The following is a 249396-nucleotide window of genomic DNA, read 5'->3' on the forward strand; positions in this document are numbered from 1 at the left end:
GATAATATGCGAAGAAGGCATCATTTATGCCTGCTTGGGTATTAACGATTGTGTCAGGATTTAGGCGTATTGCGCCAATGGGTGTTGGTTGTGACGGTTGCCGAGTCAGCCACGCTAATAATCTACCAGATCTGTCACCTTCGGCACGTTGTCTAGTCATATAATGTCTGTAATCGTGCTTACCCAATTTGTTGTCTGTCTCCTTATGAGAAGCCCTAAGCAGATGTAGTGTTGCTAATGCGGGTTCGCTGTTATCGTTTGCGTTTCCGCGTTGCGGAGCTTTATTTCTAAGTCTTGTAGTTCCTTAATGAGTACCTTTCTGACCCCTACCGTGGCCGATAGGCAGTGACCCCTTATCACCACTTTATGAGCGTCCCATTCTATGGCACGGGATGAGGTTGTATTTTTATTTGATAAAAAGTAATCGGTTAAACTTTTGGAGATATCTTTTTGAAAAGGAGGATCTAGGAGGGCTTCTGGTTGCAAACGCCATGTTGGTATCCAAATTTGTATATGTCCCCAGGCCAACGTTAGGCATAATGGGTTGTGATCTGATATTTTGCGTGCTAAATCTTCGGATAAGCATATTTTGTGATTAACGGTGGCGGATACAAAGAATAAATCTATCCTAGTGTGCAGTGTATGGACTGGGGAGAAGTAAGAGTACTCGCGGTGAGTGGGGTGATGCACCCTCCATATATCTCTTAGTCCGTTATTTGACGCCCACTGCGCCAGGGATTCTGAAGCACGATTGGCAGGGGCTGCAATGAGTGGGGGAAATGAGCGATCCATGTGAGTGTCTAGGACGCTATTAAAGTCGCCCCCCCATATGCTTTCCAATGTCGGGTCGCTAAAGTTGCCAGTAGTGAGCGTGGATAAAAAGTCGCGCTGGTTCGAGTTTGGGGAGTATAGTGCAACCAGGGCTAATGGGGACCCGTCTAGGGTGCCTTCGAGTATTACATATCTACCGTTTGGATCGCATTGCGTGCAGGAGGAAGCAAACGGGACACTTGGTGCTATCCAGATTGCTACTCCACGAGCAAAGGATGAAGTAGTGGTGGCATATAATTGCCCCTTCCATTTTGAACGTGTGGTGTCTAGGATGGATTTGGTGAAATGTGTCTCCTGTAGGAATGCTATGTGTATTTGATGTCTTGTGAGAAAGGCGTGAACTCTTTGACGTTTCCGAGGATTTGCCATACCCTTAACGTTCCAAGTGAGTGTTTTATATTTTAGTGTTCCCAGGTGTCTATGAGTGGCCATAGTAATTTTGTATGTGTTATATGAACGGGGTTGTGCTTATCTGACGACCCGGTATTGACATTATTATGGGACTCAGTCGCTGTGACTGGCCGACAATCAAAGAACAAGCTGTGAGCTGCATTTTTGTTGCTGCGGTTAGCAACCCTTGTATGTTTGCTGCTGTTTTTATATTTGGCCCGCCTGCTATAACTCCGTGCTCCTAATATAGAGGTGCACGCTAAAACAACATACAACAAATAAGCTATTAACATATAAAAAACAATACCGGAAAGATCCAGTGTGAGGTAATTGTCCATACGGTGCAGGGGGGGTGCCAGTTGGCGTTGATACAAAGGTATTGTCTTACCCTGCCCGGGTTACGCATATTTTAAGAGGTGAAGCGCACCGGACGGGGGACACCCGTTGACTGCTGGGCCACGTGTAGGAGCCTCAGAGAAGCTGCGATGAAACTCTAGGGCTACAAGTGGGCTAGACTGATCGTACTTCAGATGTCATCCGCTGTGCGTGGTGTGAGAAGAGGGCCACATGTGGACTCAGCTGAGTCGGAGTTTAGGACTTGTTCCTGCCGTTTGCGAGGGTGAGGCGGCGGAGGAAGCATTGACAAAGCTGGATGTTGTTCGGAGGAGCCGAGATCGCTCGGATTTTGCCTGCTCAGGTGAGGGTCTGGTTCCCTGTCTCTTGCGTTGCTTTCGGTGCCTCGTGGAGAGAGATCTATTGTCAATTTGAGTGCCTGCGTCCGACGGGTCAGCTAGGCCTTTGGCGTGTAGCCAGGTCCAGGCATCTTCCGGAGTGGTGAAGAAGAAGGAGCGAGATTCATCCTGTACCCGAAGTCTGGCTGGGAACATCAGTGCATATTTGATATCGTGTCTGCGAAGGCATGCCTTAACACTGTAGAAGGAGTTACTTTTTTTTTGCACTTCTGCCGTAAAGTCTGGATAAGCTGTTATCGTGGCATTTTCGAAGCACACTGGGCCTGATTTGCGGAATAGTTGGAGAATGAGGTCTCTGTCCCGATAGTTAAGGAGTCTTATTATAAGAGGGCGTGGTTGCGAACCCGGTGCTGGAGGTCTGCCTGGAATTCTGTGTGCCCTTTCAATTGAGAAGAACTTCGGGATATTGTTTTTAAGGATTGTGTCTATAAGCCATTGCTCAATGAACAGTTCTGCACTTAAGCCCTCAGCACGCTCAGGAAAACCGACCAGGCGTATGTTATTGCGTCGAGACCTGCCTTCTGCATCTTCTGTTCTGCGCTTTAAGAAATCAACTTCTGTTGACAGTTGCGATAGCTGTAGTTGCAGGTCTTCCATGGAGCTAGACAGGGGCGCCCTGTCTTTTTCAAGTTCGGATACTCTATCGGCTAGAGCGTGTTGATCGGTGCGGAGGATATTGAGGTCCTATGTTACAGAGCCTATTTTGGCTTCCAAGGTGGTCTTAGTGTCTAGAATGGCTTGCAGGATTTTTTCGAATTGTGAAGTATGTGATTGTAAAGTTAGTTCCAGCTTCTGTAATGTTGATTGCGCAATGGCGTGCGCTTCCGGATGAGATGTTGTAGTGTGGTTCATTTTGGTGAGGGGTGCGCGAGTGGTTTTTGGCTTCACCATTTGAGAATTGCAGCAGTGACTGTGAATTTAGTGTTGCGCTTGGGGCCGCTGCGGCATAAGCTTACCAGATCAAGTATTATGGCAAGCCGGACGGACGGGGCTCGCGTCTGGCGATTAAACGGAAAAGGAGAAGCTGGAAGCGTTAACTATCTGCTTGAAGAGGCTGCAGTTGGCGGAGTCGGCCGGATAATGCGTTGTGGAGAGGCGTAGAAATGGCGTTTCCAGAACGGGTGGGGGGCAATATTTGTGCTGAATGTCTAGGATTACTTGAAAGAAATGCTTAACTTACTGCTGGACTGCAAGTTGGCGAGTTTCGCCAGGGAGCACTTCTTATATTTTAATTTGCGCTGCTTGTGCTCCAGGGATGTGTACGCAGTTTGTTCTGATCCTGCTGCTTCCTTCTTGCGCCTGCTACATTGACTTTGCCAGTTCTAGCACATTTGGTGCCCTAGGGGGGGCCACAGTGGGGCTTGAGGTGATGTTCTTGCACGAATGTCGCCAGTCAGTGCCCCCGATATGCAGCACGTTTAAGGGGAGTGCTTGTGCAGTTTAGTTTACTTTGCTGGCTGGTACAATATTACTATGGAGCAGGAACTTCGTCCCCACGAGGTCCGAGGCACCTAAGATGGCGGCTGTCAATCCAACGAGTGTACAATTATGCCTTTTGTCCCCCCCAGGCCGCCTCCCACTCCGTCAGTAACGTGCAAGTTAATTTCAAGGTGTTCCAGGTATTAGGCATAACTTCAAAACGAAGCCGCTGGGCGCCCGCAGTAGGAGTTTGATCTGTTCTAATATATGCGCTCCGGCGCAGTGTTTCCCGGAGCAGAGACGCTTGCGGGAGGACTCGGCCGGCCCTGTGCGCGCCGAGCGGCTCCCCGCAGGCCAGCAGGCTGCACCGGCGCACACGACGGGGTTGCGGCAGCGAGTCCTTACCTCTTTTCAGTGGCAGCTGAGTCCAAGCGCTGGTTCCGGCGAACGCGGCTCCCGGTCGGCTGAGCTAGGCAGCCCGCGAGGCAGGCGCCGGCCACGGCGATGTACTTTCTTTTTCCCCTCACTCCGGAATTGGAGCGTGATAAACGGCGCGGACTTGAGCGATGGTGCAGCACTTCGGGGTCCCACGAACGGCCTCCTCGCCCTGCTCCAGGGAGAGCTAGGTGCTTAGCGTCAGGATGTTTGTGCGGGCTGGGCGACGGAGCTGCGATTTATGCTGCCGCTCCGGTCGCCATCTTGGCCACGCCCCCCTAGCAGGTCTATCATGAGTACATTTGAGTACCTTAGAGATGCGAGAAATGAAATCTGATCACTAATTAAGCCTGTTACTTGAGTTCCCTGTCTAAAGGAATTAACAGCGAAAATGGGGTTGACGTTTGGAGTCTCACCAACTACAGTAGATAAACCACTAAAGGCCATATTTATGAAAAGTGGTGCTGCACCTAGTGTAGCGCCACTTTTCTTTCGCCCCTATCACCCCCCTAACGCCACCATGTGTGCGCCGTATTTAACATACGGCGCACCATGGTGGTAGTTAGGAACGAGCATCAGAATTTTTTACACTCGTTTGGCGCTTTGCAGTATTAGCGGCAAAAATTTTGACGCTAAGCCCACAAAGCACCCAGACGCCTATTGTAACCAATGGGAGCCTCCTTTTAATGCCTGCTCTGAGCAGGCGTTAAAAGTGCCGAAAACAATGTCCAAAGAAATCTCTTAGATTTCTTTGCACTATTTTTTCAGCCCCCCTCCCTTTGCATACATTATGCCTGGCGCAGGCATAATGTAGTGCAAAGGGTTACAAAGTGGCGCAATGCATGCATTGTACCACTTGTAAATATGGCACAGCGTTTTTGGCCATCTAACGCCACATTAGTGTAAAAATTTTTTTGCTAGAATGGCGCTAGGCTTTCTTAAATCTGGGCGTAAGTGCTACAAGCTAGGCACACACACTGCCTCCAAAGGGTTGTCACCCAAATTTAGTAAGATATTTATCTTGTTCTTATTCTTGGCATAACTATATCTAAACCAACCTCACATTCACCAGTCCAACCGAAGTATAGCTCTCCCTGAAATCTTCCCACCAGAATACCCACAAGTATTCCATCCATCACTTTTTCATATACATCAGTGTGATTTCACTAGTGGCATTATCAGTGTGTGTGGAGCCCCCAGTATTTCTAAGTTCAGGTTTTCAAACTATTACTTTTAAGAACTGCATTTATCCAATCTGAATACTGAGGTGAAAAGCTTCCACCTGTTACAAAAATACACTTGTAAAAAATCTTTGAAGCAACTTTGTCATATATTTTACATAGCTTTATTTACATGGAAAATATTTTCATGGCTTTGCTCGTGCAGGGGCTCCTAGAGCCAAGCCAGATCCTTTGCTCAGCTATCCTAGTTAATATAGTGACTCTACACCAGTACTCAGTCTGCAGTGATTTGAGGTCACTGTTGTAGCACACAATTGATCCCACTTTTACTATCAAGCCAAGACCTGGCTAAAAAATGATTGAAGGGGGAACCCACCTCATCCCCCACCCCCCGAAACTACGTCGCAGGGATGAAACGGCTTAGCAGCTTTGCTACTGCTGTGTGTGTAATTCTTATAGCAGAGCTGGAATTTGAAAATCTTTACTTTGAGAACCCATAATTTTGGTATCAAGATGTGGCAATGGAAAGGGGGTAGATTCACAAGGGGCGGAGTCATGGTAAACACTCTGACAGTCAAATTATACTTTAAAAAAAAAATTGACACAAAAGATTGTCAACAAGGACAAACATGACAGTAAATCAGTTCTGTCTTAATTTGTTGCAAAGCCTACATTTTAAAATATCTTATTAGGTTTAAGGCACCTGCCACGGAGATCTCTGCATGTCCGGGAAATCTCATGGAATAATAGTAATGGTAAGATAACTCTGGTGGTTAATGCACTTGCTGGAGAGATCAAAGTTTTGTCTAGTCACAGTTTTGACTCAAAGTGGCATATAGGGTTAATGTGTTTTCTGCAAAGCACAACTTAAATGCAGATGACGGATTTTTAGTTTATGTAAAAAGGTAAGTTGGTTACTGATTTTAACACAGATCCTTGGTTTACCTGCACTTCATAAACTGCAACCCTTCTAATATAACACAATTCTTCTAATATAGCACAGTGATCTAATAATGACATACAACTCATACAAATTGTAATCATCACTGTCTGTAACACATCGTCATGTTTCCCTATACTAATCCACCACTAATCCATATGGGGTTCCGTAGGAGTGTGCTACTCACTGAAAAGCACATTGATGCCTTGTCAGGGGTCATAGGCACCATATAAATATAATTACAGTTACATCCAGCACAATAATTTACACACCTGTATGATTTATTGATCATTTAAAATGTGTGTGTGATGTAAAGCACCCAGACACCCTAATTGGAATGAGTAGCACTATAAGGGAATTAATTTAAAAAAATGGTGGCATTTACATTTTTGTGTAACTACTCGTCCAGACCAAAGCATCTGACATTCTTAAAGTGCATTCATATGCACAACAATTGAACAAAGTCAAAAGCTTGCCTCCACATCTGTAGCTTCTTTTAAGTACTTATAAAAAGATCACCTGTGCCTTGGTTTCCTCTAAACTGCATTAGCACCTATGTGTGAGGCTCTGGTAGCTCCCAGCCAGGATCACTCTGAAACAACAGAAGAGCTGATGGCCCATTAAACTGTCTTTTGGGCCCAGCTGGAATTTTAAACATGAACGCTCCCCACCCCCCCTCGCCTGCACGTTGGTGCTGTGAAGGGAAAACAGACAACTGCAGACACTGTGTCCTAGTGTCTGCAAATTACACTGGGACTATTAGTTTACCAGGTCCCAACTTCTTGGCAGGTAGGGGGGGTGGGGTGGGCGGTGTCCTCGTTGTGAAATTAGTGGGTGGAAGCCATCCATCCGCGTGTACTCCTTACTTGTGCCCTGAATGTACACTGTCTCTCACTTAAACACACTCTCACCCTCAAGCACACACACAACATACATTTAAAAGCATTTTTACTTACCTCAGCTGCCATGGAAGGACATATTCCAGCTAATTGTACTTCATTTTTATTACACTAATCGTGAATAATATGTTATTATTCACGATTAGTGTAATAAATTGACAAAAAACAGAGTGGAGCCCCAACTGAGGTCCACAAGGACAAGTTGCCACTGTGTTGCTGGCACCGGATTTGCCACCTCTGAGATTAGGGATTGGAAAGGGCAAGCCAGGGGTCACAGCTGTGACCCCTAAATGACGTCCATGGTATACCCTTACTCATCCCTTATAGCATTTTCAAACAATTGTTGGAAATGGTGACATTAAGCAGAACAACCCCATATTGCAGATTTTGACCACAGGTCATTACAAGTTTCCAGGCTCTAGGCATGGACAGCAGAGCTATTCTTGAAAAGACCCATCATTTACAACTTGAATTATCATACAGCAGAACAACCACTAAGATTACATAGACTTTACTAGCATTCGTTTTAGACTGCAGATCTACCCCTCAGGTTGCACAGATTCCGCAGGTATTCGCATTTAGACAACAGAGCTATATTTCAGGATGTACAAACTTTAGCTGTCAGTGCCATGCACAACAGCGATGTCCATCAAGTGACACAGAACATACGCACTTTGTCAATATTTTCAGTTGCTTCCTTATAGTTTGAGATTCAGTTCATAAAACCAGAGAAACTGATAATATCAAATCGATAATTAATATAAAGCCTCACAAATGTTCCAACAAAAATGTTAAAAACTGTTGACGACTACTTTACCGGGTAATTCGTATAAAAATTAAACTGTGAGTATTGTGATGTATTTATATTATGTTATGACCAGCAATGTATTTGTAATGAAGAGAGAAAAGCTCCCAATAATGAAACATGATATGAATTATTGGTCTCTGCTTTCAAATAGTCGACAGGTTAAATTGTCACTTCTTATCCCATCAGGGTGTGATCTCCACTGTTATAGTATGATTAGAAAGAGCATTCACTTTTCTTACAGATCGCAATTTCTAACAATAGTATTTTTTACTGTTCGACTCTCATTGAATTCAATGCTACTGGCCTGTGAAAAAAGCTAAGACACCATTAGAATCAGGTTGCATTGAGCGCTAACCCTACATATTTAATTCACATGCAAAGTGATAAAATCCAATTCTATGAGAATGCAACAGCCACAGATATTTAAAAAAAATATCAGGCAGCACTTCTGTGGCGGCCCCCAAAATAGTGTCTGTAGAGAGCCACCCGGGCTCTTCTTTTGTAGGGACCAGGTTCCGCGCGTCCTGACGTAGGGCGGAACCGAGGTCTCGTAATAAAGTTGGGGCTGTGTTGACACAGTTCCCCTTGAGACCCCAACCATTGTGCACGTGTGTTCAGTTGGAGTCCGCATCAATTGCACTGCTCGTGCAATCTTACAGTGTCCATCATAAATACAATTTAGCATAGGCAAGTTCCAGCCTGGCTGAACGTGGTTCGTCATCAAAGGACACAATTAAAGAGTAGCTCTTTTATGGAGGAGTTTAGGAGGGCCGCAGGTGGGATGGACGGATGTAGGGGTGTGAAGCCTCTTGTCAAATCCCACTTGTTATATACTTTGGGTAGGTATATCTTATGTTGCTCTTGGCCTGACTGAATCTTGCAACTACAGCTTTTGGTACTAAGGATATTTAATCTGTATGTCAAGGGTCCTGAAGTGGACTCCTCAGGATATTGCGTGAGGAAAACTAAGTACCTTGTCACTATGCAAGTGGAAGACACCTTTTACCTGTATAGCAAAAGGTAAAAAAAATAAAGAAAGAAAGCCCGGTGGAATGTCTAAAAAAACAAAAATTTTTATCCTTCTACCAGAGGGGAAGCGGCTTGTAGAACTGTAGACTTTCTGACTGGTGGGAATTATGCCACCCCGTCAGAGAGAGCACAAAACCATCTACTATACATATCCCTTCTTATCCTCCAATCCCCAAATGCCCAAGCACAACCAATTTCTCCCTTCGACCTCGTGCCACACAAGGCACTCCTCCCATTTTCTCCCTCTACCACTCCTGGGACCTATGCTACCCCTTCAAAAGAGCTTACAACCATCTGCTGTATCTAACCCCCTACCCCAGTGTTCAAGTGTACAGTGTGCACAGAGTCCAGAGGTTCTCCAGAAGTTTAACAGAGGCTAAATTAGATAATGGAAATTCTCTCTTTTGTGGTAGTGTGGTTGGAGCAGTTAGGCTTATCGGAGGATACCGCAAATCATTTGTTGTACATACACAGTCAAGAAATGAGGCACACATTCAATGACTAACTCCAGGCCAATTGTTTTTATATAGCAAAAATACATTTTGTTATTTTATTGCTAGAACCAGAAGACCTTTGTTGCTGGTAAGTACAGTTGTCAATAGGTGTCAAGCATATGTATCAAGTATACTTTGTTTGGTTTTAGCAGATAAAGCAGTTTACAAGTAAGTAGCAATTTTCTATTTCAAAAGTTGACACAGTGCAATTTTCAATAGGAGTCCATAGAGTCCTAGTGGGAAAAATGTTACCACAGAAAATAGGTAAGTAAATGACTTACAATTCAAGTCTTCAGGATTTAGGATGTCCACATGTCAAAGTTTAGGATGACCCCTAAAGTGCACCACCAGCAACATGGGGCTGGCTGGGTGCAAAGGTCAAAGTTGGCATCAGGTTTACAATGGAATCCTATTAGGATTGGGGAAAGCAGATTGCAGGTAAATACCCATGGTTCCAGGACACAGGCCTGGGGGCTTTAGGTCAGCACTGGGGGTTGGGTTGCGGTCAGGAGGAGCCTCTGGATTCAGGCTACAGGTGTTGTTGTGTTGGGCAGGAGGGTGTCAACTCACGGTCAACTCGAGGTTGGAATTGCCTGTGGACTTTCTTTGGACCTGTGGGACACCTGGCCTCGGGCTTTGTGAGTCGAGTGCAGAGTGGGCAGGACTCGCAGATCCAGGGTGGTTCTGGAGTCTTTTTGGTTATTTCTTCTGGACAGAGCCGCTGTCTTTGGGAGTTCTTGGTCCTCTGCTGTGCAGGCAGTCCTCTGGGGGTTTGTAGTGGTCACTGGTCCTGCAGCATGCATCGCCTTCTTGAAGCAGGGGTCTTTGAAGCTACAGACAGGCCGGTAGGGCTGGGATCAAGTCAGTTGTCGCCTAGAGTCTTCACTGCTGGATTCAGCTGAGCAGTCCTTTTTCTTTCTTTTTGTTTCTTCTTAAGGTTGCCAGGAATCTGGTGAGTAAGGTTCAGGGGAGCCCCTAAATACTACATTTAGGGGTGTTACAGGGGTCAGAGTGCAGTAACAAATGTCTACTGTCCCTGAGGGTGGTGGCACCCTTCCTGTGCCCAACTCCCTTTGGGGAGAGGGGCACATCTCTAACCTTATTGGTCCCTACCCTCCAAAACAAGATGGAAGTTTCTGCAGGGAGGGCGTCAATTCAGCTCTGAGCACTTTAGGGGTGGTCCTAGCTGCAGTGGTCACGCCTGTCTGTTTTACCTAATTTTCCCACCGGACCTGCCGCCATAAGTAGGGCTTGTTCCGGGGGCGAGCATCCCCACTAGCTAGGGTGCCCTGGGGCACTGTAACAGGAGGCCTGAGCCTTTCAGGCTCACCGCAAGTGTTACAGTTCCTGCAGGGGGGAGGTTGAAGCACCTCCACCCAGAGTATGCTTTGTTTCTGACCCCAGAGAGCACAAAGGCTCTCACCCCACGGGGTCAGAAGCTTGTCTGTAAGTGGCAGGCTGGCACAGACTGGTCAGCCATGTACTAAAGTGTAGGGTGAAATTCAGGGGGCATCGCTAAGATATCCTCTGTGTGCATTTTACAATAAATCCAACACTGGCATCAGTGTGGATTTATTGTGTTGAGAAGTGTGATAACAAATGTCCAGTCTTCAGTGAAGCCATCATGGAACTGTCAGTTTGCAATGACAGACTCCCAGCCCATGTATTCATTATGGCCACATTGCACTTACAATATCCAAGAATGGACTTAGACACTGTAGGGGCATATTGCTCATGCAGCTCTGCCCTCACCTGTGGTACAGTGCACCCTTCCTTAGGGCTTGTAAGCCTGCTAGAGGGATGACTTACCTATGCCACAGGCAGTGGTCGGTGGGCATGGAACCTTGAGATGGATGCCAGGTCGACTTTGCCTTTTTCTCCCCACCAACACACACAAGCTGCACTGGCAGTGTGCATGCATTTGGTGAGGAATCCCTTAAGGTGGCACAATAAATAATGCATCCCCTAGGGACCCTCCCTGGTCACAGAGCCCTTGGTACCACTGTTACCTTCTGCAAGGGACTTGGCCGTGTGTCAGGGGTGTGTCAATTGTGGAAACAATGGTACAGTATAGGGAAAGAACACTGGTGCTAGGGCCTGGTTAGCAGGATCCAAGCACACACTCATTCAAGTTAGCATCAATACAAGGCAAAAATTGTGCAGTGCTTCATTCCAAATCCCCCCAGGGAGCTAGTCTGACAAAAGTGCCAGGGCTGCTTTGGGTTCCCAGTCTGGCTGTGCCATTGAGGCAGTCCTCCTACTTTCACCTCTCTGGAACACCATTCGGAGAGCAGCAGCCAGCTGCATGAGGTACAGGAGAGGAAGATTTGGCATGAGAGGAACCATAGCCTGAAGCTTGGCAGTGAAAGGTAAGGATGGTAAAATGGTATTCTTGATGAGTGCATGTGTGTATGTGTGTGGTGCACATACTTACATGAATGTGTCCAAAAGTGTGTATATGTGCATGCGTGTGTATATGCATGATTGTTAGGCCCACTACCAACCCAGGTAAAATGCTGGCCCTGCCTCAATGGTGGTAATTCCTGACAACTTTTAAGCATCAGAGGGATGCCTATGCCCGCACATAGTAAAATGCTATCCCTCCTTGAGACGGTGACTGCTGGCCTTTCAGCTCAGACTACATTTGGACTGGCATTGCCAGCATCATAATCAGTGTTTGGAGACAGGATTATTTCACTTGTGTCTCTATGGAGGAAGGCTTCACAATGCCCGCCATGTAAAGTCCATGCAGTCCTCCATTAATGGGGTCCTTTTGCCTTCATCAAGACTTGGACATGAATGGAGATGGAGTACACTTATGAGGATGTCAGGGTATGTGGTTCACATGCGTGCCTAGATCAATGAATGGTAAAGTTCAATGAACACTACTTGCATGTGTGCTTATGATGAGGGACTCGTTTTTTTGTAAGTCTGCACCGGTTCCATCCTGCTCCTGGGATCCTACAAATGAACATTATCCGATCTCCCTCCCTAAAACCATTTGTTTCTGTGGGTGGTTGGAGGTAGCCCACCAGCCCTTTGAAGTAGCTGCAATTCCTCTGCCAGGATGAAACCAACCATTCTTCCATTCACTGAGGTTGTCATTATTGTAGAAGATGCAATTCCGCAAACGGAGCTAACACATGGTGGGCTGCGCATTGCCTGATGTCTGTGTATGCTTATTATGCCACAGCTATTTCTCCCAAGACTGAAGGGCTCCAAAGATCTGCAAGCTACACTTCATTTGATGGGTTAGGTTAAGAGCAGCCATTACGGAAAGATAAGTACTGAGCCATGCTACCAATACCCTATTCATTGTTCCAGCTCAATATCTATGGTGCTGCTGCACTCCAGTGTAGTCGAGAAGACAACGGAAGGTCTAAGAGAGGAGTAGAAACCCTGCAGGTTGCTACTGTCCACCGGGACAGGCAAGAAGCTCACTCAGTACTACACAGCCACTGGTGACCTGAGTAGAGAGAAAGATTTTGCTGTGGGCATGAGAAGCTGGGTTGCAGCTACCAGGAGTTATCAAGCCTCAACAACAACCAGAGTCCAGATGACGTGTGGAACAGTAGATCAGCCAATGAATGTCCAGGAGACACATGGTTCCCCAGATAGATGCCAAGGAAGCAAGGCACCACATCATAAGGCTCCAGGAGAGGTTTCTTTGGATGCACACCATGAGGCAGGCAGGTCTGTTTCATCTGGACTCATCCTGGGCATATGGGTGCCTAGATTAAACCTTCATAGTTTCACCTGAGGTCCTGAAAAAATCTTATCATGATTTCCTTGCTTGGAGACATATCAGGTTGACTGGAGGAGACCACCTCTGATTCCAAAACCATTAGAATTATCTATGTAGTTCAGGGGCAGTTTATCCATTAGGGCTCAGATGCTGTGCCCCACGGAAATTCCTACAATTATTTGCACAAATATAAATTAGATCAATTTATTTAGAGATCCGATCTCATCTCTAAACAAATCGATGTATTTGAGTCTGGGCTGTCTGTCCCCAGCTGCCTGCCCTGCCTCGCTCTGAAGCAGGACATGGCAACAAGGCAGTAAATCAACTTTCTGCAATGTGATGCACAGCGCCGGGCTTACTGTTCTAATGTCCTTCATTGCCATTGTATCCCTATGGTGGTATAAACTAAAGGACATGACGCTTCAGCATTACTGTTTCAGGTGTCGGAGTCTACATCCCTGCATGAGGGCAGCCGTCCGTCATTCATTGGCATAGATCTCACTGTTTCCCATTTGTCACATGTAGGAGTGGATGCAAGCACATGTAACTTTGTTGGTGCCTTGCCCTCGGTAATGGTAAGTGTTATAATCCTAATCTTATATTATGTATACTGTGTTGAGACCCCAGACCACACTCACCTCTCCCACTGTGACACCCCAGGCCCTGGCTGCATGTCATTGGCCCCATTAGAAGCAGAACTGCTGTATTTATTCCCCTGTGAAATTGAACCAAAAAATGAGCAGCGTTTTGTTCCCTTGCAAAGTTGATCCAAATATCTGAGTTAAATTCAAAGGGAGAAATATGTGCTTATAGTAAAGACAGTTATCTGCTGTGTGGCAATAAAACTGTCCCTTTCTTCATGCCCTTAACATTAATGCAAAAAACATGGATTGGTTTATGCCAATGAATGTTAAAAATGTTTAGGCAATGTATATCAGCGATTTAGTTACTCTCTTATTTCAAATATATTACTTAATTTTGCATTCCCCAACAGTGTTAGCTGCTTTATCACGTTGTGTTTCTGTATTTTTTTCTGTGCATCTTATTACTCCTGCATAATGCATACTTTGAGCTGTGCCAGGTATTTATTAGGGATTTGATTGAGAGCTCTGATGCTAAGGCTGGAGCCAAAGTAAAGTGCCTGACAGTGTGTTGGCTTCTCTGCAGAGCACACAGAACTATCATCATGTATTCCAGTTCCAATTGAAATTCTGTGGAAATGTGTGTGAAGGGGTACACAGATGTCAAAATATTTACAAGGCAAAAAAGGAAATACATTGCTTAAATGTCAGTGAGTGCAGTGTATTTTTGGAAGTGGTGAAGTGAGGGAGATGCGAGGAAGTGCATTCAGGGAACAGTGAAAAGAGTGCGCTGAGGAGGAAAAAGAAGCAGTTGAAGATGTGCAGATGACCAAGTTATGCAGAGGAAAAAGCCATACATATCTAACAAAGCACACATAGCTAAAGGCCAAAACACCTTCCACGGGCATCAATACTATTTATTTCACAGACTCACAGTTTCAGAATTGACACACTTCCAATGTTAATTATTTATAACAAATCATTGTTTGTACACATTTGGCTTAAACAGCTAACAACCATTGGCAAAGCCAATCGAACTGATAGGTTTTAGGTATAGGTCAGCTGATGTTTTATATATCTGGATGCATTTACACCTCAGAGAGAAACCAAGATGCCGGTTGGGTGGCACACAATGGAAATCACATAAATTTAATTTACATGTTCCCTTTAGAGAACCCCCTCTTATTTCATCCTACTTAAAGACCTGTCTGCAAAATTTTCCATATGACTGATTGCAGCCAGCAGTTGTGGGTGCTTCCCGAAGCCTGGTTAGAGCATTTTCTTTCAAAGTTGATGCCTCATGCAGTCCAAAACGCTGAGCAAGCACACACAGCAAAGGGCTGAAGCTGTTGTACTGTAAAATTTGCACCTTACAGTAACTGTTGAACATATAAATGTGGTAAGATGTGTGCAGTTTTTAATGTGCTTATTGTCTATACATTCCCAATACTTTATAAACCGTGCTTTATCACCACATTTATTTGCTTTAAAATGCACTATCTGCCAAACGTTTATCAATTTCTTCTTGGGAGGATGGCCCACCCAACCCCGGACCCATGTTTGTCCATTAAGCTTGCTCACGTCGCTCGCTACGAAAATGAGTTACTTACCTGTAACTATAGTTTTCCAGTATTGGAATCTTTCATAGATTCACATGCTTGAATCATTCTCCGTCGTCGAGGTGGGAGTCCCCGGTACCTTTTTTAAAGTAGTATTGACATGGGCCTAAACCTAAAGATCTAACCTATGAGAAAAGGATACATTTGAGAGTCCACCAATCAGGCAACACCACCCTTTAGAACCCTCCTGAGAGAAACTCCAGTCCCTCAGATTTTCTGAGCACTGGTGCGTAGTCATAATAACAGTAAATAAGAGAAGTAATGGTTAACTTCTCCAAGGAGGTGGTTGGGTCGCATGTGAATCTATGAAAGATTCCAATACTGGAGAACTATAATTACAGGTACGCCAGTATTGGGACTTTCATAGATGCACATTGTTGAATCAGAGTAGTAAACATTAGTTATGCACATTGTAGAATAAACTATGATTGTTTCAAATGAATGAGCAAGATGCATAAGTAAACATACATACATAAGAAAGCCTAAAATCCAGATACTTAGACGTGTTACTAGAAACCATACTGTATATCAACCGTTCATCTTTGATAGATTTTAAAATAAACAATGTGCTGATCTGACCTTAGGATGGCGAGATGGCAGAGATAGTTCACCTTTATTGGAACAGATGTCTTAGGACAGCCTGGCCCATAACTACCTCTCCTTGAGGCACTGCATCCAGGCAATAATGTGAGGTGAATGTGTGGCAGTTCTTACAGATTGCTGCCCTACAAAAGTCCTGGAGTGGCACCCCTGCAAAAATGCAATAGATGATGATACTGCCCTGGTAGAGTGAGAACGAACAGAAGCTTATAGTGGCTTGCAAGCTTCTAGATGGCAAAACTGGATTGTCGATAAAATCTATCTTGCAATGCTTTGCTTGGAAAGAGGGTGACCCTTTCTAGCCGTCCTGTAAGCCACAAACAATTGACAAGTATTGCAAAAGGATTTGGTCCTATCTAGGTAGAACTTTATGCATCTGTGTACATCAAATGAGTGAACAGCCCTTTCCGCTGCCTTTTCCGGGTTTGGGAAGAAAGTCGTTAGGTCCAGCGTTTCACTGATATGAAAGTCCAAGGGAACTTTGGGTATAAACTGTGGGTTTGTGCGTTGGAGTATTCTATCTTCTCTATTTTGTAAGACAGGTTCTTGAATAGACTGTGTTTGGATCTCACTGACTCGCCTGGCTGATGTAAGAGCTATCAGAAGAGGTACCTTTCATGAAAGAACTTTGAGAGTAGCCCTGTGAATCGGCTCAAATGGCTGTTTCATGAGCTGTGCAAGGACTATGTCGAGACTCCAGGAAGGAGGAGGAGGTCTGAAAGGTCGTAAAGCCCTGAATAGGCCCTTTGGACATTTTTTGACAATTCGAAGGTGAATTGTATGAGCGTCTAAACGACAAGATAGCCACCAGATGAACCCTAATGGATGAATGAGCTAGGCCGGAACGTGCCAGATGTACTAAATATTGCAATATTCATTCTGGTGAAGATGATATGGGATGTATCTGATGTTGTTGGCACCATAGACAGAATCTCTCCCACTTACATGGGTTTTATTAGTGCCGACTGCTCTGGCCCTGGGCAGTATATCTCTGCACTTCGGAGGGATGTCTATGCTGATAAGTGTAGTGATTGAGGATTCTGGTTCAAGACCTGCCCTTTTTTCATTGTCAGCAGATGCAGAGATAACTTCAGTGGAATGTGAGGCTTCACTGAGAACAGGAGAATCTCTGTGAACCAATGCTGTCACGGCCACGTTGGAGCTATTAAGATCAGCGTGCAGGGCTCCATCTTCGTCTTGGTGAGAACCATCGGAATCAGGGAAAATGGCGAAAAGGCACAGGCCAAAATGCCGTACCATGCCATGGAAAGTGCATTCCCCCATGATCCCAATGGCGATGCCAGCTTTCGTAGTATTGGCATTTGGTGTTTGACTGGTTGCCAAAGAGGTCGAGGTTGAGTGTCCCCACTGTGAGAATATGGGGTTGACTGTTCGCTGACCCAACTCCCATTCATGGCAGACTGATTTTAATCTGCTGAGAGAATCTGATATTTAGTTTTGCTTCCCGGGGACATGCTCTGGTCGTAGCAGTACTCCATGTTGCATGGCCCAATTCCCAAATGTCCTGGGCTTCTCTGGAGAGGAGTAGGGTTCATGTACATCCTTGCTTGTTGAGGTAATGCATTGTAGTGGTGTTGTCTGTTCTTATTAGTGCCTCAGGACTGGCAATTGTTGGAAGGAATGCCCGCAAGGCTAGATGGACTGCCTTTAGCTCCAGGAGATTGATGTGTAGTTTCTGAAGAGGCGGTGGCCATTTCCCACTGATCCGTAGGTCCTGCAAAATCACTCCTCAACCTTCTAATGAGGCATCTGTGGTGATAACCCATGGAGATGGCCGAGGTTGGAAAGAGAGACCGATCGACAGATGATCCTTTTGAGTCCACCAGTATAGAGCTTTGATTATGGGCAGAGTGATCTTGACTTGTTCGTTGACGCTGTCTGTGGCTTGAATCCATTGTAGGCTGAGCTGATCCTGAAAGGGCGCATTTTTAGTCTGCAAAATGGTACTAGCGGATGCACGAGGACATCAACCCCAATAAAGACTTGTAAAGGCGTACCGAAACGTATTTCCTTTTTTGAACTGACTTTACCAAGGCCATTAGCTTTTGCTGTCTTTCTGGAGTGGGACAGGCTATGTTGGAGTTGGTGTTCAGGTTTGCTTCTAAGAAAGTGATCTATGTGATGGTTGAGGATTGGACTTTTCCCAATTTATGGTTAGGCCCAAGCTATTGAGCAAGGCAATGCGCTTTTTTGTTGAATTGCACGCTACTGAGAAGGACTTTTCTTTTATCAGCATGTAGTCCAATATGGGAATACTTGTTGCCTTTTTCTTTTCATGAATGCAGCCACAGGTGCTAGGCACTTCAGAAATATCATGGGGGCTGATTTTAGAACGAATGGCAGAACTCAAAACTGGTAATGGCTGCCGGCTACCATGAATCTTAGGCACTGTGTGTGGGAAGGGTGGATTGGGATGTGGAAATATGTATTCTTCAAATCTAGGGTGGACAGGTAGTGTCCGTGGTTCAAACAGAGAAGGATGTCCTGCAAAGTTATCATGTGGAATGATGTTTTTTTCAGATAGGTGTTGAAATCTCTGAGATTGAGGATAGGTCTCCCGTCTTTCCATTTTTTGCGAATGAGGAAGAATCTGGAGGAAAATCCTTTCCCCCACTGAAACAGTGGAACTTTATTGCAACTTTGAGAATCATCTCTTTGACCTCCAGTTTGAGTTTGTGGGAGATACCTGGGAGTAGATTTGCAAGGAGGAGTGGGAGGTGGCATTTGGACAAACTCCAGTGTGTGCCCAATTTTAACCAGTTGCAAGACCCACTGGTCTGATGTTATGGATTGCCACTGCTGGAGGAATGACGAGATCTTGCCCCCTTAGTTTGAAAGGTGAAGAGATGGGGGTAGCGTGAGTCTTGGATGATCATTGTCTGCAAGTTGAGTCCTTTGCTTGATGACACGGTCGTCCCCTTGTTGGGAGGTGGATGAGTATGAGGGATATCTGTATTGTTGATAGCCTCCCCTATATGAAGGCATCCCACACCCTCAGGCAACATGAAAGGAAGGCTTTCAAACTGTAGCATACCTAGAGATTTGGCAGTCTCTATAGCAGTTTTTATTGCCTAAAGAGGTTCATCAGTATGTTTCCCAAAGAAGGCTTGCCCATCAAAAGAAAGGGCCAAGAATTTTATTTTGCACCTCTGGGCGAAAAGACGTGGCTTCAGCCAACCTTGTCTCCTGAGCACAGCAGCCCCTGCTAGCTGATGGAATGCAGTGGTGGCGATATCCATTGCACAGTCAATAATCTCTGCCAATTTGCGCTCTCCTTCTTGTAAGATTTTTCTAGCTTTCAGCTTAGCATCCTCAGGTAGCTGGTTGATATATGGGGCGATGTCAGCCCATAGTTGTCTGTCGTACCTAGCCAACACGGCAAGAGAATTCGCAGCTCTTACTGTTAGACTTGACATTGAGGAGAATCTCTTGTCAACATTATCTAACCGTCTTCCTTCCTTATCAGGAGGTGTCAAAATTGATGTAGGCGGGTTTTTGGATCTCCTCTGGGCCGCTTGTGCTATTACCAACTCTGGATGAGGGTGACCAGTTAAGCATGCCGGGGTAACGTCCAGAGCTATATATTTTTAATCCGGACACAGGAGTACTGATGTGACTTTTGCTTGGTTTTGCATGACCTTCAATCCCTCTTCCCATTTATAACTGACCATTGGCATGGAGCATACTGACTTTTGGAAAGGCTCTTTAAAGTCACATAAAAAACAATCCATTTGCTTGGATGGCATGGGAAGTGCAAATCTTTTGGTAGCCCTTTCCAGGAGATTGTGAAATCCACTGATGTCCTCTGGAGGTGAGTCTACCTTCATAGGTGAAGGAGATGATGGCGTTAAGAGCACCTAATCATCACATTCTGAGAGGTTGTATTGAAGGTCACCTTCCTCCTGTTCTCCTTCTGAGATGTCCGTGTCCTGTAACAAGGCTGTACTAGGTGTATAAACGTTAGCCAAGGGTAAACATGTGGGCCTCTGAAGTGGGGTGGTTACTTGAGACGTTGGTGATTTTATCGGAGAAGCCGACGGAGGCACTGCTTAATATGTGTGCGGGAATCTTCTTTTTTATAGTCCTTCAACATGATTTGTAAGACCCTGAAGTGGTATTTTTATAGGCCTTCTTTGGCTGCTCTGAGGAGGCTCTTCCCTGAGGTGATCTGTCTCTTTTCTGTGATATTCTAGAGGAGGTAGAGGAGTCCTCACTTTCAGAATGATAGCCTGCCTTCCCTGTCCTTCAGTGTTTTGGTGGGAAAGGTATGACATACCTTACAATCCTATGCAGAGTGGTCTAGATAGAGGCACTAGATACAGTTCTGGTGTGGGTCTTCAGAATGTAATTTTTTCTTACCACAGGTTTTACAGGATCTGAATAGACCCTTCTTTTCTTTGTCAGACATGATGACAGTCTTCTGGGAAGGTGTAGATGTAAGAACTTAAGGTAAAAACCTTTACAACCCAGGTGAAAAGAGGCAAAACCTTTTGAATATCCAAAAAACAGAGAAAACATAAGCAGAGCTCTGAGAATACTTCCTAGCATGACATCCAGTGGAAAATCTGAGAGACTGGAGCTTCTTTCATGAGGGTTCTAAAGGGTGCTGTTGCCTGTTTGGTGGACACTCAATTTTAGTCCTTTTCTCAAAATGACTCTGATAGTATACTCAACTGAGCGGCCAAGGACCTTTAGGCTCAGGCCAATGTCAATACTACTTTATAAAAGGTACCGGGGACTCCCATATTGATGACGGGGAATGATTCATGCATGTGAATACTGGAGCAAATAAAAGTTATAACCAACTTTTACGCCCCACCACTTTTAGATGTCACCAGCTGCCACTGATGTAGTCGAAGCAGCTCTGGAGATATTGGATTTGAATCCATGATAATGATCCTGGATGTGTGTAGGCTCCATCATGAGAAAACCTTATCCTATACATTCTGAGATCCAATTTCTTTTTGCTTCTCAGTCTACAGCTCTCAAATGATGTGGGCCAAGCTCCCTCAAAAGTATAATAAATTACTTCCTATATTTTGACAAGCTCTTAAGAAGGATTTGGACATGTTGGTCTTTCCATGTGATTCTACTCTGCTTCAATTTGTTACTGATTTGCTGATAACATCTGATTCTGTGGAACCAATGTAAACATGGCTCACAGAACCTGCACACTGAGTTAGCAAAGCATAGGCACAAGGCCTCGAAAAATATTACAGATTTTTTGGCCCATGTTTGATATTTGGGCCACGATATCTCCTCTGAAGAGTGCATCCACTCTTCCAACACATGCTTGGGGACGTGCCACACGAGAACTTAGTGATGGCACCAGTGTGTCATCAATGCATTGTCCATGACAATGCTACGCATTTTAATCATGGTAGCAGAGTTTGTTACGAAACTGAATCATAAGAAATGGGATATGGCCAAAGCAGCAACACAAATTTAGTAAATGAGATTTCATCTATAAGTAGCAACTAAAATAGAAAATAAATCAGCAGTTTATCCTGAGAACAAATGTTTTACAACAATGATTATCATGTTAAGACAGATATACCCATGCATTTTAGCATGTGCAATATTGTCAAAGAACAGTGTAATGTACAATAATGTCATGTTATGTGAGCTAGGTAAACCACAATGCACCGTGGTGACTTCAAGTAGGTTAGGAATACTCCTACATACACTGCCTTGGGAAAGCCCTTGGGAGTGAGTGCTTGTTTGTGTACATGCTGTACATATGTTTATGTTTAAATTAGAACACTCCATTGCTGCTACATAAGTGTGACTTTTCTTTCCTCTTTAATGATTGAAGAAGTGCTTCTTCAGTGAATGATTAAACAGTGGGGTCTTCTGCAACACTGTCTTGTATACATGACAGATACACATTTGTCAGTGTAGTGCCTTTTGGTGTTTTTTGTCAGTATACTCCTCTGCAGAGGAACAACACAACCCTCAAGCCCTGCCAAGTGTCATGCATTTAGGGTTAGTTAAATGCATTTTAGTGGGTATCTCTACATGACTGCACTAAAATGCATTGCCTTGCATGCTTAACTCCTCTTCATTGCTGGAGGCGCTTTGATCTCAGCATAGCACATGTACAATGTCATGTACAAATGGAGTTCTAGCCGAGGCAGTATTATCTGGACCAAGAGAAGTCATGAAAACAAGCACTGTGTCCAGCTCGGCTCTCTCTCCAGGTCAGGTGAACTTCTCGAGTGAGAAGAGCAGTGACACAGCAGAAGCCAGGCTGGCACTCTTAGTCTGCCCTGGGGACTCAGATAGCCAGTGCAGCCCATATTGAGTTCTCAGCAGTATCAGTAAACTCTTAAGGTAATCCATGTCAGCGATACCGTCTGCGTTTCTGTTTATATTTCACGTTTTGATTTTGTGTTTCTGCTACATTAATTCTTGTATAGTGCTACCTGTGAACTTAGTCACCTCTAGGTGTCTGGGTACATTCAGGTTATGGGTGGGTGAGCAAGATGGGGGACAATTGAGAACTCTGGAGTTGAGGCTGAAGGCAGTGAGAGTTTGTCACTCTGCCTGTTGATGGGAGATAGAGTTGTTCAGGTGAGGCGGGAGAATGGAAATGATTGAGACACTCCTGCAGTGAATACCTGTTCTACAGACCTTAGTAAAGTTTAATTCACAGCCTAATATTTTCAGAATTGAAACATTTTCAATTTATAATCATTCACAATAAAATTATTGGTGTTACTTTTTTTGCTGGTACTGCTAACAAGCACTGACAACGCCAATAGGCCTGGTTGGTATTTATTGTATGTTCCTTGTTTTGTGATGTTTCTGGATGCAATAACAGAAGGACTCACAGAGGTAGCCAAATGATGATCATGGCTTGATTTACTTGTAGGAAATTGTAAGTCAAAGTGTCACACATTTGGCAGTAAAATGACATTCACACACCGAAACAATAAAAATGTCACATATAAGCAGTCTGAAAACTTTGCAGCTATGGCCATCTGATGGTTATTGCAACCACAGAGACCATGTTGGAAAAGCCTGCATATTCATCTACTGAATGACTGGAGATTTCCACTCACCACGTGAAAACTCGCCAAAACTGCTAACATATATAATTATGAGGCAAATGTCATCAGTCATTTGTGCTGACGGGTTTCTTAAATACCTGGAGGAATATTTAGGGTATTTTACCATCCCAGGCAGTAATAAATGGGTTCTAGTCATCTGTGGAACCCTAAATGAATCTGCACCGTTTGAATGGAAATGTAGCATGTATTGACTTCTAAAAATGTAACAAAAGAACACAGCACAGTGGCATACCACAAAGCAAAACAACAACACAACAAAACATAACAATCAAAACACAATGCAGCAAATCAACAACACTACAACAAAATGATGACACAATTCAGTAATGCAGCACAAAAGGGCAACTGCACAAAAAGCCAACAAAACATCACTACCACAATAACATGCAAAATAAATGTGTACAAACATTCTAGCCACACATTACCACCTTCACAAATCTGCTTTGATAATACGGTGGCAAAAGGTGTTTCTGGGGCTAATTTACAAATCCCGTAGAACAGGGCAGCACAGCGCAGTGCATTTCTGTCCTCTTCCCCTGCGTTTATGCACTACGGGCTGCATAGCGCCGGTGCAGGCATCCTTGCACAATAGTACAAGGATGCCTGCGTTGCAGACAGGATTGTTTCTATGCAGGAAGGGACACCTTCCAGCACAAATGGAATCCATGGAGGCTTTTTCAGAATGCAGCACACATAGAAAGAGGAAAAAAAATAGAAATAAAGATACTTCTCCTAGTTGTGCCTTCCCTGGGGAGGCATAAGATTTTGACACATTCCCAGGTTTACAATGCCTTGTAAATCTGGGAATGTGCCAAAACTAATGGGTGTTGTGTGGGAAAACCCACTGCAATGCCCATGGAATGCCTCCCTGACAAAGTGTAAGGCAACACTAGGTGCTGCGCTGCCCTAAATCTTATCTACAAGGCCATGAAAAGCCACCCAAAGTGGCTTCTCATGGCCTTGTAGATATAGGCCTGCACCTTGCGCCGCCATAAATAAGCCCCTCTGTGCCTAATTTCAAATTCCCAGTTGGAAATTGTGCATTGGCCTGTGGGATTTCCCATTGCAAGGCCCTCCATGTAGTATCTCGATGGATTTGCTTTGGAACAACCAGTTGAAAATGAGGTAAGCGTGCAGCGAAACGGCAACCTCCCGTTATTACCAATTCTGAATGTCAAAACTTGAAAGTGGGAAGGTGAACCGCTAGGCAGAACAAACTCAGAAGGTATAAACAGTATTTCACCTGAGAGGCTGTATCTTCCAGTATCTTACACACGGGACCCACCTGTTACACATGCACAGATTTGATGGTGGTAATTCGGCACCTCAAGAATTACTGAGACCGACTGTATCGGTAACTCCAAGCGTGAGGAATTAACAGTAATTACAGGTAGCGCTTTGAAGTTCGCCTCAGGAATGAAGAATTGCCAGGAGATTCGGTAATTGCCTGTTTCAAGCAGCTGCAAGTTTTGGGTGAAACACAACAGATCCATAGTGTGACTGTGGATTTCGTAATTACAATCAGGCAATACGTTCTGTTAACAGCCCCTCTACGGGGCCCCTCGAAATGAGATCCAGAGTCCGAATGAGGGCTAAATACTTCAACATTAAAAGTATGTAAATTGGTAATCTTGCTTTAGTCGTTCACTCAAACAGCTTTAGAACATAAATTATTGTACAATGTTTATCCGAAAAACACCAGTAGCCAAGCAATCTAACATATTTCACTAGTTCTGCAGCATCTCCCCTGCACTCCTCTAGAGAAGTGCTTAGTTGTATATCCAGAAATGGCTTTTCCCTTATTGGCAAAGGCTGTTTATATCATAGGAAACAAACCAAAATCATACAGATGAGAATTTTCATGCAAGAGTTGCCTCTTATAATATCATGTTTATTGGTTTTATGATTGTGTTTTATAAGGTTTTACATTGCAATGGTTTTTTATTAATCAAGCAATAATGATTTACTTACTTACTATGTTTATGGATGGGTTTTCATTATATATTTAAAACTAGTGTGTATAAAACAGGGTGAAGCTTAAAAGATTGAGCACATTTAAAATTTTTGCAGACATGTATTATACAAAAACGCCAGACTCATCTATTGCTTAGCACTTAATATAAAGCTACTTTTTTCAAGGTTGCTCATCCTTTATAGAAGCACGTAGACTTTTTGATTTGTTTAGAGATTGCTTGATTCTTCTGCATGTATGGCCGTGGGGCAGCTGTGAGAACGGATATGACCATGTTTATTCTTTGCCTCGTCGAATTCCACCATTTTACCTTGTAAAGCCATTTTCAGGCATCCAGTAAAATAGGACTCCTCAGTAGCCAAACCTGTAACAAAGGAAATATGAACATTGAGATCTTTGAAGGAGGTCAAATATACAGATCCAGGGTCTGATTGTGAAGATTGTGAGAGAGCTCCACCCGCATGGCTGTTGTGAACATGGCTTGTATCTTAGACTGGTGCTGTTGAGTGATTTGTGCAGGGTCTGGTGTTGAGCTTTCCCTGTGATTGAGGGTTAGGTCATATGACCTTCCCCAAGAGCTGTGGAGTTTGCCTATAAAAAGTCTTAGCTTTCAGTTTTGGCATGAATGTCAGTGTTATTTCTCCATTGTTAATATGGCAGTGATGCCACTATCTGCCTACTGGTACCGGTGTGTGAGTCTTATTTCAGCCTGCATATCAGGTACTCCATGTTTTAGTGTGAGTGTTGTGTCTCTCTGGCTGTTTTAAGCGATCCTATAGCACTGCGGCCATGTGGATTTCTCCCTGTGCCAATGTCATTGTCTCCCTTGCCCAGTCTGTGTCAACACATCCCCTTCCCACGTCCCCCCATCCAATTATAAATTGAGCAGTGCTCCTGTATGGAATTTAGCTCTTACTGAGTATGAGTGGACCTTTGTTCCAGGTGCAGGAAGAATTGAATCACTGTTGACCTGCTTTCCTTCGTCCGTTCGACTCTCTGCCATGGCATGGGGGGAGCATGGAATGCCTTCCCGCCTGAATACAGTCCCCCCTGCCACCATGACCCTCCTCACAGCCTCCCTCCCCACCCCATCCCGGCGCAGCTTCATGGAAAAGCAAATACATGCAGAACGTTGCCCAGTAAAACCAGTTCCACAATGGTATTCCTCATTCAATGTATATACACTTATAATTATACGGCACTGGGGGGGGGGTTACTGCACGCTACCATTGTTACAGGTTAGATTTACCAACCCACCAGTGCCGTGCAGCTCGCAGTTGGGACCCCATGTCCATATCTCCTTGTGATAGTGTCCATTTTCCCTGTCCATGTCTCCCTGTTCCTGTTTGCCACAGTTTCCATTCCACTGTATGTCTCTCACTGAGTCAGTGACCATGTCCTGCAGTTCCAGTGTTTATGCCTCCTAGTCCACTGTTTGTGTATCCCAGTTCCTGTGTCAAAGAGCTGGTGTAGTCTTGGTCTCCTTACATTCATTGTCCCAGTGCCGGTGTACGTATCCCCTTTTCAGTGAATTCCATTCCCCAGTGCCACTTTATTCCCTGTCTCACTGCACAAGCCTATCTGCCCAGTCGTGCAAGAACCCTTGTTCATTTGTCAGATTATCCGTACTGCCATTTTGGGCATCTTTTCCCCAATGCCTGAGCATTCGATTTCCCACAGCACCTGTTGCCCTGTCCCAATGCACATGCCTCCCTGTCCCAATGCACGTGCCTTCCTATTGAAGGGTCAACGCCTCTGTGTCACAGTTAATATAATGTTTCAGTTTGTTTCACTAAAATGAGGTGTTGGTGGTGCCACAGTGCACATGACCTCCTACTGCAATATGTGCAGTCTTGCCCAGTGTCAGTCTATAGAGAGCCCCACCGTATGTGTGCTTCATCCCAGAAGGCTCAGGGTTCCTTTGTCAGTGTTTCCATGTCCCAGCATGCATCTCACTTTCCCAGTGTATATGTCTCCCTGACCCAGTCGGAGCCTCCCACACGCCATTGAGACTGTCTTCCTGTCTCACTTCCCATGTTTTCCCTGTCCAAAAGCCACGTGCATCATCCCACTTTCCAAGGTCTGTACACTAACTAACTAATAGTTAGAAAATAAGGCAAACATTGAAACAATTGTTTGTAATGAGTCAGACAATTTCAAAAGGTAAAATAAATAAAATACACAAGCAAAAATGCAAAAGTGGCTTGCCAGCATTATTCCATATAAGCCTCGTATGTGTCATTACAATGGGAAATAGGTGTGCAATTATAATAGAAACTACTGGAATTAGGCAGCAGTGCAGGCCAAATACTGAGCCTTGGTTGATTGATTTATGTAGCATGAAAATGAAAACTGTACAGTGCAAGATTACTAGTATGGAATTTTAGTACTCATAGATAAGCATAGGTACTGGATCCAAGTGCTTTAGAAAATGCATATATTTCTTAAGAAAGAAAATCACACATTTAACAATTGCTATTCAAATATTGAGTCATCAACAAATAATGATTTTGAGGCAGATTTTTAGCCTGTGTATTGATCTGAGAAGTCTGAATGATGCAATTTGAGTGGAAAACCTTCCTCTACCTCGGACTCTGGACCTTCTGATTAGGGGTGGGAAGTCATCCTGGGTTACCAAATTAGACATGAAAACAGCTTATCATCAAATAATGCTACATCCTGATTGACATCATTTTACTTCTTTTATCACCCCAACGGGGACTTTGATGTTTTGCAGTTTACCCTTTGGATTAAGCCTCAGCCGCTCCAGCTGTCTAGAGGGTGATTTCTGAGATCATGAAGGATAGTCCTAACGTTGTGGCATTTCTTACAGGTTCTGTAATTAAACCACAACTGGGATTTGTGGATGCTATTATCCTTGCTCTGATGCCAAAAGATCGTGAACAATTAAAATCCTTCTTCGTTATCTGCGACTGTTACACAAAATTCATCAAGGGGTGTGACAATTTCTCTAAGTGTTTATTCACTCTACTTAAAAAAAATGGGTGTGTCAATGGAGTGAAGAATGTAAAAGTGCATTTGAAAGGATAAAATCTATCATCCCACAGGTTTCTGCTCTTCAATCATTTTTTGAAGAATGCAATACTTGCATCACAGTTGATGCAAGTGCATATGGATTGGGGGCAGTTTTATCGCAGTATGAAGGATACCTTGAGCATACTACTGTTTTTGCGTCATACACACACTCAATGACTTAGAAAGGCGATACTCTGATTGAAAAAGAGATGCTGAGCAACGCATAGTGCATGGAGAAGTTTGAGTCTTATGTGTGGGGGAGGCCATTTATCATCAGCACCAACCATCGACCTTTAGTAGATATTCTTTAAGGAGCTAAAGTAAAAATACAGCTAGGTTGTCGAAATTGGCCACAAAATTGTTAGAATACAATTTTAAAATTTAGTATATTCCTGGTGGGAAGAATGTCCAGGGAGATTGCCTATCCAGTTTGCCAATTATTGAAGATTGTAAAGAGGAGAATGATAATTTTGAGGCATGTGTAATTGCAGGATGTGAGGTCAGTGACTCTGCCAGTGTGGAGAAATTAGATTCTTCAGGACAGTTTTATGTAGGAAGTACTCAGATTACCTACCAGTGGGCATCCAAGGGAAAACTCTTTGAAACCAGAAAGACAACCGTTCTGGAAGATAGCTAATTAGTTGTGTGAAGCTGAATGTTTGTTATCCAGAGGTGACAAGTTAGTCCCTCCACATGGCCTTCTGGAAAAAATAATCAAATCTGCCCATGGTGGGCATCTAGGGGTAACCCTTCCTAAAAAAAAGTTACAGAGGAGTATTGGTGGCCATGAATTGTCAAGGAGATAGAGATATTCATGAATGAATGTACCCAATGCTTTCTTTCTGACAAATGGTTGGTGACATGCTCACCTACCAAAGCACCTGTACCTGCTCCTTGCACAGTTTGCGAGAAATTTGGGTTAGACTTCTTAGGACCTTTTCGTATTTTGCCTGCACCATGTTGATACATGATTGTTCTGGTTGATCATTTATTTAGGTGGGATGAAGTTACATTTCTAAAGGAACCATCCACTAATGCTGTCATACATTTTCTTACAGAAACCTTTAATAATGAAGGCTCCCCCCATGCTCCCCCCATGTTGAAAAGTAGACTGTCAATTAAATTATCTTACATGTTGACTCTGAGATATCAATTTGTTTTATTCAGATTGCTTTCTCATTTCATTAAATATTTCATTTTGTTTGTTGCCTTTATGGCATATTTAGTTTTTTTGCTGTTGTTATTAATTCCTCTTTGCTATTCTTTCCTTTTCTTTCTTTGTTCTTGTTTTTCTTATTTTCTTTAATCCGTCTTAATTGTTCTACAAGTTCATCAATATGTAAAAAACACTTTCTCTTTAAAGCAGGGAGGTGTGTTGTATCTGCTTTTGTTAACTGTATGACCCAGTTATGGTAATCTCATGAGTGTAAAACACCAATGTCACAGCTGATGTCATTTGGAATGCTGGTGGGAACAAGTGGCAGATGTACGGAGCTGCTGGCGATTTCGTCTGGTGACTGTTGTTCTGCTCTTAATAAAGAACTTTTAACTGAGTTACTTCAATGTTTTTTAAGAAAGAAAAACCCACATTTAACAATTGAGATTCAAATATTGTCATCAACAATTAATGGTTTTGTTCTAGATTTTTACCGACACAGATACCCCAATGCAGAGCTTGCAACGGCAAAAATGCCTTTTCATATGTACGAGTCACATTTTAGGAGTCAGTAAACTTTTACCAGTTCCTAAAATAGGATTGCAACTGGATACTAATTTAGCATTTGGAAAGGGTGTGAGGTAGGCATTCCTTCCAAATACAGAGTTGGTATTATTATATATGTCAATATTTTGCAACCGTATTCACATCACAAAAAATTGAAGTTAACAACTCCCCGGTTTGGGTGCTAATCTATTCGCAAAGGGGAAGGAGTCTCCTTGGGGCCCCTCCACTTTGTGAATAAAAAAAAATGTTGTTGGGGAGCAGGGAGTGGTGCAGGGAACCACAACTAGCTCTCAAATAAACATGAAAAAAGTTAATATTTAGAGATCCCACACATGGTTGTCTGCAGACCACCATCCTTGTGACAGCCTGTGATTCTAGTGAGTCACAATTTGTCACTTAATTCATTAATATTGAGGAGGTGTGCAAGATTCAGTGCGTAATTTGAGCTGGTGGTTGTTGGTGGGGCCCACCGCACTCATCTTTGGGGACCAACACTTATTTTTCTCATCAGATATTGACCGCAATCAAAAGAGAGAAGAAACGCATAAACGAGAACGAAAGAGGAAGAGAAAGATGGCAAAATGACCACAAAGGGAGAAAGCATGGACCAACAAGAGTAAGATAAAGTGGGTGCTGAGTTTGGTAGTGGATTAAAGAGGCCTGATGTAAATTCAACACTATGCAGCCTTGAGATTCAGAGTTTTCATAACACAGCGGAAGCATTATTTTGGGCACCAGTTTTCACTCTTTTAGAAATTAAGCACTGGTCAGATTACAACCTACTACATTTTGGAGTTTTGAGACCCGACCTATTACTACATAGATCACTAGTAGAATTCTTTACTGGTTGCAAAAATACTAGTCACAATTTGCCACCAGTATTTTGCGACCAGTTTTTTGTACATCTGACCCTTGTCTTGCATTGAAGATAATTAAATTACTTTGTTAATATTGCCCCCTCTACTTTCCGCATTAACATAGTGCCTGTAAACTATATGCAATGTAACATTCTTAGAATACAGATCCACAAATACCCCATTCTATAAAATAAAAGGTGAGCATCTTTTACTCTGCACAACCAGGTTTCATCTTAAAACCTGTTCTCTCAATTTCTTTGTCTGTGTTACTTGTGTCCACATTGAAGAGAAGCACCCCTTTGCGCCCTGAAAAGCCTATGTAGAACAGTATTGTAGGTTACATTTCCATAATGTAAGAGTCTGAGAATAAGCACTAAAATGTCTAATGTATACATGTGCAAAAAAAACTCAGGCAAAGTTGAAAAAAACATTTTCATGACAAAAACATGTCACCTATTTCATCTGCTAGAGCTAGTTTATCAACATGTTTGTAAAATTCTTACTTCTTTTGTGTATGGAAACAGCACTTAACAGGTGAAGGGGGACAGTTGTCTTTTAAAATGTTTCAGGGGCTGCATTCCATGTGCAGCATTTTTCGCAGCTTTTGAGCCATTTGACCTAAAAACAAAGATTGTTTAAGAAGTCTGCAGGTTATGCAGAAGATGGTGACATGACATGCCACAAATGGTCTTTAGAAAGGAACTGTGAGGGCAGAATGTCTTAATCAGATCTAAAGAGCTAAATAAGACTTGGTGGTGGAGTTTATGTCAAAGTGACGCATCCAGAACACAGTGTGGTCTTTTCCACATGGTTGGTACGCAAGCAGTTGTGGGAAGTGCCGGATTGCCAAGTTTGTTTATCCCACAGCACTCGCTAGCTATGTTACTGTATGCAGATGATGCTGTGCTCATCTCAAGAACTGCTATGGGCCTGCAACAGCTTTTGGACTCATTTGTCGAGTTCATGGATAACTTTAATCTAAGCACTAATGTTAAAAAAATGACAGGTAATGGTCATTGGTCATAAAAACACTACATCTAGGACTTTTAACATCAAGGGCCACCACTTACTCAAAGTAATATCCTTTTCTTATCTTGGCCTCTTGTTTGATGCCTCCTTGAGTTGGTCTTTTCTCTCTTGAATCACAAATGCTTATTATTCATTAGGGCTGTACATGGTGCATTTGATTTAGTGAAGCGTTTAGACTATAAATCTATAGATGCTATGATTAAAATATATAACACTAAGTATATATCGATTGCTACTTATGGATGTGACATTTTAGGATATTTTTCTGTACAACCAATCCAGAGAGAAGAAAGCATATTTGCGAGAAGGTTGTTATTCCTAACAAGTACCATTGTCTCAGAGGTGGCGCATGAAGAGCAGGGTGTGAGTTATATATCTGATTGGATACAGTTGCACCTTCCTCTGTTGTGGCTCAAGGCTTGAATCAAACCGCATACAACGCTGAATGGTCACATTTTATGGGAGTGTTTTGAGCTCACCAATGCATTTCAATACCCTAGCTAAAATTAATGGAGTTGAACTTTTGGGCTCCTGGTTGGGCTGAGTTATTTAACCAACAAAGTAAGATCATCAAGTCTGACCTGACCTGGGCCAAGTAAGCCTTTGTTGAGAGGAAACAGAAGGAGAGAGAAGCAGGGTCATTGCTGAAACAGACAGACATTCCATCTTCCATCATGATTCAGTCTACACTGTAAATTTAACTGTATCTATGTTTGGTTTCATTTAATTTCCTTAGAGACCTCTTGACCAGGTTCAGAATTAACCTTTTTCATTAGCTACTTATAATATTGTTGGGATGGACTGACGACTCAGACGTTTGCCCCGGCCGCTGTGATAATGCTTTTCCACAGAACATGTTGCACTTTATTATGTTTTGTCCAATATATAGTACCTTAAGGAACTTTTTATTTGTCCTATTTTGAAGACGCTAAATCGTATACAGGTCAGACCAGTCCTTTTGTATTTACAGTTCCTACCGGATGAGAAGGTTTGGCACTCATTTGCCTCCGTTTCTTCCGGGAGCAGTTAGAGTGAGAAGAGCTCTAAGAGACGTGTGAATAGTGTCTGTGCTTTTTCCTTGATGTTTTTGGCTTTTACTAATTTGATAAGATTTCATGGCTATAATTTTGAGTTGATAAATGTATTGTATTTTGATGTTGTGCTTTTATGGTTTCGATGTGAAAATCAAATAAAGTTGATTTGATTTGACTGTGAATACTTAATGGAGACATTGCAGAATAAAATCCCACTCAGGCCCAACTGGGAATTCTCAGGGAGGTCTGTGATACCTACATGGTAGCATCTGAGTCCATTTTTAAAGTAATTGAGCTTACTGAGATGTGGCATATGGACTTTGGAAAGCGTGCCTCTCGCTTTTCAGTTTGACTCTGGTTCATCCTCAAGTTGTCTTTCCACCTCCACCAGCCTATCCAGCAGCTTCTCTGCCTTGGCTCAGAGACCTGTCAGCTAGACAGTGACATCATTTGTCTTACATGAGATATGTCTGTTGCCTTCAGCAATGAACCCCCTGACATCCTTTAAGCTCTATTCCAGTAGTGTGTCACCCTTTTGCAGGACATTATAGTGATGGGTTGGTGAGAAATAAGAACTGCTGGCAGTAAAGACTGGTTCCATGTGGCCTACACCCACAGCCATAACCTGAATGAGGAATTCAGCTTATCAAATTGTGCCCGTTCAGTTCAGACAGACAGCCACAAGTAATCCAGGGCAACAGGCATCCCCAGAGCCTTAAGGAGGATGAAAGGTAGTTAAAAGGTGCTAGCTCCAATAGGGAGGAAACGCAAGAGGGCATGGAGCTAAAGCTCATGCATTGATCCTGATACGCCGCCACTCTATTTTTTGCCTGTTTGTTTTGTCAGACTAACACCGCAGTGTATTTCCCCCCTCCTCTCCATCTCCCTTTGCTACAAATATTCCAGCGCCAATAGTGCTAAATAGCAAAGCTGTTCTGAAAGTAGCAAAGATGGAAACATCATGTAAACACCCTAATTATGAAGTACAGTATCCTTCTGCAATGATATGCCCATTTTAGAAGACAGTGGTAGGAACTAACATCTGTGAGGAATCCTCATACTAGCCAGTGTCCCTTGAAAATTTAAAATCAACTATGCCAAAATTCAAGCATAAGAAAACTTGGGGTATGGTACATGATGAGAGGATCCCCATACTCACCAAGCTACCACAAATTCTAAAAGTGGAAGCCTTCGATGCCCTGTGGAACAAAAGAGTGTCATGGCTTAAGAACAAGGTTGGGCATGATTCTGTTTGGTCACAGGACCTAAAGTTTTACTTCAAGCTATGAATGCTTGACTGGAACCCACGTCTTGCAATATGTTGTGGTCATTTTAACCTACTAAATTTCCTCAGTAGATAACTTTAGCTTACAAACGTTACATCAGTCCTGAAGCTACTCAGATGAAGCTGCTCACATAATGGAGAACATTATCCTCAAGCACAGGAGTCTCAAGGAGCCATTAACTACACGCGGAGCAGCTGCTCATCCTGGTGGGCTGTTACTAGTGGACACCATTCACCACAGAACGTTGTACTATAATTGTAGTATAAGACCTGGATTGTTAAGTAAACGTCCAGACCAACACCCAGTGATGGCCCTGATAACACAAGACTTGTGAACCAACATAACGTACTTTCTTCTTCACTGACCAGAAAGTACAAGATTGATGCCTCCAAAAGGGCATTTTGAAAGTGATACCTATCTTTAAATTCCAAGTGTACTAATATTATTTATTACCTAGAAGAACTACAAATATTTTCAACCCAGTCCTTATCTTCCCTCTCTTAGAGAAACCCAATTGATCCAAATTGTCATGTGAGTACTAAAAGGAGTGGTTTGGCAAGGCATGTAGGTCACCAAATAATTATTGCCATTAAAATTGTTGGGAGAGTTATTCTGGTGAGACTTTGGACTTGGACAGAGGACAAAACCATACTGGGGACAATTAAATTATGTTCAAATCTAAATTGGACCATTTCTTAGAATAGCCAAACCTGGGTCAATTACCTTGTCATTCATGAATCTAACAAATGCCTTTGATAGCCTCAATACATCTAAGCGATGGGCACTACTATATATATTATGGGTATAGATGAAGGCCTGGTGGACTTCTTGTGAGCATTATGTTTTGATTTAACAGCTGCAGTGAGGTTCAGTAAAAATGGAAAATGAACTGACAATTTTGGGTGGCACGAGAGGTGCATGAAGTATCCATCATGGCCCCAATATTGTTTTTATTATATATCAGTGACTGAGGGCCTCATTATGAGTTTGGCGGTCCCACTGCGGGACTGCCAAACTTGCGGGGAGGATGCCACTGCCAGAGGGTGACATCCCCCCCAAGCGTATTACAATGTTCCCGCCGTGCTGACCAGTGGGAACATTGTAAAACGCGGCTCCTGCCGGGCTGCCAGGCTGGAACAGTGCTTCGATATTGGTCTCAGCTCCCTTAAACTGTGCTCACTGAAAGGAGATTATCCTTAGGGTCCATCACCACTGGGCTCGAGCCCTGCCTTGTGTGTCTACTTAGGAAGCAAATGAACAGGCCTCAGGGGTAGTGGACAACAAGCTTGGACCCATGCCACCACAAGGGGTGGTGATGGGCCCTAAGGATCATCTAATGCCATCCATCTGGCCTTCGGCAAGTTCCCCACCTTTACAGACTATGAAACCACTTGCTGCACCCCAAAGGAAATCGAGCCATGCTGCCCACCACAAACAGTCTACTCCCAAGGCCGCTGTTAAGGCAACTAACAATGACAATGACACACTCATTAGTAGCCAGGAGGTTCCCCGATGGGCCATTCTACAGACCACCGCCTCAGAGGTTGGAAATCTCCCTCATTGCGCATCATTCTGAAATGAGGGAGGGCCCATACAATCGACCAAAAACAACACCTTGATTCAACTAATGGAGGTCTATTTTGATCTGCTCAATGTCCGGGTCAAATCTGAGCTTTTACCACTGGTCACCTGCTTAGAAGTTCTAGAAGCCAAGATTGCGTCAATCCTGTTGCTTCATTGCTTCTCTGATCCTGCATGCAATAGTGCCGCCTGTCTTTCCAACTTTCCTGCACACTTAAGTTTGAACTAACCTCATAAAGAGCAGCCAGTGGCAACATCCAGTTCAAAGGCGTCTACGGCCCAAGATCCCAATAGTGAAATTGTGAAGGCGGAGCAGAGATGCACGAACCAGACGGCGTGCTGGTCTCTTGGGGAACGGACCCGAGAAAGTTGTGGAGGTGCGCTGCCAGTCACATGAGCGAGATCTCCTTGTGCACACACTTTACCCCTAAAAACACTGAATGGTTCTGCAGCACTTGATGTGGATCCTAATAGAGACACAGTTAATCTTCTACCTACTGCAACTCCTGATTTCACTGTTCTCATTGGAGTGCACACCTGTCCAAGGGGGCTACGAGGAGCTTTTCAATAAAACATTGGACTGGTTAGTGCGGCACAAAAGTTATTCAATGTTCCACGCCATAGATATCTAAATGGTAAGCAGGTGCGCTTGGATCAGATTTGATCCTGGAGACCGTACAAGTGGTTGTGTCATCTTAAACCGTAAGATTTCAGTTTTTAGGTTGTAATTTATTACTTGCTCCACACTCATCCTCTGTTCCGAGAAGCAGTATTATCTTGGTCCCCATGCGTTACTTTTATAAACCTCTGGATCATTATTTGGGGAACAATGTCCGTCCTCTGAAAGCCGCTACCAGTCTATCTAAAGTTATTAATGGCCATAAACGTCTAGTACAGGCCCATCTCTTTGACTCTCACCATAATGAGGCCACTCTTAGGGTCCACCTTCAAGGTCCCCCAGCCATTCCTCAGGGACTGGCTGCTCTCTTTACTATCCCCACTGGCAATAGATTTGAAGCCCTTGCGAATTTAGACTGACTTTCACCAGCGGAAGGACCCTCCTGTGTCACCACTACTCAGCAAACCCATGTTCCATGAGAGAGCAATATAGCTGGTAATAATGCAGCTCGTAGATTCCCCTGCTGAGTTGGAATGTAGCAGATTTGAAAAGGGAAATAGATAAGCCTAACTGGCAGGCATTTATCCATAAGTATAATATCATCGCCCTTCAAGAGACTTGGGCCACTTCTCCCAACCTATTGAGGAGTATACATTTTATCACACCAACCCCTTCTCCCTGTGGAAGTCCATGGGAGGTCTTGCCAATTGGGTCATGATAATCTAGGTGTGGAAGCTTTGCCTACTCTCTGTGGGTCCGTTGCCTTCCAAGTGCTACAGATTAAGGGTAGTCTCTCTCGTTTTACTTTTTATTTGGTCAACTTTTATAACAATGATTTTGTAAATTATTCTTGTATTTTCTGTGTGCAGTTGTTAAATTTGTTGCCAATTTGCAGGGGAGCACCAAGACGCAAGCTGCTCATGTGCTATGTAGTGACTTTAATGCAAAATTGCTAGGTCCTGCGTGGTTGGGTAGGGGACTCAGGAGGGGACACTATGGAGGACCTTAGTGATGCAAGGGGACTAGAGCTGGCAAGTTACCAGGCTAAGCACGATCTGATTGATTTAATTGCAACCCTAAGTGAGGTAAAGCATCCTCAGCCAATTTACATGGGACACGGACACCCATCCACCATTGATTTTATTGTTGTTGCCAGGAACCTGATACAGCAATACATTAGCGGGGAAGTTGTTCAGACAGGGTGGGGCACCACAATGCCTTGTCTGATATAAGGCATGTAACTATTAGCAGGATTAGGCCCACTTTCAACATTATACCCACTCAGCATTCTACAGACAGGCTATGGCTATTCTGGCACCTTGAAGATCCTTTAGCAGCCTTGGGTCTGCTTCTGAATAAACATCAGGGTTTATTCTTCAACTGCTTGTCAGCTGCCAGTGGCAGCGTTTTATTAGCTCATTTTAATACTTTAGCTCAGGCCTCAAGCCTGCACAGGCAAACAAAGCAGACCCATGGCCGTTTGAAGAGGATTGTTCAATAAGCAATTGAAGCCTACGGCATCCATTGGTTGCCTCACCAATAATACCAGCTCAGGTAAGAGCTGCCCGCCAGGCATATAAATTCACCCTTAAAACGAGGAACGAGGCCCTGCATAAGATGGATTGGGAAATGCTGGAATCAGTAGCAGTGGGTGGTAACTGTAAATCATTTTGGGGTGTAGTCAACAGAATTCGAGCTCGGAACATCCCTAAAAGCCCCCAGTTTCAATGAAACATCTTAGGCTCTGATTGGGTGGGAATTGAAAAAAAAAAAAAAGTGATTGAAGAGAATACTAAGCTGGTAAATTCCCAGTTTGTGGAAACTATCGACAATCATGCCATTTTAAAAATAGGCAATTGTATGTCCCCTAACTGTTACAGGCCAATTTACCTACCTGATAGCACAGTTAAAATCATTGGCAGGGTGATTTACAATCATCTGGTTGAGTGCGCTCAAGAGCGAAACATTCTTTGACCATTTTAATTCGGGTATCGCCCAAGGCTGGCACAGTAGCGCAGTGCCTTAACCTGAGTCATATAGTCAAGAAGTATGTCCAAGTTAAGTGCTGCCCTCTATACCTGGACTTTATGGATCTTTCAACAGCTTTTGATTCAGGCAATAGGTCCAAGCGCAGCACTGATGCACCCATGGTCAATTTGTTGTTTAACCTGCATACTGATTTGGTAGCCTGAGTGCGTTTCAGCCCAAATGGGAACATGTCTCTAGAAATTTGCGTTGAGTGCACCAAGGCTGTATCTTGGCTGCCTTATTTTTTCATTTTCTACTATAATGATCTTTGTTTCCATCTAACCTATCTAACAGCTAGCTTGGTTGATACCCCCAGAGTCGCTGACAGACAGGTACCGGTGTTATTATAAGCGGTTTGTTAGCTTGAACCCCCAATGCTTTGGGAACACTGGTGGCTTGTTTTGTTCAGTTCTTGAGTAGTTTAGACTTGGCAACAAACTACAGTAAATCACAGATCGTGGCCTGTTGTCCAGGCAGTATTCCTTGCCGAAATCTTAATATCCAAGGTCAGTCTTTGAGTACTGTAAAAAATGTTAGCTACTTCGGCGTAACTTCTACCCCCTCGGGCTCCAGGCAGTCCCTGCTAACCAGCTCGTGCCTTAACCTAAGCAGGTAAGTTGGAACTATCCTTAACCTTCATAGGGCAAGGAGGAGAGCCTTAACACCTTTGCTTAAAGTATATAACACGTAATGTATCACGGTCGCTACGTACGGGACAGGGATTTGGGGATTCCATAATAGTATTACCTTTGTGGAAAACCGCATATGCCGGAGGCTGCTTCAGTTACCTCCATCAGCCTCTAGTTACATTATCCATACTGAGGGTACCCAGCAATACATCGATGATAAGGTACAACTGGCCCCGCTTTTGCTTTGGATTAGCATCTGGGCTAATCCCCAAGCACAGTTATGTAGAGATGTCATTATGGACTAAGTCTGGAGAGAGGCCCTGCTATCCCCTGGTTAAGCAATGTTTCTAGAACATTCCAGTCATTAGGGATACTTGCCCTATTTATGCATCCTCAGAAAATCAAGAAAGATGACAAACTCAGGGTAAAGCATGTCTTTTGGGTTTTTTGTGAGGAAAGAAGGTTAAAATCTGAGCTGGCTAAAAGTACAGTGTTGGCCTTTTATAGGTCTTTTGCCAACACAGAGCCCGCTCTGTACTTCTCGTTGGAATTAAAAGAGTGGGAAAGGTCCCTTCTTTTTTGTTTTTGAGATGGCACAATTTGGCGGCTCCTGGGCCATGGGTACCAACTAGGTTTTCTGAGAGCTTCAGCCCCCAACTTAAACCTGTGATGGGGACCTCCATGCAGTCACTTTTGCATTATAAGTTTTTCTGCAACTACTATAGCCTTCTATGCTGAATTTCTCTTAAACCCCCTTTAAATTCACAGTTTAATTTCCAATTATTGAAAACACCGGATATTTGTTTCAGAGTGTGCTCTTTTCTCAAAGCTGCAGTACACGCAAGGAGACCAATGGAGGGATGATCTGCCTGTAATTGTGTAATCCGAATCCATTGTGCCTCCCTCTGTTTGGGTATCTTAGTCCATTTTGATTGATTTGTTTTCACATTGCACTTTATATCTCTTTTGCACTGTGCACTTTACATGAGGGCCATCAACTGTCTATACTTATTCTGGTTTTATATTGCTGGATGAAATCAGTAGCATTAAGGTACTCCATGTTAACTTGGAATAGCTATGGTGCGGATGATCCTGTGCTTTTTAATAGGCGTGTTATTTATTATTTTTATATTTGATGTTTTGTATTGATCTGTGTCTTTTATGGCCACATCAGGCTAAATAAAGATTTAATTGACTGATTGAATTTACAGGGCTGGTATTTGGAGCTACATTGATGTAAAAATATTGGAGAGGAAAAAAATTGAACATGTCACCACCTCCTGGGTCTTCGGCTTTGCAGCCCACGCTTTATTTTGCATGAAGAGCTAGGAATAGATGGCCATGAAACAAAATTAAACTGTCTCTTCTATTGCTGTGGCCATCCCTATGGCAAAATTAACAGGGTCTCACTCAATAAGGAGATAATTGAGGATTGCTTATTTTGTGACCCTAGGGATCACCAATCCATTTGTGGAAGCATATGCTGCTCACCAGATTAAGACTGGGGTTCATTAGATGGCAACTGACCTTCCCACTGGGGCAATATAAGAATGACACAGTGGGACAGATTTCGCAATATTTCATGCAACGCAGCAAGACACCTTGCTAGATTGCGTGAAAGGGCGCAAATGCACAATATTTAACATTCTAAGTTGTATTCCTGTCCTCTCATTGTGCTGGCGCACTTTTGGCTTACTAGCGTCAATGCTGGCCCCCTTGCATCATGGTGCAAGAGTGCTTGCATTGCAGGAAGCATTGCTTTGGAAGGAACACCTTCCTGCACAAAAACAGTCTTTTAAGGCTTTTTCCTCTGTGTGTGCTGCAGAATGCAGCAGATGTAGAAAGAGGGAAAAACAAGGAGAAATAAAGATATTTCTCTTCGGTACACCTCCCCTGGAACGTTGCAGCATTTTGACACATTTTCAGGTTACCACTCCTAATAAAATCTGCAAATGCGCCAAAATCCATGGGTGGATGTGTGGGAACACCCACGGTCCACCCATGAAACGCCTCTGTGGGGCAGAGTAATGTGAGGCAGTGACTTGCCTGCCTTGCGTTACTCCAGATTTTCCAAGAATGGCAGGGGCCATGGAAGGTGGCCTTGAGTGAATTGGTAAATCTAACTTTGGTGCTGCTCTGCCCTTGCATTACTTTGTGGGATGCAAGGGCAAAGCAACACGTTGATAAATGTGGTCCAATATGTTTGTGCCTCTGGGATGAACGCTCACCACAAACTTCACTGCATTACGTTTTCTCCTATGGATTCAATAAGCCCCTTAGCCGCAAAAGTTTAGTACTCATGTCAAATAGACAGGGCTTTAATAGATGTAGGATATCCTTGAAATTCCTGCGCCCTTGGCCTCAAACAAAGTGTGTCTTAACGTGCGGTATTTTATGAAAGCTGCAATCCTTCTTCGCAAGAGTTTGCTCTTTTAATCTACTTCTTGCCTATAACTACTATTACATAAATGAAATGCAATAGGTGGATTATTTAATCGTGGCATATGTATGTATTGTGTTTTAGGATATGTAAATAAGTGTTTTTAAATATTGTTTTTATGAGAAGTGTGTAAGTGTTGCCTATTTACATTTGGATAAATGCAAACTAAATGGCTCTCTTTTAAAAATGACCAAATGGAAGTTTTTTAATGATCATTATTCATAATCGAACAAAGTTAATGAACTAAACTGAAACAGTAGCAATACAAATACCTTTCTTCAATAGGTACACTCCTTAAAATCTTCAGGTTATTTTTGGCAATCATACCTTGGCAGCTGCCGCAAATGTCAAGGGGGGTGGTGGGGGCTGTTAGGGGACGACGGGGACTGGGGAAACAATAAAAAATAAAATAAATAAAAAAACGTATCTTTCCCACCATGTCCTACCATCTCTCTCTGCTCCTCTCCTCCTGATGGAGCACAGGCTTCCCAGCAATCCTGCCTCTGTTTTCATGCTAAACATCGCTTGAAAGCAGCGCCAGGACTGGTCTGAGTGGCTCTGACTGCCATTCAGACACATTCCTGGGGTCTGTGCAGTTTCTCCAGCCCGGCTGTTCAACACAGCCAGGCTGGAGAAACCTCAGTGCGCATGTGTGTTCGGCTGGCCTGAGACGGCCGGCCAAACACATATGCACACTTAGATGCACTCTCTCTCCCCTCTGTCGCCCCCTCCCCACCTGTAACCCAGCCCCGCCCATCCCTGCATTGCTGGCTGAACCAGCAGATAAAAAATGCCAACTATTGTTTTATTTTTCAGCTCTTGGCCACGGGTCTACGCTCCTCCACCATTGCGGAGGAGCTGCCCTTATACTTTGGCCCATCATCTGTTAAAGCCAATATAAATTCATCTTATGGAGGGCTTCCAACAGCTCGAGCAGCCGATTTTTTAAACTACTGCACTTGTCTTAGATAACGTCCTTGATCTTGCTGTCATTCACTGGTGGCATTTCCATTTTGCATCTCATGATTTCCCCACAAGTTTTAGATCCAATATGCATGTTAAATAGTTGGGCCACAGAATTCAGTGAGTGAACCATTACTATTGCTTTGTTTTGTGTTTGGGTTGTTATTTTTTTTTATAGGGTTAGATTAAGAAAGTGGTAGTTTTGATGGAATTTATAAAGGATATGTGTATAGTCTGAGCAATTCATGGATCTTTAGTGCAAAATCTTCTGTGTCATCGTTAATTTCAAAGTATTTTCTTAGTGGATACCCTTGGTTTCTTTGGTAAGTGTATGGCCAATGGTGTCTGGGTCAGATGGTTACTTTGGGGATGCCTTGGAGCTGATAAGTTAGTGTATAGATGTATCTCCATGTTAACATTTTGCAGCTCTCGATGAAGCCTTTTTTCACATCCTCTCTTTGATAGCTCACTGTATCTAATAAATGATCATATATTGATATGGGAAGATCTTTCACTGAACTCTCCTCTATAAGTGCTGCATTAGTTATTTACGAAGATGATTTTTTTGGGCTTCATGAGACTTAAAAGAGATGTCTAACTTATTAACAGATCTACTACTGCCCGGTGGGGAATTTACATGAATGCATGATGTTTTTCAAGTACTAGTGATGCCCAATATTATGTGATGGGTTGTACACTTTCTATAGATGGCCTTTTCTTGACAAGAACATTTTACTTTCTTTCTGCTATTCAGCCTTACAAAACGTCTGCTGTAATAGTAAAAATGTTTATGCTTTTCAGAACAAAATATGACTAATTTAATGCTTATTGACCATAAAGACACCTACCTGGGCACTATAGCTTAATGCACCAGCATATAACAATGTTAATAGTCAGATATGTGGACATGCTTGGATTTGTCAACAATATGGATTAATCTAAACATAAAGGGCCAGATGTAGCAAAAGTTTTTTCCCATTCTGTGTCAATGGGAAAATGTGTTCGTACATATGGCCCAAAAGCTCTACTACAGAGCAGTCAAACCAACCTCTGTGTAGGAAATGTTATATTGTAGATAAAAATGTACCATTTGAAGTTTCCTTTCATATAGAAGGAAGAACCATCTTTTCCTTTGTGAGTAATTCTAAAAGCCTTTGAACTGATCCTTGGCCAGGCCAGAAGACACTGGGCCGGATTCACAAAGACTGTGCTGTGAATTACTCCTGCTGTATTCCTGGCTTTACTGCTGAATTTCAGGAGTAAGCTTTTAGTAAGCCAGGAGTACTTTCTACTTCCACATGGAACTCAGGAGTAAGACAGAGTACTACAAGAGTCAATCACACATACTCATAATAAAATCTTTTAGTGGTTAGGTTGTTAAATGTAAAGCCCAGAAACCTGAATTTTAACTCTTTATTGCTTCTTGGCCAATACGAGTGATCATTCTACCATTATAAGCCATGGGAGGCTGCAATCCCTCAACATAAGTCCATCTCTATTTTCCTTATTACAGCCCACATGTGACGCACCTAGTAGCCTATATTAAGGAAATAGGGCATCTGCTTCACTATAATAAGTTATTACAGTTGAGTTATGACATCATAATGCCTGTTGTCAGAGTTAGCAGCTGAGGGGAAAGACAGGTCACGAGTATAATTGAAGCAGCACTTCAAAAAAGAAAAAGGAAACATGACTTTTCCCTCTTCACTTCTGTTTTTCTAGATGAACACTGATCTACAGAAAATAGATATTTATTGCAACATGTTTATTATCCTATGCTTTAGGTAACTATATATGTACTGCTGTACACTATAATGAAATTGCAAGTCACCAAGGAGTTCCATGACCATATAGAAGAACAAGGCTGAAGGCAGAGTTCCTTTAAAAGGTTATAGAACTCCTAAGTGACTTGCAATGTCCTTAATATTATGACAGGGAGCACTATATTCCTTATAATACATGAATACACCATCACCTTCCCCACAAATCACGGAAATCCTTGTTGCATAGTTCTTTCACATGAAAGAGAGAGCATGTTTGCAAACATGAAGAATAAAAACATAAATTCCAGATTAAAATCAAAAAGCTCAAAGCAGCTGTTAGATAGTTGTTGCAATTATTGTTGTTCTTATTGTTTACTGTAGTTTATTGTTTCACTACATTCCTCAATGGTTGATGCCAACAGACTAGCATATAGTGCCCATCCTGACTTGTGGATAGTTGAAGACTCTGCATTGATTTCTGTATTCTATGACAGTTGTATATGTTAAGCTCACTGTCTCCCTTCGTCTTCACAAGTTGACATCACAAGGATACTGTGATCATAGCATAGCATGCCTGTCATGATATATGTTACAAATAAAGCACTAAATATATTTGTTCCAAAAATATATCAGAACAAAAAAACACAGTAGCTCGGAATGAGTAAAAACATGAAGAAAGATTCTACATTTTCTGTAATTCCCTATGGAATGCAAAAACATATTGCCATAATTAGCTAATTTCTGCTTGTTATTGTGCTGCTAGAAAACAGAGCAGAAGAAAGAAAAGCAGTGTTTTGTTTCCATTCCTTAAACAGCTGCTTAATTTTGCTCAGTGACCTGACCTGTCTTTCCCCTTGGCTTCTGGCAGCAGGCAATGTGATGTCGGAACTCAGCTCTAATAGGTTATTATAGTTGAGTGCCTATGTCATTTGTTTATTATACATGGGATTCTGTAATCCCTATATAAATGCCAGTCTCTAACGTCTTTATTGTCTGCGACTTGTGACGCACTCAGCCACTGATTACCAAGAAAAGACACCAGAACTAGAATATTATAAGTTATTACAGTCAAGTTCTGACCTCACAATGCCAGCTGCCAGGCCAGCAGTCGAGGTGAAAGACAGATCAGGCCATGGAGTATAATTGAAGCAGCTGTTTAACACAAACAAAACTGAACATTGCCTTTCTGTTTTATTTTTTAGCTAACAATAACAATGACAAGCAGAGAGATCATGCTTAATTTTTTACACTTATTATATAGTTCGAGAAAAGGTAGAATCTTTCTGCATGTTTCTAACATTCTAAGCTACTGCAGTTTTTATTTAAAAAAAACTCACTTCTATTAAACTTATTCTAATATCTGTTTGCAACTAATAACTTACAGGTTTTTTTTATGTGTTTAATTTTGCACTAGAAGTTTTATTTTTATTCTTCATGTTTGCAAACAGGCTTGCTCTTTTAAATGAAAGAGCTACGCTCCAAAGTTTTAAGTGGTTTGTGGGACAGGTGATGGTGTGACCATGTATTATATGGCAAAAAATATGTTTTGGCCCCAAGGAGGGGGTAGAGTAGCCCTTGACTTCCAAAGCAATAATTCTAGTAAATCTAGAAAGCTTTTGAGCTAATAAGGTTACTCTATTAAATACACCTTTTATTCAATTAACATTTCAGATTAATAAAATCAAGAATCAAGATACTTAGGTGCTCCTAAAGTGATGGTGCAGTGGAAAGTGCCAAAGTGCTAAATACAATATATACAAAGATGTGTAAAAAAAAAGTCAGTGATCTTCAAAAAGACCGCTTCAATCCTGGTGTCCAGAAGTCACTATTCATCTCAAACAATAATCCACAGTAAGTTATGTCAACATTTCGACCCCACATACAAGAATGAATCATTAAAGGGTCATCATCAGTACAGATAGTCTTTTTCTAGGTAGCACCCTCAGAACACAAGGTGTTTAGAATTTTAATGTGACTTTCTTTCGACTGCTTCTTGTTCGCAGTCAACAATAAGCATATCTCCAAAAGCCAATCATCGTGTCTGCTGAGGCGAGCGGGGGTAGGTACAGAGCACAGTTTTGGAATGAGTCCGAGGCAGAACTAGAGGAGAGGCTTTGGCTGGGATCCGAGCCTCACCAGATTGTCAATTTAGGAGAGGGGCTGAGCAGGAAATAAGAGACCAAGGTAGCCTGGTGCAAACTCATCTTAGACGAAGGAGAACTAAGATGGCACCTTAGCATGCGCTCTAGGAGAGCAGTGACAAAGACGTCTGCTGCTCCTTCTGAACGCGCAGGACAGAGAAACTAATCCCAAGAGAGATAGTGGCCAGAGAGGAAGGCAAGAGCTTTGTAAGGCCATTTTGTCACCTGCTAGCCCTCTGGACCAAGGGAAGAGACCAGTATGATCGACCCTGGTCCAGAGGAGGGGTCTTTCGAACCAGAGGACATGGCCATTGCGGAAGGCTGCATCCGGCATGGAGGGGGAGATCCCATGTGGAACGTCCCCTACATGCAGGAATGTCTAAGAAGATGGGAATGGTAAGATGATGGTGACTGAGCTGCTTACAGACAAAATGTGCCAACTCCTGCAGAAGAGCACGTCAGGGACCATCTATGTGCCATGGGCTCAGATGGATAAAGAAGGACTAAGGACCAAATTGCCACTATTGTTGGATGGATACGGATCTCATGTTTTGAGAAGAACACCGCAGGAATAAACCTAGTGATAGGCGATGTCAGAAGTCTGCTAAGTAGTCTTATTGGAGAGTAAACTAACATGATGTTCATCCAAGCTCACATCCCAGCAATCATGCTGACAAACACCGGGCATGATGAGGTTCACATTCAATTGGTAAAGGCACCTAATAAGGACGGCGATGAGGGATATGTTTGTTCCCTGACATCCCAGATGTAGAAGGGTTAATGTCAGAAACTATGAAACCTGGTGAGACCATAACTGTTTTTCTTGATAGGATGAGGGAATGATGGGGACAAGAAACAGGACAGCCATGGACCAGGCTCCCAGGTTGCATTCTTTTACAATGTTCTCAAAAAGGGCTACCACCAAAATACAAAGCGGATTGGACAGCGTAGTGGGGCTGGACACCAAAACCTGGCGAAAGAAACAAGGTCGCATATTACACTATCACAAAAAGAGACAAGAAAAGGACAGGGAAAGATAGGAGCAAGCCCAGAGAGACACAGCTAAGTTGGTCCAACGGGCACACTTGAGGGGGCTGTGCTGGCTGCAAGCGTGTAAATGGCACCAGTTCTGAAGGGAGCACCACCGCAAAACCCCAGAGGGGTTCAACCTAACTACAACGGCAGAAACCAGGGAGGCTGGCAGCAGCCAGACCTTAGAGAATGTTAATATTGTCACAGAATGGGTCACATGACAGACAGATGCCGGCTAAAAGCATATCACAAACAGAGGTTAATGAGCCGGGGCCAGTCTCCGCAAACTCTCCATTCACAAACCCAAGCCCAGAGAAACCTGAATGCACCCTTATACTCAGCCACAGGGAAGTCAGTCCACTTCCGCACCACCAAAATAGGGGTCAGGTAGTTGGACAAAGACGTGGCAACAGCAACCACAGACAGTGAACCCAACCATGGAAGGGAGATGTAACAGTTTGGGGAAGTAGTGCCTTCACACAAATGGAGAACCAAAATGTGCAGTGAGTTAAAACCCCCAATCCAAAGCATCCATTTCGTGCACACCTCAAAATTTGCTGTACTAAAATTCAAAAGAAGGACCAGCGAGACAACATTAAGGATTCAAGTCTTTACTTGCGTTAAGGAAGTTCAGGACTGCTGTAAGTATTTTGTCGATTGGGTATCCTCACTAGAGTCTGCCATTCAGGGTACCTGTGGGATCCTAGGCCCCACCCTGCTGCTGATCCGCCAGGGTGGGCTTGGCTGGCCACACCCCAGGGGCTGGGCAGTCTGACGAGGGAGTCAGGGCGGATCCCTGACCAGTGCTTAAACGCAGGGACCCATGGTCACTGCAACCACACGTCAATTGGGACAGGTTCCAATGACCAAGTAAGAAGTCCCCATTCTCGGGCACCCAGCCCGGGACCACAATTCTTTCATGATGTGTTATCCCAGCAGTGCCCCCAGAAAACTAGAGGCCTCCAGCCAAATGGAGGCCCCCTTTTAGTTCCAAAACAAAGCTGTCCTCCAGTGTCGGGAGCTAGGTTTCCCGTACGCTTGGGATAGTGAAGACCCTATAACCAACACAGTACACATGCGAGGTCCGACAGTTTGCGAAGCACTGCATGGCACCTAGCCAGTAGATGGGGGGAACGGTTCACCAGAACAACCAGCAGTCCCAGTCCATTACAATCATTTGGGAAGGCTTCGACAAGTTCTTGGCCTTGCACCGGACTACCCATGCAGCAACATTTTGCATCCTCCTTTCCCTCAAAGTTTTCCAGATAACCTAAGCCTGCTCGCCAGGTCATGCTCATCCAAATTAATTAAAGAAGCATTTTGCTGGTTAGAAGTCCCTGGCCACAGCCAGAAACTGCAGGTCCGAATATCCTGTGAAAGATATGGTCCGAGGGAGAGGGGGTGCAGAGAAAAAGGGAGTCGAAAAGATCCATCACAGCTCCGAGCAAGGATAGAATGCAGAAAATATGCTCACCCTCGCTAGCGATCAGCCAACACACAAGACCTTGCATACACCATCTGGAGAAAGCAATAATCACAATCTTGGACACCACAATATCAGAGGCACATGGCGCCGGTGAAGAACTCTCAGACCCCTTCTAGTTCATGACAATTGAAATAACAGATCAAGTGAAAATGTAGGGAAGCAGCTAAAGACCAATAAAAGAAACCCAAAGCTAGCCCAAAATAAGTCTCTAGAAAAAGAACGTAGTCAAGACACTCGGCTCCACTGAGGAGGGTCAAGTTGCACGCCATATGCTGGGACTAGAGGGGTGACCTCAGGGTATGTTGCGATCACCAACCAATGTTCAGTTGTGACACGCCTCCTCTTTATACATCACCTCCCGCACGTGTACGTTGAAAAACACTGCCTGCACCGATGGCACCCCCATGTACACTAGGATACTGGAGGGCTGACGACACCCACGGAGCACTAGTTAATACCGAAAAACCACCCACATGCTCACAAGATCACCCTGTAAAAACTGAGTTTACCGCTGCAGACCAAGTCAGTCACAGACAGGTGTGTGGCACAACAACCTATAAAGATACCGTGAGTGGGGCCACCTTCTGGTGTCTCACTAAAATTGCAAAAAGCGCAGGAACTCCTATGAAATAATTGGTGTCAACACATGCAGGGATGCAATGTTTTCTAAAATAACAAACTAAACCCAGCTCTCATCCAACAGGTCCGCAGTCGAGCCTCTAAGTGTACCACCTTTACAGTGGACCATCACCTCTTTAGGGGCCACATCAGTACTCCCAACAGGATCAAGAAATGCAAACTGCACCGTAGAGTTTTTTTTGGAACTGCCAAAACTACAAAACCGCGACACCAGAGGATTACAGACATCTCCCTAGATTCATCTCAAGACCTGCAATGCTCTATAAGTTATGCATTGCTGCCCATTTGTAAACTCTCTGTTTTGGGTGCTGCTGATTCCATTCATTACCAAAGAACTGCCTAGTCAAATGGAGTCCATACAGAAATTGTCAGTTCTCAGTGTTTGCGTAGGGACCTGTTCCATGTCACCTATAATTACACTAGACCCACCACTAGCATTCTACATGTGCTACACAGCGCCCTCATACACAACACATGGTATCAGCACATAACGGCCGTATGTTCCAAGACATCAGTGAGGTCATGTTACATCTGTTTGCTGATACCACATGCAGTAGGCGCAGACAGGCTTTATGGCCCTCATGGCGGTCTATGACCGCCAGGGTGGAGGTGGGCGGAAGCACCGCCAACAGGCTGGCGGTGCTTCATCTGGCATTCCGACCGCGGCTGTAAAGCCGCGGTCGCCTAGCCGGGTCCGGCGGTTTCCCGCCGGATTACCCCCGGCTGGGAGAATCCTCCATGGCGGCGCTGCAAGCAGCGCCGCCATGGGGATTCCGACCCCCTTCCCGCCAGAAACAGGATGGCGGGAACGGGTGTCGTGGGGCCCCTGGGGGCCCCTGCACTGCCCATGCCACTGGCATGGGCAGTGCAGGGGCCCCCTAACAGGGCCCCAGCATGATTTTCACTGTCTGCGTAGCAGACAGTGAAAATCGCGACGGGTGCAGTGCACCCGTCGCACCCCTGCAACACCGCCGGCTCCATTCGGAGCCGGCTTCAATGTTGCAGGGCCTTTCCTGCTGGGCCGGCGGGCGCTCCCGCCGGCCCAGCGGGAAAGTCTGAATGGCCTCCGCGGTCTTTTGACCGCGGAGCGGCCAAGTGGCGGTTCGCCGCCCGCCAATGTAGGAATGACCCCCTATGTGTCTTAAGAGGTAGCCTCTGAAAAAATAAAATGTGTTCTCCACCTATGCCTATGTAGGATTAGGGCCAAGATACAACCCAACATGTACAACCTCATACAGCAGTTGTGAATCTGACCCTATACAAGACCAATCCCACAGCACTTTACTTTTTCACTGAGCCTAGTGATATTCAAACTGAGCTAGGAGGGTGTACAGGAAAGGCACCATAGGAGAGGATACTGTTTGGCGACAAAACTGTCCAGAAAAGAGATTCTTAGAGGTAGCAAAACCACCAAGCCAATGCACAAACATGTTTGCTTCCGTTTCCATCTGTGGTCTCAGGGTGGCCCTCAGCATATCTACTGTAGGGCTGTCTTCTTTAATAACAAATGGACCCCAGACATGAAGCTCCAGTGTAGGGCCATCAACCTTGATGATACGAAGGGAAATGAGTCCAGTAGGGTAGGGTTGAATAACAGCAGAAACCCCATGTCAGGAATTCTGGGATACTGGGAGATATACGTGGTTAGAAAGGAAGGGGCAACCCTTAATTGTTTGGAAACTTACACTTGTGTTTCAGAGGCAAAGGAACAATTCCACTGGGAACAAATTAACTGTGGCACAATCCTGCACATTCCGGACATGCAATGGGGCACCTCCATGCTGATGGATACTTACTGGCAATGCAGCGAGTTTGCCTACACTCAGCTCTTCGAGGGATGGTGTGACCTTTTTTCCCTCATCACTATACACACTGTGACCCTGGTCATTCCTGGAGAAGATCTGTCAGAGTTGTACCAACAGCCCCTAAAGAAGATGACTCTGTTGCATCAGGCTTGAAAAAAAGAACTGCTGTTTATTATTTTGGCTGGGCAGAAGAATTAAGACTGTTCTCTGATGCAGAAATATAAGTGGGAGGGTCCATACTCTTCTTCACCGTGCAGACGAAATTGAACACCCGCTGAAAATGCTCAAGATGATGAACAGCACTGAGCTCAGCCTTAAATCGATCATGGAAGAACTGAGAGCCATTTACCTCATGGTGATGCAACATCGATATGTGTTGGACTTTATGACTGCATGGAGAGAGGGGTGCGTACCAAGATCAGTGCATCATGTTGTATTGTTATACCAGGCAATGACATGGACCAAGGGACTCTGACTCTTGCTATCCAAGCATTGCACCATTTACAAAGAGACATGCGTGAGCATGGAGGTGTCCCTTAGCAGGAGTGGTTCACAAACTGGTTCGCCTGGCTCTCCTAGTGGCTGACTAGTCTGTGCATGTCATTGTTGCCCGTTTTCACAGTGTTATTGTTTTTGTGTGGTTTCCTGCTGTAAAAACGCAGTCCTCAAATTGGGCAGAATGCAAGTAACTACAGAAGTAGGAATAGTCACGACTGAAGAACAACAAATCCCCAATAATGTGACAGTCATGAAGTAAGGGTGAGATTGTGTAGTTGAAAATTCAACAAGAGGGACATGTTAATATTGGAAAAGTTGATGTTGATGCACACAATGATACGTTCATATATAAGAACAAAATCGCATCACTATTATCAAATTCACCCAGCATGAACTCTCCATCAACCCCGACACAGAATTACGTGGCCAGACAGACTCTGAGACCTAGGCCTAAGGTTACTGATTGACAGGTCACAGGTGGTGCAGCACCTAGCCAACAGACAAATGCATGAACAGGAATTTCAGATCAATCCCACAGATAGGTGCAGCAATACCACCATGGTCCAAGGAAACTGGCCCCAATAAAAGACACATGGCCGAAGGGGCGCATGCATTCCCAAAACACCATAAAGTCAGATGCCACATGAAGTTAGGAAGACTCAGCCAATCAGAACACAGTACACACAGTAACACGCACGGATCATGTACCCCTCAGGCCGGACATCTAGACTCGTTACTCAAAGGCCTTCATTGTGTCTATTCAAGGCAGAGGCCTGCCTGCATTTGTTAACAGGGACCTTATATAAGACTTCAGGACAATAGCCCACATTCTTTACCTAAAAAGGAATTCTGTAACTGTTTTATGGTGCCAGAGAAATGTATAGAACACCGCTCAGATTGATTGCACTTTGAGGCAGTCCTCAGACCCTGTTTCTGTAACTGTTCTCTCGGCCGTAGTGTTTAATTAAACCAACTGTTCCTGTTTTGCCAAACGCCTCTTGTCTTTTGTTTTTTCAAGGTAAATTCACATTCGAGCAACATAAACAACGAGGTGCCATTATAATGAAATTAGACACATGTTTTTAATACAGGGCTTGCAGAATCCATGTGTTATAGGAAAGTCATATTTCAGCTTCTTTCTACACATTCTGAGCTAAAGAGTTCTTTTAAAAAAAATGTAAATCTGACTCTACTGTTATTCCTCATATTTACAAACATCGTATCTTTGCCATACGAAAGAGCAACAAATCAAGGATTTAAGCATTTTGAGGAAAGAGTAATGGTGTGACCAGATATTATAGGGGCTAAAGAACCCCTTGTCATGCATTATAAGGATGTTACAAGTCACTTCAGAGTTCCACAACCTTATGAATAAAATCAGCCATTCTACTTCTTTCCTCTATATGGTCAATGAACCCCTTAGTGACTTTCAATAGCCTTATATTGTACAGCAGGGGGTACTTTAGGCCATATATATATATATATATATATATATATATATATATATATATATATATATATATACATATATATATATATATATATATATATATATATATATATATATATATATATATATATATATATATATATATATATATATATATATATATATATATATTTGTGGGTACTCCAGAGTTCCGAAGCTAGCTAACACCAGATTTAAATGTTTAACATTTTTCCTAAATTATGGTTTTGAATTGTTTGTGTTCCAAAGAAGTTCCAAAACAAGCGCACTCAATTTCTTCAGATGCTCATCTGAGTTCACAAGGAAGACTGAACCCAATCAATGAAAATAATCTCCTGTTTTATCAAAACCGGAATTAAATGTTTGCTGTCCACATTAGTTGCCAACCATTTACTAAACACAGAAATTCATTACCTGGAGTTCCACCAATGTAAATGGTTGTTGTTGGTTGTTGCCATATATTTTCTAGGCTGCGCACATGCTTATCTGACAGAGGATACTCTGATTGAGCCATGGAGGTCTTCAGCTGCAGCTGATTATTCTGTATTGTCAGGCGTGCCTGTGTCCATGTGCTCTGGCAGTGGTCCAAAGGGATCTGATCGCTGCTAAATACTTTATCCAACAGACTGACTGTAAAAACCTAGAATGGAAAATATATTCAGAAATTGAGAAAAATATTTATCATACACTGAGGTAAAGATAGAAGGCAACTATACGGCTTAGCATAATTTATACTTTGCAGTTGTAATTTTGGGTGTGCCCTGATTATTTGGATGTGCATATCACATGCAATCAACATGCTTAAGCATGGGCCTAGGAGACACTTAGGCCCTCATTTTGAACTCGGCGGGAAAACCCGCCGAGTTCGGCGCTGGCGGTCAACAAAAGACCGCCAGCGTGTTGAAAACCCTGCCGGCCACATTATAATCATTCAGCTGGGCCGGGGGGCGGAAACAGTGTTTCCGCCAGCCGGCCCAGCTGAATGCAGAGCCTGTACATTGACGCCAGCGCCACATGGAGCCGCCAGCAATGTAGCAGTGCGGCGGGTGCCCCATCCTCCATCACACATGTCACTGCCCGTAAATTGGGCAATGACATGCGCAACAGGGCTGTGCAAGGGGGCCCCTGCATGGCCATGCAAAGTGCATAGGCAGTGCAGGGGCCCGAGGCACCCATTCCGCCATTCTTTCCCTGGCAGGGGAAACTGCCTGGGAAAGGCTGGTGTAATCAGGTACATTATCCGGCGGGCAGCGCTGCTTGCAGCACTGCCCTGTCGGATATGTAACTCCGCCATCGCCAGGCTGCCTGCCGGTAGAAGCCCAGACCGCCGTGTTCATAATGAGGGCCTAAAAGTCTGAAGTGAGGTAGGGACTGCCTTGGGGGTTCCATTGAAACCATACAAATTTCCCTTTGTCTGCGAACCGTAGGCTCCGATAAAGGTATACAATTGTATAGTTTTGAAGTGAAATAGTGAAAAATGCTCACACTTAGTCACAGTTTGCAAGTATGCTTTATTGTTATTGACATTCACAAAGTAATCAGACCAAATGTGAAAAAACACGTTGATCAACCTTACAATTACCGGATGTGCAGTTTGAACACTGACTGGTTTCAGATGGGTGTGCTCTTTGCGATGTGACCTACGTAGTAATATGTCATATCTCAAATTATCAACTCACAGAGGATTGAAAAATAAACTGCCTAATAGATATTAATGAGGCAGGGCACAATTTGTGACCCTCTGTGAACGTGAAAAGGGATGGAGCCTGCAAAGGACAACAAACCTCTCTCTCTGCATTTGTATTTCCAAATGGGAAATAGATGGAGGAGGGGTTATAAAAGCTGTGTTGGGGGTTGCATGGAGTAGTAAGATCAATGCATTACGAGTCATATCTATTTACTAATGCTGCAAATTTGAGGTATAACATCCATATTACAAGTACTAAGTTAACAGCAACTTTCTGATGGGGCTGTCTCTTGAGTGATGGGTGGGTTAGAAAACGGTTGTCCTCCATCGGTTTTATCTCACTAACACTGAACTTGCACACTCAGACCTTTTCAGGGGCTATATCATATGGGAGCGAACGGCTGTGTTTAAATCAGTCTTTGAAAGTTTTCCTTGCTTTGACATTTACGTTCAAGACTCTCACCTATTCAAGTTCCTCAGCAGGATAGCTTTACCAGCTGTACTCAGGCCCATTGAAAGAGTTGGTACAAGGCCATTTGCTTTTGGTCAAACTGTCTCTTTGAGTGAGTGACACAGCTTTTAAAGAAACTGTGCCAAATCAGAGAGGATTAAAAAAACTATTAATTTACAGGCGTTTGATAAAAAACTATTAATTTATAGATCTTCAGGTAAAAGTTCCTTCTATGTACCAGATCATGTTAATTGCATCTCTCCCAGTTTCCTCTGTGCAAAAGCAAGCTCAATTATTTCAGAAGAGTGCATGTACGGCCAAAAAATATATAACATCTTTTGAATTGCATACAGATGCTGGACACAGATGAACCCCATCTAGCCTGCATGCTGCAGCACTGGTTATACTTTGCTTATCAGGTGAGAACTCTGTGGTGAGAGCCCCTGATGTTACCGACCCGGTGCCAAGCAGGGTGAGTGACCTTTGCTTTGCAGAGGAGCCAGGCGTACATGCCTCTCATTGTTTGTGGGGTTTGAGCCAATGTACACACTTCTGGGAAGCACAATTCGGACTCATTCTGGACCACTGTGTGTGTGTTTGGATGAGGGGAAGTTTTGCTTTCTTTTCCTGCGAGCGCTGGGAAGAGGTTGAAGTTGGCTTAGCTCACGCTGATGCGTGAACTTGTCAGATGTAAAAAATAACCAGTTCCTGGAAATGCAAGTGAAGCTCGCAGAATAACTTTTTAGCCAAATGGCAAAACTGCAGAGCAAAGCTTTCAGCACTTTGCAGCCAGGGAGCCAAACTCTGGCCTCTCCATGTAAGAGATGGGGGCGTTTGACTTGTGTTCCCCCATACACAAAAGGCTGAATTAGAAATTCTCCTTTTAAAGGTCAGAAAGGTGTGTATGAACGCATTTCAATAGTGGCCACTTTAAACAAGAGGGGAGCCTGACAGAGGTGAATTTATTGCAGAGATTATGAAATGCTATAGCAGATGCCTTCTATAGGTTGACTGCAGAACTACAATAAATAAACAAATGTACTGCACCTACATGTTTTTTCCTTATTTTGAGCCTTGTGAGAAGATGCAGACTTTAAGTGAAAATTTGTTTTTGTTTTTTAAAATAGCAAATATGTCTTCTGCCAGGACTGTGTGACCCAAAATAGTAAGGATTTCATTGAATTAATGAAGGTGTGGAGGCCTAACTCAAGACTAGTGTGATGGCTTATTTGTGAGTGACAATTAGAGTTTCATATCAATGGCAGAGTAATCTTTGGAGCATAGTGGCTGCTACCAAGAATACGAGTGATCTGGTTTCGTAGCTCTATACTACATCCCTTTCTCAAAGCGTGGGTATGGTTGGTGTGTGTGGATCTATGATAAGAAGCTCAGAGCAAAACACTCTCTTCCTGTGATAACATAGACGATTATTGGTGCCCTGGCTGCGTGCCTCTTTGAGGACAATATTGCACAAAGGTTACAGAATTTAGAGATGCGTCTTTTTATTGATTGTAGAAGCTTCACTGATGATGCACTTTATGTGATAGCAAGAAAAACGTTGACACGTGCAGGGGTTACCAATTGACTATGTCTTTGTCAAAGCTATTTTCCATGTTTTATGGCATAGTTCATAATAGATATAACTGAAAGCATTTTTGTCAGAGGCCATAGTATCTTACGACCTCAGGTATTTAATCAACTCTTTATAGAACTGTGCGTGCTTCACTTAGTCTGGTGGTTTGTGCCTTGTGCGACAAATAATTTACATCCAGTTGACTATGTGCAGAGCCTCTGGAATTATGTAGCAGGGTTGCCTAAATTATGCGTCAAGAAAGACAGATGACACAACCTAAAGTGACGCATTTTGTGATAGTATTTCTTCATAGTTTTGTCCTTTTTCACCTGTTAGCATTGTGTGGACAAAGGTCTGGCCTCATTAATACCAGTTTGACATCCAAATACAGTAATAAGCAACTGTACAATGACCAATCAACCTTTGGTAGGGGACTTCTGATGTGTGGCGACACAGGTTCCTGCAATTTTAGTAACTTTTGATCCATTTGTGTTAGTGTAAGAAATTAGATAAATGGTCGACTGGGGTGTGAGGGTGTGAGCCCTGGACAAGAAGCAACCACAATCCTTCTCTGGGTAAGGCACAAGCAAACCCCAGATTGACCTGCACTCACTCCCCGATAGCTTTGCACAAAGCAGTTAGGCTTAACTTAGAAGCAATGTGTAAAGTAGTTGCGCAACACTTCAAACAGTAAAAACACCACAAACAACATATCCCACACCAAGTTAGAAAAATAGCACTTTCTTTAAGGAATAAAACAAGTCCAAAACTTCAGTAGATCCTGAGATATGCACAAAGCACCAACTGTGTTTATCTGGTCGCGCAGGACCAGGACAAACTCACAAGTTCAGGCCAACCGTGATGGTGCGAGGGCCAGCTACAGAGACCCACCTAAGTACACTGAACACAGTACCTTAATACCTGGTGCGTGGTCTGCTTTGTGTTGCTTTATGAGACCTTGCATTGTCAGGCGTCAGTTCTGCAGAGGGGGTGCGGCCAGGCTTTGCAAAACTTGGCGTCACTTTGCTTCGGTTCTGAGGAGCTGTGAGGCAAGACTCTGTGGAACTTGGTGTCGATTGCTGCAAAGCTTGGTGGGACCAGGTGATGCTTTGCATCCATTCTGATCAGCTAGGAGCAGTGCAGCAAGGCTTTGCCGGGCTTGGCGTCGCTCAACAGCAATTCCAATAAGGCTGGCAGCTGTGTGTCAATGCCTTGCAGGACTTTGCGTTGGTTCCAATGAGGACCACAGCTGGGCTTGGCAAAAGCACCTTCAGGCCCACTACAAGGGTCCAGAACAGGGGGGGCACCTCTTGGGAGGGCAGGACTCACAGATGGCAGAGTCCAGGTTGTTGGAAGCCTGATATGTCCCTGAGGCTTCCGATCAGGCGGCCAGCCAACTAGCCCTAGGAGTCACTCTGGATTCCAGAGATGAAGCTCCAGTCCTTCTCATCCAGCAAAAGGGCACCAGGCCAGCACAGCCGGACAGTAGTCTTCAGAGCAGCCGTCTTACAGAGCAGCAGTTCTGCAGAGAGGGAGTCCTTGTAGCAGCACATCAGTCCTTCTTCCTGGTAGAGTATCCACAGGTCCAGAAGTGTACTGAAGTGGTGGTGTCTGAGGTCCTTCTTTTGTTCACAGTGAAATGCACAGATGCCCTATCTCCCCTGCCCTGGCTCCAAGTTGGCTGAAGTCACAATGTTAGGCCCATTGTTTGGAGACAGGGCAGAATCTATTCAGATGTAAGTGAGGCTGGGCCCAGCTCTTCCTTTGCATACTGCCAGTGATGACCATTCAGTCACACCTAAGCTCCCATTGTGTGTGACTGTCTAGGAGGAATACACAAAGCCCAAATGCCAACTACACACGGTCATGTGACCCAGGCAAGCTGCAGGCACCAAATGGTTAAGGCAAGAAAATGCCACCTTCCTAAAAGTGGCATTTTCAGAACTGTAACTGGAAATCCAACTTCACCATACAATGAGGATTTTAAATTAGGATTCTAGAGACATCATACTTGAAGGGGTTATCTTTTCCCATTTGTAAATTACAATTATAAAATGTAATAAGGCAACTTCAGTGTTATCCTATGGGAAGAATAGGTGTTGAAATAGTGAAAAAACGAATTTAAGAGTCTTTCACTACCAGGACACGTCCAACTTAAGAGTACATGTCCAGCATTTTAAATACACTGTGCCCTGCCCTGGAGGCTGTTTATGGCCTACCCTAGGAGTGACTTGTATGTACTAAAAAGGAGATTTAAGGCCTGGCAAAGCTTTATTTTGCCAGGTGGACATTTCTGTTTAAATCTGCACAAATAGGCTCTGCAATGGGATGCCTGAGACATGTTTAAAGGGCTACTAAAGTAGGTAGCACAATCAGTGCTGCAAGCCCACTAGTAGCATTTAATTTACAGGCCATGGGCACATATAGTGCCAATTTATTAGGGATGTTTAAGTAAATTAAATATGTCAGTTGGCTATAAGCCATTCCTACATGTTTTAAGGTGAGAGCCCAAGCATTTTAGCACTAGTTAGCATTAGTAGAGTGCACAGAGTCCTAGAGCCAACAAAAACAAATTTAGTAAAAATAGGAGAAGGAAGGCAAAAAGTCTGGGGATGATCCTGAAGACAGGGCTAGGTCCAACAGCTAGAAACAGTTATTTTGTTAGAAAGAATGCTTAAAACATTAAAGGCCTAAAAAGCAGATATAGGCATACACGGCAAGGATCTTTATCAGCTCTTGCAATGTATACATATATCTGCTGTTGAAACTGGTTCTATTTTCATACGACTACATAGATTACACAGGAGCCGCTTTCTATTCAGTATACTCTGCCACATTTCCAATCTTCCAACATTTAGATGACATACTTCCCAGTCCAGGTTGATCTGTGCCTGAAGCACTCAGCGGACCGCATCAAGTGCCTTATGAGGCACTCAACTACCTCACTCATTATTCAATAATCCTTGGCAACTGCTTTCAGCAATCCCATCGGCGGGTGTTGAACCTGTCTCCCTTTATCAGACTCTTCTTAAATGTACCCGTACTTAGGACATACTTTTCATACTCACTCAGTGTCATGGCTCAGAGAAAGTATGACTCTCGTCCTGCACCCTTGTATCATCTAGATTGTCTATTACTTACCTTAACCTCAAAACCTCTAGAGACACACCATATCTCCTTTTGATCATCCTCCAACTCCCATCTAGCTTCTTATCTCATGACAACCAACAGGCATTCATTGAGCCAGTAGCAAGACTCACAATCTGTTCCCTGTACCAGACTACATATAGACCACAGAAATCGGATCTTGGGCTCAAATGTTCTAATGTTTCTGAAGTTATAAACTTGGCTGAGGTGGAATGTTTGCTCTAGCTGTGCTGACTCAGGGCACGCTATGCTTCAAGATACTGTTGGGTGGGGAGGCAGATGCTTGTATCACCTCAAGGGTGGGATTTTGGGTTCTTTTTTTTTTGCCTTTTCTTTTTGCCCTCCTACCTCCTTCCTACTGTGGTCTCCTACCTACTGTTTGCAAAACAACATTCTGTGAAGAAGATACGGACCTATCCTAGCACAATAACTAACAGTAGCCTCTAATACCGGGAAAATATCGAATGACATAGCCCTGAATGACTACCTTATCATAGAACTCAACAATATATTAGATCCCTTGATCACTCCACAACAAATGGCTTACAGTCAGCCCGAGACACCTACAATTTCACCATCTAAAAACCATGACAACCACAAACCAAACGCTTAAAATACTATTAATAAATACTAACGGTCTCAATCACCCCATCAAAAGGAAGAAGGTACTAGACTATTTCCACCACCTTAAGGGGGACATTGTATTATTACAAGAAACCAGGTAAGACTCGAAAATAGGCTCAAAAATTAGTGTGAACTGGATTGCAGATACCTTCTATTCCTCTGCCTATCAGAAAAAAACAGAACACCTACTATCATATCCAACAACTCAGCGTTTTCGGTATCATTACATATGCATGATAGCGAGGGACGTTGGTTAATTTTCAATGCAAAGAAAAACAACAAAGAATTTCATGTTGTAAACCTCTATGCCTTGACTGACAACTCAATCTCCTTCTGGAAAAATCTGGAAAACACCATACACAATCTCCCTGAGGACTGACGAAACAATGTATATCTAACCACAACTTAATTGACATTTGAAGATTACATATTCCTAGAGGTAGCGACCTCACCTTTTACTCTAATCTACACCATACGATGCCAAGGATCGACTATGTCCTAACCAATAAAACCTTAGTCCCATTATGGAAATCACCCAAGATAGAGCAATACTAGACTCCGATCATGCCTGTATTACACTTGAGTTGGAAATTGGAGATAACAATCCTCCACCTAAACAATGGAAGCTTAATGACACCTTACATGAGGACCCATGGTAAAAAAACATAAGATCTCACAGGACATCAAAAACTTCCCAGCAGATTAAGCTGATGACACGTCCCCAGTAACAAGGTGGGACATGCTGAAGGCTGTCCTACAACTGATCCATCATGAGCTTAATGTCAGCCAAAATCAAATCCAACAATGAAAATCTTCACAAATTAGAGTTTGGCATAAAAAAGATGGAATACACACTCCAACACACTAAAGCATCAGAGTCATTACCTACACTATGTAAGCTCTAATATGAATTTAATAGTATATTGTAAATGAAAAAGCCCCAAAATTGGTTGAGATCAATAGAGTGGAAAAACCATGCTTAAAAACAAAGTAGGGAACGCTCTAGCAAATTATCTAAAATACTCCAAAGCCAAATCCACTATTCATGTCATAAGGAATAACAAGCATTTTCAATGCAACGGGTCTAGCATTTACTCGAGTTAGAGCTACTAGCTTTGTAAAGAAAAACAAAACGCAGCGCGATTGCGCTATGTAAAATGCAGCGCGATCGCACTGTGGAAAATAAACAGATAAAGTAGTCCGGACCCCAAGCTGAAAACATCGAGTCTCGGATGTTTTTAGTAGTTTACCAGTGCTGTGTAGGTGGGCTAAACAGCGGAAAAGGCATGACATATGCATGCCTTTCACAAATGAAAGCAAGCGGATTTTAAAAGGCAAGCCCACGAACCAATGTAAGTGACTGACATGACATGGGCGTGGTTTGAAGCCCAAAGAGAGATTACAGAATGGACGGAACACTTTGCGCTCGCCCATAAAAAGGGCCATACATGCACGTCCACTTGTGAGACACTGGACATAGTTCATGAATCCTACTCCTCATTAATAACTCAAATAAAAAACTTCTTCGGAGGAATGTCTCAAATATCTTAATTTCTGCAATTCCACCTATGAAAATTATAAAGATAGAACTTTTCTACAAAAACCTACAGAGATAAATTACATGTTGGAAGCCATTCACAGCCTAAAATCTGGCATATCCCCAGGACCAGATGGGTTCACTATCTGGGTTTATAAAACATTTGCTGACACTATTTCCTACCAACTGAAATCTCTTTTTGAACAACTTGATTCGAATGGTGCACTGTCGTGCACGGTGATCGATGTGATCATAGTCGTTATTGCAACAGAAAGGAAGGACCATCTAGATGTCAAAAACTACCAGCCAATTTCACTCATCAATATCAATTGCAAACTATACACAAACATCCTTGCTTCCAGACTTGAAAAGGTAATCAGGAAGATTATTCACCTCTCACAAAACGTGTTTCTTAAAGGAAGGCTTGCTGCCAATAATATAAGGCCTTTCTGCCATGTTATAGCAAGAGAAGAACACTCTGATTCCCCCACAACCGCCCTGGCGATAGTTGCAGAAAAGGCCTTTGCCAAACTCTCATGGCTATTTTTACACGCAGCCCTTCAAAAATATAAACTAGGCCATGACTTCATTCACATGACCAGGCGCTCTATAGTTATCGTGTTGCTAAGACTAGAGTTAATGGCCATCTCTCACACTCCTTCCAGCTTACCCAGGGAAGCAGACAAGGCTTCCCCCACGCCACTCATTGTTTTCCCATGTGATAGAACCTTTATATAGGCCTTAAGAGACAATCCCAATCTCAGAGGTCTTCCCCTTCCATCGGGCAGAAAGGGTGCGGCAGCCTACACAGACGATGTATTAATTTTCACTGAAGGTGCGGAACACACAATCCCAAATGTCTTATTAGAGAGCTCCAAATACTTAGAGGTTTCTGGTTATTCTTTAAACAAAGAAAAAAACTGAAGTATTGCCCCTAAATGTATACTGCATCCCCTCTGTTCTAGGGAAATCTGGCCTCAAATGACAGAAAATACAAAACAAAATGCCTTGGCATCTGGTTTGCAAACAACACAATTGAATCCCTTTCTATAAATGAAGAGAAGTCACTTACTAAAATCAAGGCACTTCCCAGTGCTGGTCCCCCAAACATATATCACAGTGGGGAAGAAGCGAGACCAACAAAATTATTATTTCTCTCCCTGCTAGTGATATTTCTACTGAGTATGCTCTCCCTAACTGTCACAAAAACCTTCCTTAACTTGATTGATAACAAATTAATTCATTTGGAATGACAAAAAGGCACATGTATCCTTAGAAAAGCTTGAGCTAAACAAAAAAGGGGGCCTAACTCTACCTGACTTTGCAAAATACCAAGCTGCCTACCCGGCCCCACAAGGGTCATGGTGGTTCTGCATGGATGGCCTTCGGTCTCCATGATGGGTGCATGTAGAAGCACAACTATGACATCCGCTACCTCTCCATTTTTGTGCCTCCAGAGAATTACTCGTTCTCTCCCCATAATTCATAGTATGATAAAAGCCCTGAAACTTTTGGATAAGACATTAGAGAATAAAATGCACAAGTCAACACACTAATCTCTCTGGTAAAATCAACATATTATAATACTTAAAACTACACTGTTTTGGGAACTATGGGATCAAAAAGGTATCAACACAATCCAATATTTAGGCTGACAACCCATTACCTTTCTCAGTGATGAAAGACAAATTTACACTACAAAACATAGACTTCTATACCTTTCTGAAACTGAAACATGCCACCAGGAAAATGGGTCGTCCACATGAGCCTGATATCCCTCATTGCTATCCAATCTTAGGAAAACAGGTTACTTAGCTTTTAAAATATACAAACTCATTCAACCACTAAGGGAAGCTCTGTGTAAGCAAATCCTGAAAACATAATCCTCCTAGATCCCTCCGCTCCCCAATTCCTCGACCGAAACCTTCTTGCAAAACATTTTACAATTACATGCCCAGAGAAAATTTCACTGGCACTCACACAAACCTGCTTCTGGACTATTAACCAACTAATCTGGACACCCTCCAAACGCCACAAAATAGGCCTAATCGACTCACATACATGCTGATGAAACCCCAGGCTATCTTGAACACATGTTGTTCAAGTGCAAATATGTGGTACCTCTAGGAGGAAATATCACAAATCTGATCCATAAGATTATCAATGTCCATCTTACCTTAGATCTTCAGAAGATCGATTTAGGTACCACGTTCTATTCTCACCTGATATTATGTGCTAGTCACGATTTACAACTCATTGATCTTCTACTTAACCTGGGTGTTAACACCATACTTTCGGAATGGAAATAAAAAAAACACTATTTCCTATAAAAAATGGTGAACACTCCTATACTACACTAGGAGTGCTGGCAACACTATATATGCCAAAACGCATTCTCATCAAAGTTCCAAGAAAGCTTGGACCAATCTAGATATATATCTGCAAAAGTGTAAACCTCCATAACTCCACTGACTAATTTTAATGTCTTCCCTCACACAACATGAGCTATACTTTTCTACTTGATCGTTCATACTCAAGTATATACTGCAGACCATATGGTTGGGATAGACTCTTCCTTTCCCCTCTGCCCTTCTCCTGCCAGCCCTTCTCCTCACATCGCTGGTATTTTCTGTTTCTTTATTCTCTTTATTTCATTTTTGTTAGATGTTGCTATATCTCATTAGGCTCATTCAACACCCTTATTTTCAGAAGCAAGAAATCTGAATCTACAAAGGATATTTAAGTTTTGCAAAGTACTTCATAACTGGTTTCTCTTAATAGATAACACACATTTATTTACGGTTATTACATGATCGCAGTCATATGCCAAGATATGTTAATTGCACTTGCAATTTTGATATTACAATTTAATTATCAAGTGACAGATATTGGAATCTCATCACATTCTTTACAGTCTGTACATTACTTTATTTCCTTGTTAAAATACAATTCTTTGAGTATAAAAAAACATAAAAGGCCTAGCTGGCATGGACAGGGTTGGGCAAACATTGTTGATGCCAAAATTCAAGGACACCATTCAAACTGGAGCAGAATTTTGTGTCAGAGGTGAAGTGGATATGATGAAAGTACGGTTTCTACACATTTCAGTTGCAGTTTTATTGAGAGAGGTTGAGAAATGGGCCAGATGGGCCAAATTGAGATCTCTAGAAAATAAAGATGTTTATGTATGGGCTGTACAATTTAGCAGCGACTCAGGCAGTTTAAGTTTACAACCCACAGGAAAAAGCAATGCACGGGCTGCATCGGCATCCATACAAGTCTAAATCACTAATATACCCTAGAAAGAGTGGGCCACATCCGTGTCACTCTGGGTTTTGTACAATACAGGTGCAACATCAATATAAACCTCCATTAAAGGCAGATCAAGTGCATCATGATTAGCATTGGTGCAAGCTTCCACATTTGTCCTCACGTTTGTGCATCAAACTGATTTTGGGACATTAGGGAGGTCATACTTACTTTGGCAGTCTTTACCAAAGACCACCGTGTAAGTGGCCGCCAAAATACCGCCAGTGAGTCACTGCACAAAAATCTGCCAAAAAGTTTATCCAAAAAACAACACCGGTGGCTAAAACGACGGCGTGAAGGAGGCGTCTGCACCACCAGCACCGCCACGCCGAGAACATCCCGCCCGCCAAGTAACAAATCACAAATCTGCACCGCGGTCTCAACACGGAGCTATTCCATTGGCGGTCCAAACTGCCGCAGGAAAAAAGGCACCTCCACCAGAACACTGCACCTCATTGGACAATACCATTGCCCACACCTGAGACACATATAAACACCTGACCACAGCACTACAAAACACCACCCCACACATACCCAGAATCCTTTGTGACCAGAACCTTTGTGAGAGCAAGGCAAGAGCATACTGAAAGAAGGCACTGCACCTAGATATCACAGGCACCATAACACTGAACACGCATCACACAGCACACCACTGCACACAAACACCACAAATCACACGCACATACCAATACCCAAACTCACACCAACAAACAGCACAACTAGCATCCCTGCACAACACACACACCCACCCACAACACAACCACCATGGCACCACAAAAAAAAACAGATTCACAGACGAGGAGCTGAGGGTAATGGTTGACGAAATCGTCAGAGTGGAGCCGCAACTGTTTGGAGCACAGGTCCAGCAGACATCCATTGCCCGGAAAAACGACTTATGGCAGAGGATAGTTGTCAGGGTGAACGCTGTGGGGAACCATCCACACACAAGGGAGGACAATAGGAAGAGGTGGAACGACCTACAGGGGAAGGTACGGGCCATGGCTTCCAGGCACCACATCGCCATAATAAGGACTGGTGGTGGGCCCCCCACCGCCTCCCCCAGAATTGTCATTGTAGGAGGAGAAGGTCTTGGCAATTCTACACCCAGAAGGGCTGACTTGAATACCTAGTGGACTGGACACTAGTAAGTCAACAAGTTAACTACACACCCCGGCCAACATGTCCCTGTGCACAACATGTACCCTCACCCCCCTCACACAACCCTAACGTGCACAAACCCACTATGGACCCAATACCCACCCTTTCATGCCACAGCTCCCTACTGACACCATTCCCTCACAGGCCCACCTCGTGCATGGATACCCCACACTGCAGCAAGTAAACTACCACAATGCAACACTCCCTACCCTTGCATGACTGCTACATCCACTTCACATCTCTGCACTTGCAAGTTACACCATGTCACTCCCCTTCACCAAAAAGTATTTGTAATGCACATCAGTACATGACAATGACAGTAGCAAGACACATATCAACTATTCCCCAAAATAGGCCCATTGCAACATTCCACTGATGGAAACACAAGCAGTGGTCTAGTAACTGTCAATGCCATTACTGCCCTGCAAATCCAGGCAATGATGGAATACAACCATGTGTATCACTCCTACAATACCATCATGTGACACAATACCTCTCATTCCACAGGTCTCCCAACTACTGCCACACAGCAGAGGAGGCCAGTGACAGAAAGTCCAGGCCTGGAAGCAGGTCCAATAATGGAGGACTCCCCTGGATGTCTGGCTATGGAGGACGGACATGTCCCATCGGGCATGAGTGGTCAGTCCACCACTACCAGCCTCACCCTGTCCACAACTTAAACAACCTCCCCTGTGGCATCCATTGCACAGCAAAGCCCACCTTCCCAAACCTGTGTCCCAAGGTCACATCAATCACCAATGTGCCACACAGGACAGGGGCGGGAGTCAACGGTGCAAACCGAAGATAATGACAGTCCTAGTGTCAGTGGGAGGGAGCACACTGCACCAGGGGCACAGGCACAGGGGGCAAGGGCCAGTGGGAGGGCGATCGTGGGTCAAGGGGCGAGGCAGGTACAGGACACGATTGGTCAGAAGGCCGTCTCCAGAGTCCTGGGAGCCTACCAGCAATCCCAGGAAAAGATGGGCCAGATACGGACCACCTTGAAGGACACTCAAAGGCTGCAGGGGGAATACAACCAGAAGGCCATGCAGCAGTGGCAAGGACTCAATGCCACCATGCTCTCCATATTAGGGGAGTTCAAGGAACTGAACAATATCCTGTAGACATCCTGCACCCAACAGCAGGCCCCATCCAGTAGTCAGTCAATACCACTGCCCTCAACATCATCACCTGCTACTGGAATGGAGGCCCAGCTGGAGGACCCATAGGCCACCAGCACCCCTACCCCTGCAGCTGAGGGACCCCCGTAAATGAGCAGTTGAACACAAACACAGGATGACTGCCCCAGCAGCTATGATACCACATATGTAAGGGCCGGCATTGTCACTCACACACATGTTTAGGACAGGAAAGATGTCACATAGGTAACATCCTCTACTGTTCACCTCCCTGAGTAGGTAGGAACAGGTAGTTGCCACACAGCAGCTGACAATGTAGCATGACATGCCTACACAGCAGGAAAAGACTAATAAGCCCCCCTTACATTTACCCAAACAGGCAGACTGAGGACTCACAACCTTTGGTACAACCATAAGGATGTACGGTAATGGCACCAACATTCCACACGTCATTAGCAGCAATGCATTTCCACTACCCCTCATGTAAGTCAGCTACCTTTCAGGATCGGGAGCCAAGATGGAAGGCTGTAGTCCCCAAACACACCTAGATGCATGCACAGTCTGGGTACAGACTGGCTTTAACAATACGTATTCCAAGCGCAGATGACATACAAATCACACATACCTGTTTATCATTGAAAGTAGTGACGAATCAGGTCAGTCCTGTTGTCATGTGCCTCATCCTCGTCTGCCTCCTCCTCAGTATCAGAGTCACAGGCCCAAAACACTGTTGCAGCATCAATTTCCCCCTCCTCCAAAAGTGGGATGTGCCTTCTGAGAGCCAGATTATGGAGCCTGCAGCATGCAACAAAGATCTTGCAGACTTTCCTTGGTTGGTATTGTAGGGCACCACCAGAAACAAGAGACCAAAAGTCCTCGCAATCACTCGCCTCGTCCGGCCATGTGTCTCATTGTACCTGTTCTGCCCTCCTGTATTTGGACGTCTAACAGGTGTGAGAAGCCAGGCAGTTTGGGGTATCTGGAGTCACCTGTGTGGAAAGGGGGACATGACTATAGGTAACAATGCTAGGCACAGTGCAGACTGTGTAGGGAGGGGTACAAACATCTGACATGGAGAGTCGTACATATATCTATGAACCAGGCCCTTTCTCCCTGTAGCTGTGACATTAATGCAGGAACACTGCTGTCCCTCAGGATGTAGGAATCATGTACTGATCCAGGGAATTGTGTTATGTACTCGTCTGCAAGGCACACTACTTGTACATTGAGCGAATATGTACTCTTCCGGTTTCTGTAGACCTGTTCATTGGCCCTCGGAGGTACCAAGGCGATGTGAGTCCCATCAATGGCCCTTATTACATGTGGGACATTCGATATATTGTAAAAGGCTGCTTTAACAATGGCCAATTCTGCTTGTTGTGGGAACCTAATGTACCTGTTCACATACTTGAGTAGGGCATCCAGCACACCCTGCAGCACCTTACTGAACTGGAGTTGTGACATCCCTGCAGCCAGTCCCAGAGTAACCTGAAAAGAGCCACTCACCAGAAAATACAGGACTGACAACAACTGGGCTGATGGAGGGATGGCATGGGGATTTCTCAAAGCCGGCAGGAGGTCTGGCTTCAACTGGGCGACCAGTTCCCTGATGCACAAACGGTTCAGTCGATAGGTCAGGATGATGTGGCACTCTTCCATGGTTTCAAGATCTACAAGTGGCCGGTATACTGGTGCATTCCTCATTACTCCATTTTGGCAATATCTAGGCAGGGAGACAAACAACAATCTGGGAACCTCTCACAATGTTGTGCACCAAGTATGACATAAGACTATCATGAAGAATTGTTCATGTAATTTGGCTGTCATGTTGTGGGAAGACACATTACTCAACACTCCATTCCTAACCAGACAATGCCACATAATCCCTGTGACAATGGACGTATACAGGACATGCAAACATACACCTTCCATGTGTTCCATCATACGCATTGTAAATACTGAAAAATTTAGTGACAAGTGTGGTGATGTCACCAGACACTCACTACATATGTGATTGTCCACCAAGCGTAACCTAAGTGAATCAATTTGTAACGATATGCAGGTAATGACGCAGTGTGAACCCAGGACAGTGATGTTACAAACTAAATTGGCATCTACCTGTCTTGCATGCATTGGACAGTTGGAAGTTACCTCATTCTGCCGGCGGCAGTCATCGTGGCAGAAGGCAGTCGGAACCGCTGTGCAACTCCTCATTGGATAACATTGACATCTATGGGAGACTGGGACCAATGAGGATCACCTCCAGCGGTGACGGTCATGCCCACTGTAGTCGTAACCACCATTTTGTATGGGCCAGCTCACTTGACTCCGGTCATTCGGGCAGGGAGGACCTTCACTTCGTGTGCTGCTGTGTCCTGAATCTTGGAGCAATGATAGCACGCACTGCAGGGGATAGGGCCCCAGCCTTCACAAGTGAGGAGCTGGAGAAACTGGTGGAAGGACCCTACCCCTGTAAGGGCCTTTGTACGGTGCTCCAGGGCAACAGGTCAGTACAACGTCCTTTGTCCCACATGTCGGCTGGTGTTTGACGATGTATGTGTGTGCACATTGACATGTTATGACTGATTTGGGGTTTTGCATGCAAATGATTTGTGTGGTATATTGGCAGTGTGCATGGTCCGTGTATGTTGTGTGTCACCAAAGGTTGCAGCTGTATTGGTATTATTTACATCATGTCCCCCATTTTCGGATTTTTTTCCCATGCAGGTCAGTGCCCACCAGAAAAAAGGGTTATGGAGAGCCATCGCCAAGGGAGTGCAGACCCTGGGGGTCCATAACCGGCGGAGCACCCACTGCAGGAAGCAAAGGGAGGACCTGAGACGCTGTGTCTGGAAGACCACAGAGCCCCAGCTGGGGTCAGCCTCCCAGTGTGGTAGGGCTGCCTGTCAGAACCTGCCCCCCCAATAGCCCACATACTGGCAGTGGCCTACCCAGAGTTGGATGGGTGCTTGAGGGCAGCACAGCAGCCACAAGAGGGTAAGTGTAGACTGTTAGGTGACTTCTGCATGGTTGTCTACTGTGACCCTCACTGGACTTGGGATTTACATGGTCAGATGAGATTTGGGGAGTGTACAGTCCTGGTTGTCACACCAATCATGTAGGAGTGTGACACGTTAGCTATTTAGAGCCATGCAGGAACAGAAGTGGTGGTACTGTGACACACATTCAACTGTACATATGGGTCGCTCAAATGTTCTATCATTTCACTGGCTGCATCCTCCATCTCTGTACTGTAGTAGTACAAGGTGATCTTATTGGCACTGTATTTGGGTAATGACAGGTATGTCTAGTTCACATTGCAATTGCTTCAATTGCAACATCAATGGACCGCTGAACCAAATGTACTCCACACATTCCTGTCATTTAGTTTGTGTGCACAGTTCCTCTTATGTTATATTTGTTTCATCCTGTCATGACTGACATATGGTTGGGTATGTTCTTGGGATGAATTGTTGGATCAGTCATCTAGCTAGTTGACAGGCATGTAGTAGTTTTCAATCAGGTGTACAGGCTGCATGGTTGCGGTGATCGCTGATAAGTTTGGTTATCACATGGATGCCTCTATTGTTATTGATTGCAAAATGGTCTCTAGTTTACCCAGCAGGGGCTAATTTATGAATTGTTTGTATGTGAAGTGGATGTGTGGTTATCACACTTTCCTCCCTTTCTTTTCCTCCCACCCTCCTTCTCTCTCCACCTCTGTCTATGTGTGCATTAGCATCATCTGGTGAAGGAGGAAGGACACCAGTGAGTGGGGATGCAGCAGTCCACAGGACCCAGGAGGCTGGCACCAGTGAAGCCGAGGGACCAGTGGGATGGAGGATGAGGGGAGCACTATGGGAGAGACTGGAGCAACCAACACATCAGATCCAGATTCCTCCTCCAATGGCGGCAGTCTGGCAGTGGCGGACCCATCTGGGACCACCGCAGCACCATCCTTGTCCGCCACCCTCCTTACCAGCACCGATCCCTGGTAGCTCCCCCCAGTTGCCTCAGCCCGCTCACCCAGGAGGGTGGGTGTCTCCTTTGCCGCAGGCACCTCTGCCCCTGCCCCAGTCAGCCTTGCTGCCCTCAATGAGGAGGCTATTGACCTCCTGAGGTCCATCTTTGTGGGGCAGACAACCATCGTGAATGCCATCCAGGGACTGGCATCCCAGATGCAGCAGTCCAATGCATTCCTGGAAGACATTCAAGGTGCCTTGTCTGGCCTACAGAGATCGTTTCAGGCTCTGGCCTCCTCGGCTGCCAGTGTCCCTTCATCTTCCATTCCCCCACCAGCTACCTGTTCCCAATTCACAACGCCTCTCCCTACACCCATCCAGGGCACACATACAGACCGGCATACACCCTCTACAACTGACAAGGTGCGCAAAGCATCACAAACGAACCCACAGGCATGCACACACACAACACATATCTGCATATACAACAAACAATTCCCCCACCACCTTCTCCCTTACAGTCACATATCCACTCACACCTGCCAGCACTGCATCATCACACATTGGTCCTGCTAGCATTCCTGTCATACCCCCAATCACCACAACAGCAGACTCACAGACACCCACCCCACACACCACATCCGCACTCACCACAACTACCTTCTCTCCTACCTGCAGCACATCCACCTCATTTGCACACACCACCCCAACATACACTCACTCATCTCCCATTCCCTCGCCCTGCATCTCTACCCCCCTCCTCCCAATGAATGCACACGCACCCACTCACACACCTAACATTTACCCACCACAGACATGCACACATTGCACACACCAGCATCCATGTACAGCATACCAACACGTCAGACGAGCACTCCCTCTGCCTCCACTCTCAACCTTCAATCATGTAACCACCCTGTGTACTTAAAAAAGTCTTCCTTGCCACCCTTGACATCTTCCCTACTCCCCTCCCACCCCATGTTACCGCTAAACATAGTGTCCCCCTGCCCCTCTCAGACCCTTCCACCTCCCATTCCTCGGGTGCCCCCTGTGGTGTTTCACCTGCTCCTCCACACAGCAAAAAAATCACCCTTCCCAGAGCCAAAGTGCCCCCTCCCAACCCAAACCGAGACATGTCCCTTTCATATCAAAACCACCCCCACCACTCCCAAATCCCCTGAGGTGCCTACCAATTCAATAGATGCCCCTATGCTGTGGAGGCCGATTTGCTGTCAGGAGTCAAGTTAGGGCCATGATATATAGGCCCGGATTTATACTTTTTTTGCGCCGCATTTGCGTCGTTTTTTGACGCAAAAACGGCGCAAACTTGCAAAATACCATTGTATTTTGTAGGTTTGCGCCGTTTTGCGTCAAAAAGCGGCGCAAATGCGGCGCTAAAAAAAGTATAAATACGGCCCATAGACTTTATGTGTTTATGTATTGTTACAAGTTGGACTTGCCATTTGGCAGATTTTGTATATATTTAAATTATTTTTCTGGGCTCCAATTACATCTGCCCACATTGCTGTGGTTGGCAAGATGAGATGCTTGTCCTGGTTTCCTTCTACTTGGTGGTGTGACATCTGTGAGCACTGGTGTGTGAGGTCTGTGTATGGGTTGCGTCTGTGTTGTTGCATACGCTGGGTAGATGGGTTGTCCCATGTGCAGGTTGTTATGTGTCTGACTGCTTGCTTGTGGGACTGTATGGGGTGTTGTGTGTGTCCGTGGTGCTGCATCTGTGGATTTCCTTGTACATTGGTTGCACGTGATGTGTCACCTGTGTCATTGCTTGGATGTGTGTTCACTGCTATTGTGTGTCATTGCTACATACAGTTTATGGTGTGTGTGTGTGTGTGTATGTGTGGTGTTGCAAAACGTGCCTGTCTATGCCTGCATTGAGATGTTTGTGGTCTAATTGTCATTGTATGGTTATGGAATGTGTTGGTTGTGTTTGTGTGCGTTGTGCTGTATGTTTGGCACGTGTCTGCTTGGCTTTGTGTGTGTATTGGGTACTTGGCTTTGGTGTATTTTGTGTGTGCCTGTGTGTGGCCTTCGCTGTCTGTGCAGGGAATGTGTGGGAGCGTATCACTGCCATTTCCTCCACTCTGTGCTAGGTGTACTTATGGTTGTCATCTTTGTAGCTGTCGATGGCCCTGAAGGTGTATTGTGACATACAACGCTGGGAAGACTAGCAGTTTGTTTGCCATGGCAGCCGCTTCTCTGTGCCTGGAGGTGGGTGTCTCTTTTTGTACTTTCTGTTTCCGCCAGGTTTTCCGTGGCAGCCAGCCCACCCCAGATATCCTGGTGGTGGTGTGACTCAGAATGTAGTGGGCGAGACATTGGTTTCCGCCAGCCTGAAGGTGCCTACTGCTGCCAGATGCTGCTTGTACGCCGTGGTGGTACTGGCGGTAAGTTGTCTGTGTTGCGCTGGGTTCACCGCCGCTGGCATGGCTGTCAGGTTACCGCCAAACTCGGAATGACCACCTAGGTCTGTGACTGTTACCAAGCACTCTTAAGTTCGGGGGTGAGGTTCACGTTAGGTAAAACTGCCCAAAATAAAATGAGATAGTCTATCTATTCCATAATTATAAGCAAAACATTAATCATAGATGTCAGAAAGAGATGCCTTTAAAGTGTCTGAATTGCACAGTGTGAAGTGAACAAATCTGCAATCAGTCTTGGCATCCTTGTTTCACTTAACAGTGTGAACCTAGGCAAAAGCTGTATTTCACCAAGCCTCCCTTTTAGTATTTGAAGCCTGCAAAAAGGTTTCTTGTGTGTATTCTGCGAGCTTCCCTGCAAATGCATTTCACCCATTGCTTACCATTGGCTCTGTAGCTTGTAACAGAATTACAGGCTTTTTAGTTGCTGGTTTTGTTTGTTTTAGGCTATCAAGTATGTCTTCATCCCTTCTGAGGTGCAAAGCTTATTCACAGTTTCTCCTTGTATTCAGCCAATCGTTCTCGCTTTCTGTAAACAGGTATTTAACCCCTTTGTTGCCAGGCCTTTTCCCCCCTAGGTGTCAGGCCTGTTTTTTGGCTATTTGGGACAGTTCGCGCTTAGGCCTTCATAACTTTTTGTCCACATAAGCTACCCATGCCAAATATACATCTGTTTTTTCCAACATCCTAGGGATTCTAGAGGTACCCAGAGTTTGTGGGTTCCCCTGGAGCACACCAAGAAATTAGCCAAAATACAGCGGAAATTTCGTTTTTTTAAAAACAAATGGAGAAAAGGCTGCAGAAGAAGGCTTGTGGTTTCTTCCCTGAAAAATGCATCAACAAAGGGTTTGCAGTGCTAAAATCACCATTTTCCCAGATTTCAGGAACAGGGAGAATTGAATCAGAAAACCAAATTTTTCAACACAATTGTGGCATTTTACTGGGACATACCCCATTTTTACTATTTTTTTTACTTTTAGCCGCATTCCAGTTAGTGACAGAAATGGGTGTAAAGCCAATGCTGAATCCCCAACAGCTAAACATTTCTGAAATGAAGACACAATTCTGAATTTAGCAAGGGACATTTGTGTAGATCCTACAAGGGTTTCCTACAGAAAATAACAGCTGAAATAAAAAAATATTAAATTGAGGTGAAACAAAACAGACATTTTTCTCCAAGTTGTACTCTAACTTTTTCCTGCAAAGTCAGATTTTCAAAAGCAATATACCGTTACGTCTGCTGGTCTCTTCTGGTTGCAGTGATGTAGAACTTGTAGGTTCATCAAGAACCCTAGGTACCCAGATTAAATAAAGGAGCTGCACCTTGCAATGGGTTGTCATTGTATACCAGGTATACAGGAATGCATTTAGTGAACTATAAAGAGCGAAAAAAAGAAACCATTGTATTTCCAAAATGGGCACAAGATAAGGTGTTCAGAAACAGTAGTTATTTGCACCTCTCCTAATTCCGGGGTCCCCATACTGGCATGTAAATTACAGGGCATTTCTCAAATAGATGTCTTTTTTACACACTCTCTCACATTTCGAAGGAAAAATTGTAGAGAAAGACAAGGGCCAATAACACTTGTTCTGCTATTCTGTGTTCCCCCAAGTCTCCCGATAAAAATGGTACCTCACTTGTGTGGGTAGGCCTAATGCCCGAGGTGGGAAACGCAACATGGACACATCACATTTTTACATAGAAATCTAAAGTGTTTATAGGAAAGTGCCTAGCTGTGGATTTTGGCCTCTAGCTCAGCCGGCACCTACGGAAACCTACCAAACCTGCCCATTTTTCAAAACTAGACACCTAGGGGAACACAGGATGGGGTAACTTGTGGTGCTTTCACCAGGTTCTGTTACCCAGAATCTTTTTCAAACCTCAAAACTTGGGAAAAAACACTTTTTCCTCACATTTCGGTGACAGAAAGTTCTGGAATCTGAGAGGAGCCACAAATTTCCTTCCACCCAGCATTTCCCCAAGTCTCCCAATAAAAATGGTACCTCACTTGTGTGGGCAGGCCTAGTGCCCGTACCAGGAAATGCCCCAAAACACAACGTGGACACATCACATTTTCCCAAAGAAAACTGACCTGTTTTTTTGGAAAGTGCCTAGCTGTGGATTTTGGCATCTAGGTCAGCCAGCACCTAGGGAAACCTAGCAAACCTATACATTTTTTTAAACTAGACACCGAGGGGGATTCAGAATGGGGTAACCTGTGGGGCTCTCACCAAGTTCTGTTACCCAGAATTCTTCTCAAACATCAAAATGTTGGGGAAAAAAATCACTTTTTCCTCACATTTTGGTGACAGAAAGTTCTGGAATCTGAGAGGAGCCACAAATTTCCTTCAACCCAGCATTCCCCCAAGTCTCCCGATAACAATGGTACCTCACTTGTGTGGCTAGGCCTGGTGCCCGCGACAGGGAAGGGTCCAAAACACAACATGGAAACATCAAATTTTTCTTATGAAAACTGACCTGTTTTTTCATAGTGCCTAGCTGTGGATTTTGGCCTCTAGTTTAGCCGGCCCCTATACCGTTACGTATGCTGACTCTTCTGGTTTCAGGGATATATAGGGATTGTAGGTTCATCAAGAACCCTAGGTACCCAGAGCCAATAAAGGAATTGCACCTTGTAATGGGTTTTCATTGTATACCGGGTATACAGCAATTCATTTGGTGAAATATAAAGAGTGAAACATAGGTATCAAAGAAACCATCGTATTTCCAAAATGGGCACAAGATAAGGTGTTGAGAAGCAGTGGTTATTTGCACATCTCTGAATTCCGGGGTCCCCATACTAGCATGTGAATTACAGGGCATTTCTCAAATAGACATCTTTTTTACACACATTCTTATATTTTGAAGGAAAAAATGTAGAGAAAGACAAGGGGCAATAACACTTGTTCTGCTATTCTGTGTTCCCCTAAATTTCCCGATAAAAATGGTACCTCACTTGTGTGGGTAGCCCTAATGCCTATGACAGGAAATGCAACATGGACACATCACATTTTTACATTGAAATCCGGTGTGTTTTTTGGAAAGTGCCTAGTTGTGGATTTTGGCCTCTAGCTCAGCCGCCACCTAGGGAAAACTACCAAACCTGTGCATTTTTCAAAAGTAGACACCTAGGCGAATCCAGGATGGGGTGACTTGTGGGGCTCTCACCAGGTCCTGTTACCCAGAATCCTTTGCAAACCTCAAAATTTGGCAAAAAAACACTTTTTCTCATATTTCGGTATTAGAAAGTTCTAGAATCTGAGAGGAGCCACTTATTTCCTTCCATCCAGCACTCCCTCAAGTCTCCAGATAAAAATGGTACCTCACTTGTGTGGGTAGGCCTAGTTCCTGTGACAGGGAAGGGTCCAAAACACAACATGGACACATCACATTTTCCCAAAGAAAACTGACCTGTTTTTTGCAAAGTGCATAGCTGTGGATTTTGGCCTCTAGCTCAGCCGGCACCTAGGGAAACCTAGCAAACCTCCACATTTCTGAAAACTAGACACCTAGGGGAACCGAGGATGGGGAAGTCTGTAGTGCTCTTGCCAGCTTGTGTTACCCAGAATCCTTAGCAAACCTCAAAATGTGACAAAAGAAACACTTTTTCCTCACATTTCGGTGCTGCAAAGTTCTGGAATCTGAGGGGAGCCACAAACTTCCATCTACCCAGCGTTCCCCCAGGTCTCCTGATAAAAATGGCACCTCACTTGTGTTGGTAGGCCTAGTGCTTGCAACAGGAAATGCCCCAAAGCACTATGTGGACACATCAAAATTATCAAATACAAAACTACCTGTTTTGCATGAGGGGGCCCCTGCCTTTTTGGTCCTGGGTTCAGCAGTCATCTAGGAAAACCTACCAAACTCAAACATTTCTGAAAACTAGACACCCGAGGGAGTCCAGGGATCCTCAGCAAACCTCAAATTTAGTTGAAAGATCACCGCACTGGCAGAAATTTCCTACCACCCAATGTTCCCCTCAGTCTCCCGGTAAAAATGGTACCTCACTTGTGTAGGTGGGCCGAGTGCCTATGACAGGGAAGAGCAAAAACATATAAAAAATGAGGGGGAACCAAAGCGGGTCCAAAAGGGCAGTTTGAAAAAAAACGTTTTTATGCTGACAAGTGGGACAACATTTTTATCATTAGATCCGACAATGCTGGGTGGTAGGAATTTTGTGGATTCCTGCAGTCTCCGGAAGGTTCCATCACAAAAATGTGGGAAAAATTTGTGATTTCAAGCAAAGTTGGAGGTTTGCAGGGCATTGTGGGTAAGAAAATGGTGCGGGTGCATGGAAGCACACCACCCCGGACTCACCCAGATGTTTAGTTTTCAGATGGGTCTAGGTCTCGTAGATTTTTCTACATGGCAGCGTTCCAAAGCCCAAAAAGTGCAGCTCTCACCATTCCAAGTGGGACGGTTTTAGTGTGCGGGGGTAAGCTGAAAGATTGTTACCCCCCTTCAGTTGGGGTGAGGGCATAACCATGCCCATACTGGTTGCTAGCCACCACCCCACTATTTGTTTTTTAATTCCCTGGCATCTAATAGGCTTTCAACCCCCCCCCGCCCCCGGGGAGTGTATTTGGGGTAGTTGCCCCATCTGCCCACCAGTGGGCAGAACAACTTTGTCCTCATTTATTTGGGGCGGGTGGGGTGGGGGTATGGCCATACCCCCACTCTCCTTTATTTAAAATAAAGTCTTCCCTGGTGTCTGGTGGGCTTTCTGACCCCCTTGGGGGAATATGGGCCTTACAAACATAGGCGGCAGAAATGGCCAACAGTAATGTGCCCCCATGGAGAGTGACCCTTGCCCACGGGGCTGCCCCCCCCCAAACAAAACACACACACACACTTTTAAGTGTATGTTGTGTACATGCATGCGGGTGGGAGTGTGCTTATGTAAAAGCAACAGTGCATGAGTGAATGTGCATGTTGTGTAAGCATATGTGTGTGAGTGAAAGTAAAGATGAAATGGTGTGTGATGTCACTTCTGCTACCCCTGGCATTTTGGTGAATTTACGTCCCCGTTGAGATCTATTGGTTTTAACAATGCTTGTCTTACTTGGCAGTGGAAGTCAGCAGACGTCGGGACTCTGGTGACTCTTCAGATCTCCTTTGTTGCCTTCAGGATTCGTCCTCAAGGCAGCAGGTACTGAAACGCTGAGGAGGGGCAGGATGCAGAATGCAATCCACAAACACAGGTTTGTCCTCCCTCCCTTTCTTCTCACAATTGCACCTGCAGGAAGCTGCTAACAGGACACTTTGCGGAGTCGAGTTGAGAAAACTGCTGGAGGGTCGCAGCACAAACAAAACGGCAGAGGTGGCTTCTGTGACGTCACTTTCATGCTATGACCATTATATTGGTCATCGTCTGATAACTGAAGGCAGATCAGCAGGTCAAGTGCAGAGCCATTTTAGATAGCGCTTTCACACACTAATGGCCCTACGAATCACAAAGGTGAGAGAAAAAATTATTTTGTTCCTTTGTCCCCCCACTGTGGAATCTTGGGGGGGGAGGGATGACGGGGGTGATAAATCTCCCGCGTCCCCCACACTACCTTGGCCACTTTGCTTATATTCGTCTTGCAGGAGACTTGATTCAAAAAGAAAATGTCAGCCCGTAGCTATGTGATGCCACCTGACTTAAGAAACAGAGCTTATAACTTACTAGCCTTTCACGCGATTCAGTAATTTGCAGGCATTTGAACATATAATGAATATGGCACAAGCAGGAAACCTATACTGCCAAACATAGTTCATATTTTGATTGTGGAGGTCATTTTATACGGCGGCTAGGGGAAATGCACATAACAGGTAGGGTCTGCACTGTTTGTTTCTCACTGTATTTTACTTTTTCGTTTTTGTGGTATCTATTGCCAGGGCTGATTTTAGGGCTGTGCGACTGGTGCAGCCACACCTTGCGCTGAGCTAGAGCCGGTGTGTTTAGAAATGACTATGGGTTTAAAGCACCTGCTGCAGGGGAAACAAGTGAAGATAAGTCTGGTGATTTATATTTCTGCTGGGGAGAGACTGAAGATTGGTCTACTCACAATGTTGACTCACCATAAAGTAGTGCAGATGGTTAATGTGCCTGGTGCAAAAGACGTACCATGAAGATTCCAGAACTGTATTTTATATGGATAGCTGAGTGGGTTACAGCTTTTGTCACAGAGATTTTTGTTACTTGAATTTCATAATTTACAATCCTAATATAGAAGAGTGACCTACGAGCTGTCATCAAAGAGCTGCATATAAACGGATTTGGCAAGCAAGTGCTTTATTTGTAAAATAATGAGTGCCAGTGTCCAAAGGACTGCTCAGAATTCCAACAGGTGCTATTAAATGTCAGTGCGCAAAATATACTAAGGTTGCGTAGTCACAAATCGACGTGTGGCCTCTTTAACCCAGTGCCAGACACTCCCTACCTATTATCCCACTTTTCCAGGTTCCTGTTTTCTCCCTTGCTGACAGGTTTTCCATCTTTCTCTTTCTCCATCTTCTTGTTTTTGCGTTTTTCGTACTCTTACTCTGAGGAAATGTCTGTCTGATGAAGAAAATTAAGTGCCAGTCCCCCCCCAAAAAAGTGCTGGTAGCTACCACTGACTCAAATTGAGCACTAGGTATAGCTTAGAACGTGAGTTTTCCCCCCAATCTATCATTATCCTAATGTTGCTAAAAATTGTTTGTTTGGGTAGAAATATATTATTTTTAAATCCCGAGTTTGAGCTTCTCCAGTCCAAACACTCTTAAAATGTATTGCCTTCTGGCATGGATGAAGTGATTACTACAGCTTGCAATCCTCACTGTTTTATGTTAGATTTCCTATAATTTGATATACACACCTATGATTCGTTGTCTCAATAATGTGTGTGTGTGAGATGTAAAGTGCTGTGGCACCCTCCAATGCTACGAGTAGCACTATAAAACAAATACAATGCATGTGAGAGGGGCTATGGAGAGATATGGGGCACTGTTGGAAGGTTATAGTGAGGGAATCTGTGGAGAAGGAGGTCACAGGGAGTTGCCAACAAAGATGGTCGCTACGGGCGCCATCTGCACTAAAGCCGCCCCTGTCTTTTGCTGTAGCGATTGGATAAGATTCTGCTACCGGTCTCCTTTATGGATTTTTAGATTTTGCCTAAGCCAGCTGTGAGCTCAGACTTCCACATGGAAACAGGCCATGTTCCCCAACTTGTTAGGGGCTGGGCTGGTGAGTACTGACAGCCCTTACATTTGATAATGAAGAGACCTCTGACAACACACAGCTCTTTTATGGAAGCACCCATAAGACTTTACTTACCCCTTTTGCCACCTGGAGAAAGCACCAACACAAGGCATGTGTGCCTTTGAAGTGGAACTAACGTGGTGGTACCTCCACCCAGGTCTTATGGCCACACAGTCAAAGTGTACTGGGCCATTTTAATATGGTCATCAAATAATTATATCAATAGAATAAGACGTACAATCAGCCATCAGGTGTAAAATGGCCTTTGAAGATGGACTATAGCAATTGCCATGTTACATACGGATATAATTTATAAGAACATCTACAAAATAGAAATGTTTAAGGTGATCTCCATACCCATGTTCTTTTGAGTTTACATTCTTTTTAATCATTTGTGTACAGCTCATCTGCTTTCTTTTGCCTTGTATGTTTTCATTTCAATTGTTTTGACTTTCTGTTTTATGTCAAACAAGTAAGCACTTCTGTCAAGTGTATAAAAAGACCAAGATGTTGTGTTAAGGATCATACATTTGGATGGGGTCTGAATAATATGCGTATGGCATTTTTCATTTTATTTTCATGATAGTCTCATCAATCATGGTTTCATAAAAAAAAAAACTCTGCCTTGCTCAATGATCATCTTCCAGAGCGGAGGCTGTATCTATATATGTGTGCGAGTGCTTGTCTATGCACATTAAACACAATATGCACCCGGAACTGTTTTGTGCTGTACATGTTGAACGAACACTTGCATAGTGTGCAAAAATGATTGACCCATCTGTAGGCACTATTCAACTGTATCATTCAAAGCAAGACTAGACCACAGACTGGCACCGAAGAAGAGGTTAATTATTCTATGCCTGGGGGTTTTGGACCCCAAAGCACTCCCTTCCTTACCACGTAAGCTTGGCACAGTGAGTGAATCATGCTCGGATCACCAATATATCTTGCATGACGATTTCCCTAATGGCATAAACAGGACATGATTCACTACCCAAAGCCAGTGAAGTTCTCTGCTGCCTGCCGATCTATGGAGCTGATGCATAAGGCCCAATACAATCCCAATGGCAGCTTTCTGGATAAACTGTTAATGATGCAGTAGGGTCTAGTGAATCCCTGTGACCAATGACTTGCTATAGCCAACCTGAGTATTCATCAGTGATTCAATCACAATTCCTGAGTCTCTGTGACAGAAAAAGAATCACGGTCTCTAAGTGGGGCTTCCTTCCTGAATTCTTCATTCAATTTGTGATGCTTCCTTTACCCTGTGGAATGATAGTGTAACGAAAGGAAGGATAAACGACCACACGTCTTTTGATGTGGGGCTTGGAATTACATTTGGCTCCAATCAATGATAGATTTAACGATTGTCTGATAACTTTTCTTTGCAACTTCGTGGAAAGTTAAAATCTTCACTGGGTATGCATTCACCACTTAGATTCCAACATTATTTCTGCCATAACCCTAGGTAAGAATTTTTGGAGTGACCATCTTCAGTTAATTGTGGTTTTCCAATCACCAGGGGAATCAGTAAAAAAAATGGTTCCTCTGGCAATGGTGGTTTAACAACTCGGGCAAACAGTCTTATTTCCTGACGAAACAAAGCAACAAATTTAACTTGTAATAGGTTCGATGGTGGGAATATCAACATTTTGTCCATTGATTTCTTGGTGTGTCAAATTCGTAAGTTATTAACCAACTCCCCAACTTCCTCCTCTACCTCTACTAGTAAGCAATGAAAGGTCCTATCCGTTCACAAAAATAATAAAAGAGGATAGAAGGAAGTCAACATTGCAAAACGTCAGTGGTCCATTCAGAGTTCTTTAGCTGCTAGAAATGTAAGTACACTTTGGTGCATTATTGCATTTCGTTTGTGCAAAGATCACCTGAAAAGACCCATACCAATTGATGAAGAGCATTGGCGACCCCAAATAGCAGAACTGTCCGGAGTTTCTAATATGCCACTTCCTCAAATCAATGCCACCTATCTTGCATTGAATGTCATTAGCTGGGACGATCTATCCCCGACGAAATTATTAGTCACAAAAGCTGTTGGCCTAGATGAGATTAGTGTAGTTGTTTTAAAATCATGTCCTAACACCTGGACCTGTACCTTAAACACTTATTTGACTATTGTATAAAATTTGGCTCTGTACTCAATTGTGGAGTGGGAGTAACATCATCCCGCACTATAAAAAGGGGGAGCGTAATGATCCCAAATGTTACCACTCAATTACTATTTAGGATGTAACTGGAAACATTTTTGCCAAATGCCTCTTAGCTAGACTTTCATCTTTGGTTTAGCCAAAGGATCTCCTCCCTGTTAAACAGGATGTGGTTAGGAAGGGTTGCTCAATTGTGGGCTATATATTAGCCCCAATGATAATCGCAGAGAGTTATGTGAAGGCAAAAAAAAGAATTACATGTTGCATTTGTCGACTTCAGCATTGTATTTGATAAAGTCAACCGTCCACCATTATGGCAAAAATTAATTAAATGGAGTATGCCCGGTTTCGTGCAAAGGCCCTTGATTAACATATATTACAAAAGCTGGTTAAAAGTATTATTAGGCGCAAACTCCAACAACACTTCTGGAATCCTAATTCCAAATGGGTTAAAGCACGGTGCATTTTAGCTCCTTTGCTATTTGCTTTAGATTTAGCTGGCTTCCCTGACTAGATAACAAAAGTTAAGGCACAGAAAATGGGCTCTACATATTTTTCCTTGTTAATGTATGAAGATGACCTAATTTTGATGTCCTTCACGCCGACTAGCCTGCAGAGACAGCTCAAGACCTTAGAAAGTTAGTTGGTAAGTTACAATGTATCAGTTAATAAAAGTAAAATTAAATCAATGATGATGGGGACTTTAGGAGTAAAATCCCAGTCTCAGTGGTTCCATAATGGTTTAAAGCTTGAAATTACAAAAGCCTATAATTATTCAGGGATGAACATCTCCAACAAGTTATCTTGGGCAAACCATGTTAAGGGGCAAGTTTCTAGAACGATCGCTACTGGCTTTGGTCTCATATTTGCATTTTTGACTAGGGTATTCTTTGTTTACCGGATAATGTACTTTGCTACATCCTGACCATCTTGGATGGCTAGAGCCAAATTAACTCAAACTTTTGTGGGAAATTTTGCAAGATCTCTCCAACTATGTCCAACAAGGTATGGGTATACCTCCGCAGCAAACAGTTGGCATCTGGGTGGCTAGGTTATCCGAGGAAAAACATTTGCTTCCCAAAGGTCTTCAGTCAATTTGACTCTCTGTTGGGATGAGTTGTGAGGAAAGCATTGGCGCTCACCTTGAAGCACCAAACTCTGTTGTGTAGGGGGTGCTGTGTGAAAGAATTATGCCTGGTGCCAGCCTCTGGAAAAAAGCCTGTATAATGGAGGGAATGCACAGGGCTTAGACCAGGTGCCCAAAAGTATATCAATCAGGGGCTCGTTAAATGGGAGTAAGGGGCTCCAAAGAAGTTTTTCCAGGTTGCAAAACCATTGTTGGAACATTGATTTTGACCATCGTAGTAGACAGTTGCCAGCCTAAAGCCTCTGCTCAGCATCTCATCACCATGGTAAAAAAGTAACTCTCTTTAGTCACTGGTCCAGATCACAAATCAGTGTCCGGGGAAGCGGCAATACATGACTTCCAACATGTCCAGATATAAACTAGAAATCCTTATAATGTCTGGGGACAATTGTCATCCCCAAAGGCTGATTGGCTGTGGTCAGAGTCTGAACCGTAAAGTTGTTGGAGCCCTAGAATGTAGCTTCAAGATAAAGGCATGGTCCTGTCTGAATCCGAATTAACTGGGGTCAGGTGCACCGGAATGGCATCAGAATTTAAATTCTATTGAGGCTGAGATGGATTTGGCTTGGCTTTTAAGAGAATGATAGGGACGTTCTCTGCCACAAGCGACCACAGTGTCACAGGGACCAGCATGGATCTTGGTGCTGGATTGAAAGTCAGCTTCAGCATCAAAGCAGAACCCAAGGATAGTCATGGAGGCACAGATCGTGCCACTGGTATACTCCCCAATGGTAGCCCAATTAGAGGTCTCTGCACTTGCTTGGGGTCCGAAGCCTGCCAGTGGGAGCTGAAAAGTTCTGAAAATTTGTGACATGGTCTCCCTAAAGGATTCATTTGTTGTGACCACACCAACAGCCCCAGAAACCTATGGTCCTTCATAATCAGTTGCAGAATCATCTCTTCGAAAGGGGACAGAGAGAATAGGAGGCACCTTTAAATACTTGCAGCATCCTGTGGCACTTGCCCAAGTGTGTTTAAAACAGATATTGTCATGACAGCTATGGCAGTGCCCATGTGTACCCATGCAGTCTGCACTACTGATTAAGAGAATTCTGCCAAGTCCTTGGCACTATGCAAGTGTGTAGGAGCTGATTTTGTGGTGGATAGTCTGGCTGCACTTGAGCAGATTACAGCTCTGTAAGTGAAGCCGGTGTCTTGAGGCACTTGATCACTGTTTTCCCAAGTAACCGGGCGGATCCCCAAGGCACTGACTGGAACTGTGCCCAATCAGACTACTCCACTGCCACTGAACTGGGAAGTCCCTAAAAGCAGCCAAACTGTCTCCAACCAGACCTAAAACTGAACATATAGTGCATTGTCACCTATAGTCCAAATAGTCTTTCTAGCTGAGCCGCTGACTCACCAATCAGCTTAAGTGGAGGAGGACCTGCAGAGACCCTCAGGACCCAGATTCCAGCCCACTCACCATGTGCCCACAAGAGGGCTGCAAACCTGAGGACAGCTGCATTCTAGGCGGCTCTTCCGAACACTAAATCTATAGTTACCTATCCATCCTAGTTTGCTGAATGTGTTTTGTTGGCTTTAGAACTCTATGGGCCAGATGTATCAAAGGTTCTTACCCATTCTGTGTCTATGGGAAAAAGTGTTCGTACATATTGCCCTATGTACATTACCCCTGATAACCTGTGCTAAAGTGCTTGTGCCCTCTCCTTAAAACATGGTAAAATTGACCTGCATGTAATTGGCACATTTAAATTACTTGTAAGTCCCCAGTAAACAGTAAATGATAAGGGCCTGTGAAGTAAATGCTGCTACTGAGCCTGCAGCACTCACTGCACTACCCATTAAAGTAGCACTTTAAAACATGTATCAGGTCTGCAGTGCAACTGGGTTTGCGGTTTTAAACTAAGATTTCAACCTGGCAAACTAATCCTTCTGAATACTTATAGGTCACCCCAAAGGTAGGTCCTAACACTACCCATGGCAAGGTTCATGGTATTTAAAAAGTAGGACATGTGTACTTAAGTTTACATGTCCTAGCACTAAAAAACTCTGAAAGCTGTTTTTCACTGTGGTAAGGCCTATGTCTCCCAGTGTGTAAACTAGGTTACCTTATTACTTCTAATATGTGCTAACTTTGGATTTGGAGCAGATAGAGAAATGCTGTTTAAACTCAAATGAATTGTAAGTTAAACCCCTTGTTAATGGTAAAATAGAATTTTATGTCACAATTCTGTAAATGCCACTTCTAGAAATCTGGAATTATTTTGTCCTAACAATTTGTTCCTTCTGCCAGTATACTGGGTCACATGACAGTGAATGGCTTTGCTGGACAGGAGACAAGGACCTACCTGCAATCCGATCGGATGAATGTGCATTGCCGGTGGAATTGACTTTGCTGCTGTTTACGCAACGTTCTTCTCCGCTTTAGCAGGACTTCCAGCAATGATATCCAGCCTGATGAAGTCCTCTTCGGCTCCAGCCTGCAGCCTGATCCTGCTGGGTGAATTGAAGCTTCAGAAAAACTTTTAAGTCCTGAGGGAGAAATTTTAATCGGGCTCCATGATGCCCAGCACCTCCTCGACAACAACAACCTTCTTGGCTTGGAAATCCAGGTTCTCTTACTCTGACCTTTCCCCACATTCATTATTGGCTTCACCAAGACCTTATCCAGCAGCTCACTATCGCTGATGACGAGTCCTCGGATACAGCCTGGTGCCTGCCCAGCTAACACTCTACCTTCTCATGAACTATTACATTTTCTTTTTTGTCTGAAGGTAAGATGAGATCGGACCCAATTCACCCCTTGTATCTGACCTGTGCTCTATCGCCATCAGCCTTAACTTTTGGCAACCAGCTACCCGCGGTTGTCCCTTTGATATTTTAGGTACTATAGCTCACAGAAAACTCATAACTCTGGTTCTACTGATTAGATTTCATTTGTTTTGGTGTCATGTTATTTATTAGAGTGAATCTTACTGTCTAAAGATTTTGCTTGTGTTCTGTTTTCTCGTTATTACTGTTTGTGTGTCGCATAAATACTTTACACTTTGCCTCTCAGTTAAGCCGAACTGCTTTTGTGCCAAGCTACCAGAGGCTTAAGTACATGTTAATTTATTTATTTATTGCGGTGCACCCTGACAAGGAATGTGTTTATTATTTGAGCTCGGCCTCCTACCTTCTCAGCTCACTTTCTTACAGTGTGCGTTTCCACAATGAGGAAAAAATATGCATGCCATAAAACAGTCAAATTATTTTTGCAAGCGTAGACCTGGAAATCTGCAACTGTTACAGTTTTTCACATGTACTCCTGGAAAGGTTTGTGAATTGCAAGTAAGTGGTATGCAGAAGCTTAAATCTCTGCACATACTTGTAAACTTTTTTTGGTGATCAGACCTTCACTGATTTGTTTTAATAAATTAATTACGATTAAATTATTGTTTTATGGCACGTGACATTCTTTTCACGTTGAGTGTTTTAAACTGACATTAAAAAACCTTACCTGTTTCATTTTGTCCATTGCTAGCGAAAGTGCGATGGTCTGGTTTTCTCCGTGTATGGAAAACAGAATTCCACTGAATACCACAGGGCGAAAGAGTAATTTGGCTGTCAATGACCATACTGTAGAATTTTCTCCATCCCCTTTGTCTGGTCCGAATGCTGTAAGAGGCATAAAACAAGAACTTGTGATATGAAACAGAAGCAATATCCCTCGAGGCCACTGCGATGATTGTATAACAATATACCCTACTATGAAGCATGTTTTCTTTTTGTTATGCACAAACTGCTAGACCTTTCAGGGCCTCGTCATGAGGACCTGGTACAACTGCATGGTAAAGAGGGTCCAATATTACCAATACCGCACAGTATTAGTGCACCTTTTTCTGGTCCGATCTAGTTAATACACCTTGAATGGGGAACAGCATGCTGGAATTGGTGTTCCTGTCTGGATTCCAACAAGTTATTTGCAATTTTCCGTAGGCAAAATCCCTGGGTGAAACAATCCTTGAATCCTGTTTAGTTGAATAAGACTACAAATCAACAACTAAAGCCTTATTGAACCACACTACCCAAATAGTTTTACTCCTATTATACACACAATGCCCACCTCAATGGGTCAGTTATCCAAAATCCAAACCCACAACTAACTGAATATAGAAAAGAAGTGTGAACTGAAAAGATGTAACCTGGAACCAACAGAACATCGTCTAGACTCCTGCACACCTTTCACTGGTAAATGGGGAGTAATATGCTATGGGAATACTTGTAAATATACCTTTTCTGTTCAATCTGCAGACTGAAGACTGCCTGGAATTACAAATTTGAATTTACAATTGGTGGATTTACAGTGAAAATTGAGGATTATCCATTAATCTACCAATGAACCCATGTGCAATCACTGTGCTGTTTAGCTCTGAAGAAGCTCTTGGATGTGAGAACAAAATGGGTTGCTGTCATACTGCTTTTACATCTAACATCTGATATTAGGTAAATACATTTTCTCACCAAGGACTTGAGGATCTGTAATATTCTCTAAAGAATTCTGCAAACCTTCTAATGAACTACTGATCAAAGTGATAATCCTGATTAATTACAGCTGAATCCAGATTACTAGGCCACTTGGACTAATACCCTTACTGGGATGCCGGAAATGGTGACTTTCTATCAATATTTTATCTTTATAATTTTAACAGCTGCTAAACCACTTGATATACCGACAATTGTTGTCCAGAGATTTTCATTTTTGATGTGTGTTTTTGGACCATTAGAGAAGTAATTTAGCTTGGGTAGACATTGCTAATCCGGGCCAACATTTTTAAAAATGGTGGCTGTTTTGCAGTGATGATGTAATATTTCAGGAACCATGAGCCCTACGTACTTCATTTTGGTATCAAAACATAGGTTTTGGGGGGCAACTAATCTTATAAAGACAGGATATAACTCCCCAGAGCAACTCTTCTGCCATTTTCAAAAATGGTGGCTCTATAATGAAATGTTTTAGCTATCATATTGGTAATATATTTTAATATTATTTGAGTTTCATGTTTTCTGTTGATTTAAATTTGTAAACATGAGCAAAGCAGATGGTGGCAGAGGATCCTTACCTCCTGACACAGTGTTGCTAACCACAAATTCTGAAGACTCATTTAACAAATAAAAAAGTATCATATGCCATAACTAATCAGAAAGAAAAGCTAACATCAACTGTGGCTGGACATAAGAGAGTTTGAGATGCTGCAGAAATACTGCACGACGAAGGTCACAAAAGATTGAAACTGATGGGTGAAGAGGATCAAATATTTTATCATTGTGGTACAAGTCATAAACAATGGAAAAATAGCCTGGAAAAAATAATCAAAACATACCAGAAACCAGTGAATCACAACAAAAATCTGAGTCGCCTGAGAAAGTGACGACAACCAAACCCAATGCCCACCCACTTAAAAGTTTGATGGCTACCCCTCATCCACCTACAACAAGGGATCAGAAAGCAGAGGATCTTCAATGTGTTATCTGTGGTTTAGCCAGAACAAGGGCCAAAGGGACTGATGAAAGAACAAAGTACAGAGAATGTGAGTCTCGAAGGGCAAACATGTTTTTTATCTGCAGCTAGTTTCTTCCAAGATGAAGTTTTCAGGAAGTTTGCTGAACTAAACAGTCAGGTGAATATGTTTGCAGTGGATTTGTATGCCCACCCAAATTGCACGCATGCATACATTAGAAAATATGAATGTACAATGAGCTCCCAGCAGCAATGTAAGCACCAGCCTTCAGTTAAGTTTGCACTCTTTGAAAAAGCAAATTAAGTTTTAAAGCCATTCTTAAGTGCTGGCTACGGGTTCACACTCAGTGAAATCAGAGAAATAATGGTCAACATTGATGAAACTGTATTGATCCATAATAATTAAATTAAGATTTTTCTGCTGAGAATGTATAATGACATAATTCGTTTTTGTCAGCCTAACAAAAAGAATGAGCCACTTATGGTGTTCTCAACTCATTTGACTCCTGAAGTTCTTGCTGCCAAAATAAGATCACAGGATGCAGTAAAATCAGCAAGAACTACTTTAAGATACATTCTGAGAGAGTTAGATTTTGGACTTCATGACAAATTTTGTGATGCCCGGAGCTCTGCATGCATTGGAAGTCAAGAAGAACGCCTGATGTTGTCTTAACATTTTTTATATAATTGTTTAATATCAGCAAAGCAAAACCATTACAAACTAGAGTTCTTGAGTTCCGAACAGAAGCCGACAACACTGATGATGGCTTTGAAGATAGAAGCGAAGAAGTGGAAGACAATCCCATGAACCAACAGGCTTATGCTGTGCAAATGTACTGTCTTTTCCAAATCATGTTTTATGAATTACATCACAACAAAAAGCAAACTCCACTATACATGATGATTGCCCACGCACTCTATGACAGGTGCAAAAGTAGAGAGCTAATCACTTCAATAAATAGGATTGGTGTATCAACAAGTTATAATGACATGGCACGGAGCAGAAACTTGTTAGCAGCTTATGCTGTAAAATCTTGTGAATCAACAGCACACCACTTCCCAGTTACTTTACCAGGAAAGGATTTACAATTGCTGCTCTTGATAATTTTAATGTTGTCACAAACATCCAGCACACATGATACTGCCATGGTGCTTTTTTACAGATGAACTGAATTTGTCATATCGCTTATTCGCTGCGGACTGAAGGATGAAGAAAAGCCAGTCCCTCTGTGGGCTGGAATTCATGCTCTGATCTCCCCGAATACCATCCCACTGAAGAAGGTTGGGTTTTTACCATTAATACCATCTACAGTCACAAACTACGCAACAGTATATATAGCCCTACAAAAATTCCAAAATGTGCGTGCTCAGCATGAAGACCAGCCTATCCTGACAATTTTCTGTGATGAAGGTGTTTTCTGTATTGTAGCTGACATTTTTATGAATAGTCCAATAGAATTTGATGATCTTTATCTAATGATGGGCATTTCCCACATGAAAAAGGTTGTGCTGCTGTGAATAGGAAGTTATCTCAGTGGATGTGGCATTGACGACGAAATTATTAAGGCTAAATCTTTGGAAGCGAAACTGTCCAGTCAGTATTGAGCTGAACTCATGTTTGTTTGTTACAAGATATGCTCACCATATCTGAGGATATAAAAACATTGCATTGAAATGGTTTCTGGAACAAGAATGACAAATTAGATTTTGCACAACTTATCTCAGACGTGAACAAGGCACAGTGTGCATTTCATTAAAAATACATAATGCAAAGCCTGGCATTGTTCAATACAATCAGTTAAAAATCAGAAAACCTGAAAACCAAATTCACATAGTTTGATAAAGAATGTGAAGAAAAATCAGAACTTTGCAAATATTGGGGATACGTTTTACACATGATATCTCTAGTAAAAAAAAACTTGGTACATGATGATCAAGAAGGTGATTGGGAGCTGCGCGAGAAGACTGTGGAGTCACTGACTACTGTGTTTCGCGAATTCTATTGCATAAACTACCTGAGATATGGGTCCTGGAAAGAGTGAAGAAGCTAGAGGTGGAAAAACCATACCTCTACAGAAAATTCATCCAAAGACATTTTGTGGTGAAAGACAGAGGGGTAAGGTTCCATGCTGTGGCTCCATGTATGAAACTGTTGCAGATGATCCAGAGATCACAGAAAAGGGAATTATTGGTCAGATACGTAAAAGTGAATATGTTCCTCAATGGCAGCTAGTTTACCATGAAGTCCTTTCTATTTGCAATGTTTTCAGAGAGATGACAAATTCTAAGTTAATAGACCATTGTGAAACTGGTCCTCACCATGAACTTGTGGGAAAGAGAGGGGTACATTTTAATAAACATGTTGTCAGCCTTCTTCATTTCATGCAGCAGCAATGAAACTCCTCGGAAATGTCCGAGTCTGTGCGACTACACAACTTCGTGACCAAACAATATGTGAATAACAATATAAAAGCGTGTCTACTAGATGTCCTGGAACATGGATCGAAACTACATGCTGAACTGAAGCTGGAGGGATTTGTATTGAAAGAGAAAAGCTGTTGGATATAATCGCTAAAGCTAAACTTCCATGCTTTAATTGCCATAGTAAGAGTTTCATTCAACTAGCCACTACAAAACAGGTTACTAAAAAACAACTTTCGCAATCACATAGAACAGTGTTTCCCAAAGTGTGCGCAACGGCACCCCAGTGTGCCGTCAAAATTCACCGGGAGCACAGCACACTTCTTGGGGGCAGTGGAAATCCTTTCACTGTAGAATGAAAGAAAAAGACTCACGGTAGAAGCAAATCAAACATGATGGGTTTTACAATTTACATTGTAACATTGCAAAAACCTAACACGTTTGAGGTATTTGCACTGCAATTATTTCTCTTTCATACTATCGAATGGCTCCATTCTAAAGACACGGTACATTTAGAACAGAGGTGTACGGTAGTATGAAAAAGAAAGCATCACTGCAAATAAATCAAAATTGTTAGGTTTTTGCAATGTTATGTTGTAAATTGTAAAAGTCATCAAGTTTGATGTGTTTCCACTGCGAGTCTTCCTCTTTGATACTACTGTACAGCTAATGAAGCCACACAGTAGTATGAAATACAAAGACTCGCAGTGGAAACAAATCAAACTTGATGGGTTTTACAATTTACATCGTAACACTGCAAAAACCTTAAAAATCTGATTTATTTGCACTGCGATTCCTACTCTATCATACTACTGTATGGCTCCATTCTCATGACTCGTTACATTTAGAATGGAGCCATACAGTAGTTATTATGAAAAAGAATCACAGTGCAAATAAATCAAACTTCTTAGGTTTTTGCAATGTTAGGTTGTAAAATGTAAAACCCATCAAGTTTCATTTGTTTCCACTCAGTGCTTAATTTGAAAATAAAAATGTGCTGGTGCCCAAAGCTCTCTTCTAAAACATGCTTCTGGTGCAATTAAATGTGCAAGCACAGAATACTGAGGCAGCAGTAATCCTAGAGCCAGTTTGGGCCTATTCAATCCATTTACAGCCTCTCCCTGTCCCTTCAGCTCACTCTTGCATCTTTCTGCTCTCTCCCAATGTGGAGCTTTTCCATCCTTCCCATATGTGTCTTTTGCTCACAGTAAATGCCTGATGCAGAAAACGAAATGTCAGCCCTCCAAAATAAGTGCCGGTGCCCCCCCACCAGAAACCATTGGTTCAAATTAAGCACTGTTTTCCACTGTGAATCTTTCGCTTTCATTCTATTGCACATACAACTGTACGGCTTCATTCTAAAGACGTTACTTTTAGAACTGAGCTGTACGGTAGTAAGAAAAAGAAAGAACCACAGTGCAAATAAATCAAACTTATTAGGTTTTGGTAATGTGCATTTGCGGCCATGAGTAACCCATGTGGGAATGCCATGAGGGGGATTTATGGAAGCCACACCTGTCTGTCTGGAATAGTTTGGACCAGCGCGTTACGTCTTGCATAATAAATAGAGAGCGTGTCCACTAAGGTAGGGCCACAAGGCAAGTCCTTGTCGCAGAAGCCCTTTATCGGCTCCATCCCAATTATTTTCAGGGAGAAAAATGGAAGTGCTCCACAGGCCTGGCTTACATCCGCCCACCGTAAACAATAAAAAAAGTGACATGATGGGGAGCCGCAGCCAATGGCTAATAGGTCAAGAGAGGCGTGGGCCGAAAAAGTTTGGGAACCACTGACATAGAGAGATGGATGTAGCAAAAGAAATGGTTGAGGTTGTTCAGACTGTTCTACAGATAACAGTCAGTGTGCAAATTGCATGAACTGCACGTTGTTTTTTAAATGTTATCTTGAACTGTCTGTCAAAGAATGTGAGAGAATCAGACAAATGTCTACAAGTGGAACAACGGACCTTGCCTGCATCAAATATTTGACACCAATACCTGTGCAACTTGATAAATTCTGGTCATCAACATCGAACAAGATGAACTTGGAGATGTTAACTCTCCAAAACATTGCTGATGCTTCAGTGAACACTGAATTCTCAATGATTGCAAGGGGAATGATTGTCAATGAGGACTTGTTGCCTGCAGAGATATATATGGGTCATGTTGTTCAAGTACTTAACAGCAGATTGGAGGAAGCTGACCTTTGTGCTGTGCCACATGTTGAGTGGGCTGTTCGAAAAGGTTACAATCGAGTCATTATACTGTCAAATTAAACAGGTGTTATTATTGTCCTGCTTAGATTTAATGCAATGTTCATAAATCAAGGATTGTAACGCCGCGCCTCGACATTGCGTCCCTTTTTGCATCCGCGGTCAGAACGCACTGCCGATATGCGGAGTGCCGTTCGTCGCGTTTTCTGGTCACTTTGGCAACGCATTCCGGGAAGCGTGTTTTGCGCTCCCTGTCACGTTGCCCTTACCTACTGTAGGGCATTGTCGTCTCCCCTGTTGGTGGTGGCCTTCTTCTGGTCTTTTTCTTTTTGTTGTATTTTTCTTGCTTCTGTATTCTGCCCTTTTTCTTGTTCATATTTGTGTCCATCTTGTCTTCTTCCTGTTTGCATTTCCCAGCATGCTCTTTTTCTTATTTACTGCCTCTTTTTTCCTATTCTTTTCCATGGGCTTTTTCCCAATTCAAGATGGTGTTCTTCTCTTTTCCTGTGATGTCACTTCCCCTTTTTCAGTATATAAGCCACTCAGTCTTGCTCTATCTTGCGTTGCAAACACTTCCCTTTGGTTGTGCTCTTCGCTCCTGTTCGTCATTACTGTTTTCGCCTTGGAGTATTTTTGCCTTGTTTTTTCCTGTTTTCAAGTCCTGTTTTTCTTTTTCTTTTTAGGAGTTCCTGTTCGAAGTTTTTCCCCAGTTATGTTATTTTTTTCTCTGGGACTCCTTCTGGAGGGTACGGTCTGCTTTGGCGTTTCCTGTCAAGTGGCACCGTGGCAACTAGAAAGGGTCACCCCTATCTGGGATTATCCAGATCCTGCAGAAGACCGGGTGTGTTCTTCAATCCTGCATCCAGAGATGAGAAGTCGAGTGCAGTTTGTGACAAGGATTGTCAGAGTTATGGATACATTATGGAACAGGAGAGAAAGGACACTTCTCCTGCTTCAAATTCTGTACAAGAAACTTGACCCAGAGTTGCCCGGTGTTCTTATCAAGGCACATATTGTTACGAGTGATGCCACTATAAGCAAAACTGGAACAAAGCTTGTATCTTTAGCTGCTGAACCTGTGAAGTTTCTAAAAAGATTTGCTGAGATGAGACATAAGAAGAATGTGACTTTAAGGAGTTACAAAAATACCTTGTGCATGGGTGTAAAACGGTTTCTGACTGTCACCCATTTGATGATCTTCGGTACAGTAAGTTCAAGAGATGATTTCCGCTAAGTGAGCTTCCACCAATATCATATTCTGTGCGTGGACCGTTTAAAAGAGCATTCGATTTGATCAAAGATGTGTGAATGTTTTGGATCATGCATATGCAGAGAAAGATCTGTGTTAATTTGGTTGGGAAGATATTGATGGGGTGCTAAAAACGATGAAATTTCTAAAGCCTTTACCCACAAATTACACGTACATGTACTTGCAAAACCTGTGCTACAAAAAGATGTCCCTGTCGATATGCTCTTATCAAATGTTCAAGATTCTGCAAATGTACCACGAGCGATTGCCGAAACAAAGTGAGCTATGAAAATGTGTCTAAAACAGGAGTGATAAACATTATTTTTTTTCATATTCAGATTATAAACATTGTTTGGTGTGTAATAAAATGATTTAAAACCATTATTATTTGTTTCATTCCTATAAATGTCTCTTCTTTGTCTGTTATAGCCGCCATTTTGGAAAATGGCGTGAGGGTTGCTCCGAGGAGTTACTTTCCGTTTCCATAAGACTACTTGACAACAAACCAAACTGAAGTATATAGGTCTCATGATTCCTGAAATATTACATCACTGCAACACATGCACCATTTTTAAAATTGTTGTCCAGAAAAAATAGGCCCAGATCAGCAATATCTACCCAAGCTAAATTACTTCTCTAATGATCCAAAAACACAAATAAAAAATGAAAATCTCTGGACAACAATTTGCTTAAGGAGGTATATCAGGAGGCCAGGATTATAAAGCCTAGGAGTAAGACAGGTGTACCTCTGGTTTACTCAGAGCAAGTTAGGAGTACTAGTAGAGTATGTCAACCAACTTAAAGCCAGATTTATGTGACTCAAGCCCTGCAATCAAATTTGTCAGGGCTTTAGACAGAACAAAAAGGTATTGGCAAACCAAAATACAACTTAGGTCTGCAAATTCATCCATTTACAAGTGTAAGGTCATATTTTGTATTCTCAAAATATGAAGTTACACTTGTAAAGGGATTTTTCCCATATGGTATTATAGCAGTCTAGTGCTAATTTGCACAGAATGAAGGAGAGTGGATTTTTGCCTGGATAAGTAGGTGAACACTCACAAACGAAAATGTACTGTTTTCGGTGGTAAGAGTAAAATCTTATGCTGGCTGTATATCGTGAGAGAGCACCCTTCAAATTGATTGGGGGTGTAAGGGATAAGGTTTCTCTATGGGAACATTTTTCCTCATGGAGATGCGAAAAGTCAACACAAATGAAAAACATGAAAGTAATTCGGAATGTTCACAAAGATTTCCAGCACTATTTCTGAAAGTTGCGTCAGTTAGAACTTTCAAGGAGTTCTCCTCGGATTCTTTACGAGTTCCAATATACCCCAAAATGTACTCCTAAGGCATGAACCAATGCCTGGGGAAGTACATTTCCGACTTTTTTAAAGAATTGGGGGGTCATTACAACATTGGAGGTAAAAGCCGCTTACTGCCGTGCAGAAGACCGCCAACACACCGCCGCAGCATTCCGCCACAGCTATTATGACCCACATCTCGGATTCCGACAAAATTCAGACACCCACACAAGTCTGCCACACCAAAGGTCAGTGTTAAACTGGCGAAAACAAAACCTCCACCGTCATGCCAACAGAAATACGCCCACACTATCACGACCCACGAATCCACGCGGCGGTCTTTCAACCGCGGTGTTCCATTGGCTGTACACACCGCCGCGCTCAAAATACACACACACATACAAAATACCGCCACATTGGACAATTCGAAATACACACACTTGAGACACATACACACACCACTCCCACACACTCATTACAATATAAAACACACACCCACATCACCCACAAACCCCTACGACCACCATTACAGAGAGAAGGCTAGAGAGAGACACCACCATCCACAAACTAGCACCCACAGGCACTCAACACCATCACCCACACAACTTCCACGCACAAAACACCACACACCACTACATATCACCACACTTATCACCATACACACCACCCCACACATCACCTACACCACCCCATGGCACGGCAAAGACACCCCAGGTTTTCGGAGGAGGAGCTCAGGGTCATGGTGGAGGAAATCGTCCGGGTAGAGCCACAGCTATTTGGAGCACAGGTGCAGCACACCTCAATTGCAAGGAAGATGGAGCTATGGAGAAGAATAGTCGACAGGGTCAACGCAGTGGGACAACACCCAAGAAATCGGGACGACATCAGGAAGAGGTGGAACGACCTACGGGGGAAGGTGCGTTCCGTGGTCTCAAGACACCACTTGGCGGTTCAGCGGACTGGCGGCGGACCCCCACCTCCTCCCCCACAACTAACAACATGGGAGGAGCAGGTCTTGGTGATTCTGCATCCTGAGGGCCTCGCAGGAGTCGGTGGAGGAATGGACTCTGGTAAGTCAAACCTTTACTAATATATCCCCCACCCTTCCAGCATGCCTTCACAAACTCCTACCCGTACCCTCACCCTCAGCACTCCACCAACTCACATATACCCCACTATCACAAACCACCCATCCCAACACCAAGCCCTGCATGCAACCCCAACGCATGGACACCCATCACAAAAGCATGCCCACTGCACATACCCATATAACCCCCTAAACCATCATCACACAAGTCCCCACATAGGAATGCAAGCACTGGGGTACACCGGTCACCCACCCATTGCCCACCATGACACACACAGATGCAATAATTAGGCCTTTACACCCCTGCAGGACCACTACCCAACGTCACAAGACAGGAGGGTCCAGACATCTCCACCCCACCCACAGAAGAGGCCCACAGTGATGACAGCAGCTCTGTCCAACTGGATCCAGATGACCAGCCCGGACCATCGTGGGCCTCGGGACAGTCGGTTCCCCTAGCACAGGCACAGGCCACCACAGACCTTCCACCCTCTGGTAACACCGGCACAGCACCCACCCAGCGGGCCCATACCTCCGTACCCAGGACACGTCAATCAACTGTGTGTCCACCACTACAGGGAACCCAGGTTAACCCACCACCCCAACAACAACAACAGGGACCTGGGGGCAGTGGCAGTGGGCACACGGTCCAGGGGACGGAGGCCCAGGAACACAGAGGAACTGGGAGGGCTGCTGTGCGACAGGGGGCTGACACGCCACTTTGTCACCCTGTTCATATTGGAACTGCCCCAGCTCCACTTCCTATGCCCATATCGGCAATGCACCTATGAGACAAATAGACTGGACTCTGCCATGGACACTCCTCCGCCATCACCCCTCCCCATTTAACTTCCCCCTCCAATATTTTGCATTTAAATAAACACACCGAAAGCACCAAGATCTGGAGTCTGTCTGTGATTTTGAAATAGTGTATTTGCAATTACATTGACAAAATTTCCAGGAAATAGTAATGTCAACATACCTATGTCACACAGCTCTAGTCCATGAGGAATGTAAGCAGATGACTGTAGGAGGCTGGCCTGGTTTGTAGTGGTACCAAGGGGTACTTACACTCTGCACCAGGTCCAGTTATCCCTTATTAGTGTAGAAGAGGTGTCTAGCAGCTTAGGCTGATAGAAAAGGTAGCTTAGCAGAGCAGCTTAGGCTGAACTAGGAGACGTATAAAGCTCCTACTATACCACTGGTGTCATATGCACAATATCATAAGAAAACACAATACACAGATATACTAAAAATAAAGGTACTTTATTTTTATGACAATATGCCAAAAGTATCTCAGTGAGTACCCTCAGTATGAGGATAGCAAATATACACAAGATATATGTACACAATACCAAAATTATGCAGTAATAGCAATAGAAAGCAATGCAAGCAATGTATAGTCGCAATAGATTGCAATGAGAGCACATAGGTATAGGGGCAACACAAACCATATACTCCAAAAGTGGAATGCGAATAACGTATGGACCCCAAACCTATGTGACCTTGTAGAGGGTCGCTGGGACTGTAAGAAAACAGTGAGGGTTAGAAAAATAGCCCACCCCAAGACCCTGAAAAGTGGGTGCAAAGTGCACCTAAGTTCCCCAGAGAGCACAGAAGTAGTGATAGGGGAATTCTGCAAGGAAGACCAACACCAGCAATGCAACAATGATGGATTTCCAGGTGAGAGTACCTGTGGAACAAGGGGACCAAGTCCAAGAGTCACACTCAAGTCGTGAGTGGGCAGATGCCCACGAAATGCCAGCTGAGGGTGCAAAGAAGCTGCCACCGGATGGTAGAAGCTGTGGTTTCTGCAAGAACGAAGAGGCTAGGAACTTCCCCTTTGGAGGATGGATGTCCCACGTCGTGAAGAAGCTTGCAGAGGTGTTTCCGTGCAGAAAGACTGCAAACAAGCCTTGCTAGCTGCAAGGGTCGCGGTTAGGGTTTTTGGATGCTGCTGTGGCCCAGGAGGGACCAGGATGTCGCCAATTGCTTGAGGAGACAGAGGGGGCGCCCAGCAAGACAAGAAGCCCACTCAGAAGCAGGCAGCACCCGCAGAAGTGCCGGAACAGGCACTACAAAGAAGAGTGAACCGGAGCTCACCCGAAGTCACAAAAGAAGGTCCCACAACGCCAGAGGACAACTCAGGAGGTCATGCACTGCAGGTTAAAGTGTCGGGGACCCAGGCTTGGGTGTGCACAAAGGAAATCCTGGAAGAGTGCACAGGAGCCGGAGCAGCTGCAAATCACGATGTACCCAGCAATGCAGTCTGGCGTGGGGAGGCAAGGACTTACCTCCACCAAACTTGGACTGAAGAGTCACTGGACTGTGGGAGTCACTTGGACAGAGTTGCTGAGTTCCAGGGACCACGCTCGTCGTGCTGAGAGGGGACCCAGAGGACCGGTGATGCAGTCTTTTGGTGCCTGCGGTTGCAGGGGGTAGATTCCGTCGACCCACGGGAGATTTCTTCGGAGCTTCTAGTGCAGAGAGGAGGCAGACTACCCCCACAGCATGCACCACCAGGAGAGCAGTCGAGAAGGCGGCTGGATCAGCGATACAAGGTTGCAGTAGTCGTCTTTGCTACTTTGTTGCGGTTTTGCAGGCGTCCAGAGCAGTCAGCGGTCGATTCCTTGGCAGAAGGTGAAGAGAGAGATGCAGAGGAACTCTGATGAGCTCTTGCATTCGTTATCTAAAGAATTCCCCAAAGCAGAGACCCTAAATTGCCAGAAAAGGAGATTTGGCTACTTAGGAAGGAGGATAGGCTAGCAACACAGGTAAGAGCCTATCAGAAGGAGTCTCTGACATCACCTGCTGGCCCTGGCCACTCAGAGCAGTCCAGTGTGCCAGCAGCACCTCTGTTTCCAAGATGGCAGAGGTCTGGAGCACACTGGAGGAGCTCTGGGCACCTCCCAGGGGAGGTGCAGGTCAGGGGAGTGGTCACTCCCCTTTCCTTTGTCCAGTTTCGTGCCAAAGCAGGGCTGGGGGATCCCTGAACCGGTGTAGACTGGCTTATGCAGAGATGGGCATCATCTGTGCCCATCAAAGCATTTCTAAAGGCTGGGGGAGGCTACTCCTCCCCAGCCCTGACACCTTTTTCGAAAGGGAGAGGGTGTAACACCCTCTTTCTGAGGAAGTCCTTTGTTCTGCCTTCCTGGGCCAAGCCTGGCTTGACCCCAGGAGGGCAGAAACCTGTCTGAGGGGTTGGCAGCAGCAGCAGCTGCAGTGAAACCCCGGGAAAGGTAGTTTGGCAGTACCCAGGTCTGTGCTAGAGACTCGAGGGATCATGGAATTGTCTCCCCAAGAATGGCATTGGGGTGACAATTCCATGATCTTAGACATGTTACATGGCCAAGTTCGGAGTTACCATTGTGACGCTATACATATGTAGTGACATATGTATAGTGCACGCGTGTAATGGTGTCCCCGCACTCACAAAGTCCGGGGAATTTGCCCTGAACAATGTGGGGGCACCTTGGCTAGTGCCAGGGTGCCCACACACTAAGTAACTTAGCACCCAACCTTTACCAGGTAAAGGTTAGACATATAGGTGACTTATAAGTTACTTAAGTGCAGTGGTAAATGGCTGTGAAATAACATGGACGTTATTTCACTCAGGCTGCAGTGGCAGGCCTGTGTAAGAATTGCCAGAGCTCCCTATGGATGGCAAAAGAAATGCTGCAGCCCATAGGGATCTCCTGGAACCCCAATACCCTGGGTACCTCAGTACCATATACTAGGGAATTATAAGGGTGTTCCAGTATGCCAATCTGAATTGGTGAAATTGGTCACTAGCCTGTTAGTGACAATTTGTAAAGAGAGAGCATAACCACTGAGGTTCTGGTTAGCAGAGCCTCAGTGAGACAGTTAGGCATCACACAGGGAACACATACATATAGGTCACAAACTTATGAGCACTGGGGTCCTGGCTAGCAGGGTCCCAGTGACACATAACAAACATACTGAAAACATAGGGTTTGCACTATGAGCACTGGGCCCTGGCTAGCAGGATCCCAGTGAGACAGTGAAAACACCCTGACATACACTCACAAACAGGCCAAAAGTGGGGGTAACAAGGCTAGAAAGAGGCTACTTTCTCACAATGACACACGTTGGGACCCACACCTGTGAAACCGTAAGGGAAAGTGACAACTCAGTGACCATACACTGGGTGAAATCGACAGACAGGATAGAGGTAGAAGTGTAAAAGTACTTGTAGTAGGCAGGAATGTATTCTCACCTGTGTTTCACTGGAAATATTGCTGGATGACTGAGTTCCTGTTGTCAATGTCTTCTTCCTCTGCTTCCTCGTCATCACTGTCCAAAGGCTCCACAGCTGCCACAACACCGCCATCTGGACCATCCTCCTGCAGAAAAGGCACCTGTCGTCGCAAAGCCAAATTATGAAGCATACAGCAGGCCACGATGATCTGACACACCTTCTTTGGTGAGTAGAATAGGGATCCACCTGTCATATGGAGGCACCGGAACCTGGCCTTCAGGAGGCCGAAGGTGCGTTCGATCACCCTCCTAGTCCGCCCGTGGGCCTCATTGTAGCATTCCTCCGCCCTGGTCCTGGGATTCCTCACTGGGGTCAGTAGCCATGACAGGTTGGGGTAACCAGAGTCCCCTAATAGCCATACCCTGTGCCTCTGTAGTTGACCCATCACATAAGGGATGCTGCTATTCCGCAGGATGTAGGCGTCATACACTGAGCCAGGGAACATGGCATTAACATGGGAGATGTAGTGGTCTGCCAAACATACCATCTGTACATTCATCGAATGATAACTCTTCCGGTTCCTGTACACCTGTTCACTCCTGTGGGGGGGGACCAAAGCCACATGGGTCCCATCAATGGCACCTATGATGTTGGGGATATGTCCAAGGCCATAGAAGTCACCTTTCACTTTAGGCAAATCCTCCACCAGAGGGAAAACGATGTAGCTCCGCATGTGTTTCAGAAGGGCAGACAACACTCTGGACAATACGTTGGAAAACATCAGCTGGGACATCCCTGATGCTATGGCCACTGATGTTTGAAAAGACCCACTTGCAAGGAAATGGAGCACTGACAGCACCTGCACTTGAGGGGGGATTCCTGTGGGATGGCGGATTGCTGACATCAGGTCTGGCTCCAACTGGCTACACAGTTCCTGGATTGTGGCACGGTCAAACCTGTAGGTGATGATCAAATGTCGTTCCTCCATTGTCGACAGGTCCACCAGGGGTCGGTACACCGGAGGATTCCGCCATCTCCTCACATGTCCCAGCGGACGGTGCCTATGAAGGACAACAGCGAGCACAGAGTCAAACAACTCAGAGGTATGGACCCACAGTATGCACAGAACACCAATCATACACAAAATGTGGCCTGTATGTGTGTTGAGTCTAGGCCTAGGTATGTGTGACGCAGTTGGTAATTAGGCCATGTGGGCCCCTGAAATGGCGGCTGCCTGACCTCTAAAGCAGGACAATGGGATGTGAGGTACCTGCGCTGGCGTTGTACACCGTCGCGGTAGGCGGGCGAAGACCGCGGCGCAATGCTGCATTGGTTAACATTGGACCCTATGGGTCCCAGGAGCCAATGACGATGTACGTCGGCAGTGATGGTACGCACCGCCGCGGGCGTGACCGCCGTGGACGTGACCGACATTTTCTAACTGTTTAATCACTCGATACCTGATCTTCAACAGGAGAGGACCTACACTGCAAGTGCTGCTGTGACCTCGGTCTGGAAGAGACAATGGCTAGTGCGTCTGGGGAAAGGGCCCCTGCCTTCACTGCAGAGGAGTTGGAGAAGCTCGTCGACGGGGTCCTCCCCCAGTACACGCTACTCTACGGTCCTCCAGACCAACAGGTAAGTACACAGGGAGCATGTTGTATGGGCTATGCCTGTGTGGAGAGGGCTGGTTGTAAGAAGTAAGGGGGCAGAGTTCTGAGTGCATGAAAGACGGTGAATGCATGTGCCACATGGCAAGGGTAGGGATGGGGGGCACTCACTTTGAGGGTGCAGTTGGTAATGACTTCTCTTCTTCCCCTGTACATTTCATGTAGGTCAGCGCCCACCAGAAGAAGAATATTTGGCGTGCCATCGCCAAGGACGTCCGGACCCTGGGGGTCCACCACAGACGGAGCACCCACTGCCGGAAGAGATGGGAGGACATTCGCAGCTGGAGCAAGAAGATGGCGGAGGCTCAGCTGGGGATGGCATCCCAACGTGGGAGGGGTGCCCGTCGAACCATGACCCCCCTGATGTTCCGGATCCTGGCGGTGGCCTACCCTGAGTTGGATGGGCGCTTGAGGGCATCACAGCAGACACAAGGGGGTGAGTACACTATCATTCAGCTGACTTTGCGCGCAGTGAAGGTGTCTGGGTGGGGGAGGAGGGCTGTGGGTTCCCCTAGGCCAGGGAGAGTTCCGTAGGCTAGGCCCATTCATAAGGCATGGCCCTGTGTCCCCCCACCTCTGTAAAGTGCCAAGTACAGCTATTCATGCCCCAGGGTCATCTATGTGTGCATATGTCGTCCATAGCCTTGTAGGCCATTTCCCAGGAATTGCACTGTAGAGCCCAACAGCGCGACGTAGTGCAGGGGGCTGCTGTGTCTGTATTGTCCGCCAATGGTAGCGGTAAGCCATGCACTCAACCTGTCTTTATTCTGTTCCCCCCCCTTTTTTTGCGGTCTCCCTGCTCTTGTGTGCATTAGCATCATCAGGCGGAGGTACAGTGGCACCGGAGCACGAGGGAGCTGCATCCCACATGGGCATGGAGGCCCACACTACGGACTCTGAATACACCAGTGGGACGGAGGGCGAGGGGAGCACCACGGCGGTCACAGGATCTGCAACCAGCGACACGGACTCGTCCTCCGATGGGAGCTCCCTTGTGGTGGCGGCAACATCTGTGCCCCCCGCATCTACAGGTACAGCCGCCACCCCCCTACCTGCACCGCCCTCCCAGCAGCTCCTCAGCGTGTGCCCCGTGCCCTCTCACCCACGAGGGTGGGCATCACCTTCGCCCCAGGCACCTCAGCCCCTGCCCCTGTCACCTCGGCTGCCCTCAGGGAGGAGGCAATTGACCTCCTCAGGTCACTCACTGTTGGACAGTCTACCATTTTGAATGCCATCCAGCATGTAGAAAGGGAGTTGCAACACACAAATGCATTCCTGGAGGGCATTCATTCTGGTCAGGCTGCCCTTCATCGAACCCTTCAAACTCTGGCCTCAGCACTGATGGCAGCCATTGTCCCTGTGTCTAGCCTCCCCCCTCCAACTTCCTCCACCCTGACCCAATCCCCTGTACCTCTGCCTATCCCAAGCACACCATCAGACCAGCCTGCACACACCTCACCACACAAGGGAAGCTCAGGCAAACATAAGCACCACACATCCCACAGGCACTCACGCAAGCATCACACACATGCAGACACAACAACATCCACTGCCTCCACTGTGTCCCCCTCCTCCTCGTCTCTCTCCTCCCTCCCAGTCTCGTCTACACTCACACCTGCATGCACTACCTCTACAGCCACTACATCCCTCTCCAGCACACCCACCAGCACACCCCGCTCACGTGCAGTCACCACCCCCACTACCATCCTCACGTCCCCTGTGTCCTCTCCCAGTGTGTCTGTGGCGCCCCCTCCGAAGATACACAAACGCAGGCACACACCCACCCAACAGCCATCCACCTCACGACAGCCTCCAGCGCATGCACCTGCACCCAAATCCACAAAAGTTACACCTCCTACAACCACCACCTCTTCCTCCACTTCCAAACCCCCTCCAGCTACCCGTCCCAGTGTGTCCAAACAACTTTTCCTGTCCCCCCTTAACCTATTTCCCACCACCCCCCCCCCTCCAACTCATAGGTACCGTACTAGCACCTCAGCCAAAAAATCTCTGGGACCAGTGGTGCCTGTTGTTACAGGTAGGTGGAGTGCACAGCCAGTCTGTCACGGAGCCACAGCACAGCCAGTCCCCCCCCCCTGTGAAGCACCAGAAGTTGGACAGTGCCCGGCGGGAGAGGGGGAAGACTCCAGCCAGCCAAGCCGCTCACAGGGGTCCCGGGGGGAGTTTGGACTCGGCAGTGACTCCTCCCAAGGTGGGGAAGGGGCAGAAGAAACCTGCAAAGTCAGTGAGGTGCAGCACGGCGGAGAAGACCGCCATCATCCCCGCTGGCCAGGAGGCCACTGCCAGCCCCATCGTCGCTGCCCAGGAGGCCACCGCCAGCCCCATCGTCGCTGCCCAGGAGGCCACCAGCCCCATCGTCGCTGCCCAGGAGGCCACCGCCAGCCCCATCGTCGCTGGCCAGGAGGCCACCGCCAGCCCCATCGTTGCTCCCCAGGAGGGCCCCGCAAGCCACAGCCCAGCTGCCCAGGAGGGCCCCACAAGCCACAGCCCAGCTGCCCAGGAGGGCCCCACAAGCCACAGCCCAGCTGCCCATAAGGGCCCCACAAGCCACAGCCCAGCTGCCCAGGAGGGCCCCACAAGCCACAGCCCAGCTGACCCATGAAGGACCACCAGCCACAGCCCAGTTGGGCAATGACGGACCGCCAGGGCAAGGATCGCTGAACAGGGCAAAGACCGCCATGGCAAGCACCGCTGAACAGGGCAAGCACCGCTGAACAGGGCAAAGACTGCCATGGCAAGCACCGCTGAACAGGGCAAGCACCGCTGAACAGGGCAAAGACCGGCATGGCAAGCACCGCTGAACAAGGCAAGCACCGCTGAACAGGGCAGAGACTGCCAACTTAAGCACCGCTGAACAGGGCAAAGACCGCCATGTCAAGCACCGCTGAAAAGGGCAAGCACCGCTGAACAGGGCAAAGACCGCCATGGCAAGCACCGCTGAACAAGGCAAGCACCGCTGAACAGGGCAGAGACTGCCAACTCAAGCAACGCTGAATAGGGCAAAGACCGCCATGGCAAGCACCGCTAGCCCATTAGCGGCAGGGGCAGTGACGCAACTGGGACCGTCACAGGGTGAGTGCTGCACTCTGGGCACCAGTCCCCCTCCAGAACCAGTGGAGACATGCATCCACTATCTCTGTCCTGCACAGGATGAAGCACTCTGGGCACCAGTCCCCCTCCAGAACCAGTGGAGACATGCATCCACTACCTCTGCCCTGCACAGGATGAAGCACTCTGGGCACCAGTCCCGCTCCAGAACCAGTGGAGACATGCATCCACTACCTCTGTCCTGCACAGGATTAAGCACTCTGGGCACCAGTCCCCCTCCAGAACCAGTGGAGACATGCATCCACTACCTCTGTCCTGCACAGGATGAAGCACTCTGGGTACAAAGCCCCCTCCAGAACCAGTGGAGAAAGTTATCCACTTGAGAGACTGTGGCTTTGCACTCCCCAGGATAAAGCAGTGGGCAAACCACCCACTGGAGAGACTTGAGAGACTGTGGCTTTGCACTCCCCAGGATAAAGCAGTGGGCAAACCACCCACTGGAGAGACTTGAGAGACTGTGGCTTTGCACTCCCCAGGATAGTGCAGTGGGCAAACCACCCACTGGAGAGACTTGAGAGACTGTGGCTTTGCACTCCCCAGGACTGATCGATGGGCATGGAACCCCCTCGTGGATCTGGCGTCGTGCACTCATCCGGCTGAGGTGACCCCCCTTCCCTTCCCCCTGAGGTGCCTGTTGTATTTCTATCTGATGCCCCTGCAGTGTTCTCTCCGTCATGTTCGGGTATCTTGTGTGGGCCTCGCCCATACATTTTGGGCCCAGTGGTCCACGGACTATGAATGATGCAAAAACTGGACTACTAATCGTGGTATAAATTTTGTTTATAGTGTATATATATATGTATATATTTGCTTACTCAATTTTGATATATTACAATAGTTACACTCATTTCCTTTTGTCTTTGCATTCTTCTGGGGGGTTTGGGTGGGTTTGGGGGGGTGTTACTGTAATGTATTGATAAGCATTGGTGTGTGTGTTGTAGTGGGTGAGGGTCGAGGTGGGGTTTGGGGTGTTGAGTGTGTGTGTCCCTATTTTTTGCCTCCCCCCTCCCCTATGACGTAGGTGCAGTACTCACCGTGGTCTTCGCCGCCGGCGTTGGTGATCCTCGTAGAAGAGCAGGAAGACTAGCGCTGGGAGAATATGAAGTTCCGGCTCCATGCTGTCCTCCTTCCTCGTGGAGTGTGTAGAGGTGAGCGTTTTTCATTCGAAATGCCTGTTTCCGACGTGTTTTTATCTGCGTTGTATCTGCCCCGGAAAAGGTGGCGGATTGGCCTGTCATAATAGTGTGGGCGGTACATTGTCTCCCGCCTGGCTGTTGGCGGTGACCGCCGTGGCGGTCTGAGTGTTAAAGTGGCTGTCTTTGTTGGCGGTTTCCGCCACGGTCGTAATTGCAAAATGTTTACCGCTGGCCTGTTGGCGGTCTTACCGCCACTTTAACACCGTCCGCCAGGATTGTAATGACCACCATGGGCCCACAACATTTTACGAGCCTTATCAATTCGAAACAACATATATTAAACATTAAATACGAATATTACAACAACAATTAAATTCACACCTCAGTTTAAGTTTTAAATGTGGTCAGAATTGCAGCACAGAAATACAAGTTCATTCACGTACACTTCTTTTTTAAAAGCGGGCTCCACGTGTTCACCAACAAGGCTGATTCACAAAGTGAATCGTAAATTTGTCTCTATAAAACTACACCTGCGCACTGGTGTCGATTCAGATTTCTTTTCGACTCTTCGCAAGCCCTCCCATTAGTACCTTTGAAACGCTGTACCAATTACAGCTTTCCATGGGAGCTACTGGGACAGTCATGTCATTTTTAAGACATTGCTAATTTCTAGATGCAGAATGGTATGCAGGGGGCAAATCGAAATCAGAGAAAGATGGTCTCACTTTACTTTTTTCCCCACAGAGAAAAAACCCTACCACTCACCCAAACAAGTTCGAAGCTGTTTCTTTTCACTTCCTATTCTGAAAGGGTATTGACTCTAGCCTTTTGGAGATGTAAATCTGTGACCAATACCAGAGTAGGAAACGGTCGGAGAGCAGTTTGAAAATTCCCAAACTGATTGGGTAAACCACTCCTTCTGTGTGTTATTGCACGCAGTTGTGGCATGCAACTAGGCACATTTAAACGGACATACATGTTGGGTATAAATAAATGCATTTCCACCTGCTGGTATCCTTTTGTGAATCTCGATCAGGCCTGCCATCTTCTGCAAGAAGCATATATTTATGGCCGAAAATGGCTTTGTGAGTCATGGCCAAAATATTTCTGTCAGTCAATCAGTACTCCAATGCACGCCTCTTAAAAAGTAATCATGTTTAAAAAATTACATTTCTCGAATTTATACTGCAAATTGATAAAAAGCTTCAATACAAATATATGAAAAGCAATGAATTCACACTATATTGAGTTTAAGTTTAAAACGTTCTTAGAAATGTGTTTTCTTTCATTTGTCATGTCACGTGTAGGAAACGGGCCAAATGTTGTGTGGCCTGCACAAGTAAAGGTTCCACATTCACACTCTGCTAGGAACGAAGCACCCCTTTGTAGCGCTTGACCCTCAGGCTAGTGGAGTAGAGCAGTCCAAAGCCTGCTCAAGGAAGGCCATTAATCACCATTCGCTGGCAGGGAATAAATAAATAAATAAATACTGTCCAGCCCCTGCCTTTTCTTTAGAAAATATATACCTATTAGACAGACTACTAAATACAATGTACAAATAAATATTAGGCCTTTGGAAATACCTTTGATGACACTGCGTAATCACCTCTCATCCGGCTAAAGGGTCATTTGACACATCAGGAAAGTCTATTGACTTAGTCAGAGTTTTAAGATAAACAAACTAGTGTCATAACACTAACATTTTTAGTAGTAAAAAGCAATAATCAATAATAACCATGTGTGAATGCACTTAATAATGTTAATAAAGCATATACACTTTGATCAGTAATTACATTATTATATCAATAAAGCATTTGAAAGTGAACTTCACATGTCTCTGTGTGCTTTTTATATACTTTCATGCCAAGAAAAAAAACAATGATAAGTACAGTCCCTAGAGGGCATCACATTCTGATCACATAACATGCAACCATAGTCGTAGCCCTTACAGGGCACTGTACAACATGTACCTTTCTTTAGACACCTTCAGTCCACAATAACTGCGACCATAAACTGAGCCCATAGAGGATGCTGCACTCCCAGGAGTAGAGCGCAAGGTCCAGCCGAAGGAGAGCTTGAACTGAACAAAAAATCCCTGCTTGAATCTTCTTTTGAAGATCCTACAAACTTAGGTTCACTATTTTCTGAAAAGGCTTCTTGGGCAATTTGTGTGTGTGGGGGGTGGGGTGGGGTGGGGTGGGGTGGGTGCTGTCGTGCTCCTGCAGCTCCCTGACCCAATTTTTTAAGTTATTGGTGGTGGCCCGTTGTCCTGGGGCTACCACAAGCACCACAAATTGATTAATCAATTTCAGGCCCCACAGGGCATTATGGGGTGCTCCTCCGGGAGCGTGAATACTCAATGAGTGGCTCTCCCGTTGCGCCGAGGAGAGTCTCTGCCTTTCTTTTGTTTTTCTTGCCATGTGACCTCACGCCACATAGTCGAGCACCCCCACATTCTTTCAGCCGTGGGGGCAGCCCAGGGACTCCACCCCTGGCTTCCTCCACCGGCTTCAGTGCAGGCAGCCTCTCCTCTGCTGCCTGCGGGAGCTGGCAGCATTCTTCTCTCCAGCCCGCTCCTCTGGGCATGATGCTTCTTGCAATGGTGACTGCCCACTCCCCCCAGACATAGGAAGAGGGGCAGGCCACTACAGATGGGGAGGGGAGGGAAAGTGTGGTGGCACTCCCCCGTCTATCTCCTCTCCGCTCTGGGCTGGACTTGGGATCCTAAGCCTCACCTCCTCCTACAACCTCTCAGAGAGGGTGCAATGGCGCTCCTCCATTTGGTGGTGACATTTGGGAAAAGGAGATGTGGTCCCAGGTCCCCCTAGGTTGAAGAGCCAGGCCTTCTGAGCTCTTAGGAGGGGGCCCTGCACACTCTTCCCAGGGTTTAAAAATGAAAGATGCTTCTACCAGCAACCCCGAGCCCTGCCAGACCCCAGGGGGATTTGGCAGCAGAGCGCCACATACTCCGAACGAGCTGGTAAGAGTCAAATGCTTCTCTGGCTAATATCTCTGGCCCGGGTTGGCAATTTTTCACTCTGTTGGGCTCATTTTGCTCCTGGCGGCCAGCCCTAGACACCTGGAGGACTTTTCATAGGCGCCCTTCTCTCTAAGGTAGCAAACTTTTCAGGGAGCTGTCTCCCAGGCTCCCTGTGCCAGCCTTCCTGCTCTTTCACCTCTGTCACTTATCTCCTTGTTGGCGCAGAAGTCCTGTTGTTTCTGCCAACCAATCCTTAGGTGGTGTAAGGGGACTAGCTTCCCTGGTCCTGGGGAGAGCCCCAACTGGGCCTGGGGACTCTGTAGTCAGATTCCTTACACTAGATGGATATCAGGGGGTTCTCCTTCCTGTTGTCCACGGCTTCCTCCTCCAGTCCCAGTGTCCTGTACGCCATTTTAATTAGGGGCAAAGGGTTCTAGGAGTGAGGCACATCTACCTATCCTGGGGTACCACATCACCTCATTGCCCCTGATGTAACCCTCCTGCACAGCATGCCAGGACAATTCAAAATGGCATCACCCAGGAGTCACTAGTCACATCTGTTCTGGGGGCCTCAACTCTGCCCCTCACTGACATAACTGCCAGAGCCTTTCGCATCAAATCTTCAAAAGAAGCCCCTTCCACAGGTCTAGTTTCCATCCCTGTGTTCAGTGGTCTAGAGCTGGTACATTCTTGGTACAGTGTGACAGCTGATTGTTTGGTGAAAGTCTGTCATCTACACCCCTTTCCTCCTCGGGAGCTGAGTGAAGCACTGTTAATTGCTCCCTTTGTGTGGTGAGACCTTTGTTCCGGCTGCTGGGGAGAAATGTAACTAACTTGGCATGGCAGGGTGACTAGATTTGAGCTCTGATTCTGAGATGAGCCAGAGAAATATGGCAATTCTGGATAACCCATAAGCTGGACAGATGTCTTATTGGAACTCTCATATTTGGTTTTGGCTTACAGATTTATCCCCCAGTTTGATACGTCACTGGTCTCTGTAGGCCAAAGGGAAGCAAAGCTGCACTCTAAGAAGTCTTCCCTATAGAGGAATAATAGAGTGTCACTGCAGACTAGACAGTAACCCACACTGACTTTCCCTATGAGTGCACACAAACATTAAGAGGCTTACCCTAGGTGAATATCCAACCGTGCAGAGTCCTCTCTGCACCAGGCTCCCTGTGCGAAGTTACCGGGCTACCCACCACAGTAGTCTCACGCGTACAGCCCTTACACATGTGCCCAGGCGTGGGGACATGTTCACATGAAACCATCCGTGTCCCATACTCTTGCTGCGTTGCGGTAGCCTTATCTTAAAAGGCAAACACTGGAGGTAACCAAGCGCAGTCCAATTACTTTGAGTTTACCGTGGGTCAGTCACTAGCGCTGGGGCTCACCCATAGTAAAAAGGTCACATACCGGGGTGGTTAAAAAGCAAACAAATCCAGGCAGATTTGATGGGCAGGACCCACCTTATATCCCGGATTAAAAATACCATTGCTTGCTTAAGATTACTACATGATTTTCTCAGAGATGAAAGAAAATAAACTGGAAGAAGTAAGCTGTAGAATCTGAGTTTTTTCTTGAGGAAAGGTAAATGTAACTAGGATTGTCTACCATCAGGACCATTATCTTTTTATTATATATGGCATCTTAATGCTGTTTAGGGCAGAAACATGAGTTCCTCCACAAAACAATATTACTAGACCTGCAGTAATAAAGCATGCCTAGATACTGTGTTGGCTTGATGGTGTCCCCAGTAGATAGCTTACATGTAAACATCATTACTAGCTTTGTGGTATTTCTGAAAGTAGTAGCACTGGTTTGGGTTTCTGAGCATGATGCCCCTGGTCAACTACTGAAGATTATGTCCCTGGAAAAAAGGCCCAGACTTACATGTTTACAGGTCGAAATGAGTGAAGTATGACTGATTCTTTCATGAAATTCTCTATTCCCTAGGGGCCTATTGGAGGTTTACTGATAATTCCCATTTACACCACAACTATCAATCTTCGATACTGCTGCCATTGGTAATACTGTGTGTGGTATTTCCGCCTTGTGATTACCGGGTCAAAAACCTAGACCACGATCCAAGCTTTTCTATAGCCCAATGAAAGTCTAAAATACTTTAAGATTTAGATCACTGAGAGAAAGTGATTTTACATAGAAATATATGCCGGCAAGGTAGATAAAAGTTAAACATCTAAACATAAATACTGAAAATGTAAAGTTCAAATACTTTGTTTTTGAAATATTTCATGGTGGAAATGCATTCTCAGTTTTTTTTTTTTTCGAAATGCAAAATGTTTTTAAACAGAATCTTGTTAAAATTGTATCTTGACCTTTACCCAGTCTTTTAGTGTTAGTCTTAGGTTCAGGGCTATGATTAGGGTTAGCATAAGACTAAAGGTCTGAAAGTAAGGTAGGCTTCAGTCAAAATGTGAGGCCACAGGGTTCGGTCTAATTTTATTCTCAGCATTAATGTTGGGGTTGGCATTAGACTTAGGTTTTCAGGTGTGCTTTAGACCTGTGTTGGCTTATTAAACCATTATTTCCTTTCTATATTTTGCTGGAATCCATTTTCAGGATTACTATGAACACATTTATAATCATGGTTTTGAGTGGTTTTCAATGAAATTGTTTTTGGCATTACAGTTGAAGTATCATAATGTACAATCACATTGTATTATCTTGCTGGCCACATACAGTAAAGTAGGTGTTTAGGTCAATTAGATTGCAACTTGTTGATGTTCAACCTCAACATTTGCACTGGGATTATCTGCAAATTAGACACATTCTGCTTCTAGGTACCCTCTTTCTCATAAAAAAGTGAAGCCACTCGTTCAGCCTGACTGAGCAGCCACCTGAGCGAGTTATACAACTTCATATTCACTGAACGGAGTGAAAGCTCCAAACAATTAAGCCCTCACGGCAGGTACTCTGTGTAAAACATTTAAGACCTTACTGTGCATAACGGGTTGTTAACATTGCTTAACCGCAAACCTCCAGGTCATGGTAAGCTTAAGGAATTATCTTAGAATCAAAGCTCTAAGTAATGAAATAAGAAACTGCCGACCATGTTGAATATTTTTCTTTTTTCACAGTAGAAAACAGTTTTTTGTAGAACACAGCATTGTCTAATCAAAAGGGGCACTGGTTGGAGGCAGCAAAATGTAATGACTGCTACTCCTATAATGCAACAGGCAACCCTTATGGACTGATTTGCAAAAACTGTGATTTAACCAGTCTTACTGCTGATCGATAAGATGAAGGTATGCCTTTAGCTTCTTAGAATGTCATGAGTTAGATCATGTTTGAGCTCATTAGCAGTGCATTGTGGGGAATTGTGATTGCGTCGGTCATGGTAGTTTGTGAATTAGAGCAGTGTTTAAGTTTTCTTTTGTAATCATAATGGATTGGTTTTGTAGATGCAAAAAGAAGGTAGCAAGTGGGAAAATATATTACAGAAGCTGTTAACCGTATCTTAATTTTATTACAAGACCGGAGGCTCATATTATGCAGTCTTTTCTTGCTTTAATTCTCAACAGCAGCCAAGAAGAAAACTACATTTCCCAACAAAAGAACTACAAAGTGACATCATAAAGGAAACCATCCAATAGGACGTCGTATGCCACTATTAGTATCCTGACTGCGAACAACAAGTCCTCTTTTCTTGCTGCTCGCAGTCAAGATAAGTACCATTATTTCTTTCGTCCTTCATAAAATGGTTGCACGTATTGCTTATTAATTGGGTATTTTATTTTGCATGTATATGTCTAGGACACACTTTGTTTGCTGCGCGCACTGTTTATTTTCCTATTTTATTCCTCTTTGCCAGCGCGTCTCATAACGGTCGTTTTTCACCGTTATAGACGCGCGTGTACGCGCGCGCAGCCGGCGTGTCATCCGTCTTCCATTTGACAGCCGGCTGCATTCCTCACATACTTCAACTCGCATCTTTCTCCAGACGCGCTTATTTGTTTGTTCAGTGCGCGTCTAGTAGCGTTTTTTTCTTCACGGTTTACACGCGTGTGTGCTGCATTCCTCGCATGCTTCAGCTCGCGTCTTTCTCCAGACGTGTTTATTTGGTGATTTAGAGCACGCAGTTTATCGCGCATCAATTAAAAAAAAAATCTTACGGGCGCTGTGAGAAAGTAGCCTCTTTCTAGCCTTGTTACCCCCACTTTTCGCCTGTTTGTGAGTGAATGTCAGGGTGTTTTCACTGTCTCACTGGGATCCTGCTAGCCAGGGCCCAGTGCTCATAGTGAAAACCCTATGTTTTCAGTATGTTTGTTATGTGTCACTGGGACCCTGCTAGCCAGGACCCCAGTGCTCATAAGTTTGTGACCTATAAGTATGTGTTCCCTGTGTGATGCCTAACTGTCTCACTGAGGCTCTGCTAACCAGAACCTCAGTGGTTATGCTCTCTCTTTACCAATTGTCACTAACAGGCTAGTGACCAATTTCACCAATTCATATTGGCATACTGGAACACCCTTATAAATCCCTAGTATATGGTACTGAGGTACCCAGGGTATTGGGGTTCCAGGAGATCCCTAAGGGCTGCAGCATTTCTTTTGCCACCCATAGGGAGCTCTGACATTTCTTACACAGGCCTGCCACTGCAGCCTGAGTGAAATAACGTCCACGTTATTTCACAGCCATTTACCACTGCACTTAAGTAACTTATAAGTCACCTATATGTCTAACCTTTACCTGGTAAAGGTTGGGTGCTAAGTTACTTAGTGTGTGGGCACCCTGGCACTAGCCAAGGTACCCCCACAATGTTCAGGGCAAATTCCCCGGACTTTGTGAGTGCGGGGACACCACTACACGCGTGCACTGTACATAGGTCACTACCTATGTACAGCGTCACAATGGTAACTCCGAACATGGCCATGTAACATGTCTAAGATCATGGAATTGTCACCCCAATGCCATTCTGGCATTAGGGAGACAATTCCATGATCCCCCGAGTCTCTAGCACAGACCCGGGTACTGCCAAACTACCTTTCCCGGGGTTTCACTGCAGCTGCTGCCAACCCCTCAGACAGGTTTCTGCCCTCCTGGGGTCCAGCCAGGCTTGGCCCAGGAAGGCAGAACAAAGGACTTCCTCAGAGAGAGGGTGTTACACCCTCTCCCTTCGGAAAAAGGTGTCAGGGCTGGGGAGGAGTAGCCTCCCCCAGCCTCTGGAAATGCTTTGATGGGCACAGATGGTGCCCATCTCTGCATAAGCCAGTCTACACCGGTTCAGGGATCCCCCAGCCCTGCTCTGGTGCGAAACTGGACAAAGGAAAGGGGAGTGACCACTCCCCTGACCTGCACCTCCCAGGGGAGGTGCCCAGAGCTCCTCCAGTGTGCTCCAGACCTCTGCCATCTTGGAAACAGAGGTGCTGCTGGCACACTGGACTGCTCTGAGTGGCCAGTGCCAGCAGGTGACGTCAGAGACTCCTTCTGATAGGCTCTTACCTGTGTTGCTAGCCTATCCTCCTTCCTAGGTAGCCAAACCTCCTTTTCTGGCTATTTAGGGTCTCTGCTTTGGGGAATTCTTTAGATAACGACTGCAAGAGCTCATCAGAGTTCCTCTGCATCTCTCTCTTCACCTTCTGCCAAGGAATCGAACGCTGACTGCTCTGGACGCCTGCAAAACCGCAACAAAGTAGCAAAGACGACTACTGCAACCTTGTATCGCTGATCCAGCCGCCTTCTCGTCTGCTTTCCTGGTGGTGCATGCTGTGGGGGTAGTCTGCCTCCTCTCTGCACTAGAAGCTCCGAAGAAATCTCCAGTGGGTCGACGGAATCTTCCCCCTGCAACCGCAGGCACCAAAAGACTGCATCACCGGTCCTCTGGGTCCCCTCTCAGCACAATGAGCGTGGTCCCTGGAACTCAGCAACTCTGTCCAAGTGACTCCCACAGTCCAGTGACTCTTCAGTCCAAGTTTGGTGGAGGTAAGTCCTTGCCTCCCCACGCTAGACTGCATTGCTGGGTACTGCGTGATTTGCAGCTGCTCCGGCTCCTGTGCACTTTTCCAGGATTTCCTTTGTGCACAGCCAAGCCTGGGTCCCCGACACTCTAACCTGCAGTGCACGACCTCTTGAGTTGTCCTCCGGCATCGTGGGACCTTCTTTTGTGACTTCGGGTGAGCTCCGGTTCACTCTTCTTCGTAGTGCCTGTTCCGGCACTTCTGCGGGTGCTGCTTGCTTCTGAGTGGGCTCTTTGTCTTGCTGGATGCCCCCTCTGTCTCCTCACGCAATTGGTGACATCCTGGTCCCTCCTGGGCCACAGCAGCATCCAAAAACCCTAACTGCGACCCTTGCACCTAGCAAGGCTTGTTTGCACTCTTTCTGCTTAGAAACACTTCTGCAAGCTTCTTCACGACATGGGACATTCATCCTCCAAAGGGGAAGTTCCCAGTCCTCTTCGTTCTTGCAGAATCCACAGCTTCTACCATCCGGTGGCAGCTTCTTTGCACCCACAGCTGGCATTTCCTGGGCATCTGCCCACTCACGACTTGAGTGTGACTCTTGGACTTGGTCCCCTTGTTCCACAGGTACTCTCGTCTGGAAATCCATCGTTGTTGCATTGCTGGTGTTGGTCTTCCTTGCAGAATTCCCCTATCACGACTTCTGTGCTCTCTGGGGAACTTAGGTGCACTTTACACCTACTTTTCAGGGTCTTGGGGTGGGCTATTTTTCTAACCCTCACTGTTTTCTTACAGTCCCAGCGACCCTCTACAAGCTCACATAGGTTTGGGGTCCATACATTATTCACATTCCACTTTTGGAGTATATGGCTTGTGTTGCCCCTATACCTATGTGCTCTCATTGCAATCTATTGTGACTGTACATTGCTTGCATTGCTTTCTATTGCTATTACTGCATAATTTTGGTATTGTGTACATATATCTTGTGTATATTTGCTATCCTCATACTGACGGTACTCACTGAGATACTTTTGGCATATTGTCATAAAAATAAAGTACCTTTATTTTTAGTATATCTGTGTATTGTGTTTTCTTATGCTATTGTGCATATGACACCAGTGGTATAGTAGGAGCTTTACACGTCTCCTAGTTCAGCCTAAGCTGCTCTGCTAAGCTCCCTTTTCTATCAGCCTAAGCTGCTAGACACCTCTTCTACACTAATAAGGGATAACTGGACCTGGTGCAGAGTGTAAGTACCCCTTGGTACCACTACAAACCAGGCCAGCCTCCTACAGGCTCCTGAGGAAAAGCCCCTTATTTCTGCCCTCGCCTATCTTTTAATAAGGATTTCACTTTACCCTAAAAAAAATTCTCCACATTTTTCGTTTTTTCTATCATATATATCTTAAGTGCTCTTCATAATGGCTGAAGAGGAAGACTCCCAATTTCTTCAAGAATCTCTGAAGTCCTTTATTACAGATTCTGTTCAAAAGGCAGTTTCTGTTTCTATGCTGGACGTATCAAGGAACTTAGAAGCCTCTCTTTCCAAGATTATTTCTGCTTCTTATACGCCTTTTACAAAAGGCAAGAAACGTGCGTCTTCCCTTCCGTGACCCTCAAAAGGCGTTTCTGCTGGTCCTTCCACCCGAGAGGTATCCAAATCGGGACCCCCTCGTTCTCCGCTCCACATTACTCATGTAAGAGACACTGATAATGACGATGATGACTCTCCCAGTCATACAGATGATATGGACGGATCTTCGGATCCTTTTTGTTATGGGCCTCCGGAGAAAAGGCGTAGAATTTCTCCCAGTGACGGTGGTGACGTTCACCCGGTGTCTCAGATTTTGGTGGACCATTCTGGTGAACCCTTGTTTGATCCTTCCCTAATGGTTCATCCAAACTCAAAAGAATGGTATCCTGCTGACCACGTTGCAGACTATATTTCCTTTTTCCTACGTCATTCTTTAGACAAAGTTACTCACAACAAGCTTAAATCTGAATGTCCCCATCCCTCCTTGCCTGATAATATCACTGCTACTCCGACGATTGACCCTAACATGCTCATGTTTTTCACTAAATTTGGCAAAGACCCTAAAAAAGGTGTCGATAGAGCTTGGTCAGGCTGCCAGGATAAACTTTTGGATTTGGTGGGTCCTCTCACCAGGATTTTTTATATGGCGGAAGAAGACAAAATGGATAATACACCAATTGATCCTGTGGTCCTTTCTAACTGGGCGCAACGCACCATCTGTATGCTGGGCAATGCAAACTCCCAATTGTCCATTGAACGAAGGAAAAGTCTCCTGCTCAAGATTGACCCTAAACTGACTTCCTTGGCCTCTAAAGATGAGGGTCCTTCAGCTAAAGGCCTATTATTTGGAGACTCCTTAATTAAGGAGCTGGGCAAATATGTCTCCACCTTTGCCTCCCTTGACAAGGCTCAGGTTTCTATTAAAAAGATTTTTTCATCTCGGGTTTTTGGCAGGGCTGGCAAAGGCAGGAGTCGCTTTGCCGGCCATTCCCTCAGAGGTCAGTATGCCAATCGAGACTCCTACAATCAACAAACCCAGCTTGACACCTACTCAGGATACAAGCCACGTTTCTACCCCCGCCGCTCAAGAGGCTATCGTCAGAGAGGCTACATCAATAAAGGAGAACAAGTCTCCGGTAAGTGTTTCCAATTCTGGCCTTCCTCCAGTAGGAGGCAGACTAGCTCTTTTTCTAGACTCATGGCGTTTTCTCACCTCAGATCCCTGGATAATTAAATCCATTCAAGGTTACCTCGCAGAGTTTTATCAACCCCCAACTCAGTCCCTCTTTCCTCTTCCCCTGGTGTTTTCTCAAGAACAAAATCAACTGCTCCACAACAAGATTCAATCCCTCCTCGCCAAACAGGCCATAGAGCCAGTTCTATTCGACCCTTCTGGTTTTCTCAGCACCATTTTCCTGGTCCAAAAGAAAAATCAGAAGTTTCGACTAGTTCTAAACGTAAAACATTTCAACAATTTTATAGTTTACCGACACTTCAAGATGGAGACCATTCTTCATCTCAGAGATATATTACTTCAAAGCGACTGGTTGGTCAGACTGGACCTTCAGGATGCTTACCTCACGGTCCCAATTCACCCCTCACACAGAAAATTTCTTCAATTCCAATGGCACAACTCTTTCTACCAATTCAAAGTTCTTTCTTTCAGGCTCTCTTCGGCCCCTTGGTGTTTCACCAAGATTCTCAAACCTGTTGCGGCCTTTCTCCGCTCTCACGGTGTTCGTCTGATTCTTTATCTAGACGATTTTCTCTTGATGGCACAAGACAAACGCCTTCTCCTGGTTCACCTACAGTTCTGTCAAGATCTTCTTCTCAAATTGGGTTTCCTCATCAATTTTCAGAAATCAGCCTTAGTTCCAACTCAAAAGTTGGAATTTCTTGGTTTTCTCATAGACACTACTCGTTCAATTCTTCAACTTTCCCAGCACAAGGTCTCCTTAATCAAAAAAGAGATTTGTCAATCCCTCTCCCTTCCTCACATCTCCCTCAGAACTTTGGCTCGTTTAGTGGGACTCCTCGCCTCCTCTAACCAAGCCATTTTCCCGGGTCCGCTACATTACAGCGCCCTTCAACAGTTGAAGATCCGCCATCTTCACAAGGGTCTGGCCTATTCCGATCCTTTGGTTCTGGACTCCGAGTCCAAAGAAGAGCTTCTATGGTGGTTGACTCACCTAGACGCCTGGAACGGAAGAACTATTTTCTCTGCCGCCCCAGATCTTGTGTTAGAGTCCGATGCAAGTCAGACAGGTTGGGGCGCAAGATGTGGTCAGTTCTTGACTGGAGGCGCATGGTCTCTGAAGGAGTCATTCTTGCACATAAACAGTTTAGAGATGCTTGCAGGCTCCTTTGCCATCTGCTCCTTTATAAAGGACAAAGTAAGCTGCACCATTCTTCTCAGAATGAACAACCTAACTGCCGTCAGATATATCAACCATCTAGGAGGCACCATGTCCAAGATCCTGTCTACCCTGGCAAAGCATCTTTGGGAATATTGTCTCTCTCGACAAATCTCGGTCAGAGCGGTTTACCTGCCGGGCACTCTGAATACAGTTGCGGATTGGTATTCCAGGCATCTTCACGACTCCAGCGACTGGCAGTTGCACCCTTCAATATTCAATCATCTTACTTCCCTCTTTGGCGTAATGTCCATAGACCTTTTTGCCTCTCGCCTCAATTCTCACCTTCCTTCCTTTTTCAGCTGGAGACCGGATCCCCAGGCTCTCGCCACAGACGCTTTCCTTCAGATTTGGCCATCGTCCCTTCTTTACACTTTTCCTCCCTTCCTTCTCATCCCTCGAGTCCTTGCACATGTACGCAGACACCAATCCATACTGGTTCTAATAACCCCAATTTGGCAGGCTCAACCTTGGTATCCAACCTTATTGGAATTAACAACCGACCGTCCTGTATGGCTTCCTCACTTTCCCGACCTCCTCTTAGATCCCCGAGGTCGGCAACATCACCTAGTTCTCAACAAGTCCTTGTTTCTATTTGCTTGGAAGATTTCGGGTCGTCCTGGAGAACCCCAGGAATTTCAGAGGATGCTCTCAGACTCATCCAACAGGCCAGGGCCCCTGGTACCACAAAAGCTTACAAATCCGCATGGGCAATTTGGTCCAGCTGGTGTTTGGACAGGAATTCAGATCCCTTTTCAGCTGATGTAGTGCTGGTTGTGAATTTCCTTGCTTCCTTAGCCTCCCAGGGTAAGGCCTATCGCACTATCAACACTTACAGGTCTGCCATTTCCGCTGAACATTATAGAGTTAACGGCAGACCAATTGGTGAACATCCTCTCATCTGTCAACTTTTAAAGGGAGTAAGATGTGTTTCTCCTCCCTCTCCTAAATATAATGCTATGTGGGATGTCAATCTAGTATTGAAATGTATTACAACTTGGCCAGATAATGAATTTCTTTCCCTTAAGCAACTTTCTGCAATATTGACTATGCTTTTGTGTCTAATTTCACTTAAACGTGTTTCGGATGTTAAAGCCCTGGATGTTACCTCCTTTTTCTTCTCTCCTCTTGGTGTTTCTTTTCAGGTCAGAAGACGTACCAAAACTAATTTGGCATCGGTTAACTATCCATTTTTTCCCTCTCAACCCAAGTTGTGTGTTGGTAATTGTCTTAAAGCTTATGTGACTCGTACTGCAGATTTGAGGTCATCCTCTTCCTCCCAATTGCTTATTTCCTTCCAGAAACCCCAGAAACCTGTCTCTGCTCCTACCTTAGCTCGTTGGGTCAAATGGATCATGTCTCTAGCTGGGATTGATATAAATTCTTTTGGAGCCCGTTCTGCCAGAGGGGCTTTGGCTTCTCGGGCCTTTTGGGCAGGATCCTCTTTACAGGATATCCTCAAATCTGCAGACTGGTCGAATGAAAGTACCTTTAGAACCTTTTACTGTAAATCAATTTCTCATGTTTCGGATTCTGTTATTGCTATGCTTTAAACATGCATAATATGAGCCTCCGGTCTTGTAATAAAATTGAGATTTTCCTAGCCTTGGTGTCTGAAAGGCTAGATTTTATTAAAGACACGGAGGCGAGTATTATCCCACCACTGGTTTAACCCTCCCTGTTCCTTTATTTCAGTTCCAACTCCTTCTTCCAACGTTGGCTCTTCATGATCTACATGACGAACTTCCTCCAACACTGAACTCTGTCATCAGCGAATATCCTTCCCGGATTCCTCTCTGCACTCGCCATCTTCAGGATTGCCTTATGGACTTTGTGACTTTGATTTCTTTTTTTTATGTCATTTTGTTGGTTACTTCTCCTCTTTAGTTGTTCGCATCAAGGAAAGAGGACTTGTTGTTCGCAGTCAGGATACTAATAGTGGCATACGACGTCCTATTGGATGGTTTCCTTTATGATGTCACTTTGTAGTTCTTTTGTTGGGAAATGTAGTTTTCTTCTTGGCTGCTGTTGAAAATTAAAGCAAGAAAAGACTGCATAATACTCGCCTCCGTGTCTTTAATAAAATCTAGCCTTTCAGACACCAAGGCTAGGAAAATCTCAATTAGTCTACAAATGCGAGATATAACATCATTTGCAAATCTGTGTTGCTGGTGCTTTAAGCATCCAAGGTATTTCAAGAGGTCTTAAATTCTGACCACTGGTTTTGCCAGTTTTTACATGCCAAGTTAGTTACAAAACAATCCTGAAAATCACCCCAATCCAATATTTTTCACATTTGAAATATAACATAAAAGAACAATTACAAGATGAAAACACGTCAAGATGAGTGAAGTCAAAGATTGCAAAAGCTTTTCCCGGGTATGTTATCCTAATTAGAATACAAATGTGGGATCTAACATTAGATGCAATGCTGAGGTGCAGTTACCCTAACCAACCAAGCTATGTTAACAGGACCTGAAATGCTGACCATTGGTTTTGCAGTATCTTTAAGCCAAATCAGATTAAAGTCCATGACAATCCAATATTTTTCTCCTTTGAAATATAACATAAAGCAGCAAATAAAAGATGAAAACATGTGATAGTGAGTTTTCTATCATAATCATAATGAAAGCGAGCCAAAACTGTTTGGTGTCAGGAATCAAACACTTGAACACATCACACAAGTCCTGATCACCCATACATGGCTTCCCATTGAAAGCAGGTGCATTGTAAGCTGCCACAATGATTTGCTACCTTCGAAGTTCTGATACCATTTTTACTGTGAATTCTAGTCCTCAGAAAACAAAGAGCTCTTAGTGATTGGTTATTACATGTATGTATTCATCTGTAGATGTTCTGTATAATGTCTATCTTTTGTACCTGGGACCTTGTAAAGTGCTCTTTTAACCCTTGGGTCTGGTTTGTGCTATATAGAACAGCAAATAATGACTAAATAAAAAACAACCACAGGTGATGTGGCTACTTTTTGGACGTTTGGTCCTAATTATGAGCAAGCTGATCAATTTCAAAATGTGACTAAATTATTGTTACCACAACTAATGCAAATTATGAGTTTTGTGACAAATATAGGCAGGTCAAACTTAGTGATTTCTATCCATGGTAAATACTGTAACGTGTATTTTGGTGCAAGGAGCACTCAAATCCACAAGTTATTTCTTAAAAACTCATGGTAGACGATAATTATCACGCCCGTTAGTGGCAATCTTGCAATAAGGGCCTTAAGATGAACCATTTTCTTCAGTCTTGCGGCTGCTCACCAGAGGAGACCGACCCCGCATATCCAGCCGTGCCTTTAGTACAGAGGAACTTGTGGTTTTGCATTTTTTAACAAGTCTCTACAGCCAGTTTAAGGGTAAGCCTATGTATGCACGTCCTTTTCCCCACCAAGTGTCCATTGGTAGCACTTGCTTAAATGAAACCGTGATATGTCTGTAAGGTGCTGTCGTTTCCTAAAACAATATTAAGGAATGAGGATAATAATGGCATATTTCAGCATTTTAGTTACTGTGCAAGCTACACGTACCAGCAATCTCTGAGTGCTCAGGTGAGGAAAGAATGTGATTTAAAAGCCATAAAAATAAAGCATCTGATTTACATTGCATTCTGGACATTGGCCTGATTTCCATTTAAGCAAGCACTGAAGAAGTGTGGCAGCAGTGCTCTATTTGTAAAATAAGTGCTGGTTATCAAAGCGCTGTATCTGCAGTTGGTGCTATAAAATGTCACGGTGCGGAATACCAAGGGTGCATAGTACTGAATCCACTTCAAGCCTCTTTAATTCTCTGCCAGGCACTCCCTGCCCGTTATCTCACTCTTAAAGATCTCAGCTTTCTCCTTAGTTGACGGATTTCTATCTTTCTCTTCCTCCATCTATCTGTTTTACAGTCGCGGCTCGCAGGGTGTTAAAAGGGGCGGGGCGGCACGTGGTGGGTGCGGAATAAGAAGAAAATGAAATAGTGAAAAATAAAAAAAGCTTACTTGAGCGCCACACTTGCTGTGCTGCTCCTCCATCCCCTCAGCAGGCACACGCTCCCCATCACAATTGGTTTTGCATCAGGTTCTGGTGAAGGAAGGTCAATGGGAAGAGACTATTCTATTTAGTCTGCCCCTGTTGCTTTTTGCCTCTTGTGCCACAGTTACTGAAAAGCTGCTCTCTAATACTGGCTCTCCTCTTATGAGGGCAGTAAAACACACCGACACTGCTCATAGTGTTGTTGTGAGGAGGGCCTGATGGTGCAGCACGATACCTCAAGGTGGGTGAGGGTTGATAGGACCAAGACACCTCACACAGACATTCTGTCTCCTCAACAGTTGACCAGTGATACTCGATGCTGCTAAATACACATTAATAGCAAAGCTCCCATCAAATTTACTTTTTTCTTTTCACACAAATACAGAAGGTGATACTTACATGCTACTTGAAATTCTGCGAAGCCATCTCCTGGAAAATAGGTTCCCGACTCCTCTTGCTCAAAGCAGCGCTTGTGCTCACTGCTTTCCATTACACTGGTCAGAACGTTGGCTTCCTCTTGGACCCAGGACCAGTCCCGCATGCACCCGTCCAAGGATGGGTTCAGCTGAAGAACAGTGGACCAAAAATCATGAAGCACACAACAATATGGTCAGGCCTAATATTGTCAGATCACCCTCCCAAGATTCAAACATGCACAAAGTATTGTTTTCTATGATGTTGCACTGGAAGAAGAAGAAACAGCATCTATTAAGACAACTCACTGCACAATAGTGAGGGCTTCTGGAATTATGTAGTAACTGAGGAGCAGATTAGGAAGGTGAATGGACAAAATTTATGTTGAAGAGGAATGTAAAATTATGGGTAAAAGAAAGGCAAGGTATTTCCGTATTATATGATTGAAAGCAAATTATACAGTACTTTAGGAAGGACGTTCACATCACCAACTAGCTATTTTGACGTTTTAACGCACAATGATACAAACACAATTGTCATGCTACAGAAAATACTTAGGGCTCTTAAAAATGAGAATATATACATGAGCTGGTCGTAGTTAACAAGTTATCACTAACATTTAATGATTACTTTGATTTACATTTACAAGTATACGGTTTAGATTTTTGTCCCTAGACAAAAACCATTTCCTTGTCCATCATATGGATGTATTACCATAGTGAGGGCAAAAGTGTAAATTCCTTAAATATCTGACTACAGTAATCAAGCACTGAAAGGGGGGTAGTTGACTTTTGTTATGTGTCTGGTGTAGCACTACATTCCATCTGATCTGCAGTGTTTTTTTTAATAACTTTTGATCCACTTAAACTCAAAACAATTTATTACTAAAATCTGCTATCTGCAAAGTATTCAGCAGACAGTGGAATGTGTGACAAGTGCAGAAAACTCCACACAATAGATAGGTCCTGTCTGATTTGAATTCAGGTGTTTTTGTCTACATCATCAATTGGGTTGCTGCTCAAAGTGGATTATTCACGTGGCTACCCAGGACAGTTTTCTTTCTAGCAAGAGAGACTTTTACACTTGCCACATACATGTCATGGGTGCCTTGCCTTAGCAAATGCACGCATCCCTTTGATTAATGCATGGGAGATGCTTAAATATTCTTGTCCCATTGATAAAAGGCTTCTATGTATGACTAAGACAGGTTCTGAAACTATGAAGGCAATCACACCATACAGGGCCTGCTACCATCATTCGAGAAAGGTAAAGCATGTTAATGACAGCACAGTAGTACCTCAGCTGTTTCTCTGAAGTGAGTTGCTATAGACATCTTTAATCTTGCCCCTGCGCTTGACAATACCCTCCTCTGAACAAAGCAACTAAAGCATAGTAAGAGTTGTAGAAAAAGGTCTATCAGGCCCTGATCTTTATATCCAAACAAAATCAGGTAAACTACTTCATTGCACTTTTAGGCCCCACTTTAGACAGCTTAGGTTTAAACTGTGAAGAGTATGTCTATGTAAGACTATTAATTCTGTTTAGATTTTCTTACCAATCCTTATCCTGATTTGAGAAACCAGGCTGGTGGTGCATAAATTGACAACTTTATGGGCTTGGTCCTGGAAAGTGATAAGGGAACATGCCTCCAACCTGTTTTCTCTTTGATTATAAATCTTCAAGAATGCTGAAAGCATGAAAACAATTATAAAATTGAGGAGGGACTCAGTTTTAAAGATGATGAACATCCATTTCTAGTCTGAAAACCATGAGGTAAAGGAGGTTTCCCCCTTCCCAACCTATACTAAGACATCCTCCCTCAGGTGCTGGATTTAGGGTCGTGGTCATTCTGTCTCAGGAAATAGGGTTCTAGGGGAGACTTGCCATACACTGGGAGTTAGTTCATTGTGCACCCTGAATCTGGAGACCTGCTTTCCAGCTGGTGCATGAGGATTGATAGGATCTGCAGGTGAGTGGGGGATGCTTATTGGTTCAATGTGGTTTGGTGATTAACGGAGTGGGATGTGACTCATGGTGAAATTGCACAATCAAGCCCCTGAAAGAGGACTCCCTTTGTTGTGCTGGTGGGATTCTAACCAATAGGTGTTACTTTAGTGTATCAGAGCGGCAGGAAGAACAGAGACACACAAAGTTAGTGGGAACTAGAGTGGCAAACGAGACCCCATATGCCCCTTTTATAACCATGGTCACATAGGGCCTGATTCTAACTTTGGAGGACGGTGTTAAACCGTCCCAAAAGTGGCGGATATACCACCTACCCTATTACGAGTCCATTATATCCTATGGAACTCGTAATACGGTAGGTGGTATATCCGCCACTTTTGGGACGGTTTAACACCGTCCTCCAAAGTTAGAATCAGGCCCATAGTCTGGTGACAGGTGAGGGATGAGTGTAATGTGTGAGTGACAGCATTTCAGGCTGGTTTACTGTAAGTATAAAAGCATATATGGAACAATTAGATAGGAGAATGTTTGATTCTCTTTGACACATGCACACTCTCTAGTTTTTTTTCCCTTTAAACATTCCCATACAGATGTGCTCCTTTTTAAGTTCTATTTCTTTTCTTAATTGTTTTATTTTATTTTAAAAAGTGAGTTAGTTGATTTTAAAGGAAGATTTAGATTGTTTTGCAAATATTGTTATGGTTTTAAAACAATAAATCAATTCATTCATTCATTCACTCTTTGACACATGTGGAAGACAATTCAAAAGTTTCTCTGTGAGTGTTTTATGCAGGTGCTCTTTGCTATTTTTAACACTGCTTTTTAGATATAGGTTTTGCTGCTCTGTACTACTTCATTTTGGTACAGAGTAGATTAGACATATCTGAGTCTTGGATTTCGCCCATTGTTTTTGAAAATTTAGTAGGTTTACTTTCTTTACCATGGCCCCACTTCAGTGGTGCGAAATCATTTCTGACATTTAAAAGAAGGGACTGGATGCAATCAACTAAAATTGAGAATTGTCTGCAGTGGCCAAGGAAAGAAATACATCCACAGTTCCATTCTTATTAACCTTTAGTAAAGCTGCATATGTTGTTTGTGAACATTACGAAGATCTCTATACACATCAGGTGCCAACCTACGGGGAACAGAAGTCTACGTTACCCCATGGACGTTCTTTCAATAAAATGCCAGAGGTAGCAGAAGTGACAACATGCACCCTTTGACTGCTGATGTCATCACAGGGTTAACGTCTATTCTAACTGCTTCCTTCATGGCAAAGGTGGTAAGGGCAGTGCTGACTGTTCCAAACCGCAAGCCACCCATGAATACTACTAATCGATGATCATGCTCCACCTGTCCTCTTAAAAGTCCCCCCGCTCCCCCACCCCCACTTCACGCCCAGTTTCTAAAGCATCACAATTACAAGCCTAGGAGCAAACAATGATGCTGAAACATCACAACAGGGCTATGGCAACCCAACCCTACTTTTTAATTCTTTACATCTTTATAAACAACGAGGGGCATACCCAACATACTAGTCAATATCTTTATGTTGGTAAGCAGCGTTTTACTGACATGTACAAGGTCCATGCATCCGGGTGGCTGCTTCAGGGTATTTGTGGCCTAGGTGACATCACGGGGCACAGAAGAACACATGCAGAGTAGACGTATTTGTAAGAGACTAGAAGGAGTGTAGCAGTCATTGCCCTATCAATGGGGAATGACAATTAAAACAAGTGTCTTCCTGATAGCAGAATGAGCTTCCAAATCTTTGATAATGTTAGGGATGCAGTCCTCAAATTTTTCGATTTCTGATTGGCGTTTTGATGAATGTAGACAATTGTACCGAGAGTGACAGTTGAAACATGCCAGATATTTTGTTGTTGTGGAACTTTGACTCATTCATTGTACCTTCAGTTGAGCTCTTTGGAAGACAACATAGCACCTCTCAATGGCTTTTGTTAGCACACAGTTGGAGGACGCAGCAAATATCTGCTTGCACAAGGCAGCAAAAAGTCTTGCGCCAGTTCTGTAAGAATGACACATCCTAGTCTCACTGAAAGCATCATTAAAGAATTGTTTAAGTGTTCACACTTACCGGCCTCAAAAGTTGGACACTACTATTTAGAGGCAAGTCCCCAATAAGAATCCGAAGCTTCCAGTCAGCGTGCCCACTGAACGACGATTTGACATAGTGCATTAAACTGACCACCACTTCTCCATCCACTCTCACTTCAATAATGTTGGCATTTCTGTCCACGGAGACCTTGAGAACACCAAGCACATCTGTCAGTCAGTAAAACAATGCTGGCCAACTACTATCTATACAACAACCAATCCCATCTATTTTTCAAATTACTGCGTCTGGAAATGATGATTTAGACATAGTGAAAATGGAAAGTATTGAAGGCAGAGGGCAATGTGACATATCTGATAATATTCTACAAAATAAATGTTGTTTTTTAATCTGAAATGTCTTGATTAAGTACTGAAAAAAGAACAGCATTTAGGAAAAAAAATATTTTTCAAGTCCTTAGAAATGTAACCATCTAGCATAAAATTCTGAGGTGGCGGGTAGAACATTTAATCCCTTTTATGGCAATGTAGGTTTTTTGTGTTCATATTCATTTTGTCAAACATGTAAAGATGAGCAATATATACAAAGGATACGCAGAACATAACTATAAATTGAAATACATCCGAAAAATGTTAAGTGCTCAAGTAACAAAACCGCATATTCGGTGTTTAGCAGAAATCCTTAACAAATGAATGCAATGATGAGTGAACCTGTGTAAGGATTGGATCAGGTAAAGCACTTGGGGATGATTACAAGTGCTCAGGTAAGCCCAATAAGGCTGGTAATAGGAATTACCAGCCCAAGTGGGGTTTCAGGATCCACAGTAAATTTGCGAATCTGTTGCATTTCACACAGAGATTTCCACTGCTGAAAGCAGACAAAATCTCTGGTAGAAAATACCAGGGAGTAATGAGGAATAACTTTCACAGGATTTTGAATCCCTAATAACTTTGTTACCCCAGAGTTACCGATGGCCTAGTATCAGTAACTCCAAGAGGTGGAGTTAATGAGGAACACAACAGCGATCTCAGGATAAGGCACTGAGAGGATAACTTAGAGTCCAGGGGATGCAGGTTATCTGCCGTACACCAGAAATCATCTCTCATGTGCCACACTCCCTGTTCTGCTGCCTCATGTAGAGGTGGGAGAACCTCTGGGTTTCCAGTGGTGGAGCCTGAGCTGGCTCCAATTTAAGAAGCCCCTTGCTAGGTCCGCCTATGCCACAGGGCATACAGGATCTCGTGCTGGAAGGCCTACCCATATTTAGAGCTCGCTTCTGACAGTAATTGTTATCACTTCTGACAGTGATTGTTCTTGCCCTGGGCTTCTTTTATGTGCCCTGTACAAAACTGAGGAGGTGTGGCTTCAACATTTAAATTTACACATACAATTTTTCTACTCTAATGAATTGCTGTTGTTTTCTATAGGATAAGTAATTGTGCCGCAGCTGTTTTATGATGATTAATCAATATTGCAGTTTTCAATAAATGTATTTACTACTTTGGATTCTTGTGATTAGAACCTAGTATACATAGTTACTAGCTGTGACTGGTACATATGTGTGCCTTGCATCTTGTTCTTAGCAAGCGGATTTATTTTTTTACTTTCACTAAACGTGCCACTAAATTGTAGTTGCTTATAATAAAATTGTCCTATGACTGAATTGTGCTAATCCGCTGTCCTATGCTGTGTTAGGAAGAAGTAAAATGTCAATGTCAATTATGCACACCAATAGATAATGACATTTGATTAAAGGTCTTTTTACTTATATATATCTTTATATTTTTACTACTGTCGAGGCAGGTAAGAGTCACAAACCTGCAATACCCTCAAGCTTTTACTAGATGTGCCTTTCGAGTCAGGTGCAAACGTCAGAAAAGTGTTTCACAAAGCTGCAGTACTTCAAGTGATCACTGGCTATCCCTCTCCAGTCAGAACCAACTGCTTGTCATCTTAACCTAGTTGCAGTAACTCAAGTCGTTACTAGATGTCCATATACAGTCAGATGCAAGTGATTTAATGATTAGTGCTTGTTTTTTTATAGGATAAACAAATATGACAGTGTTGGTTTAAGATGATGAGTCAATATCACAACTTTCAATAAATATATTGATTACTATAGCACACTTATGATCACAACCTAGTATATATAGGTACTATCAGTCACTGAAAAATGTGGATGCATTCAACCTTACTTTTAGCAAATTGGTTTTCAGTGTCACTATACATGTGTGGCAGTTAATAGTTACTTTATGCTGTGGTATTTGGAAGTAAAATGCAAATTGAGAAAACCAATAACTACATTTGACTATAGGTTCATAGTATATATATATATATATATATATATATATATATATATATATATATATATATATATATATATATATATATATATATTATGTGTATTCAGGCTGGCAAGACAGTCACAAACCTACAGTACCTCAAGTTGTTACTTGAGGTCCCTCTCGAGTCAGATTTCACAAAAGTACAGCACTTCAAATAGTTTCTAGATGTCATAGCCCAAATCCAGCTAGCCTCCACAAACTGCAGTACCTTAAATTGCTACTAGAGGTCTCTCTCGAGTCAAATGCCAAAGCTTGGAAATTCTTTCATGATGCTGCAGTACCTCAAATGGTTACGAGGTGTCGCTCTCAAGTCAGATGCAAATGTGTGAAATGACCTTCACACATACACTTCTGATATTTGAATGATTTGTGTTTGTTTTCCATAGAATAAATATATATGCCAAAGTGGTTTATGATAATGAGACAGGTTTGAAGAATTTATTACATCTCTTGATTTTTATCAAAGTGATAACACACTACTATACATAGCCACTAGCAGACATTAGTGAATGAAAGCACCTTCAAATGTCTAACATTGGGGAACTATTTCTTGAGGTGGATATATACACGTTTAGAAGCAAAATACAGCCATTCGAAGTGAAGGTATCCAAGGACTGAAGTGGGCTGCCCAGTGTGTTTTGCTACGTGCAGTGGTGGAAGGCTCCATAATTTGAGTGACATTTGAGAAGCACAATGGATAAAGAGGTTTAACTGAACACACACCACCCCCCACACACACAAATATTAATGTATTTTTCTTATGATTGTTTTCGAAAATGTGATGCAAGCAGGACAGCTAAAGCTGCCTTTTAGGGGTAGACCTAAAAAATGTTTAGTCAAAAGATGAAACAACAAGATTTTTTGCACATATGCCGGACCAATGTGGCAAGAAGATGTGGACCAAAAACAATCCTTATGGGAAAACAACAAAAACTGCCACTCGACAAACATTTACACTTTGACTGTACCGAATGTGGCGGAAAAGAATGGCATGTAATTCCTGGGGTTGCTTACATACAATTTTCATGAATGTATTTATTCCATGCGTTAAAGGATCCAATGGATTGCTGCTTCATTTTGGAACTGGTTAATACTGTCTAATGGTGTTCGTAGGTTCCACTTGGTCTATTTATTTAATCCACATAATTTTCTTTGTTTTATTCTTCTGCACTATGTAGTCCAGTTTTGAAGTACCGGTGCGCTGCAACAGGATCAAGTAGAAATCATCTGTAACTGGTGAACTGGAATTTCCACCAGGGAGCCTTGATGGTGGCTACTGATAAATGCTTGTTTGTAATTCTGAATGACTGGACCACCAGAGGAATATATTTTTTGTATGAGGAATATACCTTCAACATCCGGTTCAAGCCGCAGGTATGTTCTTATATTGGATCAAAATCAAACCCCTGCTCTCTCCTGAGCGCTTGTCTGAAGCATTTGGCAATGTTTTTATAGACATATAGCAGTGAGAACATTTGACGCATACGTTCTATAAATGGTTGAAGTGAAATCAATACATATTTTCATAGGAATCGGATGACCATGAAGATGTTGAAGAAATACTGACCAACAGCCTTAGTGCTAATCAGGGCTTAACTTTGTAAAGTATTAAGTGCGAGGGCCCAATTTATTACACATGGATCCACTGCACCTGGAATAACCTGCATTTCACTTTAAAGTGCAGGTTAAAGTCCATGTCTTGTCATTTTTAAAAACTATATTAAATAGTTAAGTGCTCCACTAATGAACGTTTCTTAAAAATGCACACACAGGGCCACCATGTGCCGTGCACTGGCCCAAATTAAGAACTGATGCTCATAGAATCTGCTCCAATTGACTGAAATTCTGGAACTGAGGGCTCATTTACAAAGGTGTTTTGTGGTCAAGCCCCTGCATTTCGCAACAACACTTGGTTTGCATCTTCAAAAGTGCAGGCCTCCATCCCACGACCTGTCACAGAAGATGAAAACTGCAGTCTACTTAATTTCTTAGGCAAGTCATTTTGTGATCACATGCCAATGTACAATTCATGATGTGGCCTACCAGACCATAAATTGCATCGCAGATTGCATTCTCATTGGCAAACCAGTCAATGTGCAAATTACACATCATTGGTTTGTGAATGGGTATAGCACATCAGGCCTTTAAAGAGGGAGAACGTGGTTGCCACAGAGATGCTAATCTGATAATAATATAGTCAAATCGGTGGGATGTGGTAATCAAAAAAGGACAGCCTGGAAAGGGATAGACACTTAAAATTTTAAGAAAGCAATGATATTCAACTCTGTAGAACTGGAAAATGAACAGCTTACACTTATTTTGACACGAACTTTATTTGCTGAAATATTCACAACACTTTCTACAAGTGTTTTCATACTGAAAGTAGCATTTAGAAGGATACAACAAATGCATAATGCTTATGTCTAAAATGTTAGGATATGTTATGCAACGTAATATTGGTAATGTTATGTTATATTTATGTATTAAATGCACATAAGGCAGACCTTCATTGTGCTACGTAACAAAAACATGAGGAGATGAAAGAACCAATACACAACATAAAAAAGAGCTGGATGGAAGAAGGAACAAAAGACCACCAGACACTATATAGCTGATCCACAACGGCAATTATAAATACAGGAAGTAGTACACCTGTAGTACTACTTTACATACTCTTAAAGGCATTTGTGATTGGGCCCCAAAATATATAAAATGGGAATATTCAGAGCATATGTATATACAATCAGTCAAACAGACAGTACTGTGGAGGTCTTTACACTTTTACTAAAGGGTAGGTGGACATTCTGGGTTTAATTCATAATGGCATTTACGATTATGAAAATCAGTCCATTATTATTACTTCCCGCAAAATTAAGGCGGTCATTCCGACCCTGGCGGTCATGGACCGCCAGGGCCGGGGACCGCGGGAGCACCGCCAACAGGCTGGCGGTGCTCCCAAGGGCATTCTGACCGCTGCGGTACAGCCGCGGTCAGAAACGGAAAACCGGCAGTGTACCGCCGGTTTTCCGCTGCCCTGGGGAATCCTCCATGGCGGCGCAGCTTGCTGCGCCGCCATGGGGATTCCGACCCCCATACCGCCATCCTGTTCCTGGCGGTTTTGGCCGCCAGGAACAGGATGGCGGTATGGGGTGTCGTGGGGCCCCCGTAACAGGGCCCCATCATGATTTTCAGTGTCTGCCATGCAGACACTGAAAATCGCGACGGGTGCAACTGCACCCGTCGCACCCCTTCCACTCCGCCGGCTCCATTCGGAGCCGGCATCCTTGTGGAAGGGTGTTTCCCGCTGGGCTGGCGGGCGGCCTTCTGGCGGTCGCCCGCCAGCCCAGCGGGAAACCCAGAATACCCGCGGCGGTCTTGTGACCGCGCAGCGGTATTCTGGTGGCTCCCACCGGCCCTGCGGATACCGCGGCCGGCGGGATTCAGAATGACCCCCTAAATGTCTTTGTGAATCTTCCTACTCTTGATAAACACAGATGTTTTAGGAGACTCTTGAATTGGACTAAATTCAATTCGCTTTGCTATTTATATGGCGGCAAGGTCCGAAGTTTGGTAGCTGATATGGAAAGGGGTTTATCTACAAAGTTCACCGTTCTTGGCTGAGACTGCTTTGTGTACAACAGTCAAGGTTTCGAAGGCAATCTAGGCATTGATGGGAAGCCTTTTTGTGGGATGTAAGAATCAGAGTGATGTTGTTCTACCCATTAGTACCAGTGATTATGCAGGCCACTGCCTTTTGTACCAATTACAGATGATGGATGAGTTGTATGTGCTGTGAGATGGCTAGCATTTTCATAATCAAGTGTAGATTAAATTAAGCCAAGTATTACCATGATGTGAAGGTTGGATATGGTGAATGGTTTCATTTGTGAAGAAACATCACTATGCAAGTGCCATAGGAGATATTGTAATTTTTCTTAGCAGTACGAACCACAGTTGGAGAGTAAGGCCATGTTTGGAAAGTATTAAGCTGGAAACAGAACAAAAACACATCTGTGCTGCTAAGACGAAGTTTCACAGTCAATGTTATTCCCTGGCAGACACCTTAACCGGTCACTGTTTAATAAAATTCGGGGCAATCTGGAACTCCACCTCTGTACTCTAGCCAAGATGATTCTACCATAAAAATGGACCCTGTGCACAAGAGGACATGGGGTGGTTGTACAGAGAAATAAACCCCAAACCAAGGCTGATGCCAGGGCCAATGGGCTGCAGTGGTCAAGTGAGTAGAATTGAAGGTGGTGGGAGGACTGGGATGAGGCAAAACAAGATTATAGATGCTCTAGAAGTCAAAGAGGTGCTGCCAGTTTGGCGCTCCTAACCGCCTTTGGTTTACTCTGTTTTCCCTACTGTTCAGGTCCCGCCACAAGGCTGAGTGTTGGGGTAATGTCCTGTATACTGTTTCCATGTTAAGCTGCTGATGATAAAGAGCGGTCTTAGAGAAATGCTAAGAAGGTTTATAAACTACTAGATCTTGCATGATGAAGCAGCCCTGCCCTTCCTAGCCCTTCATCTCATCTAAAATATATGTCCTTCATCGTGGTAAGAAAATGTTGTACTACTTCTTTTGTGCAGACACTAGTTCCATAGCTAAATTGCTAGTTCCCAAGTCCAGGTCATAATTCACCTTTTTACCTAGCACGCATTCAGTTTATGAACATTTAGAAAGCCAAGTTGCAGGCCCAACAAAGGTTCCACTGCTTCATTCTATACCACAATCGTAGCTTTCAATATCAACAGTGAGGTCATATTATTCTGGCAAAGCCTCATCCCACTAACTCCTTCAATTAAATATGTACAACACCAAAGTCTCAAAGCCTGTGTTCCCACTACGCTGATGATTTAGGGTCTGAATCCTATTCTATCTTAAGTGTCATGGCCCAGGGCAGATATTGCTTTCTACTTGCAGTTCTTTTCCCTTAGGCACCGGAGTCCAAAGCAGTGGATATCCATCTAGCAGCCCTGCTAACAATGCTTTACCCTGCTTCCTCTATAGAGCATCTTTATTAGCTTCCCCAACCACATACACCCCCACTTTTCACCTCAGCTGCATGTTCTTTAACAACCAGGTTTGAGGTCTACAGTCCAGACATGATCTTGGCTCCTCATGCTCCCTGTTCTCCCTGACCTAGCAGCAAATATACTTAAGTCCATGTGCAAGTTTGTGGCTCATGCTATAATATCCTATGATAGTCACTAGGTATTGACCAACTCCTGAATCCACTTAGCCACAAACGATCTCCTAGTAGCTCTGCACAACACTCAGCTTCCCAACCAAAAGCAGTTTTAAGGACAAGAATTGGAGACCATTCTCAATTCACCTCATTTCTGAACCGGAGTTAGGTATCAAAATGAGCTATGAGATTCCCGGTTAGCTCTTTGATGGACAGCCATCCCTTCCATTCTCCCAATTTGACAGGTCTATTAGAATGTGTTAACAGTCCCTGACCAATCATTGTCGGTCTTGGACCCTAGGAAGTCTGCAGTACTGGGTAGTTCCTCCATTCTGCATGTAAAAAGCTGATTTGACTGGTTTATATTGGCTACGTACACAATACGCCCCCTGAACTTTTCAAGCTGTAACCATTTTCAAAGCTGTTATCTACACTTGGTAGTTCATATTATCTTAGATCAAAGGGCAAAAATAAGGCAGTGACCGATTTGCTAATGACAGTCTTGAAAACTAGAGAAAGCCTGTGGGTTCAGGTGAGACACTGTGTGGAGAGGGGAGTGGTCTGCACAGCTCTCTTGTACCACTCCTTTAATTTTTGAAATACAAAACAACGAATAAATAAATAGGATATATATTTTTCTATACTTCATCATGGAGAAATGTTTCAATTCATTGTTTGAGCGGATGGGTACAAATATAAATAACTTTGAAACCTAAAGGAACTTGTGAAAAAACTGTGCAGCACTGACAGACCTATTTTTGCTTATCTTGAAATCATGGTTACAGTTAGATGTCATGCAAATAAGACCCAACCCAATGGTATGGTACAGTGAATGGTGTAATGGTGTTATTTGTTGGTGGGTAGCCTTTAGTTGACTCTGTGAGTGGCTGTCTAAAAGGAGAAGCTTTCCACATATAATTGATAAAAGTTGTAAAGCAGCAGAAAACTTTGAAGTTCCTCTATATTACTTGAGCCATGACGGTAGTCTCCACATTGATAGCTCCCGCTAACTTCCAGGCCCAGAGATAATGAAGGTAACATATTTCGCACTGGTCCAATAGAAATGGTATTGTCAAGTGACAATATGAGTCCTCTTTTGCTCAAGTAACGTAGTACTTTCTGAAACCTTTGTTCCTACTACTTGAATGTCTTCCCAGGGACAGTGATGCCGTCCAAATAAACCAAGATTTCAGTACATTCATAGCAATACTCTCCAGTACATGAACCTTTGTAAAGTTGCTTATGCTCCAGGAAAACCTGTTGCATCCATCAATAATTATAAAAGCCAAAGTTGGAGTTAAATGTAGCCTTTTCACACTCTTCACCTCTCAGGGCACGTACTTCTCATATAGTTCGAAAACCACCAAATCCAAGCTAGTCAATCTAGGACATCGTGCACTTCAAGCATACTGTAGTGATTTGGGTGAGTTTAGTAGATGAGTTTGCTGAATTGCACACAGATTCCTACATTCCCATGTATATTACATGCTACTACTTTTAGAGAAATGCAAGGCTGTTGCAAGTTCAATAACAGGACTAACTTTGAGTTGAGACCTGCATGAATGATGACTCACCCACATTCCACCCTTTTACAAATGCCTCTCTGATACATCCAGACACATTTTGTTTGGTTCTGCACCTACAGTGAGAATATCCCCTATTAGATGAGCTATATTGAAGCATACATTTCTGGAGCAGATGCTTTTTGCCAGTGTGGATATGCGTGGTACTCAGCAACACCTTTCAGGCTCGATGTGATTGATTTCTTTGCTTGGGCATGGTAATATCTCTTACTGGCCCAGTTGCCCATTTTTTATGTTAAGCTTCCATCTTGAAGAAGCCTGTCCTACAAGAGAGTTTTGTTCTAGACTCAAAGAAAAATAATTGCAGGCTAGAATCCCAAACTGTGTGACAAGAGGCCTGAGAATAAGTGTCATTAGTTACAATCATACATTGATGTCCTGGATCTAGGACATATGACTCTGAGTGTTAATGGCAGCTCCTGAATGGTCTGTGGAGCTTTTTTGGATTGCCAAAGATGCATGAATACAAATCAGGCCCCAGATGTTTTGAGGTTTTGTATCCTTGTGGTGTCACACAATGGGATGAAGATTGAGAATGAGATTTACCAAGCTATGCAAGGCCACCTTGCACGGCCCTTGGTGGCTTTGTAAATCTGGAGTAACACAAGACAGCTCAATTTGCTGCCTTGCATTATTCTGCATGGTGGGGGCGTTACATGGGTGGTGCATGGATGTTCCTAAGCATCAACACATGTATTCTTAAGCATTCCCAGATTTACACTAGCGGACCTGGCAATGTGACAAAATTGTATGCCTTCCCACCAGAGACGCAACAAGAAGAAATATCTTTATTTCTCATCATAGCTTCTACTTTCTAAGGTTGCTGCATTCTACCTCTAAGGATTGTTTTTGTGCAGGAAGGTGTACCTTACTGCACAAACACTATCCCCCCTGTAATGCAGGTACCCTTGCTCCACAGCACAATGGTGCCTGCTTTGGCACTAGCCGAAATCTGTGTGCCAGCGCAGGCAGAGGGCAGGAATGCACCATATTTTGATAGATATGGTGCATGCTTGCCCCCTCACTTTAATGCAGCACAGCAAGTTGTCTTACTGCGTTGCTTGAAAAAATAAATTTGGCCCCAGATATGTACATGGTTTGTCTCCCACTCACTTCTTGACATTTTTCATTTCAATTGTCTTGGCTCTTTGCCGTAAAACGGCTACAAAGTAATCTGGATTCATAATTAAACACATCATTGATTCTTTGCCCATCCACAAAACTTTGTAGGGATAGATTCTAAAAAATAAGAGGATATGACTGCTGTCTTCTCCCAGTAGCAGTGCAGTTGATTCACTTGTGCCCTTGTCTTTTTGTTGCTTGTCTTCCTTACCCACTGGAAGCTTGACAACAAGTCCTCTGTGGCATTAACTGCACAATAGAATTGTAATCACTTTTTCAACATATGGAGTGTTGATCGATTTGGAATGTGAATGATAATATGATCCCCTTATGCACATTTGAAACAGAAATCTCTCCACTATGTTCCCATGGAGTGTACCTGGATTAGAGTTACAGGAAACTCTTTGTTCCTGCACCTTTCAACATTGTGTTTTACTTTGTTACCTATTTGTGAATGTTACCCCATTTCTGTCAGTATAGATTGGTTGTTTTGAGTCTAGAACCATCAGATGTTGCTTCAGTTCCTCTATTTCTCTCTGTCTGTAGCTTGTATTTGCCACAGTTCTCTACTACTTAATTATCCGTGATCTCATGGTAAGCTGCGAGAATGTTACCATTCCTTATTTTTCACTTTTTCTGGGACAGATCGTTTTGACTATCTCTGAACTGTTTGTAAAATGGCTGTTCTTTCTTCCAAACAAATTTGCATCCTGAGTAGTTTGTGTTGCTTGGCCAAGTTACTCTATGTCAATTGCTGGAGCCCCTTTTAAACTTATAGGTTCCTATTCACAAACTACACTTTTGTAGTATATTTTGTGTACTACAATAATCCTACGAATGTACTACAAAATGCTATTCACATACCAACATGCAGAGGCCTCTCTCTGCCTCTTTTGCTGTGCAGAGATATACACATCCAGCAGCCGAGATCCCTTCGCAGTTTAGTATATGTTTCAGTAGTAAATGTGGGAGAGATGAGGGAATGGCTGGAAAATGGGGAATACTACTAAAGACGAGGGATTAACGGACAAGTGAGAATGTGTTTAGGGAGGGGTTTTTGGAAGGACATGCACCCACTGTCTTGCAGTAAGCCCATTGCGAGTTACAAATTGCCCTTATACAATTACTGTAGCTAAAAAGGACCAAAAACAGACATAAATGTACTTCAGCTTAGAGTTGGAATAAGGCCAGAACCACTCATGATCAACCTATCCTTCGCCAACACCCTAACATTGAAAATAATGGAGCTTGGGACATAAAATAAAACTCTGTATGAATTGATGTGAATATCATTTAAGGTATTTTAACTATTTACAAAATACAATTACATTTTAATGTTAAAACATTTTCTAAATATAAAACTATTATTTTATTTGAAAAGATTTGATTAACTTTCATAAAAATAATTACTCTTTATTATATTACATTTAATAATTTTTATGTGATAGAAATATCATTTTTTACTTTCGGTGGGAATTTATTTTTTAAATTAAACTTGACAAAAATAATTTCATTTTAATTTAATATAGTCAAAATAATTGCATTTTTAATTTAAAATTGTTCTTAACTTTTTTATATTACAGATAGAAACACATTTAGGTGTATTGATTCATTATATTCTGAAAAACACCAACTATACAAACATATTATACATATATGGTTGCTCCATAGGTAGTCAGGGATGATCTCGATAGGACACAACCAGCGCAGGTTCCAACTAACTTTACTATAGATTTAATAGGAATTGCTATGACAAATTTTTATTTCTGTTTTCAGGGAACTAATACCTACAGACTAAGGAAGCCCCTATGGGGGCAACCTCTGCACGAACATAGCACTTCTGTACATGGATCACTATGAGAATGACCACATATATAGAGAGGGGACACCATTTTTTGAACATACTACCTTATGGAGAAGGTATATTGACGATGTCCTAATGATAAGGACGGCAATAAGGAGTTACTCCTGGATTTCTATGAGTGGCTTAATGAGAGGTCAGAGGACATCAAATTTACCATACAATATAGCACAGAGGCTATTTACTTTTTGAATGTAACTAGTAAGGTGGATCAAGGCCACCTATACATAGCCCTTTTCAGAAACAATAGTGAGAGGAATACCAGTTTACAATACTTAAGCCATCATCCCAGAAACTTAAGAGATAATCTATCGGATGGGCAGGTACTCCACCACTGGGGGAACTGTTCATACAAATCTGACTACTTTAAGGAGTCAGTGGATTTACCTACGCATTTGCTTGAGAGGGTGTACCCTAGAGCTTTTTGAAGAGAGCTAGGAAGAGGAGTGGTTCTGTCCGTGGAATACATTACTTACCCCCTAACAACAAACAGAGGCATCAAGAGACAGAATGACATGTGTGCCGACCTTTGTACTTGAGGTAATGAAATACGTAAGATCATTAATCAACACTGGATTTTGGTCTCTGATGACACTGAAACTAATGAACCTCCCATGCATTCCTTCAGGACAGACAAAACTATCAGGGGTCATATGGTGAGCTCTTTCCTAGGTACATCGTCCAAACCCTCCATTGACACACTGTGGAATTTACCAGATGTTATAGGACACTTTAAGTGTGGGAACTGTAAAGCAGTGATTCAACCATAGAGATGAAGGCTTTCAGTTACAAAGAACAGACGTACACACTAAGGGGACACACAAACTGCAATAGTATGGATGTCATTTATGTGATTAGGTGTCCCTGCGGACTTTTATATGTGGTGCAAACAAGACAGAAAGTGAAGGCATATATCCTTCACCATTGCAGCAGGATTAGATGCAGGGTCGAGGGCGCACCCTTAATAGAACACTTTATCGCCAAAAGCCACCCCCATAGATAGTATACGCTGGTTGGTGATTGAAAAGATCAAAATTAACCTTAGAGGGGATAGTCTTACCAACATCTTAAACCTACCAGAATGTAAATGGATCCACCATTTGAACACAGTGGTGAAAGGGGTTAATGAATTTGAGGAGATCTCTATACAGGTGGCAAGCCTGAATAATGGTTGAATATTTACATTCACTGGTTAGCTACTCCCCAGGAGACTCCGTACTCCGAAGGTGAGACGACCGTTTCTAACATACTATCCATGATATTAATGTGAGATATATGCCAGTTGTATCATCTCTTGTGAAGCTCGTAACACTGGCTTACGCAATGGATACCAGCCATACATCTTGTACTTATATGTATGCCATTGTTTTTAACTAATGACATGTTTTTAACAAATGACATGGGTTTTGGTAATGAAAGTAATGGGAGATATATGCCAGTAGTTTTATTTCTTGTTAAGCATGTAAAGCTGGCTTATGCAATGTATGCCAGCCATACTTCTTGTGTTTATGTGTCTGCCATTGTTTTTAACATATGCCATGGGTTTAGGCTTCCTCTGATTGATCTGCATATTGTCCACCAACAGTTTTCCACCGATAGAAGGTTCTTATGATTGTAGTTGATTGTGGGATAGCAGGGAACCATTTCATTTGTGATATTGGAGAGGCTGGGAGCTTTTTTACACACGGGGCATAGTAAGGGGTTTACTTTTACATACCACTCATGGACCCATGTTGTTTTGCAAACAACGCTGGCATGAATTTCAACCTCAGTCGCTCTTGGGCAGTTTGTGTATACTGCTGATAATTAATACACTGTATTTCTTTAAGAGGGTTTTCTTTGGATTGACGACCCAGACGTGCCCGTCAATGGAGCATTCTGATTGTGCTTTTACATGCATGCAGACGCAGTCGCTGCCATCAATCACATCGCTCTATGGGAAGGTTTGGTAACGGATGGACACCGCACTCTGACTTTGGAGGAATAGCTCCTGTTTTTTTATTCTTTGAGCGCTGGTGTTTATTTGTTAAAAAAGAGGCCAGATTGAATCATATGGTTTTTCAACTAAAAAACACTGTTTTGGTGTGTTTGCTTGATTGATTTCTTTTTGTATATGCCATGATGATTTTAGACCTGGGGTATGGATATCGAATTTTAAAAATTCCTTTTTCAATTTTATGTTTTCCATGATAGATATCAGCAGAGTCGTTCTGCAAGATTGTGTAATTTTGCTGTGAAAGTGTTACTGTTTGTCTACCTCTAGCCTGATATTTAATTTACCACTACCAAGAAGCCAGCTGCCTGTGTTAATTTCATGATTAATTATTTGAGCTCAGCAATGGATGTTATTTCCAGGTGAGCAGTTGTGAATCATGGAGGGACCTTGACACGCAGACAAATAGTATCATTGGTTCTATTACGTGCAACGTTTGTCCTTTTTTTATTAGCTTGCTCCCTATCTTGAAGGGTTCTCCAGTTCTGATGAAGACCTGCTTAAGAGGTTTCGATTGGCCCCACCCCCAAATCTTGTAGGGTCTGAAAGGTGACACCTGTTTACAGCCTGGATTATAATTGGATTTCACCAAGGGGCAGCTATGAATGTTACAACTGCCTCCTTTTAGATGATCTTGTACTTGTTCGGAAATATAAATGTGTATAAGCAGGCTTTTGTATAAAATGGATACATGTAATTGATATCTACAATTGATCTATTGATTTCTCCTTTTTACTATCCAGTCTACTCTATACAAGAGCACTTTTTCCTTTTGCACCATTTTATACACTCCTTTGGAGCAACCATATATGTATAAAATCAATGCATCTAAATGTGTTTTTTTCTTGTGTGCATTGCTAAAATTGATTCACTAACATAAGGAACTCTCCCCCATTCTCAGACAGAGCACTATCGCCACCTTCAATTTTCAGTGGGTTGAGTTTTGGGAAATGATTAAGTTGAATTCATTGATGTAATCCATATCTGTTTTGCGCACCTGGAACGACTGCTTTGTTACCTGGAGCCTGCCTTGAACCCTCAGAGGCCAGCCCTGCTGTTGAGCCCTGCATCTCCACCTGCACCCAGGACTTCCCATAAGTGATTCCAAGGGCTACTCTGCTGGCCTCCTGTTCAGAGCCACAGGGACATCCCAGGCTCCCACCATCTTAAACCCGCACCTGGACCCACCCTGAGTGTGATTCCAGGATCCACAAGAGGTCTCAATACACTCCTGGTCCCTCGGTTCTGGTGGAAAAGGTGACTAGATATCTGTGGTTAGCGCTTTTATCTTAGAGGCGCTATTTTGAACAATAAACTTTACAAATTCATATCTCATATAAGTTATTAAAATGTTCTCTATTTTTCTAAATTGGTTAGGGGGTTTTATTGTGCTGTGTTTTTTTACTCTATTGCTGTATGTGTACTGCATAAATACTTAACACATTGCCTACTGCTTTTGTGCCAAGCTAACCAGGGTTAAGAACAAGTTAAATTAGAGATTTTTTGTGGCTCACCATGCAAAGGATTGTGGCTGTTGCTTGACCAGGGCTCACACTACAGTCAACCAACAACCCAATTTCTCACCCCCAATAACAAACTCAAGGGAATAACAGAACCATGAAAAGGGCACAGAATCCCAAAATCAGAACCATGCTAATGGTCAGCTCCCACAAGCAAAAAATAACACAGAAATAGAATAGTCATGGGAATGTATAAAAAGTTGGTACCCAAAGAAAGGAAATCAAATAACACAAAAAATAACAACTGAAGATGTGAAATAACAGTGTTCCATACTCATTTCCCAGGAGTTCCACCCCAATGACCAAATTAATTGTGATACCATCTTTTTCTGAACATTTCTCAAAGTCTGCACCTTCATTTTTCTTAACATTTCTTTTTTCTAAGTGATAGCTTTGCATTCTACTCATATTGCAATGTTGTATATTTTGGTGGAAACCTATGGTCAGGAAGGAAATATTTCAATTCTTTATACGCTTCATGCTACACCTGCACCGTACCTCTCAGCCTTTGAATTGGCTATATAACAGGCAAATAGGTGGTGCACAGTGGTAGGTAATTAGATGATTAGGAGTGGAATAAAGTCTTGGCATGCAAAGCGGAGATATCCGTAACTATTTGCGCCAAACCTACTTACTCCACATCCATATTGCGTAGGATCTTTGGCTGAAATTCAGATGCATGCCCCAGATGTCATGCTAAAGACGCTATAGGCAGGGTTGGCCTGTGTGATGGTCTGTTTTACTCTTGATTTCCCTGATATTAAAACAAACATTGCCTGCTGCAAGCATAATCAATGCAATATTCCATACCTTGTAAAAAACGTATACATTGTTCAAAACGGCCCGATTCACAAATATGGGCTACATTTTAGCTATCTAATTCACTAATCCCCATTTATTTTGGTGCCTAAATGAAATGTTTTTGTCCAGTAGACCTAATACTGTGTGCAGTATTATGTTGGGTACTGAGCTGAGTATGCTTCTGCAGGTAGCACGCATTGTATTTATAGCAATCATTATAGATTAAGAGTGGATAAATCAACTTTCATTCTTGATGAGTAATTGATTGGCTCCTGTGTACCAATATCATGAAAGTTAATCTGCCATTCTAAAGGTTAAAGGACAAAAGGGACAAAAGTGATCGCCTTTTCTTGGGAGCAGCTACTCTGACCCACATATAAGTACTTTGTTGTTTGTTAATAGTAGCCTTTGTCTTTTAACTGTGTCCCTTTTGCCCCTGAAAATGTATGCTGTTATAATGAATATACATAGCAGATCTGTATTTTTATTCTCTTTCAATGCCCAACTTTCTGCGAAGGAAAAAAAGAACAAGTTACTTACCTTCAATAACGATTTATCTGGTAGAGACATATTCCAGTTGCAGATTCCTTACGTCAGAATCTCCCCCAGGCATCAGACTGGATCTGGAGACTTTTCTTCGAGCAGTACCCTTTCGTGCCGTTGGGTGGCATCAGTCAACTTCGGGCCCATCATTGTCATTGTGGTCGCCGTGATGACATCAGGGTCGAATATAGGCACCTCTTCTGTGCAGTGACGTCAGTTTCTTTTCACAACTTTCCACACCAAAGCGCAGAGCCATGAAGATCACTGAAGTGGTGCGCCCAGAGCTAAGGCCCTAAAAGGGGAATTCCTGTCCCTAGAAATCAGTTTGCAAGCCGGGATGATGTGTGGGTCGGTAAGGGATCTGCAACTAGAATATGTCTCCAGATAAATCGTTACCGAAGGTAAGTAACTTGTTCATCTGATAGAGACTTCTAGTTGCAGATTCCTTACCTTAGAATAGATACCCAAGCAGTACCATCCTAGGAGGATGGCTGCAAACGAAAATCATACTAGAAAGTCCTGCAGGATCGAATGACCAAAGTAGCCATCTCTGGGGACCGAACTGTCCAGGCAGTAATGTTTAGTAAATGTGTGCAAGGACCACACGTTGCTGCCTGACAGATGTCCAGGAGAGGAACTCTGCGTGCTAACGCTGTGGATGCAGCAGTTGCTCTGGTTGAGTGAGCACACAAACCTTCTGGAGGTTGCTTCTTTGCCAAAGCGTAGCACATTTTGATGCAGAGAAGCACCCATCGTGAGATGGTATGCTTCTGCACCTCCTTCCCTTTCTTCGCACCCACATACCCAACAAAGAGTTAATCATCCACCCGGAAATCTTTAGTGCGATTAAGATAGAATGCCAACGCTCTTTTTGGATCCAGTTGGTGGAGTCTCTCCTCCTCATGAGAAGGATGTGGGGGTGCGTAAAAAGTAGGCAAAGTGATGGATTGGCCCACGTGAAAAGGTGTGACAACCTTGGGAAGAAATGAGGCCCTTGTGCGTACAAAAATGCAGACAAAAATGGAGGCTTCGAAGAAAGAGCCTGAAGCTCACTCACTCTGCGAGCAGAAGTGATAGCCACCAGAAAGACAGTCTTCAGGGTAAGGACCACAGAGGACAATTTTGTAACGGCTGAAAAAGAGCACCCATTAAGTAAGTGAGGGCAAGATTGAGGTCCCACCAAGGCATAATAAATGGAGTGGGAGGATACAAATGAGTAAGACCTTTGAGGAACTTCCCCACAATAGGGGACTTGAAAAGAGAAGGTAGAGCTGGCAATCTAAGAAAAGCTGAGATAGCCGATAAGTAGCCTTTAAGAGTGCCCAAGGCAGAACCCTGACGGGCTAAGGAAAGAATGAATAAAAGGACCTAAAAAAAGGGGGGCAGAGAGAGGATCAACTGACTTGTCCGTGCACCATGCCACAAATTTATGCCAATGACAGGCATATACCGTTTCGGTGGAGGGATGCCTGGCTGCCAAGATAACATTGCAGACTTCGGGTGGAAGGTCAGAAGCCGTCAACTGCCACCGCTCAATCTCCATGCAAGAAGGCAGAGACTAGACAGGTTGGGGTGAAGAACCGCCCCCTGCTGCTGCGAAAGAAGATCCTCCCGAAGGAGCAGTCTGACCAGAGGATCTGTGGCCATGCTCAATAGCTCTGGATACTATACTCTTCGTGCCCAGTCCGGAGCCACAAGAGTGACTTGGGCCTAGTCATTCTTGATCTTCTTTAGAACTCTGGGAAGAAGTGGTATTGGTGGAAAGGCGTAGAGGAGGACTGAGCTCCACTCGAGATGAAAAGCATCGCCGAGTGAAAACCGCTTTGGAAACTCTAACGCGCAAAACTGCTGACATTGCGCGATCTCTGCAGGGGCGAACAAATCAAACCAAGGCTCTCCCCACTGCTGAAACAGGCCTTGCGCCACCCTGGATGGAGATGCCATTCGTGATCGATTATGCGTTGATGGCTGAGTTTGTCTGCTCTGGCGTTCAGAGAGCCCCCTAGATGTTGAACCACCAGAAAAATGCTCTGATGAGCAAGCCATGTCCAGAGGCACAGTGCCTCTTGACAAAGGGTCCAGGACTCCATACTGCCCTGTTTGTTGCAGTACCACATGGCGGTGGTGTTGTCCATGAACACCTCAACACTTTTCCTTTGACAGAGGAAAAGAATGCTTTCAACGCAAGTCTGATCGCCTGGAGCTCCAGTAGATCGATGTGAAGTCCGGACTGCACCAGAGACTAGAGGCCTCTGATCTCTGCCTCTCCCATGTGGCCAACCCAGCCCAGAAGTGACACGTCTGTCACTATTGTAAATTCTGGTTGAGGAAGGGAGAGGGATCTGCCTTTGACCCAATCCTGATTCAAAAGCCACCACTGCAGATTTTTTGCAGTCCCATCCAATATCTGGACCATGTTGGAGAGATTCCCCTGATGCTGCGCCCACTAGAACTTCAGGTCCCACTGCAGAGCCCGCAAATGCCATCTGGCATGTGTTACTAGCAGGATGCAGGGGGTCATGAGCCACAGCAGCCTCAGAGTCATTCTCACCGAAACCCAGGATAGGGGCTGAAATATCGGAATCATAGCCTGAATATCCCAGCCTCGCTGATCGGGAGGATAGGCCCGAAACTGCGCTGTGTCTAGAACAGCTCCGATGAAAGGGAGAGTCTGAAAGAGGGTCAGTGTGACTTCAACATGTTTATAGTGAACCCCAGCGTGTACAGGAGGTTTGACATAGTCTGAAGGTGGGAGACGACTTTCTGGGGCGTGTCCGCCTTCAACAGCCAGTCATCGAGGTAGGAAACTACTGAAATCCGCAACCTGCGCAGATGTGCTGCAACCACCGCCATAACTTTCATGAACACCCGAGGAGCGCTGGTAAGGCTGAAGGGGAGCATAGTAAACTGAAAGTGCTCATGACCTACCACGAATCGTTGGTAACGCCTGTGGGCATGTAAGACGGGGATATGAAAATAAGTGTCTTGCAAGTCCAACGCCACCATCTAGTCTCCTCGGTCCAAGGTAGAAAGGACCTGAGCCAAGGTGAGCCACAAATTACTTGCGGAGAAGTGCCAAGTGATCCTCCGTCAGGTGGCCAAAAGATGGATGGAGGCAAGGCCGGAGGGGAAGTCTCAAAGGGGAGGGAGTAGCCCCTTCGGACGATCTGCAAAACTCACCTGGCCGTCGTGATAGATTCCCAGTGGGGCAGGTGATGCCAAATCCTGCCACTAACTGGCCGGAGGTGGGGAGACAGACAAGGAAGGTTTGGAGGCTGGAGGGGGGGGGGTGCTGGGCAGACCTCTGGTTCCTTGTCCCACAAGCCTGCGGGATTCCACATCATGGCCACGTAGATGCTGAACGGCATGTGTGGCATGTGGCTGGGGAAGGGACGCGGCAGGGAGCCCCTCCTGTGGCCACGAAAGGGGTGAAAGACAGACTGTTGGGGACGAGGGGCAGTGGAAAATCCAAGGGACCGAGCCGTAGCCCGGGAGTGCTTAAATCTCTCCAACGCTGAGTCTGCCTTTTCTCCGAAGAGATGAAAGCCATCAAAGGGCATGTCCATGAGGGTCTGTTATACCTCCCCCGACAAAACAGAAGTTCTCAACCAGGCGTGGCATCTTAATGCCACTGTCGACGCAATCGATCTACCTAGAGAGTTGCTGTGTCCAGCCCACATTGAATGGTGAACTTGGCCACGTCTCTCCCGTCGGCAACAGTCTGGGAGATGATCGCACAGGCCTCCTCAGGGATCCGCGGCAGAACTTGCACAACCGTGTCCACAAAGAGTGGGTATAACGGCCCAAGAGGCATGTGGTGTTCACTGACCACAATGCCAGACTGGAGGAAGAAAACATTTTCTTCCCAAGATGGTCCAGTATTTTTGATTCCCTATCCGGGGAGCAGAAGGGAATGAGCCAGATGACAAAGAGGCCTGAATGACCAAGCTTTCAGGAGCGGGGTATTCGGTCAGGAATTTAGGTTCATTAGGAGCGGGCCGATGACGGCGAATGATTGCCCTATTCACAGGAGCCCCTGTGCTGGGTTTGGAGCACATTGGTGAGTGCTTCATTGAATGGAAGGAGAGGCTCTGAAGACGATGTTCCGGACTGAAGCAACTCCGTCAGGAGATTAGTCCTGACTGCAACAGTAGGCAGTTCAAGGCCAAGGACCTCGGCTGCCCTGCTGACCACCATGGAGTAAGAAGCTCACTCCACCATAGCCACGGTAGGAGGAGACAGCATGCCAGTGTCTAAGGAGTTATCAGGATCACTGGCCTCGCCCAATTCCTGAGTCAAGTCCATGTTTTGGTCTGCTTGCGGCTATTCATAAGGGTCCAGCGACCCCTCCAACCCTTCCTCACATTCATACCCATAGAAAAAAGAGTCTGAATCCAACCTGGGGCGGCTAGGCCCCATCGAAGTAGTAAGCGGCGTAGGCCGACGCCTTTCCGGCACCGGGTCGACATTGATTGTGGGCCCAACTAACGTCGGGAGCATCAACAACTTTGCCGGCACGGGTCTTAGTGGTGTGAGCGGCGTGGATCCGGACGCGGATCCGGAGGGACTCTCTGTGGCAGGAGCTGCCGGTGCGGAACCCGAACCGCCCCCCTCTGACTCGCCAGGCCCGAAAGTGCCACGGGGGGGACTGACTGTCCAAAAATGAGGCGCATGGCCTCCTAAAATTCTTTTAGTTAGGCAGGAGTTCCTGCAGCTCCTGGAAAGTCGGAGAGGCGTGGAGCAGACCCAGTAGTAGGCTCCACAGACGGAGGTCTAGAGCATTGACGATCTTACTGCATCGCATCGTCCGAGTGATGGGGTGAAGTTGAAGAATGCCTGGGCTTTTTCAACTTCTCCTTTTTCTTACCTGAATTTCTCGATGACTTTGAGGACGACGAGTGGTGGTGACTACACGGCCGGTCTCGAGACATTCCTCTCGAATGAGATAGGGATTGATGCGGAGTCAAGCGCTAGGCTGCCATTAGTTTTAGGGACCGCTCCCTCAAAGCCTTAGGGTGCAGGCCCGGTACTCGGAGCACGACTTCGGGTTGTGATCACGCTCCAGACACCACAAACAGACCTGATGCGGATTCGTCACCGACATCATTCGGTGACAATCCTCGCAAGGCTTAAACTCGGTCTTCGGGGACATCATTAGATGCACCAAAAGTCACCACAAAACTCGACAAAAGTGTCAAGGCTGGTCAAAAAGTGACCAGGGTAGTTCTTCTCCAGATCAGCACATGGCACTGAAAGAAAAGAACTGACGTCACCATGCCGAGGCAGTGCCTATATTCGACCCTGACGTCATCACGGCAACCACAACGCCAACGATGGATGCAGAGTCGACCGACGCCAACTGAACAGATTTACACGAAATCACAAAAACATGTCTTTTGAGTAAAGGTCTAACTTTTTTGCCAGAACTGGTCCAATTCCCTTCAATTGTGTTTTTTCTGTATCAAATAGCAAAATTTCCAATGGGAAGTACCATGTGAAATTAATGTTTTAAGACACCCACTTTTTCTTGGCCCCGGCTTTGTATGTTGATGTGAAACTTTCCAGGGAGCTGATGTGGATGACATTTATTTTTTACAGAGTTTTCTGCAGATTCATTATATGGCACCAAAGTTATAAGCAAAACAAAAAATGCTCTTCCTATGAAAATTCTGACCTAACTCCAACTACACAGTGTTGAGTGCAATACGCGTCCCCACGTACCAAGCCTTGTTAGGCCCTGGGGACCGTCGCTGTGTATTTTTTTCAAGGGGAGGGGGGCATGCAGCCCCTTTCTCCAAGCCATTATCAGCCCCGGGGAACCCATCCTCTGGGGCCTGTGTGATTTTTAGGGGGGGGGGGCACATGGCCTCCCTCCCTGGGCCAATACAGCCCCCAGGACCCCATCCCCCGGGGCACAAAATGATTTTTAGGAGCAGGGAGGCACGCAGCACCCTTCCTCAGGCCAATTTTGGCCCCAGGACTACATGGGGCCTTGTGTAAGTTTTCAGTGAGAGGTGATATGCAGCCCACCTGGGATTATTTCGGCACGGGGATCCTATCCCCAGGGGGCCAGTTTAATTTTTAGGGCGAGGGGAACACTTGGCCTCCCTCCACAGGGAGTCAGGCATACTCTTGTTGGGGGCTGTGGGGGAGCCCCTTAGGCCCCTGCAGCCCCAGCCAGCTCCCCGCCTGCTGGGAGAAACTCCTAATGCTTCAGTGTGGGCAGAGAAACAGATCATAAGTCTGCTACCAGCAGGCAGGAGCATTTTCAAAGCTCCGCCCACTGGTACCAGACTTGGTGTTTGCTCCCACTTGGGCAAGGGCTCCCTGGAGTCTCTATTGGTTCTGGGAGGGAGGCAATGCAGCCCACCCCTCCCCTTCATGAATGCAGCCCCAGGGGTGTGCTCTCTGGGGCTTATAATTATTGAATGTGGCCATTATGAGTTGTTTTTTTCGATCCTGTGAGAGTCTCATGGGATTCCAGCATTTTTTCAGATTTTTGTTTGGCCTGGGATTCTCTCTAGGACCCCCCTGGGGCCTAGGGGGTCAGGGTATGTCTACCCTACCCCCTATACTATTTTGTTTTATGATAGGGGACTAAAGCTCCAAGTTTTGTAATGGATGCCAGCAATTTTTTTTTGCATGTTGCTGGCAGCCAATCAGAGTGCTTACCCATGTGGGAGTCTGCCTCCTGTGGGAATGGGGTGGCCCAAGGGAAAAAAAAACTCTCTGGGTCAGTCAGCACTCTATTTTTTAATTGAAGCTCCCGTGAGAGTCTCTCAAGACTCTTGTTTACCCTACCGTCCCGATATACAATTAATTTTCAGCCTTAATTTCTCAAAGACTACTGAACTAATTTACACCAAATAACACAAAGCACAATCTGCAGACCAACATCTAGCTTTCTTGCCATTCAGCAGTTTCTTTTTGTAGCCTTGTCTAAAAATGTTTAGGGAAATGCATGGGGATTTATTATTTTGGGACCTGCTATTTTTCTCGGCCCCCACTTGACGAATCATGTGGAGAGCCTAGGATAGCAAGAAGGTTATGTCTGTCTTTCCTTATAAGAAGTAACCTTTATCACCGTTGGATGAGGAGAATATAACCACAAAAAGATAAATAGGTTATTACAACCCATAAGTGAGTTCTAGCATCAGAATCTGAATCAGAATGATGTGTCTTTGGATTGTGATGGATTGTAACCTGTACCTCTCTCATTACACAAGTGTGTGACTACAGGAGAAGGTTCCTCCCCAGTATGTCCCTTTGGCATAAACCTCTGAGAGTGTAGGGTAAGTGACAGAACACATTGCATGAATCAACATTGTCTGCCACACAGTTTGAAGATTGCTGTGATATCACATGTGCATCACAATTTGTTTTTGCATGCTAATTTCAGGATACATTCTCAGATAAACAGAGTGAATTGAGCATGCCGAGTGTATCTCTACTGCTTAAGAATCACTTACAAATGTAGTAATTCAGTAGACTAAACAGGTACCATTTGTTTTATGATTTGCTTTTATCCCTAGGTGACGATGATAACCTTAGAGGTAAGACTTATTCTTACTGTTCATGTACTTTTTGAGGTGCACTGGTGACTGACGTGTAGGGTACCTGGACTGCCCTATCCATCCTTCCTTCTTCCATGGATCCATTAGGTGACTGAAATATGTTGGTAAGTAGATTTGTGATGGGATGTCAGAGACATAGGGGGTCATTCTGACCCTGGCGGCCACGAACGACTGAAGCACCGCCAACAGGCTGGCCGCGGCTGTAAAGCAGCGCCGCCATGGGGATTCCGACCCCCTTCCCGCCAGCCTGTTTCTGGCGGTTTTCACCGCCAGAAACAGGATGGCAGGAACAGGTGTCCTGGGGCCCCTGGGGGCCCCTGCACTGCCCATGCCACTGGCATGGGCAGTGCAGGGGCCCCCTAACAGGACCCCAGTATGCTTTTCACTGTCTGCTTAGCAGACAGTGAAAAGCGCGACGGGTGCAACTGCACCCGTCGCACACCTGCAACACCGCCGGCTCCATTCGGAGCCGGCTTCAGTGTTGCAGGCCCTTTCCCGCTGGGCCGACGGGCGCTCCCTTGGCGGGCGCCCGCCGGCCCAGCGGGAAAGTCAGAATGGCCCCCGCGGTCTTCTGACCGCGGAGCGGCCAATTGGCGGTTCCTGCTTGGCGGGCGGCAACCGCCGCCCGCCAAACTCGGAATGACCCCCATAATATCTTGTGATCATTCGTACTGAGATTTTAATACAGCCAAGTGTACTCCGTAGTACAGGAAATCTTTAGGTTTACACCTAGGCTGTTTTAAGAATAACTGAACCCCATTATTGACTAGAATGAGAATCTTCTGATCTCCCACTATAATGCGGTTGAGACCACTGTGCTGGTATAATGCTAATGCGGTTGGTCGGACTGGCCGATGATGAAAGTTTCCACAAAATAGTGGGTGAGGCCTATCTGACCAATATCTTAAATGCTCTTTTCAGGCTAATATTTTGTAATACAGATTACCCTTGTTTCCTGAGAGTGTGCAGGGAAACCATTTCTACCATACCAGTTGTGTATTGTGTGTCAGTAGAAAGGCCAGTTCTGCCACACACCCTACTATGTATACCTGTCACTATGGAGAGAGGTATGAGCAGAGAGGTCAGTTTTGTTCCCATAGCCTAACGCGCACACCTGTCACCCTGGGGAGATGTGTTAGCGGAGAGGCCACTCCATCCCCACACCCTACTGCACATCTGTGTCACCCTGGGGAGAGGTCTCAGTGGAGAGGATAATCTTTCCTTACACCCTAATGCGTACATCTGTCATCCTGATAAGAGGTGTCAGCGGGCGGGGCAGTCCCTCCCCACACCACTATATGCATTGTTATTGCCCTGGGGAGAGGTCTCAGTGGAAAAAACAGTACTTGCTCACACCCGTCATCCAATAGAGAGCTCTCAGCTGTGAGGCCAGTCCCTCCCTACAACCAATAAGCATACTGCTCACCCTTGGAACAGGTGTCAGCAGAGAGGCAGACTCTCCTTACATCCTACTGCACACACTGGACACCTTGAGAATAGGTCTCAGCGGAAAGCGGCCAGTCCCTCCCCATAACCTACTATACACAGTTGTTGCCCTGAGGAGAGGTGTCAGTAAAGAGCCCAGTCTCTCTTCACACCCTATTACGCACACCTGTCATACTGGGGAATGGTCTCAGTGGAGAGAACACTTTCTTCCCATACCCTACTAGTGGGAACTTTAAGGCATAACTACTGTAATGAAGGAAAGTGTAAATTCTTTCTAAAAATAAATTATGATCCAGCGAGACTCCCACAGGACCATAAAAAAGTAAGAAAGGGTAGACAAAATATTTTTCCACTCTACTATGCATACGTGTAGCCCTAGGTAGAAGTCTGTCTGTAAAAGTAGGTCAACATTACACGCTACTACACTCACTGGTAACCGTGTACATTAGCCTCAGCAGAGAGCCCAGTACTTTCCTGTAGTATACTATGCATGCTTATCTATCTCTACCGGTATGTTACCAGAGAGGCCACTCCTTCCCCACACTCTACTATGTACACCCATCATCATGAGGATAGCTGTCAATGTAGAGGTCAGTCCTTCTTCATACCATACTTCCAAAATCCATCATCCAAGAGAGCGGTCTCAGCAGAAGGAACTGTACCTTTCCACACCTGACTACACACACCCTATTACATACACAGCTGTCATGAGATATAGATTAGATGTTTGAGCTTGCGTAACTCTTGCAGGAGTTGGACAAATATACGGGTGGAGGCAGGTGTTTGGGTGCTTCCGTTCTCATGAGAATCTAATGTAGGAGTAGGGTGGCTCTGACAAGAGCCCTTGTCTTTAAAGTGGATAGTGTTCAGTTACATATAGTAATTGATGCACTCCTTGATGCTGTTAAGGAAGATCCTGTTTCCTTCGGCAGTTTAATGCACTCAATCTCGCCTGTAGACACCTGGCATATCAAAACAGATATTGTTAAGTTAAATAGAGCCCAGGCCATGCTCATGAAGACATGCAGAACCTGTTTTAATAACATGCTTCCAGGACTTCTCAATATTAGGACAAAACTCTTTTGACCATTGCCATTTGTGCCTTTGATATTTATTAGAATATACAAAGGTTGTGTGACAAAAGAGACATCAATTGTGAAAAGGTCCCCTCCATTTGGATTTGAAGAGCAACCCCTGTGAGTGTGCCTAGATCATTGCCACCACAGCGCATTATCATGAGATCTGGGTGCTCAAATTCCAAAATGCTCTCAACCATTGGTTACATGTGATGACACATTATACCTCTGTGGCCAATCCTATTAATGTCCAAGTTTGGAAATCCAATATTTTTGTCAATATCAAAATTAATGGCATATTCTCTAGCCTAGTTGATGAAGCTGTGTCACATAATCCAGAGATAAACCATGATACAGTATTGAGAACCCATTCACAAGAGGAGTACTAAGCAGAATGAGTAAGCTTCAAAAGGAATATAGAGTTACATGAGAAGAGAAAAAATGTGAGGGAGGTAAAAGTGTACAAGTATACACTTGCGTTGGTTATACATATATTCCCACTTCCAGAGTAGATCCAGTAATATCCTTGTTCCTACTTCCACGTCACCAGAGTAAAATGTAGAAATGTATAAAAACAGAAAGGTTAGCAACTTAGAAAAGAAAAACCTATAAAAATAGAAAGTTTGAACCCGCATAACTTAAAAATTCCCTAATAAACGCAACACTAAAAGAATAAAGACTACCCAAATCCCACCATGGGATCTCCTTTAGAGCACATGCGGAGTATGTTCCCCACTCAGGCGAAAAAGCTAAGAAAGTTCTGCCATTAGTTACACACAAACACCAAGACACAGAGGCTACCCTATTCAAAAGAGGGAAAGTTCAACACCAATTTAATTGAACACACAAAAACATAAATACAAACAAACAAAATATACAAGGCAAAGGAAGAACAAAAAGGAAGCCTTACTAGAGCTCTGGCCCATTTCTGGTCCAGGCCTATTAACCTTGACCTACCATCAGCAAGCAAGGCCTCCAAACCTCCCCAACCATATGTAGAAATGGAAGTGCTCGCCCCAATGAATGCAATCCCGATGTCAGGATAAACTAACCCACCAGTTGAGGGCACGCAAGGGGCCCCTACAGAACAGCAGATTGTTAAATTTAGCCATGGCGAGCCAACAGGCCAACAGACCGACACTCCCTGCACTACCTCAGTCTAGCACTAGAGCACCCTGAAGCTCGACCTCCTGTCCGTCACGGGCGGCAGACCGAGCCTCAGCGGCATGGAGTGCACCCAATCCTGCTTGCTACAAGGAGCAAACCTGGGTGAAATGGAGATTCACAGCAGTCTTGGAGAGCGAGACCACTAGCAAGTGTGGAAAGAGGTCCCAGTCCTCCAAGATTTGGCGATGAGGAGGGAGCCACACGGTACACTCAGGTAGCTGAGGAAACTATGGAGAGGGAGCAAGAGAGTAGGTCCTAGTTTGAAAGGGAAGCGCATGGTTCCAAGCAAAGAAGACAATATAGATGGGAATCAGAGGATAGGTGCGCAGTGAGGTGAGAGAGAGAAAGCTCACACCCTGGAGGCCCAAGAGGGAGTAGAGTAGAGGCCCTTCCACCTGAGGAGGGCAGGGTTAAGTACAGAGCCCCAGTTACTGAAGAATCTGAGATAGAGTCAGAAGGGAAGCTTTTGACTGGGGTCTGTGCCCCGCCCAAGTGCTGGTGAAGGAGAAGGGCTGACCAGGAAATTAGAGGTCAAGGAAGCCTGTGCAAACGCAGCTTAGACACAGGAGGACCAAGATGGCACCTCTGCTTGCGCACAAGGAGAGCAGCGCCAAAGTCGTCTGCTGCTTCTCCCGAACGCACAGGATGGGTAAACCATTCCCAAGGGACTTAGGGCCAGATTTACGAAGCATTATTCAAGTCTCAAAGGGGCCGATTCGTAGAATTGGCCAGTTTGCGACTTGAAAAATGCTTTTTGGGATGTACAAAACCCAAATTGCGATTCGGTAACTTGTTACCAAATTGCGACCTACCTCATGAATATTCATGAGGTAGGCCATTTGGGACCCCATTGGGAGTCGCAAACAGTGTAAAGTACACTATTGTACATCCAGTTTTGTGACTGCAAACTGCGACTCGCAAAACTGGATCTTTGTACATGTGCCCCTTAGTAACTCAGGAGGAAGACAAAATCTTCACCCAATCTTTTTGCAACCTATCAGCCTACTGGACCAAGAGTAGTGATCAATATGATATGGCCTGGCAGGAGGAGGGATCCTTGGAGCAGCCAGAGGACATAGTGATTGCTGAAGACTGCATCCGGCAAGGAGGGGGAGAACCCAAGTGGAACTTTCCTTACATGCAGAAGTGTCTGAGGAAATGAGAACACTATGTAGAGGGAAAATCAGTGGAGAGGTCAAAAAACAAGGATATGCCAGTTACTGCAGAAGTGCACAGTGGGGACCACCAATGTGCGGTGGGCTCAGATGGACAAGGAGGGGCTAAGAGCCAAGCTGCAACTGTTGTTGGATGGGCCTGGGAAATGGATCTCATAGTTTGAGAATAATACCGCGGCAATCTCTCCAGCAATAGGCGATGTCAAGAGCCTGCTAAGCAGCATTATCGGTGAGCAGACCAGTGGTTACGCTGACAAGCTTGGACCACGATGGGGCCGCATTTAATTCATATAGGCACCAGATATGGATGGCCCTGAGGGAAATATTCCCTGGCTTCCCAGGTGTAGGTGGGTTCATAACGGAAACCATCAAACCTGGGGAGACCATAATAGACTTCCTAGACAGGATGCAAGAACGGTGGGGACAGGAGGCAGGACAGCCATGGACAGATAAGGGCCATCAAGTCGTTTTATTTTACAACTTCCTCAAGAAAGGGTTGCTCACCAAAATGCAAAGTGGTTTGGATAGCTTAGAAGGGTTAGACACTAAGCCGTAGCGAGAGATACAAGCGCACATATTGCATTTCCACAAAAGGAAATAGGTAAAGGAGAAACAGAAGCAGGCCCAGAGGGACAACGCTACGTTTTTCCAACATAAGCTAAGAATGACTGCCCTTGAGGGGGCCGCATTGGCCACAAGTGTGCAAATGGCAGCAGTTATGAAGGGAACTCCATCACAGGACCCCCGAGGGTTCCAAAATGGCTACAGAGATGGAAACTAGGGTGGTTGGCAGCAGCCACACACCATACAATGCCACTATTGCTATAAAACGGGCCACATGGCCGATAGGTGCCAACTAAAGGCATACCATTCGCAGCAGTCAATGAGCCAAGGCCAGACCCTGCAGAATTCCCATCCACAGAAAGAGGCCCACACAAAAATCACCACACATTTTATTCAGCCACATGGAAATTAGTCCACTGCGGCACCACCGCAGCAGGGGTCAAGTAGCTAGACTAGCGCATGGCATCAGCAGCCAGGGAATCCAGCCCAACATGGACCGGGGCCACAGCACAGAAGGGAGGAGTAGCTGTTTGGGGAAACAATGCCTTCACACAGACGCAGAGCCCGAAGGAGCAGTAAGCTTTAGTACCCCTGGTACAAAATACAAATTTTGCACGCACCTTAAAAATTCATTACAGTACAACTCAAAGAAAAACAGGGAAATATCAAGGATTCAAAACCTTTACCTGCATTCGGGGAAAACTCAGGATTGTCGACCAGGTGTCCTCACTAGAGTCCGCCATTTAGGACTGCTGTGTGGCTGTCGATCGGGAGCCTTCACCAAAGTTCGCCATTTAAGGTCCCTGCCAGAGCCTAGACCACACTCTGCAGCTGGTCCCTCAGGGTGGGGCTAGCCGGCCACACCCCAGGGGGAGGGCAGTCTGATGAAGAATGGCAGGGTGGCTCTCCAACCGCCGCTTAAAAGGCAGGCACCCGAGGTCCTCTAACCCACAAACAAATGGAATGGGTTCCTATCACCAAGTCAAAAGGTCCCCATTCTTGGGTCCCCAGCCAGGACCGAATCGTCTTTGTTGCATAGCCCAAGCAAGCAATAGTACCTCCAGCCAAATGGGGGGCCCCATTTTTGTTCCAAAACGAAACTGTCCCCCAGTTTTGGGTGGCAGGCTTCCCATACACTCAGGGTAGTGAAGACCACATAACCCTCACAGTGCATGCATGACTTCCAATGGAGCACCGCATGGCATCGAGTCAGTAGATAGGAGGTTCATCAGGGCACCCAGCTGCCCCATTCCATCCCCGTAATCTAGACAAAACTTTTACAGTTCCCAGTGTTTCTCCAGACTCTCCATATGGCGATGTCTTTTTCCTCCTCCTTACTTTCAGAACGTTCCAACAGCAGCCAGTAACCGAAGGCCCAAAAATATATGGTCCGAAGGAGACAGGGGTGCCAGGGAAGGGAGTACAAAGCACCCATTGTAGCTACTAGCAGGGTAGAACGCAGAAACATGCTTACCTCCACAGCAGGCTTAGCAATCGGGCATCAAGCAAGGCCTCACACACATCATTTGAAGGGAGCAGCAATTCCAATATCGAACTCCACAAATCCGAGACATGGGACCATGGAACATCTCGCTGACCCCACCAACATTACACTACAATAAAGATCAGAGGTCTGGGGAAACACCCAAGAGCCAAACGAAGAGGCCCAGTGCTAGCCCAAAGGAAACCTCGAGAAAAGAGCATTGTTAGGACACCTGGCACCACTTGAGAGGGTCACATAGTGCTACATACTGAAACCAGAGGGGTGCACGTGTGACCTCAGGGCACATTGTGATCGCCGACCAACGTTCAGTGTGACACGCCTCCCCTTTTACATTCCTGTAGAAAAGTACCACTGTTGGCATGGTTTCCCCGCACTTTTTGCCTAGTGTTGATACCAGCTTTGATTGAAAGTGGGCTGGGACACTGCTAACCAGGCCCCAGTGTTCTTTCCCTAAAACTGTACATTTATTTCCACAATTGGCACAACCCTGGCACACAGCTAAGTCCCTTGTAAAGGGTACCCATGGTACAAAGGGCCCTGTGACCAGGTAAGGTCTCTAAAGGTTGTAGCATGTATCATGCCACCCTAGGGGACCTCTCACCCAGCACATACACACTGCCTTGCAGTTTGTGTGTACTGGTGAGGAAAAAAAGACAAAGTAGACATGGCACCTGTGGCATAGGTAAGTCACCCCTCTATCAGGCATTACAGCTTTAAGGCAGGGTGCACTATACCACAGGTGAGGGCATGGCTGCATGAGCAATATGCCCCTACAGTGTCTAAGTCCATTCTTAGACAGTGTAAGTGCAGTGTAGCCATATTGAGTATATTGTCTGGAAGTTTGTCATTACGAACTCCACAGCTCCATAATGGCTTCACTGAATACTAGGAAATTTGGTATCAAACTTCTCAACACAAAAATTTAAAAGTGCACACAAAGGGCATCTTAGAGATGCCCCCTGTATGTTAGCCAAACTGCTAGTGTATGACTGACCTGTCTGTGCCAACCTGCCACTTTCAGACGAGTTTCTGACCACATGGGGTGAGTGCCTAAGTGCACTCTGTGGTCAGAAACAAAGCCTGTCCTGGGTGGAGGTGCTTTACACCTCCGCCTACAGGAACTGTAACACCTGGCGGTGAGCCTCAAAACCTCAAGCCTTGGATTACAGTACCCCAGGGCACTCCAGCTAGTGCAGATGCCCGCCCCCTCGGACAAAGCCCCACTTTTGGCAGCAAGTCTGGTGGGAAAATTAGGGAAAACAGGGACAAGTGATCACCCCAGCCAGGACCACCCCTAAGGTGTCCAGAGCTGAGGTGATCCCCCTCCCTGCAGAATCCTCCATCTTGGTTTGGAGGACAGGGACCAGTAGAGATAGGAATGTTCCCCCTCCCCCAAAAGGGAGTGGGTACAAGGAGGGTGTGGCCACCCTCAGGGAACTGCCCTCTGACCCCTAAAACATCCCTAAAACTAGGATTTAAGGGACTCCTTGAACTCAGCTCACCCAATTTCCTGGCGACCTACAAGAAGAAGAAGGACTGCTAACTGAACCCCCCAGCAGAGAACAAGGAAGATGACAACTGCTTTGGCCCCAGCCGTACCGGCCTGACTCCTGCTTTAAAGAATCTGCAAAAGACCTGCAACGTGTCCAGAGGGACTAGCGACCTCTGCCCAACTCCAGAGGACTGCCCTGCACCCAAAAGGACCAAGAACTCCCAGGGACAGCAGCTCTGTGTAAGAAAAACCTACAACCAAGGACTCCCACCTCACTCCAGATGCGAAAGTCCTGACCCCTGTGCACCCGTGCTCATGGCCCGTGTCCAGTTGGTCCACCCAGCAAGAGAGGGTCCCCAGGCAACTGTGAGCAAGTGCCCACCCTGGGTTGACCTCTCCACCCCTCCAGAACGAAGCCTGCAGAGGGAATCCCGAGGAACCCCCTGACCACGAAGCTCCAGACGAAGATATCCGACACCTAAAGACACAATGCACCCGCAGCCCTCACGCACTGGAGACACCGACACCCAGTGCATCTATGTTCAGCAGGCGGCCCTCCTCCCTGTCCGACTGGTGGTGTGCCCGAGACAACCCCCTGGACCTCATCTGCAGCCTTTGAGTGCCCTCCGGGGTCTCCTCATAGACCAGCATTGGAAACCTGACGTCCTGTTTGTACCCTGCACACGGCCGTCCCAGTGCTGCAGAAGATGTGTGTTTGGTGCCCACTTGTGGCCCCTCCAATGCTCTTTCAAACCCCCCAGGTCTGCTCTTTGAGCCGCGGGTACTTACCTGCAGGCAGGCCTGATTCCGAGTATCCCCGTCTCCATAGAAGCCCACGTTAAAATTGCTCAACTTTGACCTCTGCACCCAGTCGGCCCCGTGTTGCTGGTGGTGGGTGTTTGGGGTTAACTTGAACCCAAAACCAGTGGACTTCCCAAAACCCAGAGACTGAAACTGTAAGTGTTGTACTTACCTGTAAAACAATCTAACATTTGTTCCCCCGAGGAACTGTTTCTGAAAATTGCACTGTGCCCATTTTTAAACAGATTATTGCCAATAAGTCAAAAACTGTATTACTTAACTATTTCAAACAAAGTACTGTTGATACCTGTGCGAAATACGAATCTATTGAAGTACTTACCGTTGCTATATAAAAACCATTGGTCTTGAGTTAAGTCATTGAGTGTGTGCTTCTTGTATTGTCTGTGTGTGTACAACAAATTGCTTTGCACTACCCTCTGATAAGCCTAACTGCTCTACCACACTATGACAAGAGAGCATTAGTATTTAGCCTCTGTTAAGCCTCTGGGGAACCCCTGGACTCTGTGCACACTATATCTCACTTTGATATAGTATATACAGAGCCAGCTTCCTACAATTCCCTTCTCTTACATGTAGGCTAGAAATACCATCCCGCACCCTTGACACCCCCATGCACACACTAGGGCACCGAAGCGCTGGCAACACCAGCAGAACCCCAGCTAAAAGTTAAAAACTACCCACATGCATGAGAATGACCCCGTAGAGCATACCATTCAAATGTATACTTGGTCAAGCACAGAAAGGAGGGAGACCTGACGACGTATACAAATAAAATGTTTATAAAAATAACCTATTTCTTCCAGAACCAGGTATCCTTATTGGCGGCCACCCTCTGGTGCCTCACCAAACCCATGGAAAACACATAAATTCCTGAGGATTAATTGGCGACATACAGAATATGCAATGTTCTTTTGTTTTATAGCAACCAAACAGCTCTTGCTGAACAGGTCTGCAGTTGAGCCATTAAGTGCACCACCTCTACAGTGCACCATCGCCTTCCCAGTGGCCGCACCAGAATCCCCAGCATGATCCAGAGCCACAGACTATTCCAAAGAACTCTCGCATCTAGCAGGATCAAAAGCCACAACACACCCCAAGGACTTTTACCATCCATACCACCAATGGGACCCAGTACTACACATTGCCCTAAATACATTCTGGTCTTTTTCTCAACTCAGAAACTCCTGTCACTGAGTAATCTGTTTACATCTCAGTCAGAATTACCTCAAGCCCTACAATGTTCCCTAGTAATGTGTCTTTACGCACTTATACATTCTCTGATTGCTAGGGATGCTACTGCATCCATGTATTTCCAAAGAACAGTCAGATATAATGGAGCCTATTCGAAAAATGTCACCACGCTTGCGTAGGGACCTCGCTCACGTCACTTTTAATTACACTGCACCCAACACTAGCATCCCACAGGACCTACACAATGGTCTTTAACACAATACGTAGTATCAGCATATGACTGCCATGGACTCTAAGACATCAGCTGGGTCATGCTATGTCTGGCTGCTGATATTACATGCAAGAGGTGCAGATAAATTGTACTTATCCCAAGAAGTAGCCCCTGAAAATGTTAAATGCCTTCTCCATCTCTATCTGTGTAGAAGTAGGGCCAAAATACAACTTAATAGAGTAGAGCCCCATAGGGTGGTAGTAAATCTGATCAGTTATTAGACCACTCCTACAGCACTGTACTTTCTTACCGAGCCTAGCAACATCCAAATTGAGCTAGACAGGATGCGCAGGAAGGGAGTTATAGGGAAAGAGACACTGTTTGACACAGATTTTCACGAGAAGAGATTCTTGGAGGTAGCAAAACCTCCTAACCAGTGTGCAAACATGTCCATTCCCGCTTCCATCTGCAGTCCCGGGGGGGGGGGGTGCTTAGCGTGTCTGGGCATGTCTTCATTAATAACAAATGGACCCCAGGCATGGAGTTTCAGTGCAGGGCCATCCACCTCAATGACATGAAGGGAAATGGGTCTCATAGGGGAGGGTTACACAGTAGCATAGATTCCCAATATCAGGAGATCTGGGTCACTGAGATAGACAGGTACACATGGATAGAAAGGAATGTGCAACTGGTAATTGTACGGAAACTCACACTGTATTTCTCATGTTTCAGAAGCAAAGGAACCATTCTGCTGGGCACAAATGAGAACTGTAGCACAATACTGCACATGCAATGGGGCACCTCCACGCTGATGGACACCTACTGGCAATGCAGCAAGTTTGTTTACACCCAGCTGATCCCTGAATGGTGTGGCCTCTGCTCCCTCAGCACCATAAACACCCCAACTCTGGTCATCCCTGGAAAAGATCTGTCTGAACTGTACCAATACCCGACAACACTGTTGCATCAGGCTTGAAGTAGAAGAGTTGCTCATTATTTTGGCCAGGCCCAGTACAAGAAAATTTCCAAGGAGTTTGGACTGTTCACCAATGCCCAAGGATTGGCGGGAGGGTCCATACCCTTCTTCACGTTGTAGACAAAAGCAAATGCCCGCTGGCTGCAAATAACCCAGTGGGAAATGCTCAAAATGATGAACAGTACAGAGCTCTGCCTTAATGCAATAAAGGAAGAACTGAGAGCCATCCATCTCATGGTGATGCAACATTGGTATGTCTTGGATTTGATGACTAAAATGGAGGATGGTGTGTGTGCCATTCACGAACTGGTTCTCCTGGGTCCCCCGGTATCTGATCTGTTTGTGCACATCATTGTTGCCCATTTTCATTGTGTTACTCTTTTTGCGTGGTTTCCCACAATTGGGGGTTTCCTGAAGTAAAAACACTGTCCCCAAATTGGGTAGAGTACAAGTAGCGAGGGAGGTAGGATAACAAAGTGCTGACACTATGACTGTCATGTCTTGTGGGTTTGATGGTGTAGTTGAAAATTCAACTACAGGGGGAATGTTGATATTGGATTAATCAATGACGATGTGCACGACAACAAGACATTTTTATACACGAACAATAGGTTTTCATACACGAACAAAGTCACATCATCACTGTTAGATTCCCCAATCATGAAATCTCTGTCAACCCCAGCACATAAATACATAGTCAGGCAGGCTCTGTGACCCAGGCCTAAAGGTTAATGACAGACAGGTCACAGGTGGGGTAACACTTAACTGACAGCCAAACGTGCAAATAGGAAAACTTAGATCAGATCCCACAGATAGGCAGCAATACAACATGGTCCCCAGAGATCAGCCACAATACACCACACATGGCCAGAGGGATGCATTCAGTCCCAAAACACTATAAAGTTAGATGCCGCATGTAGTTAGGTACACTTAGCCAATCAGGGCACAGCACATGCAGTGACCACGTGCCCCTCAGGCCGGACATCTGGACACGTACTCGTTGGCCCACATTGTGTCCACACCAGGTCGAGGCCCACCTGCATTCCTTATCTGGAATTGTATTTATGATTCCTTGACGACTGTTTGCATTTTTTAACCAAGGAAGGAATATTTTATGACTTTATTGCACCCAGGGAAATGTATATAACATGTTTCAATTCAATGTGCAACGAGAGACAGTCCTCGTGCCCCAGTTCTGTAACTGCTCTCCTGGCCGTGATGTTTAATTAAACAAACTGTTTCCTGTTTTGCCAAACGCCTCTTGCTTTTAAGGTAAATTCTCATGTGAGCAACATTTGTATGAAGAATGCAAGAGTGAGGTTATAGTAGGGTCAACCAATAGTTGACATTTCCTCTAAACATTTTTAAAAAAGATACAGTATGATTAGACGCAAGGCCTGAGGTTCAGATACTTATATTTGTTGCATAATCTCAGACACCTGAGATTGACCTTGGTGGGTTGGCGGTGAAGAAAGTGTAATCTCTTTGACTTGTTCTCAGCAGAGGGCATTTGACTTTTGACTAAAGGAGATTGGTGAATACAGCTACCTTCGACATACAGCTTCAATTGCAGGTAATTAAAAAGAGAGTGAGTTAAACTATGGAGTCTGTATGCAAATATTTAATAGCAGAATGTTTTTAGAAATCAGTTTAAATATGTTTGTTCATTATGAGAGTACTAATAATTTGAATAGTTAAAATGTGATTCCGAATGTCTTTACTATTGACGTTGTTTAAACACATGATAAGAAACTAATATTGAAAATGTTATAGTAAATTTGAAGTTTAGGTGGTAATTTCAATTTTGTGTTTATTTTCCTGCGTTAGTTGCCTGTTGAAAATGCCTAATTTTTATAGAATTAACTGTGATATATGATGTAAGAGTGTTTGCTATTGATCCTTATCAGATTTTATCTTTGATATGTTGTTGAGTTCATAGATGGCTCTTGAGAGAGTGACACAGTGTGTTGATTAATATAAACGGTGTCTGAAGGGGAGATACTTTCTCAATAAAGTTTATAGTACTTAGGTACCACTCAGCAGACAAGTGTTAGCTAAGAGGATATGTTGTCATAAAAAAGAAGTATAGACCCTGTATAGAGTACTAAAATAAGGAGCTAATGTATGAAAATGTACTGTAGAGATAGTATAACCTGTCATAATGGGAAAAACAGAGCATAGAGATAAAGCATCTGCATAGAGTCTTTACTTTCAAGTGATGTGCTATTGTAGTGGTTGTTTTTTAAAAACCCTATTATTAACCCTGTTTACTGAAAGAAAGGTCTCTGCAGAGAGCTTACTTCTTCATTAAAGGTTTTTACACTCATCCTATAATCTGTGCAGAGCTAGTAGTAGAGAGAGAATGTTCCGTTATAAGTGAACCATTCGCTCTGTATAGATTTGTATTAGAAAGGTTTACTTGTACGTCAAACGTTATCATGCTCAATCTGCTGAGGTGATAGTGCAGGTCCTGGGGTTTCTCTGAGACCTTCCACACAGTCCTTTATTCTGTTAAGGGATATCAGTAGAGAGCATGCTGTTTGTAAAGACATGAAACACAATAGGTTCTAGTTGTCTAAGTTCTTCTACATAGACCATTAGCTCTCTGCTGAGGTGTTACTAGAGAGGCTGCTGTTATAAAGTAGTATGAGATGGGATTACTGTTCTATAAAACTCGACCATAAAGAATGCATAGCAGGTTGAAATATACTACCACAGAGCCAGTTTATTATATTAATGCTTCTACATAGGCTGTCTTGTTCTGTTCAAAGGAATCCCTATAGAGGGTGGTCTTACTGTAGTGAACCAAACACCCTATTTATTCACAGAAAACATATTTACAGAGGGATGACTTTCTCAGTAAAACATTTCACACCCTTCATCTTGAGGATAGATGTCACCAGAGAGGCCATGTTGTCTTAAAAAAGGAGCATTTAACCTGTGTACAGTTATGGCAAAAGGAGCCACACTTTCATTAAGCTGTACCATAAAGATTTTGCACCCTCTTGAATCAAACACCCAATTCGCTTTGAGAAAAGATCTTTAGAGCCAGATGGCTTCATTATTAAAGCCCTTCAAATACACTGTTTACCCTGTAGACAGGTATCTGCAGAGAAGGTTTGTTGTTATAAAACTGAACCATTTACTGTGTATAGAATTCTATTACAGAGGGTTCACTTTCACATTCAACATAACTAAACCTGCACTCTGTTCAAATGTAGCAGCTGATGGCCTAATGTTTCTCAGAAACCTTTTATACACACCCTTTACTATGTTCACAGATATCAGTACAGAGCTTGCTGTTTGTAAACTCATATAACACAAAAGGCAGTAGTTATCTAGGTTCTGTTGCAGAAACCCCTAGCTCTCGGCTAAGGATTATTAGAGTGACTGCTGTTACACAGTAGTATGAGATAGGATTTTGTTTTATCAATGTCTATGATACAGAATGTATAGCATGTTGAAATATACTAGCACGGGGCCTAGTTTTTCTCTTAATATTTGTACATAGACTGTCTATTTTGCTCAGTGATCAGTACAGAGGGTGGCCTTACGTTAGTTAAACAAACAGCCTATTCACTCAGAGGAAAACATCTTTACAGAGGGATCACTTTCTCTGTAAAACCGTGGACACTCAGCTTTCACCCGAAACATATGTCTTGGTACTATAAAAAAGAAGTATTTACCCTGCATACACTTATTACAGAAGAAACCCTTTTTTCATCAAGCTATACCATACAGAACCTGCACCCTATTAAAATGTGATAATATAAGGGCTAGGGTTTCCATGTTTTTCCACAGATTATTTATCCTTTTTAGAGGTGTCAGAAGGATGATTGCTGTTTGTAAACTGAGTGAAACATCCTGTTTATTATGAGAAAATATTCATAGACACATTGCTTCATTACTAAAGCCCTTCACACTCACAGAAAAAGTATTTTCAGAGGGATGAGATCCACAGTAAAGTCTTTCACACCCAGCTTTCATGATGCAGAGAGGTCTCACCAGAGAGAATATGTAGGCATAAAAAGAGCCACTTTTTCATCAAACTGTAGCATTCATAAACTTAAAATGTTATAATACATGTGCTACTGTTTATCTTACTTATTCTACACAAACCTTTTAGTCTGAAAGTGTAGCTAAAAACAGTGCTCTTAGTAAATTGAACCATTCAGTAATCTGATTTTGAAGTAATAAGTCTGTGAGCAGCAGAAAAAAAAATATCATGTGTCTTATTTTCTCTGTGGATATTGTAGTCAATTAAAGGTGCCAATAAAAGAGCAGAAAAAATAAAGGAAAAAGCAAACATGTATTCAAAGATGGACTATAGCCACAGGAAGGAAAAGATGCCAAACAAACACTGAAATCAAGAAAGAGCACTCATCTTCAAAAACAAAATAGTAATAACATGTAAAGCTTCTTCTGGAGGTGTAAGTAGTATTGACGCTCTGTCAAACCTCAAGAAAAAATAATATTCTTTTTCAAAGAAACATAATGCCAGAAAAGGAACAGAACAACCAGACATATTTAAGAAGAAGAAAATCAAGAACTTCGTCACAAGTTTTTCCATAGAAGAGTAATGTTAAATATTATGAGGAGCGTGATGACAGTGAAAAGTAGAAAAGCTTTGCTACAGCAAAAAGAGTTTGATGAGTCTTTAGTAGATAACACATTGGTGTTAGTGAGAAAATAAAACAGGTGACTGATAATATTAATATTTCTAATTGAAAGCTGACACACGAGGAGGAAAAACACTTTGTGGCTATCAGTTTGCCCTACTGCAATTTTGATTATGCACAGACAGGTATAAATTTCTTTCAATGCATTCACAATTTGAAATTTATGAAAGCCCATATTACGGTATGAAGTCTAGAGTACTACTTCCCACAACGAGAGGCGAACACACAGACAAAGGGGATATTGAGGGACTTTGTGCTGCTTATGATTTAAATGTTTAAAACTATACCACAGATAACTTCTAATTATTGGGTATGTGTAATGCTATCTGTATTTTACCCCCAGCTCCATCTTGACCACTGACTCAATTTTCAGCTTAGCTTAGCTTTGAACACCGTCATATTGGTGATGCAGGTATTTTTCTGCGCAGAACTCATGCAACATGTTTTTCGCTCCTCTCGCTCTCTTTCTCACCAAGGCAGGGACATAACATGGAGGAGTAAAGGAGAGATAAGGATGTACCAGAGAATGTTTATGGTAGGGCAGGGAACAGTTCGGTGTTGGGAGCGCACCTTGGGATGTGGCCAATCCCTAAACATGCTCTTTCAACACGGACCTGGTACAGCCAGGGTTTGAACAACAACTTACTGTATGGGAGGGGGAAGTTTCTAGAATTCTCCTCTCCAGCTTGTTTAAAGAATATAAGTGGAAGCTTGACAACCGGGTTAGAAATAACTCTTTTCTGGGAGGGCACACCTTGCTCGGATCCCACTGTGGGTAGTCCTCTCTTTTCGCTGTTGTTTGGGTTCTCAACTTGAAGCTGGCAAAGAGATTATGTCACTGTCAAGCCCCATGGTAATGCATTTTTAATTCTTATTTTTAGCTTTGCATTGTGCATGAATATATAACCACTATATATAGATATACTATCCATGGTTGAAGTAGTGTATTTCTCTTGTTTTTTTCTATGATCATTATTATTCTACTGCTGTGATTATTTTTAGAAGTGTACCTGTGTTGCTGCATTTGACCTAAACACTTTCTCTGTACCAACCTTGAGAAGTGCCTTAATAAACTCATTACTCAACCTAAGAGGGCTGCATTGTTGGCATTCCTTTCATTTTGTCTTCTCTCAGTCTGAAGTATTGCAAAACACTTCGGTGTAGTCGGAAAGGTTGAAAAGGGTAAGATTTAAAAGTGAAATATGATTGGCAAAAAGTCAAAAGCAGCTTCACAAACCATTTCTAAAATTGCTCATGAGATTCCAGGGTGGAAGCTTATAATGTTTTGGCAAACGAGTGGCCTTGTTTTTTAGGGTTTTCTGAATCCTTGGATGAATGTCTTGGGAACGCAGAGCCCCAAAATGTGCTTCTATGTTTAAAAAAGGTACCTTTCGAACGAAGTGGTGATTTATCTATTTTAGCGTGGTGAGGGTGGATAATGCTGTCTGCCTATTGAAAAATACATGATAAATGCAAGCAGTTAGAACAGGAAAATCATCAATTATAAAGGCAGTTAGTTGAAACTGAAAATACTATAACTATGCTGTCTTGTCAGAATAAGCTATTGCAAGATAAGGCCCATACCTATCATTCTGTGGCAGAGAAAGCCGCTGTCAAAATAAATCAAAAGAAAGTTCATTTAGCAATTGCCACAGCAGGATTAGATTAGAATCTGGATTTATGAGACACAAATATATGGGAAAGTACTGATTTTTCAAATTCCAGTGATGAAGAGCTTAAAGTTAAAAAAGGTGGGGGCCAGTGTGAGCCAGATGAGCCAAGAATGGTTTGCGCACAGCCCATATTTAGACAATAAATACAGGGCACTCCACGAACCCGGGAGGAATTGAAATGCATTCTTTAGAAGATTATACTCAGCAAGAAGTTAATGATATTATTGACAGATTTAAACAGATAAGTGGGGAAGCACTGCTTACGTGGATGCTGAGGTTATTTGACACAGGTGCTTCGGAGTTGACATTAGATTCAGGAGATTCAAGGAAGTTTTGTACTCTTAGCACTGACCCCCCCTTGTACAAGAACAATTCAGGCGTTATGGGAATCAAGAAGCCACCAATTTATTCCAATTGGCAGTCATGTGACGTACACTACACTATATCAAACACTTTATTCGGTATGAAAGCTATCAACCATACAAATAAATAGACAACACATCACATAGCACAATCAAAAATCACTACCAAAAATACAATTGTCAATTGCCCGATAAATACTTAGACAAAGTTTTAAAGAAATTAATTAAACCAATTTGCATATCACCTCATGTCCTACTAAACATTTTAGCACATATAAAAATTGCATTCCAAATTTCATTAAGAAAATAATGTTTCAACAAGATTAAAAATTAAAAATCATTTAAAAATACTCTAAATTGTTCCGCCGGGTTATAGCTCCCTTAAGAAAGGATACCACCCCCTGCCACACCAGTGCATCAGGAGCCATACGCAGCCACAGAAAAGCTGGACAATATTGCACAAAACCCCTGGACCTCAATATGGGGAATAAGTAATGTCGCCTAAAGGGAGCATAAAAGTCACAGAACAAAGTAAAATTAATTAAAGTCTGCAGAGTCACTCCATCACAAGGGCATGGTTTTATAGATTTTTCATCAAACTGACCTAACGGAAAACACAGATTACTTCTGATAACCCCTTGACGGAATCGCGAGATAAGAGTCCTTTCCCTCACATTTCTTATCTCCAAGAGATAAGCCTCAGGACCCACCCCCATCTTTAGCATTATAAAACACCTTACTGATTTTTCACTTAGCTCCTCCTCCTCCCTCTTAACCCCCAAGATTTTGAAGAAGTTCTCCTTTGCCCAACGTTTGTCAGAGCTAGTTAAACCCTCTGGAGCCTCTGACATGTCCATCCGCCCCAGTGCAAAGGCTACTTTTCTTATATACATCAGCCAGGGGATGTAATCAAAAATACCATACTGAATCAGATTGGCCGCTAAATGATGAGCCTTGGTACACATTAAGAGTTGCTATCCAAAGAATTAAGTAGGAAAGTATGAAAACTGCTATTCTATTAGATGAAGCTCACAATTTGCAAGAGAATCCACTGACCATTTCAGTATGAAATAAAATCATTTGCCTTGCTCCTCCAGCTTACAAGCAAGTAATAATGACTCCCTTGATTAATCAGACAGTGCAGAAAACAAAAGAGGTGCTGGAGGCAGTTCGCGAGCTAGGAGAGTTGGGAGATTGGAGTGAACCAGAGAGAGCCTTGAGGTCTGAGGGTCGCACAGAAAACAACTGAGTATCTAGGAAAGATATGTTCATGGCATTACTGAAGGATGGTGTCAGTAAGGAGCAGATTAATGGAATAGATACCAAAAGCCTGTGAGAGATGTACCGTAAAAGATGCCTGGACCGAAAAGAATGTAGCAGGCGGGTTCACAAAGCAAGATAATAAACGTGTAATTCAGAGTCAGCCACAGAAGCAAGAGGATGGAAAGGGAGAAAAATGTCTCTTCACAAGGGAAAGAGGTGGAAGATTGGGACAGCGAGGGGTTAAATGTTAAAAGCAGGGAAGGAGGAGAGCCTGCTCACAGATATGAAAGCATATATCCAAACCTAAATTGATGGGTTTAAATCAGACTAAGAAACTGGCAAAGCACTGGTACAGGGATGGGCTCGTAAAGATAACAGAACCCATGTTGATTTAGAAATACACTGGAAACACAAAATTGTGCAAGGAGTCTGACCATTAGTTGACACTGGAGCGGAGGCCTCTTGAATTTATAGAAATCCCAAAAAGTTCACTGGTCAGCAGTACACCATCACAGGGTTGGGTGAAAAACAAACATCTGCCATGCAGACAGCGGTTCAAATAAAAATAAGAATGCCAAAAAGAGAATACAATGTTTTGACTGCGCCACTTCTAGAATATATGCTGGGAATTTACATTTTAAAAGGGATGACTTTGTATTTGGATGATGGTTGTTATAAATTTGCTTCAAAGAGATACATTTTAGTGGCAGCTATGAGGGTGAGTCATCTGAAGATACCCCCAGTGAAGGTGCCCCCAGCAACCAAGGTAATCCACCTGAAGCAGTATTGTATTCCAGGAGGGCATGATGAAATAAGTAAAACCATCCAAGAAATGATTGAGGCGGGTGTAATAGCTCCAACCACCACTGAATGGAACAATCCTCTGTGGCCTGTGCGCCGACCTGATGGGCGCTAAAGAATGCCCATTGATTACCACAAGCTGAATAAACATACACCCCCATTGACAGCTGCGGTCCCCGACACCATCACTCTGATTGAAAGAATACAGAAGCATACAGGGGCCTGGTATGCAACCATTGATATTGCTAATGCCTTCTTTTCCATACCATTGGCCCCTGAATGTCAAGAACAATTTGCTTTTTCACATTCTGGCAGACAATTCTGAATTTTATCCTTGCCTATGGGGTATATACATAGCCCCACCATCCCTTTGAGAAACAGTTCCTTTCATGCTACTGGCCTCTAGTGGATACTGAGCAAATGATCCTAGGTCATAAAGTGTTTTTGAGACCTGAGATTCCAATAATGCAGTGGGTGATGAGTTCACCTAAACCTCACTGTATTGGACATGCACAAGAAGCTAGTATCATATGTAGGAAATGGTACATACAAGATAGGTCCCGTGTGGGACCAGCAGGCCCAGCAGCTCTACATGAACAGGTGCCACAAGCCCCCATGCAGGATGAGGAGAGGGTGCAGGAGGTACCGCAAATAACAGTCACCAGTGAGATGGGGTGAGCCATTTGAATCCTTGCCCCATGAGGGTAGGAAGCATGTATGATTTACCAATGGTTCAGCCAAATATATGGGCCCCAAAACACATTGGAAAGCAGTTTCATATAATCCAGTCACCAAAAAGTTGTTAACTTCTATGAAAGAAGGACAGAGTTGTCAACATGCAAAATTGTAAGCTGTGTATCAAGCACTAAAACAGGAATTACCTGAAACTTGTAATATTTACACTGATTCTTGGTCCACTGCCAATGGGTTAGCCACCTGGTTCCCCACATGGCATGCACATAACTGGTAAATTCATTCAAGAGAGGTGTGGGGCTAAGAATTGTGGCAGGAAATTTGGGAAATGCTTGAGCAAAGTACTGTTACTGTGTATCATGTAGATGCTCACTGTCCCACTGATTCACTAGAACGCTGGTTCAATTCCCTTGCAGACAACAAAGCCAAAATCTCAGAGGCAGAAATGGTGACACAGGATTCTGACTTGGTTGGGATGGCTAGATGGGTGCACCACAAATGTGAACACCTGGGAGACAAAGCCACTTACAGGTGGGCAGAGATTAGAAGGTTGCACATTCCCCTAGATTAAATAAAAACTGTGATCTTGCAATGTTCTATTTGTCAACACACACAACAGAGATCGGTCCTGCAAACTGTCAAAGGTCAGTTGGGAAGAGGGAAGTTACCAGGACAGATATGGCAAATTAATTACATTGGGCCACTACAGATTAGTAGCAGGTGTCAATACGCTTGCACAGTAGTGGACACCTATTCTGGTCACCTGATTGCTGTCCCCTGTAAACGTGCCACTCAGTACAATACCATTAAAACTCTAGACCTGTTAATGTTATATTATGGAGTCCCACTTCAGGTCCGGAATGACAATGAGTCACACTTCAAAGGAAAATTGGTACAACACAACATAGAATGGATTTATCACATCCCATATAATCCACAAGCCTCGGGACTGATTGAGAGAATGAACGCCTTTCTGAAAGCCCAAATACGAAAATTGTCAGATGGAACTTTAAAAAACTGGAGAGAGCATTTAAATGAAGACCTCCAGTTTTTGAATAACAGACCACTAACAAATGCTGAGACTCCCTCGATGAGGATGTTAACCCTCTCATTACAGATGCAACCTCATGTGGCAACCAACACCATCAGGTATTGGGAAATAAAACAAGGAGTCCTAGCTCCTTACAGAGCCACGCCAGAATCTGCAGGTCTTGGCCTACATGTTCTAAAAGCTTACACCTTGAAACTAAGAGACATTTCATTTTGTGAAACCAGTGTTGGAATACAGATTCCCACAGAGCATTTCAGATTGATTGCTACCAGATCTGGGTTGGCATTCAAGGTATTCAGGTCTTGGAGGGAGTAATCGATGCTGACTACCAAGGAGAAGTCAAAACTATTCTCTTGAATAGTGGTGATAATGACTTGATAATACAGTCTGGAGACAGAATTGCACAGATTGTAATTATCCCTGTGTATGGTGGAACAGTGAAAAAGGGGACTGCCCCAGCCCTTCTTACAGTGCGTGGGGAGGGAGGTTTTGGTTCAACTGACAAAACTCCTGGTGCCAAGGTGTGGGTAAAATCCCCAAGTCATCCTCTTGAACCAGCAGAAATCATTGTCAGTGGTAAGGACAATATCTCCCTGGTTATGAAGCCCAGAAAAGAAAAATGCAGTATGTACCAGCTGACAAATGTTATTTGCGAGAATGATCTGTCTCTTTAACAGATCATACTACGAGATGTCTGTGCGCTGACTGTGCTGTGTGGTCTCCTTTCGGGCGTGTGTGTGTGTGTGTGGGGGGTCAAGAGGGACCAAAAAACCCCAACTCTGAAATGATTGATCGACCACGTTGAGCAACACCTTTACTGCATTTGACTGAAAATGTGTGGACCCACCTGGCACGAGTCGTACTCATCAGATCGGATCTCTGCATGTCCTCCATGCAGAGCATGGTGGACGTCATTTCCACATGCCTTGTGGCTGCCCCTAGACCTGCAAATATTCTCACCAAGGAGGACAGAAACGTGCAACAGAGTGACGTGCTATGCCATTTTGCACCCTAAGAGTATTGTAGGTTTTGCCAAGAAACAACAGATGAAAAGTGGGACAATCTCACACATGTAATTACCTACAACATCACCCCAGGGATGTATGTTTTCAATTCACCTGTAATTCACATCAAATTGGAAAATGCACTCAACTGCACCTCGAGGCAGCAACGGGATCTCCTCAAGAGATACCGTGAGAACAAAAAATACTCTGCCATTACCGAACAGATAAACATTGCAAACGGGTGATAATCCAATGTCCTGTCTTCACATGTTGACTACTACCATCACATGAAGCATGTTAAACTACCAGTGGGCTGGTTGTTTTTGTGTGGAAATATCCTACATTCCCTTAATATAACTGGTGGACTGTGTACCTTTACACGATTAGAACTCATGATGTTTCCATTTCATTCTGTACATGCTCATTGGCCAAGGGAAGCTATTCAATTAAATGAATGCTGTGATTCTGAAATGCAATTATTATCTAAATCAGAATACATAAGCTTGAGTCTTTCTACTGTAGGCGTGCCCGGATTAGCCGTTTATAATACATGAATGATCAATACGTTGGCATGCTTAATAGTTAGGAATATTAATCATACTTCCATTGATTTATCTGAATTTTTACTAGATATACGTGGTACTAATAAAGCTGCATTGCAAAACAGAGCCGCTATTTACTGCTTAAGCATGATCACTGTTGCTCTGAATTTGAGGGCATGTGCTGTTTTAATTTGTCAGATAATTTTAAATTCATCCAGTCACATATTGAGAGTCTACACAAATTAATGAAAGGAGTAAAACAAGATATAGACAAAGGGTGATGGGACTGGTTGTTCCAGTGGTTGCCCGATTTTGGACAATTACACAATGTTTTGGGTGGGATACTCATGGTAATTTCTATAGTTATAACGTTGTGTTGCTGTGTACAATGCATACCTAAATTTGCTTGCAATTTTTAGACCAAACGAGTTAATTTTGAACCCGTAGGTTGTGAGAGTCACTGGTCAAAGGGTGGAGCATAATGCTATCTGTATTTTACCCCCAGCTCCATCTTGACCACTGAACTCCATTTTGTGCTTAGCTTAGCTTCAAACACCAACATATTGGTAGTGCAGGAATTTTTCAGTGCACAACTTATGCAACATGTTTTTCGCTCCTCTCGCTCTCTTTCTCACCAAGGCAGGGACATAACATGGAGGAGTGAGGGAGAGATAGGGATGTACCAGAGAATGTTTATGGTACGGCAGGGAACAGTTCGGTGTTGAGAGCGCACCTTGGGATATGGCCAATCTCTAAACATGCTCTTTCAACACGGACCTGGTACAGCCAGTGTTTGAACAACAACTTACTGTATGGGAGGGGGGAGTTTCTAGAATTCTCTTCTCCAGCTTGTTTAAAGTATATAAGTGGAAGCTTGATGACCAAGTTAGAACCCATTTCCGGGAGGGGACGCCTTGCTTGGATCCCATTGTGGGTAGTTCTTTCTTCTCACAGTTGTTTGGGTTCACGACTTGAAGCTGACAAAGAGATGATGTCACTGTCAAGCCCCATGGTGATTTTAAAATCTTATTTTTACCTTTGCGTTGTGCATGAATATATAATCACTATATATAGATATATTATCCATGGTTGAAGTAGTGTATTTTCTTTGTTTGTTCGTATGATCATCATTATTCTACTGCTGTTATTATTTTCAGAAGTATACTTGTGCTGCTGCATTCGACCTAAACGTGTTCCCTGTACGAACCTTGAGAAGTCCCTTAATAAACTCTTTACTCAGACTATGAGTGCTGCATTGTTGGTATTCCTTTCATTTTCTCTTCTCTCACTCTGAAGTACAGCAAAACAGTAAGATAGATGAATAAAGGTAATTGACTTGCTTAATTCAACTGGCATAAAATGAAGAAGTAGCTTTAAAGTGATGCCAATTGTAAGGTAGATCATACCCTTTGATTCCTTTGATGTATTCCATGAACTATCTCTGGAAGAATTTGAACATCACAGGAGTCAGAAATTTTGTCAGCAGAGAAAGAATCTCACGTAGCACCAATATTAAACACGGAAAAAAATAAGTAAGGATAAGGATGGTATAACAGAACCATCTGAAAATGGTGATAATGTAGTCATATTGTGCAACAAAAGGTGCCTTAAAGAGGGTCCTGCCCAACTACATGATGATGTTACAAAATAATAGGCAAAAGATACACAAAGATCTGATCAACGAAAACCATAAACTTCTAGTGAACAGGAAGGCTCAGGGTCTTCTGGAGTATGATGAACACCTGTTGCAGAAAACTGACAGTCCAGAAAAGCCCATTTTATACTCACTGCCAAAAGTGCACAAGTATTTTGAAAACCCTCCAGGAAGGCAACAGTCTCAGCCATAACGAAAACCTCTATATACGTTGGTCACCTCTTATCAATTGTAGAAACCTTACCCACATATTTGAGGGATTGCATTGACTTCCCCACAAAGATCAATAAAGTTCACAAAAATAGATCGATATATGTAAATTTGCTCATCTAGTAAATATACTACTACTTATATTCATCATTTACAAGTATAAATTTAATACAAGGTGTAGACTTACATGTCCCCACCTCATGAAATCAGAGGGTAGAGCCACATTTACAAGTGTAAAGCTACTATTAGTAGCTTTTCACAGGTAGGCAGTGATGTCTGGAACTGCAGCTTAGATCTCTCTCTATAGGAAAGTATAGGGAAATGTTAAAAGGTTTATTAAAATTTTAAAAAGCAAACAATAATTGTATGTTAAATATTTTTTCAAATTATTTACATTTATTTTAAATATAAAGAACATATAAAAAAATAGCTGCAGTGCTATTACATAACTCTGAAATAAATATTTAATTCATGTAAATACATTAAATTAAAATTATTTGACACAGTATTATAAAAATTCTGTTAAAGTTAAATTCTTATATTTTTTCCTAGGTAAAAAAAATTACTAAAAGTTATGTATAGAATTAATTTAAATTCATTAAATTATTTTTTTAACTAGAGGTCCATATCTTTTTAAATGTTAAAAGTAACAAAATAATTTACAAGAAAAAAGGATTTATTTTTTATTTATGTATATTGTTTTACCATTAAATTACATGTATAAATATTTTTTAAAAGTTTAAATAGATTATTTATTTTAATATTATTTCATATGAGGTTCCATTTCACGTCCTTCTCTCCACTATTTTCTCTGGAAGGGTGCTGCAGTTCCAGTATTAACCACGTGTGGTGCTTATGCCATGTCTGAGCTGGAGTATATTTACAATTGTTTTGTGTCCTTTTTGGCTGAAATGAATACAGAAGTGCAGTTTGTGAATAGTAATAGTCATACTCTTTTGTGGTTTGGTACATATCCCTCCTTGAACCCCTCACTAGCCCTCTCAAAACCCCTCATTACCTCTCACCCAACCCCTCTTATATAGTCATAAATAGTCCCCATTTTCTAGTAACTCCTCTATCCCTTCCTTGTTTACTACAAAAACTTACATAGACTTGAGTGGAGATGTCTGCAGTTGGGATGAGGCCTCTACACACAAAAGACAGGAGAGGCAAAGACCTCCGTATGTAGGCTTGTGTAATAGCATTTAGTAGTACTACTGTAGCACTACCAAACACACCACAAAATGCAGTTTGTGAATAGGCCCCCACATGCCCAGGCTTTATGCACAAATATTGATCACAAAGATGGGCAGAAAGTATGTGAACATTTGTTAGAAGCCAGACCAATTAGGATGTATGAACCTACAAGAATGTTGTTCTATATGATTGATTTTTGTCTATGGGAAATTGTCTTCTTGTTTGGTAATCATCTGTATAAACACATAAGGAACACAGCGATGGGCACCTGCTTTCCCCCCAGCTACACAAACCTTCAAGGACTGGTGGGAGGAGCAAGTGTCCACAGATAAAGACCTCAAAGAATGCATGCCACACACTGTCCTATGGTTGTGTCACCTAGCTAATTTGTTTATTATCTGGAATGGCTGTATCTAACAACTGACAGAAGTTCACAAACAACTCAATGAAGATGAGCTGAATTTGAAATTGCGTATGAATTATTGTTAGACTGACACTGAATTTCTACATTTGAAATTAGAGGTCAGGAAAGGTAAATTAGAAGCATCCTTGTATATGAAAAATGCAACAGACAATAGTACACTACATGAGGCAAGTAGTCATTCCACACAAGTTAAATGAAATATCCCCTAAGGGCTAAGGGGAATTTGTGGAGATTAAAGATATATTGCAGCACCACTGAGTCTTTTAAGAAAGCAAAAAGGGAGATATTTGAATACTTCATGACAAGACCCATGTAGGATACTCTATACAGCTAACAAAAGAATAACATAATAAAAACAAATTAGTTGCTTTACAGACGTAACTGAGAGAAATAGAAATTCTGTCATAATATCAGAACAGAGGATGAGACTAATAGGGCTAAAGTGAGTACAACCTTTTCAAATAAGGCATACTTTTAAAAATGGGAAAGAAAACTGAGAAAACTATCAACAAACATCCATGGAACGCACCTAGCTTTCCTTACAGAAAAAGTAAAAGTATAAAAGGTATCATGATTAGAATTCATCTCACACCAGAGAGACAGAAGGAATGGCTGGGTGAGGAACCAAAAGGTTTTGTACAAGCAAATATTGTAAAGCTTGCAAGCACAATATGAATACCATGGAATATGATACCCCATAAAGAACATTGTATTTAAAAAGCACTGGCTCACTCACACCTGCTCTTACTTACCTGTGAACAAGGCATGCTGTTGCCAAAACGCATCAGGATTTTTTGTCTTGCTGCTCAGGAATGCTATTAAATGCTTGGATTTTAACATGGACTGGTGCCTAGGCTTTTCGTTTTTTGGAGATATATATATATATATATATATATATATATATATATATATATATAAGACTACGCTGACGCTTGATATATGGATGGCCAGTGCCCACTTTATTGCACATTACAAAGTGGAAGCCTCATTAATGTTGTGACACGTTTCGGCTTTCACAGGAGCCTTTCTCACAGGTGAGCAACATTTACAAGGTAAAGTGACCACGTGCTTTTGAAGGCAAGCACCCAGTAATTCAATAATATTAGTAAAATACTTTTCCAAGAATGCACGTTGAAAACAAGTGAACATAAGGTGAGGCTGAAGTGCTTCATAGTTCAATCACAGCTTAATGCATTCAAAAGGACTGCAGTCATAGTTGAAATAGTCATTTCCAGTGCGTGTTTACTCCCATTCTGTATGTGCTGCCACAGTCACTTTCAAAGTTCAAAAGTCTTAAGTTCAAAATATATTTCCCCGAATGCACGTTGAAAACAAGTGAAACTGAAATCAGACTGAAGTGCTTTGTAATTAAATCATAGCTTAATGTATTCAAAAGGCACTGCAGTCATAGTTGAAATAGTCATTTCCAAGATGTGTTTGCTCAAAGTATTTCTGTGCTGCTACAATTGTTTTTAATATCTTTTTGCTGCGTCGGTTTCCAAAATCAGCATAAGACCGTATGAATACCCCTCCCGCCTCCCTTTCTGTCCTACATTTGTCATTCATGTAAGGTAAATCCTTTTCTTTTCTGGTGGCGGAGGTGGGTTTATTCAATAAACATTCATGCTAAAGCAAAACTCTCACACCACCCAGGTCCTCTCTGCCTCTCCAAGGCAGGCCAGAGTATCCTTGCTGTGCAGCTGGTCGAGCTGAAGACTTAGGGCCTGATTACAACTTTGAAGGAGGTGTTAATCTGTCCCAAAAGTAACGGTAAAGTGACGGATATACCACCAGCTGTATTACGAGTCCATTATATCCATCACATTTGGGACGGATTAACACCTCCTCCAAAGTTGTAATCAGGCCCTTAGTGGCTGACTAGAATCAGGGGGTAATGGAGTGTGGAGTATAATTCATCAACAGATGATTCCCCACCACAGGAAAACTCTCCAACAAGGGATTTCCTCCACAAATCAAAGTAACGTCATTAAAACCCATGTCAAAATCAAACTATCTGCAGTGGTCTTAACATTTCGGTCAATCAAAGTTACTTTTAAAACAAATACCTTTAGAGGTGAGATTCCTGTATTTCTAATTGGAAGCTACGAAACCGTGGGTTTATTAGGTCTGATTGACAGCGCACCTGCTATAAGGGGTATTGTTAGCTAGTCTTTCAAATAAGCATATGGTGGGCTTTGGTTAAACCCAGTGTAACTCTTTCACCTCATGCTATTCATTACTTGGTGTATCATTCCACCTACCATGAAGTGCTTACATCAACCAGATACTCTCAATCCCACGTATTATTATTTAACTCCTAAACACATTTGCTACAGAAAGTAATCCTTTTCTGTTACGTTTTTCAAGAGCACTGAGAGAGTCAACAGGGCAGGCATCAATGTGATGAACAGCAGTTGCGCGTGCAATGCATGCAAACAGAATTAGTGAAGGCATGTGTTTACATGCACTGGCACTAGTGGCGTAGAGCAGGCCCGCGGTACGGGGGTCCCTAACCCTTCAGTGGGCCCTCAGCCCTTCAGGGGGCCTCCATTCAACCCAAGGCAAATGAACGCAGACGAGATACGGGAGACTCAAAGGCCCCTCTTCACATTCTGCAGGGGGCTCCATAATTTTGCGTCATGTCTCCGATTGGCACATTGACCCATTTGCTTCTATAGTCACTTTGTATTATGAAAGGGATGTTGTTGTTGTAGAAATTCATCACTAACATTTTGCTTGTTGCATTTTTATACACGTGTCCTGAATTTGAAATAATTGTGTGGAATTAACTAACAACCCTTGACTTACCTTTCTCCACTTCCCATCACTCATATTGGGCCCAAACATGGAGAGCAGCATTTGTCCGTTCTCGTTTGTCATCTGCACCTCCAAGTGCTTGTCTCGAAGAGCTAAAACAAACCAGTTATAATCCCCACCTATGTCGCCATAGAAAATTACTCCTTCCGAATCAAAGGTCCGAAAATCGAAAGATGACAAATAACTGCAAAGAAAAGAAAATGCAGCCTGTTCACAGGATTGAAAACTGTCAGACCTGTACTTAAACTTCACAACACAAATCTGGCATATCGATAGAGAAATGGCTTTAGACCAAGTATTCGACATTTGAGACAACCACATTTTCAAAAATATGTTTTTTTAAAGCATGGTAAAATTGTTTTCATAAATTCTATGAAAACTGTTATGCAATGCGTCTGCAATTTACCAAAATATCTACAATTTTCTAAAAATTAAGGTAAATGCAGTTCAGGGCAAACTTTCGTTACTTTTTTAGTTTGTATCTTAGACATTTTGCCACCGCCTAATCACAGTCGAGATCTGTGTTGTAAATAAATACACAGAGAAGGAAAAAAAACATGTAACAGGGGCCACACTGCATTATTATCATTTTCTCATGCTCACATTCTACAGGCAGTCTAACATGAAAGCCATGGAGCTAATGCCATCTTCAGCCTCTAGATGTTCTAGACTTGTTCTATAAATTGTAAACTAGAGGCTATTCTAGAGATGGCCCATAGATCCTGAAATTAAATTTTGTAACACATGAATCTTTCAGGGTCTCGTACTGCCTGACCAGCTACCTGAAGGGCACCTTGGTCTCAGGAGATGCATGCTCACCCCTGTGGCGTAACGCAACTTGAGGGGACCCCCTTCATGTGCAGCGAGGGGCCGCCCTGCCCCAACGAGTCAGGAGCTCTCAGGCCAAGTGCTCGCCGCCCATGCACAGTGTACTGAGCTGAGGGGGCCCCATGGAGCTCGCCCCTCCATCCCCGCTGGAATGAAGGGGTGCGTGCCTTTGTTACTCCAGTGGCTCACCCACACTTTGTAAATGCTTCTTGCTACCAAGGGTTTCCCTGCACCACAGTATTTTATTTATGCCAGCACTCTTCCTGCTCGGCCCCTAGATAAAAGTAGAGCACAGTTGATACTGGTATGTCCTTAGCACAAGTGACTAACGTGGCTTTTCTTAGGTGAGTGGCGAAGTAATGAATAAACAAAAACGAAACATTGTTAAATTTAGTGTTTAATGTGAATGGCCAGAAAGTAGGAGATACCTTTTGTCACTGCAGCCAATTGCATGACACCATAGGCGACTGGCTTCCGAACATTGGACTCTATAGCTCACACATCTCAATTCTCTAGGTCATCTACTGTACTCAAAAACCTTCTGCATCCCTGTACTTGATGTACTGTGTCTGCTCACAACCTGGCTCTTGGCTTTCCCTTCTGTGTTTTTTTATCTACCCATAACTCTTTGTCACTTTGAAGCTTGACCTTTCCCATTCGCTGCCACCTGAATCTATGTAGATAGAATGAAGGGTGCTTTTAATGGTGTATGAAGGGAGGGTTAGATACATGGATAGGACCATGTCTATGGTACAGAGGTATTTAATTATATAATTGTTTTGCAACGGGCTTGCTGGTGATGGAAAGCAGTGTTTTAGTTGTTGACAACCGCTTTCAAGGTGGTGATTGATCTGTGCATATAAGCACAGAGGCACATCAGTAGTTTATGTTTTTTCCTTTGTGAAAGGCAAACTACATCCAGCAGGGGATTATCCCTTTTAGGGAAAAAGCGTTCGCTGTCAATATTTTTATTGAATCAATATGAACAACGCCTTAATGAAATAGCCTGTCTTGAACTTTTCCTTGAAAGCTGCTGGATTTCAGAGATTTCTGAAATGTGGGCAAAAAGGGTGCCACAAGTGAATGGCTTGAACTCAAATCGATCACCCTCTGTTCCTAAATCTGGCTTTTGAGTTCAAGTTTGCCTTGCTGGATTGATTCCATAGTCAAAAACAAAGTTGTGTAACTGTTTGCGGTCACTGCCCTCCCAGTCTTTTAAGGCAATATAGAAAAGTTTAAATTTTATTGGTATTCCCTGAGCCACCAGAAGTCAAGGGAGGTCTCTCAAGGCCATTGTGATGAGATCCAATTTTAAAGTTTGAGGCATATTCTAGCAACTTGGTTTTGCACACCCTGCTGCCCCAGAATCCCTTCCTTTGGGACTCAAAGTTGCTGAGTCAGCACAACACTGAATAATTGGCAAGTTCAATATGGTGAGGTAAAGAAGTAACAGGCGGCCCATTTGTTACAAGTTTAGATGGAAGATTATATTGTTTACCACTATTGTGATTTGATGGTCAGCCAATATTCCATGGTTCTTTATTATGTAATCAGAGATTGAAGCATCTTCTAGTTCTACTGCCCACCTGAATGGAAGACGGTCCTTGTTCCTTGCTCGTAGTGCAAATCAGGCAAAGATAGTTCTGGCCTGCAGAGATGCACTTGTTTCAGACAAGCTTTGATTTTTGTATTCTTTTTCTATGATGGTCTACACAAATGTCCGTTTGAATGTCATTAGCATACAATTATAACTGTATATGTTATTGTAACATATAGAGAGACTATGATTGTGCCAATAATCTCATGTAAATATTGAATTAGTTTGATTGACAAAGAGGATCTGATTTTGTTTTGCTGGTTGAAAGTTGATAAGAATGAAGAGCTGATCTGGTTATCATAAACTATTGGTTTAGCCATTCTAAAAGTCTTTTGTGGTCTACTTGGTCGGATCAGTAGACACATCATGAAGAATAAGGGATTCTGGGTGGCACCCGGTGAAGGAAGTTAGCAGATGTTCCTTGATGTCTGCAGTTACAGTCTTTGTCCTTTCCCCCAGTCCCCTGAATGGCTGTTGTGTAGCAAACTGCTGGATTTTACACATTACTAAAGTTGACAAGTTTCCTTCTATAGTTTAGCTAATGCAGGGGGAATTGAAAGTTAGCCTGTAGTTTGTGGAGTCACTACATGCAATAAGTGCTTACTAATGTTGTATGACCAATGCAGGTTTACTAATGTCATGTGATTAGCATACTATAATCTCTTATTCCAAACAGTGTAATTGTGTTCCCACAGATAGTATTAAAAAACACATGATAATGTCAGACAGTTGCAAAAAGCGTGCAGAATGCCCCAAGTGAATGAAGAAGAACCTCAAGAAAGGAAGAGTAAGGACCAATATCAAGACTGGCGGTTGTGTTTTTAGACAAACAACCTAACAGCATTTCATTCGGAGCGATGGGAGTGTATGCCAGAACCTAAACTTAGTTTAAGTGAAGCATCAGTTTATTTGTTGACAATGTTTCAACTCTTAAGAGGATGCCAATGTCTCATTAGGACATATATGCATGAAGGGACACCTCCCAAGGGCCAGAATCCTCTAATAATCAGTCAGGACCGGTCCCACAGTGAAAATACTAACAGTCTGCAACACGCATTGATGTGCACCAAGGTGAATTCAATACAGATCTACATACTCATGGGTTAGACTTGACCCACAAGATGCAAGGTGGTGTCTCTCAAATGTGTAAGTGATGCCACAATTAAAACTGCATTTTATTTGGGGGTAAGTAGTGAAGACCTCCTGTTGTAGTTGGATGACTATGATTACCACGTACACAGAATAATATAAAAACTCTAAATACACCTAAATCTAATTTTGAAAGAATAAAGTTGGCATCAATTAAACGCCAGATAACATTGATAAAACTAACACAATAGTACATTTACTCTTGACAAAAATCGCTAACTTTCACACAAAGTGGTTTCGTTTTAACTTTGGTAATAAATAAGTGGAAATCCTTTCTTGTAGACTCGGTAGGATACTGACAGTACACACAATATTAAACTCAAACATGACTTGGAATAAAATACTATGGGGGTCATTACAACATTGGCGGTAAAAGCCGCTTACCACCGTGCAGAAGACCGCCAACACACCACCGCGGAATTCCGCCACGGTCATTATGACCCACAGCTCGGAATCCGCCAAAATCCAGATACCCACACAAATCCGCCACACCAAAGGTCAGTGATAAACTGGCGATAACAAAACCTCCACCGTAACGCCAACAGGAAGACGCCCACACTATCACGACCCACGAATCCACACGGCGGTCTTTCAACCACGGTATTCCATTTGCAGTACACAGCGCCGCGCTCAAAATACACACACATTTAAAAAACACATCCAAATTGGACAATTCGAAATACACACACCTGACACACATACACACACCACTCCCACACATCCAATACAATATAAAATACACACCCACAAACCCTTATGTCAACAATTGCGACAGAAGGCCAGAGAGAGACACCACAAGAAAGAACAATAGCATCCACAGGCACCCTACACCAGGGGTCTCCAAACTTTTTAATGCCGCGCCCCCCCAGTTGAAAAATAAAAATCATTGGGCCCCCCCTCAGATTTATTCACAATTATTTTATAAACATGGCAATGTTTAAATATGTCTAAACCTATTTAAACATTGCAGTTAAGTACTGTTACCTTTTTAAAACTACAATAACATGCTTCTGCTTAAAACAAAGGCCTGTTATCTGTATAATATTTATTTTGGCCAGAGTCTGGGGCCCCCCTGCGATCACCTGAGGCCCCCCTAGGGGGGCCCGCCCCCCAGTTTGAAGACCTCTGCCCTACACCATAACAACATCCAAGCACCTCACACAACACACCTCTAAATATCACCCCACACATCACAACACACACCACCCCACACATCACCCACATCACCCCATGGCCCTGCAAAGACACCCCAGGTCCTCTGAGGAGGAGCTCAAGGTCATGGTGGAGGAAATTATCTGGGTAGATCCACAGATATTCGGATCACAGGTGTAGCACACCACCATAGGTAGGAAGATGGAGCTATGCCGAAAAATCATGGACAGGGTCAACGCAGTGGGACAGCACCCAAGAACACAGGAGGGACTAAAATCCATCAATTCCACCCTGGGCACCATTGTAGGGGTGCTGAAGGAACTTGTCAACACCAGGAGGGACACTGTGGCACAACAAGGGGCCACAGACGCTAGCCTAGATGATGAACTGCCCACCACCTCCGCCGGCTCTAGTGGACAGGAGGCACCGCCACAGGACCACCACACCAGCACCCCAGCACCCCACCCCCTGCAGATGGAGAACCACCCTGCAAGGGGTCCCTGCGATCCAGGACCAAGACAGAGAACAATGCCAAGACCCCCACCAAGAAATGAGACCACCCTGAATGTCATCCTTCTGTCCCATTTTGTCACCCTGTCCATCCTTAAACTGCCCCAGCTTCACTTTCTATACCCCTTTGGACAATGCACCTGTGAGACTAATAGATTGGACTCTGCCATGGACATTCCTCCACCATTACCCATGACTATTTTACAACCCCCTCCACTACTTAGCACTTAAATAAACACCCTTAAATCACAAAACAATCTGGAGTCAGTCTGTGCTTTCACAATTGTGTATTTGCAATAACTGAGGGAAATAGCAATGTCCATTGTATTTTCAACATACCTATGTCACACAGTTCTAGTCCATGCGGAAACAAAGCAGATGTGGGACCCACATCTGTGAAATCGTAAGGGAAAATGACAACTCAGTGACCATACACTGGGTGAAAATGGCAGACAGATGAGAGGTAGTAGAATTACATCAGATGTAGCAGGCAGTGTTGTCTTCTTACCTGTGTCTCTCTGGAAGTATTGGTGGATCACCGTGTTCCTGTTGTCTATGTCCTCTTCTGCTTCCTTGTTTTCACTGTCCACAGGCTCCACAGCTGCCACAACACCTCCATCTGGACCATCCTCCTGCAGAAAAGGCACCTGTTGTCACAAAGCGAAGTTGTGAAGCATACAGCAGGCCACGCTGATCTGGCATACCTTCGTTGGTGAGTAGAATAGGGAACCACCTGTCATATGGAGGCACCGGAACCTGGCCTTCAGGAGGCCGAAGGTCCTCTCTATAATCCTCCTAGTTCGCCCATGGGCCTCATTGTAGCGTTCCTCTGCCCTTGTCCTGGGATTCCTCACAGGGGTCAGTAGCCATGACAGGTTGGGGTAACCAGAGTCACCTGCAAATGGCGAGGGACAACTGTTAGATACACACTAACTCATAGGGACATCCCCAGACCCAGATACCTATTCACACTGTATAGGGTCCATGTCCTCACCTAATAGCCACACACTGTGCCTCTAGAGTTGCCCCATCACATAAGGGATGCTGCTATTCCTCAGAATGTAAGCGTCATGCACTGAGCCAGGAAATTTGGCATTCACATGGGACATGTACTGGTCGGCCAAACACACCATCTGCACATTCATCGAATAGTAACTCTTCCGGTTTCTGTACACCTGTTCACTCCTGCGTGGGGGGACCAAGGCCACATGTGTCCCATGGCACCTATGATGTTGGGGATATGTCCCAGGGCGTAGAAGTCACCTTTCACTGTAGGCAAATCCTCCACCTGAGGGAAAACGATGTAGCTCCGCATGTGTTTCAGCAGGGCAGACAACACTCTGGACAACACGTTGGAAAACATAGGCAGGGACATCCCTGATGCTATGGCCACTGTTGTTTGAAAAGACCCACTTGCTAGGAGATGGAGTACTGACAGCACCTGCACTAGAGGGGGGATTCCTGTGGGATGGTGGATAGCTGACATTATGTCTGGCTCCAACTGGGCACACAGTTCCAGGATTGTGGTACGATCAAGTCTGTAGGTGATGATCACATGTCGCTCCTCCGTTGTCGACAGGTCCACCAGCGGTCTGTACAGCGGAGGATGCCGCCATCTCCTCACCTACCCCAGCGGACGTTGCCTATGGAGGAGAACAGCAAGCAGAGAGTCAACCAACTCTGAGGTACGTAAACACAACTTAATCGGAAAATGTTTGAAAATTGACATATGGCTGTATTAGTGTTTAAGCAAGACCTAGATATGTGTGACGCATTCCAAAATAATGCCATGTGGGCCCATAAAATAGCGGCTGCCTGACCTGTAAAGTGGGACCTGGGAATATGAGGTAGCGGCGCTGGCGTTGTACACCGTCGCGGTAGGCGGTCAAAGACCGCGGCGCAATCCTGTATTGGTTAACATTGGACCCTATGGGTCCCAGGAGCCAATGACGATGTACGCCGGTGGTGACGGTACGCACTGCAGCGGACGTGACCGCCATTTTCTCTCTGTTCAATCACTTGATACCTGATCTTCGACAGTAGAGGACCTACACTGCAAGTGCTGCTGTGACCTCAGTCTGGAAGAGACAATGGCTTGTGTGTCTGGGGAAAGGGCCCCTGCCTTCAGCACAAAGGAGTTGGAGAAACTAGTGGATGGGGTCCTCCCCAGTACACGCTACTCTACGATCCTCCAGACAAACAGGTGAGTACACTGTGAGCATGCTGTATGGGCAATGGCTGTTTGGAGTGGTGTGGATGAAAGATAGGGGGTGGGGAGAATGAGGCATGCATGAAACGATGGTGAGTGCATGTGCGTCATGGCAAGGGTAGGGATGCGGGCCAATGACTGTGACGGTGCGGATGGTTATATCTTCTCCTTTTCCCCTGTACTATTACTGTAGGTCAGCACCCACCAGAAGAAGGATATTTGGCGTGCCATCGCTAAGGATGTCCGGACCCTGGGGTCCCCACTACCAGAAAAGATGGGAGGACATTCGCCGCTGGAGCAAGAAGACGGCGGAGGCCCAGCTAGGGATGGCCTCCCAATGTGGGAGGGGTGCCCGTCGCACCATGACCCTCCTGATGTTCCGGATCCTGGCGGTGGCGTACCCGGAGTTGGATGGGCGCTTGGGGGCATCACAGCAGCCACAAGGGGGTGAGTACACTCTCATTCAGCTGATTCAGCGCGCATTGTAGGTGTCTGGGTGGGGGAGGTGGGCTGTGGGTTCCCCTAGGCCAGGGCGAGTTTAGTAGGCAAGGTCCCTTCTGAAGGCAGGCCCTGTGGCAACCCACCCCACCTGTGTACAGAGCCACCTACACCTAGTCAGGCTCTTGTGACATCCATGTGTGCAACAATCGGGCATAGCCTTGTAACCCATGTCCCTGTGATTGATTAGGGAACTCCAAGTGCACGGCGGCTTCTGTGTCTGTAGTGTCCGCCAACGGTAGCGGTATTGCATGCACTCAACATGTCTTTCTTCTGTCTTCCCCCCTGTTTTTGTGGTCTCCCTGTTTTTGTGTGCATTAGCATCATCAGGCGGAGGAGCAGTGGCACCGGAGCAGGAGGGAGCTGCATCCCACATGGCCCTGGAGGGCGACACAACGGAGTCTGAATTCACCAGTGGGACGGAGGGCGAGGGGAGCTCCACGGCGGGGACAGGAGCTGAGACCAGCGATACGGACTCCTCCTCTGATGGGAGCTCCCTTGCGGTGGCGGGCCCATCTGTGCCCCCCGCATCTACAGGTACAGCCGCCACCCCCCCTACCAGCACTGCCCTCCCAGCAGCCCCTCAGCGTTTGCCCTGTGGCCGCTCACCCAGGAGGGTAGGCATCTCCTTCGCCCCAGGCACCTCAGGCCCTGCCCCTGTCACCCCTGCTGCCCTCAGTGAGGAGGCCAATGACCTCCTCAGGTCCCTCACTGTTGGGCAGTCTACCATTTTGAATGCCATCCAGGGTGTAGAGAGGCAGTTGCAACAAACCAATGCATACCTGGAGGGAATTCATTCTGGTCAGGCAGCCCAACAGCAAGCTTTTCAGACTCTGGCCTCAGCACTGATGGCAGCCGTTGTCCCTGTCTCTAGCCTCCCCCCTCCAACTTCCTCCACCCAGACCCAAACCCCTTTACCTCAGCCTATCCCAAGCACACCATCAGACCAGCATGCACACACGTCAACACACAAGGGAAGCTCAGGCAAACATAAGCACCACGCATCCCACAGGCACTCACGCAAGCATCATACCCATGCAGAAATACCAACATCCACTGCCTCCACTGTGTCCCCCTCCTCCTCGTCTCCCTCCTCCCTCCCTGTCTCGTCTCCACTCACACCTGCATGCACTACATCGTCAGCCACTACCTTCATCACCAGCACACCCACCAACACACCCCGCTCTCGTACACTCACCACCCCCACTACCATTCACACATCCCCTGTGTTCTCTCCCAGTGTGTCTGTGAGCCCACCTCCCAAGGTACACAAACGCAGCCACACACCCACCCAACAGCCATCCACCTCACGACAGCCTCCAGCCCATGCACCTTCACCCAAAGTCAGCAAACATACACCTCCTAAAACCACTACCTCTTCCTCCACTCCCATACCCCCTCCATCTACCCGTCCCAGTGTGCCCAAAAAACTTTTCCTGTCCAAACTTGACCTCTTTCCCTCACCTCCCCCACCCCTTCAGTCTCCTAGGGCCCGCCTCTCCAGCTCCCAACCCAGCACCTCAGCCACAACATCTGCGGGAACAGTGGTGCCAGTAGTAACCGGCTTCTGGAGTGTGCCAGGCAGCAGGGCAGCCAGTGTGGCAAGGAGCCAGAGCACGGACAGTCCCCCACCTCAAAAGCATAAAAAGTTGGCCAGTGCCCGGCGGGAGAGAGGAAAAAAATCTGCCACCAAAGCCGCTCCCAGGGGTACAATTGGGAGTGTGGTGACAGCGGTGCCACCATCCAAGGTGGGGAAGGGGCACAGTCAAACCGGCAAGTCTGGGAAAACCTGCACGCAACAAGCACCACTGCCAAGGACACCGCCGCCACCAGCACTGCTGTCAAGGACACCGCCGCCACCAGCACCACTGCCAAGGACACCGCCACCACCAGCACCGCTGAACAGGACACCGCCACCACCAGCACCGCTGAACAGGACACCGCCGCCACCAGCACCACTGCCAAGGACACCGCCACTACTGAGGCCGCCATGAGCAGGATGAAGCACTCTGGGCACAAAGCCCCCTCCAGCACCAGTGGAGAGATCCATCCACTACCTCAGTCCTTGGCAGGATGAAGCACTCTGGGCACAAAGCCCCCTTCAGATCCAGTGGAGTATCACAATCACTACCTCAGTCCTTGGCAGGATGAAGCACTCTGGGCACAAAGCCTCCTCCAGAACCAGTGGAGACTTTTATCCATTTGAGAGACTGTGGCTTTGCACTCCCCAGGATAAATCAGTGGGCAAACCACCCACTGGAGAGACTTGAGAGTCTGTGGCTTTGCACTCCCCAGGATAAAGCAGTGGGCAACCCACCAACTGGAGAGACTTGAGAGACTGTGGCTTTGAACTCCCCAGGATAAAGCAGTGGGCATGGAGCCCCCTCGTGGATCTGGCATCATGCACTCATCCGGCTGAGGTGCCCCCCCTTCCCTTCCCCCTGAGGTGCCTGTTTTATTTCTATCTGATGCCCCAGCAGTGTTCTCTCCGTCTTGTTCAGGTATTGAGTGTGGGCCTTGCCCATGCATTTTGGTCCCAGTGGTCCACAGACTATGATGGTGGAATCCCTTGGACTTGTATTCTTGGTGTATATATTTGTTTATAGTGTGAATATCTTTATATATGTATATATTTTTGATTAATGTATTTGAATATATTACAATCATTCGACTCATTTCCTTTTGTCCTTGCATTCTTCCAGGGGTGGTTGGGGGGTGTAACTGTAATCTATCATGATGTATTAGTGTGTGTGTTGTCGTGAGTGAGGGTGGGGGTGTTGCGTGTGTGTGTCACTCTCTTTTCCCTCCCCCATCCCCTGTGTCATAGGTGCAGTACTCACTGTGGTCTTCGCTGCAGTCTTTGTTGTTCCTGGTAGAGAAGCAGGAAGATAGAGGCTGGCAGTATCTGGAGCTCGGGTTCCATGGCGTCCTGATTCCTCGTGAGGTGTGTTTTCCCTTCCAAGTCCTGTTTCTGCCGTGTTTTTGTTCACGGTGAATCCACCCTGGAAAAGGTGGCGGATTGGACTGTTGTAATTCTGTGGGCGGTACAGAAGTCCTCCGCCTGTCTGTTGGCAGTTACCGCCGCAGTGTTTGTTTGTACCGCCTTGGCGGTCGGAGTGTTAAAGTGGCTGTCTATTTTGGCGATTTTCGCCACAGTCGTAATTCACATTTTTTATCCGCCGGCCTGTTGGGGGTTTTACCGCCACTTTAACACCGACCGCCAGGGTTTTAATGACCACCAATATATCCTACAAACATTGGAAATATATTTACAGATTTTATTCTCATTTTTACTCATTCATATCAATGTAAATGAGCATTTCAATCATCAAAGTTGAAATTGAATCACTTGAAAATGTAAAGTTTACTAGTGGGAATATGTCAGCCACGTCAAAAAATACAAAGAATACCAGTGGTGTCTTTAAGACTTCTAACACCCTGCAAGAAATTGTAGAGGTCATTGATTCTCAACAAAAGACACATCTCCCAACCCGAAAAAGCTTACAGTAGAACGATGCCAACTAAATTGAAAAGCACATTGGCCCGGTCTCATAAGCCATCTTTATCAAAACACTCCAAAAGAAAGAATGTATCCCTCATTTTATGATTGGACTTGAGAAAAAGGAAATAGTTAATTATTTTGTACTTCCCACCACCATGTAGTACTACTAAAGATAGATAAACTCTTTGCAAAAAACGATTGTTAAAATTTTGACCATTACTCCCTATCTTAGTCGATAAGGATGAACATTGTTTTATATCAGTAAGAACGTTAGTATGGAATGAGCGACAACAGTACCACAGCATCATGTGGGAGCTCCGTAACAATTTATAATTCATATGTGTCTGATATGGTATAATGTGAATAGGTAATAAGAGATTTAGTGAGAGACTCACTGAGATTGTACAACTGCTTTACATTCAACCTACCACACAACAACGGTATTTTATCCAACCTGAATCATCTAGAATGCGGCAAAAGTAATGACTTCCCTACAACAAACATGGTCTATTCTGCAGCTAAGAAGCCACTGGCTAAATTCCATCATAGATAACTCAATCTTGAAATGCTCTGATTGCGCCACATAGGATCGTAGAATCTGGCGACTGCTTACTTTCCTCAGTGCCATTCATGATTCAAAGGTTTGGATCAACTATTTTCTTTGTTTGGAACCTTTTCTAAATTGACACGCCTTTATTCGTATATTGAGAAGACCTGCATCAAATGGATTTATTTCTCATAATAATATCTTATTTATAGGTGTCTATGTTAGCCAGAGTCTAAAGGATGCTCCACACAAACATTACGCCACTATCACTGAAAAGCTCAACACTCATTTGACTTTATGGTGCAAATTAAATCTTTCATAATTGACAAAAACTATTGCCATACATATCAACGTTATGTTTTCATTTAAATATAAAATCATCAATATCCCAGCATAATTCACGTGTCAGTATGAACCAACTAAACAGAACTTCTATTCACTACTCTGGACTCCTAAAGTGATGTATGTTTTCTAAACATATGTTACAGTCACCATTTGAACAAACAGATTTGTCCTACCTGGATTTGCATCTAACTTGGCAAATTGCCCAAATCAATTTAATTATTCCTACTAATAAATCAAAACGATACCACTGTTCTATTTAGTCATGACAGAAAATGATTTACCCAGAGCCCGGTAAATGGGTATTTTAATTTGCGTACAATACTATATTAAACTTTGGCAATAAATATTACTGTGGCTGATTTAACCACACACACACACACACACACACACACAGACTTTAGCAATTCCTACAGTTCCAATAAACTATATGAAACTGTGTATGTTTTCTACCAGAAGGAGCTCTCATTACCTTCAGCAATTTAGTGGATTCCATTATTCAGGGTGCTGTACTAACTACATAGCCTACCGAAGCACACCTCAATATCAATTAAAATGTTTTCATGTTTAATGAAGCAATTAGTCACTACTCAGAATAAGGCTACCTTGTACTCTCCCATCTGAATGGTGGAACTTCCCTGCTCCATGTCCTCCCAGACTCCACATGGGCACCCAAGAAGGGCATCCTACACGTTGCAGCATGTCTCATCTAGGCCATGAAGAAAGTCGATAACTTCGCCCCCCTTCAATCCTGATTAAACTCCAGTGGCTAGCCTTGGTTCGTTCGCAACCTCTTGATTACTTTTATAAATGTATTATGTGTAAAATTAAACAATGCTATTATCTGTATCCAGTGAAATTAAATACATATCTTTCTAAATAAATACTTTGCTAATTATGTCAGCAGGACTCTATAGATTTATCTCATAGGTTGTGGGGATGACAAAAACTAGCTACAAACAGTAAGTCGATTTGAAATACAATTATGACATATCTGCATACATTGTATTTTTTTTTAAGAAGGCCTCTTCCTTCCTAAGCATAAGTTTTGACTGCACTTGGCTCTCTGGAAGAGCCTGAGTGGAGGTGGAGGTGGGGGTCGCAGGAGAGGTAAAAAACAGGGCACTAATAACATTGTCTGATAGACTGCTTGCAGCCCGTGGACCACATAATGACTTCCCAGTAACTTTTGCCATATTGTACTGGCAAAACGTACCATTTGATAACTCTTCACAAACTGTCAGTGCACCTGCAACGTACATAAACCATCTGTAGTCCACAAAGCCCAATATGGCCACGATGTCCACACTGAACAGGAAACCGGCATCAAAGCGTGACTCACCAACATACATATATAGACAAGAAGGCCCTGCTATACTAAAACCATGTATCAATCTTAGAACCTTGTAACCAATGGACTGAATGTGTTGATATTGCCAAAATACATCCACTCTATCGCCTCTGGAACTGTGGATCTAGTATACTTAGACAGAGGAGTGAAGCCACTTACCTCTAGGGTTAAATGGTCTGGTGATTTGCAAATGGATGCTGAAACAATCATCCGCATGAATACATAAAGATGGAATTTGGTACTAGACTACTGAATCAGAATATGTATAATTGGAATTATCACAATGATACATTTCCAATCTTCTCTATGGGTATTACTAACTCCATGACATACCTTGTCAATTTAGAGAGTGGAAATACCATGAGAAGGATGTTCTTGTCTTCATTACCCAGGTATAACTCATTCGCTGACCGGGCTGCATCCAGAATACAAGTGCCCTGTGTGTAAAGAACAGGGATAGGTTAATATACATGTGAAAATGCAAACCATTTCCCTATCAGGATAGAGTAAATGGTTTGAATATAAAACTCACAACATTATGTCATGCATGGATCTCACAGACATGAAACCTGAAAACCTAAGTATCTTAAAAATGAGCGTTCAGCTACAAATCATTGATCTAGTGCTTGATCCATGCACGATTTTCATGCCACTTCCATTAAATAAATGTACATATTGTGAATCGAAATGGAATTAATTTACAGAGTAAGTAGTTATCCTGAAAATCTTACATTTATCTGATGCTCATGGACCGCCATTGAACAGCGTCAATTCAGACAGTGTTCTGAATTGTATCTATTAGGGTGCTTGAGTGATACATTAAAGCACAGTGATGGACAAGGCTTAACTGTGGTTCATTTATAGTAATAACTCAATATATGATTTAGATGACTAACTAAAAAGAACACATTTCTAAATGGTCATCATGAATAAATTAGACAACTGAAAGAGGGCAAATTATGCTGTCGTACGTAGATGAACATGTGACATCAAAATGACTGAGGAAGTAATGGGCTGGTCCCTATGTGAGGATTTGCATATGGCTTACAGTTTACTGTTCTGATAAATACAGACAGAAATCAACATGTTTTCTGTCTGTATGTATTTTTAAAAGTGGAAAAATATTGAAAAGTGTACTTTTTTGAGTGACTATCCATGCTGCCTCTCGTGAATTCTGGTACAACAGCTGAGCAGATAGCATGGAGAGTTAAAAAACAAACAGGTTGAAATTTCCCTTAACACAGGCACATGTTTACATATATTTGGAATATAAAATGCTGATACTTACCTGTGGTTGTAGTGGCTTGCTATATTTTGAGTCTAAATTTGCTAAAATGTGACAGGCAGCAAAGTATGAGCGCATATTACCAGTTAAATAAATGTGGAAATAAATCATTTTTACTGTATTTATTCTCAGAATAAATATGGACAAATACCAATAAGATAGCCAAAAATAAAAATGGATAAGTACAGACCGAAATGTTAAAAAAACAGAAATACAATAAAACCAGGAGCCCTAATTATGAGCTGCTTGACAACAATGTCCATGTGGGAGGTTAGAGTTTTATTAGTTGATTGGTTTTAAAATACTTTTTTTTTGCAAGTCATAGGATCCTCTTTTCTATATGTTTACAAGTTATATGTTATGAACAGGGATCACTAATGCATCCAAACAGATATACAGAGACTAACTGAAGTAACTTTAGAAGATAAAATAAATTTCCAACACGTTTTAACCACTTGTCCGTCACAGGAGGCCTATAAAGAGAAAAGAAACTTTAGAAGAAAAAATAATTCGGAATCCATGCAATATTTGATTAAAAAAGGTATCCAAAGTATGGGATGTATTACATTTTATACATGGGGTAAACTACCTACATTGCCCATGTTAAAAAATTAGGGGTGGCTGGAGTGAGAGAACTATGGGGCTAGAGGTAGAGACATAAATAGAAAAAGGGAACGAGAGAGAAGGAAGAAATAGTTAATGTGTGAGAGAGCTCAAGAGAGAAATAGAAAGACACAGGGGTATGAAAGGCTGCAGAGGGTTTCAGGGGGCTGGACTGGGGCCGCTGAGGAATGGCTGAGGTGAGAAATGACTGAGGATAACAACAGAGGTGGGTAGATCAGGCAGAGGGCTGTAAAGCAGTGCTTAATTTGTAAATAAAAAAGGTGCTGGTGCTCAAAGCGTCCCTCTTAAACAAGGGGCTGTTGCAATTAAAAGTGCGAGCACACAATACTGAGGCAGCCTAAACCTGAAGCCACCTCTGGCCTCTTCAGTCCATTTACAGCCACCCCCTACCCCTTCAGCTCACTCTTGTGGCTTCCTGCTTTTCCCCTTTCTGACGCTTTTTTTGTTTTTCTCTTCCTCCGTCTTTCCCACATATCTTTTGCTCGCAGTAAATGCTTGAGACAGAAAACTAAGCCCAGGCCCTCACCGGAAACAAGCACAAATTAAGCAGTGCTGTAAAGAGATGGAAAGGGACACTGTAAAATGAGTTTAAAGGCAGAGTTTAGGATTGTTCCGGTAAGGGGGGTCAGCAGTGAGTGTGTTCGAGGGTTGTAAATGAGATTGGGGTGGAAGTTGGAGTAGACCTAAACAGGTAATGGACATGTGGAGCATGAGAGGGACAGAATAAAACATAATAAGCGGATTAAATGGGTTAAGAGAGTGTGGGGAGAGGGATGTAGTTGACCGTTATATGGGAAGCTGAGGAGAGGAAAGACAGGAACGTGTTTACAGCGGACTCGGCGGGTCAGGGCGTTCCGCATTCCCTCACTATCTCGAGGCCCGAGATACACTCCGCTCCTCTGCCGACGGACCAAGCCTCTCCGCGACCGGCGCCCTGACCTAGAGAAAAGCAAAACAGTTCTCCAAATGTCTCTTCGACTACTGATTGTACTTATCACATCGGTTTCTAAAGCGGCTGCCGTGGCCGAGCAGAGCAACAAAAACGCGCCGCCATTTTGACAAAGACCTTGCTCCATCCTTGCTCGGTATTGTTTATACTGCGCCACCTCCTCCAAACCTCGAACTTTCACAGGCAATTGCAGCGAGCAACCCGACAAGAGCCATATGGTTACTCCCCATCTTCCGCTCCTCCTATCATCTTGCACACTCTGATCACCATGCCCACATCATTCAACAACCACCCGGGTGGTTGTGCAGCAAAGCACAACACCTCCAAATTAGGCACCTAACTCTGTATAGTACAGCGCAGTGGTTCTGGGATCCAGGAAGGAAAGGGGGCAGCTGCAACCCTATTACAGCTGTTCTTCTTTCGAAACCAAAGTCTAGAGGCCAGTTTTCCTTGCCTGCATTAGGGCCCGTGGCAACCTTGCAAAGCTACTGGGATCGGCACTCCCACACCCAGTTCAAACTCACCTCCCCCCACATCTGTAACAGCAGCCCTGATGCCTCCCCTCTCACACCCCCCTCACACACTTATCCCAACAAATAAGGTGCAGCCTAAGAATTTCTATCCGCTTTCTTGGGTCTCCTGAGCTTTAGGTCCGGGGTGTACCAAACACTAATGTTAAGAGACTTCAGAGATCTAACACCAAACTGCTTACAAATGTCTGAAGTGCTTTTACTCCAACCTCTGCTAGCTGGTCTTGATTCAGCTCACATCACAAGCTGCCCTAAAACTCCCCCAGACCATACATAACAATAGCCTCTTAACCAATTAACCCTCACCCCACCCCTTGGAACTCCGGCCAAAGCACCCTTCTTACACATGTAAAAGTTAAGCCCTCAAGGAAATGATAAAAAAGTGAGTCATTTAACTTGTGGTGGTTCTTCCAGAGCTCAGCAAGCAGGCACACATCCCGGTTAGCCACCACTGCCTTTTTAACGTGTCTTCAACATTGTACACACTTCATTCAACCAGTCAATTTTCAGCCCAAACCCCCTAAAAACCCTGTCTGGAATCTGGAGCACGTGAGAACTCCTGCACCACTACCTGCCTACCAGGAAGCCCGAAAAGCATATAAACAAGTTTTTGACACACAACTTTAACACTTCCTTGAAAAACACAACATACTTTATCCAACGTGGACCCAAAAGTAGTACGTTCCTTGCAGGTTGCACTGTAAACCTGTGGAATGACATACAAACCAAAATTGACTTCGAAGAATACGCGCCCCCCTGGTTCTGTCTCTTGCCTTTATAGGTCATACATTGCTCTAACAGTCTCTGGTGGAAATTCCATTTCCCCAGTTACAAACAGGTCAAATAGAAAAATTAGGCATATGGGTTTCTGAGAAATTAATTCTATATCGCCTACATAGTGACATACACTAAATATGAGAATAATACCCACACGAGGAAAAACATTATCGCAGAGTTTTACTTTTTTTTATTTTTAACCTATAAACACAGAATTCTTTACAGATGTGTTTGCATTTTGTTCCCACCAGTCCTTAGGTTGCAGAAACAATTCACTAATTATGTGATGGAACATGAAATTGTAGCATGTGTACATATATGTTGATGGCAAAAATTAGCAATTACCCGATTCCAGCAAATTCCTGTACCTTCTGTATTGCTCTAAACAGCAATGCATATCTAAAGTATAAAACGTCCATCCCTTTAAAAAAATACCAAATGAAAACAAATGACACAATTAGACAACAATCACTTACAAGAAGCAACATTAATGAATATGAATTCACACTGTAGAAATTCAGCTTAAGTCGAAAAAACCTTTAAACCACCGACTGGTAGGATATAGTAGAAACGATACGTTTCTGGTCAACTGGACCGTCCTTGGGGATACACGCAAGTTGGAAGAAACCCAAAGATGAAGGTGGCAGTCATAAAGCGGGCTAAATGAGACTGAAGGTCGAATATGAGATTGCTTTGGACAGACCTACCACATTTCATCGAAGGGCAATGTTCCCTAACACTTAGGGTGTGATTTGTGAAAAGGCAGTTGCTCATTCGGAAAGAACATACCGCTCTATGAGGGAGTGGCTGAAAAGAATCTGGACCGCAGAAAAATGCGTTCTCTCTTTTAGCACCCTCAAGGTGAATGCTAACGCTTGTTCTAACAAGAACAGATGTTATAGTGTAGCAGAGTATAGTAGCTTAGAGTGAAGTGCCATACAGAAGCATAGAGTGAAGTGTCACAGAAGAGAGTGCAGTGGCGTAGAGTGCCTTACAAAGGAGTGGCACAGAGTAGAGTGGACTGGAGTAGAGTGCATTGGCGTAGAGTGCAGCGGAGTATAGTGGCATCGAGTGCAGTTCCAGAGTGTGTAGTGGCATAGAAGTCAGTGGCATACAATTATGCATGATAGAATGCAGTGGTGTCAATTAGAGTGGTGTATTCTAGAGTGCAGTGGTGTAGGGTTGTGGTGAAAAGTACAGTGGTGCACGGTAGAGTGGCACAAAGTGCAGAGGCGAAAAGTACATTGGTGCGGAGTGCAGTGGTGTAGAGTGGCATACAGTGGTGCAGGGTACAGTGGCGTAGAGTGCAGTGGCACAAAGTGGTGCAGAGCTGAGTATAGTGGTGTAGAGAAGAGTGGCATAGAGTGGAGTGCTGCGGATTGCAGTGGCTTAGGTATAGTGATGCAATGATGCATAGTAGAGTGCATTGGCTTATAGTACAGTAGGTCAGAGTAGAGTGGCGTAGAGTTCAGTGGCAGAGATTGCAGTGTTGCAGATTAGACTGTCATAGAGAGCATTAGAGCAGTGGCATGGAGTACAGTGGTGCAGAGGAAAGTGCAGTGGTTTAGAGTAGAGTGATGTAAAGTGAAGTGGCAGAGTGCAGTGGTGTAGAGTAGATTTTTTCAGAGTATAGTGAAGTGATGTAGAGTGGAGTGGTGCAGGATAGAATTTAGTGGTGTAGAGTAATTTGGTGTAGAATGCAGTGAGAGATTGCAGTGGTGCAGAATAGATTAGAATGACATAGAGTGTATTGGCATAGAGTGCAGTGACGTAGACTGCAGTGTTACAGAGTGGCATAGAGTAGAATTGTGCAGACAACAGTGGAGTGGCCTAAACTGGAGTGGTGTAGAGTTCAGTGGCGAAGACTGCAGTCCCCTGGGCATGGTCATTGGGCATAGTGGCATGTAGGGGGGCACAAATCAGGCCCCCCTATGCCACTAAAAAAAATTAAAAAAAATACTTACCTGAACTTACCTTAATGTCCCTGGGGTGGGTCCCTCCATCCTTGGGTGTCCTCCTGGGGTGGGCAAGGGTGGCAGGGGGTGTCCCTGGGGGCAGGGGAGGGCACCTCTGGGCTCATTCTGAGCCCACAGGTCCCTTAACGCCTGCCCTGACCCAGGCGTTAAAATCCGGCGCTAATGCGGGTTTTTTAGACCCGCCCACTCCCGGGCGTCATTTTTGCCCAGGAGTATAAATACGACGCATATGCATCGGAGTCATTTTTTAAGACGGGAACGCCTACCTTGCATATCATTAACGCAAGGAAGGTGTTCACGCAAAAAAATGACGCTAACTCCATGAACTTTGGCGCTAGACGTGTCTAACGCCAAAGTATAAATATGGAGTTAGTTTTGCGTCGAATTTGCGTCGAAAAAAACGACGCAAATTCGGCGCAAACGGAGTATAAATATGCCCCAATGTGTGGAAATGGCATCACCTAGTGTATTGATTTGTTTTATCATATTAAAGTATTTGTATCCAACACACTACACCAGTGGCTCCCAACCTTTTGACTCCTGAGGACCCCCACTGAATCATTATTAGAAGCCAGGGACCCCCAAGCAATTTGTGAGATTTGAATTTCAAACATTAAAACAGTAATTCACAAAAAATACACAAACTAGTACACACTAAACAATTACTAAAATTAGTAAAGATATAATTATTTTAGATTGAAATATATGCAAAAATTGAAACGTTAATGGGAAGGTTGGCCCTGCATCTCCGCAACTAACTTTTCAATGTTTGTTTTTATTTAAGAAAATTGAATCCTCAGGCCAGATTCCACATTTTCCAAGGGATTTCTGTTCTTATTTTTTTTTAGGTACCTCAGATCTGAGAAAGCTTTTTGACATAAATATGTGGTGGGGAAAGGAAGTAAAACCATAAAGGCTTCTCATCTCTCCGTAGCCTCTCTGTCAAATGTAATTAATTTGTTTTATAGCACCTCTCATACGTGTGTAGGGTGTCTGAGCACTTTAGAGGGTACTAGAGGGTACTTTAGAGGGTACAAGGTGTAGGATTCACATGTCATCCACACCTGCAGGCATTTTCTAAGAGTGCTTGGTCTGGAGACGCACAAACTCAGGAATCAGAAGCCAACGCAGTGGTTAGTGTTGACTTTAATAATTAGAAAGTATTTCTATGCAAGCAAACCTTTTTTTAGCAGCATAAGGAAAATGAAATACTGGGAAAAAAACAACTTTCTAATTTGTACCATCCAGTTTGCATGAAGCTCTTTAATGGCAGTTCATAGCTCACTGTGCTAGATTACAATTGTACTGTAACAATTGCACTGTAATAAAAGAATCTGTGTGACAAAAGCAATCTCTGTGACAAAAGCAATAACCCACTGTGCTATTCACATAAAATACTGTTCTTTGCATGATACACGTTCGTTGCAGCATGCATTGTAACCATCTGTGCTACCTTTGAGTCAAAACTGCCACTGCACAAAACTCCCATCTCTCTCTAGCAGGTACACTAGTCACTATAGTTATCTTCACGCTTTTATTTTTGTCTGAAAGCTGCTGGTTGTACAAGGAATGTTGCAGTGCTTTTAAAACTGCCGAACAAAGGAAGTGATAAATATAAAACATGCATGTACATGTTTGCCAAGAGGCCACAGGTGGAGAAGTGCCTTCCTGCCTGCCCAGGCCTGCGGACCCCCTGGAAATGTGTCACTGACCCCTGGGGGTCCGCGAACCACAGGTTGGGAACCACTGCACTACAGAATTAACAAAAAGTGCTCCATTTGTGCTTTCTTAATTCTGAAACATTCTGAAATTCTTGCACAGTTCATTTAAATGGTGTTGTGTCGTAGGGAAAAACCCTTTCTCCCCCAGTATCCAGCAAGAGTGGTACATACATTCTCTGACTTTGAAGTCAGAGAAAGAAAAGTAAACACCCAGCTTTCATTGAAAACATAGCCTCACATTTGACCTGTTTTGAATGCACAGCAAATATGACAAGATAAGAATCAAAATTAAAGGATAGTTTACAGAAAGGAGCACCTGTGGAAGAATACAAAGGGGCCTAGTAAACGGGCTATGCTCCACGAAAGGGACAGCCTAAAATTAATAAAGCCAGCAAATACAAAGCACGTAAACGTGAGGTACGAACCACAAAGGCAATGGAAAGCAACGGGTGGAATGCATTCCCAGGGAAGCTTTCTGAATGTCCCTAGGATGTCTTTAGCAAACCAGACAGCTGCGATGTTCGGTAGGCTACAATCTAACTAGGGAAAGCAATCCTGCCTGATGGTCAAGGGAAACCTGACTTCATTAGGGCTGGCATGAGGAAACCACATGAGGAGGTAATGCCTCTTTCTGCACCTGTGCTGTGTATATGGGATTCGACGTGTTGTAACAATACTTGCTTCAGTGTGCTATCCTCTACTTGCCTCTCCTGTAGCAGCACTCAAGCCACAACAGTGACATTCCACAACAATGCAAAGATAACTCCTCATTGCAAACACAAACATAACCTTTGGAAACCAAAATACCAATGGTGAGTAGAGTTCAAAAGAGTAATCACGTTTCATGTCTTGCAGAATTGATACACAAATGTGCAGATATTGCAATTAAGTTATATTTGACCCATTTACCGCCATATTAGAATTCATTTCTGTCTTCTGCACAAAAAACCCTAATTCAATTAACCGCGCCTGAAACAAATGTTGCCAACAGTAATTGCTATCAGTTTTGAATACTGAAAAATTGTATTAAAAAGATATTCACAAGCCTCGTTAATACACAAAAGAGGTTGCATTGGGAAGCACCAGTGCAAGATGAGATCCTACTTAAAGCAGAATCTTGTCCTGCTTCTACACATAGGCCTGGGGCCCTATTTATTAAAGGTTCCTAAGGGGTTTGTGGATGCCTGTTTTTTGTACTGCTGGTGCACTGTGATATTACAGAAGGGGCTGCAGATACTTGTGCATCTCTTTCTCTAATATGGTTTGCATAGGAGCATATCTTGCACTGGGCTACCAAAAGGAGGTGATCCTCATTTACAGAGAGGTGTGGCCCAATGCAGATAACAGACTTCTTTGCCCCTTGGTGCACATACCCGCACAGGAACAAGGATGCTGTCAGGAGACACACTGATTGTGCGCCACGTATCCAGTGGCACATAGTCACTATGATAACCCAAGGGCACTCCTTTTGAGGTAGTCTGGGGGCACCAGACATCATCCCTGGCAACCTTGCTGGTGGGTGCAGTCACACACTGCATCCACCTGCAAATAATCACTATTTCCCTTTCAAATTGACATTTAACTCTTCAGTCTTTTTATGCGACGTTACTGTGAAAAATCTGCTATCCTTCTAAAGTTTTCTTGGGGACAGAGAGACCCATCACTCCTGAGGCTGGGGCCGCATCCTGCATTTGGCTTGTGGACCCCTCCTTTGTTCGAATTCAAACATAGCTGCCAAAGATTCAGATTGCTATGTGTGACATTTTCATAATTTCGGTGTAAATATGAGTGAAATTTCAACTAATTTGAGTGATACTTTCTAGCAAACAAAACCAAGCCATGAAGACAAGGGAACCATATAAATATCGTAATATATCATGATCCCATGCCTTCCATTGTACCCCAGCGCAACCCTGTGGCCTTTGATAAACACTACTCGGAGCATACCTAGCAAAGGGAGAGACTGGAACAAGGTTTAACCGCACTTCAGGACTTGAGTGTCATTCTCGGGCATTGCGGTAATTTAGGGAAAAATGACCGGAAAAGCGTTATTCTAACGCAAGATGCGTGACACTTGGCAAGGCTGATCAAGGACCCAAGAGGGCAGAGGCCCGGTGAGCACAGGCACACGGGCCGTGATTACCCCCTCGTAAGGGCGCAGAGCGGAGACCACCCGCACACTAGACTAGCAACTGAAGCACACGGAGCAATAACCTGCTGAGCTCAGACCCTTGAGAAACTGAGAAGGCGCAGAAGCCGACTGAGAGGCGCTGACGGAGCCCAGCGCAAGAGTTGGAGCAAAGCGGACGGAAAAGGTGATCAGGTACGAGCCGCACCATCTTCACAGACGCCCATGCGAAAGCCCATCGAGGGCCTCGGTGAGTAGTCAAGCCTGCCACTGAAGAGACCTGAGGAGGATGCGCGGGGGCGGAGCCTAGGCCACAAACCCTGAGGTTGCGAGGAACACCGATCCGCAGGAGAGAGCGGGAAAGCGCTTCAGACTCTGAGCGAAGAGTGACATTTTCCTTGACATTAGCTAGTTTGCCTCTTGTAGCGAACTCGAATGCTGACCACTGATACCCGGCAGTGAACCTGAGGGAGATCTCAACAGAAAGAGACTCGGTGGTGGCATTGTTGTTAGAGTAGTTGACGAATTTAAGAGATTGATAAACTGAAGCTGCGAGACAAAACAAATAGACCTTGAGAGTTCAGGCGGAAGAAGGGACATGAGACTTGAGAAAATTAGAGACTTCCGAGGGAGGTGGGGTGTCTCTGGTACAGCACTAATGCATTACAACAACTCATTAGTATTCCTTCAAAAGCTCTAGACTTGTCCGCAATATAAGTTAACAAAAATTGTGAAATGCGCATCTGGCCCTTCTTTTTTTCAACATTTTCATGGGGAAGACCCTCCTCAACCCATCCACTCCTTAGACTGTCCTAAAGGGGTCAGCACTGCTAAATTCTCATTCTCGCTCGATTGAGTTTGAGGAAGGTATGGAAGGTATTTACCCCCCCCCCCCCCCCCCCCCAAATGCCCCAACACACTCCTGCCCCCCCCCCCCCTCCCCCGGACTCTGAATGTTCACAAGCGGCCCACTAATAAGACAGTAACAAAGGAGGGAGAGGGGCAAGCAGGCACAAGGAGGGCACACTGGGGCAGGGAGGGTCATGATGCGCAGGCAAGGTGACACAGTGACAAGGAAGCATGGGCGAAAGGACCCGAGTCGCCAGTGTGCACGCGCGAGGAAACAGAATGGGCACTGGCAGAGGTGGGGCACGGCTAGGCAGCCAGAGAGAGCAAGGGAGGCGCGCGGGAATGGAAAGTTCACGGGAGGCAGCGGGTGCGTGGGAGCACCAGGGGGCAGGACCTCAGGCAGGGAGGACTCAGTGGAAGGATGGTACAGGGGTCAATGAGGAAGCCGGGCGAAAGATGCAGCGGAGGGTCGGTTCAAGGACATACAAGGGCACACACAAGGCTCAGGGGTACTCGGGAAGTAATGAACACAGGAAACACAAGACAGGCGCATGAGGCAGAGAGGGCCTAGAAGGTAAGAGGACACAAAAGACATGGGAACAGGAGAGGCATGGGGCAGAGACGATCAGGAGCATCCTAGGCAGGGAAGACACTGGAGAGCAGAGGGATGACGACGACAGGCAGACGGGGACCGGTGGGCAGAGGAGGGACATCAGACATAAGTTAACGGAGTCGCAGGAGGGTAGAAGGGAGTCAAAGGAGTGGGGGACGGTGGTACAATGGCACGGGTGTGGGTACAACAGACAAAGGCAGGGGGCCATCACAAACAAGTGTCAGAGATGTCCGGTAGGGTACTCTGAGATACCGACTGGGGGCGCTTGTAAGACGCGGGAAGGGGGGCATGGGGAGAGCAAGAGGTCTTCAGTTCCAGAGGTCACGTTATAGCCCATCTTTACCTGTAGTAATGTCTCACAGTAATGTTTTTACAGCTATTTGGCATTACCACTGATTGTATCTAGGAACAACCTCCACGCCAGGGTTTTGATGTCCAGCTCTGACCTTGAACTTAAATGATGAACAGGAAATCAGAGCTCAGTAGAGAGCCCTGCTGTCCAGAGGCAGAGCAGAGATGTCCTACTGAGGGAGAGAAGATCACAGGCACTGCCCCTTACATGTAAAAATTGCGATATTAGCACACAGTGCACTAAAATGTTTGCATTTTTAGTATGGTGTTTCCGGCTACCTACCCTTCTAACAGATCAGGGCCATAGAAGGGTCATTGGCCCTTCATGGCCCATAGGAAGGTTATTATGTGTTCACACTATGGGGCTGCTTAAAGCTTTACTTTCTCAGAAGAAAATAAACCCTTTTCGCATTGCAACATTTAAATATTAAAGGTGAGAACGAACTTTTTACTTGAAGACAAAGGAATGCAGAATAAAAAAGTAACGTTTTTATAGAGTGCTTTGTAATACACATTTACCATCTTGTAACTCTGTAAACACAGTTGTTACTCGTGTTGTGATCATTGAAGGGTTAAAAACGGGGTAATCCGTTAATGGATCTGACCTTTTTGACATAAAAAGTTACCAGAGTTCTCACGTTTCCCGATTCACTGTCTGAGATCTAATCCAATCCAGGTTATTGCATTCGGTTATTTAGAGCCTGTTTATAGCTCAAAGAATGAAAGACCATCAGCTTCAGAATGCTAATTAAATGAACGGACTTGGGTGGGTTAATCACCCATGGGCCTGAGAAACTTGAAGCTCTGGGTCAAAGAAACATTGCTGCTGATACAGTATTATTTATCAAGCTTTTTCACAAGCTTCACTGCCTGCTGGCTATGTTCGAGCTATTCAAATAACCAGGGCCGCTGGAATTATGCAGCAGAGGCGGGCCAAGTTATGTGGCAGGGTTGACACAAGTATACAGCAAGAAAAGGCAATTTATGTGGCGGAATGTAGCATATTTTGCCTCAGTATTACTTAATTATGTTGACATTTGTATACCTGATAACACTGTCTAGGCAAGTATTTCACCTTATTAGAACTAGTTTAAGACCAAAAATACATCAATAGGCACGTGTTGCCATACATTTAGTAACATTGATCCGTTTGAGCTAGAAACAAAACGTTTTTGTTAATATTTGCAAATTATGCAGAGGATGATGGATTATATGGCAAACGCGGCAAATCCATGTTTATGTGAAAAATGCCACAGAATCACATAATTCAAGTGGCCTTGCAAATAACACACATATATACATATAGATAGACACAAGGTAAGACACCCTCACATCGAAGAGATGTCAAATCTTCTGGGTTCTTTAACATTGTCAGTATCCTCTGAAGAAAATTGCTTTGCCAAGACTGACATAAACATGATAGAAAAACTATTTCAAAACGCACAGAATTATATCCGTTTTATTTTCTGAGTGTTTATCAGCATAAGTTGAATCTACCCATGCACGATTATGTTTATACTTCCTAATACAGTTTTCTTCACGTTGCTTGTTAAGTCTTAATGTTAAAACCCTGCATTAATGTTTTAAAAAGTGAAGTTAGTTCAACACTACCTGCACAATGTCTGATGTCTCAGAGGCAAATTCAAATCCAAAAACCGTCAATTCAGCCTTTCATTATTCCCGGGTCAACGAGCTTAGTACCATGTTAAATAAACCAATAATTATTGTGTACAAATATATTCCATCAAAGTGTTACGGGTAAAGTGCTGCGTAAAAATCAAATAGTAAATCACTTTTTGCACTAGGGGGTCTAGTCGCAGAAGCTTCTACAATATATGGGAATTAGTACTACAGGAGTATTATTTTATTATGTATTCTTATGTGCCTTTATAAATCAGCCCTGAAACATCCAGTTCGCTATTAGTAAAGGTGCAAAGAGGACACTTTCCTTAACTATTTGTACTAATCAAAGTTTATTTCAATTTTAAATGTCTTGGGGCCAGTTCACAAAGGCATGCAAGGTACATAAGAATACTACAGGTGTTGTACTTTGTGTGCTCTAAAATTTGTGACAAGACCCCAGTATGATTAAGGGCACTGCTGTTCCTGCTGTCTGTTACTCACAGCTAAAAACAAGTGTGTCCCCATCAAATCCATCACATTTGTCTGATGTGGCGACCAAAATAATTTGTGTCGCCTTCTAAAGATGTGAAGGAGTGCTTGAAATGGAAATATGAAAGTGTAGAATCACAAACTCCCAAAGTGCTGGTATGTTCCCACAAAAAGTATTACATCTCTGTTGATAAGTGCAGGTACTCTTCCATTAAAAGTATTGCATTTCTGCTGAGAAGCAGCGGCATGCTCGATGCCCCCCCCCCATTAAAAATACTTCAGACTGTGGAGAAGTGCAGATACTCTCCCATTAAAAGTATTGCATACCTGCTGAGAACTGCCGGTACTCCCCCATTAAAATTACTGAATCACTGCTGAGAAATGCTCATATTTTCTCCTTCATATTAAAGAAGTGCAGCTAATCCGTTCCCGCCCATTTATAACACTCGTCTGAACGCTAAAATCAGCTCTTCGACCGGGCAGGATCCTGTTTTAACAGTAGAGCCAGCGCCATACACCTGCATGCCCCTGCCTGAGTGGCTTGAGTTGAGGCCTACACCCAACCTTTTAGGGGGGGGGGGAAAGGGAGGGGGGTGACAACAGTTGATACCGGTGCAGTTACAGGAACACTACTTGTCCTGTTGTCAGATTTAGTATTTTCTTAGATTTTTCTTCATTTGACACAGACACATTATTTCAGTTATTGGCAGAATTATTGCAACATATGGTCCTGAAGAATGCCTCACACCTTCCTACAGGGTAACAATTAGGCAGAACATGTTGAACAATGACCAATGACTGGGTTGAAGGTTTCCCCCGGTTAGATTTACTGCTATCCCATGGGGAACACAGAATAAAGTTATTATTTTGTCCACCAAGAGGTGATTTTACTTGTAACTGCTTCGCACCTGCATGCTGTTCCGTCACCCACACCTACAGCTCACATTGGGCACCCCTCAGGACCCTCCTTTGAAGTGCTCCTTTCTTTAAGCGGGAAGTTGTAGCCCACACCGCGAGCATCTGCACAAGGTGTGAAGAGGAACCCTATTATGAAGCATGCCACTCAAGGGTGGGTGAGGGATTTTGTCCTTAACGTGGTAATGCACCAATAGGAACAGAGGCACCAATAATCCATATAATGGGAAGAGAATGACTATTCGACTCAGAGCACGTTCATCTTTGTGGGTTGTGAAGTTAGAAGGTAGACAGTGAGTAGGGTACTCTGAAAAGATCCAAAAGGTGCCTTTTTCCATAGAAAACGGTGCATGAAGAAGTAAGAGACCTACGTGAGACGTAAAGCAAGGAATACACACATTTTATGGGGTACCAAAAATCATTCAGCACCTTCATGTTCTAACCATAGGATAACAGAAGGCGGAGTCCAGAGAAAATGCAAGGATTTAATTTCTCCCTTAACTTTAATTGAAGAGGAAAAAGTTGTAAGCGGGACAACGCTAAATGAAATCTAATCTTGGCTTTCAAAATCAGAACTATCCCACCTGAGCACCTCAAGGCACTTCAACGGCAATAGCACCAGGCAGTGTCAAGGGCAGGTTGGTTGGCGATGTCACAGAAAGCCACCTACGACTCTTGAGAAATGTTTGAGGACATTTTCTGTGCAGACAGACCACAATCTACAACTGGAGCGGTGTGCAAAGTGCTGAGGAGGGTTAGAGAGATGTTCAGTATGTTGAAGCTACGTGTCTGTCAGTGCCTTACCACTTCCACTGAGCATGTGAATGTGATGCACACACACACCTCCATGTGTTTTAGGTCAGGCGCCCAAGCGCCACACAGCTTATTCCTGTGCCTGACCTTCCAATAAACTGGAGTAGCAGGTTTACACCAGCTGCTTTTGTATTAATGGACTCCATTGAGCCATCTGTGTGGAAGGAAGGTCCCACATTCCTCCATTAACGGGAGTTAAAGAGTGTATTTTCTTGTACGGGCTCTAAATGAAACTTGCATGGAGGTGGACATGCTTTAATTGTACTCCTAAATTAGGATTAGAGATGAAATCCTTTGCACCAATGTCCTGTCCTGCATGTATTTGGGTATTAACCCAGTGTTAACTTTGTACAAAATATCAGTTCAGTGACCCAAGCTCTTTCTTAGGAGTCTGCTGCCAGTGCAATTGAATGCCAGGGGTGCAAACTACCAAGATTTCCTACTCGCGATTTCACCTCATGACTCTCGTCCACCCCCCTACACTTCCTGCCTCTTTATCTCATGAATGCCAAAGACGCCTCGTCTTGATTTCACCTCCTGCCTCTTTCTTTCACCACCCTCTACTTCATGACTCTTTCTATCACCCTTGCAGGTCATTTCTTCCCTGCTGTGTCCCTTCACCACTGTTTTTTGTCTTTCTCTTTCATTCTCCCTTTTCTTTCCTTTCTCTCTTGCTCCGAGTCAAAAAGGAGTTTCGGAGCCAACAACAAGCACAAATTAATCACTAAGGAGCATATTTACAAGCCCCTAGCACCAACAAAGCATTGCTTTTTGTGATGCTCCAGTGACGCTGTGCACTGTGCCATATTTTGTGGCTTATCGCCACCTTGTAAATAGGGCTCCTTCACGCGCAGCATGGAAGGGGCGTGCAATGGGTGTTAGTATGGGCGTTCCAGAGCAAAACCCATTGCATTTTGACGCTGCCCCAGATTTACAAATCATAAATCTGTGGCAGCGTAAAAAATCTACACCACCCCAGGGGTGACAGCATGGTGCAACAAGGGGAAATGCTTTAATTTCTCCTAACTTTTTGCTATCTATGTAGCAAATCGCCATTGAAGATTGTTTTTGTGCAGGAAGGTGTCCCTTACTGTGCAAAAATAATCTACCAGCAACACAGCCATCCTTGCAACATGGTGCAAGGGTGGCTGCATTGGAGCTAGGCAGGTAATTTAGTGCAGGGGAAAACACAGGGATGCGCCATATTTTTGTAAATACAGGTCAACCCTGCATTTTAGAACTGATGCAGCACGGCGCTGCCCATTTTGGTGCTGCGCCAGTTCTTTGTAACTATGCCCCCGAGTGTTACAAGCGCCTGCAATGGAGGGATGGCATCTACAAGCTCCCAGCATGCATTGCTCTTTTCCATGGATCTGCAGCAGCCAGAGCAGGACAAACACAGGGTAAAGGGCAGCTGTGCCTAACAACACTGATGAAGCTCTACATAGAGTGACACTTGCTGCACCCCGAGGGATGCATTCAAGCGCAAATTGTCATGGTTCAGCTACAATTCGTGCATTCACAAATATGCACATGTGAAGTGTAGTTTTTTTCCTCCACTCAAACAAAAAATCCGTCTTCGGGAATCAGATCCATATTCATGCTAGATACTAGCATGGCAAAGATTTAACAAGAAAGCTTTTTTTTTTTTTTTTTTTTACTGATTTTAGCAAAACAAGAATAAAAATTGGTAGTACAAAATTAGATTGATGCCCAATTACCTTTTGAGGATCCAAGTTTGGTTTCACCACACTTCCTTCTGATAGGTGTCTGTGCAGCAGTAAAATAAATACCACCAAGGTTACTCTTTCGGCCACCATGTTTCCCCAATAGCTCTTGCGGAATTCTTTTTTCTGCATTCTTTGCTGGCTCTGGAAGGAGGGAATTCTTTCTCTGGATTTTCAAAAGGTGTCTGAAGCATTTGCTTAGCGCACTCAGTTTTATCAGAGTAGGCTGGTCTTGTTCTTGGCGTATTGTCAAAGCCGATCTGTTGAACTTTATTGCCGGGATGCCTTCCAAGAAATGCCAATGTCAAAGTAAATTTGAAGATTATGCAATTTTAAGCAACGTTCAGAGAAATCTCTTCCGTAAACACAGCTAGGCAACAACGCACAAAATGAGTGAGGGCAGTCCAACAGGCAGAGTTGGACTGTTCCATGTGGGGTTGTGAATTTTATTTGATGGTGATTCTGAAGGCCCAGAGGACAGGGGCTGAAGGTACATGTATATGCATGTGTGTGGGATGAGCAAAGGTCGTTTCAAGACATCGGTACTCTCAAGCATTTTTCCAGGGGCCAAAATGTTTGGTCTGTGATGTGACCATGGGCCGCATTGATGGCAGCAGGGAGGGGGTATGTGACGCATAGAGCATCTAGTAGTTGAATTGCATATATAAAACCAGAAACCGTGGGCTTAACCCCTGCTTCCCCACCGAACTAAACTGTGTGATCCTAGGCAATTGCTTTATTTCACTTTCCCTCCTTTTTCTTCATTATTGCATTTAAGAGAACCTCCAATTACATGACTTCAGGATGTGGGCTGTACAAAACCTTATTCTGTGTTTGTTTTTAATAAACTAGAATGTTGTTCATGTATAACAGGAACCCAGACAACTCAAAGCGTGCACATAACAACTGACGTGCCTCTTAGTTCACTATTAGTATTGTTGTCAGGGTGGGCTGAAGAATGAATGTTATTAAATTTATATTTGAAAAATATCACTTAAAAAAAAGACCTCCCAATGCAACAATATAATCCGATGTACTAAGGTGAACGCGGTTCTGCATGTTAATTTTTAATGTTGAAGAGACTTTATCATTTTTTTACACTTTTGCTGCACGATGTCTTCAATAATGAAGTTCCCATGAATAAGGGTGCAGGACACCTAAGTTACATTCCTTCTTTATCCTAAATTATCCTTTAAATAAATGCTTGCCTGTTTTTAAATTTAATTTTAATTTTGGTGCAGTCGAGTAAACAGCAGCCGAGTGCTGCTATTGACCAGGGGCCACATGTAAAGTCCAGGGGTGGGGGAGCACATGTGGCCCCCAGGCCTTACTTTGAGTATCACTGAAGATGAGATACGGAGCACGCAAGATCAAACCTACCCCATCACTAACTGCAATTCTATGTGAAAATATAGACTGAGGAGGGATCCTTTGCAAAATCAGACTCCCAAATATAGAACACCACACTCTTGATCTTTTGCAAATGTCGTTGTGGAAAACATTTGAACTCCACTGAATTCCTACATTCAGCCATCTAATTTCCACCATATGTTAGGACTGATTAATCTACTATTCTAGCTCTTGCCATGGTATATTTGGATGCAAATGCTTGATTGGTTATTTAGGGGCAGATCTAATTTTTTAGGGTGATATTTATGTGTATGTCATGTTAGTGAAATTAAATGTAATCCAACAACATGTTATTTGGAGATAGTGTAAAAATAAGTTCCCAGGCAACGGTTCATTACTAAAGTAAATAGGTAAAATTCTATCTTATTACCAGAGTACTGTGTAATTGACATGAGAACACAAAGTGTATTGTCTCATGAAAAGCATGTAACAGTGACTTTACAAGCAAGTTACTTACCTTGGGTTACGCTCTTTCTGTTGACTACTCCCTCTATCAACAGATTCCTCACCTGTTGAGTGTTCCCCAGGTGTCAGACTGGATCTGGAAACTTTTCAGCAGTATCCCTGCACACCGACAAGTGGCGTCACATGGTTCCACACTGATGTCTTTCTGCTATGCAAGTGATATACGGAGCCCCACACAAGTGCCACCCATGCACACTGACATCAGTTACTTTTTAGGCCATCCATGCCCCCAGACGCAGAGCCCAAAAGCAATTTGGCTTTCACTAGTTCGTAGGTGTCTACGCTTGCGGCCTTATTTGAGGGGAAAATGAGTCCAGTTCATACATTGGGGAGGTGGGATCTGCAGGTAAACAGAGCATCCACCAGAAAGAGCATCACCAAGGGTAAGTAACTTGCTCTTCCGATGTATACTTCTAACAGCAGATTCCTCACCTTTTGAAAAGATACCAAAGCAGTACCTCCCAGGTGGTGGGTCTGTCAGCTGGCTCAGACCGTAATGTCCCCCAGTACTACACAGACAAAGTGCCATTTTATACAGACCTGGCAGGATAGACAGTAGAGCTTCTTGAACGTATGAAGTGACACCCAATTAGCAGCCTGACAGATGTCCAGAACAGGCACTCTGCAGCCGTAACAACTTTGGCTCTGGTGAAAGAGCCTGGCAACCTTCTGGGGGCTGCTTCTCAGCTAGGGCACAGCAGATTTGGATGCACAGAATGAGCCAGCAGAAGGTAATCCTTTTTTGCCCTGCCCTTTCCGCTCCAGCGAACCAAACAAAAAGCTGATCCTCCATATGGTGGTCCTTGTTACGATCAATGTAAAAGTTGCGGGCTCTGTTAGGATCTAGCCCAAGGGTCTCCAACCTTTTCCGGAGTCAGAGCAACTTCTGATCATTGACAATCATCATGAGCTGCTGAAGGCAAAGCAATTTGCACATTACAAACACACGCCCCCTGCCCACTTCACTGAAGCCTAATGACCATAGATCCAAATACTAAGGTTTGAACAAAATACATTGACTAGGGCCACATTGACAGGGCTGCCAAGTATATCAGTGACAGTGTGCTCTTTGGGGATTGTATGAACATTTGCACGTATGAATGGGATTTTTGCGTGTGGGTGACTGAGAACCTTTGTGATATGCATCTGTGGCATAGGACCTAACGTTTGCTATATGTGGCATAGGTATATGTTTAACACTAACATACAACCATTTTTTTTTTCAATGGGAGAAATTTAAAGTGCAGAAAAATGTTCTGCAAAAATGTTCATGCTATGGAACATTATACTGCACTTGTAATTTCTCCCAATTAAAATAATGGTTGTATTTTTCAGTTATAAACATGGCACTGTGTCTACCAGCCACCAGAGGCAATATGCCTCCTGTGTCCAAAGGCGATACTTTGAAATGGGATCAAATGTAACCGAAGAGTTAACTTTGTTTATATGGATTCCATAAAGCTCATTGTTATAATTTTCTCCCATTTCAAAGTGTCACAAATACAAACACCTGGCATCTTTCTTCCAGTGGACTTAAGACATGGCACCATATTTATAACAGAAAAATATAGCTATATGTCTAAATGGGTTGACGTTAAAGTGAAGAAACATGCTTCTTAAAACATTAAGACGTAATTGACAATTCAAAATGGCAAAAAACATTAAGAATTAATGTTTCATAGAAATATCTTTCTTCACTTTAAATATCTCCCAGTTAAAAAAAAAAAAGACATTTTTTCAGTTATAAAAATGACAGTGTCTCCTGCATCGGGGAGCAAGAGGCCTGCTGTTTGTAAATACAACACTTTGAAATAGGAGAACATTAAAATGAAGAGTTAACTTAAGGGTTATTCTTCATCAGCTCTTCATTTTAATTTTCTCCCATTAAAAAGCATTCAGAAACATCATTTTATTTGCATTCTTCAATATTGGGTTGACAGTGGCTTTATTTAGTAGTTAAATACCTCAGTGCTTCACTTCCTCTCTGTGACTTAGCATGGGCAATACATCTGAGTGAGCACTACTCCTTATTAGGCCCTGCTTGCCTCAGCCTGCTGATAATAATGTAAAATAGACACAGCCTTCCCTTCACTTTAAAATAAATATGTTACCCTATGCTTCTTTAAAAATAAACTCAAGGTTGTGAGCTACTCTGAAAGTGTCTGTGTGCTACTGGTAGTTTGTGATCAACTGGCTGATACACCTGATCTAGCGGGTAATGTTTTTCCTCCTCAGAGAGTGCGAGGTGGAGCGAAGAATGCTGGGAGGGTGATGTTTAGCCCCACATGAACAGGAGTGAGACCTTTCAGGTGAAAAAAGTCCTCAAAACTAGCTTGTCTGGAAAGAATGGCATATATGACCGGTTGTTAGCCTGTAGCTCACTCACACATGATGCCAATTTTATGGCAATACGAAAGACTGTCTTTAAAGTGAGAAGCTGCAATGAACAGCTATGCAGCAGTTCAGAGGGAGCACACATTAGGAATGGAAGGACTAAGTTCATATCCCACTCTGGCATAATGTAAGGTGCAGGTGGAAACAAATGTTGCAACCCCTTTAAAAAAAAAAAAACACACACATCAGAAAGGGTGGCTGAAATAAGGAGGGCTGATCAATCAACCACAAAAAGGCAGACAAACTTTAACTGTGCCCTTAGCAAGTCCTTGCCGGGCTAAAAACAACACAAAAATCAATACCTCAGATAGCCTGGCCTAAAGTGGGTCAATCTGCCATGCTTCACATCAAGCCACACTCTTGTCCTAGTAGTAGACGTATAATGATTTTGTGAAGGGACTCCATGCTGCAAATATGATATCAGTGGCTTGTGTGTTATCGGTGGTGGCAAAAAGATAGATCCAAGGTTTTCCCCATTTAGAGAAGATACCATGCGCCACTTCCAGGAGCAGTTGCCCTTTGTGATCTGTGTCGATGGCTGAGTTTGTTCGCCCTAGAGTTTAAAGATCAAGCCAGGTGTTGCGCCCGAAGGAAAATCCCCTGATGATCCAGCCACTTCCAGCATCATATGGCTTCCTGAAACAATATCAGTGACTCCATTCCGACCTTCTTGTTGCAGTACAACGCAGCGGTGGTGTTGTCCATGAGCACCTATACTAACCTTTGATGGATAGTAGTAAGGCTTTCAATGCCAGGCAGATGGCCCATGTTGGAAATAGCCCTTTCTGCAGGGTTATACCCAAACATTTTGCCTTTCACCTCCTATTTTTGTGACTCAGTTTGTTGACTTTAGGACTTTGGACACTTTACCACTGCTAAACAGTACTGAAGTGTATGTGCTCGCTCCCCTAAAACCTGGCATAACTGGCTCACACTTGTTTGGTTTATTTAATTTACCTGTAAGTCCCTTATAAAATGGTATTCCATATACCCAGGGCCTGTAAATTAAATGTTGCTAGTGGGTCTACAGTGCTGATTGCGCCACCCACAGAAGTAGCCTTTCAAACTTATCTCAGACCTGACACTGCAGTGCCTGCATGTACAGTTTACTGCCTCATTGACTTGACAAGTCAAACTACTTGCCAAGGCCTAAATTCCCGTTTCACTACACCTAAGTCACCCCAAGGTAGGCCCTACATAGCCCTATGGGCAGGATGCTGTGTATGTAAAACGTAGAACATATTTTCTAATATGTTGCTTGTCGTAGTAGTGACAAACACCCTATTTTGTTTTCACTACTGTGAGTGCTGCTCTTCTCATAGGTTTGCATTGGGGAATTCCATTATGTATGTCTAAGTGGTAATTTCTGATCTGTGGGGAGTAGCCTGGGCATGTTTGGAATGGTAGTGAGAAATCCTGCTTACTGGTGTAGGTAGATTTGACATTGCTATTTTAGAAATGCCACTTTTAGAAAGTGGGCATTTCCCTGTTTCTATAACTCTAATGCTTTGCAGCTGGACTCCAATCCACGTATGGAGCAGAGTGACAGCTGGACTTTATGCATACTTTCCAGACACCCATCACACAGGGAGGGTGAAGATGTACCAAGATTACATCTGCATACTGAATGGTCTTCCTGGGCTGGGAGAGAGGGAGGGCACACTTAGGTTTGTATAGGCTGTGTCCTGTCCTCACACAAAGGGCTTGGTTACCCGCTACTGATGTCTGGAGCCAGGGCTGAAAGGGAATGCTGTGCATGTCTAAGGTTCTTTTGAAGTTCCCCCTAGATTAAAGACATTTTGAGTATAAGTAGAGGGGCTATGACCCCATGTTTTTAGACACTGCGTGGACTTGTAAACAGATGCTCCTGGCTCTACATTATGCACCAGGTGAGTGCTGTGCAGTCAGGAGGTTCCAAAGTCTTGGACCACTTACTTGTTGGGCTAACCTGCTGTCTACTAGGATGCCACTCTGGCAAGTATCTGTGTGTGCTAGCCTGCCTGCCTATTGCCCCTGAGTACTCGCCAGTTGTTCACCAGATACGCAGGTGGGTCCCTCCCTCCCTGTGGTTGCCATAATTGTGTGTCCAGCAGGTGTTGGGAGTCTTCCTGCAGCTGTACTCCATGAATGGCAGCCTTAAACCTACATGGGAAACCTGTTCATTTAGCTCATAGTGAGCGATTCAGGTTTCTCTGCTTTACCCTGTAATGGCTGGCGTGTGGTGGGCACGGGTCAGGATTCCAGAGAGCATGTGGAGAGCACTCTGCTCCCTACAACTCCACGTAAAGTGCAGCGTTGTTCCCCTCCCTCTGACGAGGGGCTGTGGAGGAGGAGGATTATGGTGGTGTCCGCCAGCACTGACCGGAGGAGCGTAGACAAAGCCTGCATTAATATGTGTCCCTGGGTAACAAGCAGGATTCTCTTTTTGTGCTGGTGTGTCCCGAAGCAGCTGCCATGCACAGACACCAGTGGATGCTCTGGCCTCCTTGCAGCGCTGAGGAGAGGAGCAGTGAGTTGTGCAGAGGGGAGCGTCCATCCTTCCAAGGAGAGACTGCTTCCAGGATCCGCATGGGCTCAACCATTTTGAGGAGTCTTATTACAGTGGTAGCAGAGCAGGAGCTCCAGTACTTGATGTGGTGGGTTTCTACTTACCATATAATCTATAAAAGGGGCACAGATGTGCTTGTAGCCTTCATGTAGAAGGGGTTTTGGGGTCATTGTTTGAGGTTCTTTATTTCACCAGGATATTTTATCCCCTCAATATTTCACGACCTGATGTAATATTATATGCAGTTTTTGCCTTCTTCGGGTAACAAGCATATTTTCAGGATCTGCCTTGTGTTTGCAGGTAGGGTGTTTTCCATGACAGGTGCAACATAGAAACATTTATTTTATTGCACTCACTGTGTCACTGTGACAATTGCCTAGTTGGCAAGTAATTATCGGTTCATGTCATTTCTGGTTTATGTTTTATATGCAATACAGTTCATTTTCATATAATCTTGTGTGGAGTCTCTTTTGTGGTATATTCATTGTGTCACCGGTATGTGTGTATGTGTTGTGCAAACGCTTTAAACATTGCCTCTGGGATAAACCGGACTGCTCTGGCCAAACTACCAAGGGGATGAGCAGGGTTTACTTGGGTGTGCAGCTCCCTTACCCTGACTAGAGTGGTGGGTTCTGCCTGGCTTAGGTGCATACCCTAGCCAACCAGAAACCCCATTTCTAACAGCCCACAACTCCAGTAGGTTAATGTAGAGCTGGGCATCCATCTCAGACTAGATGCTTCAAATCTCCATGTCTACCAGATAGTCAGCCCAGTCTAGAAGCAATTAATCCATCAGCACTGTCAGCTCTGGGTAGGGTAAGGAGAGGGGCCTGCCTCTTAACCAACCATACTCCAGAAGCAACCACTGCAGACCTCTTGCAGTCTCCTTCGAAACCTGGAATCAATCCAACAGATCTACCTGCTGCTGTGCCCATAGGGAGTTCAGGTCCCACAGCAGAGTCTGCATATGCCACCTGGCATGCTTCACCAGAAGGATGCAGGAGTCAAGTATCCCTAGCAGACTTAGAGTGATATTCACTGAGAACCAGGACAGAGACAACCATCGAGACCAATGCCCGAATTTCCTTGAGTCTCGACATGGGGGGAAGGCACAAAACGGCATTATGTCCAGAATAGCTTTGATTAACAGGAGTGTCTGCGAAGGAATCCGGTAACTTGGGCAGGTGAACTCCAGTGATGCTTGGAGGTTCACTGTAGTCTGGAAGTAGTTCATGACTGCCTGCCACAAGACTGTCTTCAGCAGTCAGTCATCGAGGGAGGGGAAGACTGGGACCCCTGCCCTCCAAAGATGTGCTGTGATCACCACCATCACTTTCTTGAACTGTGGCCAAAAGGGAGCACTGTGAACTGAAAATGCTGTTGCCCCACTGTGAACCAGAGATAGTGTCAGTGGGCCTGCACAACTCTTATTTCCATATCCCCTTCCTGCAGGCCCACAAACACTGTCTGAGGACAGGTGCAAAATAATAGTAAATATGGGCCTAAGTGCCTAATTTGTGCCTGTTGGCTATGTTCCTCATTTTTGGGGTTCAAAGCTACCATCCAATCTCCATGGTTGAAGGCAGACAGGACCTGGGCCAAGGTGAATGCCTTGAATTCGTCTTTTTGCAGGAAGGCATTGAGAGAACAGAGGGTCTGGAATAGGATGGAGGCCTATGTCCTTCTTCAGCACCAGAAAATAGAGATAGTAGCAGCTACTGCCTATTTTTGAAACTAGGGCCATATCTATGATTTCTTTGGCCAGAAGAATCTGCACTTCCTGCTGCAAAATAGGAATATGGTCCTCAGCCAGCCAGCCAAGTTTTGGGTGCTGTAAGATGAGGAGGGTGGATGTAAATGGGAGGGTGTAGGTCCTGATGGACTATTCACAGGACAAGCTTGTCCTAAATGATTGCTTGCCACCCTGGGAGAAAATGTCAGATCCAGAGCAGAGCAGGATGTGGCGCCAGGACCAAAGTTAGCACTGAATCCGGTGCAGAGCCCACAGCAAGTTCAGAGATTCTAGCTGGTTAGGAGGTCAAGCTCGCCAGCAGGATTCCAGTTGGAGGTCCTCGCAGTTCCTTGGGGACTGAAGGCATGCCAGAAGGAGTTGTTAAGGTACCAAAGACAAGCAGCATAGCTTCACGAAAATCTTCAATCAGCTATGGTGTGGCCAAGGCCCCAGAAATTTGGATTACCTCAGGGCAAGATTCAGAGTCTCTGAAGGAGATGAAGTTTGGAAGCAAGACTGAAATGCACATTTATGCCGTTGTGCCTTCTTGGAAGTTCAGGAGTAGCGGTAAGAGGCAGAGTCCCACTTGGACTTCTTGTGCTCCTGTTTTTTACTTACTCAGTAACTTCGACGAATATCTGCTGGAACAACTTCGGGAGGGGGTGGAGGTCAGAGAAGGGACCTTCCTTTTGACCTCAACCAGTCACAGTGTGGGGTCTTTCAATGTTTGATGGTGTAAAGCTTCACCTTATGGTCGCTTATGGCCTTTGTGTTCACCTGGGTACAGTCATCACAGGTCTTGGAGTTGTGTTTTGACCTGATGCACCAAAAACCTACCTAATGGGGACCTGTCACAGACATTTCCTTATGACAGTCCCTGCAAGGTTTCAACCCCGTAGTTTTAGAGGGGTTTTAGGTATTGACTTTTTTCTTGCACAATGGTATCACTTTTATGTAAATAAGTAGAACATTGTCACAATTAGAGACGTGGGAAGTTTGGATCCGCATCTGGGGTTGCAGAAAGAAAGGACACTGATGTGAGCGTGCATAGGTGGTGCATCCCTACAAGTCACTTCCAAAGCAGAGCATCAACAGCAAAGAGCCACACAGCACCACCTACTGGTTTTCAGGTGTACTGCTGAAAAGTTTCCGGAACAGTATGATGCCTGCGGAATATTGAAAAGGTGAGGAATCTGCGGTTAGAGCAGAGGACTTCAAACTGGGGGGCGGGCCCCCCTAGGGGGGCCTCAACTGTTCCCAGGGGGGGCGCCAAACGCTGGCCAAAAGAAATATTATACAGATAACATGCCTTTGTTTTAAGCAGAAGCACGTTATTGCAGGTTTAAACCCTTCTGTGCCGAGGACGTAATGGTTACGTCCTGCGGCACAGTGCTGCTGTGCCCAGGACGTAACCATTACATCCTGGGCACCCAGCCCAGAGGGAGCGCTAGCGCTCCCTCTGTGGGTTTCGCCCCCCCTGTGACGTCAGCACAATGCCTCCTCCTTCGCGCTAGAAGCTCAGCTTCCAGTGCGATGATCGGAAGAGAAATGCTTTGCATTTCTCTTCTGATCATGGGGAGGAGGCAGAGAGGCTTCAAAGGGAAGGAAATGTATTTCCTTCCCTTTTAAGTCTCTCTGCGTTTTGGCAGCCGGATTGTAAAGCAATCCGTCTGTCAAAACGCCCACTAGACACCAGGGATGTCTTTTTTTATGTATGTAGGCAGAAACCTCTAGGCACCAGGGATACTTTTCTTTTTGTTTAGTTTTTGTTTTTTGAGATGGGGAGCGACCCCTTAGGCAAGGGTCGCTCCCCTAGGGGGCAAATTATATTTAGGCCATTTCTGCCCCCCTTGGGGGCAGATTGGCCTATTTTTATGAGGCCAATCTGCCCCCAAGGGGGGCAGAAACCACTAGACACCAGGGAGTTTCTTTTGTTTGTTTGTTTTTCACGTAAGGGGAGCGACCCCTTAGGAAAGGGTCGTTTCCCTGGGGGGCAAATTTATTTTAGGCCATTTCTGTCCCCCATGGGGGCAGATCAGCCTATTTTTATTAGGCCGATCTGCCCCCACGGGGGGCAGAAACGACTAGGCACCAGGGATTTTTTGTTGTTGTTGTGTTTTACAGATGAGGAGCGTCCCCTTAGGCAAGGGTTGCTCCCCTGGAGGGGCAAATTGTATTTAGGCCATTTCTGCCCGCTTTGGGGGCAGATCGGCCGATTTTAGGTCAATCTGTCCCCAAAGGGGCAGAAACCACTAGGCACCAGCGATCTTTTTTTTGCACTGTCACGCAAGGGGAGCGACCTTGTAGGCAAGGGTCGTTCCCCGGGGGGGGGGGGAAAATTTATTTTAGGCCATTTCTGTCCCCCATGGGGGCAGATCAGCCTATTTTTATTAGGCCGATCTGCCCCCACGGGGGGCAGAAACCACTAGGCACCAGGGATTTTTTGTTGTTGTTGTGTTTTACAGATGAGGAGCGTCCCCTTAGGCAAGGGTTGCTCCCCTGGAGGGGCAAATTGTATTTAGGCCATTTCTGCCCGCTTTGGGGGCAGATCGGCCAATTTTAGGTCAATCTGTCCCCAAAGGGGCAGAAACCACTAGGCACCAGCGATCTTTTTTTTGCACTGTCACGCAAGGGGAGCGACCTTGTAGGCAAGGGTCGCTCCCCGGGGGGGGGGGGGGGGAGGGGGCAAATTTATTTTAGGCTATTGTTATTAGGCCGATCTGCCCCCAAGGGGGGCAGAAACCTCTAAGCGCCAGGGCAATTTTTTTTTTGTTTGTTTGTTTGTTTTTTTAGAGATGGGGAGCGACCCCTTAGGCAAGGGTCACTCCCCTTGAGGGGCAAATTGTATTTAGGCCATTTCTGCCCGCTTTGGGGGCAGATCGGCCGATTTTAGGTCAATCTGCCCCCAAGGGGGGCAGAAACCACTAGGCACCAGGGATCTTTTTTTTGCGCCGTCACGCAAGGGGAGCGACCTTGTAGGCAAGGGTCGCTCCCCGGGTGGGGGTGTGGGGGGGCAAAATTATTTTACGCCATTTCTGCCCCCCCTGGGGGCAGATCGGCCTATTGGTATTAGGCCGATCTGCCCCAAGGGGGGCAGAAACCTCTAGGCGCCAGGGCAAATAGTTTTTTTGTGGTTTTTTTTTTGTTTGTTTTTTTAGATATGGGGAGCGACCTATTAGGCAAGGGTCGCTCCCCTTGAGGGGCAAATTGTATTTAGGCCATTTCTGCCCGCTTTGGGGGCAGATCGGCCGATTTTAGGTCAATCTGCCCCCAAGGGGGGCAGAAACCACTAGGCACCAGGGATCTTTTTTTTTGCGCCGTCACGCCCTGGGGCCGGCTGAGCTAGAGACCAAAATCCACAGGTAGGCACTGTTTTCTATGAAAAAATGTGATGTGTCCACGTTGTGTTTTGGGCCATTTCCTGTCACGGGCGCTAGGCCTACCCACACAAGTGAGGTATCATTTTTATCAGGAGACTTGGGGGAACGCTGGGTGGAAGGAAATTGTGGCTTCTCTCAGATTCCAGAACTTTCTGTCACCGAAATGTGAGGAAAACGTGTTTTTTTAGCCAAATTTTGAGGTTTGCAAAGGATTCTGGGTAACAGAACCTGGTCAGAGCCCCACAAGTCACCCCATCTTGGATTCCCCTAGGTCTCTAGTTTTAAAAAATGCACAGGTTTGGTAGGTTTCCCTAGGTGCCGGCTGAGCTAGAGGCCAAAATCCACAGGTAGGCACTTTGCAAAAAACACCTGTTTTCTTTCAAAAAATGTGATGTGGCCACGTTGCGTTTTGGGGCATTTACTGTCGCGGGCGCTAGGCCTACCCACACAAGTGAGGTATCATTTTTATCGGGAGACTTGGGGGAACGCTGGGTGGAAGGAAATTTGTGGCTCCTCTCAGATTCCAGAACTTTCTGTCACCGAAATGTGAGGAAAACGTGTTTTTTTTGCCAAATTTTGAGGTTTGCAAAGGATTCTGGGTAACAGAACCTGGTCAGAGCCCCACAAGTCACCCCATCTTGGATTCCCCTAGGTCTCTAGTTTTCAAAAATGCTCAGGTTTGGTAGGTTTCCCTAGGTGCCGGCTGAGCTAGAGGCCAAAATCTCCACGTAGGCACTTTGCAAAAAACACCTCTGTTTTCTTTCAAAAAATGTGATGTGTCCACGTTGTGTTTTGGGGCGTTTCTTGTCGCGGGCGCTAGGCCTACCCCCACAAGTGAGGTACCATTTTTATCGGGAGTCTTGGGGGAACGCTGCGTGGAAGGAAATTTGTGGCTCCTCTCAGATTCCAGAATTTTCTGTCACCGAAATGTGAGGAAAATGTGTTTTTTAAGCCAAATTTTGAGGTTTGCAAAGGATTCTGGGTAACAGAACCTGGTCAGAGCCCCACAAGTCACCCCATCTTGGATTCCCCTAAGTCTCTAGTTTTCAAAAATGCACAGGTTTGGTAGGTTTCCCTAGGTGCCGGCTGAGCTAGAGGCCAAAATCTACAGGTAAGCACTTTGCAAAAAACACCTCTGTTTTCTTTAAAAAAAAAAAAATGTGATGTGTCCACGTTGTGTTTTGGGGCGTTTCCTGTCACGGGCGCTAGGCCTACCCACACAAGTGAGGTATCATTTTTATCGGGAGACTTGGGGGAACGCTGGGTGGAAGGAAATATGTGGCTCCTCTCAGATTCCAGAACTTTCTGTCACCGAAATGTGAGGAAAATGTGTTTTTTTTGCCAAATTTTGAGGTTTGCAAAGGATTCTGGGTAACAGAACCTGGTCAGAGCCCCACAAGTCACCCCATCTTGGATTCCCCTAGGTCTCTAGTTTTCAAAAATGCACAGGTTTGGTAGGTTTCCCTAGGTGCCGGCTGAGCGAGAGGCCAAAATCTACAGGTAGGCACTTTGCAAAAAAACACCTCTGTTTTCTTTAAAAAAATGTGATGTGTCCACGTTGCGTTTTGGGGTGTTTCCTGTCGCGGGCGCTAGGCCTACCCACACAAGTAAGGTATCATTTTTATCGGGAGACTTGGGGAAACATAGATTAGCAAAACAATTGTTATTGCCCCTTGTCTTTCTCTACATTTTTTCCTTCCAAATATAAGAGAGTGTGTAAAAAAAGACATCTATTTGAGAAATGCCTTGTAATTCAAATGCTAGTATGGTCACCCCGGAATTCAGAGATGTGCAAATAACCACTGCTCCTCAACACCTTATCTTGTGCCCTTTTTGGAAATACAAAGGTTTTCTTGATAGCTATTTTTTCACTCTTTATATTTCAGGAAATGAATTGCTGTATACCCGGTATAGAATAAAGACGCACTGCAGGGTGCAGCTCATTTATTGGCTCTGGGTACCTAGGGTTCTTGATGAACCTACAAGCCCTATATATCCCCGCAACCAGAGGAGTCCAGCAGATGTAACAGTATATTGCTTTCGAAAATCTGACATTGCAGGAAAAAGTTACAGAGTAAAACGTAGAGAAAAATTGATGTTTTTTTCACCTCAATTTCAATATTTTTCTTTTTCAGTTGTTATTTTCTGTAGGAAACCCTTGTAGGATCTACACAAATTACCCCTTGCTGAATTCAGAATTTTGTCTACTTTTCAGAAATGTTGCGGTTTCTGGGATCCAGCATTACTTTCATGCCCATTTCTGTCACTGACTGGAAGGAGGCTGAAAGCACAAAAAATCTTTAAAATGGGGTATGTCCCAGTAAAATGCCAAAATTGTGTTGAAAAATTGGGTTTTCTGATTCAAGTCTGCATGTTCCTAAAAGCGGGGAAGCTGGTGATTTTAGCACTGCAAACCCTTTGTTGATGCCATTTTCAGGGGAAAAAAAACAAGCCTTCTTCTGCAGCCCCTTTTCCCCATTATTTTTAAAAAAAACGAAATTTTCACTTTATTTTGGCAAATTTCTTGGCCTCCTTCAGGGGAACCCACAAAGTCTGGGTACCTCTAGAATCCCTAGGATGTTGGTAAAAAAGGACGCAAATTTGGCGTGGGTAGCTTATGTGAACAAAAAGTTATGAGGGCCTAAGCGCGAACTGCACCAAATAGCCAAAAAAAGGCTCGACACAAGAGGGGGAAAAGGCCTGGCAGCGAAGGGGTTAAAAAGGTAACAGTACTTCACTGCAATGTTTAAATAGGTTTTGACATATATAAACATTCCCATCTTTCTAAAATAATAGTGAAAAATTCTGAGGGGGGGCCCAAAGATTTTTATTTTTCAACTGGGGGGGCGTGGCATTAAAAAGTTTGAAGACCACTGGGTTAGAGGTATCCATCAAAAAAAGAAAAATATAACTCTGCTAATGGTCATGAGGCCTACTGAGAGTGATTTTATCTTAATGAATGCATTTAACTCTTGTTTTATTACTACATGACAAACAGCATGAAATAAACCAGACATACTGATGTGCAGAGAGTAACAGCCTGTTCATTACCACTGTTGATGGGGAGGGGAATCATGACACTCGAGGCTTTCTATAACCATTGGTACGTGTGGACTTCCCCACACATCAGTGGTAATAAATAGGACATTACACCATGCAGACAAAGGGTCGGAATTTTTATCATATTTTTGAGTCCGCTACTGCAAAAATTGTATTGTAGTCTATTTTGAGTTACGAATACAGTCTGGGGTGAACCTGGGTTCTGCAAGCAAACTTGAAAGAAGGATAGGTGTTTAATGTGTCTTTAGCAATCTTCAATAGGGGGCTGCACCATTAGAATAGGTCGTTTTTTTCGCGGCCAAAAAGATTCTCTCTCCAAGCATCTGTGGCGATCCCTTTGCGCTGAAAAAAGCCAATAAAGCATCACAATGATAATGCCCAGGTTTAGGTAAAGAATAACAGATTACATCCTCACCTAACAAAGATGCCCCTTTTACGGGTTATATAACATCTGAACATACTGAACATTAAGCATTGATGGGGCATGAAGAATCCAACACTCTTTATTTTAAAGGGTGGATTACAAGCAGTGATGTGCAGTAACACGATGTGTAATGATATGTGAATGTGTTTTAGGGCTCAGAAGGAATATAGAAAGCACTATACAAATACCAACACAATACAACACAATGCAATGAGAACAGACCAGACTACACTTATCCTGAAAGGCTTTATACTGAGTTCACTTTAGAACGTTTTGAGAATAATTTCAAGATGTAGGTTATATGAACTGTACTTATAAAAAATAAATGCAACAAAACTCAAATGTATGGTAACTGTACCAATGGGTGGATCTAACTTCGTGAGCTACAAAAATGATGCTGTGTCAGTCCCATTTGGCAATACACGCCGAATGGTGATAGTATGCAAATTGGTAGGTTTCCCTAGGTGCCGGCTGAGCTAGAGGCCAAAATCTACAGGTAGGCACTTTGCAAAAAACACCTCTGTTTTCTTTCAAAAAATGTGATGTGTCCACGTTGTGTTTTGGGGCGTTTCCTGTCATGGGCGCTAGGCCTACCCACACAAGTGAGGTATTATTTTTATCGGGAGACTTAGGGGGACGCTGGGTGGAAGGAAATTTGTGGCTCCTCTCAGATTCCAGAACTTTCTGTCACCGAAATGTGAGGAAAACGTGTTTTTTTAGCCAAATTTTGAGTTTGCAAAGGATTCTGGGAGTATGCAAATTCAAGAAGCAAGGCAACTTCCTGGGTTACAATGTATTGCATTCATCTAGATCGCTCCCGACCATCAAAGGGAACATACGGTTTACTAAGCAAGATGAGAAAGAAGTTAGATAGCGTGGAGCATTAGAGAGGGTGATGGACTCAGGTTTTTAGCGAGAATAACACCACATCGTGCTTTAAAAGAACAACAGCAAACCTTTTGCTGGCTTTGATTCCCAGTGTTGTTGCCTCCTTCTTTAATCTTCACAAATAAGGGTTGGGCATTCCAAGATATTCACCCTCACGATGCAGAGATCCGCCCGATGAAGTGCAGAACTGACTACTACTGAAGATTGGATGAGGAAGGCAAGTATCACATGCCATGAAGTTGACTCTGCATCAGACCTACTGACTTTTCAGACGACCAGCCCTGTCCGAAAATCCCATGCAGTCCACTCCATCCTCGTGCACCTGGGAGTGCTGAATTCTTTGGCAATAAAGGTAAAAACTTGTCTTTAATGCATCAAAGTGCAATATAAACACACCACATTTCCTGACAGCCCGCCTCTCCTCCACCTGGACTCTCCAACTGGCGCATCTGTTAACCCAGATCCGGGCGCCCTTAGTACACTGAACCCATCTTCTGCCCACAGCATTCCAAAGGTACATTATGCCAACAGCATTATTCAATATACTCTGCCAACCACACTTAGAACCAGAAACTGCATTTTTAATTTAGAAGGAGATACACGTAACGCAATAAACACAATCTGTTTAGGTCGCAACACAGTTCAAGGAGAAATTGCTTCATCGCTCGGAGCTAGGGTACAAGTGGCAAGCAATTAGCAATAGCATTGAGTTATGTTCAAGCTGAATCGAACAACATTAAACTTAGAAATATAATGCATACACTATCTAAATACAAACAAAGCTAGAACAAAATAATATCCAAATGCTTCAAAAAATAATTACAATGGAATCAGGGGAACTGGACACATGGATTTTGAAGTCTGAATTAAAAACAAGGACAAACAAGCATTGGCAAAGCAATAGGTCTCGCATATTTCGAACACTTTTACTTTCATATATTGACAACAGCGCCCATGAGCAAAAAAAAAAAAACAAGAACGAAAGAAAAACATGAGTGGAAACGGACAAGACGACTTAACAAAATAAAATGAATTTAGCTTTACAAAATACAACTTTGCAATTTTGTTTGTCCTGCTGGGCACATTTTTGCTAGTCACAAGCCTTCTGTTTGCGGGGCACTGGAAGTTAGAACAAAATAGTACCTGGTCACGTGGGGAGCAGCAGACAGGCACTAATTAAGTTGAATCAATTAGTGCTTGATCCCTGCTCCTCACAGAGGAACTGAAATTATGCCAGACTTGCCTTAACGAATTACGAGGCTGTAAAGAAGAGTGCCACGCGAACCAACAAATGGTGAGCGACCGGCAGGCTCCAAGCCCCGTACTGAACACAACAGCGTCTCCCATTTGAGACGCATGCTCAAGCGCGTGCACTCGCAGGCTCAACACTAAAAATGGCAGCAGGACAATGAGGGCATAAAAGTCACTGTTAGTCGGAGTACATTTCTCAAACAATGGCCACCAGAGACTGCTATTGCATAAAAAATTAAAGTTACCAGCAACCTGTCTCCATCACAGAAGTTAGGAGGTCTGGGACAGAGTAAGTTATCTTCCACATTGATACACTCCAGTGCTTTCAGTCTTCCTGGTGGTCTACGAACTGTAGTCACAGCTCGAGCGGCAAGGCACGTCCGTCTGCTACAAATTCCTGCTGCATGGAAACATCCCAGTTAATGCTGGGAATGCCACCCATGGTCTCGCCTAAGCTCCCAGGTCTTCAAGGAAGGCTTCTATGGCACAGGTCTCTCTTCAGCCAGCTCCAGTGCAATCCACTCCCAACAGGGCAGCTGGTTTTCTACAAATAATGGAACCCTTCCTTAGTCTTTTGTGTCCCTGAGGCACTGAACAGGCCCGCCAGCTGACCCTTGAAGGACAGGTACTGTTCCTGGATGGAAGTAGAGAACAGGTGTCCTTCAGGCTTCTTTCCACAAGAGCACAAACACGATTATTCATCCTTGCGTTTTCTTCCTTATCTGGGAATGTGTGGAGAAGTTGGCACTGAGGAGCCATTTTTATACTATCCACTAGTCAGATAATGGAACATTCCCTGTGTCCAATCCTGGCAAACGTTTCATTACAACTCAAATTGTTTTTGCAACATGGTCTCCTTTCCTTAACTGTACACCTTCCCATTGTCCCCGTTTCAAAATTGCAACAGCCAGCCTCTTTCCTCATGAGTCAAATGCTTTCCTTCCTGGGCAGAGCTGAACAACTGAGATATTTCTCTGGTTGAAACATTTTTTGTCACTAAGGTCCGATTTTAATTTGAAAGAATGGACTGTTACTGAAGTAATGTACGATACCATCTGTTCCTGCTCTACCCACATGACCCATCCCAGCTACAAGGACAGTGGTTATACTGCAATAGTCAGAAAAATCAGTCAATAGAACAAATGCAGAACTGTTTTGCTTTCAAATGGTTATCAGGTAATACAAAGTACGCTTTATAAAAGTTAATTTTCCATTATATCTATTTAAAATCTACTTCCACTTCTGAATTTACTTTTTGAGAAAACACAGAGAACAAGCAAATCAAATGTCTACTTTTTTCGCGGGTGAATTGTAAATAATGACATCTACAATTACGCCTGTTCACAGGGAAAATGTAACTTGGCGTAAACAGTGACTAACAGCTTTAACATTTCACTGCGGGAACAAACATTTCTTTAGTATTTAGTATGCCCCACTTTTATAAATTAAGCACCTCGCTCCGTGTTCTTCCATAGTACGCTCAAGACTGACTTATTTAATGTATAAAAGTAAGTTTTCTACTAGGCAGATCACTCCCCCATGCTATTTGTTATTTCAGTGGTTTTAAACTGAAGCCTGACCAAGACACTAAAGTATTCTTGAGAGCTTTACATTTTAATCATACAAGAGGGGGGTATAAATGTACACTGCAGTCCTGTCAAGATTCTCTAACCATGGAATCCATATCCACCAGCAGTGATGTATGCAGCTACATTTCACCAAACGCACTGCCAGCCACACTTTGAAAACAGGTAGATTTGAAACTGACCTTGAGAAAACTAAATAGGACTAATTAGAGAAACAGAGAAACTGGATGTCATCACACTGTATGGTTGCACAGCTGGGCTTCATGTGCAGTGCAGAAGCGTTGATAGCTAAAGTCATGGGGAGACCTTTAGCATCACTAATGTACTGACTAACTTCTGATGTTGTTAGAATTTTTTTTTTTTTTTTTGATTGGGGTGTAAACCTTAATCAAGCAGCAATCACAATCCTAGTCAGGCAAACCCCAAATTAACCTGTGCTCCCCCTCTGGTAGCTTTACATGGAGCAGTCTTAGAGGCAGTGTAAAGTATTTGTGCAACATTTGAAACAGCAAAACAATGAAAACACCACACAAGATGAATCCACACTAGTTTAGAAAAATAGAGTAAGATCTAATAAATAATACAAGACCAAACTGACAAAAATCCAATAAGTAGAACTAGAGTTATAAACTTAAGGATTCAACTGTAAAATAGCGCTTAGAAGCAATAAGGGCTAGTCAGGGATGTCTGGTTGTGTCGGATGGACAGGGACACAGTCAAAGGTTCAGGCAGACCGCAATGGAGTGTGGGCCAGCTACAGGGATCCAGTTAGGCCCTTTGAAAAAAAAGTACCTTAATCCTGGTTGGGGAGTGCTGCGTCGGTTCCAAACCATGCAGAAGAGGTGATGTGTCAAATTTCTCCATGCACCAGTGGTGATGTGTCAAATTTCTCCATGCACCAGTGGTGATGCGTCAGTTTCAAAATGTGGCACAGATAGGGTGCAAGTTCCTGCTGCAACAACGAATTTACAGGTCCAGAAGTGTATTGATTTGTTGGGGGTATTTATACCAAGTTGGGCTTCTGAAGTAGGACAGGTCTTTGAGGAGCACAGAGGACCTGTCCTTCCCTTCACTACAGGGAGTTATGCAGCCCTTTGTTTGGGGACAGGACACAGGCTATTCAGGTGTAAGAGGCTGTGGCCAGCTCCTCCCAGGATGGTCCATCAAGTCACACCAAAGCCCCCATTGTGTGTCGCTGTCTAGAGAGGATACATAAAGCCCAGCTGTCACCCACCCCAGACAAGTGATCAGAGACAGGCAGCAGGCACCAAATAGCTAAAGTAAGAAAATTACAACTTTCTAAAAGAGGCAAGTTCAGAATTGTAATTTAAAATCAGACTTCACCATAAATTGTGATTTTAAATTAAGATTCCAGAGACACCAGACTCAAACAGTTTATCTCTTCCAGATTCTGAATCACACTTATAAGATGTAATAAGGTCATTCCAATATTATCCTATGGAAGAGATAAGCCTTGCTGTAGTGAGGAACGACTTTGGGAGTTTTTCACTACCAGGACATGTAAAACCTAAAAGTATGTCTTGCTTTCTAAATACATTGCACCCTGCCCTCTGGGTTGTCAAAGGCCTACCTCAGGGGTGATGTATTAAAAGGGAAGGTTTGGGCCTGGCAAAAGGGTTACATTGCCAGGTCGACATGTCAGTGTAAAACGGCACATACAGGCTCTGCTGTGGCATGCTTGAAACATGGGTAAAGTGCTACTTAAGTGGGTGGCACAATCAGTGTAGCAGGCCCACAAGTAGCTTTTAATTTACAGGCACTGGTCACATGGAGTGCACTTTACTAGGGACTTAGAAGTAAATTAAATATGCCAATAGGGCATAAGCCAATGTTACCATGTTTATGGGGGAGCACTTTAGCACTGGTTAGCTGTGGTAAAATGCACAGAGTTCTACAGGCAGCAAACACAAGGTCAGAAAAGTGGAGGCCGTAGGCAAAAAGAAGCAGGGGGGGGATCTCCCACTAAGAATGTCAGGTTTAACAGATGTGTACAATGTACCTTTTTACAATCACTGTACTTCAAACTTTCAATTGCTTAATTAAAGTCAGTGCTCTTTTAGAGCCAAGACACAATTAGAATCAATATATGAAAATAATACTCTGAACTATTGTGCCTTGTTTGTTACAAATGACTACCTTCAAAATAACGCAATAAAGTTCCTGTGGTTCAAACAACTGTCAAATTAACTGGTTTGTAAACAGTATCATAAGAAGTGTTTATTGATATTTTATAGGTCGCCTCTATATATAACAATTGCACATATAAGCAATACATTAAAACCATACATCTTCTAATAAGGTTACCGAAGTCTGTGTAAGATGAGGTTTCTAGTTATTCCTCCTGTAGAATGAAATAAGTGCAGGATTAGAGTTCATAATCCATAGTGGACAACGTCTTATGTGAATAGAATAGAATAGAAGGGTTAGTAGCCCTAATGGATGACCCCTTGTGAAAACAGGCAAGTGCAAAATAAGAGTTCATATTCCAATTCTGAATGACTCCAGAAATAGTGATTTGATAGAGACTACTAGCTGCAGATTCCTTACCTCAGAATAGTCTTCAGGCATCAGACTGGATCCGGATGTTTTTGAGCAGAATCCCTGCACGCCGGTAGGTGATGTCGTTTGGCTCTGCCTCCATGTTGAAAGTGACGTACGTGGTACCCAGGTGGGCTGATGTCAGTTTTTACCTTTTCGCACCAGATAGCGGTGATCAGGTCAGAGCTACCCTCAGTCGTTTTTTGACTGACCTTTCCTCTACTTTTTGTGAGTTTTTCTCTCCTGGTGTGACAGGATGTTCCCTAAGACACCAGCTGATTCCAAACCATGTGGTGCCTGCCACAGGCAGATGTCTGTGACACGCATACACTTAGTATGCTTATGATGCTTGGAGAGGGATCAGAATTCCAAGACCTGCGAGGATTGCAGTACCATGCATCCAAAGGTGCTGAGGAGAGCTTTCTCAAGCTCCTCACCAGCGGACAACTCTTCGACACTCCAGATCTCGGTCGCGCAGAAAGTCCCAGGTCCGTTTGCAGAGCTGTACCCGGCGATTGTTGTTGCACTGGAAGATGTTGGGTAAGTCCCACAAGCACAAGAAATCAAATGAGCAGAAGCAGTCTGCGACTTCGTTACGCTATGGAAGTCTTCTGACAAGGTGCAGGATCATCAGCATTCCAGGCCTTGCGCTTTGGCAGAGCCCAAGTCAGGGTCCACTCTGCACTTCCCAGACTTTCCCGGAGCCAGAGTAATCCCAGCCCAGATTACAGAATTTTATGAGGCATTGCACTTCATAATTGGGTAGCCAAGCCCCTATGGAGTACCTTTGGGCCCCACAGGCTCGGAAGGGGTCTCCCACTACATCCCCACTGGTGGTTGACCCTTAGCACCAGTCAGGCTCTATGGATGGCGTGTTGGATCTGGAGTAGAGCCACCGGCGAGACCTTCCTTTGCGCCCGCTCCAGTGCTGACACCCCAAGATGGCGCCTTCCCCATCATCATTCCCAACTCCGACACCGAACCCAAAGAGCGTCACCTGACTCCGGTTCCAGTGCCGAATGAGATCATGTTCTATGGATTAGAGTCAGTGCCTTTTACGTTTGACAGGCCTGGAGAGGGAGATGAATGAGGGGGACGGAGGACCCTTATAGATACCAGCAACCCCTAGGTGAGAATGAGGACAACTGGTATGAGGAACTGGCAGAGGCCAGGGGGTTAGACACCTCAATTGACACTGGCCTGGTCTCTCCTCCTACTGTGTACCATCAGCTAACGGCAGTCAAGACGAACATCCTGATGAAGATGCTTCAGCCGGGAGTCGCTCCTTCTGAACTCGTACTCACATTTAATGAAGTCCTTACTAATGTCCTACTCAGGGCCTGCTTGGGGCTACTGTGCATAGGACAAGACCCGCAGCTAAATGCTGCTCCTAAGGACCCCAGTTCCCTTATCCATCACCCCACCCTGGAGAGCGTGGTGGTCCAGCCTCTACTTCCAGAATCAACCCCAGCACATTCCCTACCACTCCACCTAATAGGGAATCCAAGACACTGGATGTCTTTGGCAAGAGAATGTTCTCATCTACCAGCCTTGTATTGCATTTGGTGAATACCACATGCCCTTTAGGCCTATATTCCCATGTGATCTGGGATTCGGTTGTGCAAGAGCTTCCTATGGTCTCGGAGGAGGCCAGAGCCAAACTCACCCCGGCTATTGTGGACAGGAGGATATGGTATGAACTGCACCACTGGCAGTCAGCAACATCGGACCATTGGGTTTGCATATTGACCAAAGAGGCCTCTCCCTTCCTTTTGTGACCACCACTCCACCCTTGCTACCCACTTACGACTGGCAGGCAGAGGACCACCTCTCCTTGCTCTGTCAGGAAGTGCTGTCTCTCTTGGCCAAGTTGCCTGTTATGGCTAGGTTTCTTAAAGGCTTGCAGCACATGTTCGTCCTCCGCCCAGGACATCCATCATGCCCTAGTGGGCTGTGAATCCTGTTCTCACATTTTTGATGTGTGCACTCTTTGAGCCTCTGAACAATTGCCCTCCTAGGCTATTAACGTTCTAATTTGCCTTTCTAATGCCCATTACATCAGCCAAGAGGGTCAGTGAATTGCAGGCACACTTGGCGCACCTTCCCTACACAACCTTCACCCAGAAACATGGTCCTCTAGACATGTGCCCCCTTCCTTCTGAAGGTTGTGACTCCCTTACATGTAGGCCAGAATATCACCCTGCCTACCTTCTTTGATCTTCCTCAACCCTCCAAAGAAGAGAAAATACTTTACCATCTGGACCCAAAAAGAGCATTGCTGTTCTATCTTGATGGCACAAAACAGTTTCAGGTGGACAATCAACTCTTCGAAGGGGTGTGTAGGCGCTCAGAAAGGGAAGGATGCAGAAAGATGGATAGTGCTATGCATCAAGATCTGCTGCGCACTGAACAAGAAGCAACCTCCTGAAGGTTCGTGTGCTCATTCCCCCAGAGCTAAGGCTGTAACCACTGCATTAGTCTGCAGAGTCCCTGCCCTGGATATACCTTTGGTAACTCCTTATCTGGTAGAGACTATCTAGCTGCAGATTCTTTACAAACCTTCTCATCCTCCCTTCTCTATGGGCGGGCCAACTGCAGTTTAAGGGACACTCTTCTCAGGGCCTCAGTTTTTACACCAGTAGTCAGCTCTCATTGTGGCTCCATACTCCTGGCATGGAAAGTCATGAAAGTAACTGTGCACCCTGGTGGCACATCTATAGGTATCACACACCTCACTTCTGGAGCAGACGGCAACAACACGACGCAGAGCCTCATGATGCCACCTGCCAGTTCGCAGGAGTACTGCTCAAAAACATCTGGATCCAGTCTGACGACGCAGAATATTCTAAGGTAAGGAAATCTGTGGCTAGATAGTCTCTACTGAATAAGGCATTAACAAAGGTAAGTAACTTATTCTTCAAGGGCAAAGTGAATATCCCCTAACACAACTGTTGTGCTAGCATACTTCTTTGATCCCAGTGTAGTCTTTTTTCAACTTCCAAGAACAACAGGTTGCAAAAGTTCCCAAAGCCTGACAAGCCCCATTGCTACAACTAGATAAAACAACTGCCTATCAAGGATGATATGAATGACAAGAAACGTATAATCTAAGCAATCAAGATGTCCACCACCATTTGCATGTCTCATGAGACCCTGCAACTCCATGGCACATGAAGTCCTTCTTGTCTTTACTCCTGTGTTTAGAATAATATGTCCGTCAGGAATGAATAGCCTCTCCCATGGTGGTACCCCCACTCTGCATTGCGCCATTCGGGTCTGTTCCCGAACACATGTATGATCGAAAGATGCAGGTTAACACATCTGCATGTGGAAATGGTGTAAAGGAAACCATGTCTTATCCATCAGAACAAATCCACATACTACATTTAACTTCTAGGCCACTGCTGCATTTCTGTCGCCAGCCTACCAATGCCTTACTTGAAAGGTAAGCCAGCTGGGAACAACAAATGTTACAGTACAAATATTTAGAGGCACAACACTCATGCTGTGACACTTATTGGCAGTATGCACAGAATCCTTTTGTGATCATAAGACGATTAAAATGAGAAAAACCTGAGGAACCATCCAGACTATGGAAATTTGCTACAGTCTCAATCTTTCTCTCTCATGCATAAACCTCCATATACCCTTGAACAGAAAAGCCATGTGGGCTTTATCGTTGCTCAGGTTTTCCTGACCTAATGAAATGATTTTAGCACTAAAGACAAAATATTCCTCTGAGTCACAAACTTAAATACAACATTTTAATTGGCTCACAAACCAAAACAAAATGTAACTATTTACTAAGACTTTACATATGCATCCCAGGTGCAAGGAATTTCTGAGACACAAGCATTTTTGCAGTTCTTGTGCTCCCTTTTCCCTAGAAGACAATTAATTTTTGAGGCTAGTTTTTGCAATTTGGCACCCTCATGTTGCCATTTGTGGTGGCACCATAAGGCAGCTGCTTGCAGTGGCCTTAATATAGCATGGGGCCTGTGAATGTCCATGTTAATATGGTGCAATACACTTATGAGACTGTCAGAAATGTGAGTCTCTAGTTGGCAGTGGCTTGCACCCTGTTCAAGTAGGGACTCTTTTACCTGGTCAGGATAAGGGAGTCATACACCTAAGCTGACCCTTGCTCACCCTCTTGGTAGCTTGGCACAACTAGTCAGGCTTATCTCAGAGGCAATGTGTAGAGAATTTGCACGTAACACACTGTAATACAGTGGAAACACTACAAAAGGACACCACACTGGTTTTAGAAAATAGCCATTATTTATCTGTGTAAAACAAGACCAAAACGACAAAAATCTAACATACAGTAATAAAGATATGAATTTTGTAAGAATTACTTAAAAATACAGATCCTTGAAGTCAATAAATCTGTCCGGGGCTATCACGCCATTGTGAACAATGAATCCAACAGTTCAGACAGACAGCGAGGTCACATGCCAGCTATGGTGTTGGAAAGACCCACAAACAGTACCTTGGAAATGCAGGGTGTTGCAGTCCTTGCAATGAGACCTGAAGTACGGTGTCGCTGGTGTTGCAGGCTTCAGCAGGCGTCGCGTCCGGAGGTCAGTGCAAGGGTTGTTGGGCCCTTGAAGTCACATGCATTGCAGATCGAGCTACGTGCTGATGATGAAATCACAGCGCTGGAGTTGATGGCATCAGGGCTGCGGTGCGAAGTGGGACGATGCTATGTGCTGTGCCCACAGGTCATGGTGCAGGTAGGGGCTCTGTGAGACCAGGGCTGCGGTGTGAAGTGGGGCGGTGTGGCGTGCGGTGTCTCCAGGTCACCGTGCAGGCAGCGTCATCGACACTGAAGTGCTGTCGTCACTAGGACCAAGGCAGCAGTACGACACGGGGCAGGCTCAGTGCGGCAGCCACAGTTCGCGGTGCAGACAGGGGCGTCTGTTGACAATGCTGCAGTCGATGGCTCTGGCGTCGGAGGACAGGGGTTGCACTGCGGGATGGGACAGTGCTTTGTGTACCTAACAAGAGGTGTCCTCAGGCCATGGTGAAGGCAGCGGCATCGGTGTCAGCATAGAGCGTTGTCGTCTGAGATACCAAGTGAAGCGAGGCGATGTGACATGCCACAGGTCACGGTGCAAGCAGCGGCTCAGAGACGGCATTAGGCATCATCATCGGTGAGACCAGGGTTGCGGTGCAAAGCAGAGCAAGGCTCTGTGCAGTACTGTCAGATCACGGTGCAGGCAGCGAGGTCGTTACAGCGTCATGGTGGTTTTTCTCAGTTTCCAGTGCTGTAGGCAAATTAATTTGAATTATTTGTTATCCCTGAGACTTCCACCAGGAGGCAAGCTCTTCTTCAAGCCCTTGGTAAAACTTCACAAGCAGGATACACAGCAAAGTCCAGTCTTTGTCCTCTCCACAGGAGAAGCAGCAACTGCAAGCCAACCCAGCAAAGCACACACTGTAAAGAGGCGGTACTCCTTCTCACAGCTCTTCTCCTTGGCAGAGGTTCCTCTTGATCAAGAAGTGTTCTGAAAGTCTGGGGTTCACTACTTATACTCATTTCTGCCTTTGAAGTAGGCCAACTTCAAAGGAAAGTCTCTGTTGTTCAGAAGATGCTGCCTTGCACAGGCTTGGCTCCAGACGCACTCCAGGGGGGTCGGAGACTGCATTGTGCGAGGACAGACATAGCCCATTCAGGGGCAGGTGTGAGCTCCTCCCTCTACTCTAGCCCAGGAAGATTCATCAGGATAAGCAGGACACACCTCAGCACCCTTTGTGTCACTGTCTAGAGTGAATTTGCAACCAACCTAACTATCAGTCTGACCCAGACGTAGATTCAGCAGTCAAGCAGAGGCACAATATGGTTAAGCAAGAAAATGCCCACTTTCTAAAACTGGCATTTTCAAACTGACAATCTAAAAAACAACTTCACTAAAATTGTGAGTTCAGAGACCCCAAACTCCACATCTCTATCTGCTCCCAATGGGAAATTACATTTAAGAGGAATTTATATGCAATCTCCATGTTAACCTATGGGAGAGATAGGACTTGCAATAGTGAAAAACTAGTTTGGCAGTATTTCACTATCAGGCCATACAAGTAAAACCCAGTAAAACATGTCCTACCTTTGCACTGCACCGTGTCCATGGGGCTGCTTTGGGCCTACCTTACTGGTGCCTTACACGTACATAAAGGGAAGGGTTGGGCCTCGCAAGTGGGTGCACTCCCAGGTCGCATGGCAGTTCAAAACTGCACCCACAGACACTGCATGGCAGGTCTGAGACATGTTTACAGGGCTACTCATGTAGGTGGCACAATCAGTGCTGCAGGCCCACTAGTAGCATTTGATTTACAAGCCCGGGGCACACAAAGTGAACTTTACTAGGGACTCACTAGTAAATCAAATATACCAATCATAGGTAAACCAATCACCAATACTATGGACACAGGGAGCACTTGCACTTTAGCACTGATCTGCAGTACTAAAGTGTGTAGAGACAATAAACCAGAAAAAACGAAGTCCAGCATACCATAAAAACAGTGGGTCAGAAAGCAAAAAAAACAGGGGAAACACACCAAAAGATGCCAGGTCTAACAGAGACAATAGTTTCACAGGGTATCACAGGTTTCACAGGGTATAAATTATTGGGCGGAAGAAAATATTCACCATTACTGCCTTTCACAATTCGCCCATCACTTTGCAGAGGGTAGGAAGAGCTATATATTCCTACCTAGCTATAAGTATACCAATGTCAGGGAGCCAGAAAACGCAGCTTCTTGGAGCTGTGCTTGAGCTCCATTGATCAGGGTCACATAGGGTGCTTGGAGGGGGGTCTGAGTGGCTGTCCATGGATATTTCTAAGTAAGGGAGGCATTTCTGTTCCATTTTTGTAACTGGAGACGATAAGGGACAGGTGGGCACGATACAGCAATCTGTCTTCCTAATAGGCCCTCTTCTCAAGTCTATTTATGACTAGCTGATATAACTCAAACAGTGAGAGTTCTGGAAAGCTGCTGGTGACATGAAAGATATCCCGACTGCCCTTCTGAGCACTTGAGGGTGAGTCACCCAGCTGGTGAGTGCACTAAGATTATTAAGACATATTTAAACAAGACAAAGGGCAAAGAAGGAGGTAGAAAAAGCACTGTTCAAAGGGTCTGCACCCCAGTCTGTTGATACGCCAAAGTGTTAGCCTGTAGCATCCTTGTGAGGTGACAACCCTGCCACAAATTATTTACTGCTTTAGGAAGCTCCCCATGACCAGCAAAGCATCATGCTTAGAATGATGAAACAAGCAAAGTCAAATATTTAAAACCTTGTTGGCCACAGGAATGAAGTTTAAAACTGCCTAGTAATCACAGCAAGATGTTTCAAACAAGGTGTTTAATTGGGAATCCTCAGTGATAGATTTGGTGGCTCACAGTTAGCTACAGAGTAAATGCAGAGACTCTGACTAGGGGGGATACCAGCCATCCACTGTGGGAAGGGACAATGTCCTATGTATTCGCACAGAAGTACACTGTGCAGGAGAACCTATGATCCGTCTTCACCCAGCCACAGGTCCACCTTAGTGAGGGTTTGCTAGCGCTAAGACCAAATAGAATTCACTATGGTCCTTCTAGTGCATGGTTTTCACTTTTTACTATTTGTTAGTCTCTGTTTCTAAGAATCCTTGGCCATGACAAATGCTCTGGACTGCTAAATGCAACTTAGAATAGGGTGGAAACATGATGGCGATAAGATGATGATCTGAGCCATTGTGCTCTCATTCCATTGTGTAATTGGTTTTAGATGCACCAGTGGTCACAGTAATAAAGGTGAAAACTGGGTTATTTCTAGGTATGCTTAACTATATTTTGATCCCCCTGTTTTGTCCAGGAAAATAAGGACTCCCTCCATCGGGTTTACCAGGAGGTCGAGTCAGCCCTGGTAGTATTGTTATACGTGGGTGGGGAGAGGTTGCCTATAATGAAGCATGTCACAATATGTGAGTGAGGCTTCCTCTTCCAATCAGACTGTTTTCTCTTCTCCATTTGGGCTGACCCCTATTCACCCTTTAATCTTGGTAATTTAGGTATCAGTGATTTGTAATATAACACCGATAAAAATAGCGTTGTAGAAGCCACCATACCTTTAATATGTTTTGGGTGTCACCAGGGTGCAACCTCTAGGATTCCAGTGGTCTCTGATATTTAAGAGGTTTATACTTTTATTAATTTCCATTGGCCTACCGAGCCCTACTAAAGTTAGTCTGCCTTCAGTTAGGGCCAGCTTCTGTACCACTCTCTCTCTCTCTCTCTCTCCCTCAATGCATTGAATGCCAATTCTATTAAATCTGTAATACTGACAAGCATAGGTTATATTTACTGGAACAAAAATATTTTTTAATTATGTGTTCGAGAAATTACATACAATAAATTGTTTTGTGTATCTGCTTCCTGATCTTAGACAACCAGACCTATTTTTAACCAGAAAGGAGTGTTCAATTAAAAATAGGTCCCCATTGATGGCTGACAGGAAAGCCAACAAGGGGAGCCGTTGTTTCTTTTTAAATAGCCTATAATATTATTCTGATGAAGATTTCACAAAATTACATGTAGTAGCCAAAACATTGACAACATCAGTCACTGATTGTTGAACATAAAAATGGGATTCTGATGTTATTAAATAATCTGTTTTCAAGTGGAAAAAAAAGGTGGCCTTAATATAGCATTAGAACCCTCCGTAGCGGGCTCTACCGGCTATTAAAGGCCCGCGTTAAAGGCCTGAGCCGAAGGCCAATAAAAGCCTGGAGCACTCCACTGTTTTCAATGGAGCTTCCAATGTTCTAATACAAGGTAATGTATTGTTTGATTAACTGAAACAAACACTCATTAATTACACAAAAACGTCTCAAATATCTGTATGACACAAGTGAGAAGTGAACAACTGTGACAGATTAACTGACAAATCTTGCTTTAAGCTTGCGGGAATTTACCTTTACACCCAGTCTTTTTCTGGACTCCAATTGTGTCTATATTTATCAATAGTTTTCTTGGGGCATTTCATTGTAATTGTAGGCCACTGATTTTTAACAGTCAGTATTTCTGTGTTTCAGCGTAAGTCTATGTTCACCCAATTTGTTTTTTCAAAGTCTCAGAATAGCACGCTTATTCTCTCACAAAGCTACTCTTTGGTAGGGTCTATTTGCCATGTTTTTCTATACCCTTGTTTAATAAAAGCAAGGTCATCTTCTCAAGCTATTGCTGAGAACCAAGAGTAGTATGACCATTTCCTGACTCTTCTCCAATGTTTTAACCCCTCAACCCACTTCCTGTAAAGCAGACAAAATTCGAAATTTAGCAACAAGTCATATGTGTAAATTTCTCAAAGTCTTCCCAAAGAAACTAACTGTTCAAATAAAAAAAATATTGAAAATGAGTAGAAAAACAGACATTTGCGGTACACTTTCATCTGTAACATTTTGTTACGCTGCCTAATTTAGAAAAGCAATATACCACTATGTTCGATAGACCTTTCTGTTGTGGGAATATATAGGGTTAGTAGGTTCTCCAAGAACCTGAGGTAACCAGAGCCATCAACTGAGCTGTACTGTAAAATGGTTTATTATTATGTACCAAGTAAAAAAACAATCTATATGGTGAAAGATGTTGAGTGAAAAATGGGTTTTAAGGAAATTCGTGTATTTCTGGAGTGGGCACAAGATAGGGGAGTTTCAGAGCAGTGGATATGTGTACATTTCTGAATTTGTGTGTACCCATACTAGCATATGATTCAGAGGGCATTTTTCAAAATGCTTTCTTTATTATAAACTGGCTTATATTTGGAATGCACAAATACAATGAAGTTTCACTGGTAGTAACAAAAGTTCTATTATATATTCCCACGTTTTCCGATAAAAATGGTACCTCACTTATGTGAGTAGGCCCAGTGCCAGTGACCAGGAACAGATCAAAATGCAACATGGACACATCACATTTTTCCACTGAAAATTGACCCTTCTTCTCCAATGTGGGTAGCTGTAAATTTTGGGCCCTAGGTCAGTCAGCACCAGGTGAAACCTAGCAAACCTGCACATGTTTGAAAACTAGACACCTTTGGGAATCTAGGGTGAGGTGACTCGCATGGCTCTTGCAAGGGGTTTTCTTTTGCTCACAACAAAAACGTCTGGAATCTGTGGGGACCACAAATGAATAGTTTCTTACCTGTAGGTGTAGTTTTTCAGCTTGAATAATTTTCTGGATTTGCATGCTATGCATTTTCCCGCCATCTAGTGGCTGGGCCCGGAATTCTCCCTTATCTTGTAGTCCTTCTCTTCTTAGAGGAGGTGGGCGGGTCATTTGTGATTCCAGACAATTTTTCAAACTTCAAAACTACACCTACAGGTAAGAAATTATAAATTTTGTACATATTTAATCTTTTCTGGATTCACATGCTGTGTATTGATCTGTAAATGATATGAATAGTTGTTGAATCTTTCTGCTTGCCTTTGTCCTTTTTATGTAGTACATTACGGCACGCCTTGTGTATAATGTACATAAAGCTTTTTCAGTGTGAGTTTTTGGTTCTTGGAAAAAACTTGGAATTTGTGTACTTTGATACATGTGAAATTGCTTAATGACTTTTGGCAAAAACTGCAGGTCTGTTCTCAAGACAACCCTGTCTTTGTGAATTTGAAAATAAGGTTCTGATATTGTAAGTGCCTGTAACTAACATACCCTGCATAGTGACATGATAGATTTTTAAAGTTAGCATTTGTAAATTAGCTTTGTGCAAAGTTTTGAAGGGTCTATTCATTAGCTGAGCGAGTAGCACATTTAGATTCCATGTGGATGCTGGCACCTTTCTTGGTGTTGCTATTTTCTTTGCTCCTTTCAAAAAACTCTTTATCAAAGGTGATGTAAAAAACCTCTTCCAATATGTCCTCTTGTATACGACGCTATAACTGCTTAGTGAACCCTTAAGGATGCATATGTAAGTCCTTCTTCTAGAAGGTATATTAAATACTTTAAAACGGTTTTGTCCTTTGTATTTTTACTCTTTAATCCCTTTTTATACACTATAGTGAGTATCTTCCATTTGGCTATGCAACATTTTCTTGTAGTTGGCCATCTTGCTTCCCTTCGAACAGCAACTGTGTTCCCGCAGCTTCAAATGTCCAAATTCAAAGTCTTCAGGAGCCATGCTGCTAGACTCAAAGTCTCTGAGTCTGCGTGAATTACCCTTCCCCCTTCCTTTGACAACAGATCCTGTTGTCTTGGTAATGTTTGATATTTTCCCTGTGCTAGTTCCAATAGCCTTGAGAACCACGTTTGTCTCGCCCACTACTGGGCCATTAAGATTAGAGTCATACGGCTCCTTTTGCATTTGTTGATTACTGTGTGCAAAAGTGGAATCAGGGGAAAAGCGTACACAAAGGTCCCTGACCAATTTATCGACAGTGCATTCCCCACAGACAGGTGGCATGGCTATCTGGAGGAAAAGTTTTGGCATTTTGTCTTCTGTGGAGTTACAAACAGATCTGCTCCCCATTTCTGAAAGATTCTTTGTATTACCTTCTGGTTCAGTTCCCATTAGTGGGAGCATGAGACGTGTCTGCTTCAACACGGTCTTTCCCAGAAAGATGTATTGCCTGTAATTATATCATCCTTTCTATAGCCCATTTCCATAGTTCTTGAGCTATCTTTGATAAGGGTGGTGACTAGGTACCTCCCTGTTTATGTAAAATATTGTTGTATTGTCTGTTTGAATTAAAATAGTTTTTCCCAAAAGATGTCTTTGAAACGCCTTTAGGGCTAAGAAGACTGTCTTCAGCTCCAGTATGCTGATGCGTTACACTGCATCCTGTTCCTTCCATATTCCTCGTACTTCGAGTGAGCACATGTGAGCTTCCTATCCCATGAGAGGCGTCTGTAGTTATCGTCACTATTTAGAGTTGGCTGTGCAAACGTTCTCCCTTGTGTAATGTTTTTTCTGTTCCATCACACAATCTAACTTCTGCGTGACAACCTCTGGATCTTGCAAACTCCCAGTGGGCTGTGACCATTGGTTTTGCATTATGCCATCTTCCCTAGCAGTTTCCCCACAGTCGTCGCTGTCAGAGCTTGGGCCTTGCGGTAGCGGTGCATCTCTATCAGTAGGGATTGTCCTCCTCTCTTTGGGGACACTTTCCCTTCAATGGAGTTAGTTCTTGCTCCCTAGAAAACTTTCTTTTGGTCCAGTTCTAGAGAAGACTTTTGAATATTCAAGTAGAAACTTAGTGTGTAAAGGGTTTCCTTTACTTTCTGAATGTCCTGTTTGCACTTGATGTAGGTGTTTGCTCTTACTAACCAACCGTCTAGGCATGGGTATACAAAGTGCACTGCTAGTGCAGCCACTTTGTAAACACTCAGTGCAGATTTTATCCAAAATGCAAGTACTATGAACTGATAAAGGTTTTTGTTAACCACAAACCTTAGATATTTCTTGTGCCTTGCGTTCATTGTAATGAGT

General features: G+C 44.2%; 1 protein-coding gene across 1 annotated transcript; it reads right to left on the minus strand.

Annotated features, from left to right (window-relative positions):
- Positions 1 to 24687: 24687 nt before the first annotated feature.
- On the minus strand, positions 24688 to 215411 carry LOC138265845 (growth arrest-specific protein 6-like). The gene is made up of 8 exons (XM_069213939.1): positions 215219 to 215411; positions 198188 to 198291; positions 184161 to 184353; positions 129663 to 129830; positions 125582 to 125747; positions 87876 to 88033; positions 53261 to 53486; positions 24688 to 25153 (listed from the first exon to the last, which is right to left on the minus strand). Exons 1-8 carry the CDS (start codon positions 215354 to 215356, stop codon positions 24999 to 25001), a joined length of 1308 nt encoding a protein of 435 aa, XP_069070040.1. The 5' UTR covers positions 215357 to 215411; the 3' UTR covers positions 24688 to 24998.
- Between the last annotated feature and the right edge of the window lie 33985 nt (positions 215412 to 249396).

This window comes from Pleurodeles waltl, chromosome 11, assembly GCF_031143425.1.
Source record: "Pleurodeles waltl isolate 20211129_DDA chromosome 11, aPleWal1.hap1.20221129, whole genome shotgun sequence".
Lineage (NCBI taxonomy): Eukaryota > Metazoa > Chordata > Amphibia > Caudata > Salamandridae > Pleurodeles > Pleurodeles waltl.

Excerpts from the sequence above, each read along its gene's own strand:
- LOC138265845 (XM_069213939.1), bottom strand. The coding sequence starts at position 215,356 with ATGCAGAAAAAAGAATTCCGCAAGAGCTATTGGGGAAACATGGTGGCC. Across the intron at positions 129,831-184,160 it reads GTGATGGGAAGTGGAGAAAG|GTCTCCGTGGACAGAAATGC; the intron begins GTAAGTCAAGGG and ends GGTGTTCTCAAG. Across the intron at positions 125,748-129,662 it reads GTGTCCAACTTTTGAGGCCG|CTGAACCCATCCTTGGACGG; the intron begins GTAAGTGTGAAC and ends ACTGTTCTTCAG.